We start from the raw sequence: 277,746 nt of genomic DNA, 5'->3' as shown, positions 1-277,746 counted from the left end.
ATCATCCTTTCTCACATCACTACACTCTGACACTTTCTTCTGCCTCTCTTTCACTGTGATTACCTTGGGCCCACTCAAATAATTCAGGATAATCTCCCCATTTTAAGGTCAGCTAACTAGTAATATTAATTTTTTTGTGAAACTTAATTCCCTTTTGCCACGTAACCTAACATATTCACAGGTTCCAAGGGTTCAGACACGACAACTTTGGAGATCATTATTCTGCCTACCACACGCAGTATAGGATAGGAAGCCTCTATCCAGCTCTTAAATCATAAATGCCATGATGAAATCATAGTGCTCTAGACTGAGCTGCCCTAAACTGCCCTCTCCAAAACCTTGCACAATTGAGTCACCATGAGGATTTTTTTTTTCCTTTGTGCACAAAGAATGTTAAAAAAAAAAAAAATAGCAGGTATACATTAGGTGCTTCACTCACATCCATATAGACAGATAACAACATTTGAATCCTTCTCTGTGTACATATGATGCTGGACCTAAGAAATGACCCAGTTGTCATGTGATGGGATGCCCACATGCATAATATTTTGAATAATTTTAATTCATTTAATGCGATCTGAGTCCCTATTAATCTGGTGGGAGGTATGATTCCCGTGACACTGACAGGGCTATGTGATTCTTTTGCTTTTGCATAACACTAATTAATAATGACAATGCAACTATCTTGAATGTAGTTTTCAACTTTTTTAGAGCTCAAAGGGTTTGACAGAATTTATCCTTTTTCTTTCAAAATATATGCTTATGGGGTTACCAACTGCAATATCACTATTTGAGATTAAAATAAGAAATAATTTTCAAACATCAGTGAGAGGCATAAGGAAATTTATAAATACAGTGATCTGACTGAAAAAAATAGCCAAACTGATTGTTTTCAGATATTCAAATTGTAAAGTCAATGATGCTTAAGTGGAGATTTCTTAAGTTGACTATTTGTATCTTCAAAGTACAAGTGACCACGGCTGCATTCATTCATTCACTCTTTTAACACGTGTTTCGTATAAACTCCCAGCTATCAGATACCATTCTAGGCATAGGGAGTCAATAAAAACAAGACAAGGTCACTGTGCTCAAGGAGCTTACTGTTAGTAGGAGACAGACCATACACTTTTAACAAACAAATTATCTTTCAGGTAGTGAAAAGTACTCTGAATAAAAGGGAAAAAATAGCACAGAGCAGAAAGAGAAAAGATCAATGTTAATTTAGTTATGGCGGTCAGGTAAGGCCTGACCAGATATTTGAATAAGGGGCAAGCCATATGAAAAAATGAGAGAAGGGTGAGCATGCCAATTTGATTCAATGAACAAATATTAATTAAGCATAGACTATGGGCCAGGAATCATTTTTGGTGCTGGGGAGAAAGCAAGTATAAAGAGTCTGCCTAACGCAGGACAAGCCTGAAGAGATCAAGAAGCAACAACAAAAAGTATATGTACCATTGAGTTATATTAATAAATGTCTTTACCAAACACATTTACCCTGTAATTATTTAACAGGTGAAATAATTACCAAAAGCACAAACTCTTAGTAGTAGAGGTCAATCTAACTAACCCTCTTCCTAGAGCCAAGGTTTTAAAATTTCTTGCAGTAGGATCACTTGATTAAACAAAGGCTCATGTGGAATTGCAACATAGTAAACAAATAAAAGTAATCTCTTCTGCTGAAGGATTTGTGGTTATCCATAGCCCTATCTATTCTGCCTCCCCTCAAAAGCCCCCATCCATGCTTTGCAGTGATATTAATTTCTTAGTTTTGATAATTGTACTATAGTTGTGTAAAATGTTAACATTAGGAGAAGCTGGTAAAGGATATATGGGAACTCTATGTACTACTTTTGCAACTTTTCTATAAGTCTAAAATTATTTCAAATTAAAAGTTCAAAGAAAAAAATCCCACTACCATCACTACTAGGCAGCCCACTTAGGGCACAAGGGACACCACGTGAAGCCATTAACCCTGCTAACTAGCCATGCCTTGCTGATGTCGCCTACTTATATGAGACCTTAAGAAAAGGGCAGTTCCTTTCTGGGTAGCCTATTCTGGTTTTTAACCATCTTCCACAACAGAAAATTCTTTTTGGTTTTTTTTTTTTTTTGGCTGCGTTGGGTCTTCGTTGCTGCGTGTGGGCTTTCTCTAGTTGTGGTGAGCAGGGGCTACTCTTCGTTGAGGTGTGAGGGCTTCTCACTGCAGTGGTTTCTCTTGTTGCGGAGCATGGGCTCCAGGCGCGCGGGCTTCAGAAGTTGTGGTGCGCAGGCTCTAGGGTGCGCAGGTTTCAGTAGTTGTGACACGCGGGCTCAGTAGTTGTGGCTCACGGGCTCTAGAGCGCAGGATCAGTAGCTGTGGCACACGGGCTTAGTTGCTGCACGGCACGTGGGATCTTCCCGGACCAGGGATTGAACCTGCGTCCCCTGCATTGGCAGGTGGATTCTTAACCACTGTGCCACCAGGGAAGTCTCACAACAGAAAATTCTTTCTTATGACTCTTTAAACCTTTCATGCTCTGGGATAAAACCATTTTTTTCAAGTTTTGTCATCAATAGATAATTAACTTGACTTTTACAAAATAATACTCTGTGATATATTTGTAGACCACATAATTTTCCATCAACCTTCTTTCTACAAGTTAATAGCAATGCCTTCATCTTTTCTCACAGGTCTTCTTTTTCCACATTTGAATCATTTGGGGGACTCACCACTTTCAGTTCTTTTTGACCTTCTTAAACTATGGTGTCCACAGACTATCATTGGACTTTTAAAAAAATAAATAGAAATAAAATTAAAAGAGGAGCCAGACACAGGAGTCAAATACCTTGGGAGAGAGGGCTGGGTTACTCCTTAGACATAAAATATTCCTATTGGGATATTATTGCTGTAAAAACCTCACTACATTACCATATTTTGTTTTTTCTTACACATTTTTTCACACCACTCATGACAGTCGTTAAGCCAAGTGCCCCAGGCATTTGCTCCTAACCATTGAACAGCCAGACTGAGAACTTTAAGTCTTTTAGGGAGTCACAACTGCCAAAAATGCTCTCTCACCAGGAGACATATTCCCTGAATTATATAAAGTATAAATTTGTTCTGAACTCATTCACCTGTTATCATTAAACAATAGGTAAGGAAACCAACTAACTCTGTGACCCTGTCTGTTAGACCTCTCCATGCTTTAGTTCCCTGTCGGAAAAGTGAGGATAAGTGTTTACCAACTTCACGTAGGTGTTGCAAAAGTTGATTAAAGCTTATAAGGCACCATCTGATGAGGGGCTCTGGCTGTACCACCCAAGTCATCATAGGCTGTGGTATGCCTGGTTCCCTCAAAGGCACTCCTCAAAGCTTGGTACCATGACTGTGGATGACATGCTACGGCCCATCACTAGTTTGTGACCCAACTGTACTTTCAGACACGCACACCGAGAGCCAGTAAGGCTATCACCCAAAGCTGAAAAGCAGTTTTTCTAATGCTGCAGGCTCATGCACAAGGCACCAAAATAGCACTAGAAATACTATACCCATATTGCTTTATCCTAGACATCTGACACTTGTAAAGCTGATGCCAAATTTCTTGTCACATATGTGTCTGGAAGCCTTCATGCTGAGAGGCATTTCTCATCTTCTGACATTTCAGAGAGCTGCATGGAGCTAGACAAACACAGACCCTCCTTCAAAAAGGCTTGAGGCAAATGCAAGAATTCTTTCTGAGTGACCTCCAAGGTCCTAATTGGAGGAGATCCAAGACACCCTTCGGCACATCTGTAATCCTTAGGATGTTCCAAATGTTTGAGTGTGCTTCTTCCAGTGAGTAAGAGCTGAACTGCCCTGGCTCTCCAAGGTCATCTGGAAGTGATATACCCATTAGCCAAATGAGGAAATGCTACTGCAGGCAAACCAACCATAAGATCAAACGATCCTCAGGGGTCCAGGAGCCCAGATACTCTGTCTTTGGTGACACAGGCCACCTCCATCTATTAAAATCAGGCTTCAGTTGACTCTCATTACTGTTGTGACTGACTCCCCCAAACAGAAACTAAACTGGGATTTCTGCACATGATACCACAGTAGATAATTTCCAGTGATTCCCTTCTCTTCTGATGTTGCCTCCACAACCTGCCTGACAAAGCAGGCACCGTGGAGACCCTATCCCCAGCCACCAAGGAGCAAAGGTTTTTATAGGAGAGTCCCTAAAGCAACATGTGTCAGAATAACCTAGTTTTAAATGTCAGTCCCTGGGCTCTATTCCAAACCTTTGAATCAGAACCTCTGGCACATAAGATCCAAAATCTGCATTTTTAACAAATTCCCCAGATGATCTTTCTTTAACTTTTATTTTCCCAGATAATTTTTATGCACACCGAAGCTTTTAAAGCCTGACAGAATTTTCAAGTAAATTAAAACTCACACAAACCCTCAGCTTGTTGGGAGAGTTTCTGGGCACAGGCCTATGTTTAGTGGTCATTGAGTCATCTACCCTAAGCTCACCCACAGGCAAACTGTGACTGTACTCAAGAGGAAGGAATGCATTTCATGATTTCCTACTTCTCCAAGTCTCATTGTTCATGCTCTTCCTTTGGGATCATAAGTACTGCCATATGATGCTTCTGGCATCAGCTGCCTTGTATTGTTTAACTTTTTTTATTAGTTTTCTACTGCTGCCATAACAGATTACACAAACTTGGCACAAATTTATTACATTATAGTTCTGTAGGTTAGAAGTCTAACATGGGTCCTACTGGGCTATGTTGGGCTGCACCTCACAGGCCTACAAGCCCTGCACTTGTCCAGCTTCAAGACCAAAGAAAGAGCCCAGAGTCAGCAACAGAGAAATCAATGATTTAATGGATGGGGAGCTTACACGTCTGAAGCAAGGTCTTGGAGCAACACTCCACCATGTAAGGCGCATGGCAGGCAGAAAAGCGGAGGGGGTTGCTGGGGATTGCCAGTTATAGGGGAATGGACATCAGGTGGGCTCGTTAGTTGCCAGCGGAACCAGTAGAGGGGCACACCCCTCACCACCCCCTTTGATGAGAACAATCACTAGCTGGGGCCTGGGACAAGTACATAGGAAGGGCCAGTCATGTGTGTAGGGTGTAGGTGAAGCAGGCACTGGTCAGGCAGGGGATGCACAGAGAGCAAGAGAACAGCCATCTTGAGTGGCCTGACCATACACTCCATCCCTACTACATACCCTGCACGACGTTTACAGTCTTGGTCTGCCCCTTGGTCCGCTAAAGTCAAGATGTTAGCAAGGCTGGTTCTCTTCTGGAGGCTCTAGGGGAGAATCCATTTCCTTGCCTTTTCCAGCTTCTAGAGGCCGCCCACAACTCTGGGCTCATGGCCCTCTTCCTCTATCTTCAAAGCCAATAATGCTGCATCCCTCTGACTATTCTTCACATTTCCTTCTGACTCTCCTCTTCTGCCTCCCTCTGTCACCTTTAAGGATTCATATGATTACACTGGGGCCACTCGGGTAATCCAGGATAATCTTCCCATCTCAAGGCTCTTAATATGTGATTAAATCTGCAGAATCCCTGTTGCCATGTAAGGTAACATTTTCATAGGTTCCAGGAACTAAGAGGTGGGCATCTTTGGGGGCCCATTATTGTGCCTACCATACTTTTCATCTGTAATATGAAGGATGTCTTCATTTGGGTTCCCCCAAAAGCAGACCCTGAGACTAGAATTTGAGTACAAATCCCAGGAAGCTGAGTAAAGGAGTGGGGAAGTCAGGCAATAAGGGAGGAAAGCAAACAAGTGAGTTAATGAGCAAGATATTATTATTACAGGCAACAGACTGAATTCCTCCGAGGACTAGAACACATATCAGAATAGTCTCACCAAAGGGCAAAGAAACTGGGGCATTTATCCACCAATTCTCATAATTTATTAGTTAGGAGTCATATTAACTCCCAGGCACTTCTGGCACTTCCTGCCTCGCTGACTGTGGAAGGGCTCCACAGCTAGAGAATGACCTTGGCAGAGACACACAAGAGGCTGTCTGAGGGGCCTCCAGAGTGGCCCCAGGGGCTAACAGTATCTGAATCAAAGGTTTGGTTTTTGAGGGAAGTGTGACATTATGCTCATATCTTTGACCCCGCAATCCTACCTCCAGGTAATTTATGTAAGGGCATAATTGGACACATATGCAATGATTATTTGTAATATTTTAAAGAATTGGAAATAATTTAAATTTTCATTAATAGGGGATTAGTTAAATAAATTATGGTGGTAAAATTGAATACATTTTTAAATTAAGTATAATGATGTCAGTCTACATTGATTGATAGAGAAGCCATTTCCTGACATACTTTTGAGTCAAAAAAAGGCAGGTTACAAATAGCAAGTATATTATAAATCTGTTTATGTAAAATTATGTATGTATAATATGTGTGTGTGTATGCACAGCAAGATGGCTCAAAGAATGCTCATCAAAACTCTAACAGTAGTTATTTCTAGGGAGCAGAATTTCTCATCCTTTATACTTTCTCCTTCATAATTCTATGTGTTACAAAATATTTTACAGTAAACAATGTATTATTTATTAATCAACTTATTACAAGGATATTTTCCATTCAAAAAAAAAAAGAATTCAAATTATCCTAAAAGACAAGTGTCGGGACTTCCCTGGTGGCTCAGTGGTTAAGAATCTGCCTGCCAATGCAGGGGACATGGGTTCTATCCTTGGTCCAGGAAGATCCCATATGCCACAGAGCAACTAAGCCCGTGCACCACAACTACTGAGCCTGCACTGAAGAGCCCACATGCCACAACTACTGAAGCCCGCACGCCTAGAGCCCATGCTCTGCAACAAGAGAAGCCACCACAATGAGAAGCCCGCGCACCTCAACGAAGAGTAGCCCCTGCTCGCCGCAACTAGAGAAAGTCCACTCACAGCAACCAAGACACAACGCAGCCAAAAATAAATTAAAAATTAAACCTTTAAAAAAAACAAAAAGATGTGTCTTTTTAGGTCTAATATGATAATGTTCCATGTGCTTATATATACTTCTCCATTTTAAAACTGCATGAGGCTAGGGACCACAGAATACTTAGGGCATATTTTGAACACAGTAGGTGCTTAATAAATTTTTATTCTTTAGTTGATTTTCATCAGTATGAAATTCAGTAAAACAACTCACTGAACAGACTGGGTCACAGTGAAATTTTCACAATGCGTGGAGATGACTTCCCAGTGAGCTGAGAGGCGTGGTATGGCCTTATCAGACAGGGCCTGCCACTGCAGGCAAGGGCAGGCCTGTCACTGCCTGGACATACCCACACAATCCCAGAGATACTATTGAGCTCCACTCCCCTTAGGCAGAAGTAACCAATGTGAGTACAGCTTTTCAGTTGTTACAGCAAATGAGACAAGTGGAATTTGTGTCAATCTGCAAGAAATTAATTTAACAGTTTGTCCCCTAGACTCTAGGTCTTCCTCAGAAACAACACTGCACTCTAGTTATGCATAAGGGCAGAGTTGACTGCAAGTACAGAGAGGAAAAACAGGTGGGTGAACAAGTCACACTGTGCCCATAGTACAACAGGAATAAGAATAGTTCAGTATGGGAGTTCCCTGGTGGTCTAGTGGTTAGGATTCTGGGCTTTCACTGTCATGGCCCAGGTTCAATCCCTGGTCAGGAAACTGAGATCCTGCAAGCCGTGAGGCGTGGCCAAAAAAAAAAAAAAGAATAGTTCAGTGTGAGACTTCACAGTCTTCCCTCCATATCTCATGTCCCCCTTGTATGACTAAAGGGGAAATTAATTTTCTTACCTGTCCAGGTTGCTTTTGGACATCCCTTTGTTCTTTAGAATCTGAATAAGGAACAGATAGAGAGACAATACAAAAATGGACAAGGAGGGAGGGAGACCAGAGAATCGCGAAATGGGTGCCAGGGAGTGTTTGCGGGATTGTGAGGTGTCAGGCGGAGATTCAGAGCTTTGGGGAGCACCTGATGTCCATGTGGGAAGGACATGAGGATGACAGTGAAGTAGAGAGATTTTAAGATGCTCTTTCTATATTAAGAATGCATATTAAAATCTATTAAATTGTACACTTTAGATGGGTGAATTGTATGGTAATGTGAATTGTATCTCAATAAAGCTATTTTTTTTAAACAGAGTACCCTCCCAGAAAAATGCACACCCCACTTTGGAAGTTTACTGAGAAACTAAAAAATACTTTAAGAGCTGTAATGACTTTTGGGGTACCACACCATTTTTTGAATTATCCTTGCACAGAGACTGAGCCATGTGGAACTTCAATGATGTTTGGGTTATAATAGATTAGAGAAAAGATCCTTAGATCCTAGGGGGTCCTTAAAGATACACTAGTCCAAGCTCTCATTTCAAAGGTGAGAAAATGAAGCTGGAAAGGTTAAGTTTTCATTGTCTCAGTAGTAAAGCTGGGAACACTAGTAAAACTGGGAACTATGGAGCTCTATCTCAAGTCTTTCGAAATCTACCACCCCACCCCCGTCTAACACTCTTCCTGCTATTGTCTATAGAAAGAAACAAGTTGAGTATAAACAAGATTAGAACATGTAGTTATTATGCCCATGGCTCAATCAAGTTTTTCTAGCCTTTAGAACAAATCATTTAGACTGGCATCAGTCCAATCAGTTGTACAGCATTGCCTAGCTAGCAAGCGTAGCCATGGAGATTCAGCCTTTCTGGCCCAAGCCTGGAGAATAATCGGTCCTCACAATGGCAATGTTGCCCTCACCTCCTTTTGAAGAGCAACAGAAAAATACAATAGTTACCCTTTATTTGGGCACTTATCTATGCATCAATTTGGGCAGGGCAGTCAGAGCCCTATGACGTTGGAATTTGGAGAGTTCCATTTTTAAACAGGAATCTTAAAACTACTAGATGCCACTAATGTAAATAACACCCATCTGTGAATCACATCAGAAATTTATGAAGTTAATTATGGGATTGCAACTCTGATGCTCTCCCAGGATGGCTCTGGCACCTGCTATGTGCTAGGCGCCGGTCTAGACATTTTACATATGGCATCTCTTTAATCCTATTACATGGGTATTAATCACCCCATTTTGCAAATCAAAAGAATGAAAACATGATGGGAGCAGGACCAAACAAGTAAGAGACAAATTCTGGTGTCAATACAATATCCTTAAGGCTCAAGGAGGGTAGACTTTGTGATGTGATTTAAGGCTGTACCAAAAGGGTCCCCTTTAGTCCCCAAAGAGTCACCCCAGTGCCTGTCATTCTGCCATTAGCTCCATTTATTTGTGACTTAAATACCCTTAATAGTCATCTATGAAATTTAAAGTAACCTATGCATGGATCAGAGTAGACAGTGCTATGCTACAGACTAAACTGGAATCTCAGTAGCCTGACACAATAAAAGTATTTCTTGCTCATGCAAAGTCAGATGCAGATGCCTGGAGTCCTTTAAAGAGGACTGGGGATGAGACAAGGCGAGCATGGAAGACGGACAGTGTAGGATGCTTTAGATTCACAGATGCAGATCATGCAGGCCTACAAGCGGAATACATCATTTCCACCCCCATTCTGCTGGACAGAAATCACTCACATGGACAACCTAACTGCACAGGTAGCTGGGAAGTATAGGAAAGCAAAGGAGTGGGTGAGCACTATAATCTCCACCACACTCCTGAAAGAATTATAGCTTTGGTTCTTATCTGTCAGTACATTAGTTAAGAGTTAGCAACAACAATAGACACAAGTAGTATGTAAGGAATCTCTTCTTCAGGACAGAGCCAGAAAGGAAGAGATAGAAAAGAGACAGTGACAGAGACAAATGTACATACTTGACAATTTTGCTGGGTTTTGTCCAACATGAAAAATCAGTCTACCAAACCTCACTGTGTCTCCAGCTCCTGGCTCAGGCTTCCAAGGGCTTTGGTTGTATGATGATTTAGACCTTCAGAAATATCAGAACTAAATATATTTGTTTTATTCACAGAGGCAAGTAGGTATTTGGAGAGTTACAACTAAGTAAATATTTTCCTGACAAGTTGACTGTAACAGATACCAATAAATTGACGTATTTTTCCATTTATTTTTACCACAAAACTCAGTGACAACAAAACAATGAACTGCCCCCCCAAAAAAACAATAAATCAAATTTAAGGATGCATAAGATTTTTAAATCATATATTTAAAGGAAAATTATGATTTATTAATAATAGCTATTTGTGCATGACCCAATTATTCTAGAAACCTGGCTTGAAACCCTCCTTTTCACTCAGTCTAATCACCAACTGCATTTGATTTTATCTCCAAAGTATCTCTCAAGTTCATCCTCTTCTCCTCTATCCTTATTGTGGCTGGCTCAAACGTTCTCAGCTGGAGAATCACATCACCTCCTAGATGATCTCCCTGCATTTAGTCTTGGCCCCTCCCTCAATCCAAATTTGAGAAGCATTGAGCTTGAAACTGCAGGGTGGAAGGGAACCCTTTAGAATCTGGTTGAACATGCTGATTCCCAAGTTTCCCCCCACGGAAATTCTGATTCAGTGGATCTAAGGTGCAGTTCAGGGCTCTGAATTTTTTTTAAGTATTGCAGAAGGTGGCAATGTGTGTGGTCCTAAGAGAGATGCTGCTCTGTACAAAATCTCAGCAAGAATCCCAAGTCTCAACTGCCAGTCCTCTGTTTAAGGCAATTAAATGGCCCATCACTACCAGCTGGATAAATTCCATGCCCTTTATCTTGGAATATAAAGCCTCCAAGACCCAGGCCTTGAATATCTTTCCAGCCTCATGTTTCACTATTCCTCCGCAAACCTTACACTTTCAGAACCACCAGAGTTAAATTATGTGTAATTCCTGAACACACTGTATTGTTTCATGCCTCCACATTAGCCCATGCTGTTCTGGCTACTCAGAATTTCCTTGGGCATTGTCTTTCTGCTAAACCAGCATTTACCTTCAAAACTGAGCGTGAGTCATTTCTTTGTTAATTTCTCTAATATGCCACCATTACTTTGTCAGTATTAATGTCTCCCTCCTCTTTCTTCCTCCTGTCTGCTCCTGACTTTTGTAGACTTCTATGACTGCACATCTTTGTTTACATTCCTCTCATTCCCTGTCTTTTCATCGTCTCACCTCCTTGTTTCATCTCTGTGCCTGGCACGTAGAAGGCACTAAATAAACATTGTTGAATGATGGGTAAACAGAAAAATTGAGCTCCTTTGGAGATAGCAACAAAGAAAGATTCCTCTTTGGATTAGCTGGCTCATTAAGTTAAATATTTTAGTTCAGTTTATAACATTTTCTCTTTCCTACATTATTCAAATTAATTCTACAAATACTTTTTGAAAGCCTACTAAGCATGTACAATAGTGCTTCCTAAAATCCTATGTTTATATGCTAAAAACTATGAAATATAGGCTTTCTTTGCCTTTTATCTCTACTGGTCTTTCATTAATTTTCTTATTTAACTAATGGTTTCTGTACCAACCAGGTGAGTTATTAGCACTTTGAAAACATATCTTTTGAGGTGCTTACACTAGTAATAAATATTTCCCTCCAAACAAAGCTAAAATTTCTTTCCAAATAGTATAATATCAGGCAGTGTTAAAATATTTCCATACATTTGTGTTTCTACCCAATGGGTTCTTTGGGAAACTGCATGAGAAAGTTAGTAGCAGCCTAATACTTAACCCACATTCCTGAGCAATCAATAAGTTGTGCTTTGGTGTTTTTTTTGTTTTTTGTTTTTTTGTGCTTTGGTTTTTTTAATTGCATGACCCAAGCACCTAACTCACATCCTGAGGGAGACTGTTAAGTAATAGAAAGAATGGACCACTGTCTTTCTATATTTACCTCTGGATCTTTGTACTTAAAGACCTCCTCTGGATTCTGAAAGCAGCCTATGGCATTTGAAAATGTGGCATAAATATGGTAGCCTTGATCACCCCTAGGTGAACTAAACAACCTCTTTTATACATTCTTTCAAAAGTTTAGGTCAGGATGTTAAGCCTGCACACAACAATGTATTTAAACATTGCTGCTCTATACAACTACTTATATACTTTATTGTGTAAATTTGTCTCTCAAAGGAGAAAATGTTATCATAAAATAGGCAGTAAAACTCTTAAACTTGCCAACATTCTGCAGTCTAAAATAATTTTCTAAAAGAGGAAGACACTGCTTCTTTTCAGCAGAAAACTGAAATTATTACTAATGTACTCTTTCTGACATCAAAATAGTAAGAATGATTACTTATCCTATATTTGTTGCAATAGAGTTATCTGGATGTGGTAAAAATAGCTCCAAGAACAGTCCTCACTCTAGCCATAAACCTGTAAATCTTCCCTACAAAGACAAAAACTGTCCACAGCAATCAACAGCAACACTCCAAGTCTGACACTCTCAGGCACCTAAACAACACAGTATTGACGGCTCAAAGAGCCCTGTTAGCATTAACCAGGAAATCACACAGAACACCCCACTCCCTTTTCCCAAGGAACAAGTGTCCTTAATCCAGCAATGGACCAAAACTCAAAGCTGCCCCAGATAATACACAATGGAGGGCTGCAAATATGCCCCATGGAAGGATAAGAAATTATAATAAAGTTTAAAATCACTTGTAAGGTGGTTATATTTTAAAAAAACAAAAACAAAATAACAAGCGTTGATGAGGATATGGAGAAATTGGAACTTTCATACATTGCTGGTGGGAATGTAAAATGGTGATACTTTTGGCAGTTCCTCAATAAGTCAGATATAGAATTACCATATGATCCAGCAACTTCACTCCTAGGTATATATCCAAAAGTATCGAAAATAAGGACTCAAATAGACACATACACGAATGTTCATAGCAGCACTATTCACACCAAAGGGTGGGAAAAACACGATGTCCATCAACAGATGAATGGATAAACAAAATGTAGTATATATACACAATGGAATATTATTCAGCCTTAAAAAGGAATGAAGTACTGATACATGTTACAACATTGATAAACCTAGAAAATATTATGCTAATAAGAGAAGCCAGTCACTAAAGGCCACATATTGTATGATTCCATTTATATGAAATATCTAGAGGAGGCAGAAAACAGATTAGTTGCTAGGGGCTGTGGAGAGGGTAGAATGGGAGTGACTGCTTAATATCTCCCATTTCCTTTTAGAATGATGAAAATGTCTGGAGCTACATAGGGGTGATAGTTGCATGACACTGTGAGTGTCCTAAGTGTCACTGAATTGTACACTTAAAAATGGTTAAAATGTGACTTTTATATTACATGAATTTTACTACAAAAAAAATCATTTGGCAACTAAATAATTTTTAAAGATGTAATATAGTTCTGATAGTCCACAGTAATAATACTTTAAAGTATATTTATCAATACAAGTATTTGTAAATTGCTTGAATCATCAAAGGTCAGCCTTAAATCTAAATAAATATACCATTACAGTAGAATTTCAAAGAATCTTGAAAACAGATGATATTTGGTGAATATTTGGTATATTAAAAAGTAGAAATGCTCTAAAGTCAAATAACATAAACCCCAAATTCATAACAATTTTGGTAATGTAAGATGATTACAGATATCTATGATTAAATGCCTAGAAGACCACAAATTCTCAGAAGTCTGAGAAAAACTAATGTCCTATTTTGAAAATGAATAAATGCTCAGCATCCCAAAGAATTACTGGCCTACATCTTTACTCAGCATTATGTATATATATGAAGATTCATCAACAGAATTTATGCTGAGTGCTTATTATGTATCACACACTATTCTAGGCATTGGAAATATGAAATTTATTAAGGCAAGGTTCTTGCCCTAAAGGATCTTATGAATAAAGCGAAAACTATGCATGTTTTACATATTGCAATTTTACATATGCCAATAACATCACCCAGAACAGTAGAGGGATGAATAGCCAACCAGTCAACAGTAAGTACAGATAAAAAATTTATTGCTATTATCTTCCTAAGTGGTTTTTAAAGCAAAGCACCAATAAATCAGTATCATTATGTTGTCATCCAGATAACTGCTGAGAAACACCATGCCGGATATTTGAGTTGGTAATCATGTTCTCCTAAACTCCTAAGCTCTGTTTTATTCATGTTCTGTCTCCTCGGTCAATAAGAAAAGTGGGTAAATGTTAGGCTGCTATCTCATTTCAAGAAAGAAATTTTTGATACACAGAACCCTGTACCAGGCACTATGGATTACTCAGAGTGTAATCACCTTTGTGTAATTTGCCATCTGACTGGCTAGGCAAAATGCCCATCAGAACTATTTAAAGAGCAATTATAGAGTGACATAAGATCTAAACACACGAGTCAATATAGTATAAACCAAGCATCCGAGTGCTGTGAGAATGTGAAGTATGAAAGACTCAAACCAGAGCATTTACCTGATACCCACTGTCCTTCTGATACAGCACGGGCTATGGTTTACATGCTCCCTTGAAGTCAAAAAACAATCCTAACCCTGACCTATTTTCTTCATATCACATGCAGCAGCTGGGGAGAGGAAATCTAGGACTTACTGTGTTGCCAGGCACTTTGGTGGGCATTTTTATATTTAACCTCACAAAAACCCAAGCTAGTTCATCATCATCATCATTCCCATTTAATACTTGCCCAAGATCACACAGCAACCAAATGTGATGGTTGGGAAGGAGTAACTGAACTCAAGTTTGATTTCAAAGACTATTTTTTCCATACTATTTTACTCCATGATGCCACACTCCTGAGACCATACTCTAAGAGTTGTTGCCCTAAAGTAATGGCTCTTTTTCAGAGGTGCTTCTCAGAATTACCCCAAGAGCTTTTGCAAAATATACATATTGAGAGTCATACCCCAGATATAGAGCCATAACCCAGATATATCGGCCAGAAACTCTAGGGCTGGAGCCTGGGCATGTATATCTCTAAAATTCTACCAAGTAATTGTATACACTCATCTGATTAAGAAGCTCTACCTTCAGGTATGTTGCCAGAGTAAAACATCAACTACATAATTCAAAAACATTTCACACACTGAAGAACATGAATTTACTGATTAAAAGGGCTAAACAATTGCCTGGCCTAATTGATGAAAATAGATCCATATCAAGGCACATCATTATGAAATGTCAGAACACTGAGAAAATGAACTTTGAAGAGATTTTTTCTCTTAAATCACATAAAAAGAATATGGAATCAGAGTGGCTTTAGACATCTCAACGATACTGGAAATTAGAAGATAAAGGAATGATGGCTTCAAAATCAAAAGAAAACTGTCCCCAGTCTAGAATTTTACACCCAGCCAAACAATTAATCACAAATGAAGATAATATAAAAAGCATCTTCCGGCATGCAAGGGCTCAAAAAATTATCCCACACACCCTTTTTCAGAAAGCAGGAGATTGTATTCCACTAAAGTGAAAGAACGAAGAATATTTTTAGAAAAAATAAGACATGAGATCCTTTCTTTTTAAATTTTTTTATTGAAGTATAATTGACATTCATTATATTAGTTTCAGGTGTACAACATAGTGATTCAATATTTTATACATTGCTAAATGATCACCACAATAAATCTAGTTAAATCCCATCACCATATATAGTTACAGAATTTTTTTTCTTGTGAGGAGCACTTTTAAGATTTATTGTCTTAGCAACTTTCAAATACAAAATACAGTATTATTGACTATAGTTACCGTGCTATACACTACATCCCCATGACACATTTATTTTATAACTGAAAGTTTGTAACTTTTGACTCCCTTCACCATTTTGCCCAGCCCCCGCTTCCAGCCCCTGGCAACCACCAATCTGTTCTCTGAGCTTGCTGTTTTTGCTTGCTTGTTGGTTTGTTTACATTCCACATATAAGTAAGATCATACAGTATTTGTCTTTCTCTGTCTGATTTATCTCACTTAACATAATGCCCTCAAGGTCCATCCATGTTGTCACAAATGGCAAGATTTCATTCTTTTTATGGCTGAATAATATTCCATTGTGTGTATATGTGTGTGTTTTTATATATATATAAAAATGTGATATGTGTATATATATATATATATATATATATATATATATACACACATATATACACACACACATCACATCACATTTTCTTTATCCATTTATCTGACAATGAACACTTCGGTTGTTTCCATATCTTGCCTATTGTAAAGAGTGATACGATGAACATGGGGTGCATTTTCAAACTAGTGTTTTCGTTTTCTTCAGATATATACCCAGGAATGCAATTGCTGGATCATATAATAGTTCTATTTTACTTTTTGAGGAACCTCTGTACTGTTTTCCATAGTGGCTGCACCAATTTACATTCCCTCCAGCAGTGTACAGGCATTCCCTTTTCTCCACATCCTCAACAACAATTGCTATTTGCAATCTTTTTTTTTTTTTTAAACATCTTTATTGAAGTATAATTGCTTTACAATGGTGTGTTAGTTTCTGTTTTATAACAAAGTGAATCAGTTATACATATACATATGTTCCCATATCTCTTCCCTCTTGCATCTCCCTCCCTCCCACCCTCCCCATCCCACCCCTCTAGGTGGTCACAAAGCACTGAGCTGATCTCCCTGTGCTATGCGTATTTGACATCTTTTTGATGATAGCCATTCTGACAGGTGTGAGGTGATATCTCATTGTGGTTTTGATTTGTTTTTCTCTGATGATTAGCGATATTGAACATCTTTTCATGTGCCTGTTGGCCTTGTGTATGTCTTCTTTGGAAAATTGTCTATTCAGGTCTCCTGCCCATTTTTTAATCGAGTTGCTTTTTTGATGTTGCGTTGTATGAGCTGTTTATATATTTTGGATGTTAACCCCTTATGGGTCATATCATTTGCAAATACTTTCTCCCATTCAGTAGGTTGTCTTTTCATTTTGTTGATGAAAAGCTTTTAAATTTAATTAGGTCTCATTTATTATTTTTTGCTTTTGTTTCCTTTGCCAAAAGAGATCCAAATGATATATTGCTACAGTTTATGTCAAAGAATGTTCTGCCTATGTTTTCTTCTAGGACTTTTATGGTTTCCAGTCTTACATTTAGGTCTTTGATCCATTTTGAGTTTATTTTCATACATGGTGTGAGAAAGTGTTCTAATTTCATTCTTTTACATGTAGCTGTCCAGTTTTTCCAGCACCACTTATTGAAAAGACTGCCTTTTCTCCACTGTATTTTCTTCCCTCCTTTGTCATAGATTAATTGAACATAAGTGTATGGGTTTATTTCTGAGCCCTCTATTCTGTTCCATTGATCTATGTGTCTGTTTTCATGCCAGTTCTATACTGTTTTGATGACTATAGCTTTGTAATATAGTCTGAAGCCAGGAATCATGATTCCTCCAACTCTGTTCTTCTTTCTCAAGATTGTTTTGACTATTTGGGGTCTTTTTGTTTCCATACAAATTTTTAAATTATTTGTTCTAGTTCTGTGAAAAATGCCATTGGTATTTTGATATGGATTGTATTGAATCTGTAGCTTGCCTTGGGTAGAATGGTCATTTTAATAATACTAATTCTTCCAATCCATGAACATGGTATATCTTTCCATCTGTTTGTGTCATCTTTAATTTCTTTTATCACTGCCTTACAGTTTTCCAAATACAGGTCTTTACCTCCTTTGGTAAGTTTATTCCTAGGTATTTTATTGTTTTTGATGCAATGGTAAATGGGATTGTTTCCTTAATTTCTCTTTCTGATAGTTCATTGTTAGTGTATAGAAATGCAATAGATTTGTATATATTAATTTTGTGTCCTGCAACTTTATTGAATTCATTTATTAGTTCTAACAGTTTTTTGGTGGCGTCTTTAGGGTTTTCTATATATAGTGTCTTGTCATATACAAATAGTGACAGGTTTACTTCTTCTTTCCAATTTGGATGCCTTTTATTTCTTTTTCTTGCCTAATTGCTCTGGCTAAGACTTCTGATACTATGTTGAATAAAAGCGGCAGAAGTGGGCATTCTTGTCTTGTTCCTAATCTTAGAGGAAAAGCTTACAGCTTTTCACCATTGAACATGATGTAAGCTATGGATTTGTCAAATATGGTCTTTATTATGTTGAGGTATGTTCCCTCTATATCCATTATGTTGAGAGTTGTTTTGTTTTGTTTTGTTTTTGTCATGAATGGATGTTGAATTTTGTCAAATGCCTTTTCTGCATCTGAGATGATCATGTGATTTTTATCATTTGTTTTCTTAATGTGGTTATCCATTCATTGATTTGCTGGTGTTGAACCATCCTTGTATACCTGGAATAACTCCCACTTGATCATGGTGTATGATCCTTTTAATATACTGTTGAATTTGGTTTGCTAATATTTTGTTGAAGATTTTTGCTTCTATGTTCATCAGGGATAATGGCCTGTAATTTTATTTTCTTGTGGTATCCTTGTCTGGTCTTGGTATCAGGGTAATGCTGGCTTTGTAAAATGTGTTTGGAAGTGTTCCCTCCTCTTCTATTTTTTGAAAGCATTTGAGAAGGATTGGTATTAATTCTTCTTTGAATGTTTGATAAGTTTCACTAGTGAAGTCATCTGGTCCTAGACTTCTGTTTGTAGGGAGTTTTTAAATTACAGATTCAACCTCCTTACTAGTAACTGGTCTGTTCAGATTTTCTATTTCTTCATGATTCACTCTTGGAAGGTTGTATGTTTCTAGGAACCTATCCATTTCTTCTAGGTTGTCCAATTTATTGGCATATAATTGTTCACAGTAATCTTTTATGATCATTTTATTTCTGTGGTACCAGTTGTAACTTCTCTTTCATTTCTGATTTTATTTATTTGACTCCTCTCTCTTTTTTTCTTGATGAGTCTAGCTAAATGTTTGTTGATTTTGTTTAACTTTTCATAGAACCAGTTCTTGGTTTCAATGATCTTTCCTATTGTCTTTTTAGTCTCTATTTCATTTATTTCTGCTCTGATCTTTGTTATGTCCTTGCTTCTACTAATTTGGGGCTTCATTTGTTCTTCTTTTCCTAGATTCTTGAGGCATAAAGTTATGTTGTCTATTTGAGATTTTTCTTGTTTCTTGAGGTAGGCATTTATCACTATGAACTTCCCTGTTAGAACTGCTTTTGCTGCATCCCATAAGTTTTAGTACATTGTACTTCCATTTTTGTTTGTATCAAAATATTTTTTTATTTTATTTATTTTTTTATACAGCAGGTTCTTATTAGTCATCAATTTTATACACAACAGTGTATACATGTCAATCCCAATCACCCAATTCATCACACCCCCACCCCCACCCCCCGCCACTTTCCCCACTTGGTGTCCATATGTTTGTTCTCTACATCTGTGTCTCAATTTACGCCCTACAAACCGGTTCATCTATACCATTTTTCTAGGTTCCACATATATTCACTAATATACAATATTTGTTTTTCTCTTTCTGACTTACTTCACTCTGTATGACAGTCTCTAGATCCATCCACGTCTCTACAAATGACCCAATTTCGTTCCTTTTTATGGCTGAGTAATAGTCCATTGTATATATGTACATCTTCTTTATCCATTTGTCTGTCGATGGGCATTTAGGTTGCTTCCATGACCTGGCTATTGTAAATAGTGCTGCAGTGAACATTGGGGTGCATGTGTCTTTTTCAAGTATGGTTTTCTCTGGGCATATGTGAAGAAGTGGGATTGCTGGATCATATGATAATTTGATTTTTAGTTTTTTAAGGAACCTCCATACTGTTCTCCATAGTGGTTGTATCAATTTACATTCCCACCAACAGTGCAAGAGGGTTCCCTTTTCTCCACACCCTCTCCAGCATTTGTTGTTTATAGAGTTTCTGATGATGCCCTTTCTAACTGGTGTGAGGTGATCCTCATTGTAGTTTTGATTGGCATTTCTCTAATAATTAGTGATGTTGAGCAGCTTTTCATGTGCTTCTTGGTCATCTGTATGTCTTCTCTGGAGAAATGTCTATTTAGGTCTTCTGTCCATTTTTTGATTGGGTTGTTTGTTTTTTTAATATTGAGCTGCATGTGCTGTTTATATACTTTGGAAATTAATCCTTTGTCCATTGATTCATTTGCACATGTTTTCTCCCATTCTGAGGGTTGTCTTTTCATCTTGTTTATAGTTTCCTTTGTTGTGCAAACACTTTGAAGTTTCATTACGTCCCATTTATTTATTTTTGTTTTTATTTCCATTACTCTAGGAGGTGGATCAAAAAAGATCTTGCTGTGATTTATGTCAAAGAGTGTTCTTCCTATGTTTTCCTCTAGGAGTTTTATAGTGTCCGATCTTACATATATGTCTCTAATCCATTTTGAGTTTATTTTTGTGTATGGTGTTAGGGAGTGTTCTAATTTCATTCTTTTAAATATAGCTGTTCAGCTTTCCCAGCACCATTTATTGAAGAGACTGTCTTTTCTCCATTGTATGTCCTTGCCTCCTTTGTCATAGATTAGTTGACCATAGGTGTGTGAGTTTATCTCTGAGCTTTCTATCTTGTTCCATTGATCTATATTTCTGTTTTAGTGCTGGTACCATATTGTCTTGATTACTGTAGTTTTGTAGCATAGTCTGAAGACAGAGAGTCTGATTCCTCCAGCTCCACGTTTTTCCCTAAAGACTGCTTTGGCTATTCGGGGTCTTTTGTGTCTCCATACAAATTTTAAAATATTTTGTTCTAGATCTGTAAAAAATGCCATTGGTAATTTGATAGGGATTGCATTGAATCTGTAGATTGCATTGGGTAGTATAGTCATTTTCACAATATTAATTCTTCCAAACCAAGAACATGGTTTATCTCTCCATCTGTTGGTATCATCTTTAATTACTTTCATCAGTGTCTTATAGTTTTCTGCATACAGGTCTTTTGTCTCCCTAGGTAGGTAGGTTTATCTCTTTTTGTTGCAATGGTAAATGGGAGTGTTTCCTTAATTTCTCTTTCAGATTTTTCATCATTAGTATATAGGAATGCAAGAGATTTCTGTTCATTAATTTTGTATCCTGCTACTTTACCAAATTCATTGATTAGCTCTAGTAGTTTTCTGGTGGCATCTTTAGGATTACCTATGTATAGTATCATGTCATCTGCAAACAGTGACAGTTTTACTTCTTCTTTTTTCAATTTGTATTCCTTTTATTTCTTTTTCTTCTCTGATTGCCGTGGCCAGGACTTCCAAAACTATGTTGAATAATAGTGGTGAGAGTGGACAACCTTGTCTTGTTCCTGATCTTAGAGGAAATGCTTTCAGGTTTTCACCATTGAGAATGATGTTTGCTGTGGGTTTGTCACATATGGCCTTTATTATGTTGAAGTAGGTTCCCTCTATGCCCACTTTCTGGGGAGTTTTTATCATAAATGGGTGTTGAATTTTGTCAAAAGCTTTTTCTGCATCTATTAAGATGATCATATGGTTTTTATTCTTCAATTTCTTAATATGGTGTATCACACTGATTGACTTGTTTATATTGAAGAATCCTTGCATCCCTTGGATAAATCCCACTTGATCATGGTGTATGATCCTTTTAATGTGTTGTTGGATTCTGTTTGCTAGTATCGTGTTGAGGATTTTTGCATCTATATTCATCAGTGATATTGGTCTGTAATTTTCTTTTTTTGTAGTATCTTTGTCTGGTTTTGGTATCAGGGTGATGGTGGACTCATAGAACGAGTTTGGGAGTACTCCTTCCTCCACAATTTTCTGGAAGAGTTTGAGAAGCATGAGTGTTAGCTCTTCTCTAAATGTTTGATAGAATTCACCTGTGAAGCCATCTGGTTCTGGACTTTTGTTTGTTGGAAGATTTTTAATCACAGTTTCAATTTCATTACTTGTGATTGGTCTGTTCATATTTTCTATTTCTTCCTGGTTCAGTCTTGGAAGGTATTACATTTCTAAGAATTTGTCCATTCCTTCCAGGTTGTCCATTTTATTGGCATAGTGTTACTTGTAATAGTCTCTTAGGATGCTCTGTATTTCTGCGATGTCTGTTCTAACTTCTCCTTTTTCATTTCTAATTTTACTGATTTGAGTCCTCTCCCTCTTTTTCTTAATGAGTCTGGCTAAAGGTTTATCAATTCTGTTTATCTTCTCAAAGAACCAGATCATAGTCTTATCAATCTTTGCTATTGTTTTCTTTGTTTCTATTTCATTTATTTCTGCTCTGATCTTTACGATTTCTTTCCTTCTGCTAACTTCGGGTTTTGCTTGTTCTTCTTTCTGTAGTTCCTTTAGGTGTAAGGTTAGATTGTTTATTTGAGATTTTTCTTATTTCTTGAGGTAGGATTGTATTGCTATAAACTTCCCTCTTAGAACTGATTTTGCTGTATCCCATAGGTTTTGGATCATCATGTTTTCATTGTCATTTGTCTCTAGGTATTTTTTGATTTCCTCTTTGATTTTTTCAGTGATCTCTTGGTTATTTAGTAATGTATTCTTTAGCCTCCATGTGTTTGTGTTTTTTACTTTTTTTTTTCCCCTGTAATTTATTTCTAACCTCATAGCATTGTGGTCGGAAAAGATGCTTGATATGATTTCAATTTTCTTAAATTTACCAAGGCTTGATTTGTGACCCAAGTTGTGATCTATCCTGGAGAATGTTCTGTGTGCACTTGAGAAGGAAGTGTAATCTGCTGTTATCAGATGGAATGTCCTATAAATATCAATTAAATCTATGTGGTCTATTATGTCATTTAAAGCTTGTGTTTCCTTATTAATTTTCTTTCTGGATGATCTGTCCATTGGTGTAAGTGAGGTGGTAAAGTCCCCTACTATTATTGTATTACTGTGGATTTCTTCTTTTACAGCTGTTAGCAGTTGCCTTATGTATTGAGGTGCTCCTATGTTGGGTGCATATATATTTATAATTGTTATATCTTCTTCTTGGATTGATCCCTTGATCATTATGTAGTGTCCTTCCTTGTCTCTTGTAACATTCTTTATTTTAAAGTCTATTTTATCTGATATGAGTATTGCTACTCCACCTTTCTTTTGATTTCCATTTGCATGGAATATCTTTTTCCATCCCCTCGCTTTCAGTCTGTATGTGCCCCTAGGTCTGAAGTGGGTCTCTTGTAGACAGCATATAGATGGGTCTTGTTTTTGTATCCATTCAGCAGCCTGTGTATTTTGGTTGGAGCATTTAATCCATTCACGTTTAAGGTAATTATTGATATGTATGCTACTATTACCATTTTCTTAATTGTTTTGGGTTTGTTTTTGTAGGTCCTTTTCTTCTCTTGTGTTTCCCACTTAGAGAAGTTCCTTTAGCATTTGTTGTAGAGCTGGTTTGGTGGTGCTGAATTCTCTTAGTTTTTACTTGTCTGTAAAGTTTTTGATTTCTCCATCAAATCTGAATGAGATCCTTGCCAGGTAGAGTAATCTTGGTTGTAAGTTCTTCCCTTTCATCACTTTAAGTATATCATGCCACTCCCTTCTAGCTTGCAGAGTTTCTGCTGAGAAATCAGCTGTTAACTTTATGGGAGTTCCCTTGTATGTTATTTGTCGTTTTTCCCTTGCTGCTTTCAATAATTTTTCTTTGTCTTTAATTTTTGCCAATTTGATTACTATGTGTCTTGGCATGTTTCTCCTTGGGTTTATCCTGTATGGGACTCTCTGTGCTTCCTGGACTTGGGTGGGTACTTCCTTTCCCACGTTAGGGAAGTTTTCTACATAATCTCTTCAAATACTTTCTCGGGTCCTTTCTCTCTCTCTTCTCCTTCTGGGACCCCTATAATGCGAATGTTGTTGCATTTAATGTTGTCCCAGAGGTCTCTTAGGCTGTCTCCATTTCTTTTCATTCTTTTTTCTTTATTCTGTTCTGCAGCAGTGAATTCCACCATTGTGTCTTTCAGGTCACTTATCCGTTCTTCTGCCTCAGTTATTCTGCTATTGATTCCTTCTAGTGTAGTTTTCACTTCAGTTGTTGTATTGTTCATTTCTGTTTGTTTTTTCTTTAATTCTTCTAGTTCTTTTTTAAACATTTCTTGCATCATCTCGATCTTTCCCTCCATTTTTTTCCCGAGGTCCTGGATCATCTTCACTATCATTATTCTGAATTCTTTTTCTGGAAGGTTGCCTATCTCCACTTCATTTAGTTGTTTTTCTGGGGCTTTATCTTGTTCCTTCATCGGGTACCTAGCTCTCTGCCTTTTCATCTTGTCTATCTTTCTGTGAACATGGTTTTCATTCCACAGGCTGCATGACTGTAGTTCTTCCTGCTTCTGCTCTGTATCAAAATATTTTTTATTTTGCTTTTGATATCTTTGTTGATTCATTGGTTGTTCAGGATCATGTTGTTTAATATCCACATATTTGTGAATTTTCCAGATTTATTCTTATAATTGATTTCTAATTTCATACCACTGTGGTTGGAAAAGACTTGATATGCTTGAAATCTTCAATTTGTTAAGAATTGTTTTGTGGGGGCTTCCCTGGTGGTGCAGTGGTTAAGAATCCACCTGCCAATGCAGGGGACATGGGTTCGAGCCCTGGTCCAGGAAGATCCGACATGCTGCGGAGTGACTAAGTCAGTACGCCGCAACTACTGAGCCTGTGCTCTAGAGCCACGAGCCACAACTATTGAGCCCACGTGCTGCAACTACTGAAGCCCATGCACCTAGAGCGTGTGCTCCATAACAAGAGAAGAATGCCGCAACTACTGAAGCCCATGCTCCTAGAACCTGTGCTCTGCAACAAGAGAAGGCACTGCAATGAGAAGCCCGCGCACCACAAGGAAGAGCAGCCCCTACCTAGAGAAAAAGAGAAAACTAGAGCAAAGCCCCAACGCAGCAAAAAATTAATTAATTAATTAATTAATTTTTAAAAAAAGAAAAAAAGAATTGTCTTGTGGCCTAATATATTGGGTTGGCCAGAAAGTTTGTTTGGGTTTGCCCGATGTTACGGACAAACCCAAATGTACTTTTTGGCCAACCCAATATGCTTTAGCCTAGAGAATATTCCCTGTGCACTTGAGAAGAATGTATATTCTGTTGCTTTTGGGTGGAATGTCCTGTATATATCTGTTAAGTCTATCTGGTCTAATGTGTCATTTAAAGCTGATGGTTCCTTATTGATTTTCTGTCAGGATGATCTATCCATTGATATAAGTGGGGTTTTACAGCTCCCTACTATTATTGTATTGTTATTTCTCCCTTCAAGTCTGTTAACATTTGCTTTATATATTTAGGTGCTTCTACATTGGGTGAATACATATTTACAAATGTTGTATCTTCTTGGTGCACTGACCCCTTTATCAATATGTAATGCCCTTCTTTGTCTCTTATTACGGTCTTTGTGTTAAAGTCTATTTTTTCTGATATAAGTATAGCTACACCAGCTTTCTTTTGGTTTCCATTTGCATGGAATATTTTTTTCCATTTCTTCACTTTCAGTCTGTGTATGTTCTTACATCTGAAGTGAGTCTCTTGTAGGCAGCATATATAATAGATGGGTCTTGTTTTTTATCCATTCAGCCATTCTGTGTCTTTTGATTGGAGAATTCAGTCCATTTACATTTAAAGTAATTGTTGCAAGGTATGTACTTATTGCCATTTTGTTCATTGTTTTCTGGCTGTTTGTAGTTCCTCTGTTCTTTTCTTCTTCTCTTCCTCTCTTCCTTTGTGGTTTGATGACTTTCTTTAGTGACATGCTTAGATTTCTTTCTCATTATCTTTTGTGCATCTACTGTAGGTTTTGCTTGGTGGTTATCATGAGACTTACATATAACAACTTATATTTATAACAGTCTAGTTTAAGTTGATAACAATTTAAAATTCTAAAGCTCTAGAGTTTTACTTACTCCCACACACATATTTTGTTTTTTATGTCACATTTTACATTTTTTAAGATTCTTTCTTAACAAAGAATCTGACACAGAAGAGAGCAAAGGGTATCCCCAGATGGGTGATAATGGGTAACACCAGACTAAACATCTGCATACCAGGCCAGGGGCAACCAGTCCAGGTTGAAAGATCAGAAACCAAATCAGAAAGCTCCAGAATAGACTGCCCCAAGAAGTGAAGTTAATAGAATACCTGATGTTTCTGGATATATTTAGAGGAGATACTCTGAAAATTTGCAGAGTTTGAGGCTAAATTATATAAACTGAATGCAGGCAAACTTTTCCTATAAAGGGCCAGATAGTAAATATTTTAGGCTTTCCAGGTCATACAGTCTCTGTTACACTAATTAATTCTGCTGTTGTAGGGTAAAAGCAGACATAAACAACATGTAAACATACAGGCATGATTGTATTTCAGTAAAATTTTTATAAAAACAGGTAGTAGGTTGGATTTGGTCCATGAGCTATAGTTTGCTGACCCCTAATATAAGCACAGAAAAAAGTCAATGAATTTGTAAACATGGAAATTATTAATTCCAAAAAATCCAAAAAGTTGTATAGAGAAGTAAATGTTATCATGACTCGGATAAATGGGAATAACTTTTACATAATCATTATCACGTAACTATTGGATATTGATCCTACTAAAACAACCAAATATCTATATTAGGAGGATGGGGGAATGGGAAATATGCAAATATATCACAGGTGCAGGGGAGAAGAGTGAAAGCTAAGCTCATCTTTTATACTAGGAAATAATATCTAAAGTGAAAATATCAAGAAGCAGCCAAGAAAACTAACTTCTCAGCCCCAACTGAGGCCAAACTTTGCAAAGTAAATGTAATGAGAGACTGGGAATGAAGTGATAAAACACTCATGTGCCAAGCCATCGTTGTCCAGGAGATTTTTTAAGTTGTTACTCAAAATGTCTTATGGCACCACCCACACGGGGGACTACAAGAAAGGAGAGACTGCTACCAAAAACAGGCTCTAAAACTTTTCTCTCATCAACACAATAGGACAAAAAGATATGATCCCTCAAAAAGAATTCATCTGCTAAGGAAGACACAGACACCAATACTAAGTCCATTAGAAAGAGGACTGTGGTGTTGCACATCCATTGCCAGTTCTAAGAGGACGCTACAGAGAGAGGCAAAACATCCCATAGAAACCAGTTGATAAAGGTTCAGTGCTAAAGACTGGACTTTGAGCGAAGGCACAGACTGGAATCAGTAATAAAAGACTCAGAGTCTAGAAGAGAATTCTCCAGGCCTCATGGAGCAAGAACAGGATCCTGACCTAAACTCTTCTCTAAGCCACACAACTTGTGTTCTCACCAGCTTCTCAGGGATGTCAGAACACCTAGAGAGCCTATACAATTGTCTTTGAGCAATCTAGGTTCAGTTGCACCAACAATTAATTATTTTCAGCATCTTCATAAAACCTCAAGGTAAGGAACTCTTCTAGGCATGCTATATTGAGATATGTAGTGAAGTAGTTTCTTAAAATATTAACCTTTATGGCTTTATTTTTCTGCACTTCCTTGGACCCTATCTTCACCAACCTCAGGCACTCACATTGCCTTACAGAGAATTAGGACAGTTATAGCAAGAATAAAGGGAGCAGGGCATGGAGTTCCTGTCATAATAATAAATTGGAAAGAGACTAGAAAAAGGCAAATGATCCTCTTGGCCTCTCCCAAGTTAATCTCTGTCTCTTCCAGGATCCCTTGGGCTGGGATTCAGAGGAAAATAGTGGTGGGGGTGACTTTTTTTGTAAACAACTGGAATGGACCTGGAAGAACCACATGGTAACTAATACCAGGGAACCACATGGAAGTTGAGCCAATACTCATCAACTAACCAATATCATTCTAATGAAAACCATATATCAGCCACACTGAGGAGCTTTAGAGTGAAAGTACGTTATTGAAAAAGGCCTACACATCATCCTTGAAGCATCTAACAGGTGGACACCCATTCATGCCCATGCTGAATTCCATATGAACTGCCTCTTAAGGGGCATCCTAGGAAACTCATAAGTGCATGACACCCAGAGGAGCAGTGGTTTATGAAAGGGGAGCCCTCAGCAGCTTGTGAACTTGAATGAGACTAGACAGTAATGAAATCTACCCCAATCACAGACAATTGGACTGTGTGGGCTCTATTAGACTATAGAGTTACCCAAGCAGGCACTCTTTAATTAATTCAGTCTTAATAAGACTTACTTTTGTCTAGATATTTAAAAAGCTCATGCCATGTGTGGGAACATAAGCACTGTCCAAGTTTACACTTCCCTATGTGAAATTTATCAAGGGGTAAATGAGTTCCCCTAAGAAACAAGCTCTGAAATTGAAAGTCTTGGTTAGTCTCTTATGTGAATGAAGGGTTCATTAGCAAGAGTCCCCACTGAAACTCTATAAATGCTCAGATGAGATAGCTGCTAATTCCAGACAGTGATCCAAGGATCCAAAACAACAACCAAAGTAAAAGGAGCAATACATCCCTTTGGGTACTTGGTACCTTTAAGCATTTATATGCTATTCTCATTTCTTTAAAAAATGCCTGTTTTAAGAGAGTCAACACCATTGCATTTATAGGCAAATGTTGAAAGTTCTACTTAAACCCTGCATCTCTGTTCAATCTTCACCTATAATATATAACCAGTACAGTTGGCCCTCCATATCCACTGGTTCAGCATCTGTGGACTCAACGAACTGCATATCAAAAATAGTCCAAAAAATTCCAGAAAGTTCTAAAAAGCAAAACTTGAGTTTCCATGTACCAGCAACTATTTACACAGCATTTACATTGTATTAGGTGTTATAAGTAATCCAGAGATTATTTAAAATATACAGGAGGATATGTTTAAGTTATATGCAAATACTACACCATTTTACATAAGGGACTTGAATATCCACAGATTTTGGTATCTGTGGGTGTCCTGGAATCAATTCCCCACAGACACTGAGGGATGACTGTACTACACTGTCAGTGTAAATCTATGCCATCCTTGTTAAGCTCTACCTTGCAAATTTAATAAATACGTAGAAATCTGAGGTCAACAATACTATGCATAATTATTTAGGAGTTTTCTCAGAGAGGAAATATGATGTAGTAGTCTTTTAAAAACAGAATAGACAATGATCTGGTAATAAATCTGTTTAATCAAGAGTATGAGAAAGAGCTCAGACCTTCTCTTACAGCAAGTAGGAGATGCCGCCTAACAAGACACCTGCTTACTCTTTAATGCGTATGACAGGACAGGGTCCATGTGGCATTAGGTAAAAAAGTTGCTTCCAAGAGATGGACTAGAGTTGAAAGGGCCAATCACAGCCACCAAGTCCTAAGTGGAATATTGTAGCTCAGGGCGAAATGCAGTGGGAATGTAAATATGTGGGTTATAAACACTAGCTAAGGGCAGACAAGCTGATTTGTGTCTGAGGCAGCTCCTAATAAATTTCTGGGTACCTTTTACAACCTTATCAAACTAGCTGTTCCAAACACAACAGCTGTGTTGTCTTGACTTAAATAGGCTAAGTAATTAAGTCTTAACAAAATGAGGAGGAGTTGCTGCCATGATAAAAAGCTAAGAGACTCAGTCAGAATGTTGGTAAGGGCTTAAAGCAAGTGCTAAAAGGAACATGGAACACCGGGTAAGTATTCAGAAGGAAGCTGAACAGACGCCTTGGTGAAAAATAAATGATATTTTCATCAATGCACCGAAGGTCAGAAAAAGAATAGTAGACTTTAGGGCAGGAAAAAATCTTACAGTACCTAACCCAAGACTCTCTTTTTTAACATATGAAGAAAATAAGACCCAAGAAAGGGTCTTTGAGACCCTTGTCATTTGAGACTTCTTTATTTACGGTTTAGATTCTTTCCTCCATACTATTTTGGTCTCCTCTACCTGAGTTTCTTGAGGACAGGGACTTTACCTTTCCAGACCATCCTTCCATTCCATAATCCTTGTTTAACGAGGGATTTTGTGGTCATAACCTCTGGCCTCTTAGGCTTCCTCCATGCAAGTCAATCCTTTCCTTCCAGTTCCCATACACCGTGCAAAGCAAGCAAATACTAATGCAACATGTTTCTCTTCATGACTTTATAGAGGAAGTAAATAAGCAGCCAGGTCTACCAGCAAATCATTCTGTTGCTCCAAAGATGAAGGAAGAGCCATACAAGCATCATCCCTTGGAGAGACTAAAATTCACTCCTAGAGGAAGATGGAAAGCTAACATGATGTACATGCTACAAAACAAATCTGACAAATCAGGTCTGCTGGTGGGAGAAAAAGCCCACATTATATGGTTGGTAAATATTTGCCCTGAGTCCCAGGTGGGTGATTCACAAATATCAAGTGAGGAATTAATTTGAGAAGGTCATATGGGTAATTTCATCTCACTTTTGATGATATAAATGCCCTTCACTCTCTTAGCAAATATTTATCTACTCTATGCCAAGCACTGATTTAGACACTGAATATATAGTGGTGGAAAAGCCAAAGTCCTTGCCCTTAGTCACTCAAACACAAAGTCACGGTCCTTCTGACCATTTTTTCCCCAGCCCCTCTGTTATTCAGTATGCTGCATCCTTTCAGATGTCTCTTTTATTCCTTTATCCATTTTATGTTTGTTTCTAGAGCCAGCACATTGAGCCCAGGTTTTCATCATCTAAACCAGTTTTTGAACTGATCTCCCAATTTTCTTTCAATCTAAAATGTACATCCTGACTAGATTATAGTTTTGAAAATCCTTATTTATTCTGATTAGTTCAATTCTCAAAAGCTTCAAATGGCTCCACACAGCCTACCTCAAACTCCCAACTGTCAGCCTCTAAGTTCTGGCTCCACCTCTTCTGTCCAAATTTAATCAACAGGAGTAGTTTTCAGAAGCAATTTTAAACTGTACTAATATATTTTACCACATGTCCTATAAATTTATACAAAGAGAGAAAAGATTTGTGAGACAAGCAATTCTTTCATTTATGTGGGTTAAGTTAATGGAAAAGTTATTTTAAATCAACATAAAGTAAATAGATTCTAATGTTCCCATAGAAAAATGTCATTACAAATATTTTAACTCTTGAATAAGAAGTTAATGCCCAACATTTTTATTGCAGGTCAAGATAGTGGAAGAAGTGCTGTAAATCAAAACAATATCAGTAGGATTTTCTTTTCTATGGAAATACCTATACTTCTAACCAAGCACCTACTGAGCACCCCTTCGTGGAACCCACAATCACTGTCTATTGTCAACTATAAGTCACCTCCATGTGCACTGTAAAATATAAAGATTTCTAAAGTATATGTAAGCAATCAAGGTAATACAATCATAAGAATGCATTTAATATGATATGCTATCAAAACTTACACAATTTTCTTTGCTTACTTGATAACTTCTACTTTATTTTCACTGCTGTAAAGCAGAAGGTGAGAGACACCTTCACCAAGGACATAGAATTTAGGAGGTTTACCTTGGGTCATCTCTGAGAGCATCTTCAAGAAAGAGAGACCTAGGGCTACTTGTGACTTTTTTCAGTGATACTGACACAGAGATATCTAAATTGTTGGTGTCCCTTTTTTCTCTCTCAAGAAAAATTTTCTTGTAGTAAACTTAAAAGCTTAAGCATTAGAGATTAAATGTCTTTGTGTCTTTGAAAACTTTCTTGAGCGGCAATATCACTAGCATAATCATCTTATAATAACTAAAAGTGAGCCTCTTGATTAAATTTTAATCTTTTTAATCTCTTGTCACTTCTTACTTCAGAGTGTTAAAAAGACCCAAAATGTGATGGGCAAAGCTAAGCCCAGAGAACTTGGCAGTAAATTTTATTTGGACCAAGTGAAGCAAGGCTCCCCACCTTAGTCACAGTTGAGCTGCTAGTTTATAGTTACGGAAGGCCGCCAGCCTTCAACATCTAATCAGTCATTTAGGTGAATTTTTGTAGATAGATTATATCCTCAGGTTAGTGGCTAATTTTTTTGGACAAACATATGAAACTGTTAAATACAAATGTTTTTGCTCCAGTGTGTATCAAAAGCCTTTAAAATATATGTGCCTGTTGATCAGTAATAGACTCAGCAATTTCACTTATAGTATTTTTTTCCTAAGAAAATAAGCATCAAGTATGCAAAGATGTATTGATAAGAATGTTCCTCACAACATTGTTTATAACAATGAAGAAAAGGAAATAATCTAAATGTCCATTATTAAGGAAATAATTAATAAATAAGGATGAATCTAGGCAAAGCAAAACTGTCTCAGACTGGATTCTGGCCAGAAGCAGAGGCCAAAAGGATTTGCATTCAGGTAGTTTATTTTGAGAAGTGAACCCAAAGAAAGGTTGTGAGGGACCAGGAGGAATTGAACAAGGAAGAAGGAAAACCCAATAAAGATGTATTATCAAACCAGAAAATATAGGAAACTGGAGCTTGATCTGACTGGAGGCCTCTAAGGTATCACATAGATTGTGCCTTTCCACGAGATAGAATCAGGGAACATTTATCCACCAGCTCTCATCCCCCATTGGTGAAGCTTTTCCCATGAGGATTAACATCCTCACACTTCAAGTCTGCCCATGCTCAAGTGCTAAATGGGTCCCTACAGATTTCCCACATGGGGTATGAGAAGCTCAGGGCAGAAACAGAAACACATGGTGTGGGTAAAGGAGGTATGTGTAAGGTAACACCTGTGCAATGGCTGAAGTAAAACTGGGGCTGAGAGGATGTGAGATATGAAAGCTGGAGGTGTCTAACACAAATACCACATGCCACAAAAGCAATGGCATTGTTCTATTATCTACTGACATGAAAGATGTCTGTTATTGATAAGAGAAAAACAAAGTTGTTATAGCAACTTACAAAATACTATATATAGTATGATCTCATTCATTTTAGTTAGCTAGCCTTAGTTTCTATAATACTAACAGAGTCCCTCAAGGTAGATTTTAAAGGGAGGAGGGTGGTTTAGTGGAAGAATCAATGGAGCAATAAGGGAAACAGGAATCTCAGAGAAATCATGGTATAGACAGCCCTCAGGGGGAAGGAAAGCCCCAGAACTTAGAGATAGCTCTGATACCGAGTACTCTCTTCACTTCCCTCTCAGTCTCACTAACAACCTAGTTCTGCTCTTCTCTCAATCTTGATTGGCTCCCTCACCCTATTCTTTGTACCTCTGAATCTCTGCTTCCTCATCTAAGACATGGTTTCTGCCTCTTTACAGCCTTTATGTCCCACTACAATTGTACTGGTTGTTTATAGGTGGCATCCACTCTAACTAGTAGATGAATATGCCATATCATTTGTTAAATATTTTCAATATCAACTGTGCATACACACATGAACACACACGCATATGCATTATGCATTTATGGAGGAGGAGAAGAGACATGGAAGAAAACAGAGAAGAAATCATCAGAGAGAAAAGAACTTGAACCAGAGCCAGTGGAGGAAACTATAACTGTCATTGCACACAAAAATATGCAGTTTATGTATACAGCAGCAACACACACACAGAGGAATTTCCTTCAGCCCAATGCCAGAAATAACTCTTTCTCCTTGTAGTCTATACATAGAATGTGGTTAGTAAAAGGGAGAAGAGAGAATATGAAAAAATTTGTTCTCTCCATCTCCAGAGAATGTGTGTTTCCCTGGAGAAAAGTGAGGAGAAAGTAGCTCATTAATATATCTTTCTACAATAATAAAAGCAGCTAGGTACCCAGACTCTTGTAACTAAATATATGAGATCCAGGAAACATAAAGCTCTCATAGCAGCCTCAGCTTTAAGAATTAGATGCTTTATCAGGTTTCCCCATAAGAAATCTGAAGCAGAAGACCTTTCTTATTTATCTTTGCATGTCCCAGCACACAGTAAACAGTCAATATTGGGAAATATTCCATTAAAACTTCAAGTACTTTAATTAAATATTACTTATAGCTGGTATCTGTTGTGTTGGCCCCTATATGCATCATGAATCTCCTTAAAAGAACTGCCTTCCCACCAGTTTCAGGCCATGTAGTTTGAATGACTTGTCCCCACTCTTAAATCTAAAGGCATGACTGAACTAAGTTAATCAGCAGATTTAATTCTCTCACGCAAAGTGAATGATTCAAGGATGAGCACATGACCTACTTCAGGCATTGAGAACCAGACCCAGGGCCTTTGATCATCTGTTGAGAATGATAGGTCTTCTCCTCTCCAGTAGATGATTCTGTCTAAGAATGAGGCCTATATGTGGAAGAGAGAGAAGTTGAGGTAAGACGCAGCCCTGGAGATACTTCTGGAGCATCTGTGTCAAGCAACAGTTAGTTAATCCAGTCACCCCACTGTACTTGCCAATTATAAAAACCAATAAATTCCCTTTTTGATTAAAATCTTTTAGGTTAAGCTTTCTTCACTTTCAACCAAAAGAAACTTAACTGACACACTGCTTATTACATACAGATGCTAAATGGTTTCTATGATTTCTTCCAGGAATACATTTAGATCAGACCCAGTCAGAAATAAGCCTTGCCAATAGAGTATTCTGTAAGGGAGCCTTTTTTTTTCCCTAGTTTTGAATTCTCTGGACTCTGGGTCCCTAAATCTTGAGTTTAATTGATTAAACTGTATTCTTACAGTATAGATATTTATTTATAAAAAGACCTTACATGATCTAAATTTCAGAACTTTATAAGGACAGACTTGTTGAGAATGATAACTTACCTTTTGGAATGAGACCATTAGAACTCTAAAAATATTAACTACATTTGGCTACCAAAACAGTCTCTATTTTTGTCCAGATTTCTCTTTTCCTTTCATTGTCCAAGCCAGTCCTCTACTTTTTTCATATTAGGTATGGGGTAGCACATTACTTCTCAATATCAGGGTCCTTATTCATATCCATTACGGTTATTTGCAGTCTCTATCTACAGTGCCTCTAAATTCAATTTAAAATACCAAGTCCTTATTAATAACACTCTTAAAGAGGTCTCACCAGGCCTTCCTAGTACTTCAGACAATTTTTAGCTCTATGGTTCTTCCCAATTTAAAAACAAAATGAATTTCACAAACAGAATTGAAATGTCAAATTTTACTACCATCTGGATTTAAAGACTGCAAGAAAAACTAGGTTTGGGTTGCTTTATTTTTGTAGCCAAAGTGAATGTATTACAGTACATTTGTTTTCAGACCATTTACCTCTTTATCCTGCATTTCACTTCAGGGGAATAAGGTATTCAAGTGAAAAAGAGGAGACCATCCAGAAAATTCTAAGAGGGAGCCTATAAAAGTCCGTATTGCATTCGATATAATGGAAGAAAAATCTTCCAGCTTCTCTTCATCATCATCATGAGGATAAACCCGATCTGCTCACTGCACTGAATTTAGAACCGTGAATGTGAGTTAACAACTTGGCTCTGCTCCTCTAGGGGCTTACAGTCTGATATAAGTACAGACATAAAGGATATATGGGCAACTTAACAAAGGCTTTATGGTCCATCCTTTTAAAGCACAATGTAGCTCCAGTGCCTCCAGGGAAGGAGAAAGAATGGCAGCAGCTGAGATACATCAGGTGGGATAGATCCGACAATGGAGGAGAGGCATGATGAGGGAGGTGAGTTTAAGTCACTCCTGCCTTGGGCAGCAAAGACATCACCTCAGGGAAGAGCCCAGCACTGTGACACATGCAAAAGGTAGCTGAATGATCCTTTGCACGAGAAGACCCCCTACAGAGCATATCATTTGATCCTCTCAAGAACCCCAGTGAGAAGCAGGTCAAGGACTTGTGGACAAAGAACGTTGCCTGCCATTGCAGTAAACAAAGGATGTTGCAGCCATAAAGGCTTCAGCCACTGCAGCTGCCCCCAAGGGTGCACCCTGAGGGGAACTCAGGACTGAGATAAACAGGATACTGGCCTGAGATAGTTAAGGTGCATTTCAAAGGAATAGTTTCAATAAGCCCAGACTCTTGCATCTTCCCATACATAGAAAAGCACTAAATTCATTAACTAGAGATATCTGGTTTTTCTTTAATTAGCAGTAATCTTTTGATGTTCCACTGCCTGGTTTTTTGTTTGTTTGTTTGCTCTGCAAAAACTCCTATATATCCTGGTTCCTTTCTTACCTCTTTGGAACAGTCCCTCAGGGCTATCTGAGAGGCTGCATCCCGGGCTTAAGTCCTCAGTAAGGAGGACAAGAAACAGTATGCCTGAAGGCACAGATAAAAGTGAAAAGGAAAGGTGATATGTTTAGAGAGTGAAATGAAGTCTACCAAGACTTGACCAGAGAAAGCAGCAAAAAGGTAAACTAAAGTAGGCAGGGCCCAGATCATAGAGAGCTGTACACTGTGCTAGGACTATGGTTGTTATCCCAAAGTAATGGAAAGCCAGTAAGAGTTCTAACCAGAAGAGTGATACAAATAGACTTACACTGATAAAAGATTATCCAACTCCAGAGAAGAAAATGAACAGGAGGGAGGGAGGGCAGGCCTAGAGTAAAACACCAATTGAGAAGATATTGTAATAATGGAGCTTGAATCAGAGGAAGAACAAGTCCTACTTATAAGAACACTAAATAGAATTGACCAAAAAGCTCTAACTATCTTAACTAAAGGAAGAAAACTCATCTTCTCATAAAACAGGAAGGTCCAAGGAGTAGGCTTAGGTGCAGCTGGATCCAGGGATTCACATGAAGTCAACAGGTCCCCCTCTGCATGACACAAACCTATGTTGGAAATATATCATTTCTTGCTGCCCAAAACCATTCTTATATTTTTATATTTTTCCACATTGTGAATCCTGCCTTCTAAAAGTAGAATATAAAAAATTACATTTACCAGACTCCTTTGCAGCTAGAGCAAAATCATATGATCTAGGCTTTGCCAGATACAACCATACAAGACTTGCAGTGCTGGCCTTGCACTGGGAAAATGATTGATTTTCTGACAATATCAGTGGTCAAGTTGTCTTATTCTCCTGGGGCATCAATGGCACAGATTTTGGCATCAGTTTCAGGGTTGGGGGCATGTTAAGTAGCAGTAGGTAGTAGGAATGTTGCTTCTGCTAGAATAATTTTTCAAGGAAGTTAGGCATTGTTCTCAGCTATACTGTTCCTGGTTGCAAAGAACATGGCAATGAAATATCAAGCCTGTTTTCCAGTAATCCTGGAAATTCCTCAAGCTACCTAATATTTTTTAATAAATTCATTTTTGTTTAATTTAGCTGGACTATCTGTAATTGATTCTGATGTTCACAACCAACAATGCTGACTATTATACCACTCACTTCTTCTTGGCTACTTTTATGTGTTGGCCTCATTCTTCTCACGTTGACTTTCTCCACATGGCAGAGAAAAGAGCCACCAACAGTTATTAATTGGCAATTTCCAGCTCCATGACCCAAAAGGCAAGTCCCCTGTCACCTCAGCACCAAATAAAAGAGTGAGGGGAATAATAACAGCTACCATTAATACAGCACAGTAATATATAGCACTAATATAACAGACACCTTTCAAGATATTCTACATATATTAACTCATTCAATCTTTACAATAGTAGGTGCTATGATTTTCCCTCATTTTTCAAAGAGGGAAATGATGCAGTAAATTCCTGCATACAGATAGGAAGTGACAGAATCAGAATTTGAACCCAAGCAATTTGATTCCAGAGTCTCTGCTCCCAATTCTGGGGTATTCCAACATAGAGGTTGAGTAAAGAACAAGTACCAGCAAAAGTCCAAAAAGGTCAACCCCTGGGGTAGGAAGAAAGAGAAAAATGTGGTAGCCTAGAGAAGAAAGAGTTTCAAGAAGGAAGGAGATATTTATCTACTCAAGCAAGAATCAGCAGTTAGTCTTCAAAATATGTCATATATTCAATTATCAAGAGATCTCTGAGAAATTTCAAAATGGTAAAGCTGCACCTATGAAGGAGTCAAAATGAGCTGTCAATAGGATTTCATTACCTATTTACAGTCATCACTTCAGAATTATTCACTACCATGTTTCATTTGTGAAGCAAACAATAAACATTATTAAATGTGAAAAGAAGATGAAGGAGGAGGAGGAAGAAAGAGAGGTCAACTATGTTAGATGTTAGTGAGAGGTTGAATGAAATTATGATAGAAAACTGACCATTAGATTGATAGCTGGTAGACTAGATGGTACTAAAAGGACCAATTTCAGAAGAGTGGTGGGTATAAAAAGTGCCCATGCAATGGGCTTATGAAAAGAAAAATGGGAAGTGAGAAAGTGGAGACAGTATAAACAAATAGTTTGAGGATTGTGTAAAGAAAGGGAGAGAAATGGAACATAGGAGGGGTATGCAGGGCCAAGGGAGGTTTATTTTTAAAGGTGATCCATAATAATACATCTTTGTATTGTGTTAGGAATAATTAAATGATGAAAGGAAAAACAAAAATGAAAGAGACAGAATATAACTCCAGTATTGAAGTCCTTAAGTAAACAAGCAGGATGTGATACAAGATACCAAAGGAGGTGTTGGATGTTAGGAGCGAAACACTACTCTCAGTGTAACAGAAGGAAAAGTAAAATATATGGAGTGTATAGATGCATGTATGTTTCAGGAAGGGGGACCCCTTCCAGGGCCCGAGAGTGGGCTTTTGTCTAACACTCAGGAATGAATTGTCTGAGGAGACACATGTGCTGACAAAGCAAGAGACTTCATTGGGAAGGGGCACCCGGGTGAAGAGCAGGAAGGTAAGGGAACCCAGGAGGACTGCTCTGCCATGTGGCTCACAGTCTCTGGTTTTATGGGAATGGGGTTAGTTTCTGGGTTGTCTCTGGCCAATCATTCTGACTCAGGGTCCTTCCTGATGGCACACGCATTGCTCAGCCAAGATGGATTCCAGTGAGAGGGATTCTGGGAGGTTGGCAGGACATATGGAATGGAGTCTCCTCTCTCCTTTTGCCCTTCCCTGAATTCTTCCTGTTGGTAGTAGCTTGTTAGTTCTGCATTCCTTACCAGGACCTCCTGTTTAAGATAACTCATGCAGGTGGTTACAGTGTTGCCTGGCCAGGGCAGGCAGTTTCAGTCAGTGTTTCCCCTAACAAATCCCCCCTGAGAGACTTCATACTCAAGATACTTCTTGGGAATTGGGGCGGAGGTCTCTTTCTTCTGTAACTACTTCCTGCTGAGAGTGGGCGTAGTCCTGCCTAGTACAGTAGAAGTCTCTCTCTACCTGATCTAAATCGAGGTATTCTGTGCCCGAAACTGGCATTCACCCCTGTAGTAACAACAATTTAGCTGAAACTGTTGGACCCTGTCGGGGATGAACCTTGTAAGCAGCTGAAACAGACAAGTGCCAAACAGGAGGCCTAACAGGATGGTCATCACCGGGCCCAGAAAAGGAAGGCAAAATTTGGGGTGAGGGCTGCAGGGTGTGTGACTTTCTTCTGATCAATTGGTAGTGAGGTAACAGGGCAGTGCTCCAGGAATCTTGTGCTTAGCCTGAAGTTACCATCCTCCACCTGGGTGGAGGCCTTAGTTCCTGCAGAAGACCTCAGAGATATTGTTATGCATACTCCTTGAGGTGGAACCAGGACGCTGCCCCAAGGCTGTACCACCACTTCATGGCTCCTCCCCTGTTTTTGCATCCCCTCCCTTCCCTGATTAGCAACTGTGTGAATATGCCCTTTGGAACTCAGGGAAGGTCAAAGAGGCTGAGTGAAGCCTATATCCTACAAACATGAAACAGGAGACACAGAAAGGATTTGTACTCTGGAGCCCCCCAGAGTCCTGCTCAGTTTCAGTTCAGGGAACTGGGCAACAACAGTGCTGGCCACGTCCTGCTACAACAGGGCATAGTCCTGCCTCAATTTGGAGAATAGACACTGAATTGGAAATATTTCTGATTTCCAAGTCCTGGATCTGAGTCTTGCACGATTAAAATCTCAGTCCCTTGGTCTGCCATTTTGGTGTAACAGACCCAATTAGAAGTAGTTGGAGGAGTGACAACAGGATTTTAATAGGCAAAATAAACCTCATTTCTTTTCAGGAGAATAAGCCTGAAACACAGTCTGGACCTGGTGCTTTGGGGAGACTTGTAGCCAGGTAGCCAGTTATCTCATTTTATTGAGGTAGGTTTTAACTTTTAATGTGGTATTAACACATAGATAACAGGTGCTATTGGTCATCATACATGTCTTTCTTTTTGTTAATGTATGATCTAAAGGAATTCCGTTGTCTAAAAATGTAATAGTTACAAGAGGAGACCTTTAAAAAGGTTGCAGTTACCAGCTGCCAGCAGACATTATTTTGAGAATGGCTGGTGGCATCCAAGTCTGACACAGCTCAGAAAACTCAAGTTCTTAGCAATACAAGGACTTTTCTGAAATCACACCCACAGTGTCATCTAGTTATTTCCTTGGATGTCTAAACCATAGCTACTCCATTTTGACTTTTAATTGTAATATTCTCCTTAATAGCCAAAGCAGATGTCACCATTAATGATGTTAGTGTTTCTCTAGGTATGAGAAGATGCAAGAATTTGGGCTCAAAAAATCTTCTCCTGAAAATATCTAACTATCTGAAGGCCTGTTCTGCCAGTTTTTCCCAGAGCACAGACTGCCTCATTCCTGATCTCCGCTCTGAACTCCTTTCAGGGGGTGTTGAAGGTCAGCAGCTGCATGATTTAATCTTGATTTAATCTTTGTAGAGGCAGACAGCAAGTGCCAATGGCAAGTGCCAATTTCCAGTCAACAGGGCCCCTTCATGGCCATAAATTTGACCATGGTTTGGGGGGCATTTCATGACCATTTCATTCCATGGTGCTAGGAATGCTCATTCCCAGGCCTGGCAAAGAGTTTTCTGATAGGCTACTCAATGTGCTATTACTGGACTAGGCCTTAAGGGTAGCCAGAAAGTCTCTGGACCACCTGTCTTACTAGTCTCTTATGGTCCAGGAAAATATTCCCTCTTGTTGCTTCTTCCCATATCTAGAGTTACACTATTACCATCATTGATCTTACATGGAACCATGTATCATAATTTTATCAGAGGCTCAGTCACACATTTGGTAATGTAAGAAACAACAATTTTGTAAAACAGGTGAAATACAAATAACATAGCTAGCAGTATTAGTGAAGTCATAAGTAAGAATTAAGCGAGCTTCCATTAGGTGTGGCCCAGTATATCCCAGGTTGTCTGACTTAGGCTGTTCTGTACCAATCCTTATCTTTAAGGTAAATTATATATTGGCACTGTCCATAAGGCACCCAGCCCAGTTTCCTAGTGTTACTAGATTGATTATCCTTAGTATGATTTAATTGTTCCCAACATAGAGGAGCCTTTAAACTTAAATTACCATGGCCTGGTGTTAACTACATAAATCCATCCCATAATTGTGGGAGGTCTTATTCCTTGGCTGAAATTTTGCTTGTTGCTATGACTGAGCTTGTGTAATAAAAAAAATTTATGGCCGGAGTCAGAGTAGGATCATTAATTGGCTAGGTGAGGGGATCCCACCTAGTAATATTAATAGTGGCCTAAATAGGACTATAATTTCTCTCTTCTAGAATAAATTTCCTAAGAGCCAACCAGTAAGAGCCTTGGAGTAGAGAAATCCACCAAGGTAACCCAGAAGTACTAGACACAGGTAACTGGCCACAAACCCAACAACTGGATTGATTTTTAAAACTAGCATAGGATCGTGCCCATGATAGGAAAACATTTGATTCATATGCAAGGGTCCAAGAAGTCAAGAAAACATTATAAATGATCATACGAGTCAGGTCCAGGATCTTGGGCAAGCTGTCTACTTCTGATGTCGTCTTCTTCTCATCCTGGTATGAGTGTAGTTTCTCTTCTGTTTGAGCATTGTTTTAAGGTGATTTTGAGGTCAGCCACCCTCTCCATAGGCCGGTCCAGTGCAGGGGCCCTTTGTGAGTGGAAATTAATCCAGGAGTCAATTCCCTTCAGTTTCACTGTGCACGAGCTAGTTAAGAGTACCTGATAAGGGTCCTTCTGTCCAGGTTGGAGTCTTTAAATTATGTCTGTTCCAGCATGCATAATCTCCTGGTTGTAGGTCCTGGGGCATCTGATCTCCATTCAAAGATAGATTACTGAGATAAACTTCAGAAACAAACTGAGAGTGTCCTTCAATTAAACTTTACATTTATATAACATGACAGCAAGGAACTACCTGGCAGGTAAGTCTTAATAAAGACAGACCCCCCCATTAACAAAACCGGAATTTAATATTCACTGAAACGTAATCTTTTTCTCTCTAAAATTACCCTCAATTTTACCAAATATAACCAAATTAAGAGTAGTTTGTTTGCAAAATAAGTCTGGTCTCAATAAACTTGGCCTGATGATTTATATAACTATAATTGATGATATAGACTTTTTGTGTGTGTGTGTGAAACGTTTGTAAGGAGCCTCAGACTGAACTTTTAAAAAATCTCTCAGGGCTAGGAAAGTCATGCCAAGGGCTTTTCACACATTTTGCCTAATAGATCTAGGTGAATTCCTACCTTTTCAAGGTCCCCAAAATACCCTGAGATTCCTGTACCTGTTAGTGAGGTAGCCTTCCTGATTTACCTGATAAAGCTGTTGAGAACCTAAGAGTTGCCAACCTCTGGAGGGAGCAGATAGAGAGAAAAGATAAATGTTTCAATTCTGCTTACAAATGTATAATTTACTAAATTACTGTATGTCATAATTAGTTTGAGGGGAAGGCTTTTCTTACACCTGGAAAACGCAGATTCAAACCAGGAAATTTTCAGATAGAAACCATAAAAATTATAACCATATTCAGCAGTTCACTCAGTCCTTTTGTTAAGTTTTTATGAAGCCATCAGGTTTTTCATTAGAATTCTTCAATTTCTTACCCAGTTCAGCATTATGGTCTGAAAGTCCAAAACTTGTATTTATCCAAAAGTCTTTTCTATAAATCTTCTTGAAGAGGAATCATTTTTTTCTTTTGCAAAGGCATCAGAATAAAACCGTAACTGTCTATAATGACAAAAGACTTAAGAAGGCATGTTTAAAATCTGATTACAATGCAATTGACAAAGTAACTTGGTTACTGCTGTGACATACAACACTTTCAGATAATAACTAGAATTATGACTGACAACATTTTACCAGGACATGACAGAATTTTAGGAACTCCATATAATTCCTAGAATATCTATATTAGTAACATTTACCATACAATATAACCTAAGAATATTTGTTATTCATTTGACAATACTTCTCATGTAATTTAACATACAAAATGAACTTAATTAGTTTAATATCTTTCTTTGGGATGTTTCAGGAGCCCTTTGAAGCATTGCAAAGTTAGCTAGAGGTCAATGAAACTTCATTACAATTTGATTTGGGAAGTTTTATCAAAAAAATATCATATCAAAAAGGGTTTAGAACACTCAGTCAGATAGGATCATAGTCACTGTGAAACAATAGTTACTCACTTAGCCAAAGTGACAGAAGATTTCAAAGACAAATACAGAACAGATCACTTAAAAGGTAAAGAAACTTAAAATCTGTTATCAAAGGCAGCTCAACATTTTAAGAAAACTTGTCTCTTAACAGAGAGAAAAGCCAAATTCAAGTTTTACATCAGCTTACTTTTAAAATTCATTTACCCAATTAAATTTATTTTAAACTTAGTCAATCCTGACATCTACAAACCCTCCTCCATCACTTTCTTTAACCTTATTAGTCTATCCCCCATTTTCTTCTCCATCCAGAACCAGCTCTATGACAGACTCACTTACTTTTCCCTTATTAAAATGTAATTCCACTCCTCATACCTTCTTCACTGAAAACACATATCCTACTTTCCTACTACATACTGAAATACTTCCTTTATTATTTTTATTAGCCCTAATTACATGTTTAAATGAGTCCTCAAATCTTAATTTCTAGTGAAAACTAAGAAGTAAGCAATTATGAACTGTCTTTTACATTAGCACTCTGTAGATTGGTAAACATAAATACCAGTGATGATTTCTAAAATCATTTGTTTTCTTATAGAGAACATCTCAGGGTGGCACCAAACATATTCACTAATAGTCTTAAATACCTGTAGTTTCTCTGTTTAGTAATTGATGTCTCTAATTTCTATTAAACCTAGGTACAATAAAGGTGTTATACTTAATGTTGATGACTCTAAAGACATGCCTGTATTAATTAGATTAACAAACTTAAACTATGTTTAATACCAGATATTAATTTAATACTGAATATTTCCCAATTCACATGAACCTAAAATTAATTCTGGCCAGTTATATTCTATATTTTCCAGAATTTATATAAGCACTTAACTTCCTCTAAGCCAATTAAGTAGAGCTCATTGACAAATTTTGATAATACCATCCAAAAGGACAGACATATATAATATATATAATGCACACAGACATATAGACAAACACAACCAGAGATCTCATAGCTTAACAGAACCAGAATTTCCCATTTCACAAGGCAGAATGGCCATCACAAATCACAACACAGAATACAAAGTATAAAACACACACAGGCCTGGCTGTCCTAATCAGACACTCCCTTAAATACAAGATTGCAGTCTCTCAGAAAACCTCCTACAGAGACACAGAACTTCAGATCCAAGTACTAACAGAGTAAACGGAAATACCTTAGGTCTTCAAAGATTTCAAAGGGAGGAAAGGAGGCCAGATTGAAAGATGAGGGGAGTAGGGGAAAAAGGGGGTGGCCTTACGGACATCTCCTGCCACCTGCAGATGCCCAGGCATTACGGGACTTTTCCCTGGGCTTCCAGGAAGGGAGGACGGGAACTCGGCCCTACCAGAAACTAGATACCAGATACCAGACCGGAACCAGAATTCGAGTTCTCTGCTTACCGGAAGTGATCAGACTCCAACCCTCGGATCAGGCTGAGGCCCTTCAACCAGACTCTTGTGTCCAGGACCAGGACAGAAATAAAAAGGGTAAGATAGGAGGCGTTGAAAAGAGGGAAGGGAAAAGAGGTCAATGAAGTCTCTTGTTCCTTACCCAGTCGGGGCATTCTGGCCAGTCGTCCACGTCAGGAGGAGACCAGGGACAAAAAGGTCCCAGTTGCAGCCGCTGGGTCTGATCCGTCGGCAGGCAAGCTGGTCTCTGAGTACCCCAAGTGGTCAGGATGTCAGTCACAGCAAAGAAGAGGCCTCACCAGAGTAGCCATTTGTTGCAGGAAGGGAACCCCTTCCAGGGACCGAGAGTGGGCTCTTGTCTAACACTCAGAAATGAACTGTCTGAGACACACTTGCTGACAAAGCAAGAGACTTTATTGGGAAGGGGCACCCGAGTGGAGAGCAGGAGGGTTAGGGAACCCCAGAGGACTGCTCTGCCATGTGGCTCACAGTCTCGGGTATTATGGGAATGGGGTTAGTTTCCGGGTTGTCTCTGGCCAATCATTCTGACTCAGGGCCCTTCGTGGTGGCACGCACATCACTCAGCCAAGATGGAGTCCAGCGAGAAGGATTCTGGGAGGTTGGCAGGACACATGGACTGGATTCTCCTCTCTCCTTTTGACCTTTCCTGAATTCTTCTGGTTGGTAGTAGCTTGTTGGTTCCACATTCCTTACCAGGACCTCCTGTGTAAGGTAACTCATGCAAGTGGTTACTATGTTGCCTGGGCAGGGAGGGTGGTTTCAGTCAGTGTTTCCCCTAACACTGATAGGAAGTTTTAGTGACAGGAAGATGGGGTAGTACTTAGTTAACTGCATTTAACTGGTTAAGATTATAAATGGGATGAAAGTATAGAGGTTTGAGAAGATAGGTTGTCCTAGAGTGTAGTAGAGTGAACGTTACAGGAAACTACAATATAATAGCTTGTCTGGCAGCATTGGATACTATTTGGGATTTAGGGTGGATAACTTTAGACAAGCCCAGTCAGCATGGTTGTATAAACTTTCTCTACAAACATCACTTGCTCAGATGTAGTCACAGCATAGGATAATTGGGTTTCACAAGGTTGGGTTTTTTCAAATGAATGCTACGGAGAGAGAGGGGGACAATGAAGTTCAGCTTTTCTGCAAAGTTGTGACTAAAATGCCAGATCACAAAAACTAGCTGAACAAGAAGGTAAATGATAATATGAAAGAGAAGAAAAATTTTTTAAATAAAAAGCATAGGGTCAGTGGATTGAATGTCCCTATGATGTCAAAGAATAGTTCCAAGGGAACTAGTAGGAGTGAGATTGATGCTCCAAAGGTGGTGATCAGACAGTGGGACAAAATTTGCTGTCCAGAGATTTTGAAGGAGGAGAGGCTATTGGTAATGACTACCAATAATATCCATGGTGTGAAAATGGCAATGACCAGCTGCAGTGGGGTGGAGGAGATTACTGGAGTTGAGAAATTCAAAAAATTAAGAGACCAAGGTGCTGAGTGGATCATCTACATAGTTAAGTTGATTGTAGGAATAAACAAAGACAGTAAACCACATGATAAAATCACCAAAGAATGATGGGACATGGCAAAGAGAGTCTGGAAATGATTTAGGAGAGATATTCGGTGGTAAAGTCTGAAGACATGAGCTCAATGGACTTGGGGTTTTCAAAGTCCAAAGAAGGATAGATGGTTTGGCAGGATGAATAGGAAAGCAGAAGACAACTATTCTACCTACAAGTCCTGAAACAAATAAGAGGTGAAAGAAAAGACATCTTCCGTTTGAGAGGGACAGCCAGGTTTCAGTTAGAAGAAGAAGGTGAAGCAAATGTTCAGAGAAGAGTCTGGAACACAGGAGAGTTTGCTGATGGCAAACCAGAAATCCCAGAAAGTACAGTGGAGAAATTTGAAAATTATGGGGAAGCATAGGAAATGGAGCCAGATTAGGGAGGTAGAAAGCAGTGTCAAGATATGTAACATGTGGTGATGACCTGGGAAGTTGCTGGTAACTGGAATACGGGGTGTGCTGGGAGTAGTCCCAACAAGCTGGAGGAAGGTGAGTAACCAGAGTCATCCAGAGTATTTACCTGGGAGGTGTGGGGTCATTGTTTACTATCTCATCAGGGGTGTTTGGGGCTGGGGAATTGAAGAGGGTCTCCTTGGGGAAGGAGCTATTTCACTGGGAGTACTAGTTGCTGTTGAGACCTCCAAACCCTGGTATCTCCCTTCATTGCACTGCTGTCACAACCTGAGCACCAGTGGGCTGTTGGTTGCTTCCCCAGATGGGAGGTGCAAACAGAAGGGTCATAGTCTATCTCAGGGCAGAAAGTTTTATGGCAATTGGGAAATTAGGTCAGGTGAGGAGCTAGAGCCACTAGTTACTCTTCTTCTGAAGAGGTACAGGAGATTATAACTGTTTCCTTGTCACCAGGAATTCTAGCCTTTAACCAACAAGTTGCCTTTGCTCCATTTTGTCCCATTACCCCAAATTTTGTCTCTTTGGACTCCAGAAAAGTTCTCTTCTTCCCTAACCATTATTTTAACAAATGATACAAGATAGGTATAATTTAACTGTCTTCATGCAACATTTCAAAAAAACTCCATGATATTTGAAACTTCAGATAACCACTGTTCTCTTATCACCTTTGTTCCCATTCCCATCAAAACAAAACAAAATATAGGTAGACAAAGACACATGACAGATAGATGATAGATAGATAGATACATAGATAGATAGATAGATAGATAGATAGATAGGAAGGATAGGCAGACTAACAGGTGGATAAACAGATGGATGAGAGCTAATAGATGAATGAGAAAAGAGAAGGAAAGAGAAAGGAAAGGAAGAGAACTGAAAAGAGAAGAGGAGAGGAAAGGAAGGGAGAGGAGGGGAGAGGCGAGGTGGGAGGAGAAGAGATAAGTTAAGATTTGGGTAACCCTTTGAGGGCTAAAAAAATGTCTAGGTATTCTTTGGACTAATCCAGTCTTACAATCTTGTGAAAAGGATAATCTTATTTAGAAATCTAATTAGCAAAATGAAAGCTAATTTCCAAATTCCTCAACTTCTACATCCAAGAAATTAGTACAACTTCCAGACTAATGTAGATTTGAAGTAGGAAAGGCCTAAAGGAAGAGTTAGAAGGCCACTCTGGTATTGTCTTCCTAACCTCCGAATCAGAACTGTTCTTAAAAACCCTGCGGTAAAAGAGTCAGTTCAGGACTTCCCTGGTGGCACAGTGGTTGAGAATCCGCCTGCCAGTGCAGGGGACATGAGTTCGAGCCCTGGTCCGGGAAGATCCCACATGCCACGGAGCAACTAAGCCTGTGCACCACAACTACTGAGCCTGCGCTCTAGAGCCCGCGAGCCACAACTACTGAAGCCCACATGCCTACAGCCCATGGTCTGCAACAAAAGAAGCCACTGCAATGAGAAGCCCGCACACCACAACGAAGAGTAGCCCCTGCTTGCTGCAACTGGATAAAGCCTGCATGCAGCAACGAAGACCCAACACAGTCAAAAATAAATCAAAAAAAAAAAAAAAAAAAGAGTCAGTTCAGAGGCAAAGCCAGGGAGCTTTAGTCCAAAGATCTGCTGTAAATAGAACATGAACCCTGATCTTGCCAGGGAAACAAGATTCTTAAATCAGGGTTAATCTCACTATTATGATGAGACACTGTCATTGTCTCTCAAGAAGGATCAGTCAGTGGCTTATGGCAGCTCAAGAAGGGAATCAGGAGCAGTTTCAAGGGCCACACCTAAGGCCACTTAAAATTCCTGTAGTGATTTGATCCCCTCAGTGGCCCAAAAGACTTCCCCTATTCTCCCTTTAAATAAGCACTGTGGTTTTATTCTTGGTTATAGAACCTATAGGACATTCCAGAGACTCAGATGAGAAAGTAGACATATCCTGGACCATAAGTTCTCACACTTTGATGTACATCTGAATTCCCCAGTGAGGAGAAACATCATAACTGTAAGCTCCTAGCACCCAACCCTTAAGGTTGATGATTTCAACCTTACCTCACTTCATCTTCATGTGCAATCTCTGGGGAAGATGTTTTCATTCCTATTTTACAAATGAAGAAACTGAAGCTGAAGGAAGTTAAGTAGCTTCGCCAAGTCACTCCATTAATATATGGTAAGGCAGGTTTTGGTGTGCAGGATGTCCGATGCCAGATCCTGTGTTGTTTGTATCAACTCCGTGAACACACCCTGTTCACTTATAACCACAGTGTGGGTCCTGAAATTCAGAAGAAAAGGGGTTATTTTTAAAGTTGGGTGGACTTCTTCCCACAAATCTAAGTTGCTTTCTTATTAAACACGTAGCACGCGCACGCGCACACACACACACACAACTATTTTGCACTTTTTAAAGCTGGCATGGCAGTTATCCAAAAAAAATGGGAACACAAGAATTCCCTGGTGGTCCAGTGGTTAGGACTCGATGCTTTCACTGCCGGGGTTCTGAGTTCAATCCCTGGTTGGGGAACTAAGATCCCTCAAGCACACGATGCAGCCAAAAAAAATTTTTTTTTAAAAATGGGAACTTGTTTAAAATTCTACAGTATTTCAAAGAAAGTAAAATTACCCCCAAAAAGTGTGAGAATTATTCCTCCCAAGCACAGAATTATTTATGTAGCTACCACAAGTTTTAAAACAATGCTGATGTATGGTGCCATTTGTTCCATTAAAAAGAGAGAGAGAGAGAACTCTCCTGACCTTTTCAGGTTGATTGTTCCTTGATTAGTCAATCCAAAGTAAACATTCCAGGCATTGTTGTACAACAGCTCCATTCTGTATTCCAAAATATTTATATAGTATGACACATTTGAGCTATATGGCAGTTAGTTTTCGAACCACTTTTGGGTACACAGAGAACTGTAATCTAGCCAGCATTCCAATTAGGCTTTTTCAGAACCCTCCATCCCCTCCAGCCTCCTCTCAAATGTTTCTGTCATCCCTTTTCCTCTCCTTTCTACCAGCTGCCAGCATTTTCATCCCCATCCAATTGTACTCTAGCTATCAACCACCTTGTTTCACTTAATCTACTTCTTTAATGTGTCTTCCATAGATCTCCCTTCCAAAGTGAATAAGCATTCTTTATGCTTTCTTCACACACCTCTCACACTGACTGTCCTGTTTTCCAAAATCTTTATTTAATAATCTCTCCTAACCTCAGGTGAAGGTCATCTGATTTCCCCACTATCTGCCATCCCTCTTCATGGTTGACTGTAGACCTAAAGGATCCTCCCCAACTGCTTTAGAATCAGGATCCATGTCTTCTTTCATACCCAGTCCTCCATCAACATCCTTGGCTCTTCCTCTGCACTCGGGAAGATCCATACCTATTGATGACCCTGTCAGGACACTGGCCTCCCTCCTCCATAATCCCAGCAAATTCTGTCTTCACTCCATCTCAGCCTCCTTTCAATATAGTCAAATCTTAGCTTTCTTTTATTTTTTAAATTAATTATTTATTTATTTTTGGCTGCATTGGGTCTGCACTGCTCTGCGTGGGCTTTCTCTAGTTGTGGCAAGTGGAGGCTACTCTTCGTTGTGGTGCGCGGGCTTCTCATTGCGGTGGCTTCCCTAGTTGTGGAGCATGGGCTCTAGGCACATGGGCTTCAGTAGTTGCAGCATGCAGGCTCAGTAGTTGTGGCATGCAGGCCCTAAAGCGTGTGGGCTTCAGTAGTTGCAGTGTGTGGGCTCAGTAGTTGCAGCACGTGGACTCTAGGGCATGTGGGCTTCAGTAGTTGTGGCTCGCAGGCTCTAGAGTGCAGGCTCTAGAGTGCAGGCTCAGTAGTTGTGGTGCACGAGCTTAGTTTCTCCACGGCATGTGGGATCTTCCCGGACCAGGGATTGAACCCATGTCCCCTGCTTTGGCAGGAGAATTCTTAACCACTGTACCAGCAGGGAAGTCCCAAACCTTAGCTTTCTTAATCATTCATACTACCCCATTTCTAAGCTCTTAAACTGAAATTTAATTCACCCTTTAAGACCATCACCTGCCATCTCCCCAACTTTCCTATTCTTTCATCCCACTGCCCTTTGATCTTCATAATGGTCCCAAATCCCATAATCTATTTCAGTTCAGCTTGATTTGCTTTCCTATCCAGCCTTGTCCAACAGTCAGATAATTCACTACCTCCCTAGAATCTCTGCCCTTTGGTCTCCTACCCTTCCCACTCTGTCAATCACTATCTTTCTTTCCCCTTGTTTACCAAACTATCTCTGTCTATTGTTTCCATTTCTTCACCTACTTACTCCTTAATTCTATAAAATCTGGCTTCAATACACATTGTTATGCTGGTGCTACTTTCTTCACATTTTTCTGGAGTTCATCTAACCAACTCATCACCAAATTGAGAGACTTTTGCTCATTTTTCATATCCTTGCTCATTCTACAGCATTTGACATTGTTGGCTGGGTAAATATCTCTTCCTTCTAGTTCTAGCTCTCTCTCCTCTTCTGAGACATGATGTTACCCTGCTTCCCTTCCTCCTTCTACCTACACCTTATATGTCTTCTTCTGGGCCCTTCTCCTCTTCCCCTAACTCTGCAAAGCTTGGTGTTCCTCTAGATGTATCTTCATGTTATTTTCACCCTATTTCTTCCTATATGGATCTAATCTATCCTTCATTTCCTCATGCAGTAAGACGTCAAGTTTTGCCTCTTTCTAGAACAGGTTCTGGCACATAGTAGGTCTTCAATAGTGATGAGATGAATGAAATGTGAGAACATGAGCAAACCAATCAATCTCTCTGGATCTCAGTTTCATGGTGTTGTTATGTGAACTGAATGTTACAATATATAAAAAAACTTATCTAGGGGCTAGAAAATAACAAGCATAAGGATATAAGATTAATATACAGAATTCTGTTGCATTTATTTACACTAACAATGAAACATCAGAAAGAGGAAGTAAAAAAAATTCTGCTTCAAATCACATTAAAAAAAAACCAAAAACCTAGGAATAAACCTAACCAAGGAGGTAAAAGACCTATACACTGAAAACTATAAAATATTGATAAAAGAAATTGAAGATGATTCAAAGACATGAAAAGATGTCCCATGCTCTTGAATTAGAAGAATTAATATTGTTAAAATGGCCATACTATCCAAAGCAATCTACAGATTTAATGCAATCCCTATGAAAATATTCATGACATTTTTCACAGAACTAGAACAAATAATCTGAAAATTTATATGGAAACAGAAAAGACCCAGAATTGCCAAAGTAATCTTGAGGAAAAAGAACAAAGCTGGAAGCATAACCCAACCAGACTTCAGACAATACTACAAAGCTACAGTAATCAAAACAGCGTGGTATTGGCACAAAAACAGACATATAGATCAATGGAACAGAATAGAGAGCCCAGAAATAAACCCATACACCTACACTCAATTAACCTACAACAAAGGAGGCAGGAATATACAATGGAGAAAAGACAGTCTCTTCAGCAAGTGGTGTTGTGAAGGACAGCCTCATGTAAATCAAATGAAATTAGAACACTCCCTCATACCATATACAAAGATAAACTCTAAATGGTTTAAAGACATAAATATAGGACATGACACCATAAAACTCCTAGAGAGAACACAGGTAAAACATTTTCAGGCATAAATCACGGCAATATTTTCTTCTCCCAAGGCAAAAAAAAAAAAAAAAAAAGCAAAAATAAACAAAAGAGACCTAATCAAACTTAAAAGCTTTTGCACAGCAAAGGAAACCATCAGCAAAATGAAAGGACAGCCTACAGAAGGGGAGAAAATATTTCCAACCAGCAACGGCTTAATTTCCAAAATATACAAACAGCTCATACAACTCAATATCCAAAAAACAAACAACCCAATCAAAAAATGGGCAGAAGACCTAAATAGACATTTCTCCAAAGAAGACATACAGATGGCCAACAGGCACGTGAAAATATGTTCAACATTGCTAATTATTAGAGAAATGTAAATCAAAACCACAATGAGGGGCTTCCCTGGTGGCACAGTGGTTAAGAATCCACCTGTCAATGCAGGGGACACGGGTTCTATCCCTGATCTGGGAAGATCCCACATGCTGCAGAGCAACTAAGCCCATGCGCCACAACTACTGAGCCTGTGCTCTAGAGCCCGAGAGTCACAACTACTGAGCCTGTGTGCCACAACTACCTAAGCCCATGCACCTAGAGCCCGTGCTCCAAAACAAAGAGAAGGCTGCACAATGAGAAGCCCACACACCTAATTGGAATGCTGGCTAGATTACAGTTCTCTGTGTACCCAAAAGTGGCTCAATACCTAACTGCCATAAGTAATAAATGCTGGAGAGGGTGTGGAGAAAAGGGAACCCTCCTACACTGTTTGTGGGAATGTAAATTGGTGCAGCCATTATGGAAAACAATATGGAGGTTCCTTAAAAAACTAAAGACAGAGCTACCATATGATCCAGCAATCCCACTCCTGGTCATATATCTGGAAAAGATGAAAACTCTAATTTGAAAAGTTACTTGCACTCCAATGTTCACAGCAGCACTATTTACAATAGCCAAGACACGGAAGCAACCCAAATGCCCATCAACAGATGACTGGTTTAAGAAGATGTGGTATGTATATGCAATGGAATATTATTCAGCCATAAAAAAGAATGAAATATTGCCATCTGCAGCAACAAGGATAGACCTAGAGAATATCATACTAAGTGAAGTAAGTCATACAGAGAAAGATAAATATTATATGATATCACTTATATGTAGAATCTAAAAAATAATACAAATGAATCATATACAAAATAGAAACAGACTTACAGACATAGAAAACAACTTTATGGTTACCAAAGGGGCATGGGGAAGGATAAATTAGGAGTATGGGATTAACAGATACAAACTACTATACACAAAATAATAAGAAAGAAGATTTACTGTATAACACAAGGAACAATATTCAATATCTTGTAATAACCTGTAATGGAAAATAATCTGGGAAAAAATATATATATATATAACTGAATCACTTTGCTGTATACCTGAAACTAACAGAATGTTGTAAATCGAGTAACTTCAATTAAAAAAAAAAGAAAAATTTAAAAAGAAAATAACAGGCATATAGTATAATATAAACAGCTAACGTGTTCTCTATTTCCCATGTAAATGACTCCCAGACCTAAATCTGTAAACTATACTCACACCAGAACTCCAGATGCAAATGTACATATCTCCCTTGATAGCCAGATGGCCCATCAATCTCAACAATTTGAAACTACCCCATCTTCTATTCCAAACCAGTTCCTCTCCCTCCCTTCCCTATTTCTATAATAATGCTACCAATCTCCCAGTTATTGAGGCTTCAAACCACAGAAATCATCTTTCATTCTTTTACCCACTTCCCACATCCTACTACCAAGTCCAAAAAATATTTCCACAATGTCCTTCATTGTTCTTTCTATTCCCACTGCCAAGCCTCTCACGAGACCGGTACTGGCTCTTGTTGAAAGCTCCACAATAGTTTCTTTAGTAGTCTATTCACCTTCATTCTTCCCACTTCAATCCCACAAAGTCCACTTTCCTATAAAAATCCCTGATCATCCCATTTCCCTGTTCAAAAGTCTATAATAGATCCCTCATGCTTACGAAGTGGAGCAGACTCATTAGCCTGGCAAACAGAGCCTTGCACATATGACCAAACTTGTTACTAAATATTTTCTTAATGCACCCTATGTTTCTCACCTTTATGTCTTTACTCTTGTGCTTCCTTTTGCCTATAGGGCTTTCATCCCCGACTATAGCTGCTGAAATCTGACCAGCCTTCAAAATGCAGCTCAGATCTTTTGGGAAGTCTTCCCTGATCTTTTGAGTTGGATTTGATGGTTCTTTTTCCAGTACTTCCTCAATGGTTTTATTTTTGTGACTCTTACTTCCTCAATGGTTTTATTTTTGTGACTCTTACTTTATTCTATTGTAATTAAGGGCTTATATATCTTCCTTTTCTACTATGTAATAAGCTCCTTGAAGACAGGGATCATGCCTTATTTTTGTATCCCCCAAAAACCTAGCAAAATTCTAGCTTAGCCATAAAAAAGAATGAAATAATGCCATATGCAGCAACATGGATGGACCTGGTGATTATCATACTAAGTGAAGTAAGTCAGACAGAGAAAGACAAATATCATATGATATCACTTATATGTGGAATCTAAAAAAAAAATACAAACAAACTTATATACAAGACAGAAATAGACCCACAGACATGGAAAATTTATGGTGACCAACGGGGAAAGGGGGTGGGGGAGGGAGTTTGGGATTAACATGTATGATACACTCCAATATAGAAAACGGATAACCAACAAGGACCTTCTGTACAGCACAGGGAACTATATTCAATATTTTGTAATAAGCTATAAGGGAAAAGAATCTATATATATATATATATATATATATATATATATATATATATACACATACATCTGAATCACTGTGCTTTACACCTGAAACTAACACAACATTGTAAATCAACTATACTCCAATTTAAAAAAAAAGAAATGGCTGTCTTTAAATATCTATTAAATTCACATGTATATGTCTTTAAGAAATCACACATTGGAATTTAGTATTTTTGAAACTGAGTATTATGATCATTTCTGTGTAGACAAAATGTAGCTTTCATGGCTTCTTGGTGACATATCTCTTAGGAACTGACAGAAAGGCCTTAAAAGACAGATATTTATCATAGCTGTGAGATTTCTTCCCCATCTCACTCTGGCCTTGCACTCAAATTATAGTGATGGCTGAGCTTATAGATTAAATTATCAACTTAGAGAAAAATAATTGTTTTAATCTTCTTTCCTGGTTAAAAAGACAAGAAAATATTCCCCCTCTGAAGAGCCTAATGTATGGAGAGATGAAGAATGTGGCAATTCAGAAACAGCAATGGCAGGGATAATTCATCAAGGCTTCAGAATGCTTTGTAAAACCCACCATGGACTTAGTCCTTGCGGTTAGCAAATCCCAGAAGCTACATGATGCATCAGAAGGGCTTTAGACTTATCCCAGCTCAGCCACTGATAGGCTATGAGACCTTGTCAAAGTCACTGCTTGTTTTTGGCCTCAATTTCCCCATCTATAAAATAAGGAGGTTAACACACTGGGTAATCTCCAAGGTTCTTTCCATCCCAGACCTTCTCTGCCCCTGAGGGATAAGATGCCTCTTCTCTGCAGCCATCTGAAACAATACAGCAAAGGAGCAAAGAATCTGAGCACTAGGGTCACATCTAGCAGGGATCTAAATCCTGCCTTGGCACCTCCTTCTGTGAACATCAAGGAAAATACACAACCTCTCTGTTCCCAGTTTCATCATCTGTAGGAAGGCTATGGTGGTAATAATAGTAACTATTGGGGAATTCCCCGGTGGTCCAGTGGTTAGGACTCCGTGCTTTCACTGCTGAGGGCACAGGTTCCACCTCTGGTCAGGGAACTAAGATCCCACAAGCTGTGCGGCACAGCCAAATAATAATAATAAAAATAATAGTAACTATTTCATAGGTTATTTTAAGGATTAAAAGAGATGTGTAAATTGCTTAGCACAATGTCTGGCACATGGCAAGTGTTTGATGAATTTAGTGACTATTAAGTTAAATGGGGTCTATTTTCAAAAGTAGTAAATGTATCCTGAGAACATGAAGTGAACCACCTTCCACAGGTATATGCCCAAGTGTGTCCTCAGGCAGCCAGGAAGTGGCCCTGAACTCCTGAAGGCAGAGGTTATAAACTGGTAGCTTACAAGTATTTGCCCCGCAAGTATATTTTCTTGATATAAATAGTGCTGTTGTTGTTGTTATTTAATTGAATTAGTTGCCAACATTTAAAAATCAGGTTTTCTCATTTCTGGCTTCTTTTGAAAAACTGAAGTATCTGGCAATAGTGAACTTACATTCCTGCACAGTTTCTATAACCAGAGCTTCTCCCTATTGTTCTCCACCCAGCCTGTTCCACTCATTTACACTAGATGCCTCACCCCTCTAGGCATTTCAGTTTTGATCCCTGTCCTAGGGGATGAGGACAGCTGTTCTTCTCCATTAAAGAAAGCTCACACTTTTCCCACCACATGCAGAAAGTCTAAGAAAGAACCAACACACAGAGAGAAGTGGAGCTGAAACATGAAGTCAGAGGGAGCCCTAATTACATAATTTGATCCCTAGATTCAGCTCTTCCTGAAATCCATTCATCCTTAGATGATTTCCCAGTTAAATGAGTCATTAAATTCCCTTTTTTAACTGAGGTAGCTTTACTTGGGTTTTTGTCCCTTGCAACCAACAGACATAACCAATTCCATGACTAGGGTGGCCAACTCATCTTTGTTTTCTCACTGGAAGTCCCACATCCCTGGAAACCTCTCAGTTTCAGGCAAACTGGGATGGCTGATCAACCTATTCATGGCAGAGTTATGATTCAAAATCATTCAAAGTTGTTATCAAAGCCTATGCTCTCTACTTCTTCACATTTCTTTCCTTTCCAAAATTCACTATTACATTATGAAAAAATGGACCAGATCTTGATTTCTAATACCATTCTCCTACAAAATGAACCATGGCTCCTTGGAGAAATGGCTGATTCTAAGGCTGGAGCAGACAATATACAAGATAGCCTGGAGCGTCTTGTAGTACTAGAAAGCAAGGAAGTGCTCAAAAAAACAAAAATGATGGGCACATATCAAAGAGACACAGGAATCAACTGAAAGAGTTCCCAATGGCCAAATCTGGAACAGTTTAAGCAACAAAATAAATAACAAAGTATTTTATTATAACCCAAAGTATAAAATAAATATTAATGGGTTCATACTGATATAAATAAATGATTGAATGAATAAATAAGAAGAGACAGGGGGTGCGGGTTCAATCCCTGGTTGGGGAACTAAGATCCCACATACTGTGCGGTGCAGCCAAAAGAAAAAAAGAAGAAAAAAAGAAGAAGAGACAAATCTCCTTTACAGACGAATTCATGATGAGACTCCCCCCTCCAAGGGGTGAAACTTAATTTTCCACCCCATTACTCCCTTGAGAGTAGGTTGGCCATAGTGACTGGCTCCCAAAAAGTAGAGTATGGAAAAGGAGGAAAAAGTAACTTTGCAATAGAGAAACCTGACCACCTTGGCAACGTTAACAACAACATGATGAGTCATGCTGATAGTATGTAACCCTGATATGATGTAATAAGAACGGCACTACACCTCCGTGGTCTTCTTCCCCAAAACCCTTGTCTAACCATGAGAAAAATATTGAAGAAATCCAAATTGAGGGACATTCTACAAAAAAAACCTGACTAGCACCTCTAAAACTGTCAAGGCCATCAAAGACAAGAAAAGTCTGAGAAACTGTCACAGACCAGAGGAGGCTAGGGAGACATATTAACTAAACATAATGTGATATCCTAGGTGGGATCCCAGAACAAAGAAAAGGACATTAGAGAAAAAAATTGGTGAAATTTGAATGAAGTATTAAGCTTAGTTAATAATAATGTACCAATGTTTATTTCTAACTTGTGACAAATGTACATAGTGAAATGAGATGTTAACAGTAGAGGATACTGGATACCAATCAGGGCCCTGTGGGGCTCCTGGGCACAAAGCCTTTCTGTGTCCCCCATTTCTTTGATTACAGGAAACAGCCTTCATTCAGCCCCCATGACTTTCCCTGAATTCCAATGGGCAGATCCAAGCAGTTGTTAATTAGGGAAGGGAGGGGATGCGAGACTAGGAAGAAAGAATCAGTCAAGAACAGCCTTGGGGCAAGGTCCTGTTTCCCCATCAACGGATACACACAACAATATCTTTGAGCAATTTCGCAGATACTGAAACCCCCTCCAGGTGGGAGAAGTTAACGATTAACGATGGTATGCTGCACACAAGCATGTAGACCCCCCGACCAGTTGGACCTGAAGGTTGATGCTGTTGACTCCTACTTACCTCACCACCAACCCATCAGAAGAATGTCCATGAGCTGATCATGCCCTCTTTGAACAATTACTATAAAACTTCTCACTATCTTCTCCAAGTGGGGACACATAGTTTTTCGAGGCAGAAGGCTGCTGTGTCCCCATTTGCCTGGCAAAGTAAAAAAGCTATCATTTTCTACTTCACCCAAAACTCCATCTCCGAGATTTGATGCAGCACCGGTGTACAGAGAAGTTGAGCTTTCAGCATCAATACTGGGTGAAGTGTATATGGGAGTTTCTGTACTATCTGTGCAACTCTTCTGGAAATCTAAAACTATTAAAAAATTTTAAATTATCTTTAAAATAATAGACCAGTTCATATTCTAAAGGAAAGCCCCACTATGAAGAAAGATATGGCTTCATCCATTTCAAAAACTTAACATAAAAAAATACACTTTAGAAAAGATGGATTTTACGTATTTTATACATTTTCTATATAAAGTAACAAGCAGTCTAGTGTCATCTGTCTGGACAACTTTTCCCAGTATAATTGCAAGTTAGTTGTACTGCTGCCAAAATATTGGCTCCCTGTACCCCGATGCCAAAATGAGATACGGAGACAGAGTTTTGGAGGAGAAAGAAAGGGTGGCTTTAATCTTTGCCAGGCAAAGAGGGGAACACAGCAGGCTAGTACCTCAAGAACTGTGCCTACTCCCTGGGGAATAGGGAGAGGTCTTATAGTGGTCAGGGGTATGCAATAAGGATCAAGGCAGTAACAGTCTGGCATTCTTCTTTCTTCTGCAGAGTTTCGAAATGGTGGGGCTGCTGACAAGATTACAGTGTGTGCAGGGTCTCGGGTGGAGCTTCTCTGGTCCCTTTAATCTCGCCTCAGGTGGTTTCCTGGCTGCTCCTCCCTTGATTAGCAACTGTTCTTGAATCTGCCCTTTGGAACTCAGGGAAGGTCATGGAGGCTGGAGTCTTGCCTACAAGAAATGGGAGATTAAAAAAGCCTCCGTGCCTGGGAACCCCACAGGGCCCTGCTCAGCATCAGTACCATAAGATTTGATTGACCTACTTCAAATTTTGGTTCTTCTAATCATTCATTAAACTTACTAACTAAATTAATGCTTGTTCTTACATGTCTTGGCAGAACAAATCAATACTATCTGAACAAATTAATAACCTTGGCTCCTAACTCCTGTGATTTTGGCAGGTTATACTTTCAGTTTCTAAAGCCTATACACAGAGGAGTCCTGAGGTAGGGATCTGCTCTCCTCCCTATACGCATACGGAGTTTGTTTTTTTTTTTTTTTAACATCTTTATTGGAGTATAATTGCTTTACAACGGTGTGTTAGTTTCTGCTTTATAACAAAGTGAATCAGCTATACATATATATATTTATATATATCCCCATATCTCCTCCCTCTTGCGTCTCCCTCCCACCCTCCCTATCCCACCCCTCTAGGTGGTCACAAAGCACCGAGCTGATCTCCCTGTGCTATGCGGCTGCTTCCCACCAGCTATCTTATTTTACATTTGGTAGTGTATATATGTCCATGCCACTCTCTCACAGAGTTATTCTTAACGAGTGTTAGAAGAATACCCTAGAGGAAGAGCAGACCTCATCATACCTTCTTGTCAAAGCCATGAGAAGCTGGCCCAGTGCCCTAGTAAGAGATTTAGATGGAAACATGAAACACAAATCCTCACAGTACGGAAGCAACTCATTCACTCAACAACACTTTTCTTAACACCTGAGCTAAGAATACAGAAATGACTGACACTGAAGGGTTTCCATTCTACCTTCAGGGGCAAAATAGCAACATGTTAAACAGGAGGTGTAGAGATGTTAAACAGATGAAATTGAGTTTTTGAAATATGCAATTGGGTATTCAACTAGCACATCAGAAGCAGTGAGTAGTAGGAGTAAATACACATTTCATGAATAAACACTGGTCACATGTCTCCCATTGATTGCCTCTTCTGAGCCCAGCAAAGTTTGCAGAAACGATTAGGACACAGTCCATGCCCTCAAGGCACTTGCTGTCTGGTAACTGGGATAAAGGAAGTACACCATGAGTTACAAGCACAAAGTAGAAGTTAATATGTCCCCCAAGAAAAGTACAAAGTGCTCCTGGAGGTCAAAGAGGAAGACATTAAATCTAGTTACAAATAGGGAAGTAGATAGCATTTTGAGATAGGCTTAAATTGTGGTACAAACTAGACAGGTTTGAATGGGGGTATTACAGGCAAATATACAACCTCAGAAAAATCACCCAAGCTTTCCTCTTTACCTACGGTATATGTGAGTCTTGGGAAATGTGGCTTTATAAAGGAACCAAGATAGATGCTAAGTCTAGAGGGAAGAGTAGGACAAGGAGCATATTTATGTGCTCTTAACAAATCTCCCCTCAGAATGCTTATCAGCTGTAAGGGGGAAAATCACAACTATACTGTGGAGAAATCACAAAACACTTTAATCAAATGATCAATATTAACATGCCCAAAGAGGAGCAGATAGACATCACGTGACTCCAGATGCCATACGCCGAGAACACACAACATATCTTTTGCAGTTTTCTAGCCAGACATCTAATTTCCTCATGAAGAAGTCTGAATCTAATCTTGAAGAAACATCATACAAATCCAAACTGAGGAATATAATATAAAATAACTGGCCCATGTTCTTCAAATACATCAATGTCATAAAAGACAAAGAAAGGTGAGGAATTCTTCCAGGTTAAAGGAAACTAAAGAGACAACATGACTAAATACAATACATGATCTTGGACTGGATCCTGAACTGGAGGGGGGAAATGCTAGAAAAGGACAATGCTGGGACAATGGACAACTGAACTACATACCGTACATTGTTTAAAGTATTATATCCATGTTAAATTTCCTGAATTTAATAACTCTACTGTAGGAACGTAAGAGAACATCCATGTTTTTAGCAAAAATGCACTGAAGATTAAGGGAGTAAATGGGGATGATGTATGCCACCTACCCTCAAATGATTCCGAAAAAAATATGTACATATATACAGAAAGACAGAAAGCGAGTAATAAAACAAATGTAGCAAAATGTTAAAAATCCGTGACAACAAGTAAAGTATATAGGGTCAGGGGAGTTCTTGGCATCATTCTTGCGACTTTTCTGTAGTTTGAAATTATTTCAAAATAGAAACTCTTTTAAAAACCCTATAAAACATTAAAGTCAAAATTATTTTCATGCATAAAAGTTTCATAACCAATTTCTTTTAAGATATAAGCTTTTTACAAAAGTATAACTTACTATTTATAGTACTTGAAACTTTAGGATCTTCTATTTCTCTTAATATTGTCTTATTTAAACATTTCCATGTATCAACTTGGTTACACGTCAATCATTTTTAGTAACTATATATTCACTATGATATAATCATTCTTCTATTGAACATTTCTGTTATCTCCAATTTTCTCAATTACAGTATCACTGCTATGAACATAGCTATAAAAATTATTTCCTTTGGGAATATTTCCTAGGGATTTTAGAATAATTCTGTAGAACAAGATCTAAAAAGAAGACTATACCATTTTAGATGTCAAACTTATATGGATTGAGATCCACTCATACCAGAGGACATTTTCCATACTTTTGAATATGGAGGCAGTTCTGAAAATTACTCATCAACACACTGGTACCATTGCCAGACAACAGCTCTCTCTCACACATACACCATTCACCAAGCCTGAAGAGCAAACAAAAAGAGAAAGAAAAGGATGCTCAAGGAGCCTAGTTGACAGACTATCGCTGTGTTGATTTACCACCAACTCAGCTGGAAAGCTTTTCTAGTTAACACAAAGCACAGCAGACCAAACTTGCCCATGCTCAGATGCACTGGTTTTAGTCAATATGTCTTACTCTTACAAAACTTCCAAGATTTTAATATAGAAACTGCTTAGTTAAAAAAAAAAAAAAAGACATGTACTTTGACTCTAAATGTGTCTGGGGAGCTTGAGCATCAAACAACTGAAGAATAATCTTGTATGTAATGATAATTATTATGTCATGCTAAAGACCGACTTCAGCGATGATTGTAAACAAGAACAGCAGTTAGCAATTTCATCAGTTAGGATCTGGTCTGTAAAAGGATAAGAAGAGCATGGGACTTTGTGAAAACCCTATTTCTGTCTTTAAGGAAGTATGCACACACATACACACTAAGGTGTATCTTTGCTGAGAAATGTAAAATGTATGGATACGTATAAAATGTAAGTACTTGATTCTTACTAATACACACTAATGAACAAGGGTAAAGTTTTCAAAGAGTTGCCTAGCACAAGGGAATGTTCAGGAGTGATGGAAATGATCTATATCACAGGATCTAAATGATCTATATGGCTTTGAAATTGGTTACATGGGTACATGCATTTGATGAAGTTCTCAGACTATTAACTTAAGACCTGTAAATTACTCCATGTAAGATATGTCTCAAAAATGCAACAGAGGGACTTCCCTGGTGGCGCAGTGGTTAAGAATCTGCCTGCCAATGCAGGGGACACGGATTCGAGCCCCAGTCTGGGAAGATCCCACATGCCGCGGAGCAACAAAGCCTGTGAGCCACAACTACTGAGGCTGCGCTCTAGAGCCCACGAGCCACAACTACTGAGCCCGCACACCACAACTACTGAAGCCCGCGCACCTAGAGCCCGTGCTCCACAACAAGAGAAGCCACCGCAATGAGGAGCCCACACACTGCAGCGGAGAATAGCCCCCGCTCGCCGCAACTAGAGAAAGCCCGCGCGCAGCAACGAAGAATAAATAAATAAATAAATAAATTTTAAAAAATGCAATAGAAAACACACCAAATCAGCAGACCGGCTCTGTCACTAACTAGTTCAATGTGCTTAAGCGAGTCATATAACCTCAGCTTCCTCATCTGAAAAACAAGGGGATTGTGTTTAACCATCTCTTTAACACAATCCCTAAATTCTTTACCAGCTTTAAGAGTCTAATTGACAATTTTTAAAGTTGCAACAAACTTATGGAAATTAATAATCTGACTTAGGACTCTGACAATTTTAACTCTACAAGTTTCAAGTACATTAACACATGAATACATTATCAACATAAACAGAAGCATGGCCCTTTTCTCATAATCAAAGAGGGGACTTGTCCCGCCAGGTTTCAGTGTGTCCTTCTAGGTTTTTTCATTGCTGTTGCTGCAGAGGCAATATGACTCTCTGGCTAAGCATGAAGACTATGGACTCGTGCTGCCAGGTCCACAGCCCAGCAGCACCACTAGCCAGGGTAGACCTTGTTGAAGTCATCCAAAATCCCTGTGCTTCAGTTTCCCCACCCAAAAAGAGCGGCAAAAATGGCAACCATTCATGAGGTTGTTGTGAGAATAACACATGATACACATAAAACCCTTAGAACAGAGCCTGGCACCCAGGAATTGTCACTTATTACTGATAAACTCTTCACTCTTTCATAATAAAATATCTACGCTTGCTTCTTTCAATGCAGTTGAAGAATAAGTAATTGAAACACTTATTGTAACTCAAAGTCACTCAAAACACTACATTAAATACAAAGGCACTCAGGGAAATAGGTCTCTTGGAATATTTAATCATTGGTCTTGAGCCAAAAAATTTCTTCAGTATCATTCAGTACACCTTGTAGATGGAAACCAGGCCCATCAAAGTGTTGTTACCGACATTTCAGATTTTTATTTAATATGAAAAGCATTAAATGGGTGAGGGTGGGGTGAAAAATGAAACTCAATAGAGCCACATCCAGTCTTGTCTCTGTAGGTCTGCCCCATCACTGAAAATCACCAAGCAGTCATGATACCTAAGGACCCAAGGATAGCATAAAATGCTGCAACACACAGCCTGATGAATGAGCTTTGTATCTAGGCTTAGGGGAGGCGGATACAATGTGCTTACTCTATTATTCACACTGCATTTACTCTGTCAAATGTTTTCATTTCCTAATGCAGAATCCTTTAGTGAAGAAAAAAAGCCTGCCTGTTTGGATTTGAATTTATTATTTCAGTGACACAGAAAGACATGGAGACTAAACTTTCAACTGACACGAGGTAGAATAAAGTACCACGTTTTCTTCCAATCCATTTTTCACCTTTACACACAGTGATAAGAGCCTGTGCCAAAGGTTCTTGATTCTATCTACGTGAAAGGGCTCTAAATGACAATCATTTAGTCCACAAGTCAACAGCCTTAAATATCAAAAATGTGAGGACCTGAGTGTGGATTTGCATAGTTCCGGGCTCTGTGGAACTATCTGCTCCCTGTAACAACCCACCCTGCAGAGAGTGCACCCATGCAATGCCCTGCTAGAGATGAGAGAGATCAAGAAGGTGGGGAGAAAGGTCTGGACTTGCCCTTTAACCAGACCCAAGCATGTTTCCCTGGCCTTCCTGGCTGAACACCATATCACCATGTTTCCAAAAACAACGGCTGACCTCAAGTAGCAGAGTGAACTATGGTCCTTGTGGTGTGATTTAAAGATCCCTCTGCCCCAAATTTCCTCTCACTCTCCTTTGAAACTGCCTGATAGCCTGTATTTGAGACTTATTCCTTTAGTTTAACACACGTTGTCTTAGACTGCCAATGTCCTTGGGACAGTTTTTTTTTTTAATTTATTTTTTATTGAAGTATAGTTGAATTACAATGTTGTGTTAATTACTGCTGCACAGCAAAGTGACTCAGTTTCACATAAATATACATTCTTTTTCATATTCTTTTCCATTATGGCTTATCACAGGGTATTGAATATAGTCCCCTGTGCTATACAGTAGAACCTTGCTGTTTATCCATTCTATATATACCAGTTTGTATCTGCTAATCCCAAACTCCTAATACAACCCTCTCCCATGTGCCTCCCCCTTGGCAACCACCAGTTTATTCTCAATGTGGGACAGTTTGTTAATGCATTAAGTCATCAATCAGTCATTCCTACTATGGCATGTGTTCATTTCACCCACTCCTTTCTTTCTACCAGCTGGCTGAAATCACCAAATCTAGAGGATGAGAGTTATTGGGTTACACTTTATTGTTCACTTTCTATTTTATCTTTTGACTCAGGAGAAGAACTTAAAAGGGAGGGAAGGGTGATTTTGGAGCATGGGACACAGCCATAGAAGGAAGGGGCAGCTGGAGGACAGCAGGAGAGCCCTGATGCCCCAGGGTGAGGAGAGGAACCCAGCAAGTGAGTTCAAACTCAAAAAGCCCCAATATTTCCCAACTTTGGGACCAGCCCACTTCAGGGAATACTACTTCAGATCTGGGCAATGACCTAGAATTGCATAAACTCTGCTTATCTTTCAAATTAGTTCCACTGGGCTTAATGAGGGAGCAATTTTTCTGTGCATGAACTGAATTTTAAATGACCCAATAACCACATGAAGAAAGCATAAGTAAAAATTCTAAATGTACACACATCCCATCATGTACATAACTATAATTTCACTGAGAAATGGAATTCTGAAGTTGCAAGTGACACAGAGAAAATAACCTCATCTTTACACTTCTCCCTCTTCACTGAGGCAAAGTGAAGGCTGTGGCAGTCTTCTGTATGATGACGGTAGGTGGGGAAGATGATCTTCCCACATTGGTCTGACCTCCTGTGCTACAATTCATACAGCCATGACCACATCCATATTTGGAATAGAATAAGGACAGGACCTGCCCAGCTGCTATTCTCCTGAGGATGGAATTACTGTCCATCTCTCTTCAAACTTGGGCTAAGCAAATGTGTGAGCCAGCAACTATGAATTTGCTTCAAATAAACTATTGTTTCTCAAATCTGTCTGGATTGTAAAAATTATCCAGGGTGCTTGTTTAAACCAAGCAGTTCCTCAGAATTCTGATTCAATAGGTCTGGAAAGGATCCAGAAAATTGTGTTTTTCACCAGCACTTCAGATGATTTTTATAATTAGGGAAGTTTTATACATACTAAGATAAGAAATCCACAATTTCAGAAAGAAAACTAGGAAAAGGGAGAGGCCAGAGGGAGTTGTTTCTCCACTGAGCTTGGGAATACATGCTGCTGTCCCTTTTGGAGGATAAGGTAGATTATTACGTTAGGCCCTATCCACTGCCTATCTTGAGCTGAGAACTTTTCATGATGTAAACAGTACACAGGAATCCAAGATAAAGAGGGAATTCAACTCTTATGTGTAAAGGCCTATTAATACCCGCAAACTCAATATATACAATGAAACATACAATGAAAACCTAGTGTCATGCAACTACCCTTCCACGTACTGGTGGTAAAGTCATAGCTCCACTGCCACCACCAAAAAAAAAAACAAAGATACATCTCAATACCATAATGGTGCAGCCAGAGTTCTATATAACAGACTACAGCTGGCTAATACAGCAAGTTAGAATGTGGGTACTACGAGAGCTAGTTTGAAGTACAACCCTTAAATGGAACACAGTTTTTCACAAGAATTCCTCTACCACAGAACTGCAATAGGAACCCCATTTGGCAGCTTCACAAACACATGGCCTAGGCCTAGAAGAGAACACAAGAGGATAAAAATAGTAATTATATGGAGTGGGAGAATTATAAGTGAAATCTTTCTATATTTATTTCCCTCATTGTTATTTTAATGTAGATGTGATAAATAAGAAATTAACAATTGTTGATGCATTACTGTTTATGTTCTCTAATCACTATTAATAAATCACTATTTTGTCAAAAAGCAAATTTAAATATTCCTTAATGACAATTGAGTCAGTATTAACTGCTTCTATTGATGGAGATATTATACTTTACCAACATATTTCTTTGTCAAAAACTTCATTTGCAGACATAGAAATAACATGAGGCATTGAGAGTCACATCCCAATTTCAGGCAAAGTATTTAATATAGTATGAAAACAGAATTAAATGTTTATTAAAATAGCACTAGGCATTCTGAAAAACATAAAATATGCAACAGAAGTCTCTGAGGCAGAGGGAAGGGAGAGGTTAAATCTGAGCGGGTGAAGATGCAAGAGAGAGGAGTGGGCAGGACCTGCTATGTGGGAATTTACTGGTGCCAGTGGCCAGGGTCTTTGCTGCCATCTTCACTACCTCAGCCTGGGGGGCCTGGGCCTCCAGAAAGTGCACTGTGGTTAGTCCTAGGCACCTTCTCCCAAGGACTGCAGAGCTCTCTGGCAGAATGTACAGATGGAACTCTCCCCCCCCCCCCACCACCCCCGCCCTGATCTGGGCCTCATGATCCTTTCACATTTTGATAGAGAGAGAAGGAAAGAGTGACTAAAGGTGGGGCAGGGAGAATTATCACAAAGAGGATCCCAGGCTTCTGAAAAAACAGTCTGGGGGCTGAGAATGGGTGGAAACAACTGATATCAGAGGGAGGGGCTAGAGACCAGCCCTGTGTCGGTGGGGAGAATCATGGCCAAGAGAGGGAAATGGCAGAGAAAGGAAAAGATATAGACCCCAAAGGAAAACTGTGAGGACTTGCAGCCTTGCTGCTCTGCAGACAGAGAGACAGATGCTGCTGCCTGAGGGTTCTCAGTGAGGCTGTTCTCAGCCTGGCTGAGCTCATGCTACCCTGTCTGGCATGTCTCATGAGGATCTTCTTGTATGACCACAGATGACTATCAAAGGATCTTAGCTTCCAGAGCATTTGTTAACGGTGATATAACTGCGCGAAAGAAAGACAGGTGCTCGAGTCCAGGCCAATGGGAAAAACTGAACTTACACATCTCTCTCAAAGTTTAAAAATATGACATTTGAAATTTGTACTGAAATCCAAGATGACTTTTTTTTTTAACTTAATTTTCCAAGGAATGGCAGGGATCCTAGATGACAACTTTTCTCATTAATATTTTCACTAAAAGAATTAAGTTGGAAACAGTTAGGAATTTCTCTTTTTATACTTTGGTTTGAGGTTTGATGTTCTCCTTACTTTGAGGATAATTATTGGGTTTTACCTTTACACCTAATGAAAAGAAAAGAACAAGATCTATTTTAATTCTAGAATCTACCCTTACCCAAGAGTCAGTCAGATTTGTCCAAACCCTCGACCAGAATACATCCTTCAAGTCTTAAATGAGAGACTCTTGACATCTTGGGGTAAGGCTGTCCCTGATGTCACAACACCTTAGCCCAAATATCACCTCCCTTGGCTGTATTTCCCTAGAGTTGCCTTAGTATGGTAGGCAGTAGTTTTAGAAATGGAGGCATTGTAGAAGAATTCTAGAAACTAGAAAATCTAGATAAGTGGTTAATATTTGAGGAGATAAGCAGAATCTAAGTCCATAAACTTGAAGATGTAGAATGCTTTCATGTTGTTACACATTATAAACCAACAGCTCTCATATACTCAATGCTTACGTTGTGCTAAGCCTAACTCTGTAAGTATTCTAAGTGCTTAATCCCCCGATTCCCATAACCACCTGTAAACTTCATAGTGTCACCCCATCTTACACTTAAGGAAACAAAGGCCTAGAGAGACCAGATCAAGGCCCAAGGCCACAGAGCTAGTAAGTGGCAGAGTCAGGATTTGAATCTCCTTGACACCAGAGCCTACTTGCTCAGCAACCAACCCTGCCCCATCAGTGTGGAACACTAGACACTCCAGAATTGTCTCTTCCAGGACGCTTCCGAGCCAGCATCTTTGCCCCAACTCCTCTGCTCTGAATTGTATCCCGCCCTTTGTGTTTTCAAAACCCTTTATCAGTTGTGTCCCAATAGGGACTGAACATTCCTTGAAGACAAGGTCCATGGCTTATTATCTTTATAGCCCCAGCACCTACCAGGGAGGCTGAGAGAGAGTAAGGGCTTACAGGATGTTGAACTAAGAAGTATCTAGGGAAGATGCCAGAATTAAACATTTATTATTCTCAGGTAAAATCTAATATTTATACTTTCATTTTACAATAATTGGCATTACTACAATTATTCTTTTTTATAATATAATATTGATAGTTTATACACAGGTATACCTCATTTTATTGTGCTTCATTTTATTCTACTTTGCAGATACCACATTTTTCACAAACTGAAGATTTGTGGCAACCCTGCATTGTCGGATGATGGTTTGCATTTTTTAGCAATAAAGTTTTTCTTTTTTTTTTTTTTCTACATTGGGTCTTCATTGCTTTGCGCAGGCTTTCTCTAGTTGCAGCGAGCGGGGGCTACTCTTCGTTGCGGTGCACAGGCTCCAGGTGCGCGGGCTTCAGTAGTTGCAGCACACGGGCTTCAGTAGTTGTGGCACGTGGGCTCAGTAATTGCGGTATGCAGGCTCTAGAACGCTTGGGCTTCCGTAGTTGTAGCACACGGGCTTCAGTAGTTGTGGCTCATGGGCTCTAGAGCGCAGGCTCGGTAGTTGTGGCGCACGGGCTTAGTTGCTCCGCGGCATGTGGGATCTTCCCGGACCAGGGATTGAACCCATGTCCCCTGCTTTGGCAGGTGGATTCTTAACCACAGCGCTACCAGGGAAGTCCCAGCAGTAAAGTATTTTTTAAGTAAGGTGTGTACATTGTTTTTTTAGACATAATACTATTGCACACTTAATAGACTATAGCGTAAACATAACTTCTATATATATACTGCAAAAGCAAACAATTCGTGTAACTAGCTTTACTGAGATATTTACTTTATTGTGGTGGTCTGGAACTGAACCTGAAATATCTCTGAGGTATGCCTGTTGATGAGCTGATTCTATTTTCAAGTAATTCTGCTAGAGCTTTACAGCTGAGGTAGGCAGCTGTAATATTTAAGGCATCAACAGTGTCCAAATGAAAGAATAAAAGAGAAGGATACATTGTATATTAAATAAAGTGGAACCAAATGCTAATTGTTGACTAAGGATGAAGGCCAAGATGTTACCGCCCACAGTGAATATTTTGAGAGCTCCCATTTTAATGGTCAGTGCTCCCCTTCCCCAACAGGAACACACTATAATGTGCTTGCACACATCCCCCTGAAGGGAAGAGTCCCTGTCACCTCCTCTCTTCCACATTCCCTGTTACACTGGGCTTTCTCTTTCTGAAAGTACTCTTAACCCTTAATTTCAGGAAGTTCCTAGCAAAACAGTCATAACATATAGAAAACGTGTGCTGGTGGAGACTCACTAGGAACACAAAGAAGTTAGGAGCCTGGCTCCTGAGCAGGAGAGTAGGATAGCACAATGATAAACCTTGGCCCTACTGTCTGTTGATCTTGAACAAGTGACTTAACTTTTCTAGGTCTCAGTTTCCTCCTACGTAAAATGGAGGTGAAACTGCTCCTACTTCATAAGGCTGTTGGGAGAACTGGTGAGACAATGTAGGTAAAGCACTTCCCGCGTTAGCTGGCATGTGGTAAGGACGCAGTAGATGTCAGCTATTGCAGCCTATGGGGATGGCCGAGTGATAGCCATGTCCCACAAGAGAACTGGCCTGTGGGCCAACTTTGGCACAGGTGCCAGCACTGGGGAGTCTTGATCCTCAACTGAGCCCTGCAATAACGTGTCAGGGGGGGTCCACGTAGTACAGACCGCCTGGATGCAAGTGATCGGTTTTTAGCTGTGTGACTTGGGACAGTTGCTTAACCTCCCTGTAGCTCAGTTTGCTCATGTGTAAAGTAGTGATGATAATAGTACCTGACCCATACCTTATTGCGAGGGTTAAGTGAATATATGTGTGTGTGTGTGTGTGTGTATGAATTTATACACAAACATATATGAACAGGTCTGGCACATAACTGTATAAATCAGCTTCAGCCTTCACTTGCTACCCAACACCTCTGTGTTGAACTGGACAGATACATGACACTCTATGTGGTCACTGAGGGAAATTTAAAATATCTTGTGATATTTTTCATATGATCTGAGAAATACTTGGCACTGTATATGTCTTTTGGAAGAAGTTGGAGACCAGCATATCCATAAGTCCCATTCTGGTTTTAAAATATTTATTATTAAACTGAAAAAGCCTTGAGCAGTATGTGACAATGCACAAGAATTCACAGCCTTCCTATAAAAGTCTGATTCTCCTGCCCCTAAGTGTTTCAGAGACAGTGAAAGGGAAAGATCTAGCTTAGGAGAACTGTTTTGTCAAGTAAAAATGGTCTCAAAAGTGTTTACAATTCTCACTTGATTATTCTTACTGCTGAAAAACAGTGGAAATGATTATGAGGACTTTAAATAAAACTTTCATTTTGTGCAAAGGAAATGGTACAAGCTACACACTAAATTGTTCTCTAGTTTCTGAATTAATTCAAGTAAAGTAAGGAAGCATCCAAGATAAGGCTGAAACACACCCTTCCCACTGGTGATCTGCCACCCCTGATAAAAAAACTGTAATTGAAGCCAATCCTGGGCAAAGCAAGGTCCCGGCAAAATGCTCCATGTCTTTCTACAAATATTCACAGCAGGGTTGTACCAAGACATTTCTGCACTGTAGTGCTTTCTTGGTCACTAAGTATTTCTCTCTCTCTCTCTCTCTTTCTCTCCCCATTTGCCTCTCTGTCTCTGTCTCTCACTCTCTGTATCTCTCTGTCTCTGTCTCTCTCCCTCTCAAACACACACAGAGTCAGTCACAGTGATGGTTTGGAGTGAAGATAAGAAAGAGAAGACTGAACAGCTTTTCATACAGTTGACATGCAGAGTCCTGCTGTAAGTACCTAGATACCCAGCAGTAACCAGTTCTCCCCACCATCCCTCCCTGGCCAGTTTCCAGACATGAAGGAAACAACCCCTTCAAAAGATTATGTCGAAGACAGCCACAAAAAGAAAGGGAGGAAGGGAGGGAGGGAGGGAGGGAGAGAGGGAGGAAGGGAGGGAGGGAAGGTGGGAGGAAGGAAGGAAGGAAGGAAGGGAGGGAGGGAGGAAGCCACAATTTCCACCCAATCCTGCACATTCCAGAATTCTTCAGAGTACAGTTGACCCTTGAACAACACAGGTTTGAAATGCATGGGCCCACTTATATACGGATTTTTAAAAATAGTAAACACTGCAGTATAACATGATCCATAGTTGGTTCAAACCACAGATCCAGAACCGCTGATACAGAGGAAGTGGACACATATAGGGAGCACCGACTTTAAGTCATACATAGACTTTTTCTTTTTTTTTTTTTTGAAAAGTCCGTTCATAAAACTTTTATTCCACTTACATGAACTTAATACACGTGTTCTTAACAATTATGCTTGGATTGTTCATGAAAATCTCATAAGACATTAAACAAAGCTAGCCATCATCTCAAGTTATTTCCCTGTTAACTATTTTTACAGCACATGCATGTTAGGCAAGTATCAAAAACAAACAAACAAAAAAAACCAAAAACCTAAAAAATGTTAAATACATGGGTTTTTTGTTTTACTGCTGCGCTTGATATACATGAAGTAATGAATATCAAGCAATTCATTTTTACTGCATCTTTAGTTGTACATTTGTTCTTAGGTTGCCTAAAACATTTAAATACAAATAAAATGAGTGTAGCAAAAATAATGAAAGCAAACAGCAGGTAACTTTACAAATAATGGAATGTGAACCGTTTCTGCCCTTATCCAGAGTAAATTGGGTCACAACTAAAGGAACACTTCTGTAGCTGTAGTCAGTGGTGTGCACATTGAGACTGAGTATTCCACAGGTAACACATGGTTTAACATGTAACATCCATGGGATATCTATTTCTACTATAGCCTTGTAAGTGCTCCAAACCTTAAAGTACCCACAGCTACACCTGTGACTGGAACCAATTATCCCTTTTATTCCCCACCAGGACAAACAAATACATAGGCAGTTTTCTTTGCTTTAGACATGGAAGCAGTTTTAACACTGGCCCTTGTGAAGCCACAACGTACCAAAAGTACTATGCCAAACATTTATAACTTGTATAAAAATTCCACATCCCCATATTGGCCACCTCACGATGAAAACAGATAACTCCCTAAATGTTAACTGGCTCTAATCCCCTAATATTAAGCATAAAAACCACATGGGAAATATAGAAATTCAAATAGAAGTAACACAAACCTGTCATAAATCATAAACAAAAAACTATTTGTGGGACAGCATGGATGACAAATGGTCTACTGTGTCAATTTTAGAATGAGGCAGACAAAAGTTGGAAGGCCGGTTAATTTTCCTCTCCTTCTGCTTCAGCTTCATCTCCTTGGGTATCCGATGTCCACAATGTCAAGGTGTCTCTCAGTAACTGCATTATTAGTGTGCTGTCTTTGTATGACTCTTCACTTAATGTATCAAGTTCAGCAATGGCTTCATCAAATGCTGTCTTCGCAAGAGAGCAGGCTTTCTCAGGGGAGTTCAGAATCTCATAATAGAACACAGAGGAGTTAAGGGCCAGACCCAGTCTGATAGGATGTGTTGGTTGCATTTCCTTTTTGCTGAGTTCAAAAGCATCTTGGTATGCTTGCTGTGACTGACCCACAGTCCCGTTCTTATCACCTGCAGCAACCTCAGCCAAATAACGGTAGTAGTCTCCTTTCATTTTCAAATAGAAGACTTTGCTCTCTGCTTGTGAGGCACTGGGGATCAAGAACTTTTCCAAAAGAGACAGTACATCATTGCAGATACCTCTTAGCTCGGTCTCAATTTTCTCTGTCTTCTCCAGCCATCTGCTGTTTTTTCTCAGCACCTTTCGTCTTTTTCTCAGTACTTGAGACGACCCTCCAAGATGACCTTCGGGCTCCTACAACATTTTTATAAGCAACTGAGAGAAGATTCCTCTCCTCATTGGATACTTCAGCTCCTTGCTCAGTTACAGACTTCATGCGGGCTGCCATGTCATCATCTCGCGCAGCCCGCTCGGCCAGTTTGGCCTTCTGCACCGCTCATTTTTATCCATGACTGGGTGTTCTGGCGGGCGCTTCCGGGCCGCCTCGGCTCGCGGCCCAGTGCCCGGGCCCGGCCTTCCCGCCGCGCCGCCGTCCGGGTCGGGGAGAGCTGGGTGCCGCTGCCGCAGCGCGGGGCGCGGAGGCTGCGCCGAGGAGCGGGCGGGAGAGGCGGCCATACATAGACTTTTGATTCCACCAGGAGGGTCCCCCAATTCCACCAGCCCCCTCCCGCCATTGTTGAAGGGTCAACTGTAGCATTTAACGAACCCCGGAAATTTCCAACTACTAAAATTCTTCTGGTAGTGCTACCCAGATGCATGACTGTTGCATTTTAAGCTAGACTGGGGAGAATACTTGAAGAATCCTAAATTCTAGCTCCCTTAATAATGTCCTTTGTCTATCATCAATTTTGCCCTATGTCAGAAAGCCATTGCTTTGGCTGCTATTCAGCAGCCTATGTAAAATGAGTCCCGGTGCTTAGTCCAGTTCCAGACAACTGATGTCCAGGTCACGTATCACCCGTACTGGGGACAGCTCTGGACTCAGAGTGTCCCCCTGAGGCTTAGTAGGTGACAAGATAGGCCAGAACAAGGAGACCCAGAACCCCACAAATAGACAGAGCCCAGGAGGAAAGCTGGTGATGGAGAAGGGTCCCAAGAGGGACGACTGGTCTGGGCAATTCAATATCTTGTTACAACAGAGTAATTGAAAGCACTGTTGGACTAGAGGAATGACTGTGTGTGTGTCTGCAGGGGTCGGGGGAAGAGCAGGGCATTAGAGTCTGACAGGAGGGGACTTTTAAAAGCTGATACTTTCCCAGCCCACAGAAGAAGATCTAGGGTCCCAGGCAGCACACCAAGCCAGGGAGGGGACCATCTGAGGCTTGGTCATGGGAATGGCAAAAAACTAGTCACCAGTCATAGTGAAGTGAGCCACATCAGATCCTTTCAAGAATTAGTGATGCTAGGGACTTCCCTGGTGGTCCAGTGGTTAAGACTCTGCTTCCACTGCAGCGGGCGCGGGTTCGATCCCTGTTCAGGGAACTAAGATCCCTCATGCCTCAGTGCAGCCAAAAAAAAAGAAAAAAATAGTGACGGTATGGATAAACACATAAAACTATATATGGGAGAAAAACTCTAGTTTAGAAATTATAAGATTAGGTATCTAGTCTCATGTTTTCCCCTTACAAATTACGTGACCTTCAACAAATCACTTGACCTCTCTCAGCCTCGGTTAGCAGCTTTAAAGACAATAACCATCACACCTATTACACAAGGTTGCAAGGATCTGATGAAAGGACAGATGTGAAAGCAGTTTATAAACCACGGTGCTCTAGACCTGTGACACAGCTTCTTTCCTCCTTTGCCGCATATCCAAGGGATGCTCCGACTTGCAAGAGGAACAGTGGCTGACAATGTTAGGACTTTCACCGTGATAGGAAGTGGGGAAGCACCTGGGCTGGGAAAGCATCAGAATCTGTGCAGCTCTTAAAAGCCTCCTCCTGCCAGACTCCAGTGTCCTGCTGCACCCCCACCCCGACAAACACACACTGAGAGTCATTCCTCTAGTCCAACAGTATTTTCAATTACTCTATTGTCAACAAAATATTTGACGACTCTACTGTAGTTGAAACTGGAGGCGTGGAGACCGGCCCAAAGATGTGCTTTCCTTGGCCTGCTGTTTGGCCTACAGAGGGTACATCTGCTCCCTCCCCCACAAAAATGAGATATATGCTCTAGTTTTCATATTTAAAAATCACAAAATTCCCATAAAAAATTTAGGTTTCTAGCTTCTCTTGAAAAACCAAAAGATCTAGCAACACTGGGCCCAAATTCCCACGAGGCAACACAAACTTTAGGGAGCATAAGAATCACAGGAAGAGATCATTAAAACATAGGCTGCAAGACCCCATCCTCAGAGTTTCTGATTCCTTAGGTCTGGGATAGGACCGAAAAAACAGCATTTCTAACAAGTTTCAGGTGATTTTGATGCTGCTGGTCCGGAAACCATACTTTGAGAACCACTGTGCTAGATCCTTGCACGGGCTGTCCCTGTTCAATAGGGATGCACACTCCAGCTTAACATAGCCCACACCACATCCTATGGTCAGTGACACAAGTATCTGTTGTCAACTATCATGCTTACTCTCTTGTTTCTCTTACACATGCAAAGTCACTTAACTAACTTAATATGCCTGACCTCTTAAGCATTTGAGTTACTAGCAACCTCTGCTACTTGAGGGCAAGAAACCTGCCTTATACACCTCCTTCTCCCTCTCCAACCCCTGTCTCTTTGCCTCTCTCAAACATACACACTCACCATCCTACACAGTGTCTTACACATAGCGCTCAACTGTGTTAGTTGATTTGAGTACCTGCATAAAGTCGGAATCCTTCAAGGCCTGAGCTTGAAGGACAGCAAGACTTTTAAGCTAGGAACTGGTTTAGGCCTCCTTCCCTTTGTCTATTGGATCCTGATGAAAGAGCAGGTCAATGCTGCCTCAAATGTGGAGGTGGGAGACAAAGAACAAAGATCATTACACAGGATGAAGCATAAGTTCTCCTGAGACCCACCTCTCCTTTTTTAGCTTCTCAGAATCAGTACTCAGCCCCAAGTCCTCTAAAATTAGTTATCATTCAGGAATACTATCAGTTGAGCGATTCAACCAACTTCCTTCGCTAAGTGGTTTCATGATCATCAGCTTGAGGGCAGGGGAAGAGGCCTGGATGATAAATCTAGATTCCCTCTAACTTTCTTTTCTATGAGCCCATTGATGACGACTTGGAACAAATTCCGGTACACATTTTGAAATCCATCAAAATGCAGGCCAGACTCCTCCCTAGTGTCTACCCCCAACCCACACATGCTCTGTCTTGTAGCCTTGGCCCTAAGCCATGGTTTGTGTAAAATGGCCTCAAATTTAATTTTCACTAAGAGTTTAAATGTTTCTCTCTTCAATAATGAAATATGGGCAGTTCATTCCAGAGAGCTGTAAAGAGTGCCAGTCTTTAAGGCCAAGAAATTTTATCCTTCTTTTACAAGCTGACAGCAAATGAAAAGAGTTTGTTTCGCCAAAAGGGATACCAAGGTAATTTGTGAAGACCTGACCTCATTAAAATATTCTTGAAATGTGACCAAAAAGGAAGAAACATCTAAATAAACTGTTGGAGGCCTATCCTATGTCAAAAAGTGGCCTCAAAGCAGTATTATTATCACGTCCATTTTATGAAAAAGGGCCCTGAGGCTTATAACAACCTCCCCAGGATTATACAGCTGTAATCAAAGACAGAATCGAACTCACTCTCAAGCCCACAACTTCCCCATTACCAATTTACCTTCACCATCCATAAGTCCTATACCAAGGGCACATCTTCCCTCTAATCTGCCTCTAAAAAGCTTAAGAACTCAGAGGCTAAAGATGGCCCAAAACTCAAAACATAAAATAGAAGACCCCATGGTAATTGCTTCTTAAAACTAGAAGAGAGAAACAAAATGACCACACAGTGAATCAGAGCAAAGATATGCAAACGCATTTTTATAAGTGACAAATGACTCCCAGGCCAGAAAGGCTTTGCTTGAACGTAATAACAAATCTCAAGAAAACAGATCCCTCAGAAGGAGACTGCGAGGTAGCAGCAAGGGTATAAGAGTCTGAGAAAAGTCATCAAAGCCCATCAAGCAGCCTCCAAGGACAGTCCTGGCTGGCTGGTCCAATCCTTAATAAAGAAAGATGCCCAAAACCTGTCAATTTCAAGAAGCCCAAAAGCCATGATGGGAAAGACCAATAGATCTGAGCACATACAAATTAAATTAAAGGATGCCTTTAAAAAGTCAAAAGCTGAATGAACACAGAAGAGGAGGAAATATTTGAACACATGTCAGAAAAAGGGTTAATATTACTACTACTATAAACATGCTCCCTCCCCCCAAAAAATGATCAAGGACAAACAATCCAACAGAAAAAATGAACAGGAGAGGAAATGAATAGACAAATCATGGAACAGGAAATGCAAATATCTCAAAAACACACAGAAAAATTCTCAACTGCACCTGTAGTCAGGAAACATGCAAATCAAAACAAAGGTGCACTGTTTCTACTGACCAAAGTGCCAAAAAAAACCCCAAAACCTAAAAATGTCAGTATCATTAGAACTAGTGAGGGTATAGGGAAACAGATACTGTCCCATGATTCTTGAGGATATGAAAATGCTACACAATCCTTGGAACATTATTTGGCCACGTACTGATTTAAAAATAAGTATGACCTCTGACCTCAAATCCTGCTTTGGAGAATCACATATTGAGGCATTTTAAGTGGCAAAAAACAACCTCAACATGCATCAACAGAGGAATAATTGAATAAATTCTGGACCTCCATATAAATATTGTAGTTATTGAAAAGAACAAAAATAGCATTATTTGGAAGATAGCAAAAGGCAGTGAACTTGAGAGCCACATTGCCCAAGTTCAAATTGCTGCTCCCATTAACTGTGCAACCTTGGGCAAATTAGTCACATCTCAGTTGCCTGTCTATCCACTGGGGATCACAGTACCTACCTTGTATGGTAGTTGCGGGGTAAATGAGATAAAGCATAGGGCCTGGCATCCAGCAAATACTGGATATTCTGTTGGGGGAGTGGGGAAGAACTGTACAAACTGTATAGCATAGATATATTTTAGTTAAAAGTGTATATATGTTTTAAAGCATACTATGTATGTGTGTGTGGTGGTGAGAGGAAAGGAGAAGGTTTTAACTCTTCCTTTGCATGTCTCTGTGTTGCAAGGAACATGTATTGCCTTTATAGGTTGGAAGACTAATCCAGTAACACTTTTTGAAAGTGGCCTGGTGAGAGTGCTAGCAGGAGTGGGGACTACGAAAGCATAATTAAAGATCGGGAAGTGAGTCTGGTAGCTGGGAAGTTTGGTGGGTCTGCAGCACAGAGTGCGCTGTGGAGGCAGCAGGTATAAGGCTGGGGGGGGCGGTAAAGGAAGGACTGCGTGTTCTCAGAGGAGGAGCGTGGACTTTCTCCAGATATTCCAGTTCTTTGGAAGAAAGGAATACAAAGTATTGGCTGTACTAGGGCAGTCTGAAAGATGTACTCTGCCCCTTCACCAAAACAAAAACTTTCAGTAGCTCCCTTTTATAGGGATGAAGTCCGGACCTACTTAGGTCTGTGAGTCTGATAGCCAGGCTTCTCATTCCACCTTGCCCCAACCTTACTGAACTACTTGCAGTTCTTAGAAGGTTCTGCTCTCTCCAGCTTCCAGACCTTTGCTCAGGCTGCAGCTTCTGCCAGCAGTACCCCCCATACCTTTCCTTGCTCTGCCTGGCTAACTCTTCAGAGTTCAGCTCAAATAATCCTATCTCCTGGGAAGCTCACCTTGATCCCCCAAGGCTCAGTTTCCCTTCTAGGTCCTCCTACATCACCCTGGCATGAACCTAAAGAGAGAACTTTTGACATTGATCTGTAATTGTCAGTTTATTGTCTGCCTCTCCAACTAAATTGCTGGTGCTTAATAGTATTCCTTGTTGATTCTTCAGTAACTGGCACAGAACACAGAACAAAGTCAGAAATCTATAAATATTTGTTAAATAAACAAATGTCTTGAAACATACAAGCCATCTAACTCTTTCTCCTTTTTTGTATTCCATGTTTTCCCAAAAAGTTTCTCACTTAATGCCCTATCCTATGTGTGCTAGCCCATAGGCAGAAAATCCACAGCAGATCACATTACTACGAGTCTGGGTCCACGTGACAGTTCTATTGCTCACTGAAAACTAATAAATTGGTATAGGGATTTTACAATCTTATACTTTCGTTAACGTAAGTCCTGCCCTGGAGGAAAAAACCTCCACGTGCTGGCCAAAGCTGACATCTGAGCATTTAAAACAAAAGGGCCACAACTCTGAACTATGGTAAATTACTAAGGTAAAGGCCTCTTGGGAGGCCTTCTCTGGCTACATCTGGACCTTGAGTCATTCACTCATTCAGCAAACATGTAATAAACCCCCACTAAATGGCAACCTTCATTCCAAGCACTGAGGATATAGCAGGGAACAAGACAGACGAGCCCTACCCACCATGGAGTCACATTCTAGTGGGGGTTAGCAGAGGCACAAATAATAAACATGTGAAAAATAAGAGAGTTTCAGGCAGTACTAAATACTGTGAAAACAATTAATCAGGATAGGAAATGATTAAAGTTGGGGAGAAGGGGTGATAGCTCTTTAGATGTGTGGTCAGGTTAAAAGGCTTCTCTGAGGGATGGACATTTGAGCTGCGACCTAAGTAATGAGAATGAATCAGCCATGAGAAAATCTGGGAGCAGAGAATTCCAGGCTGGAAAAAGAGCAAATGCAAAATCTCAAAGGTAGGAATGAGCTTGGTGCATTCAAAGAAAGATAGAAAACCAATTTGGCTAAAGCATAATGAACAAGGAATGTGAGTTAAGAGCAATCAGAGGGTAGACGTACAACAGATCATAAAGGCCATGATGAGGAGCTTGGATTTTATTCTAATTGCAAGGGAAAGACATTAGGGAAGTATAGGTAGGGAAGTGATAGTCTGATTTATATTGTTAAATGGCTAATGATTGAGAATGAATTCTAGGAAGGCAAGAGTGGAAACCCAGGAGCCAGACAAGAGGCTATTGTCATGGTCTAAATGAGAGCTGCTGATGGCTTGTACCAGGATGGTAGCAGTAGACATAGTGAGAAGTGGTCCGTCAAATTTGGGATAATATTTTGGAGGTAGGATCAACAGGACTTGATCTTCGATTGGATGTTGCAGGCAAGAGAAAAAAGAAGAATCAAAGTTCTGATCTTTTGGTTCTTCTCATCAGAAATTCCTGCACCTGCTTGCCAATAAAAATCTGTGTTCTGCTGGAGAACCTCCTTGCAGTAACCATAACAAAGTCAAAGCCAGTCAAAATTTCTGCTTGTGTATGACAATATTTGAATTATGCATGCCAATTTATGACAGAGGATTCAAGAACAGTTTATTCTTCATTAAACTGAAGCTTTAAGCTCCTGATTTTTTTTGTTTTGCAATCTAAAAAGCAGCTCATTTTCTAAAGACCCAAGTTGCTTACAAAACAAAGATTTGTGTCCCTTTAAAAAGTGCCATTTCCTGAAATATTAGAGATCTATAAGCTCAGAGCTTCTATCACAGTTATCACATCTTTATTTTGCTTTATAATCTTATTGTCTCATATAAGGGCCATATTTTATATCATTGTTTTATGAATGTTAAAAGGCTTAGCAGGCCAAGTAACTTACAGTACAGGAAGAAACAGAATGGCAAGCCTGATCTCCTTAGAATCAACCCCTTAATGTATTCATTCACCTTCTATGAAACTCTGGCAACAATGTGTCTTGAAGAACTAGCTGTTTAAGGCTATAGAGCAATTCTCTTTCTCCTGAACTTAACTCTTCTGATGTTTCATATATTGCCCAGTAACAGTCCTTTAGAAAATAACATTTTGAAAACAAATTACACTCATTACTATGTACAAATCTATGAAATATACACAAAATATTATTAGAAAAAAACCAGGTAGGATTGAATGTAATTTCATGGCTAAAAAAACATAGGAAAATTCACAGTAGTATTTGTTGTGTTAATATGCACAGCACTGTTAAGGACTGAGAACGTTTAGGGGACTCAGTAAACCACATCCCTCTTCCTACCAAGTTGTGAGCCAACTGAAAAACAGGAAAAAAATGTAGACAGCTGAGAACTGTCGCTCTTCCTGATAAAGCTGACGCTGGAGGCGAGATGGCGCCAGTGGGCCTCCCAACACTGAACCCTAGGACAAGGCAGACTTACCACTGGGTTGCTGACTGGCAGAATGGGATGATAGAAACTCTCCCCTCCACCTACTCCAAAGACTTGTCCCTGTAAATTTTGCAGCATAAAGGAACAGACTAGAAGTCATGATTCCAGATGGCAGCCTGGCCCCAAGGGCCCCAAGACTGGCCAAAGGGCTGAGCTTTCTCACGCAGCTTCTCACTATGTAGTATCTTACTCAATGGGGAAGAGGAAAGGCTGGCCCAAGACACCAGGAATGTTAATAAAACCCCCTGCAACTTACACCACATTCCCCACATAATTTTATTCTCTTAACCTAGTAATCTCCAAACTGGAATAAACCTACCCTGGGATTCTACTTTCCAAGAGGAATACAAGCACAGATAATTTTAAGGAAATCAATTCCATTTATTCAACTTTCACCTGCTCTTTCCTAAAATTGAGCTGTCTAAAATATGACTGAGGTTGAGATTTCACAACAATTCAATTTTTCCAATTCTATTTTAAAATCAGTCTTTTCTGAGACAGGCATCCTCTCACCCATCCCAGATATTACTATGACAATTTGCTCCCATGTGCAAAAAGCCTCTAAGGCACCATACAAAGGAACAATTCTAAATATTGATGGCAATATTTAATTTAATCAATGTATTATAAGTAGCAGGAGGATTTCCTGGCTTTCCTTATCTTAAATATATTTCTATTAAGAGAAAAGCATGGTGCTAGAAATTGGGTATTTTGGTCTGTGTGGGGGTGTTCTGAGTTCAGATAATTGTAGGGCAAAGTGGCAAGAGTTACGATCATTTTTGTCTAACGCCATTTCCTCTTCCATTTCCTGATGGTGTCAAACAATACTGTTGAGATAGCAAAAAGAAATACTGAAGGAGGTTGAGCCCTATTTCATGAGGGTAACAAACCCACAGCAAAGTTTCATGCTCCAGATATCTCTCTCAGAATTCAAAAATGGAAGATATGTAGAAAACATTCTGGGAAGTACCAGTTACAAGGCACATCTGCTCAGTAATGAGAGAGAACTTGGTGCCATCCTCCTGTGTCTCAGCTGCATATTTCAGATGATTTCAAGGAAAAGGATGTTAAAAAAATTCCAAATTTCCTTCCAACAGATCAATGTTACATGTAAAAGGAACATATATCAGAGATACGTTAATGTTTTGTAGTGCTTTTTGAACAATTATTCAGACTCATGGGAGAAAATATTTTCACTAGTTTTTACCTGAAGATTATTGAATATAGTAAGTCTATACTCGTTTTCTTACCCAAACACTTCTGCTTATTATTATTTGTTAACCATTTCTCACCTCATTATTCATTCCTATCTTTTATGTAATAAACTTAGATTTAGATATATAATTTTCTATTGTAAATAATGCATTGAACATCATTTATTCATCTTTTGTAAGCCCTGCACCTGATAGTCCCCCAACATGTTTTCTTATTGTGTCCTAGCAGAAAATTACATTCATGAACTAACTGGAGAGGAGGAGCTTCATCCATTTCATTAAGAGACATATTTCCAGTAAAATTTTAGTTCTCTTTAGTAATTATTTGGAAAAATTTGTAATGTACTTAAGATTAATTATGTATTACTAATAATAATTATAATAATAACTCAATCCAAAAGAAATTTTTGGCATTTAGAACCTTTTGGTGGTAGAAATTTTTTTTAATTATAAACAATTTTTTGACTGCCGAAAAGAATGATAGGGTAAGCAATAAAATACATTTGAGCATAAAATATATTTTTAAGACTTCTGTGGGGAAGTAGAGTAAAAACACAAATTCAAAGAGAAATAAAGAGTAACGTAAAATTTCTGTAAATATGGATGATGGTGAGTATTCAATTTCTATGGGATTTAATTTCACTAAATGCATTTTTAAGTGATATAACCCTTTATACTTTAAAATATTCATATTTAGATTATACCAGAAATTACATCTTTTGCAACTAAGGACAAAAAAATTTTACATGTGAACCTAAAAATTATTTTGGGTAGTATGTCAGTAAAAATGTATGAAGACCATTGCTTTAACCCTTTCAGCTTACCCGCTGAGATCACCTTAGGACATGGTTATCCCCCTTGGGTGAGAAGTCAGCAGTCAGTTAGGGTAGTCCTGCTCCCATCTTCATAAGGCCACTTCAATACTGATTTCATCTCCTTTGTGGAATCTCGTGGGGCCACTGGTAAAGGGTAGGTTTTGTTCCCAGAATGCCCTGAATGGGTCAGAACAATACATCAATTAAATCAGCTCCCATGCTATTCTGTACGCAAGGCTATAATTCACAACCTGTTCTATTGCCACCTCAAATTATGTCCCACTACCTTGTTCAACATTATCAGAAGTTCTAAAAGAAGATCAAATGATAACATAAAAATACTCTAAACATTAAGAGCCGAAAAGACATCCTCAATCTGATTTGACCTTTCCAGTATGAATTTTCCAGCAAGAAATGAAAAGTTCAGATATTACATTATCTTGTTCTTCTGAATTATAGCCCAAAGTAATCAGTACCGACTTCATGTTAAAGTCCAAAATTATTAACTTCCAACTTGTTAACACTCTTGCACTTGTGAATTAAAGTTCAAACAACAGGTTTTTTCACTCCTTGGCAGTGAGCTTAGCTCCCAAGCCTGAAGCTCCCCTTCCCCCAGAGCGCCTATCCTCTTAAGCTTACCCCAAGCCTGCCTTGTCCTGGGCAGGCCCCCCCGCCGGCATGGGCAGACCCCTGTGAAACTTATGGTATGAGGCAGCAGAGCAGAAAGCATACTTTCTGTTGGCGGCCTGGCTCCCATGAGAAAGGAGAGAGGAAGAAGGTGGGCTGCACATGCCAAACTTACACATCAGGAAACTTGTTAGAAGCGCTGGAATGAGGTATCGAGTGTTATGTTAGTGGCACCCCCTCCATACTTTAAGAAACATCTGATGTGGGAAAGAAGTGTTTTCCCCTAAAATAGAGAAATAGAACAGAATTACAAAAAACAGTGTATCTTATTTAAGAAATATTTATTGAGCTCAAATTTCTAAGCTACGTTTGCTGAGAGATTCCTAAGTGAACCAGAGCTGGAAGCTGCCTACCAACCAACCACTAACGTTTGTAACATAATCATATATGTCAACGCCATATATTCTAGGTTTCTGTTACAGCAGTGCCCTACTTCCAGTACCGATTTTTGTATTAGTATAGATCAGGCTTTATTTGCTACCAAACAACCACAAATATCTCAGTGACTCAGAACAGCAGAAATGTATTTCTCACTCATACAACCATGTGTATTAGCTAAGGACTCTTCTCCACTTTGTTCTGACCCTAGGACCCTGGCTGACAGAAGCAGCCACCAGGTGGAACATTGTCGGGGTGGTAGATTAAATAAGGCCACAAATTCTTTATCACTCTTCTCCCCAATCCCCATCAAGAGGTGGAGTTTATTTACCCTCCCCTTGAAACTGAGTTGGCCATGTGACTGCTTTAACCAATAGTATGTGTTATTTCCAAGCCTGAGTCTTACAAACACCTGGAAGTTTTTGCTTTTGCGGTTTGAAGAGTCCTGAGCCACCATGTAAGAAGTCAGGCTACTCTGCAGGAGAAGCCATTTAAACTGAGGCCCTGGAATAACACTGGAAAAAGAAAGGCTCAGCCATTCCCGCATCCCCATGGAGCCTCCAGATTACTCCAGTCCAACAATACCTGGCTGGAACCACGTGAGAGACACCGAGCAAGATTAGACAACTGCCCGTGAGCCCATTCAACCCACAAAACCATTGACGGTAATAAAATGGTTACAGTTTTAAGTCACTAAGATTTGGGATGGTTTGTTATGCAGCAATAGATAACTAAAACGTTCCGTCACTGTGCCAGAAGGAAAGAGCATGAGAAATTGTGCACGGGTTCTTAAAGCTTTTGCTCGCAAGTGACACAGATCACTTCAATCACACTTCACTGGCCATGCTGAGTTGAAAGGAGGGAAATGCAAGTTGGCTACGTGAGAAAAGAAATGGAAAAGAGGGCTTCCCTGGTGGTGCAGTGGTTAAGAATCCGCCTGCCAATGTAGGGGACAAGGGTTCGAGCCCTGGTCCGGGAAGATCCCACATGCCACGGAGCAACTAAGACCATGCACCACAACTACTGAGCCTGGGCTCTAGAGCCTGCGAGCCACAAGTGCTGAAGCCTGCATGCCTAGAGCCCGTGCTCCGCAACAAAAGAAGCCACCGTAGGGACTTCCCTGGTGGCGCAGTGGTTAGGAATCCGCCTGCCAAGGCAGGGGACACGGGTTCGAGCCCTGGTCCGGGAAGATTCCACATGCCGCAGAGCAACTAAGCCCACACACCACAACTCCTGAGCCTACGCTCTAGAGCCCGTGCTCCGCAACGGGAAGCCACCGTAATGAGAAGTCCGTGCACCGCGATGAAGAGCAGCCCCTGCTCGCTGAAACTAGAGAAAGCCCGCATGCAGCAACGAAGACCCAACGCAGCCAAAAATAAATAAATAAAATAAATTTATTAAAAAAAAAAAAAGAAATGGAAAAATTTGTTGGTTAGTACTAATACCTCCAGAGAAGGGTCAGGCCTAGAGAGGTACATCTTCCATGGAGATGACAAGTCAATCAGTAAGCAGTGGATTACACTTGTAAGGGAAAGGCAGGGAAGCTGTCTGTGGATTTATGGAGGCCTCTGAGTGCCAACTGAGTTCCTAAGATAGCTGAGCACCACTGGAGATAGGTATCTGAGTAAAGGAAATCAGTACACAGGACTAGTCCCTTCATGTAGTAATGAAGGAGGGAAAGACAGAGCAGGCCACCAGTCTGAAAGTTACTGCAGTATTCAAAAAAAGAGTATCCTACTGGGAGAGATTTTTCCCGTGGGCGGTGGGGGGGAACTCAAAAAAAAAAAAAAAAGAAGAGCTTCAAGTGTGAGTTTGAGATATTTTATCAGGGATATACAAGAAAATGTTTAATTCTCAGGGCAGAATGTTAATTACCTACCCACCATTCCCCACCCTACTTCCTTGACAACAGAACTTCAATACTGCTTAGTTCCTCTCTTCCCTCCAAACCAATTAGGAAAAAGAAAACTATACACACATAATTCAGTTCCAAGGTAAATCCCAACTGGTCTAAGCCAGTGGTTCTTAACCAGTATCATTTCTCTAGGGAGTGTGTGTGGGATGGAGGGGAAGAGGGTTTGTTTTTTTTTTTTTTTTTTTGGTGTCACAATGCCTGGGGTTGCTACTAACATTTAGTAGGAAGGCACCAGAGATGCTAAATGTCCAGCAACGCATGCCACAGTCCTGTATAAGAACTGTCAAAAGCCAGATAAACACTAACCAATCATGGTAATCCCATGCTCCTTGTCAGTCACTGTTTCAGGGACTAGCTAGCAACCCAATTCTGGTAAATAAGATACAAGGAGTGGCCTGCTATGAAGCCTCTGGGGTGGTTTGTTCCTGCCTGTCGATGTTGTCCCAACCATATGACACCTGGGACTGCTACAGCCATCTTCTCCCTAAAACCAGTGTCTTCCCAAGCTCCCTGTTTCCATCATTGCCACTTCCATTTCCTTTTACCAGGTCCTAAAGCAGTTTTGACTTCTCTTAACCATTAACCTTAGGATGACCACTCGAGGTTGGCTTAGGACAGTCTAATTTTACTCCTCTTCTCCCAGTGTAATTAACAGTGCCCCCTTTAACTTCGGAAAGTATTCTAGATTGGAGGAGTACAGACTATACATGGTCATTACCCCCAATTAAATCTTGTTCACTCTGCCTCAAGAAAATACCTCTAAAGCAGGGGTCAGCAAACTATGGCCTGTAGGCTGTTTTTTTACCTCTGGAAAGTAAAAAAAAAAAAAAAGTTTTTTACATGTTTAAATGATTGAAAAAAAGTTAAGGGGACTCCCCTGGCGGTCCGGTGGTTAAGACTCCGCGCTACCAATGCAGGGAGCGTGAGTTCGATCCCTCGTTGGGGAACTAAGGTCCTGCATGCTGGGCAGCACAGCCAAAATTTAAAAAAAAAAAAAAAAAAAAGTTAAAAGAATATTTCATGATATCTAAAATTATATCAAATTAAAAATTCAGTGTCCAAAAATAAAGTTTTATTGGTACACAGCCAAGCTCATTCCTTGAAGTATTGTCTATGGCTGCTTTCTCACTACAAGACAGAGTTGAGTAATTATGACAGAGAACACTTAAAATATTAATGTTTGGCCCTTTGAAGAAAAGCTTGCAGACCCCTGCTCTAATGCTGTCATCAGTCCTGCGTTCCCTCACTTCTCGTACTCCTTGCACCAATACGGTAGTCTACTTAACTGGTTTCCCATTCTTTTCCCCACTCCAATCTTTCATACCAATCCTAGTAGATAACTCTCTACAGAAGAATTTTGACCCTGTCACTTGCCCCTTCCATATCTTCAGAGGCTCCTCCAAAACCGGCAATATAAAGTCCAAGCCTATCCCTCGATACTGAAGACTACAACCTGAAGTCTTCCAGACTGTTCCTCTTCAGTACTTAAAGCCAAAATGGACCACTTGCTGTTTCCCTAATTAGCATACCATACGCCCCCACTGCTTGCCCATGTCTCTCCTCCATCCCATCAGTTCCTCAAGATAAAACGAAAACTGTTACTCCCTTGATAAACCTTCATTCGCCACAAGGGTAGTTCACACGCGCGCGGGGGCCGGGACTAGCGACACAAAACAGGCTAGGGCGAGAAGGAGCACATCAAATGACCCGAGAGCGTGAGATGAGGGGCTCAGAATGAGGCTTCAGAGGTGACATTTACACAGGAATTTTAAGGACTCGAGAGGCTAAAAGACTCTACAAGACCCAGGAAGATGAAAACAAACTGTAAATAAAGCTAAATACGCGAAAAAAAGGACCACCTCATCCTATCCACTTCCCTCTCGCCCCAATGAGAACGTTTCAAGGAAAAACGACACCTTTAGTACAAAATCTGAAAGAAAATTCTACAAGAGCAGCCTTGGCTAAAACCACTGGGGAATGGCGTAGACAGCACGTAGATTCCTTTTGCCAAACAATCCCTGGGCGAGCTCCGTGCGCGCTCTCCGCGCCAGGCGACTCCAGCTCCTCGCCAAAACTTCTAGGCTGTAGCTTTGCCTGCGCGCCCACGCTCCGGGCTTCCGGACAGGCGCGACGGAGCCCGGGGGGAATGAGACGCCCCCCCCCCTTCAGTGTGCGAAAGCAGTTATAACTATGTGGCGGCCTCCCACTAGCCACCAACCCGCGCCCTCGGGAAGGCGTCAGAGAGGGTCCCGCCTCAGCGGCCGCCTCAGCGCACGTGAAGCTCTCGGGCGGAGCCAAAGCGAAGAGGCGGGAGTTTGCGGACGCGAACCCTGGCCTGGGAAGAAAGGCGACCCCTGGGCGCACGCGCACAGCGAGGGAACTGGGAGGAGCGTGTCTCCCAGAGGGGTTGCAGAGGAAAGGAGAGCGCGTGGCGCCGCGGGGCCCGCGCACGCGCCATAGTCTCGCCCCGCCCGCGCGCGCGCGCGCGCGCGGCCGGCGCAGCGCGTTTTCTTCAGACCCGCCCCCCTCTTCTACTTCAACTAGAGGCGAAGGACGAGAGCAGGGAAGTGTGGGGCGAGGTGGGCGGGGCGTCGCACGCGCGCGCGGCCTGCAAAAGGAGGGAGGGGAAGGGAGAGAGAGATCCAAGACAACGTTACCGCGTCAACACCCAGTCGGGAGCCGGCCTGACCCCGCCCCCTACCCTCACGCTATTGGCTGGGAGGCCCCACATGGGCGGGGCCGACCGTGGGGTTGGGGAGGGCAGGGGGCGGGGAGGAGAGGAAGGCGCTGGCGGGCAGTGATGGCGGCGGGTGATGGGGATGTGAATTTAGGCACCCTGGGGAGTGGCAGCGAGAGCAGCAGCGACGGTAGCAGCGAGAGCCCGGGCGGCGCGGGAGCGGCAGCAGAAGGGGGCGGCTGGTCGGCAGCTGCGCTGGCTCTTCTGACGGGGGGCGGGGAGATGCTGCTGAACGTGGCGCTGGTGGCGCTGGTGCTGCTGGGGGCCTACCGGCTGTGGGTGCGCTGGGGGCGGCGGGGTCTGGGTGCCGGGGCCGGGGCGGGTGAGGAGAGCCCCGCTGCCTCTCTGCCTCGTATGAAGAAGCGGGACTTCAGCTTGGAGCAGCTGCGCCAGTACGACGGGTCACGCACCCCGCGCATCCTGCTTGCGGTCAATGGGAAAGTCTTCGACGTGACCAAAGGCAGCAAGTTCTACGGCCCGGGTGAGGAGGAGTTGGACGGGGAGGGGGAGGACCCCCTGCAGCTCAAGCGCGACCATCTTATGATAGGGAGGCCCCTGGGCAAAGGGTTAGCTTGCCAGCCTTCTCGACATGTGGATCCCCGCGCCTTGTCTCCCGCACCTGAGACGGCCCGCCCCCCACACGCCTCGGCCGCGGGCCCCTCCGGCGTTTACCCCCCGAAGTCGGGATCCCAGTGTCGCCCCAGGAGTCAGCTCTCATCTTTCATTTTTCTCCTATCCTATTTCTCCTCGCAGCCTTTTCTTGTGCTGAATTTTTCAAAATCCTTTTAGTTGTCGCCAGTCACGCTGGCCCTCAGCCTTTCCTGAGCTTTCTGATTACCGGGATCGTTGGGGGCGGGAGAGAAGAAAGATATCTAAAGTAGGGACCTAAAGTTTTAGGCCCTGTAATTCATAGCTTTCCTTTCTTTACTCTGTGTGTGTGTGTGTCTGTGTGAGTGTGTGTGCGCGCGCCACTGAGCTTCCTTTTCCCTCTACTACTCCCTGTAAGGCCACGTTTAGGTACACGGAGTTCCAAGTCCCAACCCTCTGTAAAGTCCTGTCATATAAGCAGCACCTCGACTGTTTTTTTTTTTTTTTTTAAACGGGTTTTGGTACGAAGATGCTTTCCAAGATTAACAATATATGTGGGATGAGGCAAACCTGAATGCAGATCCTAATAAATACTGGCAAGGGTCTTCGCCCTGAGTTTTGGGGGTGGAGCTCATATACGCAGCAGGCGTGCCTGTCCGGTTTGTCTCTTTTTCCTTTTTTTTTTTTTTTTTTTTTAGTAGGAAGGCAAGTATTCAACTACACGTTGATTATGATTTACTGTGTTTTCACTGAGGAGCAAAAACTTAAAACAGCTATAAATTCATACCCCCAGGCACCAGTTATGCAAGTTAAAAGGTTTTTAAAACTGCTTTCAGAGAACTGTGTGTGTGTAGGGTGGTTGGTTTAGAAACCCTTCTTTTACAATGTAGTTATAGCATACATTTCAGATTATGTTAATAAACTTCAGTTCAGACTCATGGAATCTGTTGGCATACCATAAAACTGAGCAACATTGTACATGCTGGTTGTGTAGTTATTCTAAGCTTTAAAAAAGTGACTGCAATAAAAGTAAATAAAATTAGAGACCTAGAGTGACCTGTTATTCGAAAGGGTACATCCAAGTCTTAAAGTCAAGGGGGTTGGCAAGTCTAAAAACAAGTTGGTTTCCTCTTTAATCTGGTAGTCCATGAGATTTATTGACACTTGCAAATATATACTTAAGATTTCTGTGCTTAGTGGCTGGAAGATATTTTAGAAGTGCTTTGGTTAGTTGTTAATTAGAGGTAAGAAATTGGAGATTCTACATGCTGAACTATTTATTTCTTAGTGGCTTGTATTTTCTGTACATATTTATAGTACATTCAATCCAACCAAGTCACAGATAGCTTAAGTACTTGCTTCTCGTTGTATAAAAATAAAAACCAGATGTCTGCCTACTCATATCAGCTGAAATAGTTAATACTTTTTTTGTTTACTTATGGGCATGGGGAATAAGACAATAGGGCCAAAGTACAATATTTAAACGGACAGACCAAATTAAATAGTTAATTTTTTTTTTTTTAGTCAAGGATTTACACAGTATGTGTGTTCAATGATTAGAAATTGTGTGCAGGTTTAGATTTTTAATACAGAGCTTAACCAAACTAAAAACTCTGCCTTTGTACTCCTATCTAAACCGACAGTGAAGCAACCAAAGTATTGTTGCAAAGAAGCATATCGGTCCTCACACATTATGCCTTGCCACTATCTGAAAATAGCTAGGAGAAACACCCTTAGACACAGTTTGGCAGGATCCAGTGGCAAATGTTCTGCAACAGTAGTTTTAAAATTGAGTCATAGTTATAATGTAGATAGCCTTTGTGTGGCTTGAGCCAGTGAGGGGGTTCCTCATAACAACAGAGGAGTCAGCTTTAGGTTAGCTTCCACTGACTTCCAGGTCCTAATGAACAGGCTAAGAGTGATATTCAGTTATTTCATTCTAAGTAGTTATCAATTAACAACCTAATAGAGATATTTGGAATATTTTATTATTGAAAGGAACCTTAAAGGTAGCCAGATCATCTTAGGGGCTTGGAATATATTTCACATTAAGAGAAGATAAAACACTTCCCAAAAGTCTTGAAGCGAAATTTCTGGCTATGAAACAGACATAAGTTCGGTTTTGGTTTTAATTTTTTATTTTCATCCTCAAATCAATTAAGCAGTTTTGCAGCAGAATAATTCAGAAGTAAAAATCCTTATCTGAGACTCTTAGTAGCTGAAAGAATGAGCTAAGGGAGCTAGAAAACCTAGTTTCTGTGCCTAACCAATATCTACTCCCATTTCTCAGTAATGGTTTTAGAGTTAAAAGATTGTTTTGTAAGGCTTTTTCTGTGTTGAATTTTTTTTTCTTTTTAGCCATACATTTTTAAAGTTTGGGTTCTTAAAAAATTAAATACTGGCAGTTTAATTTAGTGAAGTAAACACATATTGGCAAACAGTTGGCATTAACTGCATTTGTCAATATTAAATTTAGTAACAGTTCAGGCAGTTGGCCAGCATGTGAGGCAAGTGGTTATGTAAGAAACAATGAATGTGGGAGGAGAAAGGAACCAGATTTGTTGAGCAGCTACTACATCAAATCCATTAAATTTGTCATCTCCACAATGCTTCAGTGAGATTAGTGAGTATTCTGTCTTTCAGATGGGGAGCCTGAGGTTTAGGAATTTGAGGTAAATTGGCTTGGGTCCCACAGCCATGGTATTCAAATCCAGATATATTTGACCACAAAGCCTATCCTTTTTCAGGTATACTGCATTCTGGGATAAACTTAAAGAGAATCTCACTGCTGTTATTTTTTATACCCTCTCCTAGTTCCGTAAGGATTTAAAGCCTCAAAGAAACAAACTTCATGGCTTTATGTTGTGCTGTTTGATATGGTAACCACAAGCCATGTGTGGCTTTTTAAATTTAAATTAATTAAAATTAAATATAATTAAAAATTGAGTTCCTCAGTCACACTAGCCATATTTCAAGTGCTCAGTACCCACATGGCTACCATACTATACAGTGCACTTTATAGAGCATTTCCATCTTCCCACTGAGTTCTGTTCAACAGCATTGATTCTAGAGGTCAGGGTAGAAGGAGTAGGAAACTCCATTTGGGGCTTATTATCTCATTTAGTTTTCAGACAGCCCTAGGAAATAAGTAATGTTCCCATTTTACAAACGTGGAAACTGAAACTCAGATTTTGCCCCAAGTCACATATCTAGTAAGTGGCCAAGCTAGAAATCAAACCCAGTCTACCTGGCTATCCCCTCCCACTGTATCACAACATAATATAATTTCACGTTTCCATAGTCATAATAGATGAGGAAGACTCCAACAGATAGTATAATTTTAAATAATTTGATGTAATATTACTGCAGTGGAATTATAACAAAACAGTGTTTTTTATTCTTTAGAATGGCAAGAAATTATACAATTGACCTTTCTAATAGTTTATCTGCGTTTCGGATATTTAGATATATAGCTTCCCCCATTATTCCATGTAGAGTATTCTTTGACATATACCAAAGCTGTATTTTCTCCAACGTACCATTTAAATTCCACTGGAAAGGAAAGAAGTATATACGAAGTACCCCATGAGATGCCTAATATTTAGGAGGTGGGGGAAAGGAGCACAGTTACCTTTCATGTGTCTTTCCTCCTTTTTTAACTTTATGTTCAATATGGGAATTTTATTTGTAGTTTGCATAATTGCAGCTGAAGCAAGAGTTGAGGCATATAGAGAAACCTATTCCTTCATGAATGTCCTATTGACACTACCCAGCTCTCATCCTAGCTTCTTGCTTTGAAGCCAGCTGGGTCTGTGTTAGGTCTAATGCCCATACACACTCATTACCTACTATTCATTACCTGCCAATCAGATAAAGGGATCAACTAAGTCTTTGATGAATTTTGATACTCTGCTCAAATTTATACTAGTAATTTCTACAGTACCTTCTTGTTTGGCTCTTCTGAGTTCAACATCATTCCAATGTTTTTAATCTAAGAGGGAATTGTATTTGTATTAAATATTAACACAAAGTATAATAGCATAGCTTAAAGCATGTATGAGACCAGAAGATGTTATTCAGGTTGGAGGAAAGGAGTACATTTAGTAACATCTGGAGTTAGCCATTCAAGTTCTTTTAATAGTTCTTTCAACTGGTGTGACATAGATCACTCCTCCCCCACATACTTGTGACAGACATCACTAAATAACTGCTGTACTCTTAGAGCCAGCATCTTGTCTCAGATGTTTCATCTCCACTTTTAAACTCTAAGAACGAATTGCCTGGATTTCATTACATTATTGCCTAGATAAGATGTTTTGAGAAATGAGAGTTCTCTGAGTCTTCAAAACATTTGCCTCCCTACCCTCATGGAGTTTATGGTCTGTTGAGGAAGACAGATGATAAACAAGCATTCAATACATGATTATAATCTGTAATTAAATATGATGTGAAAGAAATTAATAGGCTATGTAATAGAGGTTAACAAAGGACTTTATTTAGATCAGATGGTTAAGAAAGGTACCTTATTTATATTGGTTTGTCAAGAAAGTGGGGATTGATACCTAAGCAAAAACCTGAAGGAGCCAGCCTTACAAAGATTGGGTATATCAATGTTTTGAAGCTATCTAAGCACTAGATCTAGAACTGATACTGTGTTAATCGGCAGAGGAAGAAACATCCTTATCACCCTTACTGATTTTCAGATTTGACTTGAGGCTTCATTTGATTAGTGTTACCTCAGTGCTTCTTTTTCCATCCTTTTACTTTTAACCAATCTGGTTTTTTTCCTTATAAAATATAGCTGGATTTTTTCATTAAATTTAATATCAATACTGTCTTTTAACAACTTAATTTTTTTATTCCTTCCACGTTTTCTCCCCTACTGATTTTTTAAAAATTTATTTTATTGAAGTATAGTTGAGTTACAATGTTGTATTAATTTGTACTGTACAGCAGACTGTTTCAGTTATACATACTTATACATTCTTTTTTATATTCTTTTCCACTGTGGTTTATCACAGGGTATTGAATATAGTTCCCTGTGCTATACAGTAGGACCTTGTTTATCCGTTGTCTATATACTAGTTTGCATCTGCTCACCCCAAACTCCCAGTCCATCCCTCCCCCACTCCACCCACCCCTTGGCAGCCACAAGTCTGTTCTCTATGTCTATGTGTCTGTTTCTGTTTCACATCCCCCTACTGATTTGGATGCATTCTATTTCTATTCTTCTGGTGCTAAGATTCTTTTTCTTAAGTTTTTGCTATAAAATATAAGAATGTTAACCAAACATTTTTGTATGAATTAGAAAGAACTGTCTCTTTAAGACACTTCACTGCCATTTGACAGAATATTTCTTAATACTAAATATACAAAACTATCATGTATACAAATGTAAATGGTGTCCCCTGGTACACAGCCATATATTGTGGCCCTGGTTAGAAAGCATTGACTCTAATCCCTCCCACATTCCATTTTCTATGTTATTACTATTAGACTTCTAGTTTTACTGCAGTTTTTAAAACTCTACCCCCAAATTGGTTAAATTATTAACTTTTTTTTAATAGTCGATCTTCATTTAAATTTACCAACATAGTTACCATTTTCTTTATTCACTGTCATTTCTTGCATCGCATTCCTTTGTTCAGGGTTCAGTTTTCATTTTAGTGAGGTGTGTCCTATAGCTTTTTTCATTGATAGAAAAAAATTCTGTGTCTATCTGCCCTCACTCAGGAATAATAGTATAGATGTAGGAAATAAAATTGTGGGTTAACTGTTGTTTTACCTCAGATCCTCAATAATGGTTTTTTTGGTTTTTGTTTTCTGGGTTTTTTTAATTTTTGGCTGTGTTGGGTCTTTGTTGCTGCGTGCAGGCTTTCTCTAGTTGCGGAGAGCGAGGGCTGCTCTTCATTGCAGTGTGCGGGCTTCTCTTGTTGCTGACCACAGGCTCTAGGCATGCGGGCTTCAGTAGTTGTGGCACGTGGGCTCAGTAGTTGTGATTTGCGGGCTCTAGAGTGCAGGCTCAGTAGTTGTGGCTCACGGGCCTAGTTGCTCCGCAGCATGTGGGATCTTCCCAGACCAGGGCTCGAACCCATGTCCCCTGCATTGGCAGGCAGATTCTTAACCACTGCGCCACCAGCGAAGTCCCCCAATAACGTTTTTTTTAACATGTGCCAGGCTCTACTAAAATCTGAGGATATGTGTCATTCATTTATTTAAAAAGATTTGAACCCATTATCTTTTCAGTTATTGTCTCTCCCATTCTCTTTATTACTTCTTCTGGAACTCTTAGTAGATACACATTAACTCTGTATTTATTTTTGGCTGCATTGGGTCTTAGTTGCAGCACGCAGGATCTTTCGTTGTGGCGCGTGGGCTCCAGAGTGCAGGCTCAGTAGCTGCGGTGCACGGGCTCTGTAGTTGTGGTGCGCAGGCTCAGTAGCTGCGGTGCACGGGCTCTGTAGTTGTGGTGCACAGGCTCAGTAGCTGCGGTGCACGGGCTCTGTAGTTGTGGTGCGCAGGCCCCAGAGCACGTGGGCCCTGTAGTTTGTGGCACACAGGCTCTATAGTTGAGGTGCGCAGGCTCAGTAGCGCAGCACACGGGCTCATTTGCCCCACGGCGTGTGGGATCTTAATTCCCTGACCAGGGATCGAACCAGCGTCCCCTGCATTGGAATGCGGATTCTTAACCACTGGACCACCAGGGAAGTCCCCTTAATTTCTTAATAATTTTAAGTAAACATACTATATCTCTTTACTCTGCTTCTGTTATCTTATTCTTGGGATACCGTTTCTCATATCTGTTCTGTGTGCTCACTCCTCCATGGTAGTTTGTTTCTTCATGTAGTTATAACTTTTATTACAAACTTCAGCAATTGCTGTCTTTTTGTTTCTTGAATATTTTCTGTGATGTTCCATGAGCCTTGGGTTGTAGAAGTCTCCCTGTGGAGTGGTTTGGGGTATGCCTCAAAATAGGGCCTAATGGAAGTTTCTGAAAAAAAAAATGTTTATTAGGTAATATGTGGTCAAGATAGAAAAATTTTAAAGGGTATATAGTAAAAGATAGTCTCCTTCCCACAACCCAGCCACCATGTTCCCCTCCCTAGAGGTGAGGAACCAGTCTGAGTATCTGAGTCTTGTTCCAGAGCTATTTCTCTGCAAGTGAAAGCATGTGGATATGGTACACCCCTCCCATGCACTAATTGTAGCATACTATACAAACCTTTAGCAATATTTTAATATATTCAGAGCCTGTCATATCAGTTTAAAGAGAACCATTTCATTCTTTGAATGTGTGCATAAATTCTATTATATGAATATATCATAATAGTCCACTTTTAATGAACATTTGTTTCCAATCTCTTGTTATTACATGGTACTGCTCTAAATATTCATGTGTCATTTTAAACGTGAGTAAAATCATAATTATCTATAAAATAAATTCCTAGATGTAAAATTACTGAGTCTTAGGGTATGGACATTTTTAATTTGGGTACTTATTTCTGAATTGCCCTCCAGAGACATTGGACCAATTTACACTCACAAGAAAATGCCTGTTTCTCACCCTCTTGCCAAAAATGTGATATTAAACTTTTTGGTGTTCGTCAATCTGAGAAGTTAAAATAGTTTTTCAATATTATTTTAATTTACATTTCTCAGTGAGGTTGGACATCCTCAAAAATTTGAGTCATTTATGTTTCCTTTCCTACAAATTATCTATTCATATATTTTTTGCCACATTTTTTCGATCATGACTATTTTATTGCTGCTGGGTTTTGTATCATACTTAAAGCTTTTTTGCACTTAAAGATTATTTTTAAAAATCTGTAGTTTCTTAATACTTTATGGTTTTAGTTTGTTAGTTCCACTTGGAATTTATTTTGTTTTAAGAAGTGAAGTAAGCATCCAACTTTTGTTTTTGTTTTCTTACAGCGGGCTGTTCAGTTATCCCAACACCATTTATAGAATAATTTCTTTTTCCCAATACTTGCTGTATTACCATTACTGTTTGCTAAATTCCAACAGATATTTAAATCCATGCTATTGTATTTTTTTCACCTTAGAATTCTCATTCTACCTGGGCTAGGTAAACTCAGGCCCCACTCCCACAAACGGCACAGGCCTGGGGTTTTAATTTTTCAAAGTCTTCCCTGCCCTCAGCCCAGCCTTGAGCCCTGGGGCCAGGGCCACTAGCTCAGCCCACAGTATTGCTGAGAGCCTCCTAGTTTGAATTTTAGAAGCAAGGTTGAGTTTTCAGTTCCTCTTAGAATTATAGTAGTCAAGAGATTATCTGGTTTGACCTCCAATTTTAGGCATGTAAAATTTGCCCAATGTCAAATGTAGGGTGCGGCCTCGAACCCAGGTATCTTAACTTCTTAAGAGGTATTCTTTCCGTTTTACCATGCTACCTTCTCTCTAAAAGTCCTGGGAGTTCCTAGAACTAAGTATAAAAAAATAATATCTATTAGTTGGATTTCATTTAGTCACTTTTACATATTGTTTCATTTGTTCCTAGGCACATTATAACCTTATTTGGAATAAATTACTCAATACCAAGTATTATTAGATTTTTTTTAACTTACTTTAATAATCACAGAAGACTATTGTCAGAACATGCCAGAAAACTGGGCTGTTTATAAACTTTAATGAATTAAAGTTTGTCTCTGAGAGCTATGGTTTTTATACCATGGAAATAACTAAAACATTCTGGAATTTTCTCTTCATAAATACTAATGTAGATACATAATCACCTTAATAGTTACAAAATTATGTGTTACATATTTTAGATATTTTATTTACTTCCTCCTGGAATTTTTTGCTCATTAAATTATTCTTTAAAACATTGTTTTACAGTAACCATATGTTGTTGCCTTCAAAAATATGTCACCCCATTGTCACTTGATTGTATTAAAGTAAGCAGTTTCAGGATACAATAACTAGCAGATTTATTGATTTTTGAACTTTAAAAATCTGTATCATAAGTGGTGTTAACTCTTAAAATTGTTAATGAAATCTGAATTCTAACTAGTATAATGTCATTTCGGTGTATTTAACAATGTCATGGAAATAAGATTTATCGTTAAAATGATGTCCTAGGATATTTGTTATATATGTACATTTAAGAGAATCTGTCTTGGCTAAATAATTGGGTGCATTTTTTGTAGCAAGAATTTTCTTGAAACTGTAAATCTAGTTTTGTATTAGCACTATATTTTAGTCTTTGATAAAGCAAGAGTATAATTCGCTTAGTTATTATTGAAATGTTAATATCTAAATGAGCCTTAATCAAAACAATCTGATTAATTTATACAAGCTAGACTTGTGTGTGTGTGTGTGTGTGTGTGTGTGAATTATACCATACTGAAGACCTAATACCATTTAAAATTTGCTTTCCTTGGGTAGCTCTATGCTATTATAGTATTATGGATAGCCAAGAGTAGTTATCAAAATATTATTATCAGTACCATTTAGGTCTGTTATGTAAGGAGGTAGTGGAAAGGGGAGGTATTACTGACTTCTCAGATATGGTTCTGATTGTGTTAGGGATACAGAGAAATATACTTTAACTGGACCTCAGATCCTCCTTTTTCTGAGCAACTCATCCTTTTCCAACTCTAGTTCTGAATCTTTATATTACGTTCTTTATGGTCTTACAGGAAAAAGTAAAGAAAACTGTTTTCAAAAAAACCTTTTCAGAAGTTAAATGCTTCTTGAGGGAAACTCGAAACATGTGGAGAGGACAACTTAATACAGAGAGTGGGAATATATGTTAATCACTGAATCATTCTTTTCAAGAGTTAACAAAACATCATTTTGTCTAGAATTAGGTTTGGGTTATTAACTGTTGACTCAAGTTCACTCTAAGTTAGCCAAACCAAAAAAAGAACATCATTCCCTCTTAGGGAAGTTGGCAGACAATTTTACTAAAGAATACACTGTTATATGTTAACATACTCAAAGATGGAGGGTTTTTTATAGTGATCATCTTTTCTTCTCTCTTGTTTACCATTTGGATATGTTTTAAGGTTGATACTGTGAAGTATCCTGAAGTAGATTGACTTTTGTAGGCCAGCGAGGTAAATATTATAACACAATGCTAAGAAAAGCTGTTGATTTCAAAAAAAAAAAAAAAAAAAAAGCTTTTTTTGTTAATGCTCTTCCATTTTGATTTATCGGATATTCTAAAATAGCCATTTCCCTGAAATTTTGTGATTAGTGAAATGCTCCAGTTTTCAGGATTGTTACTCCATCTTTGGGTTTGTGGGTCCTCTGTGTGTTTTCTGAAGATGTGCTGTGTTTGGGGTAATCAGAAAAGTGGAAATATTACTTCCCAGTTCTGTCAGTAATTTTAGGCAAGGCACTGAATGCCTCTGTTTCTATTTGTCTGCCAAATAGGGAGGGCAAAAACTGTCCCTTCCACTTTGCAATACTGTGAGAGAGGAAAGTGAGATTGCTAGGAAATTCTCCAAAAAGTTGAAATTCTCATTTTACATTTGTAGTTTTTTATAGCCTTGATCAATTTTATTTTTTCTTTTGTGTGTTTGACTAATCACTGTTTTAAGTTTGTAAGCATTGGTCCAGTTAGCATTAAGAGGCTATATATTATTCACAGATTTTTTTTGTCATTGTTGCTTCTTAAGAAAAAAAACCACATTAGTTCTCTCTATATATACATAAATGTGTATGTGTGTGTGTGTGTATATATATATATATATATTCTCCATCTCCTGAAAACAGCCATTGCCACAAAGCATGTGGAGTTATACCACAAAAAAAACACAACTGCTTTAAGGTGGACTGCTTTCTTTCCCTAGGGACTGTTCTTGCTTAGTTTTAAAAGTTAACGTTGGGAATTCCCTGGCGGTCCAGTGGTTAGAACTTGGTGCTTTCACTGCCAGGGCTGGGGCTCAATCCCTGGTGTCAGGGTTCCACAAGCCAGGTGGCATAGCCAAAAAAAAAAAAGTTAAATGTTTCTCATAAAAAAGAATGAAATAATGCCATTTGCAGCAACATAGATGGACCTAGAGATTATCATAAGTGAAGTAAGTCAAACAGAGAAAGACAAATATCATATGATATCACTTGTATGTGGAATATTAAAAAATGATACAAATGAGCTATTTTACAAAACAAATAGACTCACAGACTTAGAAAACAAACTTATGGTTAGTTACCAAAGGGGATGGGGGGGATAAATTAGTAGTTTGGGCTTAACATATACACACTACTATATATAAAATAGGTAAACAAGGACCTACTGTATAGCACAGGGAACTATACTCATTATCTTATAATAACCTATAATGAAAAAATATATATATATATCTGAATCACTTTGCTGTACACTTAAAACTAACAGCATTGTAAATTAACTATACTTAAATTTAAAAAAAGAAAAAAAATGTTTCTCCAAAATAATTAAATCCAATTAAAGAACTTCAGATTTTACTCTGTAAATAGAAACAGTATTAAATTTCCTTCTCTTAAACACTTTTTGAATGTCAGTTGTCATACCTTTTTGAATGTCAGTTGAGATAATGGGCAAAGTTTGAAAGTTACAAATGTTGGCCAACTGTAAATAGTGTCCCATTTTCTTATATAGAAGACAAATTTAAAGTATAAAATGATAGCCTAAGTTTATATTAATAGGGGAATGATTAAATAAATTACTGGTATATCCCCTCAGTGGGAAAATATATAACCATTAAATGATAACTGTGATAGTCACCTAATATTAAGCACCAACATGGAAAGTACTTAAGAACGGGAAAGTAGGACAAAGTACTTTACTGGAAGTATTGCCTTTATTTTCATGTTACTATATTAATACCTAATAATGCTACTTTTTAAATTTATTAAGGCCACTTTTTTGTTCCATGCAACAAATTTTGAAAGAAATGAGTTTTCCTACATCCAGTGAACTTTATGGTGCAGTGCTTTCTGTAATTCAAATTAATGTTCATAAATGTTGAGATTTTTGTCTATTTAAGTAAATTTTTGAATTCTATTCTTAAAAGTATAGATGCTTTTCTGACACATAACCTTCAATTTCCTAAATGCTTTCATGTGAATATGGCTATAATCATTATTTTGTTCATTTAAAAATCAGGGGATTTCCATTTTTTTCTACTTGTGTACTTCTCATTAGAAGATGCTTTATTCTGTTATATGTGAAGTAAAATTTTCCTCTCCATTCTCCAGAAATGTTGCCACTGTAAAGTGCTTGGTCTGTATTCTTCCTGGTGTTTTTTTGTGCATATACAAACGTGGGTGAAATGTGAATACATGTATATCGTTTTTTTAATTCAAAGTGAGTCATACTATGTAATTTGCTGAATTGCTTTTTTCAGTTACTATATCATGGACTTCTTTCTGTGCCTGTACATATAGAGTTACCTCATTCTAAGAAATTTCTTCTCATTATCCTATTTAGTGTCTGTGCATGTTTTGAAATTAAGGCTGTGTACCAAATAAGAGTCATGAGGTTTCTTTTATTTGACTTTTTCATTTGAGACATTCTAAAATAGGGTTAGATAATCTAAATTTCTTTTTTTTTCCCAGCGGGTCCATATGGAATATTTGCTGGTAGGGATGCCTCCAGAGGACTGGCGACATTTTGCCTAGATAAAGACGCACTTAAAGATGAATATGATGATCTCTCAGATTTGAATGCTGTACAAATGGAGAGTGTTCGAGAATGGGAAATGCAGTTTAAAGGTACCTTCATTTTGTTGGGTTCTTTGCAAATATTAAATTTATGGCCAAAGAAAGTGCATACTATTTCATTACTAAAGAGCCTAAGGATGCTGTCTGTTTTCACTGCCATCATTATTTGATGCTAAACATAGCTAACTATCAAAATGATTGTTACATGTGCTTATTATTTATAAAATCCATATTTAAAAATTGGCTTGTTACAAACTATAAAATTTATAAAAATTGTGACACCTTTAGTCTTATAAGGCTTGTTCATTAAGGTATAGTTTTTTAAATATAGGCTTATATTTAAAACAATTAATTAGTGATATTGATACTGTAATTTTAGTTTGTTCTAAACTGATTTTCTTGATCTTACCTTCAAACCATAAAGGAAAAATGTCATTCTCCTTCATTACATGCTCATGACATCAGTTTTTACCGCCTCTGTGAACACTCTGGACTGCTATTTACATGACCTGTGGATCCCTTGGAATACTTCTTCTGGCTTCTTGGCACTTATACTGGTTTTGCTATACAAAGCAGTCCTCCTATCTTGTTCTCTCGGTTTGTCAGTTAATTCCCTTAAACTAGGTTCAGAGTCTTGACCAAGAAATGACTGAACATATTATCACCTTGGACATAACGACGTTCTAAATTAAACACCTGGTAACATAAAAACAAGCAATGTAACCGAGATCTAAGAAGAGAGTTTGATAGGAGAAAGAACAATAATATACTAGGCACCACATATCGGGACCTCAGAGAACACAGGATAATAAGTAACGAGTGAATTTTCATCTTCTCATTTAGTTTGTTTTCTTAGGGACTACCAGCATGTGTCACATTTTCTCCCCAAGAATATTTCCTGGTTGGATCTACTTTCCATGTGATTTTCCACCTCATGTACTCTTTCTCCCCAAGAAAGTCACCATTAACTTTCTTATGGTCTTCTAACTGTTGGAAATGCCCTACATTGCTAACTTATCTATCTAATGACAATACTTTGGGCTATTAAAATTTAAAGAACTATTCTGAGACTCTCAGTGCACATTAGAGTTAAACCAGTTTCAAAGTACACGTCCTCATACCTATTCCAAGAGCCTGGCATGGGTGACTCCAAGATGGGTCCTGGACGTGCATTTTTTTTTTTTAAAGGTCTCCAAGTGATTCTGATGCAGTGTCCTTGATTAAGAACTGGTTGTATGAAAATAAAAAAAAATAAAAAAAAAAAAGAACTGGTTGTATGGAACACTCTCCTGCAAGCACAATTCCCAAACTTTAGGAGTTCCCTGACCCTGTTTTCTTTTGTTCAAGTGTTACATAGGAAAAACTTAACTTGTTCTATATGACTCTAAAGGAAGCATACACCTTCCCTGCTGTATAATGGAATAGTGAGACAAATTTGATCACTACTGATTTTCTTTTGATGTATCTTTCAGAAAAATATGATTATGTAGGCAGACTCCTAAAACCAGGGGAAGAACCATCAGAATATACAGATGAAGAAGATACCAAGGATCACAGTAAACAGGATTGAACTTTGTAAACAACCAAAGTCAGGGGCCTTCAGAACTGCAATTCTTACTCCCTTTCACAGAGTGTCCAGCGTCTTTGGGTTTGGTTCACCTGCTGCAAGAAAACATTCAACAGATTGTTTGTACAAGCTAAACGAGTCTCACTATGAAGATTTGAATACTAGACATTATGCTGCCAGACTCATTTGCTGCAGTTGTTTGTAATGTCTGGTGGGGCTTCTTCATCCTGAAAAGAAGGAGACAGGGATTTTTTTAAAGAGCAAGAAAGTCACAAGATTACTTTTCCTTTTCTCTTTTTTTTTTTTTTTTTTTTAAATCAAAGACAACCTGATACGTATTTGCTACTTAAGTGTACAGATCTCCTCAAAAAAACAGCAAGGAATTCCTACTTCATGCACTGGGTCTGTTTTAGCAATGAGGGAGGGAGGAGACCTGGGCAGGAGAGGGGGACGGTGCCCATCAGTCTGAGTAGTTAAGGCTACTGAAACACTAAGATGTGAATCCCCGAGCTTTTCTTTTTGGGTTTTGTCAGAGAAAAGAAAAAAAACCTTTATTTCTAAGAAATTTTTGGAAATTAGAAAAAGGGATTTCAGGTGGATTTAAGTCAAAGCTAATTCCCCAACAGTAAGATCATTTGAAACTGGTTTTTATCCCTTTCCTTCCCCTAGATCAAATCAATATTAATTGTGCCTTATTTCACTTACATAGACTTGAATTATTTTTAGGGAAAGCCCCTATGTGAATTCAGAAGTCACTACAAGCAGCATTGAGACTGAAGTTGGAATATTCTGTTGACCGCAAAACCTTGATGTCATTCTGTGTATATAGAATGTAAAAGGAATATTCAGTGTTACTGCCATATATGTTAATATACACACACTTAATTAGCATTGTCATGGCCAAATGCATTCCCCCATGCTTTTCTCTTTTCAAAAAAAAAAACTGAAAAACAAATCGACAACTCTATCCCATAACAGCTGCCTAATTTTAGGAATCTTGACTCTCACATCTCACTGGTGTGGGTGCATGAGGCTGTAGTATGGATGTCGTATGGGTGTGTCTGAGTGTGTGTGAGAGCGCCTTGGAAGGGATCTGCAGATACTGTAAATACCCGTACCATTTTAATAAAGCATGTACAATAAACCAAAATAAGCTTGAGTTGGACTTTATATACAAACTGTAAGCCAGTGCATTATGATATGGGAGTTGAGATTGTGTATTTGATTCAAGATAAGGAAAAATCTTGGAAATGAAAGGCAGGCACTGGTTAACCAAGTTGTACACATTGTACCACATTCACTGTAACTTTAGGAAGAAATTCCACTTTGTGGAACATTCTCAAGAGATCTGAGATTATTCAGGTAAGAATTGATATATTAAAATGTACATATTTTTACTTTATATTTTGATGCCAACTGATAATATTAGAAGTAATAGCACTCCAGGTGGTAGTTATTGAACACAAAACAATAAAGGATATTATACTGATTGATAGGTATTAAATTCTTCTATTGTTAGTTTGAAAAAGCTCTTACTACAAGCCCTATATGTGTCCATTATTTGATTTCATCATGACTATTTAGGTTCTTAACTGGAGACAAGTGATACCAAAAAAGACAATTTTATTTAATAAGTCAGCAGTTAGAGAAAAGAATTCTCCTGCTTTATGAGTATAACATATGCAGAAGCCATCAAAGAAAGAGGAACTTTTAACTGCAGTAATAAGCTAAAGTATGTAAAATACTACATTCTATTGTATTCAGTCTTGGAATGTTTTGTAGAAAATGATGAACTTCAGCCAGATCTTTGCTGAAGACTGGTTGTTAACAACTGAAGAGTGTTGGTAAATGATTTGTGTGTTTTTATGTAAAATATTTTCTGAACAGATTTGTTAAAGTATGTGTCCTCTGGAATATATGAATCATTTGAGCCTAAAGTTAAGAAGTAAATCTACACTTGTGAATAGAGAAACCCTAAATATTCATGCAGTAAAAATTACGCAGTCTGTTAAGAAAAATGAGTAATGTTGTGCTTTGGACTTGAAATAAACAGTGTTCTATGGACAATTCCTCAGTTTCAGTTGAGTGTTCTCATTCTCAGGTGGTTTGATGGGCAGTCAGTCACTGAGCAAGGGGACGGGAGCTGTGGTGGCATTGTTGCTGTTGTTTCTCCCTTCACCACTATTTCCCTAACTTGCCTGATTATTAGAACCACTTGAGGTGCTTAGGTACAAATTCTTGGTCCCCAGTCAAAACCTACCACCCACTGAGCCAGAATGGAAAGAGAATGAGTCTCAGACTCTATTTGTAAGAAGTGCCTTGGGTAATTCTTATGATCAGAATTTTCAAATGTGAAAAACACCACACCAGTCTTTTCAAGTTATACAATTGACCCTTGAACAACAAGGGTTTGAACTGTGTGGGTCCACTTTATTTTCTTCAATAAATAAGTATTACGGTACTACAGTACTTCGTGATCCACATTTGGTTGAATCTGTGGATGTGGAACTGCAGATCCAGAGGGCTGTAAGGGGAATTTCACTCAGCACAGGTCGGTACCTCTGAACCCCTGCATAATGTTCAAGGGTCAGCTGTATTGTCTGTCTTTGTCATCTACTTGAAATGGACCTTAACCTTAGATAATTTTGATCTGATTCCCTGTGTTTGGTTTTCTGTTTCACTCCCTAAAAACATCCATAGCATTTCTGAGTTAAAAATTAGATTTCACATAAAAATGTAGTATGTGATTTTTTTTTTTAATATCAAATTTTTATTCTCTTCAGTTTTTTGTCTTTTGATAACGTCTCCAAGTTGGCAGTATGTTTCCCAAATAAAGTCTATACCGTGTATACTAGCCAGTTTCTCTGTTAGGAAGTGAGCCCATTTAGATTACAGATCACGTTTTTAAAACCTTGACTATGGTGCTTATGTTTTCCTGACAGTAATTCCACCTGCCTTTTTTGAAATCTGCAGAATATGACAGTTTTACCCCCACCTACAATCTAGAAAGCAAAAGTTAATACATTGAACTATTACTGGAGAAAATTATTCTCTCGAAAACTTGACGTAAATCAGACTCTCCTCACCCAAGTATTCCATTTATCTCTACTGATAACTGAGAAGTGCAGCACATGCTAGAAATAGATGCCATTGGCTTGTGAACACGGTGTATAGCCTTACAGTGCGTATATGGGTTAGAGCAAGCTGGTAAGGAGAAAACTTTAATTCAGAAAGATACATGCACCCCAGTGTTCATTGCAGCAGTATTTACAGTAACCAAGACAGGGAAGCAACCTAAGTGTCTATCGACAGATGAATAAATAAAGAAGATGTGGTATATATATACAATGGAATAGTAGCCACAAAAAAAAGAATGAAATAATGCCATTTGCAGCAACATGGATGCCTAGAGATTATCAGTCATATTAAGTGAAGTCGGACAAAAATATCACATGTGGAAACTAGAAAGATGATATAAATGAACTTATTTACAAAACAAATAGACTCACAGACATAGAAAACAAACTTATGGTTACCAAAGGGGAAGGGGGGGGGAATTAAACAGGCGTTTGAGATTAACAGTATACACACTACCGTATATAAAATAGATAAACATCAAGGACCTATTGTATAGCACAGGGAACTAGATTCAATATCTTGTAATAACCTAGAATGGAAAAGAATTTGAGAAAGAATAGATATATATGTATATGTATAACAATCACTTTGCTGTATACCTGAAACTAACACAACATTGTAAATTAACTATACTTCGATTTTTTTTAAATGGTTTGAAGAAATTAAACAAATAGGATAAGCTGGTGATACTATACTAAAGAATTTATAAAATGTATAAGTTGCTTTGAGCATAGTGGAAATAAGTTATTGAATATTGTAGTGATGGTTCTTTTCCTCTAATGAATGAAAAGTAGCAAATGCTCAATGACAGCTTTTGAGTATGTGTGCTCCATTAAAGTCAGCCATCAATCTGGTCGATGATGCGAATCACAGATTACGGCCCATTTGTTGTGGGAAGGACGTTCAAGCGGACCCCACCCTGCTTTTCCTTACTGCTCTTAGGCGGGGCTCATCATCCCCAGGCCATGTCAGAAAAGCCCGTACCTCCTCACACACTCCTGCGAGTCAGACTTTGAGGAGACCCTGAGCTACATTTCAGGTTTGCATTTGTTCTGCCATCACTAGTGAGAGAACATTAGGGCTGCCTGTGATTATTCCTTCAAGAGAGCACTTAACGTGCTGTGAACACTGGTTTATTCTCAAGAGATTTTTCTGTCTTACTGTATCTGCATGGAGCCCAGCTAAACCAGATTGTGAAGTTTAGTCTAAGAAGGCTGGTAAATATTTGCATTTTTTCCTTTGAAAGCATGATTTTTAGTGACGACATAGTACTGTTAGTGAAAACGCAGGATATTGCATATATGGTATGGTGCCAGTTGGGTTAAAGAGCAAAGCTTGGAAGATAAGTCAGCAGACTTTAGAACAACTATGCTTTTGCCCATTTATAAAAGTAATATACGTGTACAGAAAAAGATTAAGAAAGTAAGAACTAACCACAAATTAAGAGTTAAGCAAAGTTAACCTTTTCCCACATCTCTCTAGTTCTGGCCACACCACGTGGCTTGCGGGATCTTAGTTCTCTGACCAGATATTGAACCCACACCCTCGACAGTGAAAGCGCAGAGTCCTAACCACTGGACTGCCAGGGAATTCTCCCCACATGTCTCTCGAGTCCCTTTCTATGTAGGATCATAGTGTGTTCTCTGAGGCTTCAGATGAGATACCCGTCCAATCATGCTGGACATCTCTACCTGGAACCTCAACATGAATGCATCATTTTCCTGCCAGACTTGCTCCTGCTCTCACGTTCTCTGTCAGAGCGCTCCTGCTATGTACTCTCCTGTCTTGTCTTCCTACCTCCCTTCTTGTTCTCATCAAATGCACAGTCCCTGCTGGCAATCCAAAACAAATTTGACCTCTTTGTCTCCCTACCTAAAGGCCTTAGTGGCACCCTACTTCCTATTTCAAGACAGGCCTTAGGCCTCTTCACCAGTTCCCACTGAACTCTCTGCTACATAAAATGACTTGTAGCTTCCAGAATATACCCCTAGCTACTTACCCACTCCATTCTTCAGTCTGTATTATACTCTTCCCCACACCTTCCCAAGTTACCTGCCCTCCTAGCTAATTTGCTCAGTCTTAGAGACCCAGGCTCAGACTCAGCGTCCCCAGACTGAATTAGAGAGCCCCAATTCCATGCCTCCATAGTGTCACAGGTAATTCTGAATCACTGAATTCGCTATGTTGTGTTGCAATCATCTGTCTTTCCTGATAAGCCGGGGACCAGAGCATTTGAGGCCCAGTGTTTTTCCTGAACTTAGTACAGTGCTAGCTAGACACATTGTATTTGCTCAGAACTTTTTGTTAAGTTCATAAAATGAGAGGATAGACTAATATCAATAGATTTTAAATGAGGGCTCCAAGGAAACATTAAGAACTGAGAAAAGAGCCAAGTAGCAGCACCACTTGGTTTTGGTTCTGGGCTTGCGAGTAAGTTTGAAGAGAGTTTTGTGCTATTAAAAAAAAAAAAAAAATGTGGGAAAACCACTGGACTAGATAATCTCTAGTACCCTTTCAGTTTATGAATACAATTCTAGGGTAGAACCATATAGTCTTATTTATATCTAGCAATGCTATATGAGTGCAAACTATAGATTCGTCTTCATGACACAACTAGGTGAAAGCACCACAGTGCAATATTGTCCTGAGTGCCTCTCTAAACAAAATTGTTCTGCAGCAATGACACCTTAGAGGCTTCATCAAAGGCGTGACCAAAGGAAAGCCGGAGGGAAGGAGAAGACTCCCTCTTTTTTTTCTTATAACTAAAAACACTCATCAATGCCTTTGAAATCCCACCCAAGGAGTCGTTTGCTCCCTCCCACTATGCCCCCCTGGTCTCCATCCCCACCACTGCCATCACACAGGCATTGACTGCAGTTCCAAGTCTACTCCAGTGGACTAGGAAAAGGCAAGTTAAGGTGAGAAGCGAGTTTAAACTTGATCTTACCAAAGACAAACTGCAATGTAATAAAAGCATAATGAAAACAGTCCCACCTGCTGCACCTGCCTGGAAAGAAATTCCTTATTTGTGGGGGAAGACCTTTGCCCTTACAACTGTGCTAATGGTGAGAAAGGAGACAAAAGCAAGATAAGATAGGAATAAATCACCTTTGTTACGTAAGAAATGCAAGAGCAAGCGGTTTTCTTAAAATACTTATTTAGGCTGTGCCGGGTCTTAGTTGCAGCAGGCGGGCTCTTAGTTGAGACATACGGACTCTTAGTTGCAGCAAGCAGGCAGGATCTAGTTCCCCAAACAGGGATCAAACCTGGGCCGCCTGCGTTGGGAGCATGGAGTCTTAGCCACCGGACCACCAGGGAAGTCCCAAGAGCAAGCATTTTAATTCCTTCTGTGTTTCAGCTGGATCTGTAGAGGAAGAGTTTAGGCCTTGAAGGGAATCTGCTGCTTTCTGGTAACCTTGAGCAAGTTTCTGAAATTCTATGAGCCTAATTTTCCTCATTTTCAGAGACTAATAATACCTACCACACAGGTGAGAAATTATCGATAAAGGCCACCAATTCCCTGACATATACAACACACTATTCCCTCCTTCCTCTCCTTTGCAGTGGTAGAAAGACATTTAGATATCTTTTTCGGTGGTATATAATTTTCTTCTTTAAAGGTAACAATCTTTTGTTAATTAAATAGATCTAAATCTGAAAAATGATTACTAGCTTTTCCTCAGTTTATCAGTAACAAAGTATTGATGTGTTTAGTAATAGAGAATCAAGGCAATACTAAACTTAAGCAATAATGCCAGGAGTCATAGATCCACATTTATTAATATTCTCAAATGCCCAGCTCATAATTTATTTAGAATCTATATTTGGGTGGAGATTATCCTGAAATCATTTGCATAACTTAGTTAACCATTTGTGTAACTTGCAGATGAGATGTCAGAGACAGAACTGAGTGACTATATTAAGTTGAAAACACCTCATTACTGACTAGCTTCATTGTAGAACAGTATGCACAATGTGTCTAAGTTAACTACCTTTAACTAGGAGCAAATTTGAAAATGTGAGATTACAGCAATGAGTTCATTGTGTTTGCTGTTTAGCTTCACAGATTTGTGTGCATTTAGTTAACCTTAAATTTCAACTGCCGTGAAATAATTCAGAATCATCTCACAACCTAGCTTGTGTTAAGCAAAACTGGTGATCAGAATGGCTAAATATATTGTGAATGTACTGTTCAAATATTTTCCTCAAATGATTGAATCTCTTAAAGCAAATTAGAACTTCAGTCATCCTAAATGAAAAATCACTAGACTGACGTATCTCTAACATACATTCTTGAGCAGTCAGAATTTAGTTCAAATTAGACTTTACTCATGATGGTTAACTATGTGTCAACTTGGCTAATCTATGATGCCCAGTTGTTTGGTCAAACACTAGTCTAGATGTTGCTGTGAAGGTATTTGTGTATGTGATTAACATTTACAATCAGTTGACTTGAAGTTAAACAGATTACCCTCCATAATGTGGGTAGGCCTCATACAATCAGTTAAGACTGAAGTTTCTCCAAAAAAGAAGCAGTTCTGCCTCAAGACTGCAACATAGAAACCCTGCCTGAGTTTTCAACCTGCTGACCTGCCCTGTAGATTTCAGACTCAAGAGTGAAACTTCAACTCTCACCTGAGTTTCCAGTTGGTCAGCTGTACAGATTTCAGGCTTACCAGCCCCCATAATTGTGTACACTAATTCCTTAAGATAAATTATTCTTGGACTTCCCTGGTGGTCCAGTGGTTAAGAATCTGCCTTCCAATGCAGGGGATGTTGGTTCGATCCCTGGTCGGGGAACTAAGATCCCACATGCCACAGGGCACCTAAGCCCACACACCACAGCTACTGGGCCCACGTGCTCTGGAGCCCGCGTGCCACAACTAGAGCACCTACACGCCACAATTACTGAGCCCACGTGCTCTAGAAGCCCACACGCCACAACTAGTGAGAAGCCCACGTGCCACAATGAAATATCCCATATGCCACAACGAAGATCCCACGTGCCTTAACTAAGCCCGACACAGCCAAATAAATAAATATTAAAAAAATAAAATATTCTATCTATCATAATCTCCAAAGATTTAGATCTATGTTCAAAGATAACATATATCTCTGTCTATCTATTTGTATCTCCTATTGGTCTCTTACTCTGGAGAACTCTAATATACTACTATTTTCTAATTATTAGTACATATGAGACTTTAAAACTTTTACTTCATTTTCGTAACTAAATGACAAATCCGTTCTTGATTTAGTTCAGTGCTTATTACATGAGCTGACATGGATACCTGGGCTTCAGTTTCTAACTCTGAAAGACATTTCAGCCATGAAATATAATACTTTTACCAATATGCCTCCCATTGTTCCAGGTAAAATCTGAAATAGGTTTTTATCTAATCTCTGAAATAAGATTTCATCAAAGGTCATGAGACTGACGAAGAGGAAAGATGAACACAATTAATCCTTCTGCTCCCAAAGATACCAAAGTCAATGTGAAATTTAGGAGAAGAGCATAATCTAGTAATTTGACTCAAAATCACTTCTACTGGGACTTCCCAGGTGGCACAGTGGTTAAGAATCCGCCTGCCAATGCAGGGGACACGGGTTCAAGCCCTGGTCTGGGAAGATCCCACATGCCGCGGAGAAACTAAGCCCGTGCGCCACAACTACTGAGCCTGCGCTCTAGAGCCCACGAGCCACAACTACTGAGCCCATGTGCCACAGCTACTGAAGCCCGTTCGCCTAGAGCCCACGGTCTGCCACAAGAGAAGCCACCGGAATGAGAAGCCCGCGCACTGCAATGAAGGGTAGCCCTGGCTCGTCACAACTAGAGAAAGCCTGCACTCAGAAACAAGGACCCAACACAGCCAAAAATAAATAAATAAATAATCACTTCTATTGACCCCAAGATTTTTTTTTAATATTTTAAAATCATTTTTAATTAATTTAACAGAAGTAACAAGAAATCATTATCTTGGGGGAAATATCTTTGGGGGAAAACAAAACCCATTGCAGCTAATAGAATATTTGACCTGCCCGAACTCCAATTCCTGATTTCTCTCCAAAGACAACGATGATTTTCAGATTAGTGTATATCCTTCTGAACTTTTTTCTAAGCATTTACATTCATATAGCTGTACCTGTGGAAATATTGCAAAGCTTAGGTTCCAGAATCTGTAGGCAAACTGCCTGGGTTTAAATCCTAGCTGTGTGACCTAGGGCAAGACACTCAACTTCTCTATGCCCAGTTTTCAAGTCTATAATATGGGGATAATAATTATATTACCTAATTCATGGAGATGTTTTGAGGATCAAATGAGTTCATCTATGTAAAGCACTGAGAACAGTGTCTGGCACATAGTATGCACTATAAAGTATTAGCTATTATCATTTTTTTAAAATATTTATTTATTTATTTGGCTGCCTCAGGTCTTAGTTGCAGCATGTGGGATCTTTGGTTGCGGTACACGGGCTCTTCGTTGCAGCACACAGGCTTCTCTAGTTGTGGCCTGTGGACTTCTCTCTAGTTGTGGCGCACGTGGGCTCCAGAGTGTGCAGGCTCAGTAGTTGTGGCATGCGGGCTCTCTAGTTGTGGCGTGCAGGCTTAATTGCCCGACCAGGGATCAAACCTGGGTCCCCTGCATTGGAAGGCAGATTCCTTTTTTTTTTTAAATAGATTTATTTATTTTTACTTATTTATTTTTGGCTGTGTTGGGTCTTTGTTTCTGCTCTCAGGCTTTCTCTAGTTGCGGCAAGCGGGGGCTACTCTTCGTTGCCATGAGTGGGCTTCTCATTGCGGTGGCTTCTCTTGTTGCAGAGCATGGGCTCTAGAGTGCAGGCTCAGTAGTTGTGGCACACGGGCTTAGTTGCTCTGCGGCATGTGGGATCTTCCCAGACCAGGGATCGAACCCGTGTCCCTTGCATTGGCAGGCGGATTCTTAACCACTGCGCCACCAGGGAAGTCCCTTAGCTATTATCATTTTCACCTCTTTTATTTATCATAAATGGCATCCTACTACTGTATGTTATTTTGAAAATTTGTTTGTTTAACCCCTTCATGTATTATGGAAATATTTCCATAATATTACAAATAAAATCTACCTCTTCTTTTTTCAACTATTTCAAGTCTCATTTTCCATATAATGATTTCAACCAACTCCTCAGTACCTAGAAGTAATATCTACATATATTTATCCGAATAGTTTTTCTCTTTTTAAGTGTTTGGTAAACTAAAAAGCATTATGGAAATATTTGTATAGATGTCTTCACTGGGTATCAAATGGGGAAGGAGATAAGACTCTGCCTTATCTGGGTCATACCCATTACTAACCTTGGTAGCCTCCATTCATTTTTGAGGCTTGGCTTCCATTTACTAAAGATGGTGACTCACCAAAGATGTAAGCAGTCAGTGGCAAAGCTACCATACTCTGGCTGTTCTATTTTTCCCTTCTTCCAGTTGGGTTGCTGCCTCACTGCCTTGAATGAAGCTGCATGTGTGTTTAAAGAAAAGCAAGGGAGGACAAATGATTGGCATGGTTGAAGGTGATGTTTACATTGCAGTTCTGCTTCCTTTTGAAGTTCCGTTTTGAGGGCATCTCCTCCTTTCAACCCAAAAAAGGATTAGGAACTGCTGCCACACATCTGGTGCTATTGGGGTCCACCCTCAGAGGGCCAGGTGAAAGGGCAAGTGAGAGGGGCAAAGGGAGATGAGGGAGGCTTCTGCTTTGATCTACCTAACATTACCCTCAGGCTGCTCTTTAAGTAGACACAGCACCTGGTACAGCTCCTGGCACAAAGCAGGCATTTGGCAAATGTTTGCTGATTAAATAAATGAATCAATTAAAGCTTTACTTGCCATAGCAGGACAAAGTGTGGTTCACATTTTAATAAGGTGGGGGAAAGAGTTCTGTATTATCAGCATCTATTTTTATGTCTCTCCTCCCTTCCTCTCTTAGATCCTCACCCTATTGCATGAACTCTAAGGAGCAGAAATTGAATCTTATCTATCTTTGTGTCTCTAGCTGTAGGAGAGTATCTGCACATAAATATTAATGAACGAATGAATGAATGAATGAATGAATAATTTTGGCTAAATTAGGTTTGTCATAAAGCAACACTTACTCTTTAGGTTAACTCCAGAAACACAAAAGCCCCAGAGACTGCTCCAAAAGGCATAAGACCTGAGGTGAGGATCACTCCAGCTTCCTCCAAGGCAAACCCACCTTTGTGAGGCTGAGTCAAAACTAGTCAGTCTGTGAATCCTGCAGGAATTGGGAAACAAGGCAGATGTACCTGGGGCATTTTGTTGTTTTGCCATCCACCAAGCTGGGAAGTACTCCTCATTTTTAACCAGATGGTCTTTGAGCTGATATTTCTTCCCAGTCACATGTCTGAACTGATGCAATGGTGTTCCAGAGGTTATAAGAGAAAAGTTGCTGGCGATCGCATCTGAAAGACCTAATCCCTTACTTCTGTTTATGTGGCAAAGGTTTTCACAACAATCAGCCTTCTCAAGAAGTATACACACAGCTTGCATGACCAGGCCCCAGTGGGAGACAGAGCGTGAAGCCATGCAGGCGGAAAACACTGTTTGCACTCTTAGAGAATAACATCACCATCAGCACACTCGCCAGGGTGCTCAGAGGATGACAAACATATACTGTGCCTTATAAGAAGAACAACAGAAATCTGAGTCCTCGTGAGAGTTTTCAAGTGGATCCCAAGGCCAAATGAATGGTATGTTTCTTCATCCAAATGTAGCCAGTAAAGGAATAGGATGGAACATTCAAGTGGGGCCAGCAACGACACTGAACTTTTCACTTTTACGGATGGTACTGTGAATGTGAGAGCTAAGAGATGGGATGAAAGGTAAAATGGTGTGCTAGCAAACAATTGCTTCTTTTGCTTACCACACCTTGCAGTGCTCAGATTTGTCTAGCTCAGTTGGCAGAAAGGAGGTCAGCAGCAGATTAGATGATCCAAATCGATTTCATACACCAGATATGAATTCCCAGAGACTCCTGGGGAAGACAGGGCTGATCTGATTTGTTGGGGTAGAAGGAAAGGCAACTCAAAGAGAGGAAAAGGGCCAAAATAGTATTTTTCATATGAAGAATTCTTCCCCTGCCTTCATTCCTAGGAGCAGAAACTTTTACTTTCCTGGTGAGATCACAGGAACCGAGTGTGTAAATTCCAAACTCTTTGGCATTGATTCTTCAGAGGATGTTACAAATTCCAACTCCACCCTGCCCCATGTCATTCTGGATGTGGTATTTAAATAAGGGTATTCAGGGACTTCCCTGGCAGTTCAGTGGCTAAGGCTCCGCGCTCCCAACGCAGGAGGCCCAGGTTTGATCCCTGGTCAGGGAGCTAGATCCCCCATGCTGCAACTGAGTTCACATGCCGCAACTAAAGATCCCACGAGCTGCAACTAAGACCCGGCGCAGCCAAATAAAAAAATTAAATAAATAAATAATTTTAAAAAATAAGGGCATTCAACATTTTCCTCTACACTAGCTTCATGCCTGTACATTAACGTGGCAGTCACCAGGACTTCCCTTGTAGTTACCTTCAGCCAGGCTTTATCTTGCTAAAACAAATCACGTACTGTGAAATTCACATAAAGAAGAGATAATGTCACAAAAATTTTACCCATTTAGGCCTTAGATAAATTATGGCCCTAGGCTTTTCAAAAGTCATACTCTTTATATATCACCTCATACAAAGCAGGGTCTAAGTATATGGGGCTCTAAAAATGGGTTTTTTACCTGGGCGTCCGCCAGGAGCTGAAGCAGCCACGAAATAACTCACTGGAAAGAGTCAGGCAGACACTCTCTCTGCAAGCTCTCAGTCCTGTTGAAACATGCCTCACAAGGACATGAACACTTTGTTCAACACAGCCCCTTTGCAACCATATGGAGCAGTTACATATTCAAACCGTGTACTCAAGAATACAACATGTAGAACTTCTTTCTTTCAACAACCCTATAACCCAATTCAAACTCTATTTTGAACTTGCATTTCCCTTTGTGATGGATGTAAAGCGGCCCCAAATTCTTTGTAGCTCCTCACACTGAGGTGAAATCTATTTCCCCATTCCCTGAATCTGGAAAGGCCCTATGACTTCCTTTGACCAACAGAATGTAGTAGAAGTGCCATGGGACTTCTGAGCCCAGCCTCAAGAGGCCTCAGAGCTTCTGCTCTTATCCTCTTGGAAAGCTTCCAGCATTCTGTGAAGAAGACTGGAGAGAGACTGGAGAGAGAAGACCGCCATCCCATCTGAGGCACCAGACCTGTGAGTGAGGCCATGTTGGATGGTCCAGGCTCATGCAATCCCCAGATAACTGCAGCTGCAAGAGTGACCTCAGGCAAGAATGGCAAAAGAGCCACTCCAGCTAAGCCCAGCCCATTGCCAACCCATAGAAACCGTGAGCAAATGAATGATGGATTTTTAAGCCATTAACGTGTGGGGTGACTTGTTATGCAGCAGTAGATAACTGATACAACCCTGCTGGTTGAAATCATAATTGTAGTCAATTCCAGAAAAGTGAGTTTGATTTAAATTCAATCAATTCAAAATTTCCTCATCCACAGCCTTCTCTCTGAAGTAGCATGTGAAGTTCCATACAATCCTATATCTGAGACCTGAACAATGCATTTGATAAGCTCAAGCTATTATATAAAACTCTACATTCAACAGAGAATACACTTTCAAGAACACATGAAAAACTGACAAAAATATTTCATGCATTAGGTCAAATGGAAATCTAAATAATTCTGAAGGATTGCAATGCAGACTTAATTATCTTGCCATAATACAATAAACTTAGAAATTAACAACCAAAGGATACCTTTTTAAAATCTCTTGTGTTTAGAAACTGAAAAATATTACTAAATATGAGTCACACTTATAGCCCTATAATGGAAACACTATGTATATGCCAAAAATCTATGAGATTCACCTTTGCAATACTAAAAGGAAATTTATAACTTTAAATAAATTTTTAGGAAATAAATATTAAAGTAAATTAACTAAGCCTTTAAGCTATTTTGGTTTCCTGGAAGTTGCAATCAAAATTGTGCTCACGATACCAGGCCCTCAGTTTTTATAAAGGTTGCCATCCTCCCATTCTTTTTTTTTTTATAAATTTATTTATTTATTTATTTATTATTTATTTTTGGCTGTGTTGGGTCTTCGTTTCTGTGCGAGGGCTTTCTCCAGTTGTGGCGAGTGGGGACCACTCTTCATCACGGTGCGCGGGCCTCTCACTGTTGCGGCCTCTCCCCTTGCGGAGCACAGGCTCCAGATGCGCAGGCTCAGTAGTTGTGGCACACGGGCTTAGTTACTCCACGGCATGTGGGATCTTCCCAGACCAGGGCTCGAACCCGTGTCCCCCGCACTGGCAGGCGGACTCTTAACCACTGCGCCACCAGGGAAGCCCCATCCTCCCATTCTTGATTGATTCTGAAAGTCTGTGGATCTTCTCTTAGACAACTACAGAGAATATTTGAATGTCTATGTAAAATTTTATGCATTGTAAAATTTTATGCATTGAATTCTCTCCTGCTCAACTTTAAAAAAAAATTCAGGCTTTATTGAGGTATAGTTGACATATAAAATTGTAAGATATTTTAAATGGTCATCATGGTGAAAGGATTTCCCACATCTAGTTAATTAACACATCCACCAGGCTCCTGCTCAACTGTTATCAAAAGTCCAACTGAAGGAAATATGCAAGGAATCCATCTTGAAGAACATACAGTTACTCCATTCCCTTAGATGGCTCACTTTTATTCCCTGGATTATCACAGAATTGCATATGGAATCTACTCTCTTCCTTCAGAACACGTTTTTGAATTATGTATACTGTTATATCTTTGGTTTACACAGAGGAATGGTAGAGGAAACTTCTGACAGAACCCACCATTGTGTTTATTGAGGAATGTTGGTAAAGATGTCCATGTGGCACTTGATGCCAACACATGAAACCCCACACAAATGTCTTACGGACCTAAGAAACAATAAAAGTTTCCTTTCTCCTAAGAAACTGAATCATTATTGCTTTAATGAAATGTGAAGTTTTAACCTATCATGTTTCTCGTTTTACCTTGGCTATTAGGCAGCTCAAAAAAATATTGGCAGCCCAATTTTAAGAACAATAAACTACTTTATGATCTATAAATCTGCATGCTATCCTAGCTTTAAATCCTTTGTTTTTTTAAATTTCCATTTATTATAAGGTTAAAATTCTTGTAAATTACTTCTATTCCTTTACAGAATGAAGTAGGCAAATATAAATTTTAAAAATACCAAAAAAATTGATATTTTGGGGAGTCCTTGAACTAGAATGTAATCTTCATATAATATAACCATATGGTCTTCCAAGCTGGTGAGTTATATCTGACAGATAATTTTCACTCCATTTAGTGTTTTTCAGTTTTCAGGATAAGAATGTTATCCACAAAAGTGGCTTATCTGACCAGTCTCAGGCTTTCTGGAGGCTATCAACTGGGTAAAGGACAGGCATCTTAACATCAGGTGTTTCTTGCAACCTCTGTTAACCATTCCTTTAGGGGCAACCTGAGGGGCAGCTGGGAAGGAAGACAGCTGCTCCCCAAGGGGTCTGTGCCCCTCCCCCACCTTCACTGGACCACTCTTGCAAGAGCATAGTAATCCTCCTTCTTAGGATGCTAGAATGTTCTTAATCTTATTACAAATCAGATCATTTTGAAAGCCCCTCCTCTCAAGGGAAATGGGATTGACCAAATCTGGTCAGATAAGTCAAACTGCAATTACTCCTTCTAGACACAAACACTTAGTGGTGTTAGAATGACCAAATGCAAAACACTGACAACACCAAGCGCGCGTGAGGATGTGGAGCAGTAAGAATGCTCATTCATTGGTGGTGGGAATGCAAAATGATATAGCCACCTCACTTTGGAAGACAGTTTGGAAATTACAAAACTAAATATACTGTTATTATACAATCTAGCAGTCGCCCTCTTTGGTACTTAATCAAAGGAGCTGAAAACTTATGTCCACACAAAACCCTGCACATGGATGTTTGTAGCAGCTTTATTCATAATTGCCAAGATGTGGAAGCAACCAAGATGTCCTTCAGTAGGTGAGTGGATAAATAAACTGTGGTATATCTAGACAATGGACTATTATTCAGCACTAAAAATAAATGAGCTTTCAAGCCACAAAAAGACATGAAGGAACCTTAAATGCATATTACTAAGCGAAAGAATCCAATCGGAAAAGGCTACGTACCACATGATTCTGACGATATGACATTCTGGAAAAGGCAAAACTATGGAGATAGTAAGATGATCAGTGGTTGCCTGGGTTGGGAGAGGGATGACTAGGTAGCGCACAGAAGATTTTTAGGCAGTGAAAATACTCTATATGATATTATAATGATGGATACATATTATTATATATTTGTTCAAACCCATAGAATGTACAACACCAAGAGTGAACAAACACTAAGGTAAACTATGGACTGGATGATTATGATATGTCAATATAACTTCATCCTTGGTAAAACATGTACCATTCTGGTGAGTGATGTTGATAATGGGGGAGGCTGTGCATATGTATGAGCAGGGGACTTATGGGAAATCTCTATACCTACCTCTTGGTTTTGTTTTAAATCTAAAACTGCTCTAGGAAAAATAATCTTCTTATTTTATTGTTTTTAAAGGGCATGTTTAGAAACCCTCTGGGGAACCCTCTGGGAAACTCTCTGGAAGGGTACCCAGGAAATGGAGTAACTGGAAGAAACATGGGGGAAGAAAGACTTTCCTCCATATACTGATACGAATTTTGAGCTGTGTGAATGTAATGTCTATTCTAAAAAGAAATAATTCTTAAAATATATTAAGATCTCGAGGGGTGGAGTCAAGATGGTGTACTAGGGGGATGCGGAATTCGCATTTCCTCACAACTAGGGCACCTACCAGGCACTGACTGGAGGGGGACTATGGACACCTAAGGGGTCAGAAGGAACCCCCAGCAACTGGATTTGGGTTCTGTTTTACCTTGTTGATTCACTGTTGTTGATTCTTTTACATTTTTATTTTTCCTAATAAATCTTTTATTTTTCTAATTTATTTTATTCTTTATACTTTGTTAATGTTCTCTACTTTTGGCTTGTTCCCCCCCCCCCTTTTTTTTTCTTATTTCTGTTGTGGTTTTATTTTACCTTGCTGCAGTTGTTTCAATTATAGTTCTAATTTTCCTAATATAATTTTTATCTTTCTAATTCTATTTTATTTTTTATTCTTTGATATTGTACTGCTCCTTTTTTTTTCTTTCTTTCTTTTTTTATTGTGCCACAAAGCTTGCAGGATGTTGGTTCCCAGGCTGGAGTTTGGGCCCGAGCTCCTGTGGTGGGAGCTCTGAGTCCAAATCACTAGACTAACAGAGAACCTCAGACCCTAGGGAATATCAGTCAGAGTGAGGTCTTCTGGAGGTCCTCATCTCAGCACCAAGACCCAACTCTACCTAACTGCCTGCAAACTCCAGTACTGGACATCTCAGGCCAAACAACCAGTAAGACAGGAATACAGCACCACCCATCAAAAAATAAAATAAAATAAAATGACGAAAAAATATGTTACAGACGAAGGAGCAAGGTAAAAACCTACAAGACCAAATAAATGAAGACGAAATAGGCAACATACCTGAAAAAGAATTCAGAGTAATGATAGTAAAGATGACCCAAACTCTCGGAAACAGAATGGAGAAAATACAAGAAGCATTTAACAAGGATCTAGAAGAACTAAAGAGCAAACAAACAATGAGGAACAACACAATAAATGAAATTAAAAATACCCTAGAAGGAATCAATAACCGAATAACTGAAGCAGAAGAATGGATAAGTGAGCTGGAAGATAAAATGGTGGAAATAACTGCCAGGGAGCAAAATAAAGAAAAAAGGATGAAAAAAATTGAGGACAGTCTCAGAGACCTCTAGGACAACATTAAACGCAACAACATTAGAATTATAGGGGTCCCAGAAGAAGAAGAGAAAAAGAAAGAGTCTGAGAAAATACTTGAAGAGATTATAGTCGAAAACTTCCCTAACATGGGAAAGGAAATAGTCAATCAAGTCCAAGAAGCACAGAGAGTACCATACAGGATAAACACAAAGAGAAACACGCTGAGACCCATATTAATCAAACTATCAAAAATTAAATACAGAGCAAAAATATTAAAAGCAGTAAGGGAAAAGCAAAAAATAACATACAAGGGAATCCTCATAAGGTTAACAGCTGATTTTTCAGCAGGAACTCTGCAGGCCAGAAGGGAGTGGCAGGACATATTTAAAGTGATGAAAGGGAAAAACCTACAACCAAGATTACTCTACCCAGCAAGGTTCTCATTCAGATTCGATGGAGAAATTAAAAACTTCACAGATAAGCAAAAGTCAAGAGAATTCAGCAACACTGAACCAGCTTTACAACAAATGCTAAAGGAACTTCTCTAGGCAGGAAACACAAGAGAAGGAAAAGGCCTAACAAAACAAACCCAAAACAATTAAGAAACTGATAATAGGAACATACATATTGATAATTACCTTAAATGTAATTGGATTAAATGCTCCAACCAAAAGACATAGACTGGCTGAATGGATACCAAAACAAGACCCGTACATATGCTGTCTACAAGAGAGCCACTTCAGATCTAGGGACACATACAAACTGAAAATGAGAGTATAGAAAAAGATATTCCATGCAAATGGAAATCAAAAGAAAAATGGAGTAGCAACTCTCATATCTGACAAAATAGACTTTAAAATAAGGACTATTACAAGAGACAAAGAAGTACACTACATAATGATCAAGGGATCAATCCAAGAAGAAGATATAACAATTGTTAATATTTATGCACCCAACATAGGAGCACCTCAATATAATAAGGCAAATGCTAACAGCCATAAAAGGGGAAATCAAGAGTAACACAATCATAGTAGGGGACTTTAACACCCCACTTTCACCAATGGACAGATCATCCAAAATGAAAATAAATAAGGAAACACAAGCTTTAAATGACACATTAAACAAGATGGACTAGATTGATATTTATAGGACATTTCATCCAAAAACAACAGAATACACTTTCTTCTCAAGTGCTCATGGAACATTCTCGAGGATAGACCATATCTTGGGTCACAAACCAAGCCCTGGTAAATTTAAGAAAACTGAAATCATATCAAGTATCTTTTCCAACAACAACACTATGAGACTAGATATCAATTACAGGAAAAACTCTGTAAAAACTACAAACACATGGAGGCTAAATAATATGTTAGTAAATAACCAAGAGATCACTGAAGAAATCGAAGAGGAAATCAAAAAAATACCTAGAAACAAATGACAGTGAAAACACAAAGACCCAAAACTTATGGGATGTGGCAAAAGCAGTTCTAAGAGGGAGGTTTATAGGAATAAAATCCTACCTCAAGAAACAAGAAAAATCTCAAATAAACAACCCAAACTCAGACCTAAAGCAATTAGAGAAAAAAGAACAAAAACACCCCAAAGTTAGCAGAAGGAAAGACATCATAAAGATCAGATCAGAAATAAATGAAAAAGAAATGAAGGAAACAATAGCAAAGATCAATAAAACTAAAAGCTGGTTCTTTGAGAAGATAAACAAAATTGATAAGCCATTAGCCAGACTCATCAACAAAAAAGGGGTGAAGGCTCAAATCAACAGAATTAGAAATGAAAAAGGAGAAGTAACAACTGACATTGCAGAAATACAAAGGATCATGACAGATTACTACAAGCAACTACATGCCAATAAAGTGGACAACCTGGAAGAAATGGACAAATTCTTAGAAAAGCACAACTTTCTGAGATTGAACCAGGAAGAAGTAGAAAACATAAACAGACCAATCACAATCACTGAAATTGAAACTGTGATTAAAAATCTTCCAACAAACAAAAGCCCAGGACCAGATGACTTCACAGGCGAATTCTTTCAAACATTTAGAGAAGAGCTAACACCTATCCTTCTCAAAGTCTTCCAAAATATAGCAGAGGGAGGAACACTGCCAAACTCATTGTACGAGGCCACCATCACCCTGATACCAAAAGCAGACAAAGATGTCATACAAAAAGGAAACTACAGGCCAATATCACTGATGAACATAGATGCAAAAATCCTCAACAAAATACTAGCAAACAGAAAGCAACAGCACATTAAAAGGATCATACACCATGGGATTCCAGAATCCCAGGAATGCAAGGATTCTTCAATATATGCAAATCAATCAATGTGATACACCATATTAACAAATTGAAGGATAAAAACCATATGATAATCTCAACAGATGCAGAAAAAGCTTTTGACAAAATTCAACACCCATTTATGATAAAAACTCTCCAGAAAGTAGGCATAGAGGGAACCTACCTCAAGATAATAAAGGCCGCATATGACAAACCCACAGCCAACATCGTTCTCAATGGTGAAAAACTGAAACCATTTCCTCTAACATCAGGAACAAGACAAGGTTGCCCACTCTCATGACTATTATTCAACATATTTTGGAAGTTTTAGCCACAGCAATCAGACAAGTAAAAGAAATAAGAGGAATCCAAATTGGAAAAGAAGAAGTAAAGCTGTCACTCTTTGAAGATGACATGATATTATACATAGAGAATCCTAAAGATGCTACCAGAAAACTACTAGAGCTAAACAATGAATTTGGTAGAGTAGCAGGATACAAAATTAATGTACAGAAATCTCTTGCATTCCTATACACTAATAATGAAAAATCTGAAAGAGAAATTAAGGAAACACTCCCATTTACCACTGCAACAAAAAGAAAAAAATACCTAGGAATAAGCCTACCTAAGGAGACAAAAGACCTCTATGCAGAAAACTATAAGACACTGATGAAAGAAATTAAAGATGATACAAACAGATGGAGAGATATACTATGTTCTTGGATTGGAAGAATCAACATTGTGAAAATGACTATACTACCTAATGCAATCTACAGATTCAATGCAATCCCTATCAAGTTACCAATGGCATTTTTCACAGAACTAGAAGAAAAAAATTCACAATTTGTATGGAAACAAAAGAGCCCCCGAATAGCCTAAGCAATCCTGGGAAAGAAAAATGGAGCTGGAGGAATCAGGCTCTTGGACTTCAGAGTATACTACAAAGCTACAGTCATCAAGACAGTATGGTACTGGCACAAAAACAGAAATATAGATCAATGGAACAGGATAGAAAGGTCAGAGATAAACACACGCACGTATGGTCACCTTATCTTTGATAAAGGAGGCAAGAGAATATAGTGGAGAAAAGACAGCCTCTTCAATAAGTGGTGCTGGGAAAACTAGACAGCTACATGTAAAAGAACGAAATTAGAACACTTCCTAACACCATACAGAAAAATAAACTCAAAATGGATTAAAGACCTAAATGTAAGGCCAGACACTATAAAACTGTTAGAGGAAAACATAGGAAAAACACTCTATGACATAAATCACAGCAAGATCCTTTTTGACCCACCTCCTAGAGGAATGGAAATAAAAACAAAAATAAACAAATGGGACCTAATGAAACTTAAAAGCTTTTGCACAGCAAAGGAAACCACAAACAAGATGAAAAGACAACCCTCAGAATGGGAGAAAATATTTGCAAATGAAGCATCTGACAAAGGATTAATCTCCAAAATATACAGGCAGCTCATGCAGCTCAATATCAACAAAACAAACAATCCAATCCAAAAATGGGCAGAAGACCTAAATAGACATTTCTCCAAAGAAGATATACAGATTGCCAACAAACACATGAAAAGATGCTCAACATCACTAATCATTAGAGAAATGCAAATCAAAACTACAGTGAGGTATCATCTCAACCGTTCAGAATGGCCATCATCAAAAAATCTACAAACAATAAATGGTGGAGAGGGTGTGGAGAAAAGGGAACCCTCTTGCACTGTTGGTGGGAATGTAAATTGATACAGCCACTATTCAGAACAGTAGGGAGGTTCATTAAAAAAATAAAAATAGAACTACCATATGACCCAGCAATCCCACTACTGGGCATATACCCTGAGAAAACCATAATTCAAAAAGAGTCATGTACTACAATGTTCATTGCAGCACTATTTACAATAGCCAGGACATGGAAGCAACCTAAGTGTCCATCGACAGATAAATGGGTAAGGAAGTGGCACATATATACAATGGACTATTACTCAGACATAAAAAGAAACCAAATTGAGTTATTTGTAGTGAGGTGGATGGACCTATAGTCTATCATACAGAGTGAAGTAAGTCAGAAAGAGAAAAACAAATACCGTATGCTAAAACATATATATGGAATCTAAAAAAAATTTTTAAATGGTTCTGATGAACCTAAGGGCAGGACAGGAATAAAGACGCAGACACAGAGAATGGACTTGAGGACACAGGCAGGGGGAAGGGTAAGCTGGGACTTAGTGAGAGAGTGGCATGGATTTATATATACACTACCAAATGTAAAATAGATAGCTAGTGGGAAGCAGCCGCATAGCACAGGGAGATCAGCTCAGTTTAAATCCTGCCCGAAACAATGAATAAGATAGAGTCTTTGCCACTGAGAAATTCACAAATGGTGGAAGAGTACGAAAACAAACCACTAAGTGAAACCGAGGGAGGCCCTGTGGGGTTCTTAGGCACAGAGGCCCTTTTGTCTCCCATTTCTTGTAGGCAAGACACCAGCCTCCATGACCTTCCCCGAGTTCCAAAGGGTAGATTCATTGAACAGTTGCTAATCAAAGGAGGAGCAGCCCGGAAACAACCTGAGGCAAGACTAAAGTTATCAGAGAAGCTCATCAAGATTAGGAGACCAACCACCTGAGATGAGATTAAGGGAGTGCAGGCCCTGCACACACCCTAATCTTGTTAGAGACCCCACCTTTGAATCACTGTTATAAACCCCTCATCAAATCCTCCTGGGTTGCAGAGACATAGTTTTTCGAGGCAGAAGCCTGATGTGTCTCCCTTTGCCTGGCAAAGCAATAAAGAAATCCTTCTCTACTTCACCCAAAAGTCTGTCTCCGAGACTTGATTTGTACAGAGAGGCCAAGCTTTCAAGCTTTCGGTAATATAAGTGAAACATCCGCTATGGCAGAGAGTGCTTTAAAAAGAAGTCTCAGCCTCCAATGGTAGCACAGAGGATAGAGCAATCAAAGAACAAGACAAAATCCTTCGGTGTATTCAGAATTTTCCAGCTCAAAAAATTCTTATTTAACCATCACAATAAGCCTATGGGGTGGATCTGTTGTTCCAGTTCTTAACCAAAAAAGTTGAGATCAACAAAATAAGAGTATGGGTTCTAGAGATGATAGACTGGGTTTTAAATTCTGGCTCTGCCACTAATTGTGTAAATCCTTGAGCAAGTTATTAACCTAAAATTCTGTTTCCTCACACAAAACATTAGGTTCATAACAGTACCTATCACACAAAATTGCTGTGAGGACGGAACAAATAAAGTATATGAAAGCTTTCTCATGGAGTCTGGTAAATAATGAGTACCCAATATGTTTTTGCTCTTTTCCCTCTTCTTACTTCTCAGCCTTCTCCACGAAGCTGTCTCCAACTCACTACTCTTGGTTTCAGCCACTCAAGCCCTGTCCCCCTCTTTCAAACTAACTTTTTATTTTCTGAGCAATTATGAGTTCCTGCTTCTCTATCTCTGTAAAGCAGCTAGCCCATAATTTATTTTTTGTTTTATGTTCAAATCTTTTTTATAGTGGTGAAATATACATACCATTAACATTAAAATTGTATCATTTTAGCATTTTTAATTGTACAATTCAGTGGCATTAAGTATATACATTCAGGGCTTCCCTGGTGGCACAGGGGTTAAGAACCCGCCTGCCAGTGCAGGGGACACGGGTTCGAGCCCTGGCCCGGGAAGATCCCACATGCCGCGGAGCAACTAAGCCCGTGCGTCACAACTACTGAGCCTGCGTGCCACAGCTACTGAAGCCCATGCGCCTAGAGCCCGTGCTCCGCAACAAGAGAAGCCACCTCAATGAGAAGCCCACCCACCGCAACGAAGAGTAGCCCCTGCTCACTGCAACTACAGAAAGCCTGTGCCTATCAACAAAGACCCAACACAGCCAAAAATAAAAACTTAAAAAAAGTATATACATTCACAATATTGTGCAACTATGTTTTCAAAACTTTTTCATGGACCCAAGCAGAAACCTTATACCCGTTAAGCAGTAACTCCTCCTTCCTCCTCCCTCCAGCCCCTGGTAACCTCTGTTTTAGTTTGTTTCTATGAATTTGCCTATTATAGGTGCCTCATCTGAGTGGAGTCATACAATACTTGTCCTTTTGTGTGTTTCCTTTCACTTAGCATAATGTTTTCAAGGTTCATCCATGCTGTAGTGTGTATCAGAATTCTATTCCTTTTTTATGACTGAATAATATTCCACCGTATGGATAAACCACATTTTGTTTGTTCATCCATCTGTCAATGGACATTTGGGTTATCCCACATTTCAGCTATTGTGAATAATGCTGCTATGAACATTGATGTACAATTATCTGTTTGAGTCCTTGTTTTCAATTCTTTTAGGTATATACCCAGAAGTAGGATAGCTGGGTCTTATGGTAATTCAATGTTTAAGATTTTGAGGAACTGCCAAACTGTTTTCCACAGCAGTTGCACCATTTCTACTAGCAATGCACAAAGGTTCTAATTTCTCCACATCCCTGCTAACACTTGTTACTTTCCATTTTTTAATTTTTTTAAGTTTATTTTTTATTGAAGTATAGTTGAATTACAATGTTGTGTTATAATTTTTGTTTTTATAATAGCCATCCTAATGGGTATGAGTGGTAGCTCATTGTGGTTTTGATTTGCATTCCCCTAACGACTAATGATGTTGCTCATCGTTTCATGTGTTTATTGGACATTTGTTTATCTTCTTTGGTGAAATGTCTATTCAAATCTTTTGCCCATTTTTAAAAAATATTTATTTTATTTATTTATTTATTTTGGCTGCACTGATTCTTAGTTGCAGCACACAGGATCTTCGTTGTGGCATGCGATGTCTTAGTTGCAGCATGCGGACTTTTAGTCGCAGCATGCGTGTGGGATCTAGTTCCCTGACCAGGAATCAAACCTGGGGTCCCTGCATTGGGAGTACGGAGTCTTACCCACTGGACCACCAGGGAAGTCCCTTTTGCCCATTTTTTTTTTTTTTTTAGAACTTAATTTTTTTTTTAAATTTATTTATTTTTGGCTGCGTTGGGTCTTCGTTGCTACACACCAGCTTTCCCTAGTTGCAGCGAGCAGGGGCTACTCTTCGTTGTGGTGCACAGGCTTCTCATTGTGGTGGCCTCTCTTGTTGTGGAGCATGGGCTCTAGGCACACGGGCTTCAGAGGTTGCAGCATGCGGGCTCTGTAGTTGTGGCTCGTGGGCTCTAGAGCGCAGGCTCAGTAGTTTCGGCACATGGGCTTAGTTGCTCTGCGGCATGTGGGATCTTCCCGGACCAGGGCTCGAACCCGTATCCCCTGCACTGGCAGGCGGATTCTTAACCACTGCACCACCAGGGAAGTCCCATTTTGCCCATTTTTGAATTGGGTTGTTTTTGTTGTTGAGTTATAGGAGTTCTTTATATATTCTGGATATTAATCCCTTATCAGACATATGATTTGCAAATATTATCCCCCATTCTGTACGTTATTTTTTCATTCTTTTTATAGTATCATTTGAATCACAAAAGTTCTTAATTTTGTTGACATCCAATTTATCTCTATATTCTTTTGTTGCCTGTGCTTTTGGTGTCATACTCAAACCATTGTCCAGTCCAAAATCATGAAGATTTTCCCCTACATTTTCTTCTAAGAGTTTTATAGCTTCAGCTCTTAAATTTCGGGCTTTGACTCATTCTGAGTTAATTTTTGTATATGGTATAAAGGAAAGGTCCAACTTCATTCTTCTGCCTGTTGGATATCCAGTTTTCCCAGCACCATTTCTTGAAAAGATGGTCCTTTCCCCATTAAATGATCTTGGCACCCCTGTTGAAAATTAATTGATTATATATATGAGGGTTGTTTCTAGGCTCTCTATTCTATTCTATTGGCCTATATGTCCATCTGCATGCCAGTATCACATGTTTTGATAATAACTTTGTAGTACATTTTGAAATTGATAAGTGTGAGTTTTCCAACTTTGTTCTTTTTCAAGGTTCATTTGGTAGCCCATCATTTGTATGCAGATGGATTTGAATATGTGGTGGATGCATTCAAGAGAAGGGGAAAACTCAAACTCATGCTCTCATAGTTCTCCACCTCTGGCAAGGTCTCAGTCAAAGCCTTTTTAGTCAGACTGGTCCACTCTGCACTCCTAGAGGTATAATGCAGTATTGGGGAGGAAGAAATTTTCCTCTCCCTTTCTAGGTTCTCTGGGATGATCTAAAAATTAAACTGACATGAGACAGATTAACAGGAGAAAATGAAACAAAGTTTAATAACATGTGAACATGGGAGAGACCCAGGAAGGATGATTAACTTGCCAAAATGTCAGAAGCCCTCACCTTAAATACCATCCTCAGCTAAAGACAAAAGAATATGTTGAGGGTGAGGAGAGTAAGTTAAGTGAGGTGACCAGGAAACACACAGTAAACAAGGGTAAGACTGTTATGCAAATTTAAGTCCTTGCCTTCTCCAGAGATAAGAGTTCCTAAAGATTTGGTTATTCTCCTCTTCCAGGTATAGAGAGGGAGACACCCTTACAAATGGAGAGTTCCCTTACAAATGTAAATGAAGGCAAAAGGGCAACTCCTACTTGGTTTTCAGAGCCCTTCACATGTCTGCTGTTGATCAGAAAATAACCAGCCGGACTTCCCTGGTGGTGCAGTGGTTAAGAATCCACCTGCCAATGCAGGGGGACATGGGTTTGAGCCATGGTCCAGGAAGATCCCACATGCCACGGAGCAACTAAGTCCGTGTGCCACAACTACTGAGCCCGCGTGCCACAACTACTGAAGCCCGTGTGCCTAGAGCCCGTGCTCCGCAACAAGAGAAGCCACCGTAATGAGAAGACTGCGCACCGCAATGAAGAGTAGCCCCCGCTCGTCGCAACTAGAAAAAGCCCACATGCAGCAACGAAGACCCAACACAGCCAAATAAATAAATAAATAAACAAATACATTAAAAAAAAGAAAAGAAGCAACCTTAAACAATATGTCAAAGAGATATATTTTAGGGTGGCAAATTCTGCTCCCCTATAGTAGCCTGTGGTCACATTACAAATAAATGGTCATGACGTTACAGTACTGTAATAAAGGGGTATATGGAAACTCCATTAGGGTACTAGATTGGAAAGAGCACTTTGTAAAAAGACCAGAATCACGGTTCTAGTTCCAACTCTGCACTTAAGAGCAGTGACCTTAACAAATATCTCACCTCTCTAAGGCTCAGTTTCCTTAATTATATTCACTGATCTATCAAATGGAGATTATACACCTGTCCTGCATACCCCACAGGGATATACCAAGATTCAGCTGACACAAAACGTGTGGCAGGCATGGTGGATATAGGGGATCCACCCATGTCCTCTGCCTGTCTCTTGTTTGTAGAAAAGCTGCAGTCTCCCAGGCCTCTCCTAGGTCACAAAACCCTGGCTCAACAATTAGTCACTGAAAGGATGTGAACGTGTAGTGACAAAAATGGCAGTCGGGGGAATTCCCTGGCCGTCCTGTGGTGAGGACTCCCATGCTTTCACTGCCAAGGGCCCGGGTTCAATCCCTGGTCGGAGAACTAAGATCCCACAAGCCATGCAGCGGGCCAAAAAGAAAAAAGAAAAAAGCACTTGGGCCAGGAGAACTGGTAAGAATGTAAACAGTAAATCAGCCATATGGCAGTCACAGAATCTTTAGTTCCTCTCTGAAGTACCTAGATAACAGTATCTGATGCACATTTCCTGAGTTGTTGTTTTACTGATGCTAAAACCCCCACCAAATGTAAGAAGTTAACTATTTGATGACCATGAGCGCGCAGCCCCCAGACCTACCAAGCCTGAGGATTGATAATGATAACCCCTGTGACACTGCCCTGTTATCTCACCATCAACCAATCAGAGAATCGTGCACGAGATGATCACATACCCTGCAACTCCCCTCCCTCACCTTGACTTTAAAAATGCTTCCCTGAAACCCACCAGAGAGTTCAGGTTTTCTGAGCATTGGCTGCCCCAGACGCCATGTCTGGCGCCTTACAATAAACACTGTACTTTGCTTCACCACAATCCAGTGTCAGTAGATAGGCTTTACCGTGACTGGGCAGCAGACCCAAGTTTGGTCTGATAACAAACAGAAATAGACTGACTGATACAGAGAACAAATTAGTGGTTACCCAAAGGGAGAAGGGTTGGGGGAGGGGCAAAATAGATGAAGGGGATTAAGAGATACAAACTATTAGGTATAAAATAAATGACAAGGCTATAATGTACAGCACAGGGAATATGGTTAATATTTTATAATAATTTGCATGCAGTATAACCTATAAAAATATTGAATTACTACATTGTACACCTGAAACTAATATAATACTGTAAGTCAACTATACTACAATAAAAAAATAAATAAGGGTTTGTCCAGTTTTAGTTGACAGCTTTTTAACCCATCACATTTCATGTCAACAACCAAGAGGAAGTAGTGCTCTGTAATAGACTTTGAAGGGGAACAGATTTTGCCACCCCAAAATATGCCTCTTTGGTATATTTTAAGCTGGTTATTTTTATAAAACAGCAGACATGAGAGAAGCTCTAAAAACTGAGTAGAAGTTAGCCTTTTGTAAGAAACATTTACATTTATAATGAAAATTTCTATTTCCAGTGGTGTCTCCCTCTCTATAGCTGGAAGAGGAGGATGACCAAATCTTTAGGAACTCATCACTGGCAAGGACTTAAATCTGCATAACTACCTTACCCTTGTTTACTGTACTTTTCCTGATAACCTCTCATAACTGACTCTCCACCCCCAACATTTAATTTTGTCTTTAGCTGAAGATGGTATTTAAGGTGAGGGTTTCTGACATTTTGAAGAGTTACTCAGTTTTCCTGGGCATCCCCCATGGATATGTGTATACATGGAGGTATACATGTTATTATATTTTTGTTTGTTTTTCTCTTGTTAATCTGTTTTATATTAATTTATTAGAACATGCAAAGAACCTAGAAGAGAAGAAGGGAAATCTTTTTCCCCCCTTACAGGTGCTTTAGTCCATCTATTTCATACAGACAAGTGTGAGGACCCTGTGAGAAAAGTGGAAGCCTGTGGGAGATAAAACTCATAGGCATCTGGGAAAATCGTTTATTCTGTCTCCTGAACCTGAAAGGAAATATACTATTGCTTACTCATTTATGAGATTGTCTTTGGCTGGTGAAATAGCAAGGGCTAGTCACAACAGGCCTTTTTTAAAAGACAAAACAAGTGAAAACAACAAAAGCCCTCCCCATTAGCTGTTGGTTTCACTTATAAGCAATTGCCAGGACTCTGGCAGCAAGTCATTCTGGGGCCCTCTCGACAAGATTCACACGAGATCCACAGAAGGTAGGGAGAAATCTCCTCATCTCTGCATGTTAATTAAGAAAGACAGATGGCCCTGTGATTATTCAACCATATGTAGGTCAAGACTAAATGAATTAATAAGCAACTTAATTCTCAGCCGCCTCCAAGAGCTTCTGGGGCATCTATGAGCAAACAGTTACCACAGTATCCTGGGAAACAGCAGATGGGAGCAGGGAGAGAGATTAAATTTCCCTCACTGCACAATAAGTTCTACGGCCTGGAAGGGACATCTCAGCCCCTTCACCACACATCGTCTTCTATATTGTATTTGGGATGTCAAAATGAGTCATAAGTTATAAATCTTAGTTTCTCACATGTAAACCATATAATTGTAGTCCATAGGGTCTCTCTTTTTTTTTCTTGAAGTTAAGCTCTCCGTAACTGATCTCTTTAGGACTGCAAATCACAGGTACTAGAGCCTCGAGCCGTAAGGAGAAATGTAACAAGACAGGCAACGCGTGCTGAGGGCCAAAGTGGGGGTCAGAGGACAGGTCTGAACGGGCTCAGCAGAGCGAGGGCTGCTAGAGGCAGAGCTTGATCGGGGTCTGCAAAGGCAAGAGGGCACCAGCAGAGTGGGGAGAGGGGCCAGGGAAGCTGCGTGCAAAAGGCGAGAAGCTGTGCCAGGTATGCCAGGGGTGCTGATCAAACCAGTATGAAAGATGATGCAGGGGGATTAGGAGAGATCCGTCGGTACCAGTGGTCAGCAGCAAATAGAGCCCCGGATGCCAGCCACGCTGGGTGCTTATAGGAGAAACCCATCTCTCCTCTTCACAGCATCCCTGCCAGACGCCCCAGAACAGAAACTAAAAACCCTCCAGGAGTTTCTACTGGGAACGGTCATTTCCGCCCTCCTCTCAGCTTTCGCTCTTCCTGTGCGAGTGACTGGTGAGGCTGGCAAAGGAACTGAGTTGCCCCACTCCGCTCTTTTCTCCCTTCCTCTTACTAGGGTGAACTCTCTGTAGAACTGACCAGTTTTCCCTCTTCATCTCCTCTTCCTCTTCTAACTGGTGAGCATCTTGCCTCTGAGGAGAGGCCTGCATTTGTCCAGTTGTCTCTGGATGGGCAAGTTTAATTTTCTGAGCAAAGGGGTGAGCATTAAACCCAGCTGTCAAATCCAACATTAGTGGTTAAGTAATAGATATTTTGCTCCCCTTCTGTCTGACTCCTGGGTATATCTGAGTTGGTTTGGAGCACTGAAGGGGAAAAAAAGGAGCATAATTTATTATCTCCTGTTTAAAATCCCAAAAGGACATGTTAAGATGAGTCATAGTAACAAATCTTAGTTTCTTAGCCTTGTGAAGCTTAGGAACTTAAAAAAAAATTAGCTTTTAAAAAATGTACATATAAAAAAAAAAATGTACATATAACAAACAGCTCATACAGCTCAATATTAAAAAAAACAAACAACCCAATCAAAAACTGGGCAGAAGACCTAAAGAGACATTTGTCCAAAGAAGACATACAGATGGCCAAAAGGCACAGGAAAAGATGCTCAACATTGCTAATTATTAGAGAAATGCAAATCAAAACTGCAATGAGATATCACCTCACACCAGTCAAGACTGGCCATCATCAAAAAGTTTACCAATAGGACTTCCCTGGCGGTCCCGTGGTTAAGACTCCACGCTCTCAATACAGGGGTCGTGGGTTCGATCCCTGGTTGGGGAACTAAGATCCCACATACCACACGATGTGGCCAAAAAAAGAAAAAAGAAAAGAAAGAAAGAAAGAAATTAAGTATCTTATTTTTTTAAAAAAAGTCTACAAATAATAAATGCTGGAGAGGGTATAGAGAAAAAGGAACCTTCCTACACTGTTGGTGGGAATATAAATTGGTGCAGCCACTATGGAGAACAGTATGGAGGTTCCTTAAAAAACTAAAAATAAAGTTACCATATGATCCAGCAATCCCTCTCCTGGGCATATATCCAAAGAAAATCGTAATTCAAAAAGATACATGCACCCCAATGTTCATTGCAGCACTACTTACAATAGCCAAGACATGGAAGCAACCTAAATGTCCATCAACAAGTGAATGGATAAAGAAGATGTGGTATATATACAATGGAATAGTACTCAGCCATAAAAAAAAGAATGAAATAATGCCATTTAGATGGACCTAGAGATTATTGTACTAAATGAAGTAAGTCAGACAAGGAAAGACAAATATCATATGATATGGCTTACATGTGGAATCTAAACAAAAAACAAAAAATACAAATGAACTTATCTCCAAAGCAGAAAGAGAATCACAGACACAGAAAACAAACTTATGGTTAACAAAGGGGAAAGGGCGCTGGGGGGAGAGATAAATTAGGAGGCTGGGATTCACATTATGTACAGTACTGTGTATAAAATAGATAACCAACAAGGGCCAACTGTATAGTACTGGGAACTATGCTCAATATCATGTGATAACCTATAAGGGAAAAGAATCTGAAAGAGAATATATATATATATATATATATATATAAAAAAATATATTTTTTTTTTTTTTTTTTTTTTTTAAACTGAATCGCTGTGCTGTACACCTGAAACTTACATGATATTGTAAATCAACTATACCTCAATGAAAAAAAATTTTTTAATGTACATATAGCACAACATTCCAAAGAAATAGGGTAAAAAGTCTCCCTCCCACCTAACCCTCCAGTTACCCCATTCACTTTCCCATAGGCAACCATTATTATTACTTTCTTATTTATCCTTCTAGGGCTATTCTATTTGTATACAAGCAGATATGTGCATGTTTTTTTTAACCAAAAGGTGGAATTTAACACACAATGCTGTACGCCTTGCTTTTTTCATTTAACATATCTTGGAGATTATTCCTTATCCTATTAATCCTTAAAGACTATCCCATTATTCCTTATCAACTGTTGAGCTGTCATACTTCATGGAATCCCATCATATGGCCACACTGTAACAATGATTCAGTCTCTTACTGATGGATACTCGTGTTGTTTCTAATCTTATGCTATTAAAATAATGCTTTCATGATTATACTAGTATGTACATCTTTGCACTGTGCAAAGATTGTATTTGTAGGGTAAATTCCGGGAAGTGGAATTGCTAGGTCAAAGGATAAATGTGCTTAAAAATTTGAAAGCTATTGCTAAATTTTCAATCATAGAGTTTTTGTACCAATTTATACTCCCACCAACATTGGCTAACGTTTTTCAAAATATGGTTCTCTTGTGACTTTCTCTGATCCCTTCCCTAAATGCAAGAACTCTAGTGGTAAGTCCAAATTTTAATAGAAAGGTCAGCTGACACCAGGTACCACATTTGCCCTGTTACCAGGCATGAACTTTGCAATTCCACAGCCTTCCCCAGCTTCTCTTCCAGCCATGGCCACTAGCATTCATCTGCTGAGTCAATAGCTACATACTGTAATCAGAGGTATTAGGTAAAGAAATTGCCATACTTAATGTCTTGAATTCTCTCAGAGATGTAAAAGATTTATAAAAGAAACGAACACAGGTGGCAGTTGACCTAGTTAACTCTCTGGCATCACTTTGGAGCTACTTAAAATAGAAGTCACGTGGAACACAAGGGAGGAGATTCATAAAGCACATGCTATTTATGGTACATATAAAATAATTACACCAACTTAAAAGCAAGCTTTTGAGTAACTTTAAAATGTAAAAGCTATTTTAATTGCATGGTAGACTAGAACCAACAATGTAAGTTAAAGCAAATTTATGCTTCCTTCTCATTTTTCTTTTACAAACAGCCTTGCCATCTTTCTTAGTACCCTCTCAAATAAGGTCCCTTCCACTGCCATTTTGCCATGTAACAGAGCTTCTTCCCTTGGTTTGTGCTCTAAAATTATCCCTTCTCTCACAAATAAAAGTCTTTCCGCTCTGTATCTAATTTTTAAATTCACTCTCACATATGAGGGATTTGATAAATTATTTTCACCTGAGTGGCTAATATACATATATATAATATATATATATATTCTTATATTCTTTTTCCGATTATTTTCCATTATAGGTTATTACATGATATTGAATATAGTTCCCTGTGCTATAAAGTAGGTCCTTTTTGTTTATCTATTTTATGTATAGTAGTGTGTATATGTTAATCCCAAACTCCTAATTTATGCCACCCTCCCCATTAAGATTCTTAATAGCAGGAGCAGGTTAGTGCCAGATAGTGAGTAATTTACACGTATTTTCATTTAAATATTGGAGGAGAATAAGGGAAGATGGGTTAACCTAATTTGTCCAGTGATCCAGCAGAAGCAGAATTTGGATGCAGAGCTATTTAACTCCAAAGTCTGCACTTTCCCATCAGTCTTAAAACATTTTTCCTTGAAAACGTCCTAAAATAATTTTCATAAACGTATGTATCCCTCACACATTTTAAGCTGACGTCTAAAATTTTTCATTTTAATAGTTGCAAAGGTCATAACTTCCAGCACATTATAAATACTGACATAAAGTTATAAATATAACTTTTTAAGTGAAGTCAATGAAACCTAAATATAACATTTAAATGCATCTTTTAAAGTATATGAGCAAGCTCTTCTTTAACATTTAGAAAACTTACACCTTTCTCTTTTCTCCTTGAACTTGTATTTCCATTCCAGTTTCTCCAGATTTTTATCCTAATACATTTTAATGCTTGAATGTCTTATTGAACATCAGATACGTATCTACAACAAAAATAAGTACACAATTAAATTTTTTATTTTCTTCTGACCATAAGTGGCTCTAATTGATAAAAAAATTTTTCCTTCTGGATTGGAGTCATTATTACAAATATTAATACATAATGATCGAGACAACATATATACACATTTGGGTAATTATTATACATAGGTAGTAAACTTTTCATGATCAGTTAAGATAATACTAACTACTGTAACTCCAAGTTCTTGACATCCTAATACAACAAAAGACTATTTCTTGATAATAGAGAGTCCCAAAAGGGACTAGGTGGTGATTCAGGGACACAGGTCCCTCGATGTCGGGGCTCTGCTGTCTTCAACATACGGCTTCCACAGTCAAAAAAGGAAAGAATGAGCATGGAGATGGCACATGGGCAGGTCTAGAAGTGGTGCCCCTTACCTCCCCTGCCTTCCAGTATCCAGAACCAGTTATACTGGCAAGCCTAAAACAGCAGGAGGATGAGGATGCAGTCTAGTAGTGTGACGAGGGGAAGAAGAAATGGACTGGATAAATAGCTCAGCAATCTCCACCACAATTTTATGGTAAATGCTTATTTTGAGAAGAATCATAATCCAACTTTTTAAAGAAATCTAATGAAAGAGAAGGTTTTTGTCTGCTAAAAACAAATCTATCTGGCAGCTATTTTTAAAATACTGTATCTTGGGAATTCCCTGGCAGTCCAGTGGTTAGGACTTGGCACTTTCACTGCCAGGGCCTGGGTTCAATCCTTGGTCGGGGAACTAAGATCCCACAAGCTGTTCTGCGTGGCCAAAAAAAAAAAAGTATCATAAATAGGAAATGGAAAATTTTAAACATTTTATCAGGTGAAATAAAATGAGGACTGACAGTAATTGTAGTATATATTTTGTATGATTTGATAAAAACATGTCTTAACTCTCTCATTGAATAACACACCAACCAAAAATACACACAAAACCTTACCCTTAACAGAAGTATTTGTAAAGCAGAGAAATTCAATAAGTCTTATGAGTTTATGAGAGCTCAATGAATCATTAAAGGTTTCACCACTGTGTGGCCCCTGACGGCTTTCTCATCTAGGGTAATATTTGGGATGGGTAAGGGCAATGGCTTTCTTTTATAACATGGGAAAAATCTATTAGGAACACGAGCATATTAATGGATAAATCAGTTTTAGGAAGGAGTACTTATGGAAGTTGAGAATCTGGAAATTGATTCCTTTAAAATTATCTGTGCCTATGTAAACTCCTCTGAAAGGATTTATGTACTCTTGGGCATATCCCCAACTTGAGCACCACTACATTATACCATAGTTCCTGGACAACCCAAAAGAGTTTTCAAAAGTTTGTTTTTAACAGACTTGCGAGATATTTTGATGCCTCCCTTGGTTCTTACACGGTATACTCTGGTTCATGCAAAAGAAAGTGGCAATGAGTGGCAGTGGGGAAGTCACTGGAGTGTCACCGAGCCTGGGAGAGGCCATGAGTCATGGAAAGGCAGATTCTCATATCCTGCCCAGGGACTGGATATTTATGATGAGGCAAAAGTAATAGATTGTGGTGATGTTAGGAAAACATAATGAGCAAAATTGTTAACTGAATAAAAAAGACGAAATAACTAAAAGTGAGACATTACCATAATCAGATTCATGATCTGGTGACTGCTTCATGGAATTCATACCCTTGTCAGTTGTTCAGAGTCAGCAGAAATAACAGCATCTAAGCACCCTAGTTCTTTTCTCGTGGAGGTGAGAAGGGCAGAAAAGTGTTCATAATGTTATTATCCTAGGACAATGAAACAATTACAAGGAATCTGACTTTGCTAATTAAAATGTTTTAAGTAGATTAATTTCACATGAAGATTTAAAATTACATTCAAAGCCTATTGGAGAAAATATGTTTACATACCTGAAGATAACTGGTCCAGTTCTTAATCCTAATAATAGCTAATGTTTACTGAGTGCTTACCGCACGTCAGATAACTGTGTTAACTGCTTTACATTTAATCTTTATAACACTATGAGGCAAGTGCAGTTTTGCAGATGAAGGACTGTAACAGAGAGGGGGGCCAGGATTCAATTCATGTGTCTGACAAATAAGCTAAGTTATTTCTAGAGCAGTGGTTATTAAACATATTTGGGATCATAAATCCTGGTAGAAATCTGATAAAAAGCTATGGATTATCTCCCCCAAAGAACCTGTAAGTATGTAAAATTCTACATATTAAATTTTGGGGTCTCACAGATCTTCCCTCTCAAAGCCCTTCTACTGACGCATTAAAAGTCAGTCTCACCTTAGATTATACTTAAGGGCATTCAACCAGAAACCAGAAAATTTTAACATTAAAAACATTACAGTACTATGGTTGCGTTCATGTTGTAATGAAGGTCTAACGTACCTTAAAATACCTGAGAAAGGTATTCAATTTTGTAGACTTAACATGCTACCCGGAAGAAACAAAATCAAAACAACAAACAGCACATTCTGCTTTTTTATCTGAAGCAAATATGTGTAATATATTGGTAGAAACCATTCTGTTAACCAAATCATGTCTTTAATTGGCCAAGTTAAAAACAGGCTCATTGTAAAGAATTCAGAAAATTGGTAAAAAAGTATAAAGCCAGAGGTGCTTCCTGTTAATTAACCCATGTGGCATATTTCCTTCAAGCTTTCTAAAGACTGGAACACCATTATTTCTGAATAGAATAGTATCTAATATCTTCAGTTGACAATAGTAACTCTAATGTAATGCAAAATTTCTAGTTGTATTCTGAATAAAATGTTTAGTTTTTATTTTACTGTAGCTAATTCTAGGCAAATATTTAAACACATGAGTGATATTGTCACTAATCATGATTTCCCCCCCAAAGAGGATTTACCATATTGCACTTAATGTACTTATATATTTAAATATTCCACTAGACCACCCGTTACTGCAGAAGATGCCCAAGATAAAACAACTTTACAGTCTTAACCACAAGAATATAATCTTGATTTCATAATAGTTAAGAATCACAGCATTTTGAGTTCTGGAGTCAGTGTTCATGCGTTCCAATATTTCAAGCTATTAAAGAACAGTCTGGTTAAGACGACTAGCTCGAGGTCTGGAGCTAGACTATTTGAGTACAAATTCTTGCTCTGCCATTCAACTAACTATGTGATAACATTTTGTTCTAGTCATAAGAGTACCATCTAGTTTTAAGTTTCTCATATTTCAGGCAGGATTTAACTACACAGGTTAGCTAGACAAACAGACGCATCTTAAAATTTTCTTGCCTTGTTTACAGCTCAAGAGTTAATCACAAATAATGCTAATGAAGTACTTCAAATTTTTAAGTGAAATGACAAAAAAGAAACCAAAGCAATAGCATTTTTATCTTTAGCCATATATAAAACTTAATGCTGTTACTGTATTTATTTACTAATAACTAAGCACAATTTGGCATTGCTGTAACAAGGTAATCACGAGTTGTTGAGAACATGTGGCTATTAGGAATGCAAGAGTAATTGATATAATCACATATCACCACAAGATGGAGTGAGAGTTCTTCAACACACACACACACACACACACACACACACACACACACACACGCCTCTCAAAAGACTTACTGATCTTATTCCATTCTGCCATCTAGTGGCGATATAATTAGGTATTACTCTCTTGGATCCGTCTCCTATATAATAAAATAAAAATAAGCAGTTTCGTAAGAGCTAAGAAATTAGGTGAAAGATAAGATTAAGCACAGAAAGAGGTAATATCATTCAGTATAATGGCAAGGAGAAGCAAGAGAGAATGTCAGAGTGAAGTCCCAAACAGGCAAAACAAGTTTAAAAAATAAAATCTATTTAAAAACTAAAATGATATCTATTTTAAAATATAACTTTCTTCTTTAATTCCTTTTTGTATAAAGAATTCCAAAGATGGCTTCAACTATCCCTTTAAAAGGACAAGTAGTTTAGATTTAAACATTTTAATGTTGTCTTTTTTATTTAATAAAATTGAAAACTACAAAATCACAAGGAAGGAAGTTCTCTAGGAACTTACACATATTTTGGGTAGGACTATTTAGATTTATAGTCAATAATATTTTTCTTTTCATTGAATAACAATGCTTTTATTTGCTTAAGTTTCGCATTTGGAATTTAAGGGGTATAATTTTTAAACTTTTTACCAAAAAAATGTACATACTATGTCAAACATACATAAACAAAATTAGAAAGCAAAGGGTTAATAGCCTTGATAAGTAAAAAAGCTCTATAAATCAGAAAAAGACAATCACTCCAAAAGGAAAACATGAAAGATATGACCAAGTGATCTACAAATAATGTAGTTAATAAACAATAAAAATTATCACTCATTAGTAACCTGATTAAAATGATGATCTTAATAATGACATTAAAATTTTTTGCTTCTCAGTCTTTCAAAGAGAAAGATTTATAATAACCAGTTTTTGAGGACATAGAAAAGCAGATGCTGTTGGTAAAAGTGTAAACTGTGCAACCATTCTAGAGTACATTGAATGGAAATACATTTTTACTTAGAATTTCAACTTCTAGGAATTTATGCTAGGCAATAACTCCAAGTTTATACACAAAGATTTATCTGTAGGGATATCAGATAAATTAAATTGTTGTTTGTAACAGCCCAAACCTGGCCATATGTAAAATTTCAACCATAGGTGATTCAGCTAAATAAACTATGGCACATCCATATGCTAGAATACTACATAACTTGTAAAAGTCATGGTGTAGAAAGATTAATGACATCAGAAAATGCTCACCTCTACGTGAAAAAGCAGGTTATAATGCTATATGTATAGCATGATACCAGTTTTTTTTCTTTTTTAAAAAAGTACTTTATTTTCCTCTTTGTGCTTTTCTAAATTTCCTAATTTACATGTACTGTTTTTATAATCAAAATAATATGATAAAATTACTAATTTATTACACATCACAAAACTCTTGATTACTGTATTTTCATATAAAATATACAATTTTCCAATCAAATTTACATTTGCATATTTAGGTGAGTGGAAGTAATCTTAGGTTAAATACAGGTTTCAGATGTATGTGTTCAACACAAAAAGGATACTGAGAAAGATTCTCAGATAATTTTAGGTAATTTCAAGAGACCGCTTAAAGCTAATAAGCATGACGGCTTCCCTGGTGGCGCAGTGGTTGAGAATCCGCCTGCCAATGCAGGGGACACGGGTTCGAGCCCTGGTCTGGGAAGATCCCACATGCCGCGGAGCGGCTGGGCCCGTGAGCCACAATTGCTGAGCCTGCGCGTCTGGAGCCTGTGCTCCGCAACAAGAGAGGCCGCGATAGCGAGAGGCCCGCGCACCGCGATGAAGAGCGGCCCCCGCTTGCCACAACTGGAGAAAGCCCTCGCACAGAAACGAAGACCCAACACAGCCATAAATAAAATAAATTAATAATAAAAAAAAAAAAAAAGCTAATAAGCATGGTTTGGAAATTCCTCACTGAAAAGCCAGAACTACATCTGCACTTAAGAAAACATTTTAAAATTTATTATTCTAAATCTATTAGTTGTTTTGCATTCTCTTTCCAAGATCTAAGTATATTTTCTGAATATTCAAATTTGACTTGACTTTTTCTTAAAATTAAAATATCAAAATGACCTCCCCAATATTAAATATCATAAAATGGCAGATTATCATTTATTCATGGAAATAACCTAATGAAAATCTCTTATTTACTAAAGAATAGTCCACTTATCCAAATAAGATATGTATTTCAATACTGTCATTCTATAAGAACCAGACACCAAAAAGAAAATAATAAATTTAGTGTATTAAACTAGCTGCTTCTTGCCAATACAAGAAAACATATAAGCTAAATAAAAATGGATGTAAGTTTAACACTGAAACTTCATTCACAACATATTGGGTGGGCCAAAAAGTGCCTTCGGTTTTTTAAGTAAAAATAAAAGACACATTTTTCATTTTCACCAAGAACTTTATTGAACAACGTATTCACCTTTCTGTTCCACAACCTTCTGCCATTTTTCAGGCAACTTCGTAATTCCATCTTCCCAAAACTTTTTATCTTTTTGAGCAAAGAACTGTTCCAGGTGCCTTTTGCAGTCTTCCAGGGAATTGAAATTTTTTCCATTAAGAGAATTTTGTAAAGACTGAAATGGAAATCCGAAGGTGCAATGTCTGGTGAATATGGTGGATGGATCAGAACTTCCCAGCCAAGCTGTAACGATTTTTGCCTGGTCATCAAAGAGACACGCAGCCTTGCATTATCCTGATGGAAGATTATGTATTTTCTGTTGACTAATTCTGGACACTTTTCATCGAGTGCTGCTTTCAGTTGGTCTAACTGGGAGCAGTACTTGTTGGAATTAATCGTTTGGTTTTCCGGAAGGAGCTCATAAGAGGACTCCCTTCCAATCCCACCATATAAACAACATCACCTTCTTTGGATGAAGACTGGCCTTTGGTGTGGCTGGTGGTGGTGCATTTCTCTTGCCCCAAGATCTTTTCCATTCCACATTGTTGTACAGTAACCACTTTTCATCACCCGTCACAATTTGTTTTAAAAACGGAACATTTTCATTACGTTTCAGTAGAGACTCACATGAGGAAATACGGTCAAGACGGTTTTTTTCACTTCACCTATGTGGAACCCAAACATCAAAGCGATTCACATAACCAAGCTGGTGCAGATGATTTTCAACGCTTGATTTGGATATTTTGAGTATGTCAGCTATCTTCCTCATGGTATAATGTTGATTGTTCTCAATTATTTTTTCGGTTTGATCCCTATCAACTTAAACTGGTCTACCCAACCGTGGAGCATTATCCAGTAAGAAATCTCCAGCATGAAACTTCACAAACCACTTTTGACATATTTGATCAGTCACAGCACGTTCTTCACACACTGCACAAATCTTTTTGTGCGTTTCAGTTGCATTTTTACCTTTCTTGAAATAATAAAGCATAATATGCTAAAAATATTGCTTTTTTTCTTCCATCTTCAATATTAAAATGGCTACACAAAAATTCACCAATTTTGGTAAGTCTTTTTTAAATGAACGCTGATCTGACAGCTGCCACATACAATCTAACAAAATTGTTTCAAATAAAGTTAAAGACATCTTACAGAAAAAAACTGAACGAAACTTTTGGCCCACCCACTACAGTGGTCTTCTACTAGCAGAATTTGAAAATTACGGCTTTTCAGCTGTATTCTAAACAAAAATAATTAAAAATCAATTCAAATAATTTAGAATAAGTGCTTTATTTTAATTCCCACAAAAACTGAAACTATCATTTACATCGGTTGCAACAGCAATAAAAATTAGAAGTCAATTCATTTCTTGAAAACACTTTTTATAAGCATAAAACAAAGTAAAGGACACAAAAAGTTACTCCTTTTAAACTGAAGATAATCTGACTACTTGTGACATACACACCTGCAGATGTACAAACAGCAAATGCATTCAAAACAGTGCAAGATTTAACTAATTTAGGACAGTATTCCAACCAATCCCAACTCAGTTTTCAATTACTTGTGCAGGTTTATAGAGTCACAAAAAGTAAATCTCTTCTAATATGTAACTGGCTGATGCCAATTCAGAACACTCCATACCAACACAACAATAACTATGGAAATCATGAGGCATGACTAGCGGGGAAAAAAGCAAAACCCAACATCCAAAGTGCATATACTTCAATATAACTGCAATATATTTCTACTTCTGTAAAAAAAAAAAAAATAGTTTTCTTTAAACTATAAATCTAAAAGAAAAGCAAATGTATCATTTCACATTCTTTTTCTGAATTTAAAAAACATATACATAATTGTCCTTTGTTTTTGGTAAGTTCAAATATGAATTGACAGTGGGGTTATTGGATTCTTTAAGAAAGCTCTATAGAATAGATGACTATAACATACTATATCTTCTTTAAGAAGTATGAGCTGAAATGTTAGGCATTCCTTGTGTTGTTTTTGTGTATATTTAAGGAATGCTGTTCTTATAAACAATGGCTTTGAAAAAGAAATATATTATTTCAAATATATATTTGAGACCAAAATATATTACTAGAGGATCTCTATAAAAGGTTACCAAAATTATACTTATTCGTGAAATCAGGGAAAACGTTTTTAGAATTTATCTTCCTAGAAAAAAATGCTACCATTTTTCTTCCAATGCTACCAATTTATCACAATTAAACATCAGAAGATTTCCCCCAATAATTACTGATGTAAATGTTGATTTCAAGGGCAAACAACTTTCATCAGAGTCTATTTCTCAGGCAGTTCACCATGTGTTGAGACTGAGGCAGCACTGTTCTGGTGTGAATTGTCATTGGACTGCTGTGAAGTATTCCTTCTGGGAGAGTTTGTTGGGACCCGAAGCCGATTGGCAGGTGTAGGCTTAGCAGCACTCGGTGACTTTGTAGAGGAATTAGACGGAAGTCTGTGACGATTACTCTCCTCACCAGAAGTAGATGAATGTCTTTTTCTTTCAAATTCCTCACCTATAGGGGGCTGCAAATTATGAAAGACAACATAGTGATGATTTTACTATTTTTTCCTCCCTTCAAAGTCTAAGGCCAGACTTTTCTAACAGAGGGAAACTATGCCGGCACTTCAGTAGATTTTATTAGTATAATGAAAACTTAACAGCAATTTAAGGTATTAAACTTAAATTTCCTCCTTATCAGTCAATTCTTTCATTCAACATGTTTATTAAGCTACTGTGTTTTAGGGCTTGAACTAAATAGTAGGGCATAAGCATAAGGCTGGGTTCGTTGTCTCTGGGAAAATGTTTCAGAGAGGCTATTTTCCTTCTTTATGCAACTTCTGTCACTTGCAAAGCATTTATAACTCTAACCCCTTCCTTCTCCAAACTTCCACAGTATTTAAAAGCAGAGGTCTGAATTCTTGGCTTCTGTTCAGATAGGGCAAAAATCACTAGTATTATAAAGCAGGGACATCTTGTGACAGAACTGGCTGGACCACTCCAGAAACATAGCTTTTTTTTTTTTTTTTTAAATTTTTGGCCATGCTGCAAGGCATGAGGGATCTTGGTTCCCTGACCAGGGATCGAATCCATGCCCCTTGCATTGGGAAATGCGTAGTCTTAACCACTGGACTGCCAGGGAAGTCTGAAACACAGCTCTTTAATTCCAGAGATGGAGGCACTTCTATTAACTCCATCCTTGGGCTATCAAATCTATTTACACAAAACTACAAAAGACAAACTAATTATAATACTAAGCAGAGATGAACCTAGCCTTCCTTTCACCTCTCTCTTTTCTGCTCTTTTTGATTCTTCTTTCCTTATTTCTCTCTTCTCTTCTTTCTCCTTTTCAACTTATTATGCTCATCCCCTTCTTTTTTTAAAATGTTTTCCTTTTCCTCTTGAAATCAAATTGTCTAAAGCCTATTCTCCTGTCTCTACACATGCACATAACATTCTTGCCCTAATTTTATTACGTGGGGAACCATAAATCCATGTTATATGAGCACGTGTTATGGAAACTATAGGATACAAGTACATAAAAAGTGAAAAATTTAAAAACTGTTAGTGAGGGGACTTCCCTGGTGGTCCAGTGGTAAAGAATCTACCTTAAATGCAGGGGATGCGGGTTCAATTTCTGGTCAGGGAACTAAGATCTCACATGCCGTGGGGCAACTAAGCCCACACACCACAACTCCTGAGCTCATGCGCCTCAACTAGAGAGCCTGCGTGCTGCAGACTACAGAGCCCACGTGCTCTGGAACCCACGCACCACAACTACAGAGTCCACGGGCCCTAGAGCCTGCACGACACAACTAAAGAAGAGAAAACCCACATGCCACAACTAGAGAGAAGCCCGTGTGCCACAACGAATATCCCGTGTGCCGCGACTAAGACCCGGCGCAGCCAAAAATAAATAAAATAAAATAAATAATAAAGAAATCGTTAAAAAAATATATAAATAAATAAATAAAAACTGCTAGTGAGAAATGAGTAACATATCCACATAAAAGTTACTAAATCCATAAAATGTTTATCATGCATATCAAAATTAAAGTGAACTGACCATTGCTCCATGGTTATGTAAGATATTAACATTTAGGGACTCTGGGTAAACAGAATATATGGGAATTCTCTATACTACTTTTGCACCTCTTTTAAAGTTTGATTTCAAAACTGGAAAGTTAAATTTTCAATATTAAATTTAAAAAATAAAAATTATAAAATTAAACTTAAGAAAGTCACTGATAGCTCAAGCATAAGAGTAATAAAAATAATACAGGGGAAAGGACTTAAAACTTACGTCAACACGGAAGTCTTCCAACTTCTTAAAGCTACAGAGGTATTCCTGAAGTTTGGGGTCAATAGAATGTGTCTTAGATTGAGAATATTTTAGATAAGCCCAAAACTTCTCTAATCCATACAGCTGACCTAATAACAAAGAAGAACATACATGATAAAATATATAGAATCTTTAAAAAATGATTCATATTGGATATGATCCTACCAGCATTAAACCATGTCTTCTATATACACTTTATCTAGATCTTGAAGATAAGACATTGTAATGAATAATGGCAGCTAACATTTATTGAGCATTTGCCATGTAACAGGTATTATTTAAGTGGTTTATTGTATATTAAACTAATTTGAACTATATACAACCCTATAATATAGGTGCTCTTGGGTATATTACTGATGAGTAAACTGAGGCTAACAAGGTTTTTGGAGTTTTGTTTGTTTGTTTGTTTTTCTAACAAGGTTAAGTAACTTACCCATGGCCACAGAGCTACAAAGTAGGGGAAATGGGATTCAGACTTAGGGATCTAGCCCAGAGTCTGCACTGTTACTGTTCTATTCCACCTTTCCAAGCACACTTGCTCATGTTGCATAGAATTTTCATGTAATGGAACATCAGTGAGTAGTCATGTGTGTCAAATGAATAAAGACAAAATACAAATCCATAAAGGAAACACTTCGGAGTGGCTATTTTCCAACATCTCACAAGTAAGACCTTCATACTATACGGTGCTCTATCCTTCATCACAAACCATAACAGTGGCCTGAAAGTCTTAAATAGTCTGCCCTAAAAAAACAGTTACAAACTCCCTATTTATTGACAGACTCAGATTTACAATTTCCAAATAGAATAAGGTTATTGTTTTGTTTTACCAGATTCGTAGTCTTTTTTGGTTTCTTCTTGGAAATCCTTAAAAATTTCTTGTCTGAATTTTTTTTCCAGTCCATAACTATAAAACCTGAACAGACATTCTAATCCATACCTGTGGGAAGAAAATAAAAAGTTTATAATAAAATTTTTCCTATGACAATGCAAATAGTCATATTTAACAGCACTGATACAGGAAAACATGACACAAATAAGCTCAAACAAAAGTGTTCAAATGTATGTAATTTTTAGTATGAAGATTTTTAGCTGAAGTGGTAATTAGTAATCCACAGCTGGCTTTGCTATTTTTGTTGACTCAGGCATAGCATCTCATGGAGGTATACTGGGAATATGCAAAATAAGAGGCAGCCCTTGGACAACTACACTATGGCTTATTTGAACAGACAGAGGATCTCTCCCTGGTATTTCTGAAGAACTCCCTGGTATTTTTCCCTGGTATTTCAAAAGAGTGACAGATTGGCAATGTTTTAGATTTTTTCCCAAACCAAGGCTTATAATGGTGTGTTAGTACATGGTATTAAATACTCTTGAACATAATCTCTAGGAAGATAAAGACCATACTCTTGGGCCATAGACCCTAGGTGTGGTTGACCCATTCAACTATAAAGGGACAAACCTAATTAAATGTCTCCTAAGAGAGTCTTCCTGCTTATAAAGTATATTAAATAAAAGATATTTTGCCAAAAGAATTGTATCACTGCATAAATCAGAAAAATTTGTTTCTTCTTACAGCTACCTAAAGAACCTGAGACAAGTTTTGGACAGTGGATCAAGAAATTACATGGGCTCAACCTTCAACTAGTGGTGATGAGCAGAACCCATGAGAGTGGACATGGACAAGGTCAATGGACATGGACAAGGTCAATGGTCAGTAAAGGGACCATCTAGCTCATTCAAATAAAACATGTCGCAATTTAGAAAATTCCTCATTTAGAATCCTTAAGTCATTCTGGGTGCCTCAGTGGAGGAGAGGCTGTATTTCTTCATTCCTGGTATCATAATACTGCCCAGCCATTATTCACAGGAAGAAGGGTGTGTGTGTGTGTGTGTGTGCGTATGCATGCATATGTCCTTTGTAGCCAGCTTATTTACAAGATAGAGAGTGACGGTCTCTCTGAAAGAATAAACAGGTTTCTTGGTAAGATGGCAAGAGGAATGCAGGACTACCAACCATACACTAACCTGAGCCCTTTCCTTTGGTAGCCATAAGTGACACTATTCCTTGAGCTTGTATGACTGAGGCTAAGGGGACTGAGTACTAAAGAAACACCAGTTCAGAATGACAAACCTGTCTTAATACTCCTCTTATGGGATCATATTATATTGATACCAGTGGTTCTCAACCTTGACTACATATGTGAGCCATCTAGGAAGCTTTTAAAAAGTGCTGATGCCCAGGCTCCACTCCAAACCAGTGAAATCATAATCCCTGGGGGTGAAGCCTAGGCTTCTTTCTTTCCTTCTGGAAAGGAGGATTGAGAAATTTTAGGTTTTATCAAGTAAATGACATTTTAGAGGAATGTTAGGATTCTTAGATTTTTGGTAAAGGCCAACTGACTACTACAATATCTGGATTTCTAGTCTTATTTTTTAGCAAACTAATTCCAAAGATCAAAAATATAACATTAATAATACAATCCAAATATGCAGCATAAATGCTGGAGTAAAGAGCAGGGGCAAATGACCAGTCTCTCAGTTGTCATTTACTCACTGACCAATCACTGTGAGACAGCTTAGATGAGTAGAAAACAAAAAGGCTGAGAACCAGAAAGAACTACATTTGAATTCTAGGCTTATAATCATCTCTCTAAAAATGGGGATAATAATATCCTACTTTTCAATAATAGATAATATTCGTAAAGCACTTAGACCAGAGCTGGCACATTGCAGATATGTATGTAATTAATGTTACTTCTCTCCTTTCTTCTTGGAACCATCCTACTGCTAATGTTAGTCAATGGATATATTCAGTACCGATCTTCTTCCTAATAAAAGTAACCATTTATTGAGCACTTACTATGTGTCAGATAGTATGTTAAGCTATTATAAACATACACAGAATACCATAGGAACAAAGAAGAGGAACTCCCAATCTAGACTTGGGTAGAAATGGGATCAGAAAAGTTATAGAAAGTCCTGAGGAACAAACAGAAATTGTTTGCATAAATAGCAAAATATGCTGAGATTAATTATAACAAATGCTTTCAAACTTTTCTAAGTCCAATAGTAAGAAAAATATTTTACCTTGTGACCAAGTCAACACAACACTCACATATATACGTGTGTACATAAAAACATATGTTTTGTAAATAATTAAATTTGTATTTATGTATGAATTGTAAAACATATTAACCTTACTATGTTCAGTGCAGTCTGATATTTTCTATTTTTTTAAGTAAGTCAGAACCAGTAAATTGATTTCACAACCCACTAACGGGTAGCAAAACACAGTTTGAATGAGAACATCTAGATCAGCCACTATGAAGAACAGTTTGGAGGTTCCTTAGAAAAATAAAAATAGAACTACCATATGATCCAGCAATCCCACTCCTGAGCATGTATCTGGAAAAAATTACAATTTGAAAATATACATGCACCCCAACGTTCAGAGCAGCACTACTTACAATAACCAAGACATGGAAGCAACCTAAATGTCCATCGACAGATGAATGAATAAAGAAGATGTGGTACATATATACAATGGAATGCTACTCAACCATAAAAAAAGAATGAAATAATACCATTTGCAGCAACATGGATGGACCTAGAGATTGTCATACGAAGTAAGTCAAAGACAAGTATCATATAGATATCACTTATATGTGGACTCTAAAAAGATGATACAAATGAACTTATTTACAAAACAGAAACAGACTCACAGACTTTGAAAACAAACTTATGGTTTGTTTTCCAAAGGGGAAAGGTTAGGGGAGGGATAAATTAGGAGGTTGGGATTAACATATACACACTACCGTAGATAAAACAGATAATTAACAAGGACCTACTAGCAACGGGAACTCTACTCAACCTATATGGGGAAAGAATCTGAAAAAGAATGGATTATATGTATATGTATAACTGAATCACTTTGCTGTACACCTGAAACTAACACAACATTGTAAATCAACTATACCTCTACATAAAATAAAAAATTTTTAAAGAAAGAAATGGCAAATATTGCCTTCAGTGCCAACTCTGATAAACTGGCAGTAGCTATCAAAGCTGTGATAAGAAAGACTATAAATCTGAATTCAAGAATAATATTAAACAATGCTGGGATTGATTTAAAGATGTCAGTAATGGACAGAGAAGAGGGAAAAAGAGGTACACATGCCATTTATCTATCATTCCTGAACAAGATCAAGATTCTAGATGAAAACTAAATGGGCTTTGTTTTTACACAAGTCAGTGCAAATGTAAATTTTTTTTCAAAGAAATTTATTTGCATATCTTGTATTCCTCTTGAAGATCACAATATTGACTAACAATAGATTCTTATTTGAGCTTTACAAGAGGAATCCATTTTTAGAACCTGAAGAAGGGTAAATTTAGGTAAATACTGAGTGGAAAATTATCTTTTTTCTTCTTCCGTCTCATCTCCTTTCCTCCCTTTTCCCAAGAATGAATAGCTTAGCTTGCATGAATCCATTTCATGTTCCTTCTCATCCTCTTGGCCTGTTCTCAACTCAGCCCTATTGGCACAAACTTCCCCTGAACATTTCTCATGGAAGCAAGATCTAACCTAGACAAAAAGAAGAGTTAGCAAAGCAGAGGGAGGATGAAGAGAAGAATAAGCAGAGGTAAGAATATGTACAGATGTCTAGAGGCTAGAGAGCTCGGTTCATTTGGAGAACATGTAGTTCAGTACCACGGTTGCCTAGAGGACTACAGTTGACCCTTGAACAACGTGCAGGTTAGGAGCGCCAACCCTCCCACAGTTAAAAATCTGAGTATAACTTAAAAGTTGGCCCTCTGTATACACGGTTCCTCCATATCCACAGATTCAATCAACCATGGATTATGTAGTACTGTAGTATTTACTATTGAAAAAAATCTGCATATAAGTGGACCCATTCAGTTCAAACTGGTATTGTTGAACAGTCAACTGTAGTAGGAAAAAATGAGACTGAACAGGTGCGTCAGGATGTATCATGAGAGACCTTATTTTTTCTTGTCTCAAGGAATCTTAACTGGTTTGGCTCTAAGCATGTAACAATTTGGGGACATATATGCACATCCAAGGGAAATCTGTAATGGTAGGGGCAAGTGAGAGAAAAATCTGTCTTTCAAATTACATTTGGCCTTTGTACCAGCCCCTAACATGGTTCCAAACATGATACCCACAAACTTGTGTAGTCCCCTCCTACATTATACCAGGGTTGGTCTGTGTGAACACTAGAATATGGCAGAAGTGATGTCACTTTCAAGTGTAGGTTAAGTAAGACACCGAAGCGTTCATCTTGGAAGTTCTCCCCCTTTCTTAGATCATTCACTCTGGGTGAAGTCACATTGTGAAATGCCCTATGGAGAGACCTACGTGCCAAGGTACTGAAGCCTCCTGCCAATATCCAAGTGAATGAGCTTGAAGAAGATCCTCTAGCCTGAGTCAAGTCTTCAGAGACTGCAGCCCTGTCCAATACCTTGACTGCAATCCTATGAGAGAACTGAACCAGAGCCACCCAGCTAAGCTGTTTCTGGAGTCTTGACCCTTAGAAACTATGAACTAATAAATGTTTGTTGTTTTAAGCGTCTGCGTTCTGGGGTAATTTGCTATGCAGCAATAGAAAACTAACACAGTCCTTCTCCCAGTTATCACGTGGTACTTTCACAGTTCAAAATCAGGCTACTTCCGTACTAGTGTTTAGTATTTTTAAAAAATTCCCTCCAAGTGTAAAAATATGAGAAAATATTTGACCTGTAATTTTCTTTTGCATCTTCCCAAGCAAGTTGTCTAAATTCCTCATACATTGTTTTATTGAAGTGATCTCTGAGGAAAAAGGACCAGAAACGAAAGAGCGTATTCATTTCTTGGGACTGGCCAATTCCCAAGTGTTTTCTCTCTGGAAAAAGTCAAAACAGCAGACGTTTTACATAACGTAAAATAAAGAAAGCTGAAACATATTAATACCCAATTGGGTTTCTTTTAAACAAAGAACAAATAATCCATTTTCTGACTCACTGCTCAAATTTAAGCATTTGTCAAGAGTAACAAGAATATAGTAAGTTTTATTTCCTAATGTGTCTAAGCTACAAAATACATGAATAAAGAATATATATAAACACATTTACTTAAGGCAATTATAACAAAAGACTATTTTAACCTGATATTAAATGTCACAATTTGAATTTTTTAGAATTATGTTTTAATTTTAAAGATAGCTATATAAAGGAAGGCTCTTACCACTTAGGCATCTTCTACGATACTTGTGGTACACTTGTTGGGTAAAGCCATTTTCCTTCAAAAGTTCATGAGAAGGGTGCTGGAACTTTGGGAATGAATGAGGAGTACATACTAGCGGTGCACCTTCTGAAGGCGAAGCATTTGAACTGCTGTTTGAGGAAGGGGAAAAAAGCCTTCAAACTGAAATATCAAGAACCAAGTGTTTAAACCAATTTGTACTACTTGTTTACTGAGAGTCTGAGCAGTGGAAAAGGCACTAGTCCCCAAAACTCTCCTAAACTAATGATACACAGATCTACATATGAATTGCTATCTATGTTCAACACATGGGTAAATTCAGAACTTGATAAAGGACATGGTCATAAATTCTCAAACTAAAACAATAAGTAGAAGCAGATAACTGACTAGCTAGCTTACTCTTCTCCTCCAGATCCATTATTAATTTAGTTTATATTTGTTTTTTTCTTATAGTACTGGGGAAATTTTCCATTTTCATGAGTAATTAGGTTAATGATATAAATTGAATAAGTGGATAAAATCTGGCACAAAGGCAATATTTTCATTATCCTGAAGACATACCTGTAATTCTGTAAATCAATTTCACTTCTGAAATTTCGCCTATATCTATCTTTTCCTTTTCATCTTCACTCTGTTATTCAAATTGAAGGTTTCCTCCTCTTTCACTTGAACCTAATTGGTCTCCCTTGTTTTTTCAATCTCCCTCCTCTATACTGCCACCAAAATGATCTTCCTAAGACTGCTCTAAATCAGTGGTTCTCAATGTGTGGTCTGTAGATGCTTGGAGGGGTTCCCAAGAACCTTCCAGAAAGTTTGCAAGGTCAAAACTATTTTGACAACAATACTTAGACATTATTTGCCCTCTTCACTGTGTTTACATTTGTACTGATAGTACTAAACAATGGTGTATAAAACTGCTGATGCAAACTGAGGCAGTGGCACCAAACTTTCTTACTAGTGATTATATTGTTCACTGCTATGTACTTGAAAAAAAGTTTTTAATGCCAGTTTCACCTTAAGAGTTCCTTGATGAAGCAAAAAAAAAAAAATTAACTTTATGAAATCTCAACACTTGAGTACGTCTCATTATGTGTGACAAAATGGGACAGAAGCTTTAGTTTTGCAAAATGAGAACATTCTGGAGATATTTCACAACAACGTGAATATACTTAACACTACTGAACTGTACTCCTAAAAATGGTTAAGATGGTGAATATTCATGCTATGTGTTTTTTATAACAATTAGGGGGAGAAACGCACTTTGGCAGCATATCAATAGATGATGGCTGTTGTTATGGACTAAATGTTTGTTGAATTCCTAACCCCCAATGTGACGGTACTAGGACATAAATAAGTCATGACAGTAGAGCTCTCATGAGTGGGATAAGTGCCCTTATGAGAGGAGACACAAGAGAGCTTCCTTCTTCTCTCTCTGCTCTCTGCCATGTGAGGATACAACAAGATGGCCATCTGCAAACTAGGAAGCAGGCCCTCACCAGATATGGGATCTGTTGGCACCTTAATCTTGGATCTGTGAGAAATAATTGTTTGTTGTTTAAGCTCCCCAGCCTATGGCATATTTGTTTACAGCAGTACTAACTACAACAGTTGTCTTAAAGCACGCATGCGATAAAAATTGTGAGCTGAACTGTTTTTTTCATGGAATACCATTTTTAATTAGAAGACTAGCCAACAAATTATGGTTATTCAGGCTTTGTTTTGTGTCAGACATTTCTTGAAAATGAACAAAATGAGTCTGTAACGTTCAGGAAAAATTCGAGCTTTCATGCAAAAATAAGATTTTGGAAACTCGGTATTTGTCACCATGAGCCTAGTAATTCCCCACTCATACCTAAACACTTATCTAATGAAATCAGTGCTGGGTTATTTTTAGGAGTTTGTGTGTGTTGTAAAATATATATGATATTTGTAATTTTAGCCATTCTTAAGTGTACTACTCATCAGCATTAAATATTCACAATGTTATATAACTCTTACCACTACCTCTACCAAAACCTTCTTTATCATCCCCAACAAAAACTCTATCCATTAAATAATGAATAACTCTTTCCCTTTCCCTGCAGTCCCTAGTAACCTCTATTTTACTTTGTCTTTGACTATTCTAGGTACCTCATATAAGTGGAAGCATACTATATTCATCCTTCTCAGTCTGCCTTATATCACTAAGCATGTTCTCAAGGTCCATCCACGTTGAAGCTGAAATCAAAATTTCATTCTTTTATATGGCTGAATCATATTCCATTGTATGTATATACCTACTATGTTTATCTAGTCATCGCTGATGGACTCTAGTGTTGTTTCCACCTTCTGGCTATTATGAATAATGCTGCTATAAACATGGCATAAAAATATCTGTTCAACTCCCTCTTTTCAATTCTTTTGGATATATACCTAGGAGTCAAATAGCTGGGTCATGTGTTAGTTCTATGTTTTACCATTTTGAGAAAATGCCAAACTGTTTTCCACAATGGCTGCAGCATTTTATATTTCCAAGAGCAATGCACAGGGTTCTAATTTCTCCACATCCACACAAACATTTGTTTTCAGTTTTTTTTATTATACGTATCTGTATTAGTCAGCTCAGCTGCCATAACAAGATACCACAGACTGGATGGCTTACACAATAGAAATTTATGTTCTCACAGTTCTAGAGGCTAGAAGTCCAAGATCATAGTGCCAGCAGTGTTGGTTTCTGGGGAGGCCTCTCTTCTTGGCTTACAGAGAACCACCTTCTCATTGTGTCCTCACATGGCCTTTCCTCTGTCTACACGCAGAAAGAGAGAGATCTCTGGTGTCTCTTCCTCTTCTTACAAGGTCAGATTAGGGCCCCATCGTTATGGTTTCATTTAACCTTAATTATCTCCTTAAAGGCCCTATCTCAAATACAGTCAAGCAGGGGGGTTAGGGTTTCAGCATACAATTTCAGAGAGACAAGTCAGTCCATAACACCATCCTAATGGGTATGAAGAGGTATCTCATTGTGGTTTTTGATTTGCATTTCTCTAATGATTAATGATATTGCACACATTTTCATGGGTTTATTGGCCACTTGTATATCTTCTCTGGAGAAATTCTATTCAAATCCTTTCCCAATTTTTGAATTGGGTTTTTTGGGAGACTTCTGTATATTTGGAATATTAACCCCTTATCGGATATATAATTTGCAAATATTTTCTCCTATTCAGTAGGTTGTCTCTTCACTCTGATAGTTTCCTTGATACACAAAAGTTCGTAATTATGACGAGGTAAAATTTATCAATTTTTCTCTTTTATTGTCTGTGTTTTTGGTGTCATGCTCAAGAAACCACTGTCAAATCTAGGGTCATAAAGATGTTCCCCTACATTTTCTTCTAAGAGTTTTATAGTTTTAGCTCTTAAGTTTAGATCTTTGATCCATTTTAATTTTTTGGTATCTGGTATAAAGTATGGATCCCATCCTTTCACACACTGGATATCCAGTTTTCCCGGCACCATCTGTTAAAAAGATGACCCTCTCCTTCACTGAACAGTCTCAGCACCCTTGTAGAAAATAAACTGACCATATATGACAGAGTTTATTTCTAGACTCTCTATTCCATTGGTCTATACGTCTGTCCTTATGCCAAGACCATACTGTTTTAATTATTGTAGCCTTGTAGTAACTTTCAAAGTTGGGAAGTGTTGGTCCTCCAGTTTTAGTCTTCTTTTTAAGGTCATTTGGGCTTTTCAGGGCTCCTTGCAATTCCATGTAAATTTGAGGATCAGCTTTTCCATTTTTGTGAAAAAGGCTACTGGAATTTTTGTAGGGATTGTGTTGAATCTATAGATCACTTTGGATTGTAATAATGTCTTAACAATGTGAAGTTTTCCTATCCATGAAAATGGATTGTCTTTCCATTTATTTAGGTCTCCTATAATTTTTTCAGCAATGTGTTTTGTAGTTTTCAGTGTATAAGTCTTTCACCTCCTTGGTTAGATTTATTCCTAAGTATTTAATTTTTAGATGCTAATGTAAATAGAATTGCTTTCTTAATTTCCTTTTCAAATCGTTCAATGCTGCATATAGAAACACAACTGATTTATGTGTATTTTGTACAGTGCAACTTTGCCTAATTTGTTTATTAGCTTCAGTTTCTTTCTTGTTGATTCTTTGGAATTTTCTATTTATGGAATCATATTATTTGTGACTAGAGATAGATTTACCTCTTCCTTTCATATTTGATGTCTTTTCTTTCATTTTCTTCTCTATTAGTTCCGGCTAGGACTTCCAGCACAACAGTGAATACCAATGGCAAAAGCGTGTATCCCTGTCTTGTTCCTGATCTTAGGGGGACAGCTTTCAGTCTTTCACCATTGAGTATAATGCCAGCCATGGGTTTCTCATAAATGCTTTTTTCATGTGAGGAATTTTCCCTCTAGTCCTAGTTTTCTAAGAGGTTTTAATCATAAAAGGATGTTGGATTTTGTCCTTTTCTATGTCAATTGATATGATTATGTAGTTTTTCCCTTAGTTCTATTAATATGATGTATAATGTTGATTTTCTTGTATTGAACCACTCTTGTACTACTGGGATAAATCCCGCTTGCCATGGTGAATAATCCTTTTATTATGCTATTGGATTTCATTTGCTAATATTTTGTTGAGGACATATGCATCTATATTCATAAGGATACTGGCATATAATTTTATTTTCTTGTGATATCTTCATCTGGTTTTGGTATTAGGGTAATGCAGGCCTCAGAGAATAAGTATTCCCTTCTCTTCAATTTTTTGAAGGAGTCTGAAGAGAGTTAGTGTTAATTCTTCTTCAACTATTTGGTAGAACTTACTAGTGAAGCAATTTGGCCCAGAACTTTCTTTGTTAGGGATTTTTGATTCCTGATTTGATCTCTTTACTTCTTATAGGTGGGTTGAATCTTTTATTTCTTATTGAATCAGTTTAGGTAATTTATATGTTTCAAGGAATTTATGCATTCCTTCTAGGTTACCTAATTTGTTGATGTATAGTAATTTGTTCATAGTATTCTCTTAGAATCCCTTCTATCTCTATAAGGTCAGTAGTAATGTCTCCATTTTCATTTCTGATTTTAGTTACTTGTATCTTCTTTTTTTCCCTTGGCAGTCTAGCTAAAGAAAGGCTTGTCAGTTTGTTGATCTTCTTAAAGAACCAACTTTTGATTTCACTGATTTTCTCTACTGTTTTACTCTTCTCTATATTGTTTATTTTTACTCTAATCTTTAATATTTCTTTCCTTCTGCTATCTTTGTTTTTAGTTTGCTCTTCCTTTTTGAATTCCTTAAGGTAAAATGTTAGGCTACTGATTTGTGATTTCTCTTCTTTTTAAATGTGATTTCTCTTCTTTTCTCTTTTTTTCTCTTCTTTTTACATCTATAATTTTCCTACACCCATAAGATGTGTAGTATGCTGTTTCCACTTTCATTCATCTCTAAGTACAGTCATCCCTCGGTATTCATGGAGGATTGGTTACAGAACCCTTCATGGATGCGAAACCCATGGATATGGAGGGCCAACTGTATTTTCTAATTTCCATTGCAATTTCTTCTCTGACCATGGGTACTTAAGAATGTGTTGTTTAATTTCCACATATTTGTGAATTTTCGTTTTCCTTCTGTTAGGGATTTCTAACATCATCCCACTTGTGGTCAGAGAAAGATACCTTGTGTGACATTTCTTTTAAAATCTATTGAAACTTCTGTTACGGCCTAACATATGGTCTATTGTGGAGAATGTCCCACGTGTACTTATGCATTTGTATTCTTCTATGCTGGGTGAAATAGTCTATAAATGTCTGTTAGGTCTAATTGGCTTATTATGTTGCTCAAGTCCTCTATTTTGTAATCATCTTATGTTGAGTTGATCTATGCATATTGAAATCAGGTATATGAAATCTCCAACTATTCTTGTAGAACTATTTATTTCTCCTCTCAATTCTGTCAATTTTTGCTTCATATAACTCCCGAGGGGCTGTTATTAGTTACATAAATGTTATAATGAAACTCTATTAATATATAATGTCCTTACTTTTGTAATCTTTTTGGATTAAAGTGTATTTGTTGATATTAAAATAGCCACCCCAGCTCTCTTAAATTTGCATCTTTTCACTTTCAATCTATTTGTGTCTTTGAATCTAACATGAGTCTCTTGTAGACAGTATATAGTTGGATCATGTTTTTAATCCATTCCTCCAATCTCTGCCTTCTGATTGGAAAATGCAATCTATTCATATTTAAAGTACTTACCGGTAAGGAAGGACCTGCCATTTTGTTATTAGTTTTCTATATGCCGTATAGATTTGCTGTCCCTCCTTTCCTCTCTTATTGCCTAACTTTTGTGTTGTTTCTTTTCCTTTTGAATAAAATATTTTGATCCCTTCTCATTTCCTTTTACATATATTCTATAGATATTTTCTTTGTGGTTATCATGAGGATTACATTAACAAAAACTCTGCTCTTATACACCTCTGTTCCCCACTTTCTGTTACTGATGTCATAAATTGCATCTTTATACACTATATACCCAACAACATAGATTAGTAATTTTTTAATGCATTTGTCTTTTAAATAACATACAAAGTAAAAAATGGAGTTACAAATTAAATTACAACAAAACTCTTACCAAAGTTCTTTCTTTCTTCAGATGGCTTCAGTTACTGTCTAGTGTCCATTCATTTCAAACTGAGGACTATCTTTAGCATTTCTTGTTGGGCAGATCTAGTGGTAATGAACTCTTTCAGATTTTTTTTTTTTTTTTTTTTTTTTTGGTATAAAGACTTTATCTTTTAGAGGAGTATTAGGGTTACGGCAAATTGCGTGAAAGGTATAGAGAGCTCCCTCATACCATCTGCGTGCCTTGCTCCCCACACAACAGCCTCCCCCACTATCAACATCCAGCACATCTCCCATCAGAGTGGTACATTTGTTACAACTGACAAACCCACACTGACACATCATAATCACCCAAAGTCCATAGCTACATTAGCGTTCTCTCTTGGAGTTGGACATTCTACGGGTTTGGACAAATGTAAAACGAGATGTAGCCATCATTATAGTATCATACACAGTATTTTCACCTCCCGAAAAATCCTGTGTTCCCACCTGTTCATCTCTCCCTCCCCTCAACCCTAGAAACAACAACTGGTCTTTTTATCACCTCCATAGTTTTCCTTTTCGAATAGTTGGAATTTTACACTGTGTAGCCTTTTCAGATTGGATCCTTTCACTTAGTAATGTGCATTTAAGGTTCCTCCATGTCTCTTCATGGTTTGATAGCTCATTTCTTTTTTCCACTGAATAATAGTCCATTGTCTGAATATACCACAGTTTATCCATTTGCCTACTGAAGGATGTTCTGGCTGCTTCCAAGTTTTTTGCAATTATGAATAAAGCTGCTTTAAACATCCATGAGCAGGTTTTTGTGTGGACATAAGTTTTCAGCTCCTTTGGGTAAGTACCAAGGAGGGCGACTGCTAGATTGTATGGTAAGAGTATGTTTAGTTTGGTAAGAAACTTCCAAACTGTCTTCCAAGGTGGCTGTACCATTTTGCATTCCTACCATCAATGAATGAGAGCTCCTGTTACTCCACATTCTCACCAGCATTTACTAGTGTTGCCAGTGTTCTGGATTTTCGCCATTCTAATAGGTATGTAGTAGAATCTCACCATTGTCTTACTTTGCAATTCCCTGCTGATAATATGATGTGGACTATCTTCATGTGCTTATTTGCCATTTATATATCTCTCTGGTGAAGTGTCTGTTCGTCTTTGGCCCATTTTCTAATCAGGTTTGTTGTTGTTGTTGAGTTTTAAGAGTTCCTTGTATATTTTGGATAATAGTCCTTTATCAGATGTGTCTTTGTAAATACTTTCTGCCATTCTGGGGCTTGTCTTTCCATCCTCTTGACAGTGTCGCCCACAGAGCAAAAGTTTTTCATTTTAATGAAGTCCAGCTTATTGATTTCTTCCTTCTCAAATTTTGCTTTTGGTGTCATATCTAAAAAGTCACCACCCAATCCAAGATCAGGTAGATTTTCTCCTGTTATCTTCTAGGAGTTTTATAGTTTTGTGTTTTACGTTTAGGTCTGTGATCCATTTTGGGTTATCTTTTGTGAAGGGTGTAAGATCTATGTCTAGACTTAATCTTTGCATGTGAATGTCCAACTGTGCCAGCACCATTAGTTAAAAAGATTATCTTTGCTCCTTTACCAAAGACCATTTGACTATATTTATGTGGATCTATTTCTGGGCTCTCCATTCTGTTCCATTCATCTATTTGTCTATTTTTCCACCAACACCACACTGTCTTGATCACTGTAGCTTTACAGTGAAGGCAGGTAGTATCAATTTTCTCACTTAGTTCTTCTCCTTAAAAATTATGTTGGCTATTCTGATAAAAAGGAACAAAACTGGGTTATTTGTGGATGGACCTAGAGTCTGTCATACAGAGTGAAGTAAGCCAGAAAGAGAAAAACAAATATCATATATTAATGCATATATGTGGAATCTAGAAAAAATGGTACAGATGAACCTATTTGCAGGGCAGGAATAGAGACACAGACATAGAGAACGGACAGGTGGACACAGGGCGGGAAGGGGAGGGTGGGACGAACTGGGAGATTAGAATTGACATATATACACTACCATGTGTAAAATAGATAGCGGGAACATGCTATAAAGCATAGGAAGCTCAGCCCAGTGCTCTGTGATGACCTAGATGTGTGGGATGGGGGGGGTGGGAGGGAGGTCCAAGAGGGAGGGGATATAGGTATACATACAGCTGATTCACTTCATTGTACAGCAGAAACTATCACAACATTGTAAAGCAATTATACTCCAATTTAAAAAAATAAATAAACAAAGGGAAAAATCTAAAAAAAATTTTTAAATTATGTTGGCTATTCTGGGTTTTTTGCTTCTCCATATAAATTTAAGAATCATTTTGTTAATATCCACAAAATAACTTCCTGGGATTTTTTATTGGAATTGTATGGAATATGTAGATCAAGTTGGGATGAACTGACATCTTGACAATATTGAGTCTTCTATCCATGAACATGGAGTGTATCTCCATTTATTTAGTTTTTTTATTCCTTTCATCAGAGAGTTTTGCAGTTTTCCTCATACAGATCTTGTACATATTTCGTTAGATTTATACCTATTTCTTTTGGGGGGGTGACAATGTAAATAGTATTTTGTTCTTTTTAAACATTTATTTATTTATTTATTTATTTTTGGCTGCTTTGGGTCTTCATTGCTGCGCGCGGGCTTTCTCTAGTTGCGGCGAGCAGGTGCTACTCTGTTGCGGTGCGTGGGCTTCTCATTGCAGTGGCTTCTCTTTGTTGCAGAGCATGGGCTCTAGGGGCGCAGGCTTCAGTAGTTGTGGCACACGGGCTCAGTAGTTGTGGCATGCAGGCTCAGTAGCTATGGCTCACAGGCTCTAGAGCACAGGCTCAGTAGTTGTGGCACACAGGCTTAGTTGCTCCGTGGCATGTGGGATCTTCCCGGACCAGGGCTTGAACCTGTGTCCTCTGCATTGGCAGGAAGATTCTTAACCACTGTGCCACCAGGGAAGTCCAACAGTAGTTTGCTTAATTAATTTCAAATTCTACTAGTTCATTGTTGTTACACAGGGAAGTGATTGACTTTTGTATATTAACCATATATCCTGCAACCTTGATGTAACTGCTTATTAGTTCCAGGAGTTTTTGTTAATTACTTATGACTTTTTACATATACAATCATGTCATCTGTGAACAAAGACAGTTTTATTTCTTCTTTCTAATTCAATATGTCTTCTGTTTCCTTTTCTTTTCCCTCAGGCTTTGTTTATCTCTGAATGTCTCCCTCAATTTTGAAGGGCAGTTTTGTCAGATAAGGAATTCTCAGTGGATGGGGTTTTTTCCCCCCAGCACTTTGAATATATCAGTCTACTGACTTCTGGCCTCTGAGAAACTGCCTGATACATTTACTAAGGACCTCTTGTATGTGATGAGTCTCTTCTCTCCTGCTGCTTTCAGGATTCTCTCTTTGTCTTTGGTTTTCAACAGTTTGATTAGTGTCTTAATGTGAGTCTCTTTGGGTTTATCCTACTTCAAGTTCATTAAGCTTATTAGATTTGTAGATTCATGTATTTCATCAAATTGGGAGCCACTATTCTTTCAAATATTCTTCCTGCCCCCTTTTTCCTCTTTTCCTTCTGAGATTCCCACAATGTGTGTATTGGGCTAGTTCATGTGTCCTACAGATCCCTTAGACACTGCTAGTTTTTTCTTCTTTCTTTCTATTCCTCAGACTTGATAATTCAAATTGTTCCATCTTTAAGTCTACTGATTCTTTCCTCTTTCTTCTGTTTGATGAAATCTGCTTTTGAGCCTTCTGGTGTATTTTTCATTTTAGTTATTATATTTTCAGCTCCAGAATTCCTTTCTGGTTCCTTTGTATAATTTCTATCTCTATTGATAATCTTGTTTTCTTCATACATTGTTTTGCTATCTTTGTCTATATCTTCCTTTATTTACCTCTTTGAGTATCCTTAAAACAGCTGTTTTAAAGACTTCGTTTAGAAAGAATGGAACCCAGGCTTCATCAGGTACATTTTCTGTCAATTAATTTTGTTCCTTCAAATGGCCCACACTTTCTTATTTCTTTGTAAGCCTTGTGATTTTTTCGTTGAACAATGAAGATTTGAACCTTATAATGTGGTAACTCTGGAAATCAAATTCTCCCTCTTCCCCAGGGTTTGCTGTTTTTTTTCAGCTATTGTAGGCTGCTTCTGTGCTGGGATAAGCCTGAGGTAAAAGCTTAAAGTCTCCTTAGGTTTTTTTCCGCATCTTTCCTTGGGCATGGGTGGTAATTTTCTAAATTTCACTCTATTAGTGGTTGTTTTCGAAAAAAAGAAAAAAAAAAAAAAAAGGACATTCCGACAGTGGGGATGAAACAATGGCTACCGGACTCTGTGTCTGTACCTTGTTGACCAGAGGCAGTTAGCAGTCAACACAGAACTCCAATATTTGGAGGACAAGGTCCTTATTGCCTACTTTGGATCCAGCAAGCCACACCAGAGGTGTGGGTTGCCATCTTCCCAAATGCCTGTCACAGGGCTGGGGCAGTGGGAGATGGCTGCTACTACACCAAAGGCTGATATCAACGAATACTAACAATTTACCAGACTCGCTTTCCCCTGGAAGCTTTAAGTGTTCAGATAGACTGTAGAGTTCCAAAATAGTCAATGCAGACAGTTTCTGCTGATACAGTTGTTGTCTAAGTGGTGAGACAGATTCCTGTTCCTTCCCATTCTGCCATCTTCCTGACATTACTCTCCTTAGTGGTTATTTTTTTTAATGTAATTTTTTTTTATTGTATTCTGAGATGTGTCATCATTTAAAAGCCCGCATAACTCAGTTAATCAATTTTTCCAAATGACCAATTCATGATGTTACAAATGCATGCATAGACAAAAAGAGCCATTCAAAGTGGAAGAAGTCCAATGGCTTTTAATGTAACAGAGTATGAAAAATTCACTGAGTAGAAGAAGGTCACTTATATATGGTTTAGATTCTACACTGCAACTAACTTTTAAAAAATTAACACTTGTTCAGCTTTAGTATAATATCAAAGAAGAATACCTACAATTATCTGAAAAGGCTATTAAAATACTCCTCCCTTTCTTGGATTTTATTCCTCTACTTCAACAATAAAAAAACAAATTATAAGATTAAATATAGAAACACATGAGAATCCAGTTATCTAATATAAAGGGAAAACATTAAACAAATATGCAAAACTTTAAAACAATGCCACTCTATTCAGGAATTTTTTTGTTTTGAGAAATATAATTATATTTCATAAAAATATGTCATTTATGTTAATATGTAATACGTTTATTATTGTTATTTTAAATGAATAAATATTTAATTGTTTTCAGTTTTACTTTTAAACTCAATTCAGTTTAATTTTTTATTTTTACATTATATAACTCCCATAAACAAAAGCTCTTTGAAGTCCTCAATAACTAAAAGGATAAAGAGGTCCTTAGGCAAAAAGGTTTGAAAACTATTTCACTGAACCATATCACTTTTGATGCTTAAAATTCATTACAAACAGAATGAGCCATGAATCTGAATTCATACCTAGATCCATCATAGAATTCTATGCTCAATGAAAATATCTTTCAAAATGAAAAAAAAGAAACCTTTTCCTGATAAACAAAAGCTAACAGAATTCATTGCCAATAGACCTGTGCAAGAAGTGTTTAAGAAATGAAGAGCATTGCAAATGGTAAAAATGAGAATACATTTAAAATTCCTTTTTTTCATGTTAATTGTTTTAAAAGATAATTGTCTAAAGAAAACTAATAACAAAATACAGCAGAAAGGACGGTAGGAAAAGGAACTTTACTGCAGTAAGGTTCTTATCCTATACGTGTAATGATATATTACTTGAAAATAGATTATATTTTAAAACGTATATTATAAACCCTAGAAGACCAGTAAAAAATAAGAGATACAACAAGAAGACAATAGTAGGGATAAAATAGAATCATTACAAAAACTAAGCTGATCCAAAAGAAAGTAGGAGAAAAGAGCAAAGAACAGATGAGACAAACAGAATATAAGACACTGCCAGCCACTGCCAGCACTGACATTAATGTAGATGGTCAAAGATATGACTGCTTACAGTGGGGGAGGCAGGGTATGCAGAGGGTACCGGGAGCTCTGTGTACCTCCCGCTCAAGTCTGCTGTGTAGCTACAACTCCTCTAAAAGACAAGCTGGCAAACAAAATCCACCCCTCATTATTGTAACTTCATACTTGCCTGTCATCTCTGAATTAAGCTCCAGAAAGGCAGGGACTGTACCTGCCTTGTTCCCTGCTACATATCAGTGCAACATTTTTCACCATTATCTACTGATCTCTAAATATACTGCTCTGATAAAAATAAATAAATAAAAGAAACAAACTCAAAATGACTTAGAATACAAAATAACTATTCGTATACAATAGGTGTGCAAGAAGAACATATACACATTTTATCTTTTAAGGAAAATATATCTAATGAGAACAAAATGTAAAAGAAACAAATTAACATCCCTGGAAAGACATACTTGGAGATTTTCAGATCATGATACACTCTCCAGCTTTTCTTTGAAAGAAACTAACTAATCCTTCCCTTAACCAGTCAAAAAACACTTTTTCCTAAAGCTCATTTTCCAATTAGAAAGCTGATCAGATAATTAGTCTGAAAATATCTATACAAACACAAGATAGGTTTTCAAGAAACACAAAGCAATTAGTAAAATCACCTCTGCATCCACTCTACAGGACAAAACATAACCATACTTTTATAATGCACTTAACTGGCATTGTAAAAGGTTTGCTCTGTCATCTCTTTTGAGGTAAATAATAGTCTTTCTTTTTTAAATTAAAAACTAAAAGACAAACCACTTACTGCTAATAACCAGCTAATCTAAATTATTTCCCCCCAAAGGAAAAATTCCAAAATATTAATGTGTTTTATTTCCATATCCTTTATGTAGTTTTGCGTGGATTGTTTAGCACATTAACTCACTAAGAACCTACTATGCTACGAAAAATCTGGAATCTTTCCAAAGATAATAACTTTAATAGACCTAAATATTTTTAATTGAAGAGCACACATTTGTGAAAATTACTTTAAAAGGAAAAAAAAAAAAACAACTGTCCTACTGAATTATTCCTTAATATACTTATTGTAAAACTGTCCCACTTATTTCCCCTTCTTTGGCTTCTTTTTACTATTTTCTTGTTCTATTAATTTGCTAACATATTAATTCTTAAATGTTCCCAAATATCTAATTAGTACTGTTTTCAACAAATTTAAAATCAAGAACAAAGCAATGTTTGACAAATACGGTACCTGACAGAGGATGCTCTTGGCCCGTGATCTCTGGAATCCATTACCCAACCAACATGACACTCGAGAGGGGGATTTGTACTATGTCTTGTTTTTCTCTTTCTTGGACTCTAAGGAGAAAGAAGTCAAACATTGCAATTACCTTCAGTAGTGTGAACCTCACAAGTCAATTAAAAAAACCCTCTGACTGTAAACCAGCTCAAACATTTTCATATGGTGGATGACACATTATGAAATCATATGAAGTCACAAAACTCAAATATGTCACATACAAGTTACAAAACTTCACAAGGCCCTTTGCTAGGTTTCAACACAAGGATTCAAAAAATACAACTTAGAATGATTCCTCATTACACCTTCTGATCGTCTTTAATTAACACTACCCATTGTAAAGAAGTTATTCCTTAACCTGAGAAGACATCGCTATGGTAAAATATCATTTTTTAATGAATTCTTGCAGTCTAAAATATACATTATTTTTATCGTGATAGAAACTAAAAAAGTATCATTTTGTAATGTTGAAGTATACAAATGGCAGGCTTTACATTCCTGGTGTTTTGCGTACCTTTATATCAATGGCTTTGGGTTCTTTAACAACAGGATAAAATCTTGGTGTTTTGTTTGGATCTTGTAATCCAGGTGTTCGAGGTGTTTTGGGTGTCCTTGCAGGATAAATTCTAGGAGATTCTGGAACTGCTGTGGGTAATGAACAGGCCACTGTTGCTGAAGATATTTCTGAAACATCAAACAACTTCTGAGCTAATTCATCAGTCAAATCTGCAAAATAAAAAGCTGTTAAAAGGATTTAGGTGCTAGAAAAATATTTTACTTTGAGAACAAGGATAATTCTGAAATTCTCTATTCTCAGAGGATTTTTTCATCAGAAATATTTCAAATATATAAGAAAGAATTTTAAAAAACCACTTGTCTACATATCACCTACCCTACTAAATTTTAATTTTGCTTTATTTCTGACTTTTTTTTTAAAGAAAAATATGCTAAAGACCACTGTGTAACCTTTCCTAATCCCATTTTGCTTTTCCTCCTCAGAGATAACCAGGCTCTTAAATTTGGTATTTTTATCTATTATTGTATATATATAATAATATTATTTTGCATAATTAACTTTATATAAGTGGCATCACACTATATTATCATTTTGCAGGCTTCTTCAGTCAGCATTTTGTTTGTGACAATTATTCAGGTCTATTCATATGGCTTTGGCTTATTCATTTTCACTGCAGAATATCATGCTGTTATACACATATCAAAATTTATTCATTCTCCTGAAGACATCTGTGTTACTTTCAAAGTTTTGGTATAATCAATAATGCTGCAATGAACATTGTTGAACATGTATCTTTATACAGGTGTGAGCATTTCTCTAGGGTTTATAGCTGAAATGGAAATGCTGAGTCAAATGGCATGTGCATCTTCTGACTTACTAAATACTGATTGTCAACCTGCTTTCTACAGTTGTTTCACCAATTTATACTTCCAGCAGCAGCATGTAAATGTCCCAACGATTTAACATCCTGGTCAAGGCTGGGTTTTGTGTAAACTTTTAAATATTTTTTCCATCTCATGGGATTTAAAAGGTATTTGCATTTCTTTGGTCATTAGAGAAGTTGAGCATATTTTCATATAGTCATCACTCAGTTTTCCCTGTCGTGAGCTTGCCATTTATATCCTTTTGACTATTTTTCTATTGGGTTGTTTTACTTAGTTTATGAAAATCTTAAGATAAAATACTAAGTAAGCAAGCAGATGAATCAAGTAGTATTGTCAAAAATGCAGGCTCTATTTCTATGTGGTTTTTCTTCAGACTTATCAACTTCTTTTGATTCATACAATAACCTTTTGTTCACTTGACAGATATTATTGAGTACCTACTACTATATGCCAAGTACTATTCTAGAGGCAAGTTTGTAAACTCAAAAAGTGAACTTACCACTCTAAGACCTAATCTCTCTGTCTTGACATTTTCCCTCCTAATCCATTTTCTTTACTGTTGCCAGAATAATTATTCTGAGGAGCAAATTAGGTCATTTCACATTTCTACTTAAAAATTTTCAGCATTTCCCTGTTGCCTATAGGAGAAGTATAGGCTTTTTATCACGGCATATAAGACTTTCCTGATTTTGCCTCATCTATTGTCATTCTCCACTTCAACCTTGGTGCCCCAAATAGCAACCTACTTGTTGTTCCTGTTTTCTTGCTTCATATCTTTTCATACGCTTTTTCCTCTAACTAAAAGTCCCTTTCCTTCATCTTTTTACACCCAGTTAGACTCATATCCTTCCTTTAATACCCAGCATAAATGTTACTTTCCCTGGGAATGCATAGCATTCCTTAAACATCTTCTGTCAACAGAATTAATCAATTCTTTATTTGTACCACCTCTGCATTTTATCCATTTATTTTTAGATTTATTAAATTAAAATTTATTTTCTTACATATCATTCCATTAAATGCTAACAGTAAGTCTCAGTGCTTCCCTGAAAGCAAGGGCCAAAATCTAATGTATGTATACCAGGCTGTACAACTGTGACTAGAAAAAAGTATATCCCCACCCAATGACTGATAAACTTAACTGAATTGTGTTAATGCTGTTTTTCTGTATAGCAAAAAGATACACAATATCGGGGGTTAAAAGTAGGAGCATACAATGAAAAATATGGTAAATCCAGTGCCCTTGTAAAAGAAATATTCAAAGATCTAGGAGCAGTAACAACCCAGAAAGTAAGCTTCCTAGCATCTAGATTATGGTCTCTAAATTCAATTTCCCACTGATCCAGTCTCCTTAAAAACAAAAAACAAAAAAACAGTCTGAAGCACAAAGTATTATACGAGCCTAGGAAATCTTGAGCCAGAAAGCAATGAAGTTAAAAATGAAAATATTAGCATAGTTCATGAAAACATAGCAGCAAACTTTAGGGGACATCACCAGTGAAAACAATGACTGAACTGGATTAAGCACATCAAATAAATAAACCCCATGAGTTCATAATGATACTTAAAAACTTAATCATATCTCTGAGTTGTTAGGGCACCAACTCATTATTCTGAAAATGATAAATTGAATACAAAGAAATAAACAAGAATTTATCCTTCCTTTCTTGTAAAAATTGAATTCCAGAGTAAACAAAGAGTGGATAAAAAAAAAAATTCTTCCTTATAGAATTCTAGGTTAAGAAATACAGCAGAAATAATAGAATTGGAAGGTTAATATTTTGCAACTCTAATGAAATAGAGGACCAGGGGAATATTCATCAGTAGCTGCTAAAAGCATTTGGTAAAACGTTGAGGAGAAATTTCACGAGCCATGAAAGAAATAACTGATATACTGACTTCATTAAAATGAAAACCTTACGCTTTGCAAACAACACTGTCAAGAGAACGAAAAGACAAGCCACAGAATGGCAGAAAGTATTTGCAAAAGACACATCTGATAAAGGACTATTATCCAAGATATACAAAGAACTTTTAAAACTCATCAATTAAAAAAACAAAACAAAACAAAATCTGATTAGAAAATGGGCCAAAGACCTAACAGACACTTCACCAAAGAAGAAATACAAATGGCAAATAACACATGAAGATAGTCCACATCAGATATCATCAGGGAATTGCAAAGTAAGACAACAATGAGATTCTACTACACACCTATCAGATTGGCCAAAATCCAGAACACTGAAAACACTAATAAATGCTGGCAAGAATGTGGAGTAACAGGAACTCTCATTCATCGGTGGTAGGAATGCAAAATGGTACAGCCACCTTGGAAGACAGTTTGGAAGTTTCTTACAAAACTAAACATACTCTTACCATACAATCTAGCAGTCGCCCTCCTTGGTACTTACCCAAAGGAGCTGAAAACTTATGTCCACACAAAAACCTGCTCATGGATGTTTAAAGCAGCTTTATTCATAATTGCCAAAACTTGGAAGCTAGCAGGATATCCTTCAGTAGGTGAATGGATAAATAAACTGTCACATACCCAGATGATGGAACATTATTCAGTGGTAAAAAGAAACGAGCTATCAAACCATGAAAAGACATGAAGGAACCTTAAATGCCTGTTACTAAGTGAAGGGATCCAATCTGAAAAGGCTACACACTGGGTGATTCCAACTATTCGACATTCTGGAAAAGGAAAACTATGGAGATGATAAAAAGACCAGTTGTTTCTAGGGGTTGAGGGGAGGGAGAGATGAACAGGTGGAACACAAAGGATTTTTAGGGCTGTGAAAATACTATGTTTGATACTATAATGATGGCTACATCTCATTATACATTTATCCAAACCCGTAGAATGTACACCAGGAGTAAATGCTAATGGAACTATGGACTTTTGGTGACTACAATGTGTCAATGTAGGCTCATCAGTTGGAACAAATGTACCACTCTGATGTGGGATGTTGCTATAAAGAGGCAACATCTTGCACCAGATGGGTGATGGCTATGCAAATTGGGATCAGGGAGTAAATGGTTCAAACTGCTCTAGAAAAAAAGCCTTTAAAAAAAAAAAAAGGTAAAGGGAAACTTTATGATGAATGGATCAGACTGATAGCATCTAAACCCAATGACCAGTCATAACATCACTAAAAGTGAGCCTGAAAGACATCATATGATGCAATGGGAAGTAAACAACTCCTCCTAAGAAATAGTCTTGCCATCAGAAATATAAAAGTCCTGAATATACTAACTGTTCTATATCTAAATACCAGTTCACAGGAAACAGAGGAGATAAAGGGACATATGATATGAAGATACAATCAGATAAATCTGGATCATAAGAAATTGCATGACAAAGTAATCACTTTCTTCAACAAATCACTGGCGTGGAAAAACAAGAGAAGAGGAATGATTATAGATTAAAAGTGACTTAATGGTCTTATCAATCAAATGCAATGTGTGCATCTTGCTTGGTCCTGATTCAAACAACAAATTAGGAAAAGATATATTTCAGACAATCAGGAACAACAAACAAAAACTGGGTAGTAGATGATATTAAGGAATTATTGCTAATTTTATGTGAAATAATGGTACCATGAAAATTAATATATATATATATAAATTTGCAATATACAATGAAATATTTACAGAATAAATAATACGGTGTTTGAGATTTGATATGCAATACCAGAAACAGATGAGGAACAAGATACAGATGAAAAAAGAATGTCAAACTATTAACAATTGTTGAAATTAGGTGAGATGGGTACATGGGGGTTCATTAGACAGTTTTCTCTGCTTTTATTTTTATGTGAACATTTCCATATTAAAAAGTTATGTTTTATTTCAGTTTTATATTTATTTTATTCCTGGTTTAATTCAGTGTGAATTTTACCCACCAAGAAGAGTCCAGATATACCAATTTTGTGAAGACTAAGATCTATAGAGTACTTTTGTTATCTCAAAAGAAACATTTTACAAAATTTGTATAGCATACCATATACCAATTTATATTTTGACAGGGACTTCCCTGGTGGTCCAGTGGGTAAGACTCTGTGCTCCCAATGCAGGGGGCTCTTGTTCAATCCCTGATCAGGGAACTAGATCCCGCATGCATGCCACAACTAAGAAGCCCGCATGCCGCAACTAAGACCTGGCACAGCCAAAATAACTAACTAAATAAATAAATAAATAAAAAATGATAATATTTTGACAAAAAATTATCAAAAATAGTTAACACAATTGCAAGTACATAAAATATAGTAGATGTAAAAATTAAATTACTAGAAATATAGGTAGTTAGGAAATAAGAATACATTAAAAAAAATTTTTTTTTGGTTGCATTGGGTCTTAGTTGCAGCAGGTGGGCTCCTTAGTTGCGGCAGGTGGGCTCCTTAGTTGTGGCATGTGAACACTTAGTTGTGGCATGTGAGCTCTTAGTTGCGGCATGAATGTGGGATCTAGTTACCAGATCAGGGATGGAAACTGGGCTCCCTGCATTGGGAGCACAGAGTCTTAACCACTGCGCCACCAGGGAAGTCCCTAAAGTTGTTTTTTATCAAATATAAGCCTGGGATGATACATGAATATCATCTAGATATTATAACTTCTTTTTATCAAAATCATGGGCCATCTCTTGTACATGAATGTTCAAAATAACATTTTTCATAATAGCCAAAACCAAAACCAAAAAATCCAAATATCCATCAACTTCCAATGGAAAACAAAATGAAGTATGTCCATGCTATAGAACACTACCTCACAAAAAGGATGAAGTACAAATATAAGCAACAACATGGATTAATCTCAAAAATGTTATATTAATTGAAAGAAGCCAGACATATTGACTACATATCATATGATCCCATTTACATGAAATTTCTAGGAAGTGTAAAAACATGCAGACAGAAAGCAGGTCACTGGTTACCTCAGACTGAAACCGAGTGCTGAAACTGACTGCAAATGATCGTGGGGGAACTTTTATCATGATGGAATTTAAAAACTGAATTGTGGCACTGGTGTACAACTATACAGATTTACTGAAATTAATCAAACTATACACTTAAAGTGAGTTAATTTTATGTAAATTATACCTCAAGAAAGCTTTAAACCACAAAAGACCAGGCCATCTGCTCTTCAGGGAACCTCAATTGTGATTGACTACCATACAGTTTCTGCTAAAAGTTTATCAGAGAAGACTGATATTTCAGAGGATTAGGCTAAAGCACTGATTTTCAAAGTGTAGTCCCAACCAGTGGTATCAGGATAATCTGGGAACTTGTTAAAAATGCATATTCTCAGGTCTTACCTCAACTTACTAAATCAAGAAACTCTGGGGACAGAGTTCCTTGATTTAACAAGCTTTCCAGGTGAATCTGATACTTGCCAAAGTTTAAGAACCACCGGACTGAGGGGGCTGTGCTAACTATTTTGCCACTTAAGATTTTCCAAATTTTATTGCCACCAAATCATTGCACACCTGCATACCTGGACCATATGAACCTTATCCACATTCCCCATTGTCTTTATAGACAGGAATTGCCTTTATAAAAACAGAACTTAATATTATGCTGTTGGTGTTCACTGAAGGCTGATAATAAAAAATGCTACACGAGGACCGACATTCTATTTTTTTAATGTGAATAAAATGTCACTGAAGCAGGACTCAGCAAATTTTTTTCTGTAAATGCCAGATAGTAATTTTTTTTCACTTTTCGGGTCATAAAGTCTCTGTTAAAACTACTCAACCCTGCCATTGTAGCACAGCTATAGACTATATGTAAATGAATGGTATGGCCAGATTAGACCATGTCAGGCCAGTTTTGGCCTATGGGTAATAAATTTGCCAACCACTGAAACTGGATTTACACTTTGCCTGCAAAAAGTCATTATAACTATATTTCATGTATTCGATAAGGTAGAGGAAAGTATGAACACATCAAAAAGAGATACAGACAATAAAAAAAAGAATCCAATCCAACTTCAGGAGAAGAAAAATACAACAGCTGAGATTTTTCAAAAATACACCAGATGGGTTTAAAAATAGATTAGACACTGCAGAATAAAAGACTAATTAACCTGAAAGCATAGGATTAGAAATTGCCCAAAACGAAACACAGAGGAAAAAAAAGACTGAAGAAAAAGAAGAGGGCATTATTGAGCTATGTGACTTCAAGTAGCTTAATATACATGTAACTGGAATCTGAAAGGAAAGATTTAAAAGTACATTAAAAATTATTAATTTAAAAAATTTTAAATGTTAATTTAAAATATGGCTAAAAATTTTTCCAAATTTGGTTAAAAATATGTAAACACATAGATAAAAAACTCAATAAGCCTGGAAGAAAATCACATCAAGACAATCACAATTAAACTTCTTCCAACAGGTGATAAGGAGAAATAGTAAAAGCAGCCAGAATCAATAGCATTTATCCAATCTGAACGACAGAGCAAAACACAATTGGAAAAAACTAATCAAGCCTTAGGAACCTGTGGAACAACAATACGTCCTTGAGAGGAGAGAAAATGCAGAACCAAAAAAATTTTTGAAGAAATAATAGTTTAAAACTTCCCTAGTTTGGCTAAAGGCATGAACCTACACATTCAAGAAACAGAGAGAACCCCATCAAGGATTAATCCAGAGAAATCCATGGTCAGACACATCACACTCTAATTGCTAAAAACTTAAGACGAATAAAAATTCTTGAAAGTAGCTAGAGAAAAAGAACTCAATACAAGTAAGGGGACAGTCTGAATTACTACAAAATTTTTAAATCAGAAACTATGGAGGACAGAAAGAAGGGGCCTGACAGTTTTAAGTGCTGAAAGAAAAGAACTGTCATTCCAGAATTCTATATCCAAGGAAACATCCTTTGGGAATGAAGGTGAAATAAACACATCATCATCAGATGAAGGAAAACTAAGGTAAATAAATCATAGTCAGCAGAATTTCTCTCAAAGAATTGCTAAAGAAAGTACTTCAAACAGAAGAAAAGGATATCAGAAAGAAACTTGGAACATCATAAATACAGGAAGAGCAAGAGAATGGTAAAAGTATAATATAGATAATAGACTATTATCCTTTTAAGTTCTTTAAAACATACTTGATAGTTAAAAGTAAAAAATATAACACATAGGATTTTCAATTTATTTTCAAGACTATAACACAAAGAAACTTATATGGAAGTAAAATTTCTACATTCCTATTGAAGTAGTAAAATATTGATTCTAAATAAAATGAAAAGTTAAGTGTATCTAGAGCAACCTAATCCCTAGAGGAACTACTAAAAAGATAATTACACAAAAAAGGCATATATGGCCAAACTCACCCTAGATAAATTAAAATGTAATTTAAAAAATTACATATACAGCTTTCCCGTGATCAACATGGGGTTAAATTTCACAGGTCAGTTTATAAGCAGATTTTTTTTTTCAATAAATATAGGACATGTATTTTCATTTTAAAGATCTTTAAATTAACTAAGTGTGGGAAAAGTTTGTGTTCAATTAGAGATCACAATATGTAGAATCAAAAGAACTAGGGTTTGAGTCCTGATTCTATTCAAACTGTTTCAGCTTCTTATCCTTGGGTGAGTCATTTATCAATTCCTTTGTTTTTGAGGGAGAGATAGCAGCACGTGTATTTTTGACTATGTTGGGGGGTCAGCACCCATAACCCCCTAGATGTTCAAGGGTCAACTGTAACCCAAACAGGGCAGAGAAAGGGAAACAAAGAAACAAAATCTAAATCCAAACATAGCAATAATTACATTAAATGTAAACAATCTAAACATACCAATTAAAAGACAGATTGTCATACTGAATTTTAAAAAAAGACCAGTCTATATGCTGTCTATAACAAGCTCACTTCAAATATAATGAAATAAGTAGCTTAAAAGTAAAGGGATGAAAAAAGACACACCACATACCATACAAAGAGTAATCAAGAAAAAGCTGGAATGGTTATATCAAAATCAGATAAACCAGATTTCAGAGCAAATAAAATGACCAGGAATAAAGAAGGCAGTATAAACTGATATAAAGGTCAACTCCTAAGAAGACACAATAAACCTAAGGGTGTAGTACACCTAGTAAACAGAGCTTCAAAATAAATGAAGAAAAAACTGACAGAAATTAAAGGAAAAACAGACAAATCTGCAATTATAGTTGGAGACTTCAACAATTTTCTCTCACTAATAGAGCTAGTAGCCAAAAAAAAATCAGCAAGGGAATAGAACTTACAAACACCATCAACTAACTGACTCTAATAAGAATTTATAGATCACTCCACTCAAAAACAGCAGAATAAATATTCTTGTCAATGCACATGGAACATTCACTAAGACAGACCATACTGTGTGTCATAAATTAGACCTCGACAAATTTAAAAGAATTGAATCATGCAAAGTATGTTCTCTGACCATAATGGAATGAAACTATGTATCAATAAGACCAATAACAAAAATATAATAGGAAAATTTCCAATCACTTGAAAATTAAACAACATGTTCAAAATATTCATGGATCAAAGAGTAAGTTTCAAGAGGAATTAGAGAACATTTTGAAAAGAATGAAAATTAAAACATAACACACCAAAATCTGTGAAATGAAGTTTAAATAGTGCTTAAAGGAAAGCATATAGGATAAAATGCTTATATTAGAAAAATCTCAAATGACTAATGTAAACTTCCCTCTTAAAAAATAATATATCAGGGGGACTTCCCTGGTGGTCCAGTGGTTACGACGCTGTGCTCCCAGTGTAGGGGGTCCGGGTTTGATCCCTGGTCAGGGAACTATATCCTGCATGCATGCCACAGCTAAAGAGTTCGCATGCCAAACTAAGAAGTCCGCATGCCCCAACTAAGAGTTTGCATGACGCAACTAAGAAGCGCACATGCCACAACGAAGATCCCGAGTGACACAACTAGGACCCAGTGCAGCCTAAATAAATACATATTTTTTAAAAAATAACATATCAGGCAAATACCCAAATATTTAGAAATTAAACAAAATCACTTCCAAATAACTGATGGGTCAAAGAAAAATACAAAGAAATTAGAAAATATTTAGAATTGAATAAAAATGAGAAAACAATATATTGAAATTTGTGAGATGCACCTAAAATAGTGCTTAAAAGGAAATTTGTAGCAATAAATTCTTATAATAGAAAAGAAGAAAGTTCTCAAATAAATTATCTAAGCTTCTACCTTATGAAACCAGAAAAGGCAAAATAAACCCAAACCAGGAGAAAAAAAAAAGGAAAAATAAAAATTAGAGCAGAAAATAATACTACTGGGAGAAATAATAAGGTAGATCAATGAAAACAAATCTTTAGAAAATGTATCAGGGACTTCCTTGGTGGCTCAGTGGTTAAGAATCTGCCTGCCAATCCAGGGGACACGGGTTCGAGCCCTGGTCTGGGACTATCCCACATGCCGCAGAACAACTAAGCCCATGCACCACAACTACTGAGCCTGCGCTCTAGAGCCCGCGAGCCACAACTATGAAGCCTGCGTGCCTAAACCCCATGCACAGAAGCCACCGTAATGAGAAGCCCATGCACCGCAACGAAGAGTAGCCCCTGCTCACCGCAACTAGAGCAAGCCCGCGTGCAGCAACGAAGACCCAACACAGCCAAAGATAAAAATAAATAAATAAAATTTTAAAAAGAGAAAATTTATCAAATCGATCAACTGATATAGCTCCAGTCAGACTGATCAGGAAAAAAAAGAAAGGGAGCACAAATTACAAATATCAGGAGTGAAAGAAGAGTTACTGAGATACCTTGTTTTATTGTGCTTTGCTTTATTGCAATTCAAAGACATTGCGTTTTTGTTTTTGTTTTTACAAAGAGAAAGGTGTTTTGTTGTTGTTGTTGTTGTTTTTTGGCCACGTGGCATGTGGGATCTTAGTTCCCTGACCAGGGATCAAAACTGTGCCCCCTGCAGTGGAAGCGTGGAATCCTAACCACTAGATCACCAGGGAATTCCCTACAGATTAAAGGTTTATGGCAACTTCACATCCAGCAAATCTATTGGTGCCATTTTCCAACAGCATTTGCTCATTCATGTCTCTGTGTCACATTTTGGTAATTATCACAATATTTCAAACTTCTCCATTATTATATTTGTTACAGTAATCTGTGACCAGTTATCTTTGATGCTACTATTGTAATTATTTGGGGGGTACCATGAACAAAACCCATATAAGACAGTAAACAATTGATAATGTGTATATTCTGACTGCTCCATCAACCAACTGTTCCCTCATCTCTTTCCCTCTCCCTGGGGCTCCCTATTCCCAGAGACACAAAAATATTGAAATTAGGCCAATTAATAATCCACAAAGGCTTCTAAGTGTTCAAGTGAAAGGAAGAGTCACACGTCTCTCACTTTAAATCAAAAGCTAGAAATGATTAAGCTTAGTGAGCAAGGCATGTTGAAAGCGGAGATAAGCCAAAAGCTAGGCCTCTCATGCCAAACAGTTAAGTTGTGAATGCAAAGGAAAATTTCTTGAAGGAAATTAAAAGTGCTACTCCACTTTAATCGAATGATAAGAAAGTGAAACAGCCTTATGGCTAATATGGAGAAAGTTTTAGTAAGTCTGGATAGATCAAACCAGCCACAACATTCTTTAAACCAAAAGCTAATCCAGAGCAAGGCCCTAACTCTCCTCAATTCTATGAAGGCTGAGAGAGGTGAGGAAGTTGCAGAAGAAAAGTCTGAAGCTAGCAGAGGTTGGTTCATGAGGTTTAAAGGAAAAAGCCATATCTCATTAACATAAACATGCAAGGTGAAGCAGCAAGTGCTGATGCAGAAGTTGCAGCAAGTTATCCAGGCAATCTAGCTAACATAGTGCAGGAACAGCAGATTTCCAAAGTAAATGAAACATTCTTCTGTTGAAAGAAGATACCCATCTAGGACTTTCATAGCTAGAGAGAAATTAATGCCGGGCTTCAAAGCTTCAAAGGACAGGCTGACTGTTGTTAGGGGCTCATGCAGCTGGTGACTTTAAGTTGAAGTCAATGCTCATTTACCATTCTGGAAAACCCTTGGGCCCTTAAGAATGGTGCTAAATTTACTCTACCTGTGGTCTATAAATAGAATAACAAAGCCAGGATGACAGCAAATCTGTTTACAATATGGTTTCCAGGGGGTTTAAGCTCACTGTTGAGATCTATTGCTCAGAAAAAAAGATTCCTTTCAAAATATTATTGCTCACTGACAATGAAACTGGTCACCCAAGAGCTCTGATGGAGATGTATGACGAGGTTAACATTTTCATGCCTACTAACACAAAATCCATTCTGCAGCCCCAGGAACAAGGAGTAATTTCCACTTTCAAGTCTTATTATTTAGGAAATACATTTCGTAAGGCTTATAGCAGCCATAGATGGTGATTCCTCTGATGGATCTGTGCAAAGTAATTGAAAGCCTTCTGGAAAGGATTCGTCATTCTAGATGCCATTAAGAACATTTGTGACTAGTGGGAAGAGGTCAAAATATCAACATTAATAGGAGTTTGAAAGAAGTTGATCCCAGCATTCATGGATGATGCTGAGGGGTTCAAGACTTCAGTGGAGAAAGAAACTGCAGATGTTGTGGGAAGAGCAAGAGAACTAGAATTAGAAGTGGAGCCTGAAGATGTGATTGAATTGCTATAATCTCATGATAAAACTTAAGTGGATGAGGAGTTCCTTCTTATGGATGAGCAAAGAAAGTGGTTTCTTAAGATGGGATCTACTTACTCCTGGTGAAGACACTGTGAAGACTGTTGAAATGACAACAAAGGATTTCGAATACTATATAAACTTAAGTTGATAAAGCAGTAGCAGGGTTTGAGAGGACTGACTCCAATTTTGAAAGAAGATCCACTGTGGCTAAAATGCTATCAAACAGCATTGAATGCTACAGAGAAACGGTTCGTGTAAGGAAGAGTCAATCAATTTGGTAAACTTCATTGTTCCCTATTTTAAGAAATGGCCACAGCCACCCCAACCTTCAGCCACCACAACCCCGATCAGTCAGCAACCATCAACACTGAGGCAAGGCCCGCCACCAGCAAAAGGATTACAACTTGCTGAAGGCTCAGATGATGGTTAGCATTTTTTAGCAATAAAGTACTTTTAAATTAAAGTATGTACATTTTTCTTTTAGCCATAATGCTATTGCACACTCAGTAGACTACAGTATAGTGTAAACATACTGTATACAGACTGGGAAACCAAAAAATTCATAGGACTTGCTTTATTGTGATATTTACTTTATTATGGTGGTCTGAAACCAAATCCACATCTCTGAGTTATGCCTGTATCTCTATAGACTCCATAAACATTAAAAGGATAAAAAGGGAATATTACCAAAACACCCATGAAATGGACAACTTCTTTATAAACAAACTATAAAAGCTCACTCAAGAAAACCTAGATTACCTAAATAGTCCTATATCTCTTTAAAAAATTAATTTGTTGTTAAAAACATTCCAACAATTCCAGGCCCAGATGACTTCATTGGCAAATTCTACCACTCCTATAAGGAATCAGTAATAACAATTGTATACAAACTATTCCAAAATATAGAAGAGGAAGGAATGCTTACCAACTCATTTATGAGGGCAGCATTCCCTGATACCAAAACCAGACAAAGATAATCCAAGAAAATAAAAATACAAACCGATATTCCTCATTCCTCTAAAAAAAAAAAAAAAAAAAAAAGCAAACTGAATCTAGTAATGTATAAAAAGGATAATATGTCACAGTCAAATGAGGTTATCCTGGGACTCTTAGACTAGCTCAACATTTGAAGACAAATCAATGTAATTTACAACATAAATAAACCAATTAAGACAAACCATATAATCATTTCAAAAGACCCAGAAAAAAAGACAGAACAAAAAATCAGCATCCATTCATGATTAAAATCTCTCAGCACACTAGAAATAAAAGGGAACTTCCTCAACCTAATAAAGGGCATCTATGGAAAACCTACAACTAATATCATACCTAATGGTGAAAGACTGAATGCTTTCCTCCTAAAATCAGAAACAATGCAAGGATGTCTTATCTTATAACTTCTATTCAACATCATGTTGGAGGTGCCAACTGAGGCAATAAGGGAAGAAAATAAATGAAAGCATAGATAAATAAGAAATAGAACTACATCTATTCATAGACAACATGATTATCTGTGTAGAAATACATCAATATAGAATATATCAAAGAATCTATAGAAAAACTACTAGGCCTACTACTAGTAAGTTTATCAATATCACAGGATACAAAGTTGTATTAGTCAGGATTCTCCAGAGTAAAAGAACCAATAGGATAGAAAAGGAGATTTAATATGAGGAATTGGCTTACAAGGTTATGGAGGATGAGAAGTCCCATGATCTGCCATCTATAAGCTGGAGACTTAGGAAAGCCAGTGGTGTAATTCAGCCTGAGTCCAAAGGCCTGAGACCTAGGGGAGTCGATGATATAAATACCAGTCTGAGATGAGATGAGATGTCTCAGCTCAAACAATGAGACAGCAGAAAAGGAGCAAATTCCTCCTTCCTCCACTTTTTTGTTTTATTCAGGCCCTCAGTGGACTGGATGATGTCCACCCACACTGGGGATGGCAAACTACTTTACCACGCTGACCAATTCAGATACTAATCTCATGCAGAAATAGCCTCACAGAGAAACCCAGAAGTACTGTTTAACCAGACATCTGGACATCCTCTGATCCAGTTAAGTTGATACATAAAATTAACATCACAAAGGATCATATAAAAAATTCAATCCTATTTCTACATACTAGCAATAAACAATGGATCATAAAAATTTTAAAGCACCATTTACAGCAGCACCAAAATCATAATATACTTAGGAACATAGCCAACAAAATGTGTACAAAACACACCAAAAACTATAAAACACTGAAGAACAAAAAAATACTTAACTGGAGAAGTATGCAATATTCATGGATTGGAAAATTCTATTCCATTAAGATGTTAATTCTTCCTAAACTAATCTGAAGATTCAATGCAGTTCCAATCAAAACACCAGTTGGAGTTTTTATAGACACCAATAAGCTACTTTTATAATTTTATGAAAAGGCAAATAAACTAGAATAGACAAGACATTTTCTTAAAAAAAGAGAAAAGGTGGAGGACGTATACTGATTTTAAGATTATAGTTATCAAGTTGTGCTAGTGGCAAAGGGATAAACATAGAGACAAGATGAACAGAATATAGAGTCCAAAATCTATACACATATAGTTAATTGGTTTTTGTCAAAGATCAAAAGGCAGTTCAATGGAGAAAGAATAAACTTTCCAACAAATGGTGCTGAAATCACTGGATATCCATATCCATACTTATATCATACACCAAAAAGAAAAAAAAGAAAACAAACAACAATTAACTCAAAATTGAATAGAGACCTGAATTATGTAAAAGCTAAAAATATAAAGCCTCTAACAGAAAATCTTTGTGGCCAATAGTTCCTGTTACATATACGTAAATGCCACATAAGAAGTTAAAACCTACTTATATAAAATTAGACAACCAGGGGACTTCCCTGGTGGTCCAGTGGTTAAGAATCCGTCTTGCAATGCAGAGGACCCGGGTTTGATCCCTGGTTGGGCAGCTAAGATCCCACATGCTGCGGGACAACTAAGCCTATGCGCCACAACTACTGAGCCCACATACCACGACTAGAGAGCCCACGTGCTGCAACTACAGAGCCCATGTGCTCTGGAGCCTGTGCACCACAACTAGAGAGCCAGAGCACTGGAACTAATGAGCGTGTGCACTCTGGAGCCCATATGTCACAACAAGAGAGAAAGCCCGCGCACCGCAACAAGGAGCCTGCACACTGCAATGAAAGATCCCATGTGCCGCAACTAAGACCCAACACAGCTGATAAATAAATAAACAAACAAGCAAACAAATAAATAAAATTAGACAACTGGCTACAAGTCTCCCCCTAAATGTCAGGTCCAGACTGATTTTCAGGCTTATTCTCCTGAATTCCTCAGGGAATGAGATCTATTTTGTCTATTAAAGTTTGGGCTGTCACTCATCCTACTTCTAATTGGGTATGTTGCACCAAAATGGAAGACCAAGGGATTGAGATCTTATTCAGACAAGACTCAGATCCAGGACTTGGAACAGGGGAGTATTGCCAACTCGGTGTCCATTCCCCAAATCAAGGCAGGACTACACCCTATTTCAGGAGGAAGTAGCTAGAGTGGTCGTCACCTCATTCCCTGAAAGATGTGAGGAAGGTTGAAACAGGAGTGGGGATTGAAACCGAGTCCCCTAAAACCAAGTTCCTCTGCCAAGTTTATGATTAAGCTCTCTGTCCAAAATGTTATTCCCTTTCTTGTCCAACACGCTTTCTCAAGATTGAAGAGTAGCAAACAAAAGGGGGGACTGAAATTGGGCAGGACCATATGGGGCCCTCCCAGGTACAAATTCTTTGTGTCCCCCATTTCTTGTATATAGGGAATAGGCTTCATTCAGCTTCCTAGACCCTCCCAGAGTTCCAAAGTGCAGATTCAAGCAGCTGCTAATCAAGGAAGTGAGGGAATGCAGAAACAAAGGAGGAGCATCAAGAAACAATAGTGCAGAATGGGGCAAGGTCCTGGTTTCTCCTTAAAGAAACTACATAACAATATATCGGGACTTCCCTGGTGGTGCAGTGGTTAAGAATCCACCTGCAAATGCAGGGGACACGGGTCCAAGCCCTGTTCCGGGAAGATCCCATGTGCCGGGGAGCAACTAAGCCCCTGAGCCACAACAACTGAGCCTGCACTCTAGAGCCTGTGAGCCACAACTACTGAGCCCAAGTGCCTAGAGCCCGTGCTCCACAATAGGAGAAGCCACCACAATGAGAAGCCTGCGCAACGCAAAGAAGAGTAGCCCCCACTCACCACAACTAGAGAAAGCCCACATGTAGCAATGAAGACCCAGCGCAGCCAAAAATAAAAACTAAATAAATAAATAAAATGTGTATTTCAATGTAAGCACACTTTAAAAAACAAAACAAAACAAAACAATATATTGTTGAGTTCTTCTACAGGAACTAAGGTCCCACCCAGGTGGAAGACGGTAACTTCAGGCTCAGCACAAGAGTCCTAGAACACTGCCCCGTTACCTCACCACCAACCAGTCAGAAGAAAGTCACAAACCCAGCAGCTCTCACTCCAAATTCTGCCTATAAAAACTTTTCCCTGAAAACCATAAGGAAGTTTGGGCTTTTGAGCACAAGCCGCAGTTCTCCTTGCATGGCCCTGCAATAAACCTTTCTCTGCTCAAAAACAAAAGAAAAAGAAAATCTTTGGATTTTGGATTAAGCAGAGATTTCTTACCTAGACACCAAAAGCATAATCCACAAAAATTTTTTTAAATTGCACATCATTAAAAATAAGAAGTTCACATCAGTGTCCCGCAAGCCGTGCAGCATGGAAAAAAAAAAAAGTTCTACTCTTCAAAAGGCACTCTTTTTTTTTTTTTTTTTTGGCCACGCCACGTGGCTTGCAGGATCTCAGTTTCCCAACCAGGGATTGAACCCAGGCAACGGCAGTGAAAGCACCGCATCCTAACTACTAGACCACCAGGGAACTCCCAAAAGGCTCTCTTAAGAAAATGAAAAGATAATCTCTAGATTGGGAGAAGATATGTGCAAATTACATATGTAATAAAGACTTGAACTAGAATAAATAGCTCTCAAAGGTTAGTAAGAAAACTCAAAAAAAAAGTCAAAATATTTGAGCAGTCACTTCACCAAAGATATACTGATGGCAAATAACCACATGAAAAGATGCTCAGCATATTTAGTCACAATGAGATACTAATACATACCTATTAGAATAGCAAAATTTTTTTAAAACTTACAATACCAAGTGCTCGTGAGGACGTGGAGCTACTGGAACCCTCATACATTGCTGGCGGGAATGCAAAATGACACAGGACACAGCCACTTTGGAAAACCATTAGAAAGTTTCTTATAAAGTTAAACATACACTTACCACATGACCCAGCAATCCCACTAAGTATTTACCCAAGTGAAATGAAGACTTATAGTCTCATCAAAACCTATAAGCAAATATTTATAGCATCTTTATTCATAATCACCAAAAACTAAAAACAACCCACATGTTCTTCAACTAATGCTTACATCCATGTAACAGAATATTACTTATCAGTAAAAAGGAACAAATAACACACAAAAATATGGATGAATCTCAAATGCATTACACTAAATGAAAGAAGTCAGACTCAAAGGGCTACACTCTATACAATTCCATTCATATGATATTCTGGTAAAGGCAAAATTATAGGAGTAGAAAATAGAAAACAGGCTGCCAAAGGCTAGGCACGGGGTTGACTACAAACAAGCATGGGAGAATTTGTGGGGCGTAATGGAACTGTGCTATAATTTGAGTAGGTGGCAATTACATGACTGCATCTGTCAAAATTCCCAAAACTGTATATCCAAAAAGTGTGAAATTTACTGAATATAAATTATATTTTATTTTTTTTTAAAGAAAATAAAGAAAGAAGATAACTCTGGATCCTTGTAAGGTGGAATGAAAGGAAAGAGACAGATTAGGAGTTATTATAATTAACCAATGGTAAAATGATGGTGGCTTTTGCCAGGGTGATAGAAGTAGAGAAGGGGAGAAGTAGTTAGGTTCTGGATATATTTTAAAGGGTAATTGATATAAAGGAATAAGAAGGAATAAGAAATAGAAGTTGAAAAAGAAAGGGATCAAAGATAACATCAAGATTTTTTTTTACCTGTACAACTAGAAAGATGCAGTTAACATTTATAGAGATGTAGAAGTCTCGGAGAAGTCCTTGGAAAGGCGTGGTAATTCAGACTTTGGATTTTGGACATAAGAAGTTTGACATGTTTATAAAATATCCAAGTGAAACTGTTGACTACACAGTTGGTTATTTATATGGAATATAGGATGGAGTCTGCACACATAAATTTGACACTCATTGGTATAAGGATTCTATTTAAAACCATGAAACTAAATACTATTACCTGAGGAGTTACTGAGGATCAGAAAGAGAAGAGACTTGAAGACTAGGTGCTAAAGCATCCAAAGCTTGGGGAAATGGGGAAGAACCAGCAAATAAGACTCCCTGAAGTAGAATGAGAACTAAGTAAATAGTGTATAGGAAGAATGTGTTTCAAGACAGAGAATGATTGATCCAGTGCTGCTGGGGAAGATGATGATTGATATGACCCCTCTTAAACACAGAGATCTCTAGAGGCACTATCAAAAGCTGATTTGGGGTGTGAGGGGCAAAAGCCTGTTTCAATCGGGTATAGGGGATAAACAGGAAGATAGATATTAAAGACAGTGAAAACAAACACTTTTTTTTGCCTTAAATTCTATTTTGTAATAGCAATAGCAGTTCTTTTTATTACCATCGTTGTTTTATAGCATTTTGCATCCTTTTGCCTTTCAATCTTTCTGTATACTTATGACATACAAACAGCACAGAGCTGAATATTCTTTAAATCTAATCCATAGTTGTCTTTATAACTGAAAGTTAATCTATTCAACATTTCTTATCATAGCAATATATTGATTTCTATTCTTAATTTTTGTTTATTCTTTCTGTTCATATTTTTAAAAATTGGAGATTATAGAACATGAAGATTAATAAATGTATATATAGATTTAAAAATACAGTTGATTTAGAAATGAAAATGAGAACAAGAAATTAAGTATGGAAAAAATTTAAGCTTCCTAAAAACACTGTATTTAAAAAAAAATCTTTTGGTAAATATCTGAGACTTTACTTAAAGAGCTTAATCACTTATAACCCAGGAAGGCAATATTTAAAAGAAACATAGAGTTGGTACTCACAAACCCACCAACTAGGCTAATACATAAATTACAGATTCAGGCAAACCCATTTGCAGACTTTCCAAATGGGATTCCTCCCTTTTCTCAGGAATTAAACACTATATTAATTTTTTTTTTTTTACTTCCCCTTGCTCTTCATGGTTTCTACAGGCTATGCATGTATCCATGAATTTTATATGATGGCATTAAATCGATACATCCTCTACTTTTAAGATTAACCCATTTTGTCACATGTAGCTTTAGTTCTTTCATTTTCCACTGCTGCATATTTTTCCTTTCTATGAATATGCCACATATTATATTCTACTATAAATGGGTATTTTTTTAGTTTTCTTTTTTTTTAATATTATGAACAATGTTGCTATAAATGTTCTTTTTGGTAAACATTTGCAACAGTATCTCTTGAAGTGAAACTGCTGGGTTATAATATGTTATGTCACCATGGTTTTAACTGGCAAATCACAGCAAAGTAGAGTATAATATCTTTTCATATTTACCAGCCATACAGTTTTCCTCTGTGTGAAGCTCCAGTTTATGTTTTGTCAACTACTTTTTCTACTGATGTTAATCTTTTTTCATATTGACTTTTTAAAATAGAAGTATAGTTGATTTACAATATTATATTCATTTCAGGCATACAACATAATTCAATATTTTTATGGATTATACTCCATTTAAAGTTATTACAAAACAATGGCTATATTCCCATGTACTGTGCAATATATCCTTGTTGCTTATGTATTTTATACATAGTAGTTTGTATCTCTTAATCCCATACCCTATCTCCCCCGCCCCTTCCCTCTAATTTTTTAAAAAAATTTATTTATGTGTTTATTTTTGGCTGCATTGGGTCTTCGTTGTTGTGCGAGGGCTTTCTCTAGTTGCGGCGACTGGCGGCTACTCTTCGTTGCGGTGTGCAGGCTTCTCGTTGCAGTGGCTTCTCTTGTTGAGGAGCACGGGCTCTAGGTGCACGGGCTTTAGTAGTTGTGGCTCACAGGCTCTAGAGCGCAGGCTCAGAAGTTGTGGTGCACGGGCTTAGTTGCTCCGCGGCATGTGGGATCTTTCCGGACCAGGGATCGAACTTGTGTCCCCTGCATTGGCAGGTGGATTCTTAACCACTGCACCAGCAGGGAAGTCCCTCTTCCCTCTAATTCTTTGTTACTTTTATGCATTGTAAAATTTCTCTCTTTGGGACTTAACAACTTGGGAACGTGCCCATGGGATGATATTAAGTAAAATGAGTAAAATGAAGAGTGGTAGATATGATGCAATCCGAACTGTGCATACGGGAGAATATTTACTTATTGGCAATGGAAGATGCTGATGGTTGACCAGATCACTGTCTTTAAGAAGGCTCCATTTTCAAATGAATCATATGTATTTTTGTAGCTGTGAACCATATCCTCCATGCTTCTTTCCTTTTGAAAATGGGATGCTATCTTTTTTCCCTTTGCACAGAGCAGTATATCTGCCCAGTTAACAATAAAAATTATTGAGATTATCAGGGGACCAGAGTGTAATCTGTAGTTTATTCCAAGACTTTGCATATCTCTTTAATAGTTCTCATAGGGTATAGTCCAAGGTGCCAAACTAAACAAAGATGCTAACATGAAATCTTCGTTTATTTAAAATGTGGTCACTTCTTTTATCATGAAAAAAACTACACACACTAACTCTGACTTCAATAATAACTTTAAATCACTTTGAGTCACTGAATTTTAAAACTGTATTGTATGGCATAACTTATTAAAAAGTTAAAAGTAGATCCCGGGAATTTAAGTAAATTAATTAATTAAATAAAATACATCTCTTGGGACTTTAATTCTATGATGCTGTGAGGAGCATAAATTTTCAATTTTATTGTACTCAAATTAAACAACACAAAAAATCTTGTAATTAGACTAAACATCCTTAGTGGAATACCCTAAGAATGTTAAAAAAAAAAAAAGTTTAAAAGTATAAAGTTTTTAAAAGTTCAAAGCCTAAAAATTTAAAGAATTTTTTTTAAAGTAAGCTTCTTTTAGTACTTATAGTAATATTATTTAATATTATTGTTATTCTGAAGCTACTATATCATAGGATAAACAATTCTGTTACTGTGCTTAGGAACGATATTTTTTTCACATAAGTAAAAAGTGGTACAAATATAAAATCTAACAAATTAAAATTAAAATCTGTAATCCTAAATTTGAACAAAAAATATCAATATAAATTCGTAACATAATTTTCCTTAAAAAAATTTCCAAGCTCTTTCAGTGGAAAAGGCCCAGAAACAATGACCAACTCAGTAGCAACTAGAGTACTGACAAAGCTTAACCACCTGGCAAACAAGACAGTTAAGGGTCCAACTCCAGGGACTTCCCTGGTGGTCCAGTGGTAAAGGATCCGCTTTCCAGTGCAGGGGACTGGAACTGCAGCTTCAGTCCCTGGTCTGGGAAGATCCCACATGCCACGGAGCAACTAAGCCCGCACGCCACAACCACTGAGCCTGCTCACCTCAACTAGAGAGCCCACATGCCGCAAACTACAGAGCCCATGAGCTCTGGAGCTTGCGTGCCACAACTACAGAGCCCATGCACTCTGGAGCCCGTGCGCCACAACTAGAGAGAGAAAACCCACATGCCACAACTAGAGAGAAGCCCTCACACCGCAACGAAGAGCCCATGCGCCACAATGAAAGATCCCATGTGCTGCAACTAAGACCCGATGCAGCCAAAAATAATAAATATAAACAAATGAAAAAATAATATTTTCAAAAAACAGTCCAACTCCATTATCACAGAACAAAGCAATGAAAGGCGGATTTGGAGCTAAAAGTCAATAAACTGATAATTGGCCCAAGTATCAATAAGACAGTGGAGTAAAACCCATCTAATGTATTTATGAGATCAGAGTGATAATTTTCTCTTTTTTCAATTGAAGTATAGTTGATGTACAATAGTATATAAGTTGTAGGTGTACAATATAGTGATTCACAATTTTTAAATGTTATACTCCATTTATAGTTATTATAAAATATTGGCTATATCCCCCATGTTGTACAATATACCCTTGTAGCTTATTTTACACATAATAGTTTGTACCTCTTAATCCCCTAACCTCATAATCCCTCTCCCCGCTTCCCTCTCCCCACTGGTAACCACTAGTTTGTTCTCTATATCTGTGAGTCTGTTTCTTTTCTGCTGTATTCACTAGTTTGTATTTTTTAGATTCCACATATAAGTGAGATCATAGAGTATCTGTCTTTCTCTGTCTGATTTATTTCACTTAGTATAATGTCCTTCAAGTCCATCCATGTTGCTGCAAATGGCAAAATTTTGTTCCTTTTTTATGGCTGAGTAGTATTCCATTGTATAAGTATATATACCACATCTTCTTTATCCATTCATCTGTTGATACACACTTAGGTTGTTTCCATACTTTGGCAATTGTAAATAATGCTGCTATGAACATTGGGGTACATGTGTCTTTATTTTAAATTAGTGTTTTTGTTTTTTTAGATATATACCCAGGATTGGAACTGCCAGGTCATATGGTGGTTCTACTTTTAGTTTTTTGAGAAACCTCCATACTGTTTTCCACAGTGGCTCCACCAATTTACATTCCCACCAACAATGTAGGAGGGTTCCCTTTCTCCACACCCTTGTCAACATTTGTTATTTGTGTTCTTTTGGATGACAGCCATACTGACAGGTGTGAGGTGATATTTCATTGTGGTTTTGATTTACATTTCCTTGATGATTAGCAATGCTGAGCATCTTTTCATGTGCCTGTTGGCCACCTGTATGTCCTCTTAGGAAAAATGTCTATTCAGTTCTTCAGCCCTTTTTAAAATCAGGTTGTCTGTTTTTTTGATGTTCCATTGTATGAGCTGTTTATATATGTTGGATATTAACCCCTTATTGGTCGTATCATTTGCAAACAATTTCTCCCATTCAGTAGGTTGTCATTTCATTTTGTCGATGGTTTCCTTTGCCATGCAAAATCTTTTATGTTTAATTAGGTCCCATTTGTTTATTTTTGCTTTTATTTCCTTTGCTTTAGGAGAAAGATGCAAAACAACATTCCTGTGATTTATGTCACAGAGTGTTCTGCCTAAGTCTTCCTCTAGGAGTGTTATGGCTTCTGGTCTTACATTTAGGTCTTTAATCCATTTTGAGTTTATTTTGTATATGATGTAGAGAATGTTCTAATTTCATTATTGTACATATAGCTGTCCAGTTTTCCAAGCACCACTTATTGAAAAGACTGTCTTTTCTCCACTGTACATTCTTGCCTCCTTTGTTGTAGACTAATTGACCAGAGGTGCGTGGGTTTATTTCTGGGCTTTCTATCCTGTTCTATTGATCTGTATGTATGCTTTTGTGCCAGTACCATACTGCTTTGATTACTGTAGCTTTGTAGTATAGTCTTAAGTCAGGGATCCTGACTCCTCCAGCTCTGTTTTTCTTTCTCAAGATTGCTTTGGCTATTTGGGGTCTTTTGTGTTTCCATGCAAATTTTAAAATTATTTGTTCTAGTTCTGTGGCAAATGTCATTGATATTCTGATAGGGATTGCATTGAATCTGTTGATTGCCTTGGGTAGTATGGTCATTTTAACAATATTAATTCTTCCAATCCAAGAAAATGGTATATATCTCCATCTGTTTGTGTCGTCTTCAATTTCTTTCATCAGTGACTTATAGTTTTCCAAGTACAGGTCTTTTACCTCCTTAGGTAGGTTTATTCCTAGGTATTTTACTCTTTTTGATGGGATTGTAATTGGGATTGCTTCCTTAATTTCTCTTTCTGATAGTTCATTGCTACTGTATAGAAATGCAACCGATTTCTGTATATTAATTTCATATCCTGCAATTTTACCAAATTTTTTGATGAGCTCTAATAGTTTTGATCATAGTGATAATTTTAAAATAAAACAAAAAACCCAAAAAACCTCCTCATGGGTCACCAAAGATGTAGAGAACGAGCTCATTACTTTGAAAACTAGTAAACAAAGTGAAAGAATTAAGCATTTATTCCCTTTCCTATACGAACTCTATCTCAGGAAAAACAAATAGTCAATTAAGGGAAATCCTCTTTATGGAAGTAATCTACTAAATTAAGAAGGAATTATGAAAATAGAATTATCACTATTTTGAAGCCCCTTGTGAAATAAAACTTCAAGCGATGATTATCAAAGAGAGACACCAAAGAGAGACAATCGAGCATTATGTGCCTCCTGGTATAAGTATTCAACACAACATATGACATACTATTGCAAAAATGTGAGCCTCAATCTGATCAAGCCTCTGTATCAAAATCACAGTTAAAGAAAATTCAGGACCAGAAAATGGTTGGATGAAACCATGGGATGCAATCAGCAAAGTCCAGAATGTAAGAAATTCTACAGGACAAACAATCTAGTTTCTACAACAATAAAGTTCAAGGGAAAAAAACCACAACAGTATGAACCTACATACTAAGAGACATATCAACCTACTGCAATGTTTGGAGTTTATATGGATCCTGATTTTTTTTTAAGCGATGAATGAGAAAATTTGAACACCAACTAGATATTTTATATTAAGGAATTACTGTTAATTTTAGATGTGATAATGGTACTGGCTTATTTATGTGTTAAAATAGGTAGTCCTTATCTTTTTAAAGACACATACAGAAATATTTAGGAATGAAAAAATATGAATAATATGATTGGGAGTTTGTTTCAAAATAATCCAAGTGGGAGGTAAAGAGAATGAGTGGAGTCAAGATGAAATAAAATCGGCTATGAGATGATAAAGCAGCTAATGGGTAGGTAATGGGTACATGGGGTTTCATTATACAATCTGCTTTATTTTTGTATATGTCTGAAGTTTTCCAAATTAAAAGTTTTTCTTTAACCTGCCTTCAGGAAAAAGTATAATAAAATCAGTTATACTTGCCTGAAAATGTCAGATTCAATTTTATGAATCTCCCAAATGTACTTACACTTTCACACAAAGCTAAGGCCTTAAAGCAAAAGAATGATGCTAGTGGTATATTTTAAGGAATCAGCAAGTGAGTGAAAATTTTTTCTTATTTTGCAAAGAGAAGCATTCCCAGAAATCTCAAAATCAAATTAGACACATAAAGAAACCAACCAATTCAGCCTACTTTTAAGTAAGCATTTGGGTTTGAGCATGAAGTGGTGTTATAATAGACAACTCCTGGATCACCTTTGTGATTACCTGCCTATTCACCAAGAGTAAGGTGGGTTTCCAACTATGATCATTTACTACATGGCTGTCTTACCAAATTTACAATCTGTATTTTTAAGTCTCTAAAATGTTTTGAAGTTCACCAAAGGATAAATAAAATTTGAGTTTTAAAATTCTAGTCTTTTACCAGATAGCTAAATGTTTTCCACAAATAAAAAAGAAGCATACTTTAAAACAATTTAGAACTGCTTTAATATTATTCAGACACTTACACAAAAGCAGATTTACATACCTTGCCTGGACTGTGAAGGTGCTACAGGAACTTCTTGGTTTGGCTCAAAAGGAAGTTCAGGTGTTAGGTTTTCAAACTGCTCTTTACTAATGAGATTTAGCTTCTTAAAGTTCTCAACTTCTTGCTGAAGTAGAATGGAGGAATCTAATTACTAAACTGTCTAATAGAGTAACCAACAGACAATAATTGATACTAATCTCAAAAAATGAGTTTTAAAAACAGGAATTGATTGCAACCGAATAGAAAAGATGTTCTAATAAAGAATCTAGCATTATACTTAATAACAATTAATATTCAGAGTCTAAAAGAGGCATCGAGAACCCTAAAATATTATGACTATTTTATAATTAAAATACATTATAAGAACATACATTCTTATCATTAACTATTTGTTGAGCATTTACACACAAGACCATTAGAGTATTATAGAGGTTACAAAGTAATCCAATGCATGTTCCCTACCCTTAAGGAATTTACAAGTTAAGAGGGAACGAAAGAAATGCACACATAAAAATAATATTAGACAGTGTATGAAAAGTGGATAGTATTTGGTATAAGAATTGAGATCATAAGGGAGGCATCACAGAAGAGATGGGACAAAGCAGCTCCTTAGAATAAGAATTTAGAGAAAGGGAAAAGAATCCTAAATTCGGTACTATGAGCAAAGATGAGAAGCTTGGAATAAGCAATCATTTATTAGAAGATAATTCAGTAAATGACAAAATTTGTTTAGAACCAGTGGTCCGGTAAGGAAGCTGGAGAAAGCTAATAGACCTTTAACACTAGTCCAAGAAGTTTCTGCCTCTTTTTCTAATAGTGGGAAACATGTGATGAAACATAAACCTAGATGGCTCTGAAGGTTCATTTCCAAACCCCTTTTATAAGCTTAGTAGCAAGGATACTGCGTAGGTCTAAGTTGTTAGCTCAAAGGAAGAATGGGCCCATCCTTGCCCCTAGGGCCCCTTTCTAATTTTTGTTACATAATCACATAGATGTTCCCTGCCCTGATCTACACATATGTAAAACATTACAGAGGTGGAGGCCATTCTCTACTGGAAGGTCATCTGGCTATAATGCATGAAGACTATTGAAGCCTGGCTGAAGCTGTGGGGAAAAAAAAAAAGAGTTTGAGGGACTACTTGCATTCTATTACTTCTGGTAAGTTTTCCCCAATAAACCCTGTATTACATCTACACTACTCCTCAGTGCTAATTGGTCCATGACCCTTTACAGAGTAACATCTAAAAAGAGTGTAAGGAGGTAAAAGACATGACAAAAGTATCTGTCTGATGAGCCAAATTAAACATCATCATTACAAAATAGTTGTGGCATCTTGCTCTTAACAGCTATCCAAACAATCTTTTCCTTCTGTCTTCAAACATGAATGTTACTTGACAGCTCACACCATTTATTAGATCCAGTTAGCCTTTTAAACTAGGATCTATCTTCTTTTCATGAAAATGCCTTAAATGATTACTTCCCCTATACCAAAATTGCTTTCCCAAAAGTCTTCAGTAAGCTCTTCAAGCTAATTGAGTCATTACTCTTCACTGTCCCTTATCTTGCTACAGAGCTTGCTATTAGCAACTCCCACTTCAATGAACGTTTATTGTATGTTTATCATATGCCAAAAATGAATAAACACAGTTCTATTCTGATGGGAACACAAATAATACGTTTCTGTTTTGTTTTTAACTTTTAAAACTAATTATGGTATAACACACCCCAATTTACCTATATATATATATATATATATATATATATATATATATATATATACACACACACACACACACTAGAGAAGGTCATAAATCATTGGTATATATCTCAATAAGTAGTCAAAAGTGAACAGACCTGTGGAACCACCATTCGGATAAAGATGATATAACTAGCACCCTAGAAGTACCCTTCATGCTCCTTCCTTCCTATCACTACCTTGTCTTTCTTCCTAAAGACAGCCAATACTCAGACTTTAATTCTATAGATTCATTTTGCCTGTTTTTGAATTTTATGAAAAAGTAATCATAATGTATGGTTTCTTTAACACAAAATTATCTTTATGAGATTCATCTATAGTTTGTGGCTCTACAGCAGAGTTCAACAAACTACAGCCCCTAAAGGCCAAAGTTTGTCTTTGTAAATAGTTTCATTGGAACACAACCACATCCATTTGTTTACATATTGCACACGGCTGCACCAATGCTACAACTGCAGGGTTGAGTAGTTGCCGTAGTCAATGTATGACATACAAAGCCTAAAATATTTACTACACAGCTCTTTACAGAAAAAGTTTGTCCATCCCTGCTCTACGGTACTCTATTGTATGATCAAACCACAATTTTAAAAAATCCATTCTAGGGACTTCCCTGGTGGCACAGTGGTTAAGAATCTGCCTGCCAATGCAGAGGACACAGGTTTGAGCCCTGGTCCGGGAAGATCCCACATGCCACGGAGCAACTAAGCCTGTGCACCACAACTTCTGAGTCTGCACTCTAGAGCCCGCGAGCCACAACTACTGAGCCCACGTGCCACAACTACTGAAGCCTGCATGCCTAGAGCCCGTGTTCCTCAACAAGAGGAGCCACCGCAAGGAGAAGCCTGCACACCACAACGATGAGCAGCCCCCGCTCGCCGCAACTAGAGAAAGCCCACACGCAGCAACGAAGACCCAATGCAGTCAAAAATAAAAATTAATTAATTAATTTTTTTAAAAAAAGATAAATACAAAAATCCATTCTACTGTTGATGAGCATCAGGTCCTTTCCAGACTATAGCTGTTATAAATAATGTTGTTATAAATATGTTTTTACAGAACACTTATTTGGTGAACATATGATTTTTTACCTTTTTGTAAATTGAAGTATAGTTGATATACAATATTATATGTCACAGGTATACAATACAGTAATGCACAATTTTTAAAGTTTATACTCCATTTATAGTTACTATGAAATATTGGCTATATTCCCTGGATATGTACAACATATCCTTGTAGCTTATCCTATACCTAATAGTTTGTACTTCTTACTACCCCACCCCTATATTGCCCCTCCCTCCTTCCCTCTCCCTACTGGTAAGCACTAGTTTGTTCTCTATATCTGTGAGTCTGTTTCTTTTTTGTTATATTCACTACTTTGTTGTATTTTTTAGATTCCACATATAAATGAGATCATACAGTATTTGTCTTTCTCTGACTTACTCACTTAGCATAATGCCCTCCAAGTCCATCCACTTTGCAGCAAACGGCAAAATTTTGTTCTTTTTTTATGGCTGAGTAGTATTCCATTGTGTGTGTGTGTATGCGTGTGTGTGTGTGTGTATACCACATCTTCTTTATCCATTTATCTTTTGATGCACACTTAGGTTGCTTCCATATTTTGGCAATTGTACATAATGCTGCTATGAACATTGGGTGCAAGTGTCTTTTTAAATTAGTGTTTTTTGTTTTTTTCAGGTATATATCCAGGACTGGAAATTCCAGGTCACATGGTAGTTCTACTTTTAGTTTTTTGAGAAACCTCCATACTATTTACCACAGTGGCTCCACCAATTTACATTCCCACCAACAGTGTAGGAGGGTTCCCTTTTCTCCAAACGCTTGCCAACATTTGTTATTGTGTTGTTTTAGATGAGAGCCATCCTGACAGGTGTGAGGTGATATTTCATTGTGCTTTTAATTTACATTTCTCTGATGATTAGTGATGCTGAGCATCTTTTCATGTGCCTGTTAACCACCTGCATGTCCTCTTAGGAAAAATATTTATTCAGTTCTTCAGCCCATTTTTTAATCGGGTTTCTGTTTTTGTTTTTTTTTGATGTTAAGTTGTATGAGCTGTTTATATATGTTGGATATTAACCCCTTATTGGTCATACCATTTGCAAATAATTTCTCCCATTCAGTAGGTTGTCATCTCCTTTTGTCGATGGTTTCCTTTGCCATGCAAAATCTTTTAAGTTTAATTAGGTCCCATTTATTTATTCTTGTTTTTATTTCCCTTACTTTAGGAGATAAATCAAAAAAAAATTCCTGTGATTTATGACAACAGACATACATTTTTATTGACTATTTACTAGGAGTGGAATTGCTGAATCAGGTGGTGCACTTCAACTTTAGTAGAAAATGCAAATATGTTTTCATAGCAGTTGTACCTATTTACATTCCCATTAGCAGTATATCAAAGTTCCTATTGCTCTACATCCTCATCAACACTTGGTATTGTCAGTTTTAAAAAATTTAGTCTTTTTGAAAAGGACCAAACTATGGATATAAACAACATTTTGGATGGACCTCAAGGGCATTATGATTTAAAAAAAATATCAATCTCAAACGGTAACATGCTGTATGATTCCTTTTATATAACATTCTCAAAATGACAACATTATAGAGATGGAGAACAGATTAATGGCTACCAGGGATTAGGAATAGCAGAGGGGAGGCAGATGGGTGTAAGTTTAATAGCACAAGTGAGATCTTTGTGGTGATAAAATAATTCAGTGCCTTGACTTTGATGGTAGTTATGTGACTCTACATGTGATAAAATGACAGAGAAGTATACACACACATTTGTGATAATAAACACCAATTTCCTGGTTTTAATATTGTGGTTTAATTATCTAAGCTATCAGATTTACTTAGATTTAATTATCTAAGATAACCTTTCAAGGTTATCTGGGTGAAGGGTACATTGGACCTCTCTGCACTATTTTTCCAGCTTCCTATGAATCTATAATTATCTCAAAAATTTGAAAAATTTAAATATGTAGCCACTCTGGTAGATGTGTTATCTCATTGTGGTTTTAATTTGTATTTCTCTGATTATTAATAATGATGAAAACCTTTAGTATATTTTATTTGGATAATTTTTTTTTGTGATATGACTATTCAATTCTATTGCTCATTTTCCTATACAGTTGTCTTTCTCATTGATTTGTATGAGTTCTTTACAAAATGTTGTAAATGTCTTTTTTCCACTCTGTACCTTACCTTTTCACTCTCTTATGGTGTCTTCTGTTGAAAAGTTCTTTTTAATGTAGTACATTTTATCAATCATTTGCTTCATTGTGTTATTTCCTGTTTAGTAAATCTTTCTGTACTAAAAGATCATGGAAATAGTATTTTAATCTTTTACGAGTTTTATTATTTTGAATTTCACATTTAAAACTACAATATATCTAGAATTGATTTTTCTGTGTATGGTATAAGGGTTAATGTGCACTTGAAAAGAATGTGAATTCTGCAGATGTCAGGTGCAGTATTTCATTTCTGTCAATTAAGCCAAGTTTCTTAACTGTGTTGTTCACATTTCCCACATCCTTACTGATTTTTTCATCTGCTTGCTATACCTTGTCTTTCTTGATAAGGTGTATTAAAATTTCCCACTATGATTATAAATTTGTCTATGCACAGCTATCAATTTTTGTCTTATATATTTTGAGGCTGCTATTAAATGCATACAAGTGTAGAACTTACATATTTTCTGGTGCAACTAAACCTTTTATGATTATGAAATGTCCCATTTAATCTTGAATAATTCTTTTTGCCTTAAAAATCCACTTTACCCATAGCGTTGTACCAACTTTGTTGTGGTTAGTGTCAATATTTATTTAAATCTACACATGTATTTACCATTTCTATTGCTCTTTATTCCTTTCTGTACCTTCACCTTCTTCCTGGAATCATTTTTCTTTGCCTAAAATACTTCCTTTGTACTCTCTTTAAAGCATATCTGCTGAAAATAAATTTTCTCAGTTTTCATGTCTGTTGGTTATTTCACCTTCATTTTTAAACAGCTTCATTGAGATACAATTTACATACCATAAAATTCACCTACATTAAGTGTACTCTTCAACTATTTTTTTACCTTTATTTCTGAACACTAGTTCCCTTCCAGTACTGTGATTATACCATCCCATTGTCTCCCGACTTCCATTATTTCTGCTGAAAAGTTAGCTGTAAGTCTTACTATTGATGATTTAAAGAAATCTGTCCTTTTTCTCTGGCTTTTGTTATTTATTTTCAGCAGTTTTAAATTATAACCTTGATGTGGTTTTCTTTATATTTATATTCTTTGGAGTTCATAGGACTTCTTGAATTTATCCCTTGTTATATCTTTCATCGGTTCTGGTAAAATGTCAGCCATAATTTCTTCAAATAATATTTCTGCCTTATCCTCTCACTCCTCTCTCCTGAGAATCCAATCAAATGTATGTTTGAGCTTGGGACTGTATCTCCTATGTCTCTGACACTATTTTCTTTATTTTCCACTTTTTTTGCTCCATGCTTCACTCTTGATTTTTTTCTTAACCCATCTTAGTAATTCTGTATTCAGCATGTACTTATCTACTGTTATGCCCGTTCATTGCACTCATTTTATATTTTTCATTTCCAGAATTTCAGTTAGATTCCTTTTTAAAATTTCTACTTCTCTGATGAAATTTTACCTTTTTACAAATTTTACCTTTTTACCATTTTACCTTTTTAAAAATCATGTTAATAATAACTAAAGTCTGTTTGATAACTCTATTATATGGATCTCTATGGATCTGTCTCTATTTTCTGTTGTTCCTTTTGTTTTTTCTATAATATCATCTTGTCTTCTTGTATGCCTGATTATTTTGGGGGGGGCAGACATTATTTTTGAAAACTTGAGGCTTAGGATGATATTTTACTCTAGAAAGGATTTGTGTTTTCCTTCAACTAAGTGGCTACAGGCATCAGCATGCTGATCCAATGAGGGATTAAAATGAATAGACACTAACCCTACCGAGAGCAGATCTTTTAAAGTTACCCTGATTTTCTAGGATGTAGGCCTTTAGAGTTCCCAAAGCCTAGAAGGCTTACTAGAGGTCCCCAACTGGTTTCTGAAGACCAATTTTTATTACCCTAGTTCCATGAGTTTTTCAAAAAAATCTCTTTTCAGCTTTTCAGTTGCTTCTTCTGGAACTAGCTGATGCCTCTGAGGGAAATGCAGACTGTAATGCCAGTCTTCTTCAGATTTCCTTCTTCCAGATTTTAGCCACACAATTCTTTATTGTATTGTTAGCTCTACTGTGCTTTCATGCAGATTTTTTTACCTACTTTTCCAGTTGTTCTCGGCAGGAGGGCTGATATGAATTACACAGTCTACCCCAATTGAATCTATAGCCGAAGTCTAATTTTTGTTTTTTAAATAAACTTATACTTTGCCTTGCTCAAAAGGGGACCAAAAAGACTTAATAATCAATGGATAAGACTTGTAAACAAATTAATTACATTTCACTATAAGAGTTAAAAATTGGCACATATGAGGTAAAAAGTTAGAATAAAAACATGATTCTTCTGGGGTGGATAACAATAAAAACTATCAAAGAGGTATTTCCTGGGAAGAGTAAAATCTGAACTGGGTTTTGCAGTCTAAAGGATGAAAAGGAGTTTGGCAAGTAAACAATGTAAAAAAATAGTGCAGACAGAGGAAATAACACATGCATCTTGGTATTTATTGAGTATGAATTTTAAAACTGAAAGCAGTGGCACAATGAAGAAGATATGTAAGAGCCAAATCATGAATTATTGTTTTCCAAGGAATTTGAACTTTATCTTGAGGGAGGTAAAAAAGCACTGAAGAGCATTAAGAAAAATAGGAAAATAGTAGGATTAATATTTTAGAAATTTGAAGGATTTGCATTCTTTTCCTTGGGATCACTTATTTTGAAAATTAAGTAAGCCTGAAACTATCTGAAGCCATCTTTGCTATCTCATAGAGAAAGCCTGACTGAAAATGAAGCTAACACAGAGGAAAGAAGACCAAAGATAGGAGTAGAGAAATGTGAAATCATTCTTTGAAGTCCTAGACAAAGACTTGTCTGGAAGCAAGTACTACTCCTTGGACTTCTGGTAGTAAATTCCCTTACTTGCTAGGAAAAAAGGAGGAAAGGAGAAAGGAAGGAGGAAGACTACTCTCTGACAAGAGGAAAGCTGGAAAGAGAATGAACTAGAGTCAAGAACCTAGTATACAAACCCCATGGAGAGATGGTGCAGACCAGAACTGCTGCATGGCAGTAGTGACGGTTAGGGAAGGATGGATAGGACCTAGTGACACACTGCATGTTGGAAGTTAGAAGTTGATGAGGATTCCTAAGGCATCCAACCAAAATTAAAAAACAGAAAACAGGTTTAGGGTAGGTTTCCTTTAATTTTTTAAATGGAGACAGAATATAAATGAGATACCTATGGAACACGAGACACAGCTGGAAAATCTAATAGCTACTGGTTACAGTTCTAGAGGCCCACAAAGACACTAGGATGTCATTAGCATACAGTTAATGACTAAAAACCTGGGAATAAATTCTCTCACTTATGGACAAGATAGCAAAGTTCTAAGAGAAGCAGGTCAAGGGTAGGACCAGGGAAGACCACATTTAAAAAGCAGGCGGAAATTGTACACTCAAAAATGGTTAAAACTGTAAATTTTCTGTATACATATTTTACCATAATAAAAAAAAGACACCCCCCAGTAAAGGCAAGCATGCCATTTTGTCATAAGGTATGAAAAGTGCTAAGCAATGGGGACATAACATTGGTATACATGAGCCATCTTGAGAAAGTTCTAACCTGACCAAATTTGAAACATCTAAACATCAAAATGAATAACTGGAATGGAATGGTATCCGTTCAAGAGTCCATACTGACATTAAAAAAAGAGAGAGACAGAGAGAGACAGAAACAGACAGAGAGAGAAGAGAAAGTTAAAATACATAATAAAAAATGAATGGAAAGTTCTTTTTTACAGAAGAATGTTAACTAACTGACATAGAGGGAGTAACAAATAAAAAATTACCATCTTAAAATCACCATAGTAAAACTGACTCAGGCAAAAGTCATCAATGGAAGCTAAAACACTAAGTGAAGACTGCTGGGGAACACAGCTTTAAAATATTACTCGAGATCACTTATTAATTACAAAGGGAAGCAGGTACCTTCTTCATCTGTTTGCAGAAGACATGAAGGAAAGTGACAACATGAAAACCAAATGACATCATTATGTCTCCTGAGGTGATATACTAAAGAGGGCACATAACCTATGTAATATTCCTGCCAAAAATATTTAACCTAAAGCTAGTCATATGGAAATACCAGGCAAACCTAAACTGAGAGATATTTTCCAAAACTATTGGCCTGGATTCTTCAAAAATGTCAATGTCTGCACCCCTATGTTCATAGTAGCACTATTTACAATAGCCAAGACATGGAAACAACCTACATGTCCATCAATAGATGAATGGATAAGAAGATGTGGTGTGTACGTATGTGTGTGTGTGTGTATATATATATATATATATATATATATATATATATATATATATACACAAAATAAAATATTACTCATCCATAACAAAGAATGAAATAATGCCATTTGCAGCAACTTGGATAGACCTAGAGATTATCATACTAAGTGAAGTTAAGTCAGAAAGACAAATACCACATGATATCACTTACATATGGAATCTAAAATATGACACAAATGAACTTATCTACAAAACAGAAACAGAATCACAGACATAGAGAACAGACTTGTGGTTGCCAAGGGGAAGGGGGGACAGGGGAGAACTGGATTGGGCATTTGGGACTAGCAGATGCAAACAATTACATATAAAATGGATAAACAACAAGATCTTATTGTATAGCACAGGGAACTACGTTCAGTATACTGTAATAAACCATAATGGAAAAGACAAAAAAAAAAAAAAAAGGAAAGAAAAAAAAAGTCAATGGCATGAAAAGCAAAAAAAAAAAAAAAAAAAAAAGGCTGAGGAATTATTCTAAATTAAAGAAAATTAAAATTATGTAATTCTAAATGCAATGTGTGATTCTTGGAGTTGGTATCAAAAAATAAATAAAAAGTTATAAAGGACAGTATTAAGACAATTAGAGAAATCTAAATATAGGCTATATATTAGATACAGCACTCTATCAAGACTAAACTTTCTACGTTTGACAGTTATTGTTATGTAGGAGAATGTACTTGTTTTTAAGAGATACAGGCTTTATATTTAGGGATAAAGTGGCATAGTGTCTATAACTAACTCACAGGTGGTTCAAAAAAATTCACATACATATTATACATATCCCTTTGATTCAGCATTTCATTTCACCCCTGGATTATTATAAATAAGTTTTAACTCAACTTCTGCCCTCCCCTACTCTGACCTAGGCTAATGCTTCTGTTAGATTAAATCTTACTAGACCATATTGTGATCATACCACTTTTCTTTGTAAGAACTGCAATCGCTCCTTATTCTAAATTCCTACATAGATTTCAAGACACTTCACAATCTGCTCCCATCCCACCTACCCAAACAATCTTCAATTTCAGTGCATCACAATAGTACTAACATTTTTAACTTAAAGAAATTTGATTATACTTGTTCAGCAATTACAGTAACTTTTTAAGTTATTATTTTTTAATGCAACTGCCATTCTACTCAATGAACATACGCAGTGAAGTAATTTAAGCCCTAAAATGTTAGTTCACATAAAGAAAAATCCAACAAAAGGATGCATACATTTTAATAATGTCCTGACTATTAAAAGGTAAAGTATCTAGGGAATTCCCTGGCAGTCCAGTGGTTAGGACTCCGCACTCCCATTGCCGGGGGCCTGGGTTTGATCCCTAGTCGGGGAAATCCCGCAAGCCATGCAGCGCGGCCAAAAAAAAAAAAAAGAGATTAAAAGGTAAAGTATCTAAACAAGTATAGTTTCACCATATCCTCAAGGACCTAATTTTATAATTAAAGGCTTTCATGTTTAAACAAAAGTTGAGAACCATAGAGAAACACTGATTAAATTTGAATTATTTTAAAAATCAGCCTCTTAGGGAAAAGATGACCATGAACAGGAAGAGCCACCAAGTTAGAATCTTCATAAATTTGCTCAAGTGCTTCAAACAGTGAAACACTTGAATATTTTATAAATATGATCCTGCTACATTACTATATATATGATAAATTTACATATGCATATTATGACGTGGGGCTATATTTAAAACCACATACGTATTTTACGAGTCGTTTAAAGGACTTTTAAGAGTATTTTGGCCATACTCAGTTTTCAACTTAAAAGGACTCTAGAACCAATTCCCAAATAATATTTAACTGCAGTGCATTAGAGAAGACACATGAGTTAGGTCTTAGACCTATCAGTGTTGAGCAACTTTTCTTTACTCAAGAAACAGTAATTTAAAAATTGCAAACTGTATTTTATAAATTATCTTTATCAGGATATTAAAAAGTACATCTGTGTTACACACCACTGCAATTCCATCAAAGAAGGAATAGGCCAGATTTTATAAACTACATAATTTACATTGTAATAGCTAACTTAAACACTATCTTTGAAGGAGATACTTTAGAAACTGATTTTTCATTTATTGACATACATTGTTTTAGTACTGAATTCTTAGTCACTCTTCAATCCACTTTCTTTGAGACACAACATTTTCATTGTCACTGTTCTTCGCAACAATCACAAGGCTTTAACATTTATTTAAGAGACAGTCCACCTACTTACAGCACCAGAGGCTACTTTCTGTCCTCATCTCTCTTTTCTCCATTTTCCCCCTTCAAGTCAAGCCAACTGGTTACCTTCACTAGTTGGACTACCTATTCTGTTTTGATTTTGTACATTTCCAGATAGTGCCTAAAAACCAAGGAAAAGCTCTTGCGTGCATCAAGGGATGGAAATTCTGATAAAAGTTATAAGGGGACAAATTTTACAACCACTGTTTTAGCAGTGGGAAAAAATTTTTCTCTGCCACAGAAACCTGAAAAATAAATCAAGCAGAGTCCCAGGAAAAGGCAAGAAATGAGTCAGTTGTTTAGGGCTGACTAGTCTACACCTTAAATCAAACATACAAAAGAGGTTCCTAGTCTGAGCTCAACAAACAGGGGAAACATAAAGGACCTTGGGCCTGTAAACTCCACGACATCAGGGACTTGCCGTTTATTTTCCTCAACACTGTACACAAGTGCCTATCACTAAGCTTGACACCTCACAGGTACTCCAATATCTGTAATGAATGAACAAAGAATGGATGATTGAATGAAAAACAAGACAGAAACTGAAGTCAAGAAGAATGCGTTCCAAAGGAAGATATTTTGTTGTGGGGTTTTGTTTTTTTTTTTTTGGTCAGGAGTATTGAACAAAACAGTGGGTCCTAGATTAAGTGTTTTGTTAATTATAATATAGAATATTCATTACTAGGGCCAAGTTTAAGCCTAACCCTTCTCTATAATGCCTCCCTTGATTATGCCAACCAAAAACTCTCAAAATTCTTTCATCCAGGTCTTTTAAAATAATTCTGCCTTAGTGTGAACTATATGTATACAGTATAAAAATTAATAGCTGTGAATACCACCTGTTACCACCATCTAGGTTAACAGAACACTGCCAGTACCTTAAAGTTCCTTGTTTGCTTCTGTCCAATCACATTCTCTTCCTTTTCTCCAGAGGTACTGTTATATGGATTTTAGTGAAGGTCATTCCCTAACTGCTCTTTTATTAACCACCTTTGAAAGTTCCCCTAATATATTTCACTTCCCCGTCTTTGAACTTTATGTAAATAAAATCATATTTTAATATGATAATATAATATACTGCATATATTCCATGAATAACATTCACCAAATCTTTTTTAGTTTAATTTTTATTTTGGAATTTTTCTAACATATGCAAAAATAGAACAGTATACTGAAGCCCTATATATCCATTACCTAGTTTCAATTATCATCATTTTACTATTCTCTCATTTGATCTACACCGGCATTACTTTAAAAATCATCCCCATTTCTTTGTTTTTAAGCAGCTCCAGTCATGGTGCTGGTGTTACCCTTGCCTGGTTGTAGGTGGCTGTCTCTCCTGTCTGCAGAATTCTGGCCTGAAAATACCAGCTGGTACACCAAACTAAGCAGCTTCAACAGGGACATTATTTCCTCCTAATATCAGTTCAGTAACTGGATTTGGTTTTTTACTATTGTACACTTCTGGCAAAGAGGGAAAATAATAGTTCCTCGGTCTTCCTTTGTTTTTGAATTAGATTTTGATATTTCAGACTGTAAAGGGCTTTGGGGGATGATATTGATATTACCTGTGATAGCAGTAATTTTACTGAAGCAACTGCATTGAAATTCACTTGGGTTTTCTCTCATTATCAGATTCTAATCCAAACAACTATTCTGTAAATCCAAATGGATTACCAGTGTGCTATAGATTTATTATAGAACAACATTCTATGTTTGGTCTACAATGAAAATAGTTTAAGTTAGTCTTATCATCTAAAATATTTTTAAATGTTCTTTACATGAAATTTTATTTTGTATTTTTAAAACTTTAGGGACTTTATTTTTCTAAGTCAGTTAACTACTTTTTAAAAAAAATATTTTGCATCTACTTTTGTAACTTCATCAGAATAAAACATATTGAAAGAAAAAAAATCATCCCCATTTCTGTATCTATGATTAATTTATTTCACTGCTAAATACCAAACCATTATACACAAAGACACAATTTATTTATCCATTATACTATTTTGGACATGATATGAAATTGATGCTTATTAGATATTTGTGTGTATACGTATACATTTAGAAATGGAATAGATGTTTCCTAGGATGCATAAACAGTCAACTTTAGTAAGTAATATTAAACTGTTTACAAAGATGGTTGTAACACGCAACAACATAGACGGGCCTAGTGTGTATTATGCCTAGTGAAATAAGTCAAAGAAGACAAATACTGTATGTTATTACTTACAAGTGGAATCTAAAAAATAAAATAAATGAATGAATATAACAAAATAGAAACAGACTCACAGATATAGAGAACAACTAATGGTGACCAGTCGGGGGAGGGAGTGAGAAGGGGCAAGACAGGAGTAGGGGATTAAGAGGTACAAACTACTATGTATAAAATAAATAAGCTTCAAGTGTATATTGTATAGCACAGGGAATATAGCCAATATTTTATAATAACTTTAAATGGAGGATAATCTATAAAAATTCTGAAGCACCATGATGTACACCTGAAATTAATATAATATTGTAAATCAACAATACTTCAATTTTTAAAAAAAGATGGTTCTAACAATTTAATCTAGCACCAACTGTGGTATGTGAGTTCCTATTGTGCCGTTCTTTACAAAGACTTAATACTGTCAGACTTTAATTTTATGATGTAACAGTTATGATCTTCTGCCTCTGCATACGACAGAGTAACTGATACAAGCCTACTTCTCCCAACGAAAATAACCATAAACTGATATAAAGTAACTATTTTAGCATTGGATAACTAGCAATGCAAGATCCTGATCTCTGAAAGAAGAGAAATTCACAAGGTGGACTCCACAATCACCCCAGCTCTCTTTTCTCAGTACAATTTCCCAACCATAGCACAGCAAGCTTCAGCCCAAGCCAAAGAATGGCTGTCCTGCTGAGCTGAGAAGGTAGTGCTTAGCATTCAGGGAAGCTGAAGCAGTGGAATCTATAGAGCAGAACACTGAGGAAGAGGGAGCTAATTAGTGCTGGAGGAGGCAATACCCCTTGTGAGTAGGGGGTCAGACCCCTGTGAGTCCTTGGCTGAAGGCTGAGCTACATACATAGAGGATAAGACTCCCTGAGACATATCCAAAAACATCTGCAATGGGACTGAGCTGAACAGTTATATTAAAGGTCCAATAGCATTGGGAGATGATGACATATAGACCCAGTTGAGAATGGAGAACCCTTGTTAACCACTCATCAACACCCAGGGCATCCAGGTGAGATACACTTTAAAAATTAGGCCATGCTACAGAGTAAGACCCACCCCTTACAGTAAGACCTACTCTAGATTCCCTAGCAGAGCCTAACACAAAACCTGATAAGATGTTGACGAGACATAGGGTTTAGAGGCTAAGCTCTACCAAGTTAGAGAGGTTTTCCACAGATCTAACCTAACAAAGAATAAAACCAAGCCCACAAAATTCCAAGTTGTCAGGCCAATAAAACAAAAAAACCAACACTCCTCAGAGGAAGATGACATAATCTATAATCTCTACAGTATAATACCTAAAATGTCTAGTAAAAAACATTTCACATTTAATATCTAAAATGTGAAAAGAAACAAAGATGTAACACATAGTCAAGAAAACAACAATAACAACAACAGTCAATAGAAACTGTCTTCCAGATGTCTCAAATGTTGGATTTTACAATAGGGACTTTAAAGCAACTATTACAGAGTTAAGTTTGATGAACTAAATGAAAAGATGGTCTGAATGAATGAACAGATAGGAAATCCCAGCCAAAAAAGTAGACTACAAAAATAGTAAGTTATAGAACTGAAAACGTTGTACTTGGATGAGCTTAAGAATAGAATGGAGATGGCAGACAAAAGCTAGTGAAAATAAAGACAGATTTGAAGACATAATTTAATGTATAAAACAGAGGGAAAATAGCCTGCGAGCCACAACTACTGAGCCCACATGCCACAACTACTGAAGCTTGTGTGCCCTAGAGCCCGTGTGCCGCAACTACTGAGCCATGTGCTGCAACTACTGAAGCCCACACGCCTAGAGCCCGTGCTCCTCAACAAAAGAAGCCACCGTGATGAGAAGCCTGTGCACTGCAACGAACAGTAGCCCCCGCTTGCCGCAACTAGAGAAAGCTCACGCACAGCAACGAAGACCCAACGCAGCGAAAATATAAAATTTAATAAATAAATAAAAGACTGTTTTTTCTTTTCACAATTTCCTTAAAAGACAACTGTTAGTTTAAAGCAAAATAATAACATTTTAAGATGGGGTTTAGAATACATGTAAAAGGATACGACAACACTAGCACAAAGGCAGTGGAACTATATTTTTGTAATTATAAATTATATTTGTAAGCCAAGAAATATTAACTGTCAGATGAGAAAAGTGTGAAATGATATAATAATCTAGATAGATTTAGAAAAGTTAAGGAGGCATATTATTAGCACTAGAGTAATCACTAAAAAATAAAAAAGTTTAAAGCAGCATAACTAAGAAGCCAAAAGAGAAAATAAAATGTAATATTATAAAATGTTTGATTAACTTAGAGGTCACAAAAGAAGTTAAAAAGGGAATAAAAATATTATAACTAGTAAGACCCAATTATATGATGTCTACAAGAAACCCTCCTATAAAATAAAGGCACTAATTGGGGAATTCCCTGGCGGTCTAGTGGCTAGGACTCAGCGTTTTCACTGCCAGGGCCTTGGTCTGATCCCTGGTCGGGGAACTAAGATCCTGCCAGCCACACAGCACAGCAAATAAATAAATAAAAATAAAATAAAATAAATAAATACAAATAAAATAAAGGCACTAATAGGCTGAAAGTAAAAAGATAAAAGAAAGCTGGCAACTTTGGCTTCAACATCAGCTTCAAGACATGGCATTACAAGAAATAATGATGAGGGACTTCCCTGGTGGTGCAGTGGTTAAGAATCTGTCAGCCAACGCAGGGGACACAGGTTCGATCCCTGGTCCGGGAAGATCCCACATGCCACAGAGCACCTAAGCCTGGGTGCCACAACTACTGAGCCTGCGCTCTAGAGCCCACGAGCTACAACTACTGAAGCCCAGGTGCCTAGAGCCCATGCTCCGCAACAGGAGAAGCCATTGCAATGAGAAGCCCGCACACTGCAATGAAGAGTAGCCCCTGCTTGCCGCAACTAGAGAAAGCCTGCACGCAGCAACGAAGACCCAACACAGCCAAAATTTAAAAAAAAAAATTAAAATAATGATGAGTCAATATGGATCATTGTGCATATTTCACAATGATGAATCAATTCATCAAGAATACATAACTACATATGTATACTGCATCTCATAACAGATGCATACATATGCATCACACATACATGCATTTAATAATAGAGCTACAAAATTTATGTAGCAAAAACTGACAGCTCTAAAGGAAGAAATAAACAAATTTCAACCACAGTTGAAGATTTTAACAGCCCTCCCTCAGTAATTTATATGAGAAAAAAAAGTCTACAGGATATATAAGATTTGAACAATGCTATCAGATAACAGTCTGGCCTAACTGACATTTACAGAATATTACACCTAAAACCTACAGATTATAAATTATTTCCAAGTATACATAAAATCCTCCACCAAGATAGTGGAACTATCTTGCTTGCTTAGTCATTTTTTTCTCTGAGCACCAACCCCATTCTAAACTTACTTCCCTTAGAAAATACTTATGGGAATATTTTGAGGCTTAGAATGACGTCAGTCTACAATCACTGGGCCAAATCTGGTCCGTGGTCTGTTTTATTGTACAGCCCTCCAGCTAAAAACAGCTTTTACAATAAAGGGTTACATTAAAATAAAATTTAAAAATACAAAAAACAACAACCAAAAAACCAACCATGAAACAAAGAACATGCTACAGAGACACCAAGTAACCTGCAAAGCAGAAAATATTTACTATCCAGCCCTGTACAGAAGAGTTTGCCAACCTCTGAAATAAGTTCCTCCAAAGAGGATATACGTTTGCTTATGCCAGGCGCCTGTGATTTTAATAGTCCAGAACTACTTTATATTCTTAGTTCTAGCTTTTTTCAGACTAAAGTATATTATGAATTTGAGCTGCAAATCCATAAATGTTTGACCATCGAGTGGTTACTTCCCACCTGCCTCCATTCAGAACCAAGACCAAGACACGCCCTCTGAGTAAATGTCCGCTTCTGAGCTCAGTTTCTTTTCTCTGGGATTGCATATTCAGTCAATCTATGGAACAAGCATAACTTTTTTTTGGTAATCTTTTCAATAATTTAATCTAGAATTTTTAGTTATTTTCCATAGGAGGGTTATCTGGGAACATAGCTATTCATATACTCACAAAGAGAACACTTGAATCAAGCTCCTTCAATTGTATTCTGCTACTATAGAGGTTTACGTAACTGTGGAGAGAGCAGGAAATGTAGAACATGAAAGGATGCTCAAAGAAGGTGATGTCTAACCAAGTTTGAATCATGAATAGGAGTTTGTGTAGCAAAGATAATGGGGCAAGAGCATTTCAAGGCTTTGGAGGAACATGCACAAAAGCTTAAAGATGAGAAGAGTATCTTTGGGAAACTCCAAGTACTTCAGTGTACAGAGCAAAAGAGCAGTGAGATGAGGCTGGAAAAGTGGAAACATGGAGATATGGAAGAATTCATGAAATATGAGAGTAATACAAACAAGACTTACTAACTTGAGGCAAAAGGGATATACCCATGCCAATGTTCAGGGATCACAGACCCAATCACCAAGATAGGAATCATAAACCGACTGGGGAGTTCTGTTTACTGTGAGGAGGAAAAGGAGCTAAAGAAGGGAGTTTTGAATGGAGAAATAATAAATTCAGTTTGGGGCATGTTGATTTTTAAAGAACTCTAGGACAAATATGATGAAATGTCCCAGGAGGCAGCTAGACACACTGCATCTGAAATTCAGGGTCAAAATCTTGTCTAGATATAAAAGAGTTGGGATTAAAACAACATACAGTGGTGAATAAAGTCCTGCGTAGAAAGAGTGCTTAGAGAGAGCAGTTAGAGTAAGAATATAGAGTCTTAAGTCATAAGCCTAGGAATCTCTGACAATTAAGGAACAGACGATAAACGTAAATCTAACTGAAAAAGAATGGCTACAGAAGTAGAAGGGGGACGCCCCTGGTGGTCCAGTGGCTAAGACTCCATGCTCCCAATGCAGGGGGCCCTGGTTCTATCCCTGGTTATGGAACTAAATCCCGCATGCTGCAACTAAAAAGATCACACGTGCTGCAACTAAAAGATCCCGCATGCCGCAACTAAGACCCATTGCAGCCAAATAAATAAATACTAAAAAAAAAAAAAGAAGAAAAAGTAGAAGGAAAAGTGAGAGAATGTGGTGTAATGGAAAAGCCAAAAAGTTTCAATAAGTTAACAGCTTTAAATACTCATGACCTAGTAAGATCTAGATAGGATCTTTTCCATCATTTTAAGAAATAAATCAAGAATAATCTTGGTACTGTCCTCCATTTTCCTGCCTAATCCCTTTGGTCTAAAGCCTCCCTAGTAAAATTTCTGCAAACGAAATAGCCTGTAGTCTCCCACTGCTCACCAGGAATCTCTGATTTTTCTAAGAACCGTTTTCTTCCATTCTACAAAAATGACTTAACTTTGTCACTCTCCACCCTTTCACCAGCCCCATAACCCTGACTCATTTCATTGAGAAAGGTAAAATCATGAGGAGGAAATTACTCTTATTTCTACCACGAAATCTACAAACCCATCTACACTCATGTTCTATTTCTTCCCTCCAGGTAAAGAACCAAAGCCTCTCCTTGAAAGGCCCATACCTCTCTCTGTATCAATTGTTCTCAACTAGGGGTGATTCTGCCCACATAACTCTCTTCAATGTACATTTTTTACAATTGTCATGGGGGTGGGATGCTTCTGACATCTAGTGGATAGAGGCCAGGGATGATGCTAACCATCCTTTGTTGCACAGGACAGCTTCCACGAAAAGAATTAGTGTCTGGTTCAAGATGTCAATAGGGCCAAGGCTGACAAACCCTGATCCACAATGCTCTGAATCCTATCCAGTCTCACAGTCTCAAGAATTTAGCTCCATTTTCTACTCCCTTCTACATCTTCAACTCTCCCTTTCCACTGGACCATTCCCATAACCAGGTAAAATGTTCCAGTACTTTCCAATCTTTAAAAATATATTAATAAACAAATACACACACACACACACACAAACTTTGACTCATCTCCTTTAAGGTACTGCCACTCCTCCAATATATTATACCAAGCTTCAATATTCATATTATATTATTCAAAATAATATTCAATATTCAAATATATTTGAATGCATTACATTCATATTTCCACTTGTCATTTCTTCAAACTTTTCCCCCAACTGTTCCACTGCGATAACTCAGCAAGTTTCTTCTTTCCTATTTATGAAGCAGCTCATAACTAAATTCAATGGTCAATTACGGTAGTTATCTATTTATCTAGATTTTTTGGATTATCTCCATCCACACACCCTACTCTCATCAACATCACCATTATGAATTACCTGGAGATTGCATTTTCAATAGTCAGTCATGTCCACTACCACATTCCCAGCTCCCAGCACAGTGTGGCACAGGGCAGGCACTCAAGCATATGTTAATGAATGAATTCCTGGGGAAGAGTTAACTTACTATAAAGCTACCATAATTGAAGTATGTGTATTAAAATAAGGAACTGACCTGTACAAGGGACTTTGGCTAAAATTTAAATAGTGAGGCAAAACCTGAAATTAGGTCTCCTAATTCACTTGTCTCTTCAGCAGGGAGAAGTCAAATCAAAACCATATCTAAAGGGAGAATGATGGGGCCTCATGCTGCCTGTGAGAGGAAAGCAATCTGAGGAAGTCTTTCAGAGTAAGGTATTAGGAGGAAGAATTAAAAGAGTTTTGCATTTTAAAATACACAACACAAAAGGACTAATTATGAAAATATCTGACACTATGGCACCTGGGGAAGAAATCCACAGACTGTACTTTGATGTCACAATTTCTATGTAAAGCCTGAAGCTTCTGCATTGTCTTTAAATTCCTGGTCTCACCTCTATTTGCATCATTATTCCTGATCCCACATAACCATATGGGCTTTGTTCCTTCTCACACATGCCCAGTCTTTTACAGTTTTCAAAGGTCTTTAAAATCCAGTGGGATAGGGTTTCCCTGGTGGCGCAGTGGTTGAGAATCTGCCTGCCAATGCAGGGGACATGGGTTCGAGCCCTGGTCTGGGAAGATCCCACATGCCGCGGAGCAACTAAGCTCGTGAGCCACAGCTACTGAGTCTGCACGTCTGGAGCCTGTGCTCCGCAACAAGAGAGGCCGCGATAGTGAGAGGCCCGCGCACCGCGATGAAGAGTGGCCCCCGCTCGCCACAAGTAGAGAAATCCCTCGCACAGAAACGAAGACCCAACACAGCCAAAAATAAATAAATAAATAAATAAATTTATTTTTAAAAAAACCAAAAAAAACTCAGTGAGGTAGAGAAGACAAGAATGATCCCCATCTGAGGTTCAGAGAAGTTAGTTTTTGGTCCAGAATTGCACTCAGTGGAACTTGCACACAAGTTGACTCCTGGTCAGGAATAGGCCCCAGCTTTGCCAGAGAGGTTCTCAAGTTGGTGTTCTTCTCTGTGAGAAGAGGAACAGCTCAAGTGGTGGTGGTGACTCTCAGCTTGCCAAGTCAGTATGATGTCATGTCTCTGTCTGCCAGGTGAGGATGTGGCATCTCCTGGTGAATTTGTACACCATTTCCAGCTACATACCAAAGACTTCACCACAACTGAAGTTCCTCTCACCATCTGCAACAAACACAAAGGCCTGCCTGCATTTGTAAGGGAAATGCAGCAGGAGACAGCAAAGTAGTCAGCAAAGTCAGAGTGAATAACAGCCATCAGGTCTCCCAAGGCTTGAGGACTCCACAAATTCAGAATAGGTCAAGGCTGAAGAGAGCCCACCTCCAGTCTACCCTCTCAACAATGAGCCTGCTGATGGTCTCAATCATCCAGCAGCTGGGTATGTTCTGTCATACAATATAAAGCCAGGAAAGCCAAGGAGAACTCAGGGAATTGACACTTAGACCAGCAGTGACAACTTCACATAATACTCTAAGAAGTACTAGACAAAGCTGACATACTGCAAAATAGCAAATGCGATGAGCCTAAAGATGAGATTGACTGACCAATGTGATTCAAAAGCTTCCAATTTGAAGGTTCTTCCTGATATGCTAGAAACAAAGGCATGAGTATATTTAGGTTTCCACACAATCAACTCGGACAGAGGGTACAATGAGTGAAGAACTGGTCGTAATGTTTTTTCTCCTTTGTTCTGCAGGTTCAAACTAGAGATTTCTCATTAGGGAGAGGCATCACGACGGATAGTAGACTGGACAATTCTTGAGCCTCACAAGCCCAGAAGCCAGCCAGCAATGAGTGACAAGATGCCGAGGCCCAGCAGCACATCTCTTGGATGGAAGTCCTATCTGTATGTCCCCTGTTAATAAAGCCTTCAACAATGTACAGCTTTGCAACACCACCCCAAGCAGACCACTGGACAAGAAGACAAATAGCTGTATACAAAAAACAAAAACAGGTTCAACCTTACACCTGAAAATAACACAATATTGTGAATCAACTATACTTCAATAAAAAAAATTTTTAAGTATTTAAAAAAAAAAAAAGTTCACCCTAACCTTTATTTTAGCCCAAGAACAGCCCTGCAGCTCCAAGAAGTGAGTAACTCATCTCTGGCTTACCTCTTCTTGTCCCACACATTCCCCTTCATGCTAGCCTGTTCTTAGTATTGTCATGAAATATGCCACATAGGAAAACGTATTAAACATAACTGTGCAACTTGTTTAGAAAACTAATATGTAAAATAAATAAATAAATTTAAATGAAAATTTTTAAAAAAGAAAACTAATATGTAAAAACTACTAGAAACACAACACTGTTAGTATATTGAAACCCTGTGTATTCTACTCCCCACAAAAACAACCCAAATCCTGACTTATGTGATAATTATTCCTGCCTTTTTCTTTACAGTATTACCTTCTATGTATGTTTGTACACATTTCAAAAATACATAGATACTTTCATGGTTGTTCTATACTATTAGAAAATGAAATCTCATTCATATTTTCATGAATTTCTCATTCATGTTCTCTTCAGGTATTAGTATCAAGGTTATGCTCTTCTCATAAAATGAGTCAAGTATTCCCTTTTTTACCTCAGTCAATTCAACAAATATTTGAATACTTATCAGCTCTATTCACTGCAAACTTGTTCATGGCTGGAATTATTCCAATTTTAGAAGAACTTGCTAATAAAATTAAGTTGAATCTTGGAGTCTGAAGATTATTTAAAATGATCTATAGCAACTTTCTTTTCCAGTCAGTTTTGGTTAACATATATTTTTCTAGAAATTTTTCCTTATCTAAATGTTCAAATCATTGGTCTGAAATACCTATTAAAAGTTCTCCATAGGGGCTTCCCTGGTGGCGCAGTGGTTGAGAAGCTGCCTGCCAATGCAGGGGACACAGGTTCGAGCCCTGGTCTGGGAAGATCCCACATGCCACGGAGCAACTGGGCCCGTGAGCCACAATTACCGAGCCTGCACGTCTGGAGCCTGTGCTCCGCAACAAGAGAGGCCGCGATAGTGAGAGGCCCGCGCACTGTGATGAAGAGTGGCCCCCACTTGCCACAACTAGAGAAAGCCCTTGCACAGAAACGAAGACCCAACACAGCCATAAATAAATTAATTAATTAAAAAAAAAAATTCTCCATAATCAGTAATTACATCCTTATTTTCACTGCAGCTAAAATATGCACATTTTCCTCTATTTTGTCTTCCTAAGTATAATTTTGGTCTTTTCAAAGAATTAAGTGTTGGTATGATTAATCCTCTCTTAGATCTAATTAATTAAATTATTTCTTTCCATATACTTTTATGGAAGTTTATTTTGCTAATTCTTCTTCTAACTTCTTGAGAACTTTCTAACTTCTAGCTTCATAAAAGCTACAGTAGATTCTATTATTGCTCAGAGCCCAGATTTCCTAAATTAAAGGATTATGTACATCTACCCATTGTAATGACCTTTCATCTCCTTTGAGCATATACAACTCTGGCCCATATACAACACTTACCCACGTGATTTGCTTTAGCCAACGGAATGTGAGCAAATATACATAAAACACACCTAAGCAGCAATTTTGAAAACAATTATACACTTTAGCTCATCCTCTTGTTCACCCCATCTGCTATATGAATGAATGAGCAAGTACTGTATACAGGCTGCTTTTTCAGTATGAATACCAACCAAACAGAACCAAACACACACACACACACACACACAGAGTTGTAGCAGCCAACCCAGTCACTGCCAAGCAGTGTGAGAAATTTTTTACTTTAAGCCGTTGAGACTGGGGTGGGGGTGGGGGGAGGATTTTTATACAGCAAAGATAATAGTGGTGATTGGTTTATTAATTTCAAGCATTTTACCTAATATTTGCATTTAAGCCTCTCTCTCTAGGTGCACCTTTAAAATTCAGCTAACGTTCCACTTAGATTTTCTAATTTCCACTATGATTTCTTCTTTGGTGAGTTATTTAAAATATACCTTTGTTCCAAAACACACGGGGTTTTATTTCCATTGTTAAACACTAAATTAATTCCACTATTAATGTGTTTTATGTATTATCAATGCTTAAAAATTTGCTTTATAAACTAGGTCAAAGTAGTATAGATATCTTCAAAAAGAACATGTACTCTGCAGTTGCTAGGTACAGAGTTGTTTCTCAAATTATTCTGTTTTTAAATTATTTGATCATTCCTTATTTAGTTAGAGGGTAAATTACATCACTATGACTGGATTTGTTCTATCAACTTTTGCTTCACATATTCGAATATTTTGTATTAAATACATCAAATATTAAGTTATACTTTCTGATGAATTTCTTCACTTTTAATCATTACGAAAGGACACTCTTTAGCACTAGTAATGCTTTTTGTCTTCAAGTCTACTTTGTAAGCCTATTCTGTCTGATATAAATATATGTACTACAGCTTTTTTTCTTTACTTTTTACTTATTTGGTAAATGGCTGGGTTTCTTTTATAATTTTTATTTTTAATTGGGATAAAAAAGCAAATAACAAAATTCACCATCTTAACCAGTTCTGTAGTGTTAAGTATACCCACATTGCTGTGCAACAGATACCCAAATTTTTTTATTAAGCAAAACTGAAACTCTATCCTATTAAAACAACTCCCCATTTCCCCCCACCCCATAACCACCACTCTGTTTCTATGAATTTTAATACTTTCATACTTCATATAAGTGGAATCATACACTATGTCTTTGGGACTTGCTTATTTCATTTAGCATGTCCTGAAAGACTATCAGTGATGTATGTAGCATGTGGCAGATTCCCATTCTTCTGAAAGCTGAATAATATTCCATCGCACATAAACACCACCATTTTGTTTATCCATTCATCTGATAATGGACATTTGTGTCGTTTTCACTTTTTAGCTATTGTGAATACTGCTGCTATAAACATGCAAATATCTCTTTAGTTTTCTAAATGCCATACTGTTTCCCACAGCAGCTATACTATTTTATGTTTCCAACACCAATGCAAGGTTTCAATTTCTCCACATCCTCTCCAACAAATGTTATTTTCTGTGTTTTGCTTTTTATTTTGAAAGTAGCCATCCTAATGAGTTTGAGGTGATAACTCATTTGATTCTGATTTGCATTTCTCCAATGAGTAATGATGTTGAGCATACTTTCATGTGCTTATTGGCCATTTGTATATCATCTTTGGAAAAATGTCTATTCGAGTCCTTTGTCCATTTTCTAAATTGAGTTATTTTGTTGAGTTGTTGGGTTTCTTTATATATTCAAGAACATTAACACCTTATCAGTTATGATAAGCAAATATTTTGTCCTATTTTGCAGGCTGTCTGTTCACCCTGTTTTGTGTCTGTTAATACACATAAGCTTTTGATTTTCATGAATTCCAACTTGTCTATTTTTTTAAACATGTGCTTTTGGTGTTATATCCAAGAAATCACTGCCAAATCAAATGTCATGAGGCTTCACTCCCATGTTTTCTTCTAAGAGTTTTGGGTTTTAGGTTGAATTCTTTAATCTGTTATTAAAATTTTTATGCATATGGTGTTAAAGTAAGGGTCCATCTTCATTCTTTCGCATGTGAATACTCAGTTTCCCCAACACCATTTGTTGAAGAAGTTGTCCTTTCCCCATTGAGTGGTCTTGGCATTCAAGTTCTGGGCTCTATAATTCCAATTGTCTATGTCTATCTTTATGCCAGCAATACACTGTTTTAATTACAGGAGTTTTGCAATATGTTTTGAAATCAGCAGCATGAGATTTCCAACTTTATTTCCTCTTTTTAAAGATTGTTTTTGGTTCTTCAGGGTCCCATGAGATTCCATATAAATTTCATTATCCGTTATCCTATTTCTGCAAAAAATGCCATTGGGACTTTGATAGGGATTGCACTGAATCTGTAGATCACTTTGGGTAGTACTGACTTCCAATCCATGTACACAGGATGTCTTTCCTTTTACTTGTTTAAAAATCATTTTATTAAGATATAATTCACATGTGGTACAATCTACCCCAGTGTACAATTGTTTTTAGTTTACACATGCAACCATCATCACAATCAATATTACAACATTTTCATCACTCCAAAAAGAAACCCAGTACCCACTAGCAGTCACTATTTTCTCCACCCATCCCAAACTCCACCTTAGGTAGCCACCAACCTAATTTCTCTCTGTTCTGGACATTTCAGATAAACAGAATCATATAATATGTGGTACCTTGTGACTGGCTTCTTTTACTTACCATGATGTTTTCATATAGCATGTATCAGTAAATTCACTTTTTTCTATTGCCAAATAATATTCCATTGTATGGCTATACCACCTTTTATTTATCCATTCATCAGCTGACGAACATTTGAGTTCTTTCCACTTTCATAATGCTGCAAGGAAGACTTGTGTACAAGTTTTTGTGTGGACATATGTTGTCATTTCTCTCATGTATATACCTAGGAGTGGCATTCCTGGGTCATATAATAACTCTGTTTAACATTTTGAGAACTGCCAAATTGCTTTCCAAAACAGTTGGACCATTTTACATCCTTACCAGTAGTCCATGAGGATTCATATTTCCCCCATCATCACCAGCAATTGTGAGTATATATTTTTTATTGTGGTCATCCTAGTAGGTATGGGCGGCACCTCATTGTGATCATGATTTTTCACTTCACTTCCCTGATGGCTAATGATGTCAACTAAGTTTCCATGGGCTTATTGGCCATTTGTATATCTTCTTTGGAGAAATATCTATTCATTTTCTTTGCTCATTTTATAACTGGGTTATTTGCCCTTTTTATTATTGAGTTGTAAGAGTTTTTTACATATTAAAAATGCAACTCCTTTATTAAATATGATTTGCAAATATTTTCTCCTAACCTGTTTTTTTCAATACACTATGTTTTAGAACAGTTTTACCTTCACAGCAAAATTATATGAAACTAGAGTTCTCATATACCCTATAACCTCCCCCACACACAGCCTGCCCACTATCAACAACCTGCACCAAGCGTTACATTTGTTACAATCAGTGAACCTACAATGACACATCACCAAAAGTCCATAATTTACATAGGTTTCACTCAGTGTTGTACTTCCCATGGGTTTTGATATATGGATGGATATAATGATGGATAATGACATATCCATCATTATAATATTATCATACCAAAAAAATCTCACTGCCCTAAACATCGTTTGTTCTGCCTATTCATCCCTCCCTCCCCTCAACCCCTAGAAACCACTAGTTTTATTATCTCCATCATTTTCCTTTTCTAGAACATTGACTAGTTGGAATCACCCAGTATGCAGCCTTTTCAGATTGGACCTTTTCACTTAGTAACATGCATTTAAGGTTCCTGCATGTCCTTTCATGGTCTGATAGCTCGTTTCTTTTTACCACTAAATAATATTTCATTGTCTGGATATACCACAGTTTATTTATCCATCTGCCTACTGGAGGATGTCCTGGTTGCTTCCAAGTTTTGGCAATTATGAATAAAGCTGCTTTAAACATCCATGTGCAGGTTTTTGTGTGGACAAAAAATTGTCCACACAATCTAGATTGTATGGTAAGAGTATGTTTAGTTTTGTAAGAAACTTCCAAACTGTCTTCCAAGGTGGCTGTACCATTTTGCATTCCTACCTCCAATGAATGAGGGTTACTCCACATTCTCAGCAGCATTTATTAGTGTTGTCAGTGTTCTAAATGTTGGCCATTCTAATAGGCGCGTAGTAGAATCTCACTGTTGCCTTACTTTGCAATTCCCTGATGATATATGGATGTGGAGTATCTTTTTGTATTCTTATTTGCCATTTGTATATCTTCTTTGGTGAGATGTCTGTTCAGATCTTTGGTCCATTTTTTATTCAGGTTGTTTTCATATTGTTGATTTTAAGAGTTCTTTGTATATCTTGGATTATAGTCCTTTATCAGATGTGTGTTTTACTAATATTTTCTACCATTCCGTAGCTTGGCTTCTCATTCTTGACAGTGCCATTCACATAGCAAAAGTTTTCCATTTTAATGAAATCCAACTTATTAAAAGTCATTGCTCAACCCAAGATCATCTAGATTTTATCTTATATTACTTTCTAGGAATTTTATAGTTTTGTGTTTCACATTTCAGCCTGTGACCCATTTTGAGTTAATTTTTGTGAAGGGAGTAAGGTCTGTGTCTAGATTAATTTTTTTTTTCATGTGGATGTCCAGTTGTTCCATCACAATTTGTTGAAAAGACTCTATGTTCTCCATTTTATTGCCTTTGCTCCTTTGCCAAAGATCAGTTTATTTTTAGAGGTCATTTCTGGGTTCTCTATTCTGTTCCATTGATCTATTTGTCTGTTATTTCACCAATATCACACTGTCTTGATCACCATAGCATTATAGTAACTCTTGAAGTTGGATATTACCAGTCCTCTGACTTATCTTCTCCTTCAATATTGTATGGGTTATTCTGGGTCTTTTGCCTCTCCATAAAATTTTAGAATCAGTTGGTCAATATCCACAAAATAAATTCCTAGAATCTTGATTGGGATTGCATTGGATCTACAGATCAATTTGGGAAAACTGACAATATTGAGTCTCTCTTCCTGTGTATGAATACAGAATCTCTCATTTATTTAATTCTTTGATTTCTTTCATCAGAGTTATGGTATTCCTCACATAGACCTTGTACATATTTTCTTAGACTTATATCTCAGTTATTTCATTTTGGGGGGTGCTAATATAAATGGGTTTTTTTGGGGGGGTCCATCTTCTGGTGTCCTTTGAAATACAAAATTTTAAATTTTTTGATAATATCAAAATTATTTTTTCCTCCTGTTGCTTGTGCTATTGGTGTCATATAAGAAACCACTGTCAAATACAAAGATTTTCTTCTATGTTTTCCTCTAAGAGCTTTGCAGTTTTTGCTCTTATATTTATGTGTTTAATTTATTTTTAATTAATTTTTGTGCACGGTGAGTTAGGGTGGTGTCTAATTTATTCTTCTGTATGTGGATATCTACTTGTCCCAAGACCATTTGTTGAAAAGACTATTCTTTCCCTATTGAATGGCTTTTTAGGCACCTTTGCTGGAAGCTGGTTGACCACAGACACATAGGTGAATTTCCCAACTCTCAATTCTCTTCCATTGATCTGTATGCCTATCCTTATACTAGTATCAACATTGCCTTAATGTAAGGACTGTGTATGAATCCTTCAACTTTGTTCTCTTTCAAGATTGTTTTGGCTATTCTGGGTCCCTTGAATTTACATATGAATTTCAGATCAGCTTGTCAATTTCTGCAAAGAAGCCAGTTAGGATACTGACAGGGACTACACTGAATCTGTAGATTGATTTTGGATTATTACTATTTTATGGTGTGTATTTTTTCAGTCTTTTAATTTCAATCTTTTGGCTTCCTTATCTTTTTGATGTGTCACGTGTAAATAACATAACTGGTTGTATTTGCATATATTCTGACAATATTCATTTTTGCTACTTAAATATTTGGGTTTCAATTTACTACCTCATTTTTGTGCTGGAAGATTCCTTCCCCTTTATTCTTGTCTTATTCCGTATTTTCCCTTTCTCCTAGTTTCAAGATTATTCCTTCTAATCTTATTTTTAACTGGGTATCCTTCAAATGGCAAAATGAAAACTTTTAAAACTAAAAATAATCAATTATCTTCTTTCCAAACACAAAAGTACCTTTAAATACGATTTATTCATTGCTCTCTCCCAGTTTGTGTTAATGTTATATTAGATCTGTGAGACACAGTTATTGTTTTATACAGTTAATATTTATTCAGATTTATTCACATATTTATCACTTGCTTTGCTCTATACTCCTTTCTGTATCTCCGGCACCTGCAATCACTTTTATTCCAATTTTGGAAATTCCTTTGACGAACTGCAATTTCTCTCATTATATTTCACTCTCTTACTTGAAAGATACTTTTGCAAGGCACACAATTATAGGTTGGTAGTTATTTTCCCGTTTTATATTAACACCATTGTTCCATTGTCTGTTGCATTCAAACGTTACTGGTGAGAAGTTAGCTATCAGTTAGCTGTCCAGTCACTCTTCTTTCTTTGAAAGTAATTGCCTTTCTTCCCTGGCTGCTCCACTCTGGTACCTCTCTGCAGTTCAGAAAAAGTCCTAGGTATTACCTATTAAAATACTGACTCTGTCCCATTTTCTCTCTTTTCCTTCTGGAACTCTGAATAAATATCTATCTTAGACCATGTTTATCACTCTATATTCCACTTGTTTTTTACTTTTCTCAAAAATAAAAAGATTTATAATAAAATCCACTAGATGTTAAATTATACAACTTGATTTGAAATACACCAAATAGCAAAGACTGTCTACAATACCATTCTATACCTTCTTTCATATATTCTATCTCTTTATCTCTCTATGCTGATTTCTGAATAGCTTCTTGTAAACTGTCTTCCAATTCACTGATTCTTTAATTGTATCTAATCTGCTGTTAATCCCTTCAATTAACTGAGTTCTTAATTTCAGCCTTAACTGTTTTTATTCCAGAAGTTCTAGAAAGGTTATTCTTTAGAATTTATTTTTCCCTGCAGATATTTTTCTTTAAACACAGTAAGCAAAGTTACTCTATACTATGTTTAATAATCCTACTGGGCTTCCCTGGTGGCGCAGTGGTTGAGAGTCTGCCTGCCAATGCAAGGGACACGGGTTCGAGCCCTGGTCTGGGAAGATCCCACATGCCGCGGAGCGACTAAGCCCGTGAGCCACAATTGCTGAGCCTGCGTGTCTGGAGCCTGTGCTCCGCAACAGGAGAGGCCGCGATAGTGAGAGGCCTGCGCACCGCGATGAAGAGTGGCCCCCGTTTGCCGCGACTAGAGAAAGCCCTCGCACAGAAACGAAGACACAACACAGCCATAAATAAATAAATAAATAAAATTAAAAAAAAAAAAAAATAATAATCCTACTATCTAAAATTTTTCAAGGTATGGTCTTACTGTCTGTTACTTTTGCTCATTCTCACATGCAGTACCTTATTTCCTTGTTTGCTTATTAACTTTGTGAGCTGCTCACTTTCTTTTCTTTTTTTTTTTAAATTTATTTATTTATTTATTTATTTTTGGCTGCGTTGGGTCTTTGTTGCTGTGCTCGGGCTTTCTCCAGCTGCAGCGAGCAGGGGCTACTCTTCGTTGCAGTGCATGGGCTTCTCACTGTGGTGGCTTCTCTTGTTGTGGAGCACAGGCTCTAGGCACGCAGGCTTCAGTAGCTGCAGCATGTGGGCTCAGTTGCTGTGGCTTGCAGGCTCTAGAGCACAGGCTCAGTAGTTGTAGTTCACGGGCTTAGTTGCTCCGTGGCATGTGGGATCTTCCCAGACCAGGGCTCAAACCCGTGTCCCCTGCACTGGCAGGCGGTTTCTTAACCAGGGAAGCCTAAGCTGCTCACTTTCATTACAAAATAATTTGAGTAAATTCTTTGAGGCCTAGGATAAAGATGAATGTCTTCACAAAAAAGTTAGATTTGCTTCTGCTCATTTCTGGGAAATAAACAGGCCACAATCACTTTAAATTTATGACTAGTAGTTACTCTAGTCACCCATATAGTGTGAATTTGGGGTGCATGATTATAACTTCTAAGCCAATTTTTTTCTCCTTATTCTGCTTAGCACAACTAAGGAAATATGCTTTGTGGTCCCATAGAGGTGAAGATGAGAAAGCAGTTAAGTTCTCTTTCCCTAGGGTATTTTCCTTAGGTACCAATTCAATGGGAAAAGGACTCCTGTTGGAATCCCTGACTTTGACTGGGCCATGGGTTTGTCTTTTACCCCTATATTTTGGGTGGCTTTTGCAAAGCTGAACTTCTCAAACTACCCAAATTCCAAAATGGTCTCCCAGGCAAAACTGGTTTCAACACTCTACTTCTCTATGGTTTTATTCTGATAATAACTTACCTTGTAGATCTTCAAGGATTTTAAGTAGATATTTTCTCATTTATTAAAATGCCATTTTAGTTGTCTTCAGTAATAACAACATGTCAGAAACAGAAGGCCTACACCTACTCTTTGGTACAGTTCAACACAGCTTCTGGATTCAGCAAAACTCCCTTCACAAAGTCAGAAATGATCAACAAACAACCCTACCAATTTGGTATTCTTTTCATTTATACCTAAACTCAATCTGTCCAGCTTCTGACACACCTGATTATTCTTTCCTCTTGAAGACAGTGTTTGGCTTCCACACCAGTTTCCTATACAACTCCTAAATGATCACTCCTCAGGGTTCAGACCTGGGTCTTCTAAATTCTACATTTCCTCTGCCACCAATTTATCTTAAATTACCAACATACATCTCCTGGACTACTTTAATAGCCTCCCAACTGGATTTCTTCTGCCACTCTTGTCCCCATCTAATCCGTTCTCTGCCACAGTAACCAGTGATACTTTAAAAATAAAAATTAGATCACATCCTGTTGGCCTGTATAAAATTCTTCAAGGTACTGCATCTGAACTTTAGGTAAGTTCCAAACTATTTAACATGGCCCACATGTTACCTTCTATGATCAGATGCATGTCTATATATCTATAAGTGTTCTCTTACATAAATACTATCAACAGACCTTTTTTCAGTTCCTCAAATATACCAAATTCTTTCCCATCTCAGATCCTTACACCTGCTAGTCCCTTTTCCTAGAATATGGTTTATTTGTTATTTGCATGGCTCATTCTTACTCATAGTTCCTATCTCACTATAACTGTGACTTTCTCACAGGCATTCCCTTATAGCCTAATCCAATAGCATCTTGTTCTTTTCACATTTATCATAATTTGTGATCAAGTACTTATTGCAGCTTATTTTAATGTCTATCGCCCCAATTATTTGTAAGAACCAGGCATGTAGAGATCCTACTGTTATCTTCCCCTTCCATGCCCAGGACCTAACACAGTGTCACACACATAGTAGGAGTTTAATATATATTAAATAATTGATTCCTCTCCCTCTAAACAGACCCTCAGAAAAAGTATAATTCTAATGAGAAATTATGTTGAGCACAGAATTAGAAACAAAGGAAATAAGTTAAATAACAGGAGTGTACACAGGGATCAGATAAGACATAATTACAAGCAGACCCATAATGCTTAAGAGCCATATAGCCAAGATTACTTTCCCCTGACTAATATTTAATGGCTAAGGCAATAGATGAGTTAATTAAATTTAATTACTGTTGTCTACACTTTAAAGCAAACAATCATCTATCAACAGGATATGTTTCTCAAGGTGACTTGAAAGTTTGTTATTTGGCACTCTGAAAATATTTTCCCACAGAATCAATATTATACACAGAGGTTAGGTTCCCCTGGTTAGTTCATAATGTTTAATCCGTAATTCATTTATCCATTTTAACAAATATGAATTGAGCACTACTTTGTGCCAGGAACTGTTGTAGCTGGAGATACAGCAGTGTACAAAATAAGACAAAAATCCCTATCCTCATAGATCTTACATTCATGAGATGGAAACAGAAAAGAAGTAAGTGCAATATACAGAATGGTAGATGGTGAAGAACAAAGCAGGGTAGAGGGATAGGGAATGGAGGTAGTGCAATTTTAACCTATTATTAGTTTATTTTCTATCTCTTTTTGTTCCCAAAAGGATTTACATTAGATGTTACTTACAGAACTTAAGTATCACAAATAAAGTAACAACCCTTACACAAGGAAAGACTTTCAACCAACTTTATAAAAACACACTTCCTTTCCCATAGCAGTAGGACAGAGAGAACTGCTCAGGCTCTAAGTCACTGACAAGCTACCATATCCTGAGGCAGGATCTCCATAAAGGCAGGGGCTAGAGAAGAGGGTAAAAGTAGTGATGGAGAAATTCAAGGAAGAAAAGAAATGAAGACTCAAGAAGGAAAGTACACTTATTGATGATATGGAGCTCCACAGACAGCCAGTCCCTTCTTTCCAACCACGAGTTGGCTGGCTTTTCTTTCTAGAACTGTATTTCTGACCAAGATCTCTTTCCTATTTGGCATATTATACTTATACAACTCTTCCCTCATTATTCTATCCCCAAAACAAATATTTAATTTTGGGGGGTTTTCTGATCAATTTAATGGCAGAAAAAGATCCTTTTTAATTCCTATCTATACAATTAAAAGTCATATAAAAGGAATGCAGATAGCCAGTAGACTACTCTGGCACTCTCTTATTGTACCTTAATAACTGGGATAGGTACCAGGAGGTGGGGTGAAATGCAAGAAGATAAAAAATTGGAACAAGGTTTCAAACACCACTCCCAGCAACAAAGTTACGATTGGACAAGGAGAGAGAATCAGCCAGTTTAATCTTCTATACTTGTCAACAACCAGTTCTACAACCACAGAACATGCACTGCGGACTAACGTGAGAAGGACACAAGGGGCAACAAAAGTAACTCCTTTGTGAAGCCCTGCTCACATAGCTAGGGTGATTATAGCCAGGAAAGGAAAGAGCATATAAACTAAGCCTGTCCATAACTTTAGATTTTATTCCTTCTTATGAGAAAAGGCCTTCTTATTATTTTCACCTGAAAAAAGGGTTTTTAATCAGTGAGTGCTAATATTTTTTTTTGTAATTAAAGTACTTATTTCACTGTCATTTTAATAAAATAATTTTTCAGGTTGTGAATATCAGATATATTTCCAGGAATTTTTCAAATTAAATATAATTTATTTATATTCAAAATTTCATAAAATAAACCCTCAAGTTTAGGAAAACATAAGCAGCAACATGCAATCAAAACATAGCATCAACAGAAAGATGTTGGTCAGAAACAATTACCTTTATGGCTGTGTGTTTGTTTTCATCTTCCATCCACAAATTCTGCTCATAATAATATAAGCCATCATTGATAACTTTAGCAAGTTCAGATGTAATTTTTGCCTCAGACATGTGGTTGCCTGTTCGATCTCCTCCAGGATGTTTTCTCATGTAAGGTGGTGTCTGAGTTACAATCAAAATCTTGTTTAAATCCTGGTCATCAATTTCATAATCTGAATCATTATCAGACCAATCAGTAAATGTGTTTCTTCGCCCTTCTATTTGTTCCATCTCTTCATCAAATAAAAAATCAAGTTCTTCTTGTTCTTGTTCATCTGGAAGATAGAGTTGATTTGATGCCTCTTCAGGTAGAGGTGGTGACTCCTGAAGGAAGAAATTGGTATTTTATATAAAAACATTGTTATCACTTTTACAATAAATGTCACATAACAATGTTAATGTAAGTAATATCAAAACTGTATGCTCAATAACTAGATTAGCAGTCAAACTGTAAAAGAAAATCACACCAGTATTATTCCAGGCCAATAAATATAAAGTAACTGCTAAACAATCAGTTTAAGATTAAAAAAACCCACAAAGCTGAAAAAAGAAGGATTATATTAAAGACTCCTTTAGAGTTAGAATGGTCCTTAGTACCAACTTGTTTTACAGATGAGGGAAAAAAAGGCCTAGAGATGTGACGTTGTTTGTCCACAATTGCAGAATTAGTCTGGACTAGAACAACCAAAGACATTTTTTTTTTTGGCCGCACTGCATGTCATGCGGGATCCTACTTCCCCAACCAGGGATTGAACCCACACCCCCTGCAGTGGAAGCACAGAGCCCTAACCACTGGGAATTCCCAGAACAACCAGGGTCTTCTGACTTCCAGATTCAACGATCTTCCCTAGTCTCAACCCTTTTTACCTCACAATTATATTAATACCATAATTTGTCAATAAGAAAACAAGTATAACTATCAGATCAGAAATTTTTATAATTTTCTGGAAAGCAGAAAGCAAATGGAATTGTATTAATACTAAACATGACTAGAGGAAATAGAAATCTAAAACCCATATCAAGGAAGGCTGGGACTTCCCTGGTGGTCCAGTGGGTAAGACTCCACACTCTCAATGCAGGGGGCCCAGGTTTGATCCCTGGCTGGGGAACTAGATCCCACACGCATGCCCCAACTAAGAGTTCACATACCGCAACTAAAAAGTGCGATGCTGCAATTAAAAAAATCCCACATGCCGCAACGAAGATCCCGCGTGCCGCAACTAAGACCCAGCACAGCCTAAATAAATAAATATTATTTAAAAAAAAAGAAAAAAAAGGAAGGCTACAGGGAAGGCAGACACCATTGATCCCACTGGGGTCCTAAAAAGTTTTGAGATAGTAGGCACAAAAAGCAGGAAAGGACTATGTGACAGCAATCAAAATAGGTACCTGGAAAACTAACTACAGGACACAGTTGGCCCCACACCCTTATCCGAGAATACAAAGTTTTATTATAAAGTCTGCCCCCAACTAAAAGCCCAAGAATCGCTTTCTAAACAAAGTTAAACATTTGCCAAGGGAGGGCTCATATTTTAGGTGCTGGAGCTACAGAGAGGCTGAACACATCCTAGTATTATTCTAAACTTCTAAAACAAAAAGGGGAAAAAGAATAAGGTAATTTTACCAATGAATGAAATACACTAACAAATTCTACCTCCCATAAAAAAGTACTCCTTATTTTAGCAATTTTGGAGATCCAAAACCAGCCCAACTCTGCTCTGCCTAAGTCTAGAAATCCAAGTCTATAGGACCTTTACACTTAACCAAGAGTGTGCAATCATACCTCACATTCAGGAAAATGGTCCTCTGGATGAGCAGATCTATAAGGCCATACACAAAAGAAATCTGTACCAATTTACCAATACTAATATAAACCATCAACCAAAGATCACCAGATATTAAGAGACAATCATCAGCCCAAAAGAGAAAGTCTTTAAAGGACATAAATAATAACATAATGAATAAAAATAGACCAACTCCAAGATATATCATCTGAAATTTCAAGAGTGGGGATGAAGAAATAATCTTAAAAGCTTTCAGCAATAAAAAAATCACTTGACACACTCTGAAGGAACTGAATTTCACAAGAGTTTTGAAAACTGACGAAGATGACAGTGGAAAAATGTTTTCAGATTTCTAGGGGAAACAAATGGGACCTCTAATTAAACTTAAAAGCTTTTGCACAGCAAAGGAAACCATAAATAAGATGAAAAGACAACCCTCAGAATGGGAGAAAATACTTGCAAATGAAGCAACTGACAAAAGATTAATCTCCAAAATATATAAGCAGCTCATGCAGCTCAATATCAAAAAACAAACAACCCAATCAAAAAATGGGTGGAAGACCTAAACAGACATTTCTCCAAAGAAGACATACAGATGGCCAACACACACATGAAAAGATTCTCATCACTAATTATTACAGAAACGCAAATCAAAACTACAATGACACCAGTCAGAATAGCCATCATCAAAAAATCTACAAACAATAAATGCTGGAGAGGGTATGGAGAAAAGTGAACCCTCTTACACTGCTGGTGGGAATGTAACTTGATACAGCCACTATGGAAAACAGTATGGAGGTTCCTTAAAAAAACTAAAAATAGAGCTACCATATGATCCAGCAATCCCACACCTGGGCATATATCTGGAAAAGACGAAAACTCTAATTTGAAAAGATACTTGCACCCCAATGTTCACAGCAGCACTATTTACAATAGCCAAGACATGGAAACAACCAAATGCCCATCAACAGACAATTGGTTTAAGAAGATGTGGTACATGTATACAATGGAATATTACTCAGCCATAAAAAGGAACAAAATTGGGTCATTTGTAGAGATGTGAATGGACCTAGAGAGTGTCACACAGAGTGAAGTAAGTCAGAAAGAGAAAAACAAATATCATATATTAACGCATATATGTGGAACCTAGAAAAATGGTACAGGTGAACTGGTTTGCAGGGCAGAAATTGAGACACAGATGTAGAGAACAAATGTATGGACACCAAGGGGGGAACGTGGCGGGAGTGGTGGTGTGATGAATTGGGAGATTGGGATTGACATATATACACTAATATGTATAAAATGGATAACAGATAAGAACCTTCTGTATAAAAATATAAAATAAAATTCAAAAATTAAAAAAAAAAGATGTGGTAAGTGTATACAATGGAATATCACTCAGCCATAAAAAGGAACAAAATTGGGTCATTTGTAGAGACGTGGATGGACCTAGAGAGTGTCACACAGAGTGAAGTCAGAAAGAGAAAAACATATATCGTATATTAATGCATGTATGTGGAATCCAGAAAAATGGTATAGATGACCTTAATTGCCAAGCAGTAATAGACACACAGACTTAGAGAACAAATGTATGGATACCAAGGGGGAAAGGGATGGGGTGGGAGGAATTGGGAGATTGGGATTGACACATATACACTATTGATACTATGTATAAAATAGACAACTGATGGGAACATACTGTACAGGGAACTCTACTTAATGCACTGTAGTGTCCTAAATGGAGGGGATAATATGTATATGTATGGCTGATTCATTTTGCTGTGCAGTAGAAGCTAATACAACATTGTAAAGCAACTATACTCCAATAAAAATTAATTTAAAAAAAAAAAGATTTCTAGGGGAAAATGAAATCTGACCAAATTTCTATACCCACTCTAGAACGTCTATTTTAAAAAGATCATTTTCAAAAAAGTATGTTGACAGGACTTCCCTGGTGGTCCAGTGGCTAAGACTTCATGCTCCCAGTGTAGTGGGCCCGGGTTCGATCCCTGGTCAGGGAACTAGATCCGGCATGCCGCAACTAAAGATCCCACATAACGCGACGAAGAGTGAAGATCCCACTTACCGCAACTAAGACCTGGTGCAGATAGGTAGGTAGGTAGGTAGGTAGGTAGGTAGATAGATACATACATACGTACATACATACATACATACATAAATAAAAGTATGTTGTCAATAACTAACCTACCTCAGCAGGTATCTCTGAAATATCATACATACATACATACATAAAAGTATGTTGTCAATAACTAACCTACCTCAGCAGGTATCGCTGATGAACCTACAGTCATCTTTCCTCCAGGCCAAGCCCTCACTCTGTAGTACTGGAATACATTTCAGGTCTTACTAATGGTACCAATATTCTTTGGCCATGAAACTGAAAGGTCCTAGATATTATACAATTCTCTTTCTGTTTTGAAAACCACACTCCATCACCAATTTGCTGGCCCTATACAGTAAAATCCAACTAACCCTTGCAAAAACTGTTTTCATTAAATCAAAGATGCTATCAATTTTAACACATTATTTTAAAAGAAATGTTTAAATGTGGAGGGTTTTTTTTTAACATGAAGGAAAAAACATAGATCTTGGTATAAATGAAATATGGTACAAGTTTCTGTCAATGAGCCCAAGATATGATCCTCCCTTGTTATCCAGGTTTGCCATGACAAATATACAAATTAATCAGAATCTTTAGAAAATCTTATTTTGAGAAGCTGCTCTAGGTTTTTAAAATGCCCCAAGGAAGAAAACCTCTTGTTAACATTTTAGTATGATGTGCTTAACTACCATTACTAAGTAAAAACTTATCTTTATTTACAAAACAGAAATAGACTCACAGACACAGAAAACTTGTGGTTACTACAGGATAGTGGGGGGGGGGGTAAATCAGGAGTGTGGAATTAACATACACACACTACTATGTATAAAATAGATAAACAACAAGGACCTACTGTAGAGCACAGGGAAGTATATTCAGTATCTTGTAACAGCCTATAATGGAAAAAATCTGCAAAAGAATAGGTATATACAGATATACATATATGTATAACTGAACCACTTTGCTGTACCACTTGAGGCTAACACAACATTGTAAATTAACTGTACTTCAATTTTTTTTAAATGGTAAATAAAAAAATTAAAAAGTTATCTTTAATCAGGGTTTTAAACTCAGCATTACTGACATGTTGGACTTGATAGTTCCTTAGGGTGTGTGTGTGGTGGCAGGGGGTGGGGTGGGTGGCTGTCCTGTGCACTGTAGGATGTTTAGCAGCATCCCTGGCCTTCATTCACAAGATGCAGTAGCACTCTCTCAGTTTTAACAACCAAAAATTGTCTCCAGGGGCTTCTCTGGTGGCGCAGTGATTAAGAATCCGCCTGCCAATGTAGGGGACACGGGTTCAAGCCCTGGTCTGGGAAGATCCCACATGCCGCGGAGCAACTAAGCCCGTGCACCACAACTACTGAGCCTGCGCTCTAGAGCCCGCATGCCACAACTACTAAGCCCACGTGCTGCAACTACTGAAGCTTCCGTGCCTAGAGCCCGTGCTCTGCAACGAGAGGCCACAGCAATGAGAAAGAAGCCCGCGCACCACAACGAAGAGCAGCCCCCGCCTGCTGCACCTAGAGAAAGCCCGTGCACAGCAATGAAGACCCAACACAGCCATAAATAAATAAATAAATAAACAAACAAATAAATTAAAAAATAAATAAATTTATCTATTTATTTAAAAAAAAATTGTCTCCAGACATTGCCAAACATCCTATGCTGAGGTAAAATATCAACACCCTCTCCATTCCTCCAATGAAGAACCATCCTTAAATCCTTCGTGCTTCCTTTCTTCATGCTTTTATTTTAGGAATAAAGAGCTCTACTCATAATAATCCGTAATATGATAGCTTTCTTCATGCTTCCCACATCTGGGCCCAATTATTTTTAGTGACCTTTTCCTTTTAGAGCTTACTTTGAATATTGAAATTATTTGAATATTTCCAAGTTTATTTTTAGTAAACTTTTTTACTTTGAGATAGTTGTACATTCACATACAGTTATAAGAAATAAAAATCTCGAGGACTTCCCTGGTGGTCCAGTGGTTAAGATTCCACGCTCCCAATGCAGGGGGCACTGGTTCGATCCCTGGTCGGGGAACTAAGATCCCACATGCTGCTCAGCACGGCCAAAAAAAAAAGAAATAGAAATCTCGTGTACTTTTTACTCAGTTTCCTCCAATGTTAACACACTGTAAAACTATAGTAGACTATCACAAGATAAACACTGATGTTACCCATCAGTCTTACTAGGATTTCCATTTCACTTGTACTCTGTGTTTGTGGTTTAGATCAGAGCAATTTTTATCACATTTGAAGTTCATGTATCCAACCACCAGCCAAAAATACAGCAATTCTACCACAAGAAACTCTCTTATTATTCCCTAACCACGATCGTCTCACTCCCTTGTGTGCCCCCAAGAAATTTATTCTCTTTTCCTTTCCTACTGTACAATCACCAAAACATATATTAACCAGACATGTATCATTTACAAGTAATTACATGTAAAAGAATTTTACAAATAATTAACAAGGTTACAAATAATATGGCAAAGTTATAAATTCAAAATTTAGAAAAATTTTGTCAGCTTTAACAAAACTGAAATATTATTCAAATATAAACTAATTTCAAGTAAAAAAGGTTAAAGCGAAATATTCTTAAATCATATTCAGAAATAAGATAAATTTTTAAAAATGATACAATATTATTTATTTTCAACTACTTAGTAACCCATAAGCTTTACTGAAGGGCAAAGGTTCCAATTTTTACCATTTTTCTTAAAACTTTTCCGAATTTATATATGTACCTCAAAAACAGTGGCCTTACACTCCACTCAGAATATATCACACTTCGGACTTACCTGCTGGCGCAGTGGTTAAGAATCCGCCTGCCAATGCAGGGGACACGGGTTCGAGCCCTGGTCTGGGAAGATCCCACATGCCACAGAGCAACTAAGCCCGTGCACCACAACGACTGAGCCTGTGCTCTAGAGCCTGCGAGCCACAACTACTGAGCCCACGCGCTTAGAGCCCGGGCTCCGCAACAAGAGAAGCCACCACATTGAGAGCCACCACATTGAGAAGCCTGTGCACCACAACAAGAGTAGCCCCGGGCTTCCCTGGTGGCGTAGTGGTTGAGAATCTGCCTGCCAATGCAGGGAACACGGGTTCGAGCCCTGGTCTGGGAAGATCCCACATGCCGCGGAGCAACTGGGCCCGTGAGCCACAATTACTGAGCCTGCGCGTCTGGAGCCTGTGCTCCGCAACAAGAGAGGCCGCGATAGTGAGAGGCCCGCGCACCGCGATGAAGAGTGGCCCCCGCTTGCCACAACTAGAGAAAGCCCTCGCACAGAAACTAAGACCCAACACAGCCATAAATAAATTAAAAAAAAGAGTAGCCCCCACTCAACGCAACTAGAGAAAGCCCACGCACAGCAATGAAGACCCAACACAGCCAAAAATAAATAAATAAAAAATTTTTTAAAATTTCTAAAAAAATATATCACACTTCACTTGGGTCCTAACAACTTACCTTCAATTTCACTGGGGATGGACGATGTCTCTTTTTTACTTCTATCCAAGGTTCTGAGTCCAAGTCGGGCAAACTGGCAGACAAAACTCTAGACATTGCTTGAAGATTACTTGTTTCAGTGTTTTTCTTTGGGCTCAGTGGACTTCCAATTCTTGGAGAATTTGGGGCAGACTCTAAAATTTTAAGTTAGTTCTATAGTTAAAATAATGGTTTTCTTACTTATAACACACATTTTTTCTTTACTTGGGCATTTTCTTTCTTCACAAAAACATGATAAATCAATCTCAATTATAATCTTTCAGTGATTTTCAAACCCAAAGGGCTTTGTAAGATGTATTCGAGTGAAGCCAATGAATAATAACAGGAATGTTATCAACCCTTATGCAGACATATTCATTCAAACTTCTCAAGAATATCAATGCAAGTCACTTACTAATTATGACAAGACATCTATTTGGGAGTCAATTCTCTGTGAAACCTTAGATTCATTAATTGTAATGAAATTAGGGAATCTTAAATGCTACTAAGCAAATAAAATTCATATTTTATTCAAGGCAAAATCAATCCTTCATTGTTCTGCTAGGATCTATACTAAGGTGGCCAATACTCATACTTTTCTCATCTCCTTTGCCTAACAAGGTTTACCTAAATGCAGTTTGGCCCTTGGCTCGCAGTGAATACTGTGAAGACTAGAATGTCACGTCATTAAAGTGCAATGCCCTGGTAATAACAAAACATTTTACAACTCTGATGGAATTAAAAATGCCTTTCTCCACACTTTTAATCAAAGTAATTATATGCTCTATAAAATACAAATCAATTCCTTTATAAATTTTTTTTCAGAAGTCGAAGAATATTTAAGTTGTAATGCAATATGAACTTGCTTTGGACAAAAAGTATTTTAAAAACAAATTTATACTGTAAACTTCTAAACATTATTTACTCCTCAAAGCCAATTCCCTGAAAATATTGCAAAGTTGAATACTACAGAGAGAAAGTTGAAATAAATGAACACCAACAATCCTTCTAACTTACTAAATGAAAATGCAAAGGCACATTCCAGGAGTGAGTTTGAGAGAGTATTCCAAGATTTTACTTTCATCTACTACATACGAGAGTCAGATGGATTTATTATCTTCTCCATGGACACACAGATCCAGGCTTCAACCACCAGATTACTATATTGCTTTAAAAAGAAGTATAATGATTCATAACAGAAAACGCTCTAAAACTGCATTGTTCAATACAATAGCCACTAGCCTTGCCTTGTGGAGCTACAAAGCACTTGAAATGTGGCTAGTGCTGAAATGTGCTCAGGATAAGTGTAAAATACACAGCAGATTTCAAACACTTGGTACAAAAATAACATTGGTCGATAATTTTTATATTAATGTCATAATATTTGGATATATTAAAATTAATTTCATTTGTTTTACGGCTTTTAATGCTATTAAAAATTATTAGGATTACATGTATGGCAAACGTAATATTTCTATTGGACACTGCCGCTCTACAACTTAATGGTACATGTCATCAATTGATCCAAAAAATTAGTACGAGTGAAAAGGTTTGGGCTGTCAGTATTAATATTGAAGTTATAGGAATGAAAAAAACATTAACTCTAGAGAACCCTATTCCTAATACTATGAATCATCTCTATTCATGCAGTAAATAAAGCTTTAAAAGTAGACTAGGAACCACCACTAGTAACTGGGAGAATTAACTAAATTAGTATGTATAGTTCATGTATACACCATTAGAACAGTATCTGGCAAAAGGTAGAGAAATCAGTATCTACTATCTTTAACACAGAAATTGAATTTTTAAATACCTACTTAAGTTTATGATATAATCATCTCTAATTGCTCTTTAAGCTTGAATAATGTTTCTACCATGAAGTTGTATGTTTCACAATATTCACAATACATGTGCTTATATTGGGTTGGCCAAAAAGTTCGTTCAGGCAATATGTATGAGCATGTAAATGAGTATATATTTTTTTTTAAAAAAACACAAAAATGTACAAACATTGTGATTTTATTCTTGTAATTTTATTAATAATGCATAAATGGTTAATGGACAGGCATCACCAACTTGACTGACTTATCTTAGCTACCTTGTGGAAAAAGTATTTTCTATTTAACAACTGACCTAATGCCTGTTCATAAGACGGTTAAAAATGTCATCTTGGACCCCAAGTTTACACAATAACTTAATCTAACTTACCATCAGACATTGTATTCTTTTTAAAAAAAAACTAAAAAATGTCACTTGAAGTTCTTCAACTTTTAAAACACCTGCCCAAGTTGCTTGCTAGGTGTAGAGGCACAGAGGGCTGACAATCAAAGAAACACTAAATAAAAATATCTGTGAGACTGTCCATCAGTGCTTTATTGATGGGAGGTCTCTACACTGGTATATAAAATATATTCTGAAGAGTAAAAAAAAAAAAAAAAAAACTCTCGTTCGTTTCTTAAGTTTCTTATCCCTTAGTGTCCACATTAATAAATCTTACAGTCCATGCGAAACACTATGACAACATGTGAATTATACAATGTACACTATACTGTGAAGAGCAAATCAAATAGCAAAGGACCTAACAATCTGAGAAATTCCACTCAAGCCTCTCTATTTCTGCTTTATTGATCTGGACACAAGTACATAAGTCTGGAAGGAAAACACAGAACCTTGCAATATTTCCAGAATGATAATTAACTTTCCCACCGTGAAAAAAAGTAGCACATGCAGCCCAGGCTAATTACAAACAAATGGGCAGCTCCTATAAAAACAACAGCAGTCCTCTGGTCTGTCTTTCATCATCATCACAAAGGTGTTTATCTCCATGGTAGTGTTGGCCCAACCTCCTCCACAGGAGCTGGGAGTAGACATTCTTGCACAGAAGTCTGGTCGCTTTCATTTCTGCAGACGATTTGTTCCAATGTTTATAATGATATTTCAGTGAGTCACCTATTCCTCTGCATATTCCGATCAAATGACATCCAAGAGCATCAGTAGATCATCACCCTGACTGAAAAAAGTTTAAGCACACATATTTTTTCCCAAGAGGGAATGTCTTAAAAATGATCCAGGAAAAAATTCTTAACATTAAAGCAGTTTTTGGAAATTCTAAATACCACCAATTCTTTAATATATAATTATAATAACTTCATAAGAGATCCCCAATTCTGATTTAGAATATAGGTCATCTTGTCATTTCAAGACAAAGTTGAAGCACATAAGAAAAAAATTAAAGGAAGGCTAACCCCACTCTTGAGTATAAGACTTTTAGACCATTCCAGTCTTACAAGGGGAAAACTGGCGGAATACATCTATAATCATTTAGTAAAATTAAGAAGATAGGTAGAAACTCCACATGTGACAAAGTAGACAAATAAGTTAAGAATAAATAGAGCAGAGCTCCTCCCATAATTCTTAAATCCCTATTTAATTTATAACTTTCTGTGGGAGGCAATACGAATAGAATTTAAAGCATCATAAGTCACTGGGTTATCTTTAATTTTCTATTGAATCTATATAAACTTTAAAAAGGATAGGTAAATTGGACTAAATAGCCCACTGTTATGCTGTTTGCTCTAGAAGAAAAGCTGTTACCTGTATGTGAACCAAAGGCTTGGCCTGGTACAAACTCTGGGCAATCAATCAGTTGAGAGAAGTCTGTTTGTGGCACACTACGTGGAGGAGGGCCCGGAATTGGCCATTTTTCTGGTTCTATCTTTTTTCTCATTTTCTCGTCCACAATTTCCACTTCTGTGCTATCTTTCAGTGCCTATAAATAGGAATTTTGAGTTACTAAAGAACATTCATTCAAAAAATTTAATTGTACCTCCTATACTTCTAATAACCTAAACATTTTTTAAGTCTGAAATCAGCATAGGATATTACAGTTAATGTAATATTTCTCAGAATATCCATGAACAGAACAGATTTTAAAATAATTTGCCCTTGTAAGGTAACAAATATCCTGATTTAACATATAGCAAATTATTCTAATTGTGAAAACCAAATTTTCAATTAAGGAGTATTGCATCAACTTGAAGCAAACTACTATAATTTTTTATTGACAATTTTTTCCGCTCCTATTTCCTTTAGTTTTCCCTTAATATAATATCATCAAATAAAATTTAGGCATTATATTTAATTATTATAATAAATACCACCATTATTGAATAATAAACACACACATGCAGAGATTCCTCATAACACCTTGTAAGTGTAAAGTAGGTTTCACAGATGAGGAAATTGAGGCTCAAAGAAATAAAGTAACTTGATAAAGGTTATGGACTTAGTATGAGGCAACACCAGGACTCAAACCATTTATTATCTGTCCAACACGAAAACTCTCAGCCACTAGGATATGGTGGCTCTCAAAAATAGCTTGCTGTAATTTAAGGATAAAATAAAACTAGAACAAAATTTCTTCCAAATAAAAATTACAGCCTTACTGATCTGAATCTTCCCTGAAATTCAAGGATACTCACACCTTTAGAAACTAGGAAAAATACAAATATAAAAACTCAACATATAAACTGTTAACTTATAAAGATTAAAACTCGCTATATTTTAGTTGGAGAACACATTATATGTATTACTTTAAGTATCTTACATTTGTATGCCCTTAATATTAGTATCATACTTACTTCTCAAGTAAGTATATTTTCTGTAACTGGACATTACTTTAAAATTAGTATTAAAATTATTTAAAAACAAACTCTTTTGATGGGAATCAGGATACTCACTGAAAGAGAAGAGAGTCTGAAATATGGAATGAAGGAAATAAGGAAGAATCTTACAGTAAAGCGTCTGAGTTGCTGATATGTGTATTTTTTTAATGTATTTTTCTAGTTTTGTCCACTGAATGTTCTAGAAGCAATGACACCCCAGTAGCAAAGCAGTATACCCAACATCCAGATCTTGCAATAACATGGATGAATTTCAAAAACTACAAATGAAAGAGCCAGGAGACAGAAGAACTCTATTTACACAAATGTAAAGAAAAGACAAAATAAATCTCTGGTAACAGAATCAGAAAAGTGCTTTGGTTTGGTGGGGCAAAGGGTGAGGGGATGGGGGACTGACTGCAAAGGGCCACTAAGGAAGTTTTTAGAGTAATTAACTATATCTTGTTTGGAGCAGGCTTATACAATTTTCAAAACTCGAACTGAACACCTAATAGCCCTGCATTTTACATCATGTTATTTACACCTGAATTTTAAAAAGAAAAAGAAAAAGAAAAATCACCTTAAAACTTTGCTATGGGTTTAAGTTTTTCAAAATGTTTTGGAAAAAGACCACCAACACTGTTCGCTGGTATGTGAAGCAAGTCAAACTCTGAACAGCAGTAGTTTTAATTGGTTCAATATTTTGGAAAAACGTTTAGCAGTATTTACAAAAGCTAAGCTCGTATATATATATATATATGTTTGTATACACACACACACAAACACACACGCACACGCAAATAACCTGTTACCCATCAATTTCACAGAAAAATAAGTGCATATGTCCATCCAAAAATATGTACAGTAATAATGTTCACAACAGTCACATATTCAAGCTGTAAAGAATCCAAATGTCTATAAGAGGAACCCGAAAAAAGTTATATTCATACAATTGAATACTACTGCAAAATGAAAAATAAACAACTGCCACACACAACAACAACATGGATAAGCCTTACAGAAATAACAAGCAACAGTCAGATATAAAAGATTTCAAATAACTTTGATTATTAAATGTTTAAAAAACAAGATGAGGGACCTCTCTGAAAAGCAACTACTTTGAGGAGAACAGTGATTCAGACTAGGAGGGAGTACAAGGGAGCTCCCTGGGATGTTGAAAATGTTCTATCTTAATCTGTGTAGCAGTAACACAAGTATGTACATAGGGGAAAGTCATTCTTAATCTTATAACTTCTAATATACAATGTATAAGTTATGTCTCAATTTAAAGAAAAATTTTCAGGAAAAAATTCAAAGTTCTTTATATATAGCTATTGAATGATCTTCCAATATATGCTATTTTTATAAAAGGAAGGGGTATAACAGTATATGTAGCAAAACATGAACTATCTCAGGAAGAATACACAAAAAAGAAGTAACACTACTTGCCACACCAAGGAAGGTTTAACTAGTTCACTGTTGGTGAAAGATGAGAAGGAAATTTTTCACTATATACCCTTTGAATATTGAATCACAGGGAATTAATTCCCTACTGAAAAGAAAAAAACAAAAAAAACTCAAGAAGAAAATAAAGAAAACAGAAAGGGGGAAAGTTGTAACTCAGGCCTTAAAAGACTCATACAAAAACTTAAAAGGCTCACAGCATACACAAATTAAGGAAAAGATCTAGACAGAGTTAGACATATTTTTACTAAAACCAAATCTTGGTTATCTTGAACTCCTAAACAATGAGCTACAGTATACACTCAACATTTCTGGGTATCTGAGGGTTTTTTTCCTATTATTTTCTATTATTTCTATTATATTGTACTATAACTATGTTAAGTGATAACACTGCAATAGCCATCATTATTACAATATACATATGTATCAAAGTAAAAAAAAAAAACAAAAAAAAGAAAAAGAGTGAGGTAAGGTGAAAAACGAATGGGAGAGGAGGAAACAGATTCAGTAAGTTTAGCTGTGTAGACACTCAACCAGAGCAGATACAGGTGTTAGCTAAAATATATTCTGCTTCTTTTGATAGTTTTTTCAAGACAGTTAAGACTTAAGCATATTCAAATACATATAGGAAAAAGCTGGTAGAAACGAAGATAAAAGGAGTAATCAACAGAAGGATATCCTTGAAGACTAACAGTAACAGCAAATTCTTATTTAGAGCTTACTGTGTATGCCAGACTCTGCCATTACACATTTCATAGTCATAACAACCCTATGAAGTATGTATTGTTGTAACAATTTCCACTTTACAGAAGTCTCAGGACCCTGCCTGAAGTCACAGAGCTAGGAGGATATGTATGCAGGTTCTAAAGTCCATGCTCTAAATCAGTATGTTTATACTGCAAAGCCTAATGAAGCCTTACCTTCTTAAGGGAAAAAAAGACATCTTTCCCACTGTAATAAGTGGTAGGTACATAATGAATGTTAAGTGAATTCAGACCTATGCTATTCTAAATCACTATGCTTACGTGTTTCTATGTTTCACAGTAGTATTATTTCTTACTGTAAATCAGTCACTGTGGGGACTTCGCTGGTGGCACAGTGGTTAAGAGTCCACCTGCCAGCGCAGGGGACACGGGTTCGAGCCCTGGTCTGGGAAGATCCCGCGTGCCGCGAAGCAACTAAGCCCATGCACCACAACTACTAAGTCTGCACTCTAGAGTCTGTGTGTCACAGCTACCAAAGCCCCCGTACCTAGAGCCCATTCTCCGCAACAAGAGAAGCAACCGCAATGAGAAGCCCACGCACCACAACGAAGAGTAGCCCCCGCTCACCGCAACTAGAGGAAGCCCGTGCACAGCAGCGAAGACCCAATGCAGCCAAACATAAATAAATAAACTCTACAAAAAAAAATCAGTCACTATGTATTAATAATGCTAACCATAATGGTAATGCAAAAGTTTTTTTTTTTTTTTTAAATATCCTGTCCCGGCCTTCCCTGGTGGCACAATGGTTAAGAATCCGCCTGCCAATGCAGGGGACACGGGTTCAAGCCCTGTTCCGGGAAGATCCCACATGCCGCAGAGCAACTCAGCCCGTGTGCCACAACTACTGAGCCTGTGCTCTAGAGCCTGCGAGCCACAACTACTGAGTCCAAGTGCTACAACTATTAAAGCCCGCACACCTAGAGCCCATGCTCCACAACGAGAAGCCACTACAATGGGAAGCCCATGCACCACAACGAAGAGTAGCCCCGGCTCGCCCCAACTAGAGAAAGCCTGCACACAGCAACAAAGACCCAGTGCAGCCAAAAATAAAGAAATAAAATAAATTTATTAAAAACATAAAAAAAGAACACAACTAGAAAGACTACTTTAAATTAGCCCTCTTTATACAGGAAAAACTTTAAATTTAAATTTAAATTTAATTTAATTTAAATTTTAATTTAATAATTTAATACATGCTATTTTACAGCAACCTGAAGACTAAAGGACCAAGAACACCCAAGAATGTTCAAGTTTGTGCTGGGGTTCAACCCATCTAAGAAGGATCAGGTTAAAAACAGGTGGAAACATCATTAAGTAATCCTTTGAGGGGTCAGAGATTTATTTGGGTTTTATAAAATGGCAAAAAAGCCTTGAGATACAGTCTAAGCCTTAGGTAACTACAGATTGTTTTTGCTTTTTTCCTTAAAATTGTTTAATAGACTCTATTTCTTAGAGCGGTTTTAGGTTCACAGCATAACTAAAGTACAGACTGTTTTGTGTATGAAAAATTACCTCTAAAATGAGATTAAGGTTTGTAGTGAGAGCCTGAACACGGTGGAAACCAGCAATCAGGGAAATAGGCAAGAAACCTTGCTCATCCATCTTTCTCCTAAGAAAGAAGTCCCGTTCCAAGTTTTCTATACTGAAGTAATATTCACTGAAAAAAGAAATAAAGAAGTAAATATAAATTTCATCAATTTATTCAACAGAATATTAAAATGTCTATGGCTTATAATATCAATTGTTATAAAACTATTTTGATTTATTAATTACATTATATACATTTAACACAACATACATAGGGTAAATATAATAACAACAAAACCCTACTGTTAGTAATTTCTCTTACACAGGTAGAAAGAAATTTAGAATACTATCTTCCCAAAAACATACTTCTTTGTTAGATCAGCTTTACCCAGGTATAAACAATTAACCATACTTTAAAACAGTTCAATAATTAACTTTTTAATGAGTCAATTAAGTGAAAAATTTCATTTCAAAGCTATTTTAACTTGCTTCATTTAAACACTAAATAACAAAGTTAAACACATCAACAGACTGCCTTCCAACTTTTTCCCATCACTGAAAATAATGGTATATTGGAAGTATTCTTTGTCAAGTTTACAGAGTAGATTAGTTTGTTTTCTAAATTGGCGGGGTACTGACATTGTTTAATACTTCCGAACCCTAGCATTCAGCACAATGCTTAGTAAAAACTGAGTGAATATGTGGGCACAGATGCACACAATTTTATATTTGAATGGTTCACCATCTCCCCCCTTCGAGAGGCAGAACTATAAAAGACGTTAAAAGTGAACAGAATACAGTTAAACAAAGAATATCTGCAACACCATGAGGTATATACATGGGCAAAAAAAATACAGAAGCAACTTATACACCCTAATCTTCTCTCTAGGAAAGTATAGAGAGAAGTGTAAATGAACAAACTGTATGATCAACAACTACAAGTTCCAAGACATAAAGATAATATGAAGAATACATATAATAATGGCATTTGAGAAACACGTTTAAATTACAGCCTGCATATAAAAAAAATGAGAACAAGATTCTAGAAAAACAGAACAAGAGGATAAATAGGGGGAAATGTAGAAAAGAATAATACAAAAGAAATACATGACATCAAATGAGATGGCTTACAGTTTAAAAATCCTACACTGTTTCCAAATCACAGAGCAAGTTTTCAAAGAAGGGTGGCAAATGATAAGAAAGCACACCAGCTCATATATTTGGGAGTAAGACTGGGGAACTCAAGATACCCTTGAATTACTTAGGTCAAATTTTAACTTTGAAGAAATAATCACCTACAACTGAAAACTGGCTTTGAGCTACCTTTCACTGGGTGGGAAAAATGTCTTATTTTAGAAATGTAAATACCCAAGTTGCTTCTTTATACTCTGATATTTATCCAACTATCAAAGTGCAAAGCTCCCTTAGATCAGTGAAATACAACTGACATCGCAGTAACACTAGTAAATCATTTACCCTTCTTAAACGCTGAAGAAAATAATTGAAGTCTTGAAGAAATGAACATTCTGATTTTTGTTATGTCTCAAAAGCCCTTTCACAGTGGCTAAAATGCAGTAGGCACGTAATACATACGCATAAATTCGAAATTTTCAGACATTAAGACATCTGATTTAAACACAAGTTAAAAGTGTTCTTAGACAAAAACTTCTCTGAATAATTAGTGAGATGCCTTTTTAATCTAGTACTCTGTGAGAAACACAGTATCTAAATAAATTCATAAATCACTATTACCTACAGTATACACTTTTTAAAACTTCTAACGGGCTGCAAACATACTTATGTCTAAATCTGAATGCCAAGAGACTGCCCCAGTTAGAAATAATCAAGATCTTCCATTTTTAATATCCTGACATCAAAAATGTCAAATTATTAACATACATTTTCAGTTAAAATGATTTTAAGAACTCAACCATCCATAATACAGTTAAGCCTCCTACTTCAAAATATTTAGCATAATATTCCTGAAGTACAAGAAGTTTTTCAGTAACTTCTCAAAGAGGAAAATCCAAACCCTAATGAAGAAGCCTATCTATGTCTGAGAAACCTTAAAGACACAAAGTCAAAAGCATGACTCCTCAAATCCAGATGTCCACTAATCAGAGAGCAGTAACAGTGAAGAGCCATTCTAAACCTGGTGCTCTAGTATCTGCCAAAAACTCTGCTGCTAAATAATAACAAAAAAAGGAGTCATGCCCAATGCCATGTCTGATACTTTGTTCAGTGTCCTAGGGGACATTATCATGTCCTACCTTAGAAGCTCTGGATTCTACACTGCATGATCAGAAATTTTGTCAACACTGAAGTAGCTATGCTCCTCCCTCACTTGCATGAGCACATTAGAGGCCGATTATCCTGACATGGAGTTGCATGTCCACTGTCAGGTCTCAGAAGGGACCTGGCAGCAAGAGTTACAAAGGAAGACAGGAATAGTGTTTTGAAGTTGATAGCCACATGCCAGGCACTTTCTGCCCATAAAAAGGCCCTTTTCTTTAGTGTTTGTGTCAACTGTAACAAAAGAAGCAAAAATAAAATAAACAAGTTGCTTCATATTGTAAGCCAATCAAATCCACCATGAAGGCATCCCAGGAAGATGCCTGGCTGATGCTGATGAAGATATTATTTTCTATTAATGGACTAGGGTCCATTTTCTTTTTAAAATAAAGGTGGATGTTTTAAAAATGCTTATGGGGCTTCCCTGGTGGTGCGGTGGTTAAGAATCTGCCTGCCAATGCAGGGGACACAGGTTCGAGCCCTGGTCCGGGAAGATCCCACATGCTGCGGAGCAACTAAGCCCGTGTGCCACAACTACTGAGCCCACGTGCCACAATTACTGAAGCCCGTGCGCTTAGAGCCCGTGCTCCGCAACAAGGGAAGCCACCGCAATGAGAAGCTCGCGCACCGCAACAAAGAGTAGCCCCCGCTCACCACAACTAGAGAAAGCTTGGGCGCAGCAACGAAGACCCAACAAAGCCAAAAAAATAAAAAATAAATAAATAAAAATGCTTATGCCTTTTCAAAAATAGCCTTTTTCCTTCCCTTTATAAGGATAAAAAAAGGTTCAAATTTCAGTAAATTAGTTAGGCACATCACTTGGAAACACTTTTCTCACCACTATATAAACACACTATATAAATATGCAAATCATCCTACACAATACTAACAGGCAGAGGGGTTACTTTTTGCTTAAAGATAATAGAAAAAACTAATATTCTCCTAAACTTCAAGTTCAATATTCAGAAAGCAACTATTACAAGAACTAAAATAAAAAGCCTAAAACTAAAAAAGATTAGGTACTCTCCTTTGAATATGTGTCACAAAGAAAGAGAACTTAAAAGTTAAAAAACAAACTTACGATTCTGAAACCAATTGTTATAAAAGTCAGAAGATATCACCATTTTTTGCCATTTATGTTCATTTGCAAATTTTAATATAAACATTTATTTGCAAATAAGCTAAATTTTACTTGTTCAATTTCAAATATATGAAGTAGTTTTATATTCTTATATTTAATCATTCATATTATGCCGTGACATTTTAACTAATATCCTTTAAGCAGAGAAGTACCTCAAGAGAGAAAGCAGGAGTCTTATATAAGTAACAACATGAACCAAAAATAAATTTTTTAAAATACTTTATACATGCTCTACTAACATTTCCTAGAAACAAAATATAAAATACTCTTAAAATGTTCTAATTTTACTAATAAACAGCTTAGAAAATGTGTTATATTATCAATGATGTTAAAGTTTGATATTACAATGGATTTTCCTGCCCCATCTGTTTATGTCTGATTGACTTACATTTGGCGTTTAATATACTCTTTAAGCAATGCTTCTTCCACAGGATACACCTGTACGCCTGTACCATCATCATAGTAATACATCATACTGGTATTAAGTTCTGTTTGAAATGGTTGACCAGTCCTTTCACCATGTTCTTGATAACCATATGAATAATCAAAGTTCACTTGATGTAATAAAGAAAAAGAAAAATGATCACAGATTGAAAAAAAAAAAGAAATAGTTACTATAAAGAAAAATCCAAAGTGAAGTATCTCAAGGGGTAACAAACAAATACAAAACCATCTTTATTATCAGACAAGTAAAATCAGTTAAAACAGTATATGGGATAGTGGGAAAAACAGATGACTTGCACACTTTTTTCAGTGTTCATCTAATTTAACAAAACAAAAAATCAAGTCTTACGTCGAGGATTTCCTCTGCCCCGTCCTCTTCCCCGTCCTCGGCCTCTTCCTCGGCCTCTAAAGGTACCTCGGATATTACCACCCTCACTTCTCACACTGGAAACTTCATCTTGATCCTCTTTCTTTTCTCTTTCACGCCTCCAACCTTTTTTAAAATAAAAATATTTTTATACATTCCAATTTGCAACTATGAAAACATGATTATCTTTATGAAAATGTGGTAACCACCCCTCCCCACTTTGTAACTAGTTATTAGTAACCAGTCATTATTCAGAAAGATACAAACTTAAGATATTCCATAGGAATTTGTCAAAATGTCTCTGGCATAAAAGACATCTTATGTATTGACATACAAAGAAGATATTCTGATAAGTAAAGTAACATACTAAAAAGATAACGAGATCATTTGCTAAAACTGTACTGTTAAAAATTTAAGAAGTTCCAAGACAACTGAGTTTTGTACTATATAAAACTCCTAAAAAAAAAAACTTATTTTCACAATAATACTTATTTTAACAAATAGGAATTTTTTTAAGGAAAGGGTGTTTCTATTTAAGTAAAAGACATTTCTTTTAAAGAAAAAAGGAAATGAAAACTGGGAGAAGATATCTGCAGCACAATATAGCAGTTATATCCAGAATACATATAGAACTCATACAAATGTCTCTTATGCCCTCGTGCATCCTCTCTCTCTCTCTCTGTGTCACACACACACACACACACACACACACACACACACACACACACACACCGCAACCAAATAGGAAAAATCATTAAAAGACTGGCAGGGCAAACAAGGAAATGCAAATAGACAATAAAAAAAACGGTGCTCAGCCTCAGTGGCCTTGAGAAATGCAAATTAAGACAATGAAAGAGTATTTTTTTAATCTGTCCCAGTCTGAAAAACATTTTAAGGTCCCATAATATCAATTTTTTTTGTTTTGTTTTTTCTTTTTTGGCTGTACTTTGTAGCATGAGGGATCCTAGTTCCCCGACCAAGGATCGAGATCAAACCTGTACCCTCTGCAGCGCTGCAGTGGGAGCACAGAGTCCCAACCACTGGACCGCCAGGGAATTCCCAATAGCAAATGTTGACCAAGACAGAACTTTTGTATAATGCTGGAGTAAAAACAAGTACATTTCAATTTTGAAAAACAATTGGAAACAATCAAATAAATGTAAAGGTATGTATACCCCAGAGACCAGGGTGTTTCAACCATGGCATAACTGACCTTTTGAGCCAGATAACTCTTTAGTGTGGAGGCTGTCCTGGGTACTGTAGGATGTTTAGCGATATCCTTGGTCTCTACTCACTAGATACCAGTAGCAAGTTTTAGAATTTTAAAGTCGTATTTTGTGGACAATTGAGTAAATATAACTATTGACTAGATTTTAGATGATATAATGAATTAGTGCTGATTTTCTTAGATGCTGCATTTTCTTGGGACATCAGTGCTGAAGTGTCACGATATCTGCAAGGTACTTTCAAATGATTCAGCAGATGGATGAATTAAAGATAGCAGAGTTACTAAATCTAGATGGTGATTAGACAGGGACTCACTGTACAGTGCTTTCACAGGACAATATGCCTTAAAAATTATCAGACAAAAAGATTTCAGTAGAAAACTATAAAAGCAAATGCTCAGGGAATTCCCTGGCGGTCCAGTGGTTAGGACTCAACACTTTCACTGCCAAGGGCACGGGTTCAATCCCTGGTCGGGGAACTAAGATCCCACAAGCTGCGTGGGGTGGCCAAAAAAACCCAAACAAATAAAAAACACAAATGCTCAGCCAACTGCTTCCACATATCCTCCTGTCCTCTTCTTTCTGAAACTTGAACAAACCCTGCTGAAATAATGTATCTGGGGAATGATTTTTTTTTTAATTAATTAATTTTATTTATTTATTTTTGGCTGTGTTGGGTCTTTGTTGCTGTGCGTGGGCCTTCTCTAGTTGTGGCGAGCAGGGGCTACTCTTCGTTGCAGTGCGCGGGCTTCTCATTGCGGTGGCTTCTCTTGTTGTGGAGCACGGGCTCTAGGCACACGGGCTTCAGTTGCAGTACAGGGGCTCAGTAGTTGTGGCTCACAGGCTCTAGAGCACAGGCCCAGTAATTGTGGCGCACGGGCTTAGCTGCTCCACAGCATGTGGGATCTTCCCGGACCAGGGCTCGAACCCATGTCCCCTGCATTGGCAGGCGGATTCTCAACCACTGCGCCACCAGGGAAGCCCTGGGGAATGACTTTTAATGAAAGCAATACCATTAAATGAAAAACTGATGGGACACTTTATTTATTTAAATAAATAAATAAATAAATTTATTTATTTATTTTTGGCTGTGTTGGGTCTTCGTTGCTGCGCACGGGCTTTCTCTAGTTGTGGCGAGCAGGGGCTACTTTCGTTGTGGTGCGTGGGCTTCTCATTGTGATGGCTTCTCTTGTTGCAGACCACAGGCTCTAGGTGCGCTGGCCTCAGTAGTTGTGGCACGCGGGCTCAGAAGTTGTGGCTCACGGGCTCTAGAGCTCAGGCTCAGTAGTTGTGGCGCACAGGCTTAGTTGCTCCGTGGCATGCGGGATCTTCCCGGACCAGGGCTCGAACCCGTGTCCCCTGCATTGGCAGGCGGATTCTTAACCACTGCGCCACCAGGGAAGTCCCTGATGGGACACTTTATGATGGATGGATAAGGCTAACAACACCTGAACCAACTCAACCGCAATACAATCTGAAAGTAAGACACCCAGACATTTTACTCCTACTGCTGTGACACAAACGCACTATGAAATATTCCTACCAAAACAAAAATAAAAACAAAAATAAACTGGATCCTAACCAAACCTCTAGTTATTATTACCAGTTACACTTAGAAAAGACAAAGGAACATGTTAAGGAGTATCACGATAAAGCATTTAGCCAAATCCAAAATATGGGAAATTCCACAAGACATATGACCTAACATATAGCAAAGGAAAGAAACACTGGTGGAACTTCCCTGGTGGCGCAGTGGTTAAGAATCCGTCTGCCAATGCAGGGGACACAGGTTCGAGCCCTGGTCCTGTAAGATCCCACATGCCACGGAGCAACTAAGCCTGTGCGCCACCACTACTGAGCCTGCGCTATACAGCCCGCAAGGCAGAACTACTGAGTCCACATACCACAACAACTGAAGCTGGCATGCCTAGAGCCCGTGCTCCGCAACAGAGAAGCCACCGCCATGAGAAGCCCGCGGACCAAAACAAAGAGTAGCCCCCATATCCGTAACTAAAGAAAGCCTGCGTGCAGCAACAAAGACCCAACGCAGTCAAAAATAAAATTAATTAATTAATTAAAAAAAAAAAAACATTTGGCAATTTCTTATTACGTAAAGTATACGTTTACCAGGGACTTCCTTGGCAGTCCAGTGGTTACTACTCCACGCTTTCACTGCAGGGGGCATGGGTTCAATCCCTAGTTGGGGAACTAAGATCCCGCATGCTGCATGGCACAGCAAAAAAATATACACACACACACGTTTACCATACCACCTAGCAATCCACCCCTATATGTTTACCTGAAAATCTAAGACATATGCCCACACAAAGGTCTGTATACAAATGTTCATGGTGGCATTACTCATAACAGGCAAAAACTGGTAACAAGCCAAATATCCACCAACATGAATGGATAAAGGAGAATATCCATTCAATAGAAAACTATTATGCAATAAAGAGGTACAAACTATTGATATATGGAACAATACTGATGAATGTGAAAATCATTATGCTGAGCAAAAGAACACAAGAGGATATAATTTATATTACACAGTTCAATTTATATGAAATTCTGAAAAGATAAATCAAATCTGACAGAAAGTAGACTCGTGGTTAGGGGACTTGACAGTAATTACAGTGTACTTTAATATATATAATTATTAACTCAGTAAAGTTGACTTTTTAAAGAAGGATCCAGAAACCACCCAGAAGAGGCTCCCACTAGCCAACTCTGGGACAATTTGAGCATTAAATTGAACAATCATGATAACAATTTCAACCACTGAAAACATAAGAAGCCTTTAGTCCACACTGATAATAGGAAGTTGTTCTTTACAGTGGAATGCCACCTAATAAATATAGAAAGAATGATGCAGTAAGACAAATACCAGTATAGTGAAATTCTGAAGATTACCTATTCAGCATTTGCAACCATCATGGTAATAATCAGGCAAGAATAAAAATCACCAATGGAAACTGAAGCTCATACGAAAAGTCTGATGGAAAAATGGGTATTCCCACAGTCTCAAAGTCTCTCTCCACAAATTACATGTTAATTACCAAGGGAAAAAGGGTATCTTTACAATAAAGAAACCTGGAGTACCTCATCTTAACCAAGTGCTCAAAGTTAATATCACCAATAATAAGATAAACCAATACCACATGTGTTTTCAAGTTATACACTACAAAGAAAACCATTTAACTTTTGCAGTATTCCTGCCAAAAATTTATAACCCAAACCCAATCATGAGGAAACATCAGAAAACCCAAAGTAAGGTATAGCTACCACATTACTGTCCTATAGCCTTCAGAAAAAAATCAATGTCATGAAAGACAAAAGCAGAAGAATTATTCCAGACTAATGGAGACAACTAAAAGCAATGGGTGATCACAGATTAGATCCCGGAAAAGAGGAGAAAAAAACTGTGAAGGGCATTATTGAGAAATTCTGCCTGTGGATAGTCAGTGTATTACTGATCTTATGATACATACTCTGAAGGTATTTAGGGTTAAAGGGGCACAATGTCTGCAACTTACTCTCAAATAGTTTATACTATACATGGTTATTAAAATAGTAAGATTAAGACTAGATTAGTCATTTTTCTCTTAGAATGTTACTTACTTCGTGTGTCATTTCTCCTATTGTTATATGATGATTTATTTGCTTCAGGTTGACATCTTGAGCTATTCCGGGACCCTGGTCTTTCTTGACTGTCTGGTCTTACATCATCTAAGTGGAGTGGTACCCATTTGTGCTTATTAGCTTGAAGAAAACAAAATAAAATCATTTAATGACAATGCACAATTTTCATTAAAGCTTTGCAATTGTGAAAGCACTCTAAATTTTAATTAAATAAATGAAAGACTTAATTTGTCCTTAAAGGGATTACTTGTAGAGTACCAAAATGATTTTCTTCTGCTCCCCCAGCTCTTTAATAAACTTGTTTGGGCAAATAATAAGTTTCTAAAACTCAAGTGAAAAGCCAGTGATAGAGTATCACTGGAATTCTTTTGCTTTTAGGTGAAATGCACACTCTTCTGTTTAATTCTGACAAATAAGCCACAAAAAATATTAAGTGTACACACTACTCCCATCTAATACTTGATACTTAGGCTTCAGAACAGGGTATACCTGATAACTGTTTGACCAGTGATTCAAAACACTTTTAGTTTCATATCACTGCCTCAAATATTAATTTATCCAGCATCACTACTAATGAAAGAGCTTTTTCAAAATAAAGTTTAAATATAAAATCTGTCTAACTGCATTTGATAAATCTTTGTATAGCTACTACACATTTTCCTAACTTCTTAAGAGATACAAGCAATTTAAAGCTTCTTGTTGACTAAATGATAGTGTAATTAATTGTTATATTTAGTATAGTGAAATTCTGAAGGTTATCTATTCATGAATTCCATAGTTAAGGTTTCAAAATGTTCAGTCTTCTGTCCACTATATATTTCAACTAAAACAAAAAGACTCATGGGGAAAGGAAAAACTATCAAAGTAATTAAGGGAATATTAGTGTACTAATTTCCTACTAATACTGTAAACTACAGACAGATAAGGAAAAGAGAATATGAAAGAATCTAAAAACTCCTTAAAGTCTATACTGTAAATTCTATCAATGAGATTTTTGGGCATAAATAAGCACTTGTGTTAAAGATAAACATGTGTGCTCTAAGAAGAGTCAATTCATGACCTGATTACATAAAATTACTTTAACTACAAACACCCACATTTTAGTGTTGGCTAATCAGTTTTAATTGAAGCAACTAACAAGGAAGACAAATTTTAGAGCAGGATAGGTCTTGTTACCTGTATGACTTCTAGACAGTCAAAAAGACTACTTACGTATCAAAGGAGCATGAAAAAGGTAAGTGATTAAGCATTCAAGAAATGGGGAAATTTTTTTTAACAACCACATGGTTGTCCTACTGCCACCACTTCTGAGCAATTACCCTTGGCATACTATATCGAGTGAGCCTCATGATTACCCTGCAGCTAAGGATTATACTAGGCATCAAAAAAAAAAAAATTCAAGTAAGTGCTCAGTATACGGTAGGCTGTTAGTTCCATTATTAAAGAAGTTGGCTGGCAACTACTTCATCATGAAATGTCCCCTCCCATGCCCCATCACCTCCAAGAATTAAAATGCTTCAATGGCTTCCCACAGCACTTAAAATGCCAATTCCAAGTTACCAAAGCCCTGAATAACGTGGACCTTGCCTACCTCTCCAATAGCACCCCCTGCCCTCTCCCCAGTGTTCACTTTGCCTCAGAAGGTCACTTTACTGACCTTCTGACAGTTTAAAGAACTTTTCTGCCTAAAAACCCCTGAAGACACTTTTATTGAGACTCAGAACACTGAATGAGAATATGCTTTTACCAGTTAAATCATAATCTGTCCCTAGACACATGAGAAGTTCCTAAAAGAATATGGAAAGGGATGTAAAGACAATATTTTTTTCCTTCAAAACGTAATGGGGGAATGCAATGAGGAAAAAGAGTTGACCAAGATTGTTCTCAATTTGTCTCAGAAAAATATTTTCTCAAAATTTCCTGAAAAAAAGGGAGCCGTTCCAATGCAGATTTAAAAAACAATAGTTAGCATACAACTTTTCAAGAATATATCTACACCCACCTCTATAGATGGAATTTAAATCCATTCTTACATAAAATACAAGTCAAATGTAGAGAGGAAAGTCTCATAGTTCAGAAATGCTACAAAAGTAACATCAGTTACCATTGTAGATGGTATCCTGAAGAAATCCAAACTACTAACTGGTGACTACCAGGAATCAACTGATTAAATACAATTCTTCATTACTAGAACTCTCTTCAAAAACTTAAAAATCAAAATGAAGATATAAACGAACTAACCTTTCTTTCGTTGATTACTTGACTGAGCCTCATCCTCACTGACATTTTCACCAGGACCATCTAATTTTGTTTCCCAGCTTTCTTTGCTTTCACTGTTACTTCTCTTTTCAACCTTGTCTTCTCTTTCTTTTCTATTTTGTGGCTTCTTATTTCCTAGGCTGATGACACTCTGACACTGCAAAAAGGTTTTCTGAATGAAATAATTTTCATGAACATTTTCACTAACATATCCAAAAATCTGTGGTAACACCTTACCAAATATCGCAAAACGAATGACAATTTTTATCAAAAATAAAAAACTACTTTACAAAAGACACTGTTAAAAGTCATTTGAGGGCTTCCCTGGTGGTGCAGTGGTTGAGAATCTGCCTGCCAATGCAGGGGACACGGATTCGAGCCCTGGTCTGGGAAGATCCCACATGCCGCGGAGCAACTAGGCCCATGCGCCACAACTACTGAGCCTGCGCGTCTGGAGCCTGTGCTCCACAACGAGAGAGGCCGCGACAGTGAGAGGCCCGCGCACCGCGATGAAGAGTGGCCCCCACTTGCCACAACTAGAGAAAGCCCTCGCACATAAATGAAGACCCAACACAGCCAAAAATAAATATAAAAAAATTAAAAAAAAAAAAAAGTCATTTGAAAAACTGGAAGAAAATATTTGCTAAGTATTTGATAAAAGGACTTGTATCTAAAATATATAATGAACTCTATAATGCAGTAACAAGAAAACAATTGAAATGTGGGCTAGAGTTGAACAGACACTTCATCAAAAAGATATACTGATGACAAATGTACATGAAAATGTGCTTGACATCATTAGAAAAATGCAAATTAAAAACTGTAGTGTGATACCACTATACACCTACTAGACTCACTAAAATTAAAAGGCTGACCACATCGAGTATTAGTGAGGCTATAGAATAACTATAATTCTCATACACTGCTGGTGGAATAAAAAGTTTGGTAGTTTTAAAAGTTAAATAAATAGCTACCATAAAATCCAACCATTCTACTCCCAAGAAAAATAAAAGCATTATTCCATGCAAAATTTTGTACACAAATATTTATATAGCAGCTTTATTCTTAATAGCCAAAAACTGGAATCAACACAAATGTCCACCAATAGGTGAATGGACAGCGTTATATCCATACAATAGAGTACTATCAGAAAATAAGAAGGAACGAACTATTAATACATATAACATAAATAAATCTCAAAATAATTAAGCTAAATGAAAGCCAGAAAAAAAAAAAAAGAATGCATCCTGTATGACTCCACTTACATATAATTGTAGAAAATGCATTGTAAATCAACTATACTCCAATAAAAAAAAAAAAACTGTAGAAAATGCAAATTAACTAAGTGACAGAAAGCCTATCAGTGGTTGTCTGGGATGATGGGGTGAGGGGGTGGAATGTGACAGGAAGAATTACAAATTAAGTTCATTATCTTGTTTGTGGCAAAGGTTTCATAGGTCAAAGCATATCAAACTGTACACTTTATTTATGTGCAGTTTATTATTATTATGTCATTTATACACCAATTAAGCTGCTTTATATGTTGTTTAAACCACACACCAATAATTCTGCACAAATTACAAATAGCAAGATGTACAGTGTCAAATGAAACCATGTAACCAGATACCATATATGCTACTTCTCTAAAAAGACTTTTGATAGAATATCCCAGAACATCTTTTAGAACTTCTTTCATGGATAAATTAAAAATCCATTTACTGAACATCTCTTGGTATGATATATATTCATGTGTATATATAGAGTTAGGACTTCAACACATTGAAAAGACTGTAACTCAAGAGAAAACATATATACAATACATTCTGAAACACAAAATGGGCTTCACTTAGACACATTAAAAAGTAATCTATTTGTAGGCATTACGTGAAGCTGACAGCATGGTACCCCATCCTTTCCAAATGTATGGTCCTGAGAATACAACCAGATGAAGGCAATGTGATGAATGAAATCAAGGTATCTGAAAAATGGGTATTTTATTAATGCAATTCTCTAAATTTGAAGTAAAATTCAGCATGTTAAAAGGAGAATACCGGGCTTCCCTGGTGGTACAGTGGTTAAGAATCTGCCTGCCAATGCAGGGCACACGGGTTCGAGCCCTCATCTGGGAAGATCCCACATGCCACCGAGCAACTAAGCCCGTGCACCACAACTACTGAGCCTGTGCTCTAGAGCCTGCAAGCCACAACTACTGAGCCCGCATGCCACAACTACTGAAGCCCATGAGCCTAGAGCCCGTGCTCCGCAACAAGAGAAGCCACCGCAATGAGAAGCACACGCACCGCAACATGGAGTAGCCCCCGCTCACTGCAACTAGAGAAACCCCGCGTGCAGCAACAAAGACCCAATGCAGCTAAAAATAAATAAATTAAATAAATAAATTTAAAAAAAAAAAAAAAAAAAAAAGAATACCTTCCCTTTATTAAAAAAAAAAAAAAAAAAAGAAGTCTTAAAACAATACTCACTTCAGTGTTCACTAATTCACTTGGTGTTGGCCAGTTCGCCATATCACTGAAATCACTAGCCTGAGAGGTAAATACAAGAAGTGTTATGTCTGCAATTTAGAAATTTTAAATAGAAAAAATATTTTCTAAAAGTGAAAGCAATTTTTAAAATCACCCTCATTCAATTATATGCAGGCATTTGCCAAAATAATGCAAAACCTTCTCCAAACAACAGAACACAGCAAACAGAACACAGCAAGAGGAATGTCTTATGATCCAACTTGTGGCATGAATAATGACCTTGACTAAACTGATAGAGACAGGATAACAGAGGCATATGGGGATTTGGATAAAGGCTACAATTCTCTAGTATATTAACTTTAAACTAACATCAATGATAGACTTAGAAGAGAAAAATACACAATAATCTAAGAGGAGTTTCTTTCAAAATAGTTAAAAACTATTTCTTGTCATGACATACCTTGTTGGATTTCTTTGTCTTGAGTTTTCCTGCTTTTATAATTTGGGGGGGACTGAGCTCTAAAACAAACCAGAACAAAACAAAAAAACATAGAATTGTTTTTACAACCACATCATGCAAAATATTTAACAAAATAACAATTAAACCAATTTCAGTTAAGTCAGTGGAATAATTATTCTCAACAAAATCCAAAGTTCTGAGACTCAAATTCCTAACAAGAAATCAACTACATTTCAAATGTAGATTCAAAGTGGTCTTCAGTGTTCAAATCAAGAAGTAGAAAATATTAACAGTTTACTTACACTGAACTGATAGAACAATCCGTTCACTAACAGAATGTAACACGGAAAAATTAGCAATATAACATGTTTTAATACAGTAAAGTTAGTGAATCAATTCCCAATGGGATACATTTTTCTATATATATTATATATACATATAAATACATTCACATGCATCAAGGAGCATGCAGAAAATAAATCAGAAGACTTCAAACTATTTGTCATCAGAAAACAAAGTTTGGCAAACTAGTAGGCTGTATCTAGATCCAAGCCATAAAGAATAGAAGTGATCTCTGTAAAAGTTTGCACAAGACTATCATGGTATCATCACTTGTCCCTCTTGAATAAGAACACAAACATTGACAAATATAGTCTTCATTGTAATGAAGCTTTACAGTGTCTTGTATCTTGATTCATTATCTACCATGATGATCATCTAGCTAAACATGACCTAAACTTTAAAAAGCAGAATAAAAGTGGGATCTGCAGCTACAGAAAACACAGTAATTCCACAAAACATGAATCCCATAAATCATGGCAATGACCAATTCATAGACTAAAATAAAGCAATCTTTGAGTTAAAACCCAGAAACATTCAAATAAGATTTCATGAAAGGAAGATTGATCAAGGATGAAGACATCACCAGGGATGGGCACACAGGGATCTTGAATACTGTAGTAATTCTATTTCTAAAGAAGAATAGTGAGTACATGGGTATTTGCTTTATACTTCTTTATACTTTAGGGACACATATATAAGTGTATACATATGTGTCAATGTGCATAAGGATAAATACTTCACTAACAAAAATGAGATACAGAAAAAAATATGGACAGATAGGACAAAAAGGGAAGCAGGAAAAAATCTAATTTAACAAAAACAATATTTGAACATTAGAATTTGACTGAGGTATATTTTGTAAATACCACGTATATTGTATGGAAGTTATACAGTATAGAACATTTGAAAGACTTTTCCCTCAACAAAGTAGAAAACATGTCCCAAAATACTGCTAGGTCAAGTAAATTAAGTGTCTGGTGGTTACAAAACACAGCTTTATACAAACTACTAGATGTACTGAAAAGTATTTAGGGATAGGCCACATAAGCAAGTTTCATTACAAATCAATTAGACATTAATAATCACAAAATTAAGGTCAGAAATTTAAAAAATTATTCTGACCACATAAAAATTAAAAAACTGTTTAACTTCAATATTAAATATGTTATTTACAAACCAAAAAATATTTGAGCATGAGTTAATAATCTATTGCTTTAAAATCAGGGGACTTCCCTTGCAGTCCAGTGATTAAGAATCTGCCCTCCAATGCAGGGGTCACGGGTTCGATCCCTGGTCAGGGAGCTAAGATCCCACATGCCTCCTGGCCAAAAAACCAAAACATAAAACAGAAGCAATATTGTAACAAATTCAATAAAGACTTTAAAAATGGTCCACATCAAAAAAAAAATCTTTAAAAAACAAAAATTAAACAAATTAAAAAAATAAAAATAAAAGGGAGAGAGATTTTGATTTCAATAAATTCTTTTGAACTCAAAAATTTTGGATTTTTGTTTAAATTTTACTCTCTCAACTTTAACTCCTCCTCAGGAAATACAATGGGAAAAAAGTGCACATTTAACTCTGTGCCCTCTATAGTTCTGACATTTTATTGATGGAGCATCATGAAGTACACAATCAATACTGTAATTTATTCTCAATAAAAGGTATTTGACAAATTATGCTTGCCAATGTGGTTGGATACACTGGAATAGGAAAGTGATTTCTTTTCTTTCTTTTTTTTTTAAATAACTTTTTTTATTAAAATAAATTTATTTACTTATTTATTTATTTATTTTTGGCTGTGTTGGGTCTTCGTTGCTGCGCGCGGGCTTTCTCTAGTTGCGGTGAGCGGGGGGGCTACTCTTCGTTGCGGTGCGTGGGCTTCTCACTGTGGTGGCTTCTCTTGTGAAGCACAGGCTCTAGGCGCACGGGCTTCAGTAGTTGTGGCACGTGGGCTCAGTAGTTGTGGCTCACGAGCTCCAGAGTACAGGCTCAGTAGTTGTGGCGCATGGGCTTAGTTGCTCCGCGGCATGTGGGATCTTCCCAGACCAGGGCTTGAACCCGTGTCCCCTGCATTGGCAGGCGGATTCTTAACCACTGCGCCACAAGGGAAGCCCAGAAAGTGATTTCTTAATATTGGTTACTAAATGGCTCTTACAGTTAATTTACTTTTTTTTAAATAAATTTATTTATTTTTGGCTGAGTTGGGTCTTCGTTGCTGCACGCGGGCTTCCTCTAGTTGTGGTGAGCGGGCGTTACTCTTCATTGTGGTGCATGGGCTTCTCATTGCGGTGGCTTCTCTTGTTGTGGAGCACGGGCTCTAGGCGAGCAGGCTCAGTAGTTGTGACACACGGGCTTAGTTGCTCCGCAGCATGTGGGATATTCCTGGACCAGGGATTGAACCCGTGTCCCCTGCATTGGCAGGTGGATTCTTAACCACTGTGCCACCAGGGAAGCCCCTAATTTTCTTTTTTAAAAGGAAGACTTTCCTGGAACATTCCTGCTCCCAAGTCCCAATTCCTCCCATAGAAACAGTAAGTTTCCTGATTAATGAGTTTAGGAAAAGAACTGACTTGCAAAGCCAACAACTTTCCGCCCTTTTCTTTGGGAGCTAGCTGTCCACAAAAAGCAAGCATTCTGGTCTGCTCCTTCATGCTGTCAACTTCACAGGGCAGACTCCCTAAGAGAGGTAGAAGGGGAACATGCAGATGTGCAATGCCAACTGTGAACACATTTGTCTAATTCCAAGTTCAACATAAGCAAGTCCTTTGTGCTGCTCTTAGACCACCTCATCAACCCACTCTTTTTCCATTAAAAGAATGACACTGAGCTTTTAAAAATAAATAAATAAATCTGAGTAAAAGATAAAGAGATGATTCAAAAACGAAATACCAGTGGCCAAATATGAAATGTTAACTCAATTGTACTAAGAAATGTAAAGTAAAACAGAACAGTTATCACCTATCATTCTGACAAAACAGAGAATGCCAAGCATTGACCCGCCTATTTAAATGGACATTTCTCTCATGCTGTTGGAATGAGTATTAAGTAGTAGAACCTTTCAAGGGTAATCTGTCATTTAAAATGTATACACTTTTTGGGGAATTTCCTGGCGGTCCAGTGGTCAGGCCTCCATGTTCTCACCGCCAAGGGCCGAGGTTCAATACCTGGTCAGGAAACTAAAATCCCACAAGCTGTGTGGCCAAAATAATAATAATAATAATAATAAAGTATATATACTTTTTTATAAGATAGATAACCAACAAGAACCTACTGTATAGTACAGGGAATTCTACTCAATATTCTGTGATAACCTTTATGAGAAGATAACCAACAAGGACCTACTGTACAGTACAGGGAATTCTACTCAATATTCTGTGATAACCTATATGAGAAAAGAATCTGAAAAACAATGAATATATGTGTATATATATAACTGAATCACTCTGCTGTACACCTGAAACTAACACACACTGTAAATCAACTATAATCCAATAAAAATTTTAAAAATAAATAAAGTAAAATAAAATGTATATACTTTTTAATGAAACAATTCCATTTCTGAGAAATTATCTGGTAATCAAGACAAGGTACAAAGATGTCAGTATGAGATGTTCACTGCAGGGACTTCCCTGTAGGTCCAGTGGTTAAGACTCCATGCTTCCACTGCAGTGGGCACAGGTGCGATCCCTGGTCGGGGAGCTAAGATACTGCAGGCTGAGCAGCACGGCCCCCCAACCAAAAAAAAAAAAAATGTTCACTGTAGGTTTACGGATAACTGTATTTAAATAAATGACCTCAGGACTTCCCTGGTAGTGCAGTAGTTAAGAATCTGCCTGCCAATGCAGGGGACACAGGTTCAAGCCCTAGTCCGGGAATATCCCACATACCACAGAGCAAATAAGCCCGTGCACCACAACTACTGAGCCTGGGCTCTAGAGCCTGCTAGCCACAACTACTGAAGCCCACACGCCTAAGAGTCCGTGCACCACAACAAGAGAAGCTACCAAAATAAGAAGCCTGTACACCAAAATGAAGAGTAGCCCCCACTCGCTGCAACTAGATAAAGCCTGTGCACAGCAATGAAGACCCAACGCAGCCAAAAATAAAATAAATTAATTAATTACCAAAAAAAGAAAACAATATTTTCATTTTCCCATGTTCCAACCATAATGGAGGAAACTGCCCTCCTACCATATCATTAGAAAAAACCTAAGACTGAAAAAGAAAGCCAACCTAAAAATTAAAAAATAAAGAAATTTTAATTAAAAAAATTTTTTTCAGGCAGATGAAACCTAAGAAACGTAAGCTACCAGTGGCTCCAAATATACATAAATATACACGAACAAGTGTGTGATCGTCACATATCCATTTTTCAAACATCACTAGTGAGCTACTATACAACTTCTTTGAATATTATCCTAATATCTTAATCTATAAGGAAACAATTCCTAATAGATGAGGAATTCATTTTAAGAGCCTGGATAGTGAAAACAAAAACTGCAGTATGATGGGCGATTTTACTCATGACCATAATCTTTTGCAAAGCTTTAATTAAGAAAATGCATTGAGAGTTATGAATCACATGTTTTATTACATTTAAGGGAAAAATGTCATAAAATGCTATTTTGCTACAGTAAATGAGTGCCTTAAAAAAATGTAAAAAAAAGCGAGATAACCTCATCCACCAGAGGGCAGACAGCAGAGGCAAGAAGAACTACAATTCTGCAGCCTGTGGAAGGAAAACCATTCACAGAAAGATAGACAAAATGAAAAGGCAGAGGACTTTGCACCAGATGAAGGAACAAGATAAAACCCCAGAAAAACAACTAAATGAAGTGGAGATATGTAACCTTCCAGAAAAAAAATTCAGAATAATGATAGTGAAGATGATCCAGGACCTCGGAAAAAGAATGGAGGCAAAGATCGAGAAGCTGCAAGAAACGTTTAACAAAGACCTAGAAGAATTAAAGAAGAAACACCTAGAAGAATTAAAGAACAAACCAACAGAGATGAACAATACAATAACTGAAATGAAAAATACACTAGAAGGAACCAATAGCAGAATAACTGAGGCAGAAGAATGGATAAGTGACCTGGAAGACAGAATGGTGGAATTCATTGCCACGGAACAGAATAAACAAAAAAGAGTGAAAAGAAATGAAGACAGCCTGAGACCTCTGGGACAATATTAAACACAACAACATTCGCATTATAGGCGTCCCAGAAGGAAAAGAGAGAGAGATAGGACCTGAGAAAATATGTGAAGAGATTACAGTCGAAAACTTCCCTAACATGGGAAAGGAAATAGCCACCCAAGTCCAGGAAGCGCAGAGAGTCCCAGGCAGGATAAACCAAAGAAGAAACACATGGAGACACATAGTAATCAAACTGACAAAAATTAAAAACAAAGAAAAATTATTGAAAGCAGCAAGGGAAAAATGACAAATAACATACAAGGGAACTCCCATAAGGTTAACAGCTGATTTCTCAGCAGAAACTCTACAAGCCAGAAGGGAGTGGCATGATATATTTAAAGCGATGAAAGGGAAGAACCTACAACCAAGATTACTCTACCTGGCAAGGATCTCATTCAGATTCGATGGAGAAATCAGAAGCTTTACAGACAAGCAAAAGCTAAGAGAATTCAGCACCACCACACCAGATCTACAACAAATGCAAAAGGAACTTCTCTAAGTGGGAAACACAAGAGAAGAAAAGGACCTACAAAAACAAACCCAAAACAATTAAGAAAATGGTCATAGGAACATACATATCGATAATTACCTTAAACGTGAATGGATTAAATGCTCCAACCAAAAGACACAGGCTTCCTGAATGGATACAAAAACAAGACCCATATATACTCTGTCTACAAGAAATCCACTTCAGACCTAGGGACATATACATACTGAAAGTGAGGAAATGGAAAAAGATATTCCATGCAAATGGAAATCAAAAGAAAGCGGGAGTAGCAATTCTCATACGAGATAAAATAGACTTTAAAATAAAGAATATTACAAGAGACAAGGAAGGACACTACATAATGATCAAGGGATCAATCCAAGAAGAAGATACAACAATTATAAATATATATACACCCAACATAGGAGCACCTCAATACATAAGGCAACTGCTAACAGCCATAAAAGAGGAAATCAACAGTAACACAATAATAGTAGGGGACTTTAACACCTCACTTACAGCAATGGACAGATCATCCAGAGAGAAAATTAATAAGGAAACACAAGGTTTAAATGACACAACAGACCAGATAGATTTAATTGATATTTATAGGACATTCCATCCAAAAAACAGCAGATTACACTTTCTCCTCTAGTGTACACGGAACATTCTCCAGGATAGGACACATCTTGGGTCACAAATCAAGCCTCGGTAAACTTAAGAAAATTGAAATCATTTGAAGCATCTTTTCCGACCACAGCGCTATGAGATTAGAAATCAATTACAGGGAAAAAAACATAAAAAACACAAACACATGGAGGCTAAACAGTACATTACTAAATAACCAAGAGATCACTGAAGAAATCAAAAAGGAAATCAAAAAATACCTAGAGACAAATGACAACGAAAACACGACGATCCAAAACCTATGGGATGCAGCACAATCAGTTCTAAGAGGGAAGTTTATAGCAATACAAGCCTACCTCAAGAAACAAGAAAAATCTCAAATAAAAAATCTAACCTTACACCTAAAGGAACTAGAGAAAGAAGAACAAAGAAAACCCAAAGTTAGTAGAAGGAAAGAAATCATAAAGATCAGAGCAGAAATAAATGAAATAGAAACAAAGAAAACAATAGCAAAGATCAATAAAACTAAAAGCTGGTTCTCTGAGAAGATAAAAAAAATTGATAAACCTTTAGCCAGACTCATCAAGAAGAAGAGAGGACTCAAATCAATAAAATTAGAAATGAAAAAGGAGAACTTACAACAGACACTGCAGAAATACAAAGCATACTAAGAGACTACTACAAGCAACTCTATGCCAATAAAATGGACAACCTAGAAGAAGTGGACAGGGGCTTCCCTGGTGGCGCAGTGGTTGAGAGTCTGCCTGCCAATGCAGGGGACACGGGCTCGAGCCCTGGTCTGGGAAGATCCCACATGCCGCGGAGCGACTGGGCCCGTGAGCCACAATTACTGAGCCTGCGCATCTGGAGTCTGTGCTCCGCAACAAGAGAGGCCGCGATAACAAGAGGCCCGCGCACCGCAATGAAGAGTGGCCCCCGCTTGCCGCAACTAGAGAAAGCCCTCGCACAGAAACGAAGATCCAACACAGCCATAAATAAATAAATAAATAAATAAAATTTAAAAAAAAAAAAAAAAGAGGACAAATTCTTAGAAAGGTATAACCTTCCAAGACTAAACCAGGAAGAACTAGAAAATATGAACAGACCAATCACAGGTAATGAAATTGAAACTGTGATTAAAAATCTTCCAACAAACAGTAGTCCAGAACCAGATGGCTTCACAGGTGATGTCTATCAAACATTTAGAGAAGAACTAACACCTATCCTTCTCAAACTCTTCCAAAAAATTGCAGAGGAAGGAACACTCCCAAACTCATTCTACGTGGCCACCATCACCCTGATACCAAACAAGGCAAAGTTACTGCAAAAAAAAAAAGAAAATTACAGACCAATATCACTGATGAATATAGATGTAAAAATCCTCAACAAAATACTAGCAAACAGAATCCAACAACACATTAAAAGGATCATACACCATGATCAAGTGGGATTTATCCCAGGGATGCAGGGATTCTTCAGTGTACGCCAATCAATCAATGTGATACACCATATTAACAACTTGAAGAAGAAAAACCACATGATCATCTCAATAGATGCAGAAAAAGCTTCTGACAAAATTCAACACCCATTTATGATAAAAACTCTCCAGAAAGTGGGCATAGAGGGAAACTACCTCAACATAATAAAGCCCTTATACAACAAAACGACAGCAAACATCATTCTCAATGGTGAAAAACTGAAAGCATTTTCTCTAAGATCAGGAACAAGACAAGGATGTCCACTCTCGCCACTATTATTCAACATAGTTCTGGAAGTCCTAGTCACGGCAGTCAGAGAAGAAAAAGAAATAAAAGGAATACAACTTGGAAAAGAAGAAGTAAAACTGTCACTGTTTGCAGATGACATGATACTATACATAGAGAATCCGAAAGATGCCACCAGAAAACTAATAGAGCTAATCAATGAATTTGGTAAAGTTGCAGAATACAAAATTAATGCACAGAAATCTCCTGCATCCCTGTACACTAACAACGAAAGATCAGAAAGAGAAATTAAGGAAACAATCCCATTCACCACTGCAACAAAAAGAATAAAATACCTAGGAATAAACCTACATAAGGAGGTAAAAGACCTGTACTCAGAAAACTGTAAGACACTGATGAAAGAAATCAAAGATGACACAAACAAATGGAGAGATATACTGTGTCCTTGGATTGGAAGACTCAATATTGTGAAGATGACTATACTATCCAAAGCAATCTACAGATTCAATGCAATCCCCATCAAATTACCAGTGGCATGTTTTACAGAACTAGAACAAAAAATCTTAAAATTTGTATGGAGACATAAAAGACCCCGAATAGCCAAAGCAATCTTGAGGGAAAAAAACGGAGCTGGAGGAATCAGACTCCCTGACTTCAGACTGTACTACAAAGCTACAGTAATCAAGACAATATGGTACCGGCACTAAAACAGAAATATAGATCACTGGAACAGGATAGAAAGCCCAGAGGTAAACCCACACACCTATGGTCAACTAATCTATGACAAAGGAGGCAAGGATATACAATGGAGAAAAGACAGTCTCTTCAATAAGTGGTGCTGGGAAAACTGTACAGCTACATGTAAAAGAACGGAATTAGAACACTCCTTAACACCATAAACAAAAATAAACTCAAAAGAGATTAGAGACCTAAATGTAAGACCGGACACTATAAAACTCTTAGAGGAAAACATAGGAAGAACACTCTTTGACATAAATCACAGCAAGATCTTTTTTGATCCACCTCCTAGAGTAATGAAAATAAAAACAAAAATAAAGAAATGGGACCTAATGAAACTTAAAAGCTTTTGCAAAGCAAAGGAAACTACAAGCAAGACAAAAAGACAAACCTCAGAATGGGAGAAAATATTTGCAAACGAATCAACAGACAAACAGACAAAGGATTAATCTCCAAAATATATAAACAGCTCATGCAGCTCAATATTAAAAAAACAAACAACCCAATCCAAAAATGGGCAGAAGACCTAAATAGACATTTCTCCAAAGAAGACATACAGATAGCCAAGAAGCACATGAAAAGCTGCTCAACATCACTAATTACTAGAGAAATGCAAATCAAAACTACCATGAGGTATCACCTCACCCCAGTTAGAATGGGCATCATCAGAAAATCTACAAACAACAAATGCTGGAGAGGGTTATGGAGAAAAGCGAACACTCTTGCATTGTTGGTGGGAATGTGAATTGATACAGCCACTATGGAGAACAGTATGGAGGTTCCTTAAAAAACTAAAAATAGAGTTACCGTATGACCCAGCAATCCCACTACTGGGCATATACCCAGAGGAAACCGTAATTCAACAACACACATGCACCCCAATGTTCACTGCAGCACTATTTACAATAGTCAGGTCATGGAAGCAACCTAAACGCCCATCGACAGACGAATGGATAAAGAAGATGTGGTACATATATACAAAGGATTATTACTCAGCCATGAAAAGGAACGAAATTGGGTCATTTGTAGAGATGTGGATGGATCTAGAGACTGTCATACAGAGTGAAGTAAGTCACAAAGAGAAAAACAAATATCGTATATTAACTCATACATGTGGAACCTAGAGAAATGGTACAGACGAACCGGTTTGCAGGGCAGAAATAGAGACACAGATGTAGAGAACAAACGTATGGACCCCAAGGGGGGAAAGTGGCAGGGGGTGGGGGTGGTGGCGGTGAGATGAATTGGGAGATTGGGATTGACATATACACACTAATATGTGTAAAACAGATAACAATAAAAACCTGCTGTATAAAGAATAAATAAAACAAAATTTTAAAAAAACACGTAAAAAAACCTACTTACTTCTCGTACTCTGAAAGTGGGAGTATCAATTAGTAGTCATTTTCAAGAGCAACTTGTCAACAAATACACTGTGACCTAACAATTCCACTTTTCTCTCCTAGAGAAAATCAGATATGTATTTTCTCTAGGATAAAAGGCATGCATAAAAATGTAACAACCAAGATGTTGATTAATAGGTAAATGGCTAAATTAACTACATCAGTTATATTTATGGACCACTTCTCAGCAATTTTTTTAAAGTTTACATTAAAAAGGATCAACTTCATCACAAGGAAAAAAATTTTTTTATAACTAAGTATGTAGATGGTAGTTAACTAAACTTATGGTGATCATTTCGCAATATGTATATACAAATCTCGAATCATTATGTTGCACACCTGAAACTGATGTTAATTGTACCTTAATTTAAAAAATAAAAAACTCACTAGTTGTAAAGAAGAAAAATAAAAGATCTACCAATACTTTAAAAATATTCTAAACACATATACAAAACACTATATTTGGAAGTAATTTCACAGAAAGGACTGAAAGGATATTCAGTAAACTGCTAACATGACTATCTTTTTTCTGAAGGGAACATCAAAAGTTCCTTTACAAGAACATATTTATGTATCATTTACATAACTTAATTAAAATGTTATTAGAGTTACAGTAAGCTTATTTGAGGTTTCTGGGAAGCACACTTGGAGAAAAGAAGGTTGATGGAGTCAAGAAGACGAAGGATGAAAAAGATGAAAAAAAAATCATTTTATTTTTTGTATTTTGGCTGCGCCTTGCGGCACGCGGGATGGTTCCCTGACCAGGGATCGAACCTGGGCCTCTGCAGTGAAAGCACCAAATCCTAACCACTAAGCCACCAGGGAACTCCCAAAATCAATATTTTTATACATCGTTTTTGTGTGTAAAAGAATTAAAATTGTATTAGAAAGCTGATTTTTAATATGCAAAATGTAACCATGGGTACAGGTAAGTGATTCATAAATCCCATACTGTGATTTTAATAAAGGTCTCCAAAATAAATAAAACTACTTTAAACAAGGGTTGGGGGACAATTCTTTCCAGTCTCCTGACCGGAGTTTAAAACTGCAGTGACACTATTCTAGGCTTCTCCTGTGGGCCAGGCTTTGGTTGAAAAGAGGGCCTTATCTGGATTACCAGAAACAGCAATACACAAGCCAGAACCATCCCAAAAGTGGAGGAAAGTGTGTCACAAGGTCTGAAGAATGCCTCACCTGCAGTTCAGTTAGAACTGCAGGTTCTAACAGAAAATTCATGATTACAAGTCCTTAAATACTTCCCTACATTTCCTATGTTTCTATCTCTGGTAATAAACTTTCTGGCGAAATTTTATGGATGGAATTCCTGTATCTCATTGAGTGAGTGACAGTAAATCCAGGTTTGGTTAGGACAAACATAGTTTAATTCTGTTATTACAGCATAATTAATATCCTCTTTCCCTCTCATGAATATCCTGGTTTATAGGATAAATCACATAGGCCTCCTACTAATAAGATTATTATACTAATTTAACACTCCCTTAGTTTGCACCTACTCTGGACCCTGGACCCTAAAGGTCCTCTGCTCCTATTTCATTATTCTTGAGGTTGCAAATTTGCTTAGGAAAATAGGAAGCCGGCAGACCCAGGTTATAGAAGGCAATCTGGTATTAAGAAATGAAAGAAAATATATCCATTTCATTCATTTACAAGGCCCAGAAATCATCACAAAAGTCAACTAGCTAGGTAGTAACACTATCTGGACTAGAACCCAAGTTGTGCGTTTCTACACAACAAATCTCTTATCAAAGTTACCTAAGTTATTCAATTACTAATAGAAGTTGTGTAGAAGTATAGAGTCAGTACTGGGGACAGGCTATAAAGTTACTCTAGCACTTCACACAGGAAGAACGGTATTCCTGAGGGCACAAAATAGATTCCAAGAACAGAAATGCTGCCTACAGAGAAACAACAGCAAAATTAAAATCCCCATGAACCACACCATACATCAAGCATCACCTGGTTCTTAATCTCCAACAAAGATTAAGGACCCCAGTGAAGGCACCTGTAGGTTAATTATATTAAACTGTTAAATATTTTCACAAGGTCATTTCCAATTAAAATTTCTGAGTCTCATCTTGAAAGTTTTAAAACCTGTCAAATTAACTGTACAACCAATAGGGTTTTTTTTGTAGATCACTGAATATAATGTATAATGTGTGTAAGTCTAGAAGTAGGGAGGGGAAACAGCCATTAAGATTCACTAGAGTTTTCTTTCCCTTTGCTAAATTTTACAGAGATTTTGCTTTAAGATTTTTGTTCACTTCAGTTATTAATACTAGTAAACAGATAGATCTTTGCAGCTAGGAGAGACTGGTGGCAGTATTAAATTTAGAGCAAAATTTTAAACAGCTTTTTCTGCAAGTGTTAAGATTTATCAAGAATGATGATTTAAAAACCATTTATCAGACCTCAGCTGTAAAATAACTTCTGTTTAAATAAAGTTATACTGTACCACAGAATTAAAAAAAAATGATTTGAGTATTACTGTGCAAATCAATTATCACTTATCTCACTCTGTTGGAGTTCCTTGGAAGAAATGTTACTATACCTCTATACCTGCAATATGTGTGTCTATAACAATCACCTTATATTTAACCATTTCCTTTATCTCTTTTGAGCCTCACAACCCTGTAAACATGCTTGAATTTTCCCTGTTCCACTGTTAACCTTAATTTTAAGAAGAGTGAAGACTTGTACGTAAACAGCTGTAATTTCTATATGAAAAGTTCAATTAATTTACTACAACTTAATTAGAAAGCAAAACTAGGAGATACTGGTTTCTGTCTTCGGTTTATTTAGTATTTCCACTTAAACCAAAAATTAAAAAAAAAAACCTGCAGTTGCTATAACCAAAATAAAGCACCAAGGGCCATACTGCATTGGTCAGCATTCAAATGCAGTGGCATAATCTTACCTCCCCTAGAGAGGGGAGCTAACTGAATGTCAGAAGACTACTGTTCACCTAATGGGCAATTCACTCTCTTGTCAACTATCCTATTTCATTTCAACCAGTTTCCACCACAGTCGTAAACTCAAAGCTTTTGAGTAGCAACTACAGCACAGCATCTCATTTTTAATATGACTACTTAGCACGGTTTTGAAAACACTGAAATTTTCAGCTTACCAATTATTTCACAATAAAAAATTCACAATTGCTCTTCCACTTAACATATAAACCTCCTTGCTCCGACTGGCTTCACCTCTTTTTAAAAAGTCTACAGAAACTTTTCTATAGGATGAACTGCAACACCTACCTAAAGTCAGCTGTCCCACGTCACTAACACGTGGGGTAAGACCTAAGTGAGGCTGTGCCCGCCGAGCGGCTCAGCTCCGTGACCCCCGCCGTGCCCCACCAGTCAAGGAGAACCCGAGGTCCCACCTCTTCCTGCTGCTCCCTTCCCAGATGTCCATTTATGTAAACAGGCAAAGTGAATGACACCTTGGAACGAAATACCTCCGACTGACAGGGAACGGAGGCCTGCCCCTCCCCCACCCCACCACCCCCCGCCAGCCTCTGCCGCCACGCGAGTCGCCCCTGCACACACCCTCCCGGTGCCCACCGCAGAGGAGCCACAGACCTGCCTCCAGGGTTTCCAGTGGGGGCAGCGGCGGCGGCCCCGTCCCGGCGGGGGACAGGTGCTGGGAAGGCTTTTTGGTCCAGGGATTCTCCTTCCGCGGCAGCGGCGGCGGCGGCGGTGGCGGCGGCGGCGGCGTTGGCGGCGGCGGCGTTGGCGGCGGCGGCGGCGGCGGCGGTAGCTTTTCCTCAGAGCCTGCCGCCGCCGCCTCCTCCTCCCGGGCGTCTTCGGCCGGCGAGTCCCGCGGCAGCGGTGGCGGCGGCTCCCAGCCGAAGGGCCCCCCCTGCCCGCGCGCCTTGTGCGCCAGGTGCAGCGCCAGGGGCTTCACGGACACGGCCGCCTGAGGCACGCTGTGTCCCAGCACGGGCGCCGGCAAGGGCTCTCCCCGCGCCCCCGTGCTGGTGGCGAGCGCGTTCCTCTCCTCCCTCGCTGCCTCCTTGCCCTCCCGTTCGGGCGGAGGCAGCTTCCCGGCTTGCCGGCTCGCCGCGGCCGACAGCGACTCCCTCTCAGCTGGTACCGCGGGCCGCTCCTCCTGAGGGTGAGCGGCGGGCACCCGGACGCGAGCAGACATCGTTCCCCTGCCCCAGCCGCCCCAGCCGGGGGCGGCCCGGGGCCAGGGAGCCCGGCTGCCCGTCTCTCCGCCGGGACACCGACTGGCTCCGGCCTGGGGAAGAGAACCCGAGAGCCCGGCCGCCCGCGTCGGCTCAGGCCGCGGAGCTCCCGGCGTCGAACGGGGCGCTAACCGCCCGCCGGCCCAGCCCGCGTCAGCGGCGCGAGCCCCGAGCCTGCCAACACGCGCCGGGCGCCGCAGCCGGGGGCCGGTAGCCCTCACTTGACGCGGGCTGCGGCAGAAACGCCGCAACGCGAAGCTGTAGTACCTCCAGCAGAAACAGGGAGGCTCGCGCTCCCAGAGCCAGTAACTGCTCGTGGGGTCAGAGGCGGAGGCGGGGGCGTGGAGGGGGCGGTCCGAGAGGATAGAGCGGGGGCGGGGCCTCCCGGAGGAGCGTGACGTGGCCGCTCACCGGCTCGTGCCCTCGCCGGGCCGCCGCCCCCGGTGGTTGACTGACTATCCCGCCTGGGTGCCGCCCTGCTTGAGGGCTGGCCCCGCCCCAGCGGCCAGCCGAGGGGGAAGGAGAGCGAACTGGGCGATTCCCCGATTCGCGGGCTACGGCGGCCCCCTCTGCGGGCGCAGGGGCGGGGCGCGCACCAATCCTCTGTGACTCGCGACGGGCTCGCGTCTCGCTCAGCCGGCTGCGAGCGAGGGGCGGGGCGCGCTACGCACGTGGCTCGGGGCGGGCGGTGGGGTCGCTTTGCCACAGGCCCTGAAGTGCAGTTGACTCCAGGCGAGGTGGGTAATCTTGGCCGCCGAGGCTGGGCGGCTCCTGAATGGGCCTGGATACCACCATCGGGTTACCTTGTCCTCTGCGTCTGTCGCCTCGCCCCGTGAAAAAGTTTCCCCCGGCGCTTTGGGGCACTGCGGTAATCTGTAATCTTGAGCCGCGTCCAAAATAAAAACAGTGTAATCTGTAGGTAAAGTTATGAAACCTTTGCCCCGGCACTAGGATTAGTGCACTTCTCCGCCCCTATTCCCACCCACGATCCGAAATATTTTTAAAGTCGTATGGAGTAAAACAGATTGTTAATTTCTTCGCCGGCTTTTTAAACAATTTTATGAGGTTTTTCTGTGTGTGTCTTTTTTTTTTATAATGTGATTCAGTTATACATATATATATTCTTTTCCAGATTCTTTCCCATTATAGGTTATTACAAGATACTGAATATACTTCCCTGTGCTATACAGTAGGTCCTTGTTGTTTATTTTATACACATGTTTTTGAATTTGTAGAGAACACTTTTTTACAAATTAACCATGCTCCAAATACTTTTTCCTGGAATGGATATATGTTAAAAAGGTACAAATATATTTTGATTTTTAAAATGCAATGAGAGCTTTCTACTTGG

The 277,746-nt window shown here is 37.8% G+C and overlaps 3 protein-coding genes and 1 long non-coding RNA gene across 9 annotated transcripts; 1 reads left to right on the top strand and 3 right to left on the bottom strand.

The window, feature by feature from the left end:
- Nucleotides 1–33,790: 33,790 nt before the first annotated feature.
- On the bottom strand, nt 33,791–89,340 carry LOC118895507. Of its 3 annotated transcripts, XR_005019961.1 has the most exons (6): nt 87,589–87,821; nt 86,734–86,894; nt 85,026–85,133; nt 84,233–84,400; nt 48,658–48,877; nt 45,228–45,341 (listed from the first exon to the last, which is right to left on the bottom strand). It is a non-coding gene; the product is annotated as an uncharacterized LOC118895507 (long non-coding RNA). The 3 variants fall into 3 exon arrangements; XR_005019960.1 differs by lacking the exons at nt 45,228–45,341; nt 86,734–86,894; nt 87,589–87,821 and adding exons at nt 33,791–34,019; nt 89,120–89,340; XR_005019959.1 differs by lacking the exons at nt 86,734–86,894; nt 87,589–87,821 and adding an exon at nt 89,120–89,340.
- On the bottom strand, nt 72,627–75,336 carry LOC118895506 (14-3-3 protein zeta/delta-like). The gene is given in 2 exon segments (XM_036852667.1): nt 72,627–74,131; nt 74,133–75,336. Coding segments are annotated over 2 exon segments (666 nt in total). The 5' UTR covers nt 74,306–75,336; the 3' UTR covers nt 72,627–73,638.
- Nucleotides 89,341–89,953: 613 nt separating the features above from the next.
- PGRMC2 (progesterone receptor membrane component 2) lies at nt 89,954–106,831 on the top strand. Its single transcript, XM_036852666.1, has 3 exons — nt 89,954–90,421; nt 103,090–103,245; nt 104,667–106,831. The coding sequence occupies exons 1-3, from the start codon at nt 90,004–90,006 to the stop codon at nt 104,762–104,764; spliced, it is 672 nt and encodes a 223-aa protein (XP_036708561.1). The 5' UTR covers nt 89,954–90,003; the 3' UTR covers nt 104,765–106,831.
- Nucleotides 106,832–146,422: 39,591 nt separating this feature from the next.
- LARP1B (La ribonucleoprotein 1B) lies at nt 146,423–276,499 on the bottom strand. 4 transcript variants are annotated; one of them, XM_036852539.1, is made up of 20 exons: nt 275,788–276,499; nt 261,670–261,728; nt 261,210–261,269; nt 260,611–260,655; nt 258,709–258,898; nt 256,447–256,587; nt 251,582–251,725; nt 251,177–251,342; nt 247,341–247,485; nt 242,534–242,708; nt 238,922–239,094; nt 231,497–231,859; nt 196,490–196,613; nt 170,252–170,463; nt 169,690–169,796; nt 155,760–155,908; nt 155,274–155,418; nt 150,343–150,452; nt 149,474–149,601; nt 146,423–147,695 (listed from the first exon to the last, which is right to left on the bottom strand). In XM_036852539.1, exons 1-20 carry the CDS (start codon nt 276,353–276,355, stop codon nt 147,450–147,452), a joined length of 3,450 nt encoding a protein of 1,149 aa, XP_036708434.1. In that variant the 5' UTR covers nt 276,356–276,499; the 3' UTR covers nt 146,423–147,449. The 4 variants fall into 4 exon arrangements, with proteins under 4 accessions (XP_036708434.1, XP_036708435.1, XP_036708436.1 ...); XM_036852540.1 differs by lacking the exon at nt 260,611–260,655 and having other exon boundaries at nt 170,252–170,478; XM_036852541.1 differs by lacking the exon at nt 260,611–260,655 and having other exon boundaries at nt 170,252–170,478; nt 258,709–258,883.
- Between the last annotated feature and the right edge of the window lie 1,247 nt (nt 276,500–277,746).

Source organism: Balaenoptera musculus, chromosome 5 (genome assembly GCF_009873245.2).
Source record: "Balaenoptera musculus isolate JJ_BM4_2016_0621 chromosome 5, mBalMus1.pri.v3, whole genome shotgun sequence".
Lineage (NCBI taxonomy): Eukaryota > Metazoa > Chordata > Mammalia > Artiodactyla > Balaenopteridae > Balaenoptera > Balaenoptera musculus.
Note: the sequence above shows the minus strand (reverse complement) of the source record. Positions and strands in the feature narration are given on the sequence as shown.

What these genes read in the sequence shown, in the direction of transcription:
- LARP1B (XM_036852539.1), bottom strand. Translation starts at nt 276,355, where the DNA reads ATGTCTGCTCGCGTCCGGGTGCCCGCCGCTCACCCTCAGGAGGAGCGG. An exon ending in TCGTAGAAGATGCCTAAGTG is followed by an intron (nt 155,419 to 155,759) that starts GTAAGAGCCTTC and finishes GACTTTTTCCAG; the next exon opens with AGAGAAAACACTTGGGAATT. An exon ending in GATGCAAAAGAAAATTACAG is followed by an intron (nt 150,453 to 155,273) that starts GTCAAATATTTT and finishes TTCTTCCCACAG; the next exon opens with GTATGGATTAGAATGTCTGT.
- PGRMC2 (XM_036852666.1), top strand. Translation starts at nt 90,004, where the DNA reads ATGGCGGCGGGTGATGGGGATGTGAATTTAGGCACCCTGGGGAGTGGC. An exon ending in CAGCAAGTTCTACGGCCCGG is followed by an intron (nt 90,422 to 103,089) that starts GTGAGGAGGAGT and finishes TTTTTTTCCCAG; the next exon opens with CGGGTCCATATGGAATATTT. An exon ending in ATGGGAAATGCAGTTTAAAG is followed by an intron (nt 103,246 to 104,666) that starts GTACCTTCATTT and finishes TGTATCTTTCAG; the next exon opens with AAAAATATGATTATGTAGGC.